At 37.1% G+C, this 288,358-nt stretch overlaps 3 protein-coding genes and 2 long non-coding RNA genes across 9 annotated transcripts; 3 read left to right on the top strand and 2 right to left on the bottom strand.

The window, feature by feature from the left end:
- Positions 1-29,624: 29,624 nt before the first annotated feature.
- On the top strand, positions 29,625-32,327 carry LOC126821226 (uncharacterized). Its single transcript, XR_007680368.2, has 3 exons — positions 29,625-29,820; positions 30,871-30,943; positions 31,172-32,327. It is a non-coding gene; the product is annotated as an uncharacterized LOC126821226 (long non-coding RNA).
- Positions 32,328-42,874: 10,547 nt separating this feature from the next.
- Positions 42,875-45,023, bottom strand: LOC126821208 (uncharacterized). The gene is made up of 3 exons (XR_007680347.2): positions 44,406-45,023; positions 44,167-44,239; positions 42,875-43,939 (listed from the first exon to the last, which is right to left on the bottom strand). It is a non-coding gene; the product is annotated as an uncharacterized LOC126821208 (long non-coding RNA).
- A 33,914-nt stretch (positions 45,024-78,937) lies between these two features.
- Positions 78,938-108,759, top strand: LOC126821191 (GATA zinc finger domain-containing protein 1). The gene is made up of 4 exons (XM_050549601.2): positions 78,938-79,382; positions 92,629-92,691; positions 92,900-93,080; positions 108,469-108,759. The coding sequence occupies exons 1-4, from the start codon at positions 79,065-79,067 to the stop codon at positions 108,714-108,716; spliced, it is 810 nt and encodes a 269-aa protein (XP_050405558.1). The 5' UTR covers positions 78,938-79,064; the 3' UTR covers positions 108,717-108,759.
- Positions 108,760-123,735: 14,976 nt separating this feature from the next.
- On the bottom strand, positions 123,736-204,082 carry LOC126821186 (probable mitochondrial glutathione transporter SLC25A40). Of its 4 annotated transcripts, none has more exons than XM_050549592.1 (9): positions 203,882-204,082; positions 184,154-184,329; positions 182,002-182,069; positions 153,789-153,916; positions 141,280-141,453; positions 140,220-140,329; positions 131,191-131,290; positions 129,393-129,461; positions 123,736-126,929 (listed from the first exon to the last, which is right to left on the bottom strand). In XM_050549592.1, exons 1-9 carry the CDS (start codon positions 203,979-203,981, stop codon positions 126,811-126,813), a joined length of 1,044 nt encoding a protein of 347 aa, XP_050405549.1. In that variant the 5' UTR covers positions 203,982-204,082; the 3' UTR covers positions 123,736-126,810. The 4 variants fall into 4 exon arrangements, with proteins under 4 accessions (XP_050405549.1, XP_050405550.1, XP_050405551.1 ...); XM_050549593.1 differs by having other exon boundaries at positions 131,209-131,290; XM_050549594.2 differs by lacking the exon at positions 123,736-126,929 and adding an exon at positions 127,292-128,700.
- A 230-nt stretch (positions 204,083-204,312) lies between these two features.
- Positions 204,313-271,303, top strand: LOC126821193 (tetraspanin-13). Of its 2 annotated transcripts, XM_050549602.2 has the most exons (6): positions 204,313-204,455; positions 232,901-233,068; positions 234,952-235,170; positions 236,052-236,225; positions 240,051-240,155; positions 269,230-271,303. In XM_050549602.2, exons 1-5 carry the CDS (start codon positions 204,393-204,395, stop codon positions 240,123-240,125), a joined length of 699 nt encoding a protein of 232 aa, XP_050405559.1. In that variant the 5' UTR covers positions 204,313-204,392; the 3' UTR covers positions 240,126-240,155; positions 269,230-271,303. The 2 variants fall into 2 exon arrangements, with proteins under 2 accessions (XP_050405559.1, XP_055956763.1); XM_056100788.1 differs by lacking the exons at positions 232,901-233,068; positions 234,952-235,170; positions 236,052-236,225; positions 240,051-240,155; positions 269,230-271,303 and adding an exon at positions 220,027-222,463.
- Positions 271,304-288,358: the final 17,055 nt, after the last annotated feature.

Below are 288,358 nucleotides of genomic sequence, written 5' to 3'. Positions count from 1 at the left end.
GAAATGAAATATAGCATCACAAAACACACCAAAAATGACTTTTTCAGAGTGTTGAAAAACTCTTCTTCCGCGAAAAGTCAAAAATCGCAACTTTGAGCCTCCATGAAAAAAAAAATTCATCGATTTTGAATCTGTAAAAAGTTTTGTGAGAAGAATGATGAGATTTACTTGAAAAGCTAATAGAATCAAATGTATAATGATAATCACAAAATCATCTTTTCTAACTACTTTCAGGCTGATGGTACGCTGTTGCTTGTCGAAGAAGTTTTGCACAAGGAGCCACTTTTGCAACATCTCCGTGTCTTCTTCCATCAAATCGTCCACGACTAAGACTTGTTGACCTTTGATTTGATCCATCACGTCGTCAATGTCTGTAAAACCTTTGGCATAAGTGTACGGAAAGCGATCGTAACTCTCTTGCCATTCCGCATAGGCCCACACGGTGCGCTGGGGAGGGATGTCGAACAGGGACGCTTGGAGAAATTTCTGTACAAAGACCATCTTTCTAACACCCGATGGATCGCTGACTAACATGGTAAAGGGGTGTTTGAACGCCACTGTTCCCCCACACCCTCTTTTCCCCTGCCCACCACAGAACAACAAGCATGGAGTGAAATAAGAACATAATTTATTTTATAAAAAATACAAAAATAGCATGGCATTCAATACAAAAAAACATGGCATTCAATACTAAAAGCATGACATTCCATACAAAAAAATAGCATTGCATATTTACAAAGACTGTTAATTATCAGGTCTCTCTTCAGGATCTCTTGTCTCAACTAGGGTATATTTCTCAGGACGCGAGGAATCCAATACACATGTCACAAAAGCGTCTGCATCATATCTTATGGGTTCCAGTGTTCCATCTCGGCAAACGTGACGGCGACGAGTATCCATTCGCTCATATCAAAACTGGGGGGATACGACAAGACTTTGGTCATATCTCACGGACCCACATATTGGATGAGTGCTTGGGAAAAACTTTCCGCTTCCTTATCCGCCGGCTGGTTTCGGGGTTTCACTGTTTGGGGTTTCACTGTTGGTCGGGAGTAGAAGTTGGTGGGATGAAAAGCTTTGTCGATTGTTATCTTTTTCTTCTTGTATCGTCTGTAGTAGAGTTCGAGCGCTTCTCCACACCAGTACTAGTATCACTGACTACGGGCGTTGTATTTGGGCATGTCGATGTTCTCGTCGAACATGCGAATGGCAACGGCTTCAAAGTTGTATTCTGTTTGGATTTCTTCTTGGCAATCGAATAGGCCGTGTCTGAGCTGTCCAAAGTTGAGCACTTGTGATTTTCGTGGTGGGTCTCTTGACTCACTTTCATCTGACAGTTTCTTTTCTTTCTTCATGGCTCTTCGCTTTTTGGGGTTAGACTTGTTTTCCACACTGGGGTGTCCAGTGTCCTGGTTCTCCAGTCTACAGAGGTAACAACTTCCATAGGAGCCATAAGCTGGTGTGTCTTGTCTTTTTGTGGTTTCCGTTGTTGGGAACGAGCAGGGCAGTCTCTAAGCCATCGAGAGCAGAATGAAATTTTATTCTGACACTTCGCTTCTTTTAGTCTTCGTCGTGACGTCACACTTTCTTTTGATTGGTTCTTTATTTTCAATTGCTTCTATTGGTTCGTGTCTAGTCTACGATTTCTTCCCAGTCGATGGCGGCTTCACTCATGTGACAGACACCCAACTATGTCATTAGGTCGGCTCGATTACCTTGTTATCGTCGTCAATGGTTGTACACGGTAAAGATTTGCATGCACGCGTTGTTAGGATGACTCATCTTGGCTTCAATACATACATTCCCAACCTTCTCCCAGCTTGCCGGACATGACGTTGATATCCATTTGGTCCAGAGGCCATCGGGGGTTTTTTTTCTTCGGTAACTCGCCCATCCATCGTCGTATGGGATTCTCTTCGTCTTTGTGTTTGATGAACTCGTCTTTGCGTTTGATGAACACCGCCTTAAACCCCGGAACCACTAGCCAGAACTGTTTCAATTCTTCCACGACGTCTTCCCACCATCGTTGTTCGTCCTTTCATTTCTTGACTCGATCCTGTGGATCGTCCATTACACTGCCTAGCATGCTATCGATGTCTTATAGTTTCGGCTCGTGCACCCAGAGGTAGTGATTGTAATCTTCGACGGGATGTGAGGGTCTGCCCATTATGGAAGACGCGCCTAGCATCAGACACGAGTGGTATTTCTGACTGGGGTGCTCGTACTTGCAGCCGATACACTCGTCGCGTTGCCTTTCTTCTATGATGGGTAGGTAACACTTGAAGACCCGAAAGTTGAGGCATCGCCGTCTTAGTTTCTCGACCATATCCGTATTTTCTGCCGATTCGTCATCTTCTTTGCTCATCCGCCATGTTCCTGAGACACGAAAGTGTAAGTGTTGATCGGTTGGCCATCGTCATTGAATTGAACGAAGTGCTTGTCATACACGATTTTATACTTTTTTGTTCTTGGGGCGTGTCCACAGACGTCGGTCACATAATCTTGAAATCTTGAACGGATTGGAGATGACAGGAGGCTCGTTTTGAGTGAAGTGTCGTACATTCTCCTTCATGGTGGCGTAATTCGGCTGCTGCGAGGCACGATAATTCAACGTGAATCCCCGGACTTGGCACACGGTTTTTCTGTCGCTCTGGCGAATGGTGACATTCTTCCACTGGCCCAAACTGGAACCTTCCGGGGGATTCCATGATGTGGACTGGTATTGGTAAATGACACTATCGGTGTCAAAATAGCATACACGTTCCCCCAGCTTTTCCTAGACAGAATAGAGTATCAAGAGGGCCTGGGCGGTGACAAAGGCCGCAATAACCTCGTTGGTGATGGGACAGGGCGTGACATTGGTAAATGACACTATCAGTGTCAAAATAGCATACACGTTCCACCAGCTTTTCCAAGACAGAATAGTTTCAAGCGGGCCTTGGCGGTAACAAAGGCCGCAATAACCACGTTGGTGATAGGACAGGGCTTGACGTGTTCTTTCTTCAGCGTTTCCACCAATATCATGTTATCTGGGTGAAGTCCAAAAATTTCTCAGTAGGCACTGGGCTCCGTGATGTATTCGGTCTTGGGAAAGTTGACTCTCTGTCCGAATTTCCTCCAGGTAGTGTTGGGTTGAAGTTTACTAAAAGCCCGCATATCTTTGTTGGGTTTTATCGACGAGGGATCCAGACGAATACCTTCTGTTTTGTTCATGTCGTCCACGAAGCGGGTCTTGTCTTCTTCTGTGTGACAGATGTCGGTATAACCGTTACTTTCCTCCATCTTCTTCAATTAGTGGTTGATGTAACCGGTAAACAGACCTCCCGTTTTGGCTTCCGGATCGTAGGTACTGAATTGTTTCCAGTGCCAGGCCTTGTACACCTTCAATAAGCAGTATCCCTAGGCCACCGCTTTCTTGCGTTTCAGTGTCACAAACGTACCAACCCAGGCTCACTGTTCGTCGGTGTGGTCACAAGACTCCCAAGTTTGGTATTCAGCAATCTCCCCTTGTTGCATGTGTTTGTCGACGTAACGTCTACACAGCGAAAACACCAACTTCTGCTTGTGTCGAAAAAGGGAGCACCGGATGGTACAGGTCACGAGGTGGTAAGACCAAACATTGGATCAATCCTTCGTACTATTACCACTGGTCTTGATCGGGTTGTGTGACGATCGTTGGTTCCTTTATGTGAAACGTACCGTACTTGCAGATGTAGGGGTAGAGGGACACCACGTCGATGTAGCGCATGTCTTCGACCGACTCGTTAACTAACAGTTGGATGGCATTGGTTGTTGATCTTCCAATTCTCTCAGAAATTCGTCCATCGCGGGATCATGACGCCGTTCTTCCTCCATCCCGCACTCCCATATGACACGAATGGTCTGCATACTGTACTGCTCCTGGAGTCGACGGTGACGTTCCTGGGTCTTCTGGACCAAATCTCTTATACTGCGAGATGGATCGTAGGAATGTTTATGTTGGACGTCTTGGATAGGGCCCGAAAAAAATTGAGACAAAAAGTGAAAGGCACACCCGTGAAATTCGTACACTGTGCCCGTGGTCGTGTCCATACCATCCAAACTGTAAGGTCCGACTTGGCATTTACTGCCATTGCGGGCGTGTCGAATGTCTGTTTTCGAAAAGCTGCCATGGTCTGTCGGTGTTGTCCCCAATCCAACCAATGAAGCCCTTTGTTGGACTGTTGTCAAGGCTGGAAGCGATGCCAGTCTTTACCCGGTTTCAGTTCTTGCATCAGGGCTCGAGGAATGACGACAGGGGTGTTTTTCTTCAGGTAGTGCTCTTCAGTTCAGGCTCTTCTCAAAGGGATCGATTATCTCACGAAACACGCCACAACACTGGCGCAAGACATCCACGTCGCTTCAACAGTAGGTAAGAATTTCCGGTCAAAAATCAAAGACGTCGTGGCTGTGCTACTCGTACAAGTTGTGAAATTTCTGTCGTTGCGATACACTCATGCCATCTGGGTCGTTATCGGTGTCTGGAGGATAGGTGCCCACGTAATCTTCATTCTCCGGTCTGTTGAAGTGGTGAGGGAAATAACCTTTCTTGAGTTCTTGCAGGCCGAAGGTCTTGGGCATAGGTAAAAATTTGAGGGAATCGATGAATTTTACCGTGCCGACAGAGATCATCATCGCTTTCCCACCATTCATAATTACGCTGGGTTGCGCCAGGGAATGTTTGTGCAGCGTCTGTAAAATCAGCAGTACGTCATAACCTTTGAAGTTGTGAGCCACGGCAATGACAGGACTCCTTTCTCCATTGTCATTTGTTTTTGTCCGCCTATCACCGTAACGTGAGCAGCGAGCTGCAAAAACCATTTTCCCGCGTCGTCCAGGGTGCCTTGGCCTTTAAAAACAATTTCCCGCTGGTGATTCCAATACGAGTCAGAGTGCTCGCAGGGTTTTTGGTCGTCGATACAGAAGTGACAGCACGCCTGCAGGACACATAGATTGGGGATGTGTTCACCGGAATCGTGCTGGCATTCAAAGACAAAGAAGACGAAGTGGGTCAAAGTTGTCTTCTGTTGTTTATTGATTTGTGTCTTCCTGTCTTCCTTCATGTCGATAGGCAATTTTAGCGGTTGTATGTAACAAAACTGCTTTTTGGACGTGTGCCACTCTCGGCAGATGGAGCACTCGTATTCTCCGCATCAGTGTTCTTCCAGATTTCGCTTGACCTTGATGACGTCCCACTCCTTCTGACACTTCTCACATTTCTTCCAATGATGACATATACTGCAGTTGGCTGTGGAAAGCGTGGCGAGGTGGTTGTCGAAACACTGTTGGCTCATAAACACGCGATGACTTCGGTAACAAGTCTTTGTGTTGGGATCGGGTAGACAGGGTTGACACAAGTTCTTGCATTCTTGGCACATGACGTGACATGAATGTTTCTCGGAACCATTGTATCCCACCTGACAGGTCTCGCAAAAATACGAACCTTCCACAAAGGCGGACATGGGCGAGATTATGTCATAATGTCTGTCGTGTAAATACAGGTTTAGGTGTTTTGGTGTTCCGGTGACGTATTTTGTTCCACGATATATCGCCTTACCAAATATGGCTCGAGAGAAAACGCTGAGTTGGTATTCTTGTTCTCCCAAATACTTGGCGTACAGTTCCCATGTTTCCATCCCCCCGTGTAGGCTTGCCTGGTTCCACCGATGACATCGATGAGGGCCTCCACTCTCCTCGTCTGCCACGTTCGATGGCCTGTGTTGTTGATTAATCTCTTCCTTTCTCTTTCCCATTCAGGTGTGTCCTGTTTGTTCGCATAGTGATGGGCGACAACAATGGCTCGCTGAAAACAGAATTCGTTGGTATTCTTGATGGTGACTAGACATCTCTTTTTCTTTAAATACTCGTCGAAATTAGTGCAGTCTCTCTTCTTCACATTTGTTCTTCCGCTAGCTCTGCTATCGGGACGGGACACGTGACAGATACTCATGGACGGTGCTGGTCCAGTCGAAATTCTCCATTACTCTGTAATATGGCAGCCACTTTCTGTAAAACGTCCATAACCAGATGGGTGATTTGAGTCCTGGTTGAATGATGGCGATTCTAACGTAATCACTTTCTCCGGCATTCAAGGCTTGACGAATTTCCTCTATGATGGCTTCAAAGGTGTTGTGTAATTTCCTCTATGATGGCTTAAAAGGTGTTGTGTAATCGTTGTGGCACATCTATGGCTGGGATGTGGGTCCAATCTTCAAGAAAGTCTATTTCTACACATAGCGATTCGGTTCTAAACAGTCTGCTGTATCTTCTTGCGTTGTAAAGAAAAACTCATCTTGCTTGGCACGGTGATGGCGTAAAATTGTCCAACCCCGTTGCGTCGCCTTTATCACCTTTATTTCGTGACGTCATCAAACGTTGGATATTGTACACCCTACGTTGTATAACGTTGTTTAACCTACAATGCATAACGTTGCATAAGTTTTCCTAAGCGCTGTGACGTCACATTATACCCCACTCCATGAATGGACTGTGACAGCATACTCCTTTTCTTAAAATGGATTCAGACTTTGTTATAAAATAACCCACCATCCGTTTCTCATTATCAGAATGGCTGACCGTGCTCCGATCTTACGCATCGAAGAAAACCGCAGTGTGGACACTTTTGTGTATCTCAAGGTTAATACCCTTGCCGTGGTTACCCCTGACGATATCTTCGTCTTACCTGACGAAGTATTAAAAACACCTTTCATATGAAAAGACCCCCTTCCGAATTAGTGGAGGAAATCAGACGCAACCGACATAAAGTATATCGCACACTCGCAGTCTAGTGAGAACAATGGCCCTTTTCAGGGCCCACATAGTCAATGCAAAAAGAGTTGTTTCCCCTCCTGTCTTCTCTTCTTCTCCTCCCTTCTTCTTTCTGTCTTTTCTCTTTCCTCTTCTTTCTCGCCCTCCAACTAAGACCCGAACGTGCAAGGTCACGACGAACTAGGTCATAGGGGTCATTCAGTGCTAGGTCACGCAGTTGCATTCACGTGCAAGGACACAGGGCCACGCACAATGGCTGTACAAGCCCCCATACTACTGTAACACTCGAAAACTAAATGATAGCTGGCTGATTTTTATACGCCCACATTTTCATCTGGATATATTATGCCGTCGTCTATAATTTGTTTCTGGACACTCTACAGGTCACAATTTTTATCCGATTTTGATGAAACTTAAAATATAGGTCTATCTCCCAAAGATCTTGGCACCTTTCAATATTGGCATGTATCGGACCATAACTTCATGGATTATGGCCCCTGATTGTACGAAAAATCACCTTTTTAGCTTGTGGACACTCTAGAGATCACAATTTAAACCTGATTTTGATGAAACTTGAAATGCATGTTTATAACCCAAAGATCTTGGTTCCTTTCGATATTCGCGAATATCGGATCGTAATTTTCTGAATTATGACCCCTGATTGTACGAAAAATCGCGTTTTTTATTTTTAGCTTGTTTTCCTTCTACTTCTAGAGGTCACAATTATTATCCGATTTAAAAATCCGGACAAAATGGCCGCCCCTCGCTTGTGGACACTCTAGAGATCACAATTTTCACCCGATTTTGATGAAACTTGAAATGCATGCTTATAACCCAAATATCTTGGTTCTTTTCGATATTTGCGAATATCGGATCGTAATTTCCTGAATGATGACCCCTGATTGTACGAAAAATCGCGTGTTTAGCTTGTTGTCCGTTTAGAGGTCTCAATTATTATGCGATTTAAAAATCCGGACTAAATGGCCGCACCTCGTACGCAAAAGGTGTAAACATCTGGTATATCAAGGTTGTGGACTCTCTACTCACAATTTTTATCCGATTTTGACGAAACTTAAAATATAGGTCTATCTCCCAAAGATCTCGGCACCTTTTGATATTCGCGAATATCGGATCGTAATTTCCTGAATTATGACCCCTGATTGTACGCGTTTTTAGCTTGCGGTCCTTCTCACTGAGAACTGCTAAAGGGTGAATCTGTGCACAGCCACCATAGAATTCTCAGTCATGGTTGTTATTTGTACGTGTATCGAAAGAAAATTAATTTTCCGACTATTATTCGGTATTACCGTGTTAAAACTGTAAATAAGGTGTGTTAATTAACACACCTTTTTTACAGGTCTTTGGATAATTAAAGACAGTTCTTTAGACAGGCTACGTTTCTCTTATGTGTCTTTTGTATTGCGTACCATATATATAAAGTTGAATTTAATGAAATAAAAATACGGACCTTAATCTATCGTATACGGAAAGGCGAATGTAATGTCGTCATTTATAAATACCCAGCAGTCAGCGCCCAATTTGAATATTCACGGGAATATAGAGAGTAAATCCAGCAAAAACAACAGAAATATATTTCTGCTTTATTACTAAAAAGACGCGCACTCACCGTTTGACATTTATTAAATTTATAAAAACGTGCCACGTTGCGTAAATTGTGCATTTTACCTTCAATAGCAATATCCATAAAAAAGAAATCTTCATATTGTTAAATAATACGGCACAACCAACCGAACAGTGGTAATTTCCTCACAAATGATATATTTAAACTAAAATTACTTTAGCTTTTCACTAAATTTACATGGCATATAATCCAACGATCCTCCTTCCAGAACTTGTAATTTATAATAGCCGCTTTTATGGAATTACAGAATTGTACCGTGATCTAACATATCAAAGAAGCACATAGCCCGATCAATCTGTTTTACAGACCTAATGCGACATCCGTCCTTTATCTCTGTCCAAGATGACTGACCTTTATAAGGTCAGACCGCTGTAGTTCTAAGGGTGACGTCACATCACAATGTTTACCAACAAAGCAAGATGGCATCAATAACGCCAAAAAAGATTACTTCTGTGGCTTGTTTTTGTTGTTTTAAAACAAACACGAGCAGGTCAATCAGATTAGACGGTAAAAAATGTACTTCTGAAAGAATTCAGAGTAAACAAACAGAAAAAAACGTCAAATTGATGGTCACACGTGCGTTGTTTACATCGAACGTAGTAATATGAACTGGTACGGGCAAAATTATATCGTTTTACCCATTTCACGCCTCCGCGTACTATTTTCTGTACCTATTTACGCTAAATATGGAATATTTTTTTATCAAGATATACTTCAAACACCTTTATTTATTTTTCTAATACTAAAAAAAATGTTTCAGAATTTAATTTGTCGAAAGAAAAAAGTTAATATTTTGTAGTCATTAAGTCGCATCGATGTCATCCTTATCAGTGATTGTAGCGGCCAAGCGAATATTCACTGCGGATCAGTGTGACGCCTGATATGACACGTAATCATTTTTCGAGACTTTGTAGATTGGACTTCCTTGTTCTGTTTTCTTCGTGATCCTAATATATAAAACTACAGGTTAAATGATTGGCTTCAAAGGTCCTTCGTTCTCAATAAATGATAGCTGCTCGGAATACCTGGGTGAGCTCTGATTAGTCTCACTCACACCATCTTTTATAACCCCCTAATTTCTGCACGTCCTAGACTGACCTTGACTTTAATTTCCATCCCAAATATGGACCAGGGGGAGAACATTATCTTATTTGGTCTACCAACCATATGTCATGAACAGATAGAATTTGATGGATATTTTGACAATGGTTAGTATTTTACCAAAATATCACTGGGTTTTTTTTTACATATACGTGGGATTTGACTCTATAGAAAGAGTTAACCAACAATTTCTCAAAGACCCAATATTGTCTTAAGGACCAAAGTCTTACAACTTGTCTTCTCTTCTTTCGACTATACCTGGCGTTTATACTGCGTACCATATAGCCACGCTACTTATAGATAAAGTTGCATTTAATAAAATAAAAAATATTGACCTTAATCTATCGCACGAAATGCAATGTCGTCATTTATAAATGTCGGACAAGTAGACCCCAATTTGAATATCCCCGGGTATATAGCGAATAAGTCAAATTTGCCGTATGTAAATATACATGTACTGTCATCTTATTCTTACGACTGGCACCTGAAATAACCCAGCCACATCCGAAAGCAATATCAGGTTTATTTTATAATCATTTTAGACATTGTTTCATTTGATAAAACGCGCAAGTTCACATATTGACCTTTGATTGATGGTATGCATTGAAGGCCGAGCCGTTGGCGCCGAAATGAAAAATAAAAATCAGCATGGTATTGTATCTGTCCCGTGGATTCAGCGAAGATTTTAAAGTTCCATAAACTTATAATTACTGAACGATGGATCTGCTCCCGATAGAACTAGACGATATAATTACTTGGGATATGATGTGAACATTTAAATAGTTCATCAATAACACCGTCTACATTTCCAATCGTTTTTTAAAATACAATATTAGAGCACTAGTATCCTGTATATACAGTCAAACTGGAGGAAAGTATTGCCATCTTTTTGTTATGGTTGATTGATCAGAATGTTTGAAAACGTTGACCTCTAGGTGTTGCGTAACAAATGCGGTGTTTTGATACTTGATTGGGACCATAAAGTAATAAACTAATTAACAAGCTACACGCGGATTATTTATTTTAACCAAAATGTGTATTAGAAGTTGCTGTCTGAATTACGGTTGTTAATTTTGTTTATAGATTTATTAAAGATACATTATGGGAGATTCGATAACGAGTTGGTAGTTCTCACTATAATAGTTAAAAACTAGATAACGTAAAGGCAATTTGCCGAAAATTTCATTCAAATTGATCCACTATGAACCGAGAACTAAGCGAATGACATTTGCTGCCTATCCTCGGTCATCATTACTAAAGTCAGTACGATAAACAGTATAGTCTCGATTATCCATTTAATCATTTAATCAAGAAGGTAAGTTATGCAGTAAATCCGCTCACAATCCACTTAAGATCACAGGCTAGCGATGTCATCTAGAGTTGATTATGGTCTGGATAAGTTAATTAATGTCTAATTAATAAATTAGATAATATTTCAGGCCTAAAGAAAGACCTGCAATGGACAGATTTAGCTCTTGCATATGGACAGATTTAGCTCTTGCATAATGTATGTTTAATTGACTGTTTTCGCTAACTTAAAAAAATCGTGCAAACTGAAAAATAAGGTAATTTATGGTTAAAACTTTTTATGGCATGTAAATAGAATACATACAAACGTGTATAGTAAAATTTACTGCAACCAGTAACAAACTATCTCTTGATACAGGCGTATCTGTTTTATGGAATAATCTACCATTTAGTTTAAGATGTTGTACAGATCTATATTCTTTAAACAAAAAACTATTTAAAACACAGTTATTTAAACGGGCTTTTAACCGACGCTACATGTTCATAATCTTGATTTTTTAAAGATTAAATTGTCACTTTGTAAAGTGTACCTAAGTAAATGAAATGAAATGGGGTTTAACGTCCTACTGTTCTGCTCCTAAACTGGGCTAATGAATGTCCCTAAGTAAGTTACATGGAAGGGCGCACTATAATAATATATGGTAACAAAATTTCGATTTATAGTATTAATATTACTTTGTCCCCATTATTTGCAAAACATCTCTCCGATGATATTAATAAATTTGAATTACTTCTCCGTACCAGTTGGAAACGTAATTGTCTAAGGTCTAAATGAAATGTGAAGTTTAATCAAATATAAAATTACAATCCTGTTTGTTTCAAAGCTGCGTTCGTTGGGGGGCACGGTGGTTAAGTGGGTAAGAAGCTGGCTCGCTAGCCTGGGAATCGGGTGTTCGATCCCTGCATTGGCCGGGAAAGTTCATCCAGATATTCCTGCGTGATTCCCCCTTGTCAGTGATGCAGGTCGGAGGATCTGACAAGGACAGCTGTCAATTCTATTTATACATGTAAAGGCGTGCACGAGCTTATTTGCACGTACTGGAAAACTGTTCGATTGCTTTATTTGAGAAGATACTGATATTAAACTATAAGATTTGTCAAATTGATTTTTTTTTTGAAAATTCTGATAAATTGGTAGCTCTTCGGGAAGCGTTGATCATATCGTCTACCCTGTTTGTGTATTATACGTTTTTATAACAGCTAGCAAATAATTTATGATATTTGAATACTTTCTGAAAGAACATAATTATAGCTCGTTATAGTCGTTCGGATGGGAAGAAAAACCGAGGTCCCGTGTACACATTGGCGTGCACGTAAAAGATCCCTTAGCAGTTGGTATTCGATATAACAATAGGCCGTAGTGCCGCTGTCCGGGCAAAATTTCACTCATAGCACACTGTATTGCGTATGCCCGTCTTCATTAGGCCAGTTCGGAGTAGGACGTTAAACCTCATTTCATTTCATTTCAAAGCTGCATTGGGCTGTTCATCTAATTAATGGGATTTATATTTGATATCTGTGATTGATATCCGACAATCATAAAACAAAAATGGCCTATTAAAAACTAACTTCTAATAACGAGCTATATGTTCTTTCAGAAAGTATTCAGATATCATAAATTATTAGCTCGCCATTATAAAAACGTACAATACACAAACAGATGATCAACCTTCCCGAAGAGCTACCAATTTGTCAGAATTTTCAAAGAAAAAATTGACAAATTTTATAGTAGTGTAATATCAGTATTTTCTCAAATAAACAACCGAACAATTTTCCAATACGCGTGAATAAGCTCGTGCAGGCCTTTACATATGATAGAATTGTTACTTTGATCAAGGAGCTGTTATTGCTCTGCACGGACTATGCGTGAAACGGTTAGACGTGAAGTCTGAAATGGTTGGTTGACATTTGATTGGTACAAATTTGAAGACATAAATAATAACTTGTGGGAAGACGAGAATAATTATATTTACGAGAATAAGTATATTTACGAGAATCAGTATATTTACATACGGCAAATTTGGCTTATTCGCTATATACACGGGGATATTTAAATTAGGGCCTACCTGTTCGATATTTATAAATGACGACATTGCATTTCGTGCGATAGATTAAGGTCAATATTTTTATTTTATTAAATGCAACTTTATAAGTAGCGTGACTATATGGTACGCAGTATAAAAGCCGGGTATAGTCGAAAGAATAGAAGACAAATTGTAAGACTTTGGTCCTTAAGACAATATTGGGTCTTTGAAAAATTGTCGGTTAACTCTTTCTATAGATTCAAATCCCACGTACTAATAAAAGCGAACGACATGTTTATATGTAAAAAAAAACCCAGTGATATTTTGGTAAAATCCTAACCATTGTCAAAATATCCATCAAATTCTATCTGTTCATGACATATGGTTGGTAGACCCAATAAGGTAATGTTCTCTCCCTGGTCCATATTTGGGATGGAAATTAAGTCAAGGTCAGTCTACCACGTGCAGAAATTAGAGGGTTATAAAAGATGGTGTTGAGTGAGACTGATCAGAGCTATTGAAGGTAAAATGCACAATTTACGCAACGTGGCACGTTTTTATAAATTTAATAAATGTCAAACGGTGAGTGCGCGTTTTTTTTAGTAATAAAGCAGAAATATATTTCCGTTGTTTTTGCTGGATTTACTCTCTATATCCCCGTGGATATTCAAATTGGGCGCTGACTGCTGGGTATTTATAAATGACGACATTACATTCGCCTTTCCGTATACGATAGATTAAGGTCCGTATTTTTTTTTCATTAAATTCAACTTTATATATATGGTACGCAATACAAAAGACACATAAGAGAAACGTAGATCATAGCGAGAACACACGCCTGTCTAAAGACCTCTTGAATTATACAAAGACCTGAGTAAAACTATGGAAGCCTATAACTACTATTCATAATTTCTACTTTTCGCCTCTTCAAAACACGAAAGTCGAAAAGTAGAAGTTACGACAAAATGTGAGGTGACAACACGCTATACAAGCCAAAATGAACTCGAAAATAGGAAATTAAGAAATAACACACAGCGATAATAGCGTCCCTCGTTTTTTTTTCCTAATTTCTTATTTTCGACTTGCATTTTGGCTTGTATACCGTCTTGTCGACTATCGACTTAGTCATATTTTTATATTTATTAATGTCAGTAAGAAGGCGCCAACACGCATACCAAGCCAAAATGCAACTCGAAAAGTAGAAATTAGGAAATTAACACACCACGCTATTAGCGACTTTTCGCCTCGGAAGTTGTTGTAGTCTCAGTTTTCCAGGTCGCATTTGAATACGTGCAATCAGGGCTCACACTGTATTTCATTCTTTTTCGTCAAAATGGATAATAATTTTTATATAAAAAAAATTTTCATATTTTTTTTCCGCCAACTGCCAAAATGTCTGATAAAAAAAAACACACCTTAGGCTACAATTTAATTTATATTATATAGGCCTATTATAAAACAAATTTCCCGTACCGATATATACAATATACAACAACATACATGGGAATTGGGTGGTCTAGTGGTTAAATAGGTGCGCGTGAAATCACAAGGTCTGACATTGATTCAAGTGGTGTGGTTTCGATTCCCTGCTTAAACATGACAAGGGAGTAGGATTGCTTGTCCAACCTTGTGGGTTTTCTCCGGATACCCCAGTTTATATCCACTGCTAAAGACCCCTACATGCAAACGAATTATTGAAATGATTTAGTTTGCAACGAGTGGGTGTTAAGCTAGCCTGGAGGTCGGGTGTTCGATCCCTGTATTGGTCGAGAAAGTTCATCCAGATTTTCCGGCGGATTCCCCCTTGTCAGTGATGCAGGACGTGGAGGTCGGGTGTTCTATCCCTGCATTGGCCGAGAAAGTTCATCCAGATTTTCCGGCGGATTTTCCCTTGTCAGTGATGCAGGACGGGGGGTGGGGGGGGGGGGCTGACAAGCACAACTTTCGCATACCAAGCCAAAATGCAACTCGAAAAGAAAAGTAGAAATTAGGAAATAAACACACGCGCTATTAGCGACCTATCATTTTGGCTTGCTGTCGTACTGACGACTTTTCGAGTTTCGCCTCGGAAGTGGTTGTAGTCACAATTTGCCACGTCGCATTTAAATACACGCAATTTGCGCTAACAAAATAGTCTGTATGATAAAGTCTAGTATTGAAGGCGATATTAGCGACCTATGATTTTGGCGTGCTGTCGACTTTTCGCCTCGGAAGTTGATGTAGTCTCTACTTTCAAGGTCACATTAGAATGCGCGCATTGATAATTGAATTTCATTTAGGCCTACTGTGGTTTCATACCGCATATAAAATATACAGGTTTTCCCGATTGTATATAATTATTTTATTTTAAATTATATTATCACCATGGGTAGGAAATGTAAGAACGAGTCGAATAGTGACGTTTCAGTACCGCCGCCAAAATTCTCTGATTGTAAGCATGTCTTACAAATAAAATTGAAATTTCTATGAGGATTCAAATTCTGGGTCATTACGGTACCTGCAATTAAGAATAGGCTTATTGTACTTGCAAAACGTTAAAAAGGGAAATTCTTTGATGAGACTGGCGTGTAGAGGCTGAATATATATTGTTCTGTAGGGGGGGGGGGGGGGTAACGTCCACTCGACACAAACTAAGAGTTATTCAGTGACTAACATGGTGCAATTTTATTTTAAAAATTGGCGATGAGAGAGAGAGAAAGAGAAATTAAATGAAATTGGGGTTTAACGTCCTACTGTTCTGCTCCGAACTGGGCTAATGAAGACGAGCATACGCCATACAGTGTGCTATAAGGGAAATTTTGCCCGGACAGCGGCAATACGGCCTACTCTTATATGAAATCCCACCTGTCAAGGGATATTTTACGTGCACGCCAATGTGTACACGGAACCTCGGTTATTTTGGTCCCATCCGAACAACTAGACAGTTGTCCTTGTCAGCCCCCCCCCCCCGTCCTGCATCACTGACAAGGGGGAATCCGCCGGAAAATCTGGATGAACTTTCTCGGCCAATGCAGGGATCGAACACCCGACCTCCAGGCTGGCTTAACATCCACTCGTTGCAATCTAAATCATTTCAATAATTCGTTTGCACGTAGGGGTCTTTAGCAGTGGATAGAAGCTGGGTTATCCGGAGAAAACCCACAAGGTTGGACAAGCGACCCTACTCCCTTGTCATGTTTAAGCGGGGAATCGAAACCACACCACTTGAATCAATGTCAGACCTAGTGATTTTACGCGCACGTGTTAAACCACTAGCCCACCCAATCCCAATGTATGTTGTTGTATATTGTATATATCGGTACGGGAAATTTGTTTTATAATAGGCCTATATAATAAATTAAATTGTTGTAGTCTAAGGTGTGGGGTTTTTTTTATCAGACAATTTGGCAGATAAAATATCCCAGTTGGCGGAAAAAAAATATGAACATTTTTTTTATATAAAAATTATTATCCATATTGAAGGAAAAGAATGAAATATAGTGTGAGCCCTGATTGCACGTATTCAAATGCGACCTGGAAAACTGAGACTACAACAACTTCCGAGTCGAAAAGTCGCTAATAGCGTGGTGTGTCAATTTCCTAATTTCTACTTTTCGAGTTGCATTTTGGCTTGTATAGCGTGTTGGCGCCTTCTTACTGACATCAATAAATACAAAAATATGACTAAGTCGAAAGTCGACAAGACGGTATACAAGCCAAAATGCAAGTCGAAAATAAGAAATTAGGAAAAAAACGAGGGGCGCTATTATCGCTGTGTGTTATTTCTTAATTTCCTATTTTCGAGTGGATTTTGGCTTGATTAGCGTGTTGTCGCCTAACATTTTGTCGTAACTTCTACTTTCGACTTTCGTGTTTTGAAGAGGCGAAAAGTAGTAATTATGAATGCTAGTTATAGACTTCCATATAAAACACAGGTCACAATAATTATCCGATTTAAAAATCCGGACAAAATGGCCGCCCCTCGTACGCAAAAAGTGTAAACATCTGGTATATCAAGGTTGTGGACTCTCTAGAGGTCACAATTTTGATCCGATTTTAATGAAACTTGAAATGCATGTTTATATATTTAGCGCATATCAGATCGTAACATCCTTAATTATGGCCCCGGATTGTACGAATAATCGCGTTTTTAGTTTGTGGCCTCGCAATTATTATCCGATTTAAAAATAAAAAAAAGTTCGATGCCGTAATTTTGATTGAGTTCGAATTTCGTGGAAATCAGACCAAAACTGCCAGACAAAATGGTCACCCCTCGCACGCAAATAGTGTATACATCTGGTATATCAAGGTTGTGGGCCCTCTAGAGGTAACAATTTTGGTCCGGTTTTGAAGAAACTTGAAATGCATGTTTATAACCCAAAGATCTTGGTTCCTATCGATATATATATATATATATCGGATCGTAACTTCCTGAATGATGGCCCTTGATTGTACAAAAAAAATAAAAATTACGCTTTTACCTTGTGGTCCCTTTAGAGGTCACAATTTTTATCCGATTTAAAAAAAAACAAAAACGTGTGAATATATTATCACCGTTACACACCAAGATCTTGGTTACTTTTGATAATGGCGCATATCTGATTATATAGCCTCTGATTGTTCGAAAAAATCGCATTTTTAGCTTGCGGATTATCTAGAGGCCACAATTTCCTTTCCGATTTTAAAAACCGTTTAAATATATCAGCATTCCACTGTAGGTTGAATTCGAATTTCGGGAAAATTGAAATAAAACTGCCCAACAAAATGGCCGCTCTCTGTACGCCAATTGTGTAAAAGTATGTAATACGAAGGTTGTGGCCCTCTATCCGATTTCGATGAAACTTTGATATTTGCGCATTTCAGGCCGTAACTTTCTGAATTATTGCCACTGATTGTACAAAAAATCGCGTTTGTTTTTAGCTTGTTCTCTATCCATCTCTTGCAAAATGTGGGCGTATCCTGCCTTGCAACCGTTGGTTCACTTCTCTGAGGATAAGGGGGTTGGATGGCTGAATGGGTAACGTGCGCGCACTGTATCATAAAGTCTGTCATTGAGTCGACTGGCGTGGTTTCGAATCCCCGGTTGTACGTGACAAGGAGTAGGGTCGCCTGTCCAACCCCGTGGGTTTTCTCCGGGTCCTCCGGTTTCCTCCCACTGCTAAAGACCCCTATGCGCAAGCGACTTATTGAAATAAAATTAAACCATATGTTGGTCCCGAAATCACCTAGTTGTGTCGAGTGGACGTTAAACCCCATGTCTCTCTCTCTCTCTCTCCCTCTCTCTGAGTCTAGGGCGGATCTGTTCAGAAAATATAGCAACATACTCAATAATAAGGCTTAGGATTTACAGATGATAATAAGAATGAGCGTTGCTTTTCCCGAACCTGTAGCGTGAAAACGGATCAACGCCGGATTAACCATGGTGGGGGCCCTGGGGCCTGGAAAATGTGGGGGGGGGGGCCTGATCACTGACCGTAGAGCTGTGGCCGGCAAAGCTGGCCACCGCGAGCGCCAAAGTCGCGAACGGGAATTTTTCAGAAATTGGAATCGTGATTTCCTGGCATTTCAGGCACTTGTGTGGAGCCATTAAGAAGTACCTACCCCAGAAAAAAATAAAATTCTGCCACAAAATTAGCGCATTCTGGCGTTATTTCAGTGAACCAATCAATGCGAGTGCTATGAAATGATTGCATTTCTAGAGGAGGGGATTGGATGCAAAGATCTTTGCTACGATAGAAGCGTTGTGAAGCTTTCAAGAAAGGGAAGTGACTAACGCAAAAGGAGAACACGAGTTATCCTTCTATATAACTGACTGAAGTGACGAGTGATAACAGTTACATGGGAGAATTTCTGCTCACTAATAATTCCTTCGAAGATAATTAAAACAAGAGCATCGCTAACGCAGCAATATACGTCCACATTCCTGTTTTGTTTGATATGGTCCAGTTTGCATTGAGGGTCTGTGAAATAAAACTGGGTTGTAGGACTGCTATCAGTTTAACGTTTCGTTCACATTAACAGAACACAATTTTTATTTTAAAACAATCGATGTCTTTATTCTAAAAGCATGACGTTTAGAATAGGTATCCCCATTTCAAAAGGATCGGTTAAGAATTGCGGCCTGTAGGCAAAACACAAGACACACAAACATTAGGCGTGACTCTGTCCCAAGGGGTTGAGCATGCACCAAAAATAATAATAGAGGCCAGCCTTAGGATTAAGGAATAAGTGTAAAAACGTAGCCTTAGGCTATAAGGAATAAGTCTAAAAAAAATTTCAAGATGATCGATTAAGAAATGCGGTCTGCAAGTGACACACAGACATAAAAAAAGAAAATGGGCGTAGCTCTGCCCCTGGGGGTTGGGTATTCACCACAACTAATAGGGATGTTCCTTAGGATAGAAGGAATATGTATGCTAAGTTTCAAGGTGATACGATAAGAAATGCGATCTGTAGATGACAAACAAATAAATAAATATAAGGGATGGGCGTGGCTCTACCCCTGGTGGTCGGGCATGCACCAAAAACAATAGGGATCATACTTAGGGTATAAGCAATTCATATGAAAAATTTTCAAGACGATTGATTAAGAATTGTGGCCTGTAGGTGACACACAGACATAAAAAGAAAAGAAAATGGGCGTGGCTCTGCCCCTGGGGGTAAAAAAACAATAGGGGTCATCGTTAGGGTATAAGCAATTCATATGAAAAAATTTCAAGACAATTGATTAAGAATTGTGGTCTGTAGGCGACACACACACATAGAAAAAGAAAATGGGCGTGGCTTTGCCCCTGGGGGGTGGGCATGCACCCAAAACGATAGGGATGTTCCTGAGGGTACAAAGAATAAGTATGCAAAGTTTCAAGATGATACGTTAAGAAATGCGGCCTGTAGACGACAAACAAACAAATACAAAAATGGGCGTGGCTCTGCCCCGGGGAGGCGAGCATGCACTAAAAACAATAGGGATCATCCTTAGGGTATAAGGAATAAATATGTAAAGTTGATACGTTAAGAAATGCGGTCTGTAGATGACAAACAAATAAATAAATATAAGGAATGGGCGTGGCTCTGCCCCTGGGGGTCGGGCATGCACCAAAAACAATAGGGATCTTCCTTGGGGTATAAGGAATAAGTATACCAAGTTTGAAGAAAATCCAGTAAGAATTGCGCCCTGTAGGCGACACAAAGACACACGAAAAGAAAATGGGAAATGGGCGTGGCTCTGCCCCTGGGGGTTGGGCATGTACCCCAAACGATAGGGATGTTCCTTAGGGTACAAAGAATGTGTATGCAAGATTATAAGTTAAGAAATGTGGCCTGTAGACGACAAACAAACAAATACTAGAAATGGGCGTGGCTCTGCCCCTGGGGGTCGGGCATGCACCAAAAACAATAGGGATCTTCCTTGGGGTATAAGGAATAAGTATACCAAGTTTGAAGAAAATCCAGTAAGAATTGCGCCCTGTAGGCGACACAAAGACACACGAAAAGAAAATGGGCGTGGCTCTGCCCCTGGGGGTTGGGCATGCACCCCAAACGATAGGGATGTTCCTTAGGGTACAAAGAATGTGTATGCAAAGTTTCAAGATTATTAGTTAAGAAATGTGGCCTGTAGACGACAAACAAACAAATACTAGAAATGGGCGTGGCTCTGCCCCGGGGGGTCGGGCATGCACCAAAAACAATAGGGATCTTCCTTGGGGTATAAGGAATAAGTATACCAAGTTTGAAGAAAATCCATGAAGAATTGCGCCCTGTAGGCGAACCACAGACACACACACACACATACATACATACACACACACACACACACACACACACACAGAGACAGGGGCGACGGCATAATACGTTCACATTATGAATGTGGACGTATAAAAAAGTAATTGGATGTCATTAGATAAGAGAAAACGAGAAAAATAGAAATAGCCCGTACATTCCCTTGTTTTTATTCATTCTATACTTAATAAAAACATGGTAATGCACGGACTTTTTCTATTTTTCTCGTTTTCTCTTATCTAGTGACAGTCAATTATTTTTTGGAATTGTCAGATATCCTCCCACAGTCTCATATCTAACAACTTTTGGTCTTCGAAGGAATTTTTAGTGAGCAGAAATTCGCCCGTGAATCTGTTAGCACTCGTCACTTCAGTTAGTTATATAGAAGGATAACTCGTGTTTTCCTTTTACGTTCGTCAACTTCACATTCTTGAAAGCTTCATAACGCATCTATCGTAGCAATGATCTCTGTATTAACATTATATTTAGAACGTGTTTAACCAGTTCTATCACATGTGTGATAATGACTTACACCAATATTGTCCTTTTATGTGCAACTTACAGATTTTCGCTTTAAAATGTAAGCCAATACTAATGCTGTAATATAACCTATACTAAACAAAGCTCCGACGTAAATTACAAAATTATTCCTAATTCGACCTGTAAACCATAGGTCACCACTCTCCAACATCTTCACATTATACCATGTATTTCATCACAGGACACAGCATCAGACAGATCTGTTTTTAAAAAAGAAAGATTGATAAATTATACCCTAGATATACCAAGAGAATTAATGTAATCGAAACTTTAAGGCAGGTGGCAATTAAAACAATTACCAAAATGGCAAAATGTGTGCTACTCAATGATCAAAATTTCGACACTGGAGAAATCTGTGCCTTGTCTCACAGATTAACCGGAAGTAGGCGACCCATGCACGGACGTGGCATTGTGTCTCATAAATGTATCAGTCTGTCCGCTATTTAAAAACAAAAAATACCGGATGTTTTCAAACGGCAAATGAAATTCAAATCAGTGTTAAACACGATATTTTAAATTGAAGACAATAAAACTGATTCCTAAAGTGTAAGCTTAGCTTGATTAAAAGAGCTAAAACCCTAACTAATATCTTATCTTTAAAATACAATAAGCATTTTAAAATCGGAATACGACGCAGTGTACTCTATGGCCATGATGGTTTTGAGCGCCCTCTGTAATCAACAAAGAAACATATTCCAGGAGACAATGCAAAAGTAAATAAAAATGGCTGATTCACAAACGTCAAAATAATATTTTTAAAAACCTAGAATATAATCTGACTTTTCGGGCAGACGTGTAAAGTGAAAATAAAATTATTATTTCATCTAGTTGCCAAAATAAAGAGCCCGAAATCTAATAAAACACTAATTTTACTCTTCTTTTAATTAAATACCACGAATTTGTACTGAATTGACTATGGATTAAAACATTTTATCTGGAGCCACTCTACTTTGTGCGACATTTTTTGGGCATTGATTATTATTTTAGATTGGATGGTTGGTCGGCAAAACCATTGGACAACTTTGGAGTTGTTTAACTCACGGTCTAGAATAAAGCAGAAAACGCATTTGTGGCGTTTAAATTTCCAAAATTTTCTTCGGGAAGGCGAGGCCCCCATACTCCGAGACGATTGATTGGTTGTTGAAGATTCAGATCAGCCACAAGGTAGACTATATCGGACCACATTGAAGTTGCTGTATTCATAGGCTGAAATAGCCGGAAAACGCGTTTGGCACAGTTAAATTTTCAAAATTTTCTCCCGACGGTCCCGCGAGTTTTCACAAATTTTACAAACGAAATGGTGAGAAGAACCTCCTAGTATTCCATCACGAGATAGTGAGATCAGGAGAAATGGTCCCTCTTCTGATGGCTTCCGTCTTGCCTTCAGCCCAGTAGGCTAGTGCAGAGGCGGATCCACGGGGGTTGGGTGGGGTGCTTTATCCATTATCATCAGATGGTTCTACTATGACGGATGGTCGTCTGACAAGCTTTGCCCTAAGGAAGGTGAGAAAAATTTCCTGGTATTCCATCACGATCAGAAGATCAGAAGAAATGGTTCCACTTCTGATGGCCCCCGTCTTGTCTTCAGCCAGAGGCGGATCCATGGAGGAGGGGGGGGGGGCAGGGGGTGCTTTATCATCAGATGGTTCTACTATGACGGATGGTCGTCTGACAAGCTTAGTCCTAATGAAGGTTAATTATACTTTCGAGCTACTGATATCGATGAAATTATAGAACGGCTCATCAAAAAACATCCACAACGCTTATTCTCCCCATTATATTTGGAGTCATAACATAATTGTGCAAAACACTATTTTAGACTCTTGTCAAGTTCTCTGTGCCCCGGCGTACTTGACAAATAAGAGAGAGAGAAAAAAATGGGGTTTAACGTCCACTCGACACAAACTAGGTCATTTCGGGACTAACATATGGTTTAATTTTATTTCAATAATTCGCTTGCGCATAGGGGTCTTTAGCAGTGGGAGGAAACCGGAGGACCCGGAGAAAACCCACGAGGTTGGACAGGCGCCCCTACTCCTTGTCACGTACAACCGGGGATTCGAAACCCCGCCAGTCGACTCAATGACAGAATTTATGATACAGCGCGCGCACGCTAACCATTCAGCCATCCACCCCCACCCCCCTTGACAAATAAATAAACGATTAGTTTATGTGAAGAATTCTCTTGATATTGATCTTTGAGACAGTCACGGTCGGTTTTTGTTTTTCTAATTTGCTTACTTAAAGTTTCCTGTCAAAATTTTGCAGATCTGATTTTATTACACATCAGTAAAATTAAAACGTAGCGTAGAAGGTATATGTATTTAGTATGTAAAATCCCAGTTTCGGTGACTTCTCGTTACCCCAGATATACACCAAAATGACAATAGAGACCATGTATTACTCCAAAAATTTCAAGGCTGGGGGGAGAGAACCGACCTGGACCACTTCCCCACCCTACTCCAAAAAAACAAAAAACAAAATATACATTGCCTCAAGAACCCGGCAAACCCTCTCCTAAAAAAATTCCTGGACCCGCCATGTAGTGAGTGGCTCTACTCTAAGGACTTTCTTGAGCAAGTTGTACTCATTTTTTGATTACAAAAATTGAACAAAAGGTTACCAGCTTTATTTCCAATTAAACGAACACCAATATTTCTTTGGCTTTTTTACTTAAAATGACCGCCTAAACATCATTTCCCATATATGGAGTCAAATTCTTGTAAGGAAAGCGATGAGCGGGGCTAATGCAACGTGGTATCTGGCGATATTTCACCTAGCCTGACCTAGGACTAGGTTGGTAATTTCATGGCGTCCTGTTACGTCATTAGACAAAACAGTTCGCTAACTATTTTAGTAACCTTTGTGATAGAATTACTTAGGCCTATTTCAATTCAAACTGTATTCCTATAAAATATGTGTTCAGAATTTGGAGATATACTTGCGCAAAGACTCGAATAACCTGCCAATTCAATATTGCAGCTACAGGACCAGCAGGTAGACAACAGTGTACTGTTAGAGTGTTAGTACACAGACGTTAACATTATTATTAATCATATTATCTATCTAGGCCTACAGAATATTTCCAATATATTGCGGTCCTTAAAATAGGCTAGTTTGTCTAGCTAGGGTGGTGATACTATAGGTGGAAAGCTCGCTGGAAAAATCCCGGGAAACTTCTCGGCCCTCCTACCTTAACCTGGGTCCCTGGGTAGTGGCTAGAGTAGTACTACTACAGTACTACTAGGCCTAGTACTCAGTACGCCTAACGTGAACCACAACGCACAACCAGCGCCTTACTCGCTTAGCCACCGTGACTCCCTGATAGGAAGCACGTCAATCAGTTGTCATATAGGCCTAGGGGCACCGACTTCCTTGGTGCTTATCGGTTCCTTAAATAATCAAACAAGTATCGCCAGTCCCAAATGTCAATCAAATGTCAAACCTCTCATCGGCATAGCAATCTGTGGATCACGAAACTCAATGACGTCACTAGTTGCCGTCGCCATTATCACGTGACGTTAGCGTAGTCGGTGAAAGGTAAGTTGGCCCATATGCAAAACGTTCCTTCCTCAAATGTGGGCGCATTTCTCAGTGGAGCTTTTAAACATGGTTATTGACATACTGCAGAATGTTCTCGTTGTTGGGATTTGCTCCAGTTTAGCGTTTTCTGAGATTCTATCCGGATTACCGCCCTTTGTTAAAATTGTTTGGCGTTCAAACTTATGACCGCAACTGGTACTAGTGGTAGACTATCGCCATTCAAAGACGATTAGGCTACCGTCAAGATTAGGCGCATTAATTTGTTGGGTTTTTTTCATTTTTAGTGAAGCCTGCATTATTACGTACAGCACAGTGTACGCTTACGACTGGTCTCCGGATCCATTCAATTGATTTGATATTTGTTGTTTATTTCTTACATAAATTAGGCTAGGCCATGTCATGTACATAGACCTAGAACTAGTTTGTCTTGTTGGGTCCGCAGGTTTGTCTTGTCGGTTTTGTTTTGCGTGTAGTGCGGTATTCCTGCACTTACTATTTGAATGACATTTAGTAATTGGGATACCACATGAAATCTTTTATATGAACGAGTATTAGTCTATATTCCGACAGAATTCATAATCCAACAGAATTCACAGTTGTTTTATTTTTTTGATTTGGGTATTTTGTTTGCCAAAAAAAATGACATAGAAAATCGAGTCTACGGGATACGTAGGGAAGTTGATGAGTTTGAAAGTTTAAAATCCCCACGAAAGAACTGTACTTAGTCTATAGGCCTATACGATCTATTCTATGATTCCCACACAACACGCTAACATTTAATTCGTGTTTTGGTTTTTTTTATATACAAACAATATTTTATTCTGGTTGTCTGAATGAGATTGGGAACAGGCTTGGCCTATGTAAAACCCCATTCCCTAAATAATTTATACATACAATATTAATGCAAATGGGTGTATATAGTTAAAATGGCAAACACAAACATATTATATAAATATAATAGAGTGGATAAAAATGTACAATATATATAATAGGAGATAGGCCATAGTTATACATATAAAACAAGCATAATAGACATTTTTTAATAACCAACATGGGAAAAAAGTCAAAATTTTACATTTAATAAATTGTAAAATATTATTTGGTCGACATTAAAGTATTTTTGACATAACAATAAACTTATGAATTTGATTAAAAATATTAGTGTTAACATCTAGACTGTTATGGAAGGGTATGGTTGTCAATATTAAATGCTCTGCTAAAATGTCTTTTCCATTATATTATGTAAAAAGTACAACTTAGGGCTTCCTCGGTTACCCAATTTACTCATTCCGTTCTACTCCACTATACCCTGCGTTAATCCATAGGGTTCAAATTATCTGCCCTGGCCTAGAATGTAGCTACAGTCTACGGACCAATCAGAAAACAGTTTACAAACCAATCGTTTCGCCTTCATTTTTATAAGGGTAGATAACCATATGCATGTCCATTTACAGAATGATTTATGTAAATAATGTATATATTTATAATTGTATTATCAAAATCTGTAGTATGTGTTGTTAATTTCAAATATGTATAACATCTATATGTTTGACTTTTGTTATTATTATTACTATTCGTTCTTTGTCTGAAATATGTCATTCTGTTATGTTTATTATTATTGAACTTGGCAATTTGATTATATGAACGTCTGGTTTTAATTAACATAATATATAATTGGTTGTTAATAATTACGCATTAAGAATAGGCAAACTCCTAACATTGTCCGATGAGAGTTACTTACCTTTGCCAACTTCCTTTTCAAATAACAATTTATGGGATTGGTCGATAAAAATAGCACAATCATCAAGGGCTGATAACTTGAAAACGTGTCTCCCCCATAGATAAACCCAGGGTATAGTGGAGAAGAACGGAATGAGTACACTGGGTAACCGAGGATGAATTTAGGGTGACCCGTGTAATGAAAATTTTCCCTACAGAAAGCTGGACTCGACACGGCGAATGTGCACGCTTCAGTGGCTTGTCTCGGAAGTGATTTCTGGCTTACCACGCAGTATGATAATACTCGGCGCTAGTGGAATTCTCTACCCATCTATCAGCTATTACAGCCGTAAAAAAATCTATTGTTGACGATTCTGAATAGCAGTAATATTTAGCTTTTTGGTTATTACAGCAGCCTTAGAAATTATGTTCTTTTTATTTTTTAAATTGCTTTATCATTAACTGTAACGTTAGGAGCAGCATCTTTTGGTTTAGTACAAATAATATCTCTGAAACACTTGCGTTAGGCAAGAACATGATACTAGCAGTAGTTTCATTTTACTTTTACAAGATTCTTAAAACAATTGTTGAGTTGCCTAACGGGCGTGTTTCTAAATTCAATTTCTTGTTCCAGCTTTCTGTTATGTTTCGTAAAAAAAAGTAGTCGTGATTATCCCGGCCTGTCAATCAGACGTAGAATGATCGGTATACTTGTTAAGCGAGACTAATTTCAAAACAAGGGCACGTAACCTATTTTTTACTCACAAGTGCCCAGATGGACTTAGACTATTAATTATTTCGAGTTATTGTAGTGCGAGTTATAAATAATTTTTTCCTTAATTTTTTTCTCACCTCGCCCTGCATTTTTTGGTTGACTTTTTGGTCTAGAATTGGACAAAAGGGATCAAATTTGCAATTCCATAGCAGTTTTGGGTAATACTGATGATATTACAGCGGAGGGATGGTGTAAAGTGTCTTTCTGCAGAGCAATCATTTCACCCCAGTCAACATCAAATTCCCGTAGCAAAAAATCTAAACGGTCAACCCCTACAAATGTATGATGAGGATATTGCCAAATGTGATCCCCAATGGAACCAACGGAATGTTGAGCAAAAAGCTACAGCCTGTGATGTTACAGCCATTTAACATTGAAGTTAATGGGCAAATAATTGCTAGTCTGAGTCCTGATATGACGACAGACTTGGGATGTTGATATTTTCTCAGCGTCTTATTTTCTGAAGTTTTGAATGGAAAGTGTCAGAAATGGTAAGAATACTGCTTTTTTATTGCCCAGCAGTAAATGTTTTAAATATTTGGTATCAAAATAGCCATGATTGGGGGTATCCGTTGGCTGAGTGTGAATTTTGGGGTGTAAATGTTAACATTTCGTTCACAATGATGTCAAAACATGGTTAGGTCTAAATATTAAGGCCAACTCAAACTGCAGATTTAGTCTAAAGTCACGAGATGTAAATAGGGCTGACCGTAACCCTTACAAAGGATACCACTCCGAAATGTACATCGCGATATAATCGAGGAACGACCCGTCTATATTATATGTAATTCTTTTTTTTCTTTGTATATTCTTATGTAATTTTATTTTTATATTTGTTACAAGATTTTAATTGAACGATTGGAATTAAAACAATATACTATACTGTATAATCAATAAACCGCAAAATTCAAACGATCTACCTTTGTTTCATACTTGTTTTATATTTTTTTAGTTACATTTCGTCACGTTATCAGTCATATTGTAAAATCAGTTATTCACATATCTCGAACATCTAACTTCGTCTCCTTGCTCACATACATTTTGTCTCGCAATCTGTTTCATACAACACACACCACAGTTCCCCATATTGTTTTATATTGTTAGTTGCATTACGTCACGTTATCAGTAACATTGTGAAATCAGTACACGCTCAAGCACAAGCTTGATTCGAAAGTTGTTTAATAGTTATTCAATTCATTTGCTCACACATCTCTATCCCCCCCCCCCTTTTCCGACCTCTACTGTATCTCGTCTTAACAGCTTTCTTATCTTGTCCCATTTGCACACCGTTCACACAATCAGTCCCCTCCCCCCTTACCCCCACCAACACTGTTGGAACATGGATAGGTCCCGCACCAGACGTCCTCTCCTTCCGACGCCCACTCATCTACCAATGGAATGGCCACAGTTCCGGAACAGATTCCGACCACCACCAGGCTTTCACCAACCACCACCACCACCTGGATTTCACCAACCACCACTTGGATTCCGTTACCAGCGCCAACCAACTCAACAACCAAACCAGCGCCAACCAAAACGACAACCAAACCAGCGCCAACCACCTCCAGAGAATGCAGGTATCGTGAAAACCTTTTTGCAGGGCCTGCAATGCCTCCACCAATTGACCATTATGGAGAGCCAGAAGAATGGAAAACCCACCAGAAGTTTCACTTGGAAGATCCAAGACCTGAACAAGTTCGTGAAGCCGGCCATGAAGACGCCCACCATAGCCACTACCATTGAGACATTGAACTTGAAATGGGCCAAGGGCGTCGCCTCATCCTTGTCGACACACTACCGAACCATGCTAGCGGAGAAACTAGAGTACTTGAAGTGACAAAGATGTTGTACAGGAGTACTCTGGCCACGCCCTAGCATGGGCCAAGAAGTCCTTCGGGAAAGAATTAACGGTCACCGGTCAGACATAGTCACTCAAAAAGACAAACCGGTCTCAATTCACTTCAACCAACCAAATCATGACATTTCTGATCTCATTGTCACACCAATAGAAAAGGCTAAGAGCGATTTTGAAACTACAGAAGAAATTAAAACGTTTAGGCTAACAAGAGAAAAATTCTGGATTGACAAATTGAAAACAACAGCCCCCTAGGTTTGAATATTCATACGGCTAGCGCAATAGCCCCTTTTGTAGTTTCATTTAGCGCAACAGCAGCAAGTGCATCCAAAATCATCAGAAAACACTATACTGATCTCCAAGAAAATCACCCGAAAATATTCACACAGAAACTTATAATTGCATATTTTAAAAAAAAAAAAATCTGAACGATATCCCAGCGCACAGTAAATTAGATTAAATAAAACAAGTCTCCATCCTAACCCAAAACAAACCATATATCAAATCCTATCCCTAACCGTTAGTAAATAAAATCAACTAGATATAAGAATCCCTAGCCCTAACCCGGTGATGTGGAACAAACACGATTTTTTTAGAAAATCCAATTCGTAGTAGGAAATACACTAATGTGGCTTTCCCCCGAGAGCCTCAAATTGATTCTTTTTCTTCTTCAGAAACAAAAATACCAGAAGTACCATCCAAGGAAGACCATCAGCGCCACCAACACCAAAAACAGTGAAATCACTTTTGTAAATTAATCTAATGTATTGTATGTATTTTTAATAAAATTAGGAAATATCACGAACTAATTTTTCATCATCCTAGGTCATTGCTTATGTGGAGACTTAACCTCTCCCCCAAATTCTTAAACCTAACCCACAATTGTGTCAAAAAATCATGTGCCCTAACCCTATTTACATGTTGTGACCTTGAACAAAGTCTGCAGTTGGCCTTAATATTTAGACCTAACATGTTTTGACATCGTACAATGAAATGTTAACATGTACACTCCAAAATTCACACCTGTGTGACTTTTGACCAAACATGCAGTTGGCCTTAATATTTAGACCGAACCTCAAAACATGGTGTCTACCTTTGAGATTGCCTTAGACTTATGTGACACTCAAGGTTTACTTTTTTACTGACTGTTAAAGATACATTATGGGAGATTTTTATAGAGAGTTGGCCATTCTTGCTATAACAGTTCAAAAGTAGATGATGAAAGAAGAATATATTGAAAATTTCAGTCAAATTACTTTATTCTGAACATAGTTATCATCGTTGTAATATTTGACTAGAAATAGTAGTGAAATGTGCCTTCACCTTGGCCGAACGTTTGATTGACAGGCGTTAACTCCACCTACATATCTCGATTATCAAGTAAAGTTTTCAATGGCATGCGGAAACGCTCTACAGCGGCCTCGCTAAGTACACTCTATCATTTAGCCTCGATCTAACTGACGTATTCTCATCAGGGTGCGCCATATTTGAATTTATCAATAACTGAAATCCTATTTAAATCCGAGCTGTAGCCGAGCCATCCGTGGGTCTACAGAGTTGATTTTGGGCTTGTTGTTTAAATAAAGATCTAATTTATAATTTCTATAACATCTGAAGCCTAAATTACGACTTGCAATAATCAGATTTTGCTCTTGCATAATGTATGTTTAACTGGTTTCTTTTTGGAGGGCCAGTGACGAGATGTTCGCTAGAAATAAAGAGGTTTATTTCTATTTCCAGTTGAAACCATTGTTTTTTTCTTTCTTATTTCCTCACTGTTTTTTATTGCATATTTATCCCCAGCTTTCTATCATTTCAGGTGCCAGGGTAATGTTTCATAGAGTGGAATGATAGACCTCAACACAAGTATTAAAAAAAAAGAAGCAAAACAAGTGAGATAAATGTGCATTTCATACACTTTACGAAGTACATCCAACCTGATCCCCACTTCTGCTCACTAATAGTAATGGTCTGGTACTGCACAGGCTTGTCTTCTCCCCTTGGCATGTAACTGACTGACAGAATTCCACATTTTGACCATTTTCTGGATGTCAATGATCCGTTTCCTTGGATAGTATTCGCCCCAGAATTCTCATTCTCATCCAAATTTAATATTTCAGGTCTACATCTCAAAACCTGATGACTTCCTGGACTGGCTTTAGTAGAACGATGATGCATATCAATTTCATCCCTGATCTCTATGACATCTGTGGTGGAAGTGGGAGTCAAATCGTAATCAGTTTGGGTTCCAGCCCCGAGGACCTCTGTAAACTTTGCTTTTTGGTGATGACTTCATTTCCGAGCTTGAAAAGGACGCCCTTGTGTTTATCATGGCCTCTCATATTGGAAGATAACATAAATGACTTGTGTGTTGACGGTTGTGCATATCTCTTGGTCAGGAAAGTTGTAAGCAACATTGGCACTGTAAATCATTTGACAGGCCAGAGTGAACAGGGAGACAGACCTATGATTGGTCAGCAATGTATCAGATTCCATACTGGGGGGTGGGGATGAAAAAACTGTTGTAGTGTTACACAATCAGATTATTTCAACTTAATTATCCTGTGGAAATACAGCTACATGTATATAGGAGATATTTTGAAATTCATAGGCACTGCATGTTTCAACATTTTAGATTTGACCACAATTGGCACTTGAAACTATGTTAACAGAGAAAAACTGTGTGGTTTTCGATGAAAGTGTTAAAAGTCTAATATTGCATCATGATTACCGTTTTAAAGTATTTTTGTGTTTGATTTATATTGAATTCATCTCATCTTTTTGAAGAATGCATTTATGTTCAAAAATAAAAATGTTCTGTGGAATTAAAAAATCATGTGCTTTTAAATTATCAGATTCCAAACTGGGGGTGGGGATAAAAAAGCTGTTGTAGTTGTAGTGTTACATAATCAGATTATTTCAACTTACTTATCCTTTGGAAATACAACTATATAGGAGATATTTTAAAATTGATAGGCACTGCATGTTTCAACATCTTAGATTTGACCACAGTTTGGCACTTGAAATGAAACTACGCTAACAGAGAAAAACTGTGTGGTTTTCGATGAAAGTGTGAAAAAGTCTAATATTGCATCATGATTACTGTTTTAAAGTATTTTCGTGTTGGATTTATATTGAATTTATCTCATCTTTTTACAGAATGCATTTATGTTCAAAAATAAAAATGTTCTGTTTAATTCAAAATTCATGTGCTTTTAAATTTCTGTCTGAAATTCCGCAGTTTTCTGATGTATTATAGTGTTTGCAGAATGCCGCACAGCTCATTTGAAAATGCATAGATTTTCATAATCTTTGGCCAGGGCATTGCATATATGTTTGTTTATTAGATAACAACAGATTTGTTTAAACTGCAGAAACATGTGAGGTATATATAGGATTAAGACTAGTAATTATTTCCCCTTATGTGTATCTCAAGTTTTTCATGAAGAACCTCATACGTGCTTTTGGGCAAGTGGTTGCCACATGTTGCTCCATCTGTGGTAGAAAGCGTTCTACCCACATATCTCGAACATCTAACTTCGTCTCCTTGCTCACATACATTTTGTCTCGCAATCTGTTTCATACAACACACACCACAGTTCCCCATATTGTTTTATATTGTTAGTTGCATTACGTCACGTTATCAGTAACATTGTGAAATCAGTACACGCTCAAGCACAAGATTGATTCGAAAGTTGTTTAATAGTTATTCAATTCATTTGCTCACACATCTCTGTTCCCCCCCCCCCTTTTCCGACCTCTACTGTATCTCGTCTTAACAGCTTTCTTATCTTGTCCCATTTGCACACCGTTCACACAATCAGTCCCCTCCCCCCTTACCCCCACCAACACTGTTGGAACATGGATAGGTCCCGCACCAGACGTCCTCTCCTTCCGACGCCCACTCATCTACCAATGGAATGGCCACAGTTCCGGAACAGATTCCGACCACCACCAGGCTTTCACCAACCACCACCACCACCTGGATTTCACCAACCACCACTTGGATTCCGTTACCAGCGCCAACCAACTCAACAACCAAACCAGCGCCAACCAAAACGACAACCAAACCAGCGCCAACCACCTCCAGAGAATGCAGGTATCGTGAAAACCTTTTTGCAGGGCCTGCAATGCCTCCACCAATTGACCATTATGGAGAGCCAGAAGAATGGAAAACCCACCAGAAGTTTCACTTGGAAGATCCAAGACCTGAACAAGTTCGTGAAGCCGGCCATGAAGACGCCCACCATAGCCACTACCATTGAGACATTGAACTTGAAATGGGCCAAGGACGTCGCCTCATCCTTGTCGACACACTACCGAACCATGCTAGCGGAGAAACTAGAGTACTTGAAGTGACAAAGATGTTGTACAGGAGTACTCTGGCCACGCCCTAGCATGGGCCAAGAAGTCCTTCGGGAAAGAATTAACGGTCACCGGTCAGACATAGTCACTCAAAAAGACAAACCGGTCTCAGTTCACTTCAACCAACCAAATCATGACATTTCTGATCTCATTGTCACACCAATAGAAAAGGCTAAGAGCGATTTTGAAACTACAGAAGAAATTAAAACGTTTAGGCTAACAAGAGAAAAATTCTGGATTGACAAATTGAAAACAACAGCCCCCTAGGTTTGAATATTCATACGGCTAGCGCAATAGCCCCATTTGTAGTTTCATTTAGCGCAACAGCAGCAAGTGCATCCAAAATCATCAGAAAACACTATACTGATCTCCAAGAAAATCACCCGAAAATATTCACACAGAAACTTATAATTGCATATTTTAAAAAAAAAAATCTGAACGATATCCCAGCGCACAGTAAATTAGATTAAATAAAACAAGTCTCCATCCTAACCCAAAACAAACCATATATCAAATCCTATCCCTAACCGTTAGTAAATAAAATCAACTAGATATAAGAATCCCTAGCCCTAACCCGGTGATGTGGAACAAACACGATTTTTTTAGAAAATCCAATTCGTAGTAGGAAACACACTAATGTGGCTTTCCCCCCGAGAGCCTCAAATTGATTCTTTTTCTTCTTCAGAAACAAAAATACCAGAAGTACCATCCAAGGAAGACCATCAGCGCCACCAACACCAAAAACAGTGAAATCACTTTTGTAAATTAATCTAATGTATTGTATGTATTTTTAATAAAATTAGGAAATATCACGAACTAATTTTTCATCATCCTAGGTCATTGCTTATGTGGAGACTTAACCTCTCCCCCAAATTCTTAAACCTAACCCACAATTGTGTCAAAAAATCATGTGCCCTAACCCTATTTACATGTTGTGACCTTGAACAAAGTCTGCAGTTGGCCTTAATATTTAGACCTAACATGTTTTGACATCGTACAATGAAATGTTAACATGTACACTCCAAAATTCACACCTGTGTGACTTTTGACCAAACATGCAGTTGGCCTTAATATTTAGACCGAACCTCAAAACATGGTGTCTACCTTTGAGATTGCCTTAGACTTATGTGACACTCAAGGTTTACTTTTTTACTGACTGTTAAAGATACATTATGGGAGATTTTTATAGAGAGTTGGCCATTCTTGCTATAACAGTTCAAAAGTAGATGATGAAAGAAGAATATATTGAAAATTTCAGTCAAATTACTTTATTCTGAACATAGTTATCATCGTTGTAATATTTGACTTGAAATGGTAGTGAAATGTGCCTTCACCTTGGCCGAACGTTTGATTGACAGGCGTTAACTCCACCTACATATCTCGATTATCAAGTAAAGTTTTCAATGGCATGCGGAAACGCTCTACAGCGGCCTCGCTAAGTACACTCTATCATTTAGCCTCGATCTAACTGACGTATTCTCATCAGGGTGCGCCATATTTGAATTTATCAATAACTGAAATCCTATTTAAATCCGAGCTGTAGCCGAGCCATCCGTGGGTCTACAGAGTTGATTTTGGGCTTGTTGTTTAAATAAAGATCTAATTTATAATTTCTATAACATCTGAAGCCTAAATTACGACTTGCAATAATCAGATTTTGCTCTTGCATAATGTATGTTTAACTGGTTTCTTTTTGGAGGGCCAGTGACGAGATGTTCGCTAGAAATAAAGAGGTTTATTTCTATTTCCAGTTGAAACCATTGTTTTTTTTCTTTCTTATTTCCTCACTGTTTTTTATTGCATATTTATCCCCAGCTTTCTATCATTTCGGGTGCCAGGGTAATGTTTCATAGAGTGGAATGATAGACCTCAACACAAGTATTAAAAAAAAAGAAGCAAAACAAGTGAGATAAATGTGCATTTCATACACTTTACGAAGTACATCCAACCTGATCCCCACTTCTGCTCACTAATAGTAATGGTCTGGTACTGCACAGGCTTGTCTTCTCCCCTTGGCATGTAACTGACTGACAGAATTCCACATTTTGACCATTTTCTGGATGTCAATGATCCGTTTCCTTGGATAGTATTCGCCCCAGAATTCTCATTCTCATCCAAATTTAATATTTCAGGTCTACATCTCAAAACCTGATGACTTCCTGGACTGGCTTTAGTAGAACGATGATGCATATCAATTTCATCCCTGATCTCTATGACATCTGTGGTGGAAGTGGGAGTCAAATCGTAATCAGTTTGGGTTCCAGCCCCGAGGACCTCTGTAAACTTTGCTTTTTGGTGATGACTTCATTTCCGAGCTTGAAAAGGACGCCCTTGTGTTTATCATGGCCTCTCATATTGGAAGATAACATAAATGACTTGTGTGTTGACGGTTGTGCATATCTCTTGGTCAGGAAAGTTGTAAGCAACATTGGCACTGTAAATCATTTGACAGGCCAGAGTGAACAGGGAGACAGACCTATGATTGGTCAGCAATGTATCAGATTCCATACTGGGGGGTGGGGATGAAAAAACTGTTGTAGTGTTACACAATCAGATTATTTCAACTTAATTATTCTGTGGAAATACAGCTACATGTATATAGGAGATATTTTGAAATTCATAGGCACTGCATGTTTCAACATTTTAGATTTGACCACAATTGGCACTTGAAACTATGTTAACAGAGAAAAACTGTGTGGTTTTCGATGAAAGTGTTAAAAGTCTAATATTGCATCATGATTACCGTTTTAAAGTATTTTTGTGTTTGATTTATATTGAATTCATCTCATCTTTTTGAAGAATGCATTTATGTTCAAAAATAAAAATGTTCTGTGGAATTAAAAAATCATGTGCTTTTAAATTATCAGATTCCAAACTGGGGGTGGGGATAAAAAAGCTGTTGTAGTTGTAGTGTTACATAATCAGATTATTTCAACTTACTTATCCTTTGGAAATACAACTATATAGGAGATATTTTAAAATTGATAGGCACTGCATGTTTCAACATCTTAGATTTGACCACAGTTTGGCACTTGAAATGAAACTACGCTAACAGAGAAAAACTGTGTGGTTTTCGATGAAAGTGTGAAAAAGTCTAATATTGCATCATGATTACTGTTTTAAAGTATTTTCGTGTTGGATTTATATTGAATTTATCTCATCTTTTTACAGAATGCATTTATGTTCAAAAATAAAAATGTTCTGTTTAATTCAAAATTCATGTGCTTTTAAATTTCTGTCTGAAATTCCGCAGTTTTCTGATGTATTATAGTGTTTGCAGAATGCCGCACAGCTCATTTGAAAATGCATAGATTTTCATAATCTTTGGCCAGGGCATTGCATATATGTTTGTTTATTAGATAACAACAGATTTGTTTAAACTGCAGAAACATGTGAGGTATATATAGGATTAAGACTAGTAATTATTTCCCCTTATGTGTATCTCAAGTTTTTCATGAAGAACCTCATACGTGCTTTTGGGCAAGTGGTTGCCACATGTTGCTCCATCTGTGGTAGAAAGCGTTCTACCCACATATCTCGAACATCTAACTTCGTCTCCTTGCTCACATACATTTTGTCTCGCAATCTGTTTCATACAACACACACCACAGTTCCCCATATTGTTTTATATTGTTAGTTGCATTACGTCACGTTATCAGTAACATTGTGAAATCAGTACACGCTCAAGCACAAGCTTGATTCGAAAGTTGTTTAATAGTTATTCAATTCATTTGCTCACACATCTCTGTTCCCCCCCCCCCTTTTCCGACCTCTACTGTATCTCGTCTTAACAGCTTTCTTATCTTGTCCCATTTGCACACCGTTCACACAATCAGTCCCCTCCCCCCTTACCCCCACCAACACTGTTGGAACATGGATAGGTCCCGCACCAGACGTCCTCTCCTTCCGACGCCCACTCATCTACCAATGGAATGGCCACAGTTCCGGAACAGATTCCGACCACCACCAGGCTTTCACCAACCACCACCACCACCTGGATTTCACCAACCACCACTTGGATTCCGTTACCAGCGCCAACCAACTCAACAACCAAACCAGCGCCAACCAAAACGACAACCAAACCAGCGCCAACCACCTCCAGAGAATGCAGGTATCGTGAAAACCTTTTTGCAGGGCCTGCAATGCCTCCACCAATTGACCATTATGGAGAGCCAGAAGAATGGAAAACCCACCAGAAGTTTCACTTGGAAGATCCAAGACCTGAACAAGTTCGTGAAGCCGGCCATGAAGACGCCCACCATAGCCACTACCATTGAGACATTGAACTTGAAATGGGCCAAGGACGTCGCCTCATCCTTGTCGACACACTACCGAACCATGCTAGCGGAGAAACTAGAGTACTTGAAGTGACAAAGATGTTGTACAGGAGTACTCTGGCCACGCCCTAGCATGGGCCAAGAAGTCCTTCGGGAAAGAATTAACGGTCACCGGTCAGACATAGTCACTCAAAAAGACAAACCGGTCTCAATTCACTTCAACCAACCAAATCATGACATTTCTGATCTCATTGTCACACCAATAGAAAAGGCTAAGAGCGATTTTGAAACTACAGAAGAAATTAAAACGTTTAGGCTAACAAGAGAAAAATTCTGGATTGACAAATTGAAAACAACAGCCCCCTAGGTTTGAATATTCATACGGCTAGCGCAATAGCCCCATTTGTAGTTTCATTTAGCGCAACAGCAGCAAGTGCATCCAAAATCATCAGAAAACACTATACTGATCTCCAAGAAAATCACCCGAAAATATTCACACAGAAACTTATAATTGCATATTTTAAAAAAAAAAATTTGAACGATATCCCAGCGCACAGTAAATAAGATTAAATAAAACAAGTCTCCATCCTAACCCAAAACAAACCATATATCAAATCCTATCCCTAACCGTTAGTAAATAAAATCAACTAGATATAAGAATCCCTAGCCCTAACCCGGTGATGTGGAACAAACACGATTTTTTTAGAAAATCCAATTCGTAGTAGGAAACACACTAATGTGGCTTTCCCCCGAGAGCCTCAAATTGATTCTTTTTCTTCTTCAGAAACAAAAATACCAGAAGTACCATCCAAGGAAGACCATCAGCGCCACCAACACCAAAAACAGTGAAATCACTTTTGTAAATTAATCTAATGTATTGTATGTATTTTTAATAAAATTAGGAAATATCACGAACTAATTTTTCATCATCCTAGGTCATTGCTTATGTGGAGACTTAACCTCTCCCCCAAATTCTTAAACCTAACCCACAATTGTGTCAAAAAATCATGTGCCCTAACCCTATTTACATGTTGTGACCTTGAACAAAGTCTGCAGTTGGCCTTAATATTTAGACCTAACATGTTTTGACATCGTACAATGAAATGTTAACATGTACACTCCAAAATTCACACCTGTGTGACTTTTGACCAAACATGCAGTTGGCCTTAATATTTAGACCGAACCTCAAAACATGGTGTCTACCTTTGAGATTGCCTTAGACTTATGTGACACTCAAGGTTTACTTTTTTACTGACTGTTAAAGATACATTATGGGAGATTTTTATAGAGAGTTGGCCATTCTTGCTATAACAGTTCAAAAGTAGATGATGAAAGAAGAATATATTGAAAATTTCAGTCAAATTACTTTATTCTGAACATAGTTATCATCGTTGTAATATTTGACTAGAAATGGTAGTGAAATGTGCCTTCGCCTTGGCCGAACGTTTGATTGACAGGCGTTAACTCCACCTACATATCTCGATTATCAAGTAAAGTTTTCAATGGCATGCGGAAACGCTCTACAGCGGCCTCGCTAAGTACACTCTATCATTTAGCCTCGATCTAACTGACGTATTCTCATCAGGGTGCGCCATATTTGAATTTATCAACAACTGAAATCCTATTTAAATCCGAGCTGTAGCCGAGCCATCCGTGGGTCTACAGAGTTGATTTTGGGCTTGTTGTTTAAATAAAGATCTAATTTATAACTTCTATAACATCTGAAGCCTAAATTACGACTTGCAATAATCAGATTTTGCTCTTGCATAATGTATGTTTAACTGGTTTCTTTTTGGAGGGCCAGTGACGAGATGTTCGCTAGAAATAAAGAGGTTTATTTCTATTTCCAGTTGAAACCATTGTTTTTTTCTTTCTTATTTCCTCACTGTTTTTTATTGCATATTTATCCCCAGCTTTCTATCATTTCAGGTGCCAGGGTAATGTTTCATAGAGTGGAATGATTGACCTCAACACAAGTATTAAAAAAAAGAAGCAAAACAAGTGAGATAAATGTGCATTTCATACACTTTACGAAGTACATCCAACCTGATCCCCACTTCTGCTCACTAATAGTAATGGTCTGGTACTGCACAGGCTTGTCTTCTCCCCTTGGCATGTAACTGACTGACAGAATTCCACATTTTGACCATTTTCTGGATGTCAATGATCCGTTTCCTTGGATAGTATTCGCCCCAGAATTCTCATTCTCATCCAAATTTAATATTTCAGGTCTACATCTCAAAACCTGATGACTTCCTGGACTGGCTTTAGTAGAACGATGATGCATATCAATTTCATCCCTGATCTCTATGACATCTGTGGCGGAAGTGGGGGTCAAATCGTAATCAGTTTGGGTTCCAGCCCCGAGGACCTCTGTAAACTTTGCTTTTTGGTGATGACTTCATTTCCGAGCTTGAAAAGGACGCCCTTGTGTTTATCATGGCCTCTCATATTGGAAGATAACATAAATGACTTGTGTGTTGACGGTTGTGCATATCTCTTGGTCAGGAAAGTTGTAAGCAACACTGGCACTGTAAATCATTTGACAGGCCAGAGTGAACAGGGAGACAGACCTATGATTGGTCAGCAATGTATCAGATTCCATACTGGGGGGTGGGGATGAAAAAACTGTTGTAGTGTTACACAATCAGATTATTTCAACTTAATTATCCTGTGGAAATACAGCTACATGTATATAGGAGATATTTTGAAATTCATAGGCACTGCATGTTTCAACATTTTAGATTTGACCACAATTGGCACTTGAAACTATGTTAACAGAGAAAAACTATGTAGTTTTCGATGAAAGTGTTAAAAGTCTCATATTGAATCATGATTACTGTTTTAAAGTATTTCCGTGTTTGATTTATATTGAATTCATCTCATCTTTTTGAAGAATGCATTTATGTTCAAAAATAAAAATGTTCCGTGGAATTCAAAATTCATGTGCTTTTAAATTATCAGATTCCAAACTGGGGGTGGGGATGAAAAAGCTGTTGTAGTGTTACATAATCAGATTATTTCAACTTACTTATCCTATGGAAATATAGCTTATAGAGGAGATTTTTTAAAATTGATAGGCACTGCATGTTTCAACATCTTAGATTTGACCACAGTTTGGCACTTGAAATGAAACTACGCTAACAGAGAAAAACTGTGTGGTTTTCGATGAAAGTGTGAAAAAGTCTAATATTGCATCATGATTACTGTTTTAAAGTAATTTCGTGTTGGATTTATATTGAATTTATCTCATCTTTTTACAGAATGCATTTATGTTCAAAAATAAAAATGTTCTGTTTAATTCAAAATTCATGTGCTTTTAAATTTTTGTCTGAAATTCCGCAGTTTTCTGATGTATTATAGTGTTTGCAGAATGCCGCACAGCTCATTTGAAAATGCATAGATTTTCATAATCTTTGGTCAGGGCATTGCATATATGTTTGTTTATTAGATAACAACAGATTTGTTTAAACTGCAGAAACATGTGAGGTATATAGGACTAAGACTATTTCATGATGGCAGAAACATGTGAGGTATATGAACACAGATCACCAAATATTCCTATGCTGTCACCCACGAAACAAGGGCCAAAGCTATTTTTAGTCTTCCTCTCCCTTTTCCTTTTTTCCCCTTTTGCATGGCGATTTTTGTTGACTTTTTGGTGTAGAATCGAAGAAAAGGGTCTGAAAATACATTTTCTGCCAGGTTTTGGTGAATATTCATAATTTTGATGCGGAAGGATACAAGAGTTGAGAGGTTGGTTGGGTTGAAATGTTGGGCCTGAAACTGCATGTTTACTTGTCTCTACTTCCAGCTTGTGTATCTCAAGTTTTTCACGAAGAACCTCATACGTGCTTTTGGGCAAGTGGTTGCCACATGTTGCTCCATCTGTGGTAGAACGCGTTCTACCCAACGAAAATTTGGGAAAAAGTTAGAGCCGGTCTAAGATACGAGAATTAACATTGGAGTCAATGGGGGAAATCTTTAGTGATCTGTGGCCATATAGGACTAAGACTAGTAATTAGGTTGAAATGTAAGGCCTGAAATTGCATGTTTACTTGTCTCTACTTCCAGCTTGTGTATCTCAAGTTTTTCATGAAGAACCTCATACGTGCTTTTGGGCAAGTGGTTGCCACATGTTGCTCCATCTGTGGTAGAAAGCGTTCTACCCAACGAAAATTTGGGAAAAAGTTAGAGCCGGTCTAAGATACGAGAATTAACATTGGAGTCAATGGGGAAATCATTAGTGATCTGTGGCCATATAGGACTAAGACTAGTAATTATTTCTCCTTATTTCATGACGGACGAATGTAGTGCGAGTTATAAATGGACTCAGACTAGCAATTATTTGCCCATTGACTTGAATGTAGCTATTTGCTCAACATTCCGTTGGTTTCAATCTTTATGGGCACAATGGGGACCACATTTGGCAATATCCTCATCATAAATTTGTAGGGGGTTGACCATTTAGATTTTTGCTACGGGGATTTGATGTTGACAGGGGTGAAAATCTCACTTCCGACACAATGATTGCTCTGCAGAAAGACACTTTACACCCCCTATCCCTCCGCTGTAATATCATTAGTATTACCCAAAACTGCTATGAAATTGCAAATTTGATCCCTTTTCTCCAATTCTAGACCAAAAAGTCAACTCAAAAGTGCTGGAAGAAGGGAGAGAAAAAATTAAGGGAAAAATTGTCTATATATAACTCGCACTACATTCGTCCGTCATGAAATAAGGAGAAATAATTACTAGTCTTAGTCCTATATGGCCACAGATCACTTATGATTTCCCCATTGACTCCAATGTTAATTCTCGTATCTTAGACCGGCTCTAACTTTTTCCCAAATTTTCGTTGGGTAGAACGCTTTCTACCACAGATGGAGCAACATGTGGCAACCACTTGCCCAAAAGCACGTATGAGGTTCTTCATGAAAAACTTGAGATACACATAAGGGGAAATAATTACTAGTCTTAATCCTATATATACCTCACATGTTTCTGCAGTTTAAACAAATCTGTTGTTATCTAATAAACAAACATATATGCAATGCCCTGGCCAAAGATTATGAAAATCTATGCATTTTCAGATGAGCTGTGCGGCATTCTGCAAACACTATAATACATCAGAAAACTGCGGAATTTCAGACAGAAATTTAAAAGCACATGAATTTTGAATTGAACAGAACATTTTTATTTTTGAACATAAATGCATTCTGTAAAAAGATGAGATAAATTCAATATAAATCAAACACACAAATACTTTAAAACAGTAATCATGATGCAATATTAGACTTTTTAACACTTTCATCGAAAACCGCATAGTTTTTCTCTGTTAACGTAGTTTCAAGTGCCAAATTGTGGTCAAATCTAAGATTTTGAAACACGTAGTGCCTATCAATTTTAAAATATCTCCTATATAGTTGTATTTCTAAAGGATAAGTAAGTTGAAATAATCTGATTATGTAACACTACAACTACAACAGCTTTTTCATCCCCACCCCCAGTTTGGAATCTGATAATTTAAAAGCACATGATTTTTTAATTCCACAGAACATTTTTATTTTTGAACATAAATGCATTCTTCAAAAAGATGAGATGAATTCAATATAAATCAAACACAAAAATACTTTAAAACGGTAATCATGATGCAATATTAGACTTTTAACACTTTCATCGAAAACCTCACAGTTTTTCTCTGTTAACATAGTTTCAAGTGCCAAATTGTGGTCAAATCTAAGATGTTGAAACATGCAGTGCCTATCAATTTTAAAATAACTCCTATACAACTGTATTTCCACAGGATAAGTAAGTTGAAATAATCTGATTATCTAACACTACAACAGTTTTTTCATCCCCACCCCCCAGTATGGAATCTGATACATTGCTGACCAATCATAGGTCTCCCTGTTCACTCTGGCATGTCAAATGATTTACAATGGCGATGGTGCCTACAACTTCCCTGACCAAGAGATATGCACAACCGTCAACACGCAAGCCATTTATGTTATCTTCCAATATGAGAAATATGATATGATAAACACAAGGGTGTCCTTTTTAAGCTCGGAAACAAAGTCATCACCAAAAAGCAGAGTTTACAGAGGTTTTTGGCTGGAACCCAAACTGATTACGATTTGCCCTCCACATCCATCACAGGTGTCATAGAGATCAGGGATGAAATTGATATGCATCATCGTTCTACTAAAGCCTGTCCAGGAAGTCATCGGGTTTTGAGATGTAGACCTGAAATGTTAAATTTGGATGAGAATGAGAATTCTGGGGCGAATACTATCCGAGAAACGGATCATAGACATCCAGAAAATGGTCAAATGTGGAATTCTGTCATTCAGTTACATGCCAAGGGGAGAAGACAAGCCTGTGCAGTACCAGACCATTACTATTAGTGAGCAGAAGTGGGGATCAGGTTGGATGTACTTCGTCAAAGTGTATGAAATGCACATTTATCTCACCTGTTTTGCTTCTTTTATTTTAATACTTGTGTTGAGGTCAATTATTCCACTCCATGAAACATTACCCTGGCACCTGAAATGATAGAAAGCTGGGGATAAATATGCAATAAAAAACAGTGAGAAAATAAGAAAGAAAAAAAATGGTTTTAACTGGAAATAGAAATAAACCTCTTTATTTCTAGCGAACATCCCGTCACTGGCCCTCCAACAAGAAACCAGTTAACAGTAGGGTGACCCACCATAAATAAATATCTCCATATATCTCCTTATATCTCGACAATTACGCCACAATATTTATATATATGCCAAGCCTCAAATCAGTTTCACACAATTATAGTCACTAAATAAACGATCATGTTGTACTTAATAAGCTATGACCATTAATCATCTATAAATAATAGACTGAAAACTGGTTCCAAGTGTCGTCCATTACATCCAGACACTTTTGAGTAAAAGATAGGTTACGTGCCCTTGTTTTGAAATTAGTCTCGCTTAACCAGTCTATCGACCATTCTACGTCTGATTGACAGGTCGGGATAATCAAGACTACTTTTTTTACGAAACATAACAGAAAGCTAGAACAAGAAATTGAATTTAGAAATAAGCACGTTAGGTAGCTCAACAATCGTTTTAAGAACCTTGTAAAAGTAAAATGAAACTACTGCAAGTATCATGTTCCTGTCTAATCCGAGTGATTCAGAGATATTATTTGTACTAAACCAAAAGATGCCGCTCTTAACGGTACAGTTAATGATAAAGCGATTTAAAAAATGAAACGAACGTAATTTCTAAATCTGCTGTAATAACCAAGAAGCTTAATTTCACTGCTATTCAAAATCGTCAACATTAAATTTTTTACGGCTGTAATAGTTGATAGATTTGTAGAGAATTGCACGTGCCGTGCCATGGCTATTTATAGTATCATATTGTCAGAAAGTTGGTCTCGGCACGGCGAATGTGTACGCTTCAGTGGTAGTCTCGAACTATCAGCGGTGGACTTTATTTCTGTAGAGCACATGGGCCACCCTATTAACAGTCAGTAAAAAAGTAAACCTTGAGTGTCACATAAGTCTAAGCCAATCTCAAAGGTAGACACCATGTTTTGAGGTCCGGTCTAAATATTAAGGCCAACTGCAGGTTTGGTCAAAAGTCACACAGGTGTGAATTTTGGAGTGTACATGTTAACATTTCATTGTAATTGTATGTCAAAACATGTTAGGTCTAAATATTAAGGCAAACTGCAGACTTGGTTCAAGGTCACAACATGTAAATAGGGTTAGGGCACATGATTTTTTTGACAAAATTGTGGGTTTGGGCTAGGGTCAGGACTAGGTCTTGGTTTTGGCCTAGGCTACGTGCTTGTTGACAAGATTGTGGGTTAGGTTTAAGAATTTGGGGGAGAGGTTAAGTCTCCACATAAGCACTGACCTAGGGTGATGAAAAATGAGTTCGTGATATTTCCTAGTTTTATTAAAATACATACAATACATTAGGTTTATATACAAAGGTTATTTAACTGTTATTTGGTGTTGGTGGCGATGATGGTCTTCCTTGGATGGTGCTTCTGGTATTCTGGTATTTTTGTTTCTGAAGAAAAAAAGAATAAATTTGGGGCTCTCGGGGGAGAGCCACATTAGTGTGTTTCCTACTAAGAATTGGATTTAAAAGAAAGGGTTAGGTATTCTTATATCTAGTTGATTTTATTTACTAACGGTAAGGGATAGGATTTGATATATGGTTTGTTTTGGGTGAGGATGGAGACTGGTCTTATTTAATCTAATTTAGGTTCATTTCGATATTGGCGTGTATCGGACTATAACTTCATGAATTATAGCCCTGATTGTACAAAAAAATCACATTTTTAGCTTGTGGACACTCCAGAGGTCACAATTTTGATCACATTTTGATGAAACTTGAAATGCATGTTTATAACCCAAAGATCTTGGTTCCTGTCGATATTCGCTTATATCGGATCTTAACTTCCTGAATTATTGCCCTTGATTGTACAAAAAAATCCCGTTTTTAGCTTGTGGTCCCTCTAGAGGTCACTGTTGTCATCCGATTTATAAAACGTTTGAATGTATCACCGTTAAACCGTAATGTTGGTTGAGTTCGAATTTCGTGAAAATCGGACCAAAACTACCGGACAAAATGGCCACCCCTCGTACGCAAATAGTGTAAAAGTAGTTAGGGCCTGGGTATAGGAACGATGGCGCGCATGCGCAGAAGCCCTAGCAACGGTGTTGCGCATGCGCAGGTCACTTCCTGTGTCCCTAGCAACGGCCACTTCCGGTGATGACGTCATAAGATGACGTCACTTCCGGTGATGACGTCATAAGATGACACCACTACTTCCGGTGATGACGTCACTTCCGGTGATGACGTCACTTCCGAGAGTGCGTCACTTCCGTTTCCGGCGATAACATCACTTTCAGTGATGACGTCATCCATAGCAACGGTCACTTCCGGTGATGACGTCATACGTTAGTGACGTCATACGTGACATGACGTCATAGGGATTTCCCTCGGGGATTTCCTTTTTCTCGGGATTTCTTTCGTCCTTTCTGTGCTTGGGTCTTGGGCCCCATTTTTGGGGGATTCCCTCGCCCTTATCTTGGGGATCACCCTCCGTTTGTTCTCTCGTTCTTTCTTGGGATTGCTCTCGGGGATTCCCCCTTCCTTTGCTCGTTTTCTCTCGAGTTTGCCCGTCGGTATATTCATATATTTAGGGGAAATCCCCAATTAGTGCAGTAATTAATCTATGATATAATCTAGGATATAATCTAGGATATAATCTATAATAGAATTCAGGGATGGGAGAAGGGAACAGTGGTAAATCTATTAAATCTATACTACGGACATTGATTATTCTATACTAAGGGTGTTCCTTGCTAAGGGGAGATATAGATGTAGTCTACATTGATGTAGGAGACAAGTTCTTATAAAGGTTGTTATAAAGTTGTTTTGTTTTTTTATGAAAGGTTCTTATAAACGTTCTTATGAAAGGTTCTTATGAAAGGTTCTTGTAAAGGTTCTTATAAAGATATAAACAAAATAGAATATGAACATTCTTTCTGAATGATTTGGTGGCCCTGAAAAGGGCCGTTTGGGTGGCCTTGAAAAAGGCCGTTGGTGGTTAGACTGTCTAACCGAGGCGTTGACGGACATGCCTCATGGCGTCGTCGTCGTCGTCGTCGTCGTAAATCTTCCGTTTACGGGGTGTTGATGGTGGCGTGGCCGAGTCGGGCTGGTACCACCTCTTCAATGTTTCGATGTCCGTAAAGGGCTCGAAAATATCGGTTGGTGGTGGAGTGGCTGGTCTAACTGGTGTAGAGGAAACGTTCGGCCTGAACGTCTCCTCGTACAACCAACTATACATGTCGTCCGCCATTTCGGTCAGGAATGGGTCGGACACCAACCACTCCTCGTCCCCAAACATCCATTCTTCTTCGCTGTCCTCGTCGTCTCCCTCGTACTGGGTCTCCGTCGTGTGGACTGCTACCGTCTCTTCTTGCCAATCTCCCAATATCATGTCTTCAAACACCTCGAAAGACCCCATGGTGGAATGACAGAAAAGTGCGATCGGTCGGCCTTTTATGCAAAATAACGGGATCGAAATTTCCGAGCCCCCCTCAGCGCGGACTTCATAGAGAGCAACGAGCCCTCCTTCTCAAAAACAGACCCAAGAAAAAAAAATAGGATTGGAAAATAGGATTGAAATCTCCGAACGACGTCAAACGCGGACGTCAAAGTAAGTACGTTTAGCTATAGATGGTTTTTTTGTTTGTTTGTTTAAAATTAAAATAGAACTATTATTAGAATATGAAAAAACTCTTTCTGAATAAGTTGGGTGGCCCTGAAAAGGGCCGTTGGTTGGTTAATCGCCTACCCAAGGCGGATACGCCTAATAAATTCTGCGTCGTCTTCGTCCTGGTACCTGGTATGGGATGGCGTGCTGGTTTGGTGCCAAGTCTTCAGCGTCCAAGTACCAGTAAACGGGTCGTATAAGGGTGTTGATGGTCTCGGTGGAGTGGCCGGTGTATATCCCCAGAATGGATCTTCAGAGAGGACCAGTGGCTCGAAGGGTTGTGCTGGTGTCTGGCCACTGGCCACTAACCACTCGTCGTCGTCGCTATCATCCACGACTATAACATCCGTTGGCTCAAGGGCGATCTCTGTTTCTGGTACAGTTTGTGTTGCACACTCTGGAATGACCAACACCTCTTCCATCACCTCAAACCAGTCTTCTCCGTCCAACATAATATAAGAACCCATGATGGAATGACAGAAAAGCGCGATCAGTCGGCCTTTTATGCAAAATTATAGGATCGAGAAATGGAGTTGGCCCCCCACAGCGCGGACTTCATAGAGAGCAATGATCCCTCCTTAAAAACAGATTTTAAAATAATTTAAAATGTTTTTGAAATGTATACTATATTAGGCGAGAAAATTTAATATATGATCTTAAAATATGGCCACGAATGGGCGAAATAGGATCTTATTAAGATTTTTGATAGGATTTTTTAATATGATTTTAATATGATTTTTGGTTTTGTTTACTATTTAAAATCAAAATAGAACTTTTACTATTTAAAATCAAAATAGAACTTTTACTATTTAAAATCAAAATAGAATATGAAAACTCTTTCTGAATGAGTTGGTGGTCCTGAAAAGGACCGTTTGGGTGGCCCTGAAAAGGGCCGTTGGATGGCCAATGGCCGGTTTGCCTTACAGTCGAGGGTATAGACTGTAAGGCGGTGGGGGTGGTGGTAGGGGAAGTACCCCATCGGCTTGCAGCCGATAGAGGTCCAACAGTTCCTCTCTGTGAGCATCTAGCTCTAAGGCCTCCAGCCGATGAAGCTCACGGCGGGTCTGCCGCAACAATTTTTGGAGGTACCCTCGCTCCTCCAAAAACCGTTGCCGCTCGGCCTGCCATGCCGCTTTCTCGGCCTCCCATGCCGACCTCTCGGCACACTGCTCAGAGAGAAGTTGCTGGAACTCCCCTTGCCACTGGCTTGTCAGACGTTTCTCTCTCTTCAGAGAATTACCCATGGTTGAAGTGTTGGGTTTCTCACGCCTATTTGTCCTTTTATCGCGGACCTGTGAGAGAGCCTTGACTTTTTGGACAAAAAACATTTTGTAGTTCTTAGAATTTTACAAGGCAAAAAAAAAAAAGAAATCGCGCGGACTTCACTGTAAGCCTCACTTTAAGCTATAAAAGCTATAAAAGTAGGCCTATACTTAAAATGACGTCATGTTCTATATTGACGTCATCAACCGTGTCTATATAAAGGAGCAAGCGCTTACTGGTTATAGCATTCTACAATGGCGAATACACCAGGCTACACTCTACGTTTAGGACACCAGCGTCGTTCCAGACGTTTTCACACGGAAAGCTTGTATGTCAACGTTGATTTTCATCAGAATTGGGACCAAATTTCACCAGTGGACGTTCCAGAAGTTTTATATGATACCTTTGACAACATATTAAATGATCTGGGAAATTTGGTTGGCTGTCAACCCAACGACTTTGTACGATTTAGTGTATCGCATCCGGGACTCAAGACGTCGGCATGGATACCATTTCAACCGTGGCAAGATGTCAGACCAAATCACATATTGGATCCGTTGGCCCGAATATTACAATCCAACGAAGAATTTAAGATGGACGAACGCCTGAGACTACATGTGTGTCACGTAGCCCCGCCTAATGGATCCGGAAGTGGACAGCCTATTATCAAAAAGAAAGACATGAGTTCCTTTGAAGACTACTTGAAACGGAAGAGAGCCATCGTGGTGATTAAAAATCGGGACCAGCTCTGTTTCCAACGTGCTTTGGTGGTGGCCAAACACTATGCCAACAAAAACGACACGCCAGAATGGGAAGCAGAAAAGACCAGACTTGTACGAAATTGTGGACCCGACAGCTGGCAGACACGAAAGACCCGCCGATTAATTGAAGAGGTAGGAGGTACCTACGAAGCCTGTCGTGGTCCCGAGACCTGGGAACAATACCAACGTGTGCTGGGTCCCCAGGGATACCAGATCAATGTTTATTCCCGACAACTCTTTGGTAAACTCATGTTCAAAGGAACCAAGTACGTCGTAGGTGGTCAGCCTAAAATATTACATTTATACCATCACGCCAATCATTATGACGTCATCACTTCCATGCCTGCTTTTTTTGAAAGAAACTATTTCTGTGAGGCCTGTCAAAAAGGTTACGATCATCCGGATCGACACGAGTGTCATGCCATGTGTCACAGTTGTCAACAGTCAGGACCCCCGTGTTTGGAAGACGCCACTCGTCGAGACTGTGACACATGTCATCGACGTTTTCCGAATCAGATGTGTTATGACCGGCACCTAAAACCCCGGCAACCAGGAATACCAACGATCTGTCAACGATGGACGAAATGTCTACAGTGCGGTAAAGAATGGGATATTCTGAGAAGACACAGGACATTGGCCGAACACGTGTGTGGGGAATACGAGTGCTATGTTTGTAAGAAATGGCATCAACGCGGAGACCGTTGGTGTTCTATTCAAAAACTCAAATCGCCCATTGATATGACCCAGCCGGACCGCCCACAGCAGTTAGCAAGACTCCAAGAAAAAGAATTGACTCGTTTTGTATTTTATGATTTCGAATGCAGTCAAGATACGGGAGAACATGTAGTAAACTTGTGTGTGCTACAATGCTGTTGTCATTTCTGCATGGCATCATCGGACCCCTGTGATTACTGTGATCCTTTCTGGAATGGTCAACGCGAATGGATATTTCGGACGTTGGACGACGTCGGAAAATGGTTCATTTATTTATCGGCACACGGTACAGTTCCCGGAGGAAGAAAATCTCGCAAGTCTACACACATCATAGCCGTTGCACATAATTTTAAGGGATACGATGGGTTACTAATGTTGCAAACGATACACGACCATGCGATAGCCGCTCCGCAAGTTGTTATGAGTGGTGGAAAAGTGATGACAGTGACCTTGGGAGCCGTAAAATTTGTCGATTCGCTAAACTTTTTACCCATGCCTTTACGAGATGTACCCAAGACGTTTGGCCTCACGGAACTGAAGAAAGGCTATTTTCCACACTTTTTTAACAAGCCAGACCATTACACGTACGTGGGTCCATATCCACCAGCCGAAGAATACGATCCTGAAGGCATGAGTGTGTCTGAACGTAAAGCCTTTTACGCCTGGTACCAACAACACAAACACGAACCATTTGATTTTCAACACGAGCTGTTGACGTATTGCAAGAGCGATGTGGATGTACTCAAACGCGGCTGTGCTGCTTTCAGAGACTTGTTTATGATGGACACGGGTCTCGATCCTTTTGTGGAAAGTCTCACGTTGGCTTCGGCCTGTAATAAAGTATTTCGCACGCATTATTTGGAACCCGATACGATGGCCATCATTCCCCGAGCCCTGATGCAGGAACCCGAAGCCGGAAAAGATTGGAAACAGTTTCGACCGCGACAGCAATCTAACATAGCCTTGAGATGGTTGGAATGGGAACAGCACGGTCAGACTCTCAAAGCGTTGCGAGAGGGAAGTCGCGTTCCACAGATTCGACATGCTCGTAACCAGGGTGAAGTGAGAATTGGCGCGTATCATTTAGATGGCTACGACGATAACACCGGCTACGAATTCATGGGATGTGCCTATCACGGATGTCCTCGCTGCTACCCCGGACCCATACAAGACGTGAAACATCATCACCCCTATGATCCGTCTAGAACCATGCGTGATTTGTATCAACACACTCAAGATCGTCTTTACAAATTACGTCACGTGTATGGACTATCTGAGATCAAAGTCATGTGGGAATGTGAACTGAACGAAGAACGTCGTCGTAATCCCGAGATGGAAGAATTCTTTGCCAGTTTAGAAGCGCAGGGATGGCCTTGTCCGGATCCCCTGTCGCCCAGAGCTGGCTTTTTTGGAGGAAGAACCAATGCCTGTCAATTGATGGCCAAAGCCGAACATCCCGACGAAGAGATCCGATACGTGGACGTGGTATCCCTTTACCCTTGGGTGTGTAAATACGGCAAATTTCCTCTCAAAGAACCAAACATCATCACACGACCTAGTCAAGCTTGGGAACAGTACGAAGGTCTCATTCAGTGTTCTGTGCTTCCACCCCGTCAACTCTATCACCCCGTACTCCCGTTTCGATACAACGGCAAACTCACCTTTCCACTATGTCGGAGCTGCGTGGAACAACACATGCAGAAAAGTGAAATCACCCACTACGTCGACTGTACACACAAAGAGAAGGAACAAGCCTGGGTAGGCACTTTTGTGTCGTTGGAATTAAGGAAAGCTGTGGCGATGGGTTATCAAGTCCTCGTGGTGTACGAAGTGTGGCATTGGAGCGAATGGAGCCAGTACGACAGTCAATCCAAGTCTGGGGGATTATTTGCTGGATACATCGATCATTACTTGAAAAAGAAGATGGAAGCTAGTGGATATCCGGACGATTGTTCCACGGACGACGATAAACGACGTTTCATCCAAGACGTGTACGACAAGGAAGGCATTGAACTAGATCACGAAGCCATGATACCCAACAAAGGCCTGAGAAGTTTTAGCAAGCTCCAATTGAACACGTTATGGGGAAAATTCGGACAACGCGACAATTTTACCCAAACAGTGTACATGACAGACCCTGCCGATTATTTTCCACTCATGATGGATGTCACCGAAACCATCAAAGATGTTCGAGTCGTGAACGAAAACATGGTTATGGTGGAAAAGATCAAAAAAGAAGAACACGTGAGACCATGTCCCATTACCAACGTCGTGGTGGCGGCCTTTGTGACAGCCCAAGCCCGGTTGAAATTGTATTCGGTATTGGAACCGCTGGGAGAACGTGTGTGCTACTTTGATACGGACAGTGTCATTTTTAAATATGATCGTAATCGGTGGAACCCCCCGGAAGGAAACTCGTTAGGCGAATGGAAGAATGAATTACCCGATACACTGTCGATACGCCAGTTTGTATCCGGTGGACCGAAGAATTACGCTTACCAACTGAGTAACGGCGAAACGGTGTGTAAAATCAGAGGATTTACGCTCAACTACCGTAATAGTCAACTATTAAATTTCGACACCGTGAAACAGATGGTCCTTGGTCTCGCCAAAGACAAAATCACAGTCACCAATCCGCACAAGATTGAGCGATCACGTGATCGACGTCTATGGTCCCGTGTGGAAGACAAAGTTTATAAGATAGTATACAACAAACGTTTTGTGGTATTGGACAAAGACGGTCAACCCAGCAACACCTTACCTTATGGATACCATCACGGCGAAATTGAGGCAGAGATGGCTGACGTATAGCGTCAGTCATCGTTATTTACCCATTATAGATCACCACCAATATACTTTCTGCATTGGATGTGCCTACAATCATCCAAGTCAACGGTATCATTCCTGTATGGGTTTGGGAGTCTGTCCCACCACCGGTCAGACGTCACACCCCGTAGACATGTATCTAGATCAAGTATTAGATGACCACAACCACGACGACGTCGAGAAAGTATTGGGTAGTTTTATGGAAGAGCCGCGACAACAGGTACAAGAATGGGAAGCAGATCCCCAGTGGGCAGTCGACGTGGAACACGCTCTGCGACAACACTGGGAAGTGGTACCGGGTTTCAAAACGGCTTTGATCAGAAGAAAATATGAATAGAGAAGAATATGAATAGAGAAGAACATGAATAGAGAAGATACGTTGTTATTAAGTGATATGTTGGACACGGTGTACCCTCTTACACATCTCTGGAAGGCCTATTATAAAAAGAGTCAAGGCTATCAAACCATCACCTGGTACGAAGAAGATCGGATTAATTTTGCTTATTACAAAAGGAGTCAAGGTTGTCAAGCTGTCACCTGGTACGAGGAAGATCGGATTATTTTTGATGTGTTGGATCGTTTAGTCAAGACGTATGGAGTTCAAATGACACAAGAAACAATGAATCACTGGTTCGCCTCACATTTACTACCGGACTATCACGTGACAATGACGTATTGTTTACGCTGCGTTGGTCATGCGCAACCGGCTCAACAATCTGGATGTTGTCTATTGTGACCAATGAGCGAATGCCACGTCATCCATCACGTGATTTGGGGGGGATATAACACCAGCAACAACACCGACACTTCATTCTGGAGACATCAACTCAAGTACACAGACGTAGTATGGAAACTTCTTATGGTACCAATGGACAACAGTACGATCTTCAGCGAACTCCTCAACGAACCACTCAACAAACAGAAACCCAACAACAACAGTCCAACAACTGTTTTGGGTGTGGAAGCAATGAACATTGGTACAGAGACTGTCCACACAGAGCCAACCAACGAACCACTCAACGAGCTACTCAACGAACTACTCAACGAGCAACAGAAACCCAACAACAACAGAAACCCAACAACTGTTTTGGGTGTGGAAGCAATGAACATTGGTACAGAGACTGTCCACACAGAGCCAACCAACGAACCACTCAACAAGAAACCCAACAACAACAACAGTCCAACAACAGTTTTGGGTGTGGAAGCAATGGACATTGGTACAGAGACTGTCCACAAAGAGCCACTCAAAGAGCCACTCAAAGAGTCACTCAAAGAGTCACACAACGAGCAGCCTCAACCTCGCAAACAGAAGCTCAGAGAGAAGCTCAGAGAGAAGCTCAGAGAGAAGTCAACACACAAGAGGAAACTCAAAGAGAAACTCAAAGAGAAACTCAAGGAGAACATCAAAGAGAACATCAAAGAGAACATCAAGGAGAACATCAACGAGAAGCGCAACGAGAAACGACAGAAGTCAACACTCAACGAGAAACGACAGAAGTCAACACTCAACGAGAAACGACACCCACTCAAAGAGAAACGACACCCACTCAAAGAGAAGCTCAAAGAGAAGCTCAAAGAGAAGCCAAAAAAGTCAACACGGGTAAACGCTACGACACCTGTTATCGATGCAAACAAGTCGGACACTGGGCTCCTGCCTGTCCCCAACGCTACAGGCCTTACCCGTCGACCCGTTACCAAAATGAACAAAATAAAGAAAAAGAAGCAAAAGAAGCAAAACATCGATGTCTCAACTGTGACGAATTTGGCCATGGATTGTTTGCCTGTAGACAGTCCCCAGAAAGAATCGACGACTTTAGCACCTTTGCCAGCAAACTGTTCAACGTCGAACCCCGTTACTGGTACTGGTGTGAAGAAGCCAACGAACTCTATCACCGGTTCAGGCAAGACGAAAAAGAAGACGTTAAACCATCCTGCGTCCGAGCCTTGTTCTACGACAGCAACTAGACTAGAGCAAGATTTGGTTCATTGTCCGATTCAACTCGATGTACCACCGTTTTCCATTTCCTTGACGGCTGAAGATGCTCAACGATTAGCACACACACTCATCATTCCAGGTGGCTATCGTGGTATGACAGAACATCCTCCTCCACCACCACTGCCTTGGATGGACAACGAATGGGTACCCTTGGTGTTAACTCTACTAGAGGCCCAAGACTGGGTCGACGACGACGTTTTACAAAAGATGATCGGTTCCGTGTATTGGGTACCCCGTGTGTTGACGCGATCTCCGTGGCTGTATGCGCATATGGTGCGCATGGAATACCCTTTACCGTTGTGAACTACCGTTGTGAACTACCGTTGTGAACCTCTGTTGTGAACTACTGTTGTGAACCACTGTTGTGAACCACTGTTGTGAACTACTTTTTGACTTGACTTTTTGCATTTTAGTATTTGCCGTTCCTTGTGATGTGTTCATAAACTTCTTTGAAATTTTGTATAATAAATAGTTTGTTAAATAGATTGTTAAATAGATTGTTAAATAGATTGTTAAATAGATTGTAAATTTTAACATTAAAATGTTACATAAATTTTATTTTATTGTACACATCTTGTCTGTTGTTTTTTGCCAGGGGTAGTATAAAAGGGGGCTGGCCTAAAAGGGAAAAGTTATTTCACCATGGACGTGTCATTCAAGCACCCCTTTACCATGTTAGTGAGCGGACCAACGGGTGTGGGGAAAACGGTCTTTGTGCAAAAGTTTCTCCAAGCATCACTCTTTGATACTCCCCCTGAACGCATCGTCTGGGCTTATGGTGAATGGCAAGACAGTTACAAACAGTTTCCTTATACCTATACGCGTGGGTTGGGCAATTTGGACGAAGTGATGGATCAAGTCCAAGGGCCCCAATGTTTAGTCGTGGATGATTTGATGGGAGAAGACACCGACACGTTAGAACGTTGGTTTACCAAGAAAAGTCATCATAGAAATGTGAGCGTAATTTACATTGTGCAAAATCTGTTTGATAAACAACAGAGGACCATCAGTTTAAATGCTCATTATGTGGTCCTCTTTAAAAATCCTCGCGATGCCTCACAGATGGGTGTCTTGGCCCGACAAATGTATCCGGGACAAGGTCAATTTATGCAAGAAGCCTTTGCCGATGCCACCAGTACCCCTCGCAGCTATTTACTCATCGATCTGAAACCCGATACGCCTGATGAACTACGTCTTCGTACACGTATCTTGCCGGAGGAAGAACCGTCCCATGTCTATGTGAAAAAAGTATAAAAAGGCTCCTGAGATGTCCAAATTCATTTAATGTCAGCATGGCTCGTGTGAAGAACACCGTTCGTCGTCATCCACCTCCCGGACTACCCCGTGCTAGATTTCCACCACCCGCCTGGAAAGGACAAAATTCGTTTGGCGCCACACCAACAGAAACCGCAGGACCCAATCGACGGCGCAATGTGGGTACCAATATGGGTACCAATATGGGTACCAATTTAGCTCCAGATTTACGTTTATCCCCCGTAGTCGTACGTGTGCCACGCCATCATCAGATTCCAGTCACGGACAATGACACCCGTCGACGTCGCCCTGCGCCTCGCCGACCTCTACGCCTCGATGACGATGGTGTCGTCAGACGTCGTCCAGCGCCCCGCCAACCACCACGTCAGGAATTGAAAGGAATGAGGAGCTTTATTAACCGTTTGAAACAACTGTCACCCGAAATGGCTTATGGACAGTTGGCCAAGAGTACCGGGATGGCTCAAATTGGATTGTTGAAATGGTTCAAGCTGGCTGCTGAACATTTGTTGAAAGGAAATATACGACCCTTACACAAACAACACGAACGATGGGTAGAGAGAAATCGAGAGAGATTGCAACAACTGACTCGAGATCGTTTATCTGTCAACGATAAATTGAACATGATTATGAAACCCGGTGGACAGGGATTTTTCGGAGGTATCCTAATTCGAATCTTGATCCGTTGGAAAGAACGTTTGCAAAAGGCCAGAGAAAAACAGAGACCCGTCAGAAGACGACGAACCGTTCAACGCGGTGGATTTTTTGGTGTCGTGGAAAAGGCCAGGCAAAGACGACGAAGACGACAATATAAATAAGATATAAATACCACATCCCTATCCATCTCGGCATAACACCATGAAATCCCGTGATCTCAACATCATTCGGTCGCTACGGGCCTTGCCCAAACCCTGGCAGAAACAAGTCCTGAGACATGCTCCTGATACTTTTATTCAGACTCTTTCTGAATGTTGCCGCCAAGTCTCCAGACCGTTACCCCAATCGTTAACTCTTTTGGCAAATCGTAAAACCCCCATGAGAACAAAACGACGAATCGTTCAACGCGGTGGATTTTGGGGTGAAATTGTCAAATTTGTGCTTCCAGTCCTGAAAACCGTCGGTCAGGCCGTGGGTCGTGCGGTAGGTCTACCTATTTAGGTATCCAGATTTGTATCCAGAGATTGGTATCCAGAGATTGGTATCCAGACCCCCTAAGACTACTATAAAAGGCCCTCCAGTATAAAAACCAAGACGTCACCATGCAGTCATTACCTCTCTTGAATGTGTTATTGAACGTATCTCCAGCTTGGAGAAAACGTCTGATTCGACAAGCGCCCCGAGACGTGGTGAATTGTTTATCCGAGTGTATTGGTAATTTACTACAAGGCACCATAACTCTGACACCTCGCGAAAAACAAGGTTTGCAACGTCTAAAACGTGTGTTGCGTTCTTTGGGAACCTCAAAAACCTCGTGGCATCAACGAAGGCGTTTATTGGGTTCTTCAGCCATTTGGAAAAACGTATTTCCCTGTATTCAACGACAGCTGAAACGACGACGATGAAATTTGCACGGAAAATGAAATTGGTGCCGATGGACGAACCCAGTGTCACGATAGTGAAGCCGTACGAACCCGTGTGGGAACGGGACCCTATTCGTCGTATCATGGAAGAAGTGTCGACCGAGATGGATACCGTCTTGAAATCCAGTATGCCCGATGCCGATAAAATGCAAAAGTATGGCCAGTTGCTTGAAAGATTTCATACGATGCAAAAGAAACTTGCGACCTCCCAATCACCGCAAGCACCGCAAGCACCGCAAGCACCGCCACCGCAAGCACAGCAACCTTCACCACCACCACGGCCCCAACCTTCATCCCAACTACCACAAGAACCCAATGTGTCGCAATCGATCCTGGAATCGGTTCCTGCCAAGTATCGTTCTAAAGCCAAACAATTGTTAAAACACATCAAAGAAAAGACACCTTTGGAATGGAACGAAAATTATGAATTGGTACGTGATGGTCAAGTGATCAAAGGAACGAATGCCTACGATATTGTCAACGATTTAATGCGACGTCGTAAAACCGTGTCGCCAGCTCCGGGGTGGAACGATGTCGTGTCCACGTTAAAGAAGACACATGCTTCGCGAGAATGGGTAGGGAATGCAGACCGATGGAAGACACCAATTCATAGACCGCTGGGGAAAGAACAAGGACCTCGTAGGACACCCCAGCAGACCCCACGTACACCCCTGGAGGAACGCTGGACAACCCCTCGGGAACAAAAAAGGAAACGTCTTCAAACCAGTCGCAGATCAGCACCACGTTGGATCCCCTTCAGAGACTTGTAACGTTTTTGTAAAACGTGTAAAACACTTGTAAAGTTTTAATAACAGACCTGTAAAATAACAAACCTGTAGAAACTTGCAAAATAACAAACCTGTAAAAACTTGCAAAATAAAGTTTATTACAAAATAAAGTTTATTACAAAATACCCAGTATGTACCCAGTATGCGAAGAGTATAAATACTGTTAAACAGTATAAATACTTTTAAAATGGACAAGAAGTTGGCTCGTGTGTATTACGACCCCAAACATCCTGCGGGGTTCGGGGGAGCAACCCGTTTACAGAAAGCTACCGGGGTTCCATTGAAACGTGTCCGGGCCTGGTTACGGGGACAACGCACGTACACCTTGCATAAACCCATACGAAAACGTTTCCCTCGTTTATCCACCGTCGTAGCCGGTGTAGATCATCAGTGGCAGGCCGATTTATCTGATCTCTCGTCCTTGGCCTCCTTTAACGATGGGTACAAATTCTTACTGTGTATCATTGACGTATTTTCCAAATATGCCTGGGTGGTGCCACTCAAGAATAAAACAGGTCCCACGTTGTTGAAGGCTTTACAGAGCGTTTTAATACAAAAGCGTATTCCGCTACGACTGCAAACAGACAAAGGAACCGAATTTCTCAATCGACATGTTCAAGCTTTCCTGAAGAAGAAAAAGATTCATTTTTTCGTCACGCACAATGTCGAAACCAAAGCCAGTGTGGTTGAACGATTTCAGCGCACGCTCAAACAACGCATGTGGCGTTATTTTACGTATCGAAACACACAACGTTATATCGATGTACTGTCCGATTTGGTGAGGGCATACAACGGGGCCCGACATCGTACTATTGGCATGGCCCCCAAAGAGATGACCCCGGACAAAGAATGGCAAATCACTTCCAAGAAAACCAAGGTAGTTCCAGCCCGATTGTCTCGACGTACGCCCGTCCGTTTGGCCTTACCCAAACATGGGGCGTTCGACAAAGGCTATTGGCCCAACTGGACCCTGGAAACGTTTCGAGTGGATCGACAGAGTGGGTCGACGTATAAATTATTGGATGAACGTGGCGAGCCTATCGCCGGAACATTTTATCCCCAAGAATTACAAAGGGTGCGAACGGATCCCGACGAAGAGTTTCCCATTGAACGTGTGTTGGATCGTCGCCGTGGCGAAATGTTGGTCAAATGGTTGGGATACCCTGCTAGCTTCAATTCCTGGATACCCAAGAGCGCCGTTGTCTATAAATAGTCCCGATGTGTCCCAGAGAATGTCACAATGTCACAAGACGAAGCCACGTCAACGATTTCTACGTCCCTCTCCGAACATCGACGTCACTGGTCTTGTTTTGGCAGTCGCATCCCGCAAGCGGAAATTGTCTTTTTCTGTCAAGTGATTTTAGTGTACGTGGTGGCAGGTGTCGCTTTAGCCCAGTTAGCCACACGCCCCGACGGTCCCCAAACCACCCTGTGGACGGCCCTCCTGTCCAGTAGTATTGGCTATCTGCTTCCGGCGCCAGCCCTCAATACCACCCCCAAAAATGACAAATCCCCGCCAGTTTTATCTCACATTGCCTAGTGACAGTTCCATGAAGGTGTATCCCGACAACACAATGTCCAGTTACCGTACGCTGCTGAATTCTCCCATCGATTTGGACCACCGAGATTGGGAAGTGGGATTGGCTTCCGTGTCGTTTCCCACGACGTGGAACAATCTCTCGGAAGGAAGTAGCGAAATTAGTCTTATGATGGTGATGATCGCACCCTATAATCCAGAGGTACACAGGCCAGACAACATACCGAAGAATGACAAATGGAATATGACCGAAGAGCCCGCGAAGGTTGAGATGAAAAAGTATCCTATTCCTGGAGGAACGTACAACAGTGTCCAGCACTTGTTGGCTGAGATAAATTCGCTTATACGCGCTTTGTTTAAAGATCACGTGACGCTCGAAACGTTGCATGCCAAACCTAAACGAAGACATCCGGACAATCCCGAACTCACGGAAATCGAAAAAGAACACGAGAAGAATTACCAAGCCAAAATAGATGCCTACAGCAAAGCCATCAAAGAAGAACCGATCTTATCCTTCGTGCTGGACCAAGTCACGAAAAAAGTCAAGTTGCAGATCAATACGGAAGACGGTTTTAAATATCTCAAACTTATACCCTTTCTCCAGTTGAAGTTGACGGGCCCCGTGGTATCCTCCTTGGGATGGATTCACGAGACCACGATTATGCCCCGATTGGACCATTTAACGTCTTTCAAACAGAGGGATATCATCGTGGCCCCGGAAACCTTTGACATCAATGTGGGACACACCATGTTTTATCTGTATGCAGATCTCTTGGAACCCCAACGGGTGGGGAATATGGTGGCGCCTTTGTTGGATGTCTTTCCAAGTTCTCACGGTTATCATCGCCCAACGGTCATCCATTATCAGCCCTTCAAGTACGACAGCATCACCACCATTGGCCTCTATATAAGAAACGGTCTTGGCCATAAAGTGTCATTCACCCAAGGAAAAGTCGTCGTCAAACTACATTTCCGACGAAAAGCAATTTAAAGAAATTTAAAGCAATTTAAAGCATAATGCAATTTTATCGTGGTGTGTTACGCCAAAAGGGCGCCAACATGAAGACGCCCACGCCCATCAACGTCTACCGGGGAGGTGTGTTGCGGCAAAAGGGCGCAGGGCGTTTACAGGGGTTACTGAACTTGGCGAAACCCTTTCTGCAAGCTGGAAAGAACGCCTTAAAGACCAATTTTTTGAACCAAGAGACTTTTGGAGAATTGGGAAAAGCAGCCCTTGGTGTGATATCGGGAAAACAAAGTGTGGGCCAGAGTTTGAAGAATGTGTTCCAGCGCACCATAAAACCACGTCTCCGACAAACACTAGCCGATGTCATGTCCTCCCAAACACCCAAATCCCGACGCCGACAAACAGACACCAGACCGCCCAAAACCAAAAATTCTATAAAAAGGAAAGGAAAATCCACTGGCGTCATTTCACGAGCCAAACGTCCTCGGCCCGACATCTTCGATCATGGCTTCAGCAATGCGTAACGATTCCTGTCCTTGTGCTCGCGATGAACTGGAACAATTGTTCCAAGTGCCCGACACACACACGGCCATTACCCGAGTAACCAAAATACGCAAATACGCCATCACACCCGATCTGAATCACGATGGACCGATTGAATTTCTGGTGAACAATGCCAGTATGGATTTCATCGATTTGGCCAATACAACCCTATACCTGCAACTCAGGGTGGTGAAAGAGGATGGTACCAATCTACCGGTAGACGAACCCGTGGCTCCCGTGAATAATTGGATGCACTCTCTGTTTAAAGATGTGAAATTGCGGCTGGGAAAAGCTTCTGATACGTTGGTCACGTCTCCTCTACCCAATTACGCCTATCGAGCTTACCTAGAGAATTTACTGAGTTATGGAAAACAAGCCAAGACGAACCATTTAGACCGACAAGTCCTGTGGCACAAGGATACAGCCGGCGAATTTGATCAAGCTTCACCCGTCAAAACCAATGCAGAGGCCCCCGAACCTGCCAATGCCGGGTTGGTGGAGCGCTACAAACGCATCTCGCAGAGCCAGGTGGTGGAATTACAATCACGGTTGCATTTAGATATGTTTCTACAAGAGAGGTACTTAGTGGACCAAGTCGATCTACGTCTGAGTTTGGAAAAACAATCCTCTAAATTTTTCCTGATGCATGCCGACAATAAAGGACCCTACAAGATTGATTTCATCAAAGCTTATTTGGAAATTCCGTTCGTCACCCTTTCTCCCACCACGTACACACGGATTAACAACCAACTCAAAACCACCAATGTCAAGTATCCCTTGAAACGCATGGTCGTCAGAGATGTGGTTGTGCCGAGTAACCGTACCAGTCACGTCCTGGACAATCTGTTCATCAACGAAACCTTACCCGCGCGTCTATTTGTGGGGTTGGTCAGTAACCGAGCTTACGATGGGCATAATACCAGGAACCCGTTCCGATTTCATCATCATAACCTCAAGCACATTCGATTGACCATAGATGGAATAGTCGTGGATGATTATGCCGATCTCAACTTTGGCGATAAATTGGCCATCACACCGTACATGGATTTAATGAATCGTGTGGGTGTTCTCAATACCCGAGAAGATTTGGATCTCAGTTTCCACGATTATATCAAGGGTTACACGCTGTTTTGTTTTGATTTGACCAACGACCGAGGAGCAGACCGGGCCTATTCACATCCCAGAACCACGGGTAACCTGTCTCTAGAACTACGCTTCTCGGCAGCCCCCACTAACGCTCTCAATCTTATGATGTTTGCCGAATACGACAATGTCTTGGAAATCGATTGTAACCACCAAATCATCATGGATTGGTAGTCCTTTATCCACGTTACAATTGGAAGAGGCCCTGCGTCATCATTCGGACGTCTTTGGTGGCGTCTGGTCCCGGAATCACCTGTACCAACTGCAACCCCATACCTATCCTCTAGCCTACATTGTCAATACCGACGACGAACAAGACCCCGGCACCCACTGGACCGTGTTTATGTGTGAAGGACCTGGACACTTGTATTTTTTTGATTCTTACGGATGCCCACCCGAGACCTATGGACAAGCCTTTGCCGATTTCAGTCAACGTCACGGACCCACTACCCATCAACCCCGATGGTTACAGAGTTTAACGAGTTTTGTGTGTGGACATTACTGTTTATTTTTTATCTGCCATTCGAAACGGTGCCTGCAATTGTTTGGCACCAATACCCGGCAAAATGATGTGCTGGTGAACCAATGGGCTCAAAATCATTTTCCATCCTTAAATCATTTGGGTGGACAAACGTGTTGTTCTTTTTCAAAAATGTAAATACGTTCAATTGTTGATTTGTTCTAATGTTCGATTGTTCGATTGTTCTATTCATTAAAAATGTTATTAAAAATGTTATTAAAAATGTTATTAAAAATTCTTTTTCGTGAAAGCGTGCTGGGGAACTCCCCAGAAAGGGCGAGGGAACCCCACTGAGCAAGTCCCGAGAAAGGGCGAGGGAACACCCCAAAAAAAAAAGACGAGAGAAAACGAGCAAAGGGAGGGGGAATCCCCGAGAGCAATCCCAAGAAAGAACGAGAGAACAAACGGAGGGTGGTCCCCAAGATAAGGGCGAGGGAATCCCCCAAAAATGGGGCCCAAGACCCAAGCACAGAAAGGACGAAAGAAATCCCGAGAAAAAGGAAATCCCCGAGGGAAATCCCTATGACGTCATGTCACGTATGACGTCACTAACGTATGACGTCATCACCGGAAGTGACCGTTGCTATGGATGACGTCATCACTGAAAGTGATGTTATCGCCGGAAACGGAAGTGACGCACTCTCGGAAGTGACGTCATCACCGGAAGTGACGTCATCACCGGAAGTAGTGGTGTCATCTTATGACGTCATCACCGGAAGTGACGTCATCTTATGACGTCATCACCGGAAGTGGCCGTTGCTAGGGACACAGGAAGTGACCTGCGCATGCGCAACACCGTTGCTAGGGCTTCTGCGCATGCGCGCCATCGTCCCTATACCCAGGCCCTAACTACTGTAAACATCTGGTATATCAAGGTTGTGGACCCTCCAGAGGTCACAATTTTGATCCGATTTTGATGAAACTTGAAATACATATTTATAACCCAAAGATCTTGGTTTCTGTCGATATTCGCGCTTATCGGAAATGTAACTTCCTGAATTATGGCCCTCGATTGTACAAAAAATCACGTTTTTAGCTTGTTTTATCCGATTTAAAAAAAAAACGTGTGAATATATCATCGTTACACACAAAGATCTTGGTTCCTTTTGATAATCGCGCATATCCGAACGTAACTTCCTGGATTATGGCCCCTGATTGTTCGAAAAATCGCATTTTTAGCTCGCGGATTCTCTAGGGGTCACAATTTTTTTTCCGATTTTAAAAACCGTTTAAATATAATGAAGGTTGAATTTGAATTTCGGGAAAATTGAAATGAAACTGCCGACCGAAATGACCGCTCTTTGTACGCAAATTGTGTAAAAGTATTTAATACGAAGATCTAGAGGTCACAATTTTTATCCGATTTTGATGAAACTTAAAACTTATATTTATATCCCAAAGATCTCAGTCTCTTTTGATATTTGTGCATTTCAGACCATAGCTATCTGCATTATTCTCTATCCATCTCTTGCAAAATGTTGGCGTATCCTGCCTGGCAGGCGCTGGTTAACATATTTTTTTTAAAATTTGGTGTGAAGCATTCGGGTCATTAGAGGGTGAGCTTTATCCATATTCAGCGTTCCGCGACTTTCCATTCCGAAGTTATGTCCCCTTTTCCAAAAGGGAGAGAGAGAGAGAAATGGGGTTTAACGTCCACTGGACACAAACTATGTCATTTCGGGACTAACATATGGTCCAACTTTATTTCCATAATTCGCTTGCGCGTAGGAGTCTTTAGCGGTGGGAGGAAACCGGAGGACCCGGAGAAAACACCAGTTGACTCAATGGCAGACTTAATGATACAGCGCGCACGTGCTAACCACTAAGCCATCCAACCCCCCTTTTCCAAAAGGCGATACATCTAGTTTGTAATGGATCTTTTGCATTTTTGGCTTGAAACATTGGGGTCATCGATCCCTATCGATATTCTGATTCATAATTCACAGCTTTCGTTCCTTATAATCTCCCCTTTGCCGAAAACCGTGTTAACACGATAGAGCCTACAGGTTTTAGCGGATTTTGTTTTTGTCAAAAGAAGATGAATCTAGGAGATTCGATTTATTCAGAGATCCTAGATCATTATCTAATTTGCTCAACATCCATGTTTTCCTTTCGGATAGACTGCAGTTGATACAAAGCTACAATCTGAACGACAGACCCACCCTACCTACAGAAAAAAGCTTGTTACCATTAAATTTTCGTACGTTAGTTACCTCCGACAAAGCTGTTGTGGGGTGTATTCCACACTTTGCGTGGCTATCTTATTAGAAACTATATAGCTGCGTTTCCTAGTCTGTTTTTCAAACATTTCTGAGGCAGACCCCCCTAGTTAAAGCTCGCCCCTCCCCCACTCCCCTAACCTTTGGTTAAATCCTTACCATTGTTAAAATATCCATCCAATTCTATGGTTAAATCCTTACCATTGTTAAAATATCCATCCAATTCTATCTATTTATGACATGTGGTTGACAGACCAAATAAGGTAATGTTCTTACCCTGGTTTGGGGAGAATGGGGATGTGCTTATTCCATATTTGGGAAGGAAATTAACGCCAAGGTCAGTCTATAAAAGAGAGTATTGAGCTGAATTGATCAGAGCTCATCCAGATATTCCGAGCAGCTATCATCTATCTTTATTGAGAACGAGGGACATTCGAAGCCAACCAGTTTAACAAAAAAGTTGTAGGAAAACTAACCAGTAGTTTTATTTACGATCACAATGAACACAACAAGGAAGTTCGTTATGACTACAACATGCGGTCAACATTATCCTGGAGTGCCATAAATCAGTGCTATCTTCCCGTTCAAAGATTTGAAGACCAGACATTAAATGTCCCTACATGAACACTTCTAAATGTTTCTTAGGTTTTTTTTTTACATGAGCAGCTACTTTGGTTAAATTGTACTGATATTAAGGCTTTCCATGCCAGCTCATACATGTATGCATTTCAGTGCTACAAACTGCTGAATACAGATGAGAATAATCGTTGTCTGATCCTGCAAATTTATACACCAGTTACGCCGCTTTCCTACGATGACCGCGAGCGTCCGATTTTGTCACAAAAACTTCATGATTTTTAACCAAGATAGTATATTTGGCACGAGGGACGTTCAAGTAACAAAATATAGCAGTGAAAAGACGAATTACGTGAAAAATACCGTTTTGCAGCACTCATATGGGTTGCGTCGCAGTCAGGTTTTTTCTTCTGACATTTACTTTGAGGAATACCCTCCACAATCACACCAAGCAATGCTATGCCAGATCTGCAAAGAAGCAGCTACACACGTTTTGGGATGGGGTAGTTTTGAAATTAGGGCAAAAAGAAGGGTCGAAATATGTCAAATTTTGCCCCAAAACAACAATTTCCAGTTACACCGGAAGTTGTCCATTCAAAACATGTTCACTTCATCGTCTGACTTCTGTCGCCTAGGGGTCCCCGTAGACCAAGTATGGTCGAAATTTGTAGGTTTTTTTTTTAATTTCTGCATGATCCTCTCGTGGACGCGTTCTTAATTTTCAATTTCATCATTAAATACTGAACCAAATAAATAGCACCATTAAATTTCTTGCAAAAATAAAACCTGGTTATTATGATGTTATTTTAAAATTGAAAATGACAACCGTTTAGGTTCATATCAGGAACGTGTTTAGGTATTTGAGCAGACGGGGGTCGGGGGTGAAGACAACGTCTAGTTTAGCGACGGTGGCTCAGGGATTACCCGAGGATGTTATAAAAATTAATCAGAAGCTCAGAGACAGTAGTTCTGCTAATTTAGGTGTAGTTCCTTTAGAATGCAACTGGAAAAAATATTCTCTGCTGGACAGGTGTCTGCATATATAGCACAAGACCCACAGACAACTAAACTGCCAATCAAACATCTTCATTGGTTAGCTTGGGGGGAGGCATATTTATTAAAGGAGCTAAATCGCTAATATGTGGGACCTAGAAATTGACACAAATGGGTCGCAATGTAATGTGAATTTAATCTTTTCTGTTTTTACTGTAATTTCTAATCAGTTATGTTCGGCGAAATACGCCCCAATTCTCAATCGAGTGGCAATCCCTAGCGTCTGGTTATTCCAGTCCACACCGATAGTATTTATGGCGCATGCTCTCCAGATAAGAATTTGGCGCCACCGTTTAACATGGAATATGTCTAGTCTCGTTCTTTGAGTCCCTTGTTACAAATGGCGCTGAAACGCATTACAGTACACGTATCGTGTACAAATGGTAAAATGTTTATTTTGTCTTTTTCCAGGTAAGATCACAACATCAATGTTGATTTAAATTGACAAATAATTCGTGTTTTCATTGTCGAAGACTTTGGATGATATTGAATTAGAGACTCAGCTACTTTAAAATGTCTTCTTATAACCGTCATTGGTAGTGTTTGCATTAAAATAGAGAAATGGCGTTTTACGTCTACTCGACACCATAATAATATATTGCATTTGATAATGCGCCACATCCACCCAAGTGAGTGCTCTGTGCGCGGTGTAGATGTGAAAGTAGCTGTAAAATTTAGTTATCTATTCAAAGATTTGTTTAAAGAGGAAAGTCTTCAGTTGAGTCTTGAATGTAGAGAGGTTGTGACAGGACTTGATGTTGGGTGGCAGAGAGTTCCATTTAATAGATGCAGAGTAAGAGAATGGTCTTTTTCCAAAGGATGTTGAGTGGACGCGAGGCACTGTGAAGAGAAGTTGGTTCTGTGAGCGAAGTGACCTTGATGGCTGGTAGAGAGGAAGGAGTTCTGATAGGTAGACTGGGGCAAGCTTGTGGAGACACTTGTAGGCGAGCAGGAGGAGTTTGAAGTCTATTCTTGAGGATATGGGAAGCCAGTGGAGAGATTTTAGTACAGGTGTAATATGGTAAATTTTCTTTGTCTTGGTTGCTATTCTGGCTGCAGTATTCTGCAGAATCTGGAGACGTCTTATTTGCTGCTGAGAGATGTTTGCCAAAAGAGAGTTTTTGTGATATGTGAAACTTGATCTTTCATTGTAAGATGTTGGTCCAGCCAGACTCCAAGGTTCTTGACCTTAATTGTTGTTGTGACAGTGGCATCTCCTATGATGATAGACACAGGTTGTTCAATCTTGCCAAATTTTGGTTTTGGACCAATGAGAATGAATTCGGTTTTTTCCTCGTTCAACTTTAGGAAATTGTTTTGCATCCACTGTTTGATGTCTGAGCAACAGGATTGGACTTTGCCTAGGCATGATTTGATATTGTCAACGTGGGTAGATAGATACAGCTGATTGTCATCGGCGTATTGGTGCTGGTTTACCCCCATAACTGGGCTATTTCAGGACAAACAATTAAACATTTCATGTACGGTATTCTTAATGTAATAATTACCTTGCGCGCAAGTGCCTTAGAAGTGCGAGATACCCGGAGGAATATCCACGAGGTAAGGCACGGATAACAGACCTAGTGATCTTAGAAGGCCGCAAGAAATTTAAGGATTGGCGACAGGTGATATGTTGATACCGTTAAAGGGTTCCAGTTTTCAAACAAATCTGTAACGCATTTACATCGTATTAAGGGTTAATTCCATCGATATATTCTATGGAACCTAATGGGAGAAACGGGTTGATACAGTTGATATATTTGTTGAATCGATCTCTATAGAGAATAACTAACAGTTTGTAATTATTAGAGCCCTTAACCACTGAAAAGGTGACCCCACCTATTTTTACTTGTAATTCAACGTAGAAATGTTATTAATTATTTCACTACACTCTTCAACGATTATAATAGTAGTAATAAATTATTATATTTATAATATTTTGTCATGGTAAACTATTGCAAGTAGCAGATTTTATATTGTCGTCACCCTGTACGTCGGTCGTCTAGAATTATTTTTGTGAGCACTCTTACAGACTACTTAATCTTTTTTAAACAAATTATTTTACATTAGTGAGATTAAGAAAGCTGTTGAATTTCAACATTTTGCATTAATTATTTCTGGAGTTATGGCCCTTGTTTGACTTTGCGGAAGCTTGTGAGCTCTTCAACGACAAAAGTTATCACCCGGTCTATATCAAATCTATATAATATGCATTATTTTAATTAGTGGTACAAAGCAGCCAATTAAATTTCAGCAATCTTCCGTTAGTTACTGCTGGGCCCTTGTTGTTTCACTTGATGGAAACTTGTGAAATTTAAATGCAGTATTCAATTTATGGACATGCAGAATCCTATTGAATTTCAACGATATTTGTTTATTACTTCTAAAGTTACTGCCCTTGGTATCATAAATCAATCTACTTTCGGCTAAATTATTACATGTTAATTAAGAAATCAGTCAACTTGCTTGTCGGCTGCAACAACAGTCATACCTTAGTGTTAATCGGCCATATGTGGTTCATAATCTGAGTAGCCTAATTAGCACATTTAACGGTAATTTTGATAAAACAAGCTTGCTGATTATTGATAACAGGTTCAGTAAAGCTGCTTTTGTAAAAATAGCCCACGTGGTGAAAGAAGACGATCTCGGCATAGGATGCCAATCGAGCGTCTTCCAAGCTCCGTATGAATTCCAGGTACCGGTAGATATTAAAATAATAAATGGATCATACATTGATGGATTCGCCGACCAGTTGTTTGGTAAATTTATATCTTCATTGAGTATAATCCCCTGATAGAACACCGAATACCCCGAGAAACAGTCATTAATAATATATTTTCCCAGTGCCGAATTCCAGTGACACGTGACATATCGGTTGAAATTAGGTCAATAAACCAGTTTTAAATAGCGTTTACCGTTATGATTTTGTTTTATCATTATACACATTCTGACAAGGGCTTAATTTTAAAAATATTGTCGTTTTTATTGAAGGCTATATCATAATTGTACGAAATTTTATTTTAAAGCAATTTCAATTATCGTTGTCACGTGACAATTGTGCCGTTTGTCTATCGTCGACAAATGAATAAACATTTTTGCAAGTTACGTGACTAGCTACGTTATAAACAAAAAACTACAAATTGTGTTATGAAGAAATGCCAGTTTATTTTGGCTGCAGCATTTACTGATACTGGCAATAGTAGAAAAATGCTAATATTTTAGATCATCGACTGATGAAACACCAACGTTTCATCGAATAAACGAGGATAGTAATTTATTCAGGAGTATTACTGACGTGAACTTGAAAGCTGGTACGTGAATTAAATATGGAAAATTTTCAAAAGGTGTACCTAATTGTCGTTATTTGTGTGGTAATCACATACTAGAATACGATATTCTCCATAACAAATTACCAAGAATTATTTTTGTTGTAGTCCCGTATATTAAAGGGAATGGAGGCTTATAATTAACCCATTTCCTACCGGGACCTCATTTGACCCAATTCTAGCCGGTTCGTTTCAAAATGGAATATGAACCCTAGTATGTATGTATGTATGTAGAAAAAGGCTATAAAATTACATATTAAGATAAAGAAGAGCACACAAAAAAATTAGCTGAACAGTATTTAAATTTGAATATTGTAATGCGCCATTGCAAAGACAAATTGGTAGTGTAAATACTGCTCATACTTTTATTATTTTATCATGGACCCTTTATTGTCAATAGATATTACGTACTACCAAATATAGTAGAAAATTCTGGACGAATACAACTGGCTGATTTCCAGACATTTTTAAAATCCAAAACTAAAACTATAGTTTAAAAAACAAAGGGTGGCATCACATTTTCTTTGTCGTCAGATGATTTTATTTTTTTCCACACAATAGCAGCATTTTTTACATTTTATGGTAATTTCAGAAATCAAATTATATATTTTCTCTGACACAAAAATTAAATATAACAGATTATGGAAAAATGGTATATTTTGAATAAATTGAAGATTTTTTAAGTTATGGGTAGATAACTTGTTCCTTAAATAAATACCTGCTGTTATATGGAAGGGTATCGCTGCCAATATTAAATGCTCTGCTACAATGTCTTTTCCATTGATTATATGTAAAAAGTACAATGTACAAAGTCCTAATACCAGTAATGATAAAGTCAAAATACCTCTAAGGCAAGAGTTAAATGTAAAACATCAAATGTTAAGTGTTAAATGACAAATGTGTGAAAATGCTTTTGTGTCTACATTTTACATTTCTCTTATTACATTTTACATTTGCTCTCTGCCACATCGAATTTGTCCTTCACGCATTCTACATAGCATGTTTCGCACAGCATCAACTTTCATATGCAAATGTAGGATATCACGTGACTTAACATATGCGGAAACCTGGCACACTATAAGCCAGAACAAGGATATTCACGACACTATAACAGTAAATCAGCCTAGCACACAATAAAAATTTACTTACCTTGACACTTTGGATGGTACTTTACCATGAGTACAGGGGGTGGAAGTGGGGCTGTGCAATGTTACATATTAGTGAAAAGCACGTTCATTTCTGTTTGTAAATATGTAAATAGTTTTCTGGTACAATCGTATTTTCATAATTCAAATCCAATAAATATCACACTATTAAAGGGGTATTCAAGTAAAAATACTGGTCTAAATGCGAAATTCCAGATACCATGTTACGTATCACTGATTGCTCTTTTCAAATATGCAAATAATTTTCTGGCACATTCATATTTGCTTAACTTTACAAAATAAGATTAAAGTTGAAGTGAAGGAAGGGTGGGGGTGGGGGGACTAAACTAAACTAAAATAAAGATACGGGGCTTAATCAAAAATTCTCTATGTCCATACTAAAACAATGTATAGTCATTCCTTTCTTTAAATATATTATTTATTTGTTGGGCACAATGCTTATATATATATTGTTGTTTTTTTAATTGATCAAAGTTAATTAGGCTATGAAATGAAATGAAATGGGGTTTAACGTCCTAAAGTTCTGCTCCTATACTGGGCTAATGAAGACGGGCATACGCCATACAGTGTGCTATGAGGGAAATTTTGCCCGGACAGCGGCACTATCGCCTACTCTTATATCGAATTCCAACTGTCAGGGGATCTTTTACGTGCATTCCAATATATACACTGGACCTCGGTTTTTCGTCTCATCCGAAGGACTAGACAGCTGTCCTTGTCAGGCCCTCCGTTCTGCACCACTGACAAGGGGAAACCACGTCGGAAAATCCAGATGAACTTTCTCGGCCAATGCAGGGATCGAACACCCGACCTCCAGGCTAGCGAGCCAGCGTCTTAACCAACTAGCCACCGTGGCCCCCTAATTAGGCTGTACGCAACTCTGTTTATAGAGAGACCGGAAAGAGTGGGGGTGTTTAAAATATCAAAATACGCGCATTAATACGAAATTCCAGTTACTTTGTTATATATTACTGGAAAGTATGTTTATTTGGCTGTTTGAAACTATCAATTATTTCCTGGCACATTCATGGTTACGCACAGTCGTCTAGATAGTTTCTTATGGTGTGCCAGCTTGATTTATTGATATCGTGCTGTGAATATCCGTTATTATTATTATTATTATTATTATTATTACAGCATATTTATAGTGCACCCTTTCATATAACATGTTCAGAGGCACTTTACAAAGTGACAATGTAAATCACACATAAACAACAAGATTATGGACATGTTAACGATTGTATACAGAGTCAGTTAAAAGCCTGATTAAATAAATGTGTTTTAAGTTGTTTTTTAAAAGAATACAGAGATGTACAACATTATTTCCTGGCACATTCATGGTTACGCACAGTCGTCTAGATAGTTTCTTATGGTGTGCCAGCTTGATTTATTGATATCGTGCTGTGAATATCCGTTATTATTATTATTATTATTATTACAGCATATTTATAGTGCACCCTTTCATATAACATGTTCAGAGGCACTTTACAAAGTGACAATGTAAATCACACATAAACAACAAGATTATGGACATGTTAACGGTTGTATACAGAGTCAGTTAAAAGCCTGATTAAATAAATGTGTTTTAAGTTGTTTTTTAAAAGAATACAGAGATGTACAACATCTTAAACTAAATGGTAGATTATTCCATAAAACAGGTGCTTGATAACTAAAAGAGCGCTGACCATAGGAGACTAGTTGAACAGTTTTGGGCTTTAAAAGTAGTTTATCTGATGTACGTAATGTTCGGCCAGGTGTATAAAGTTCTAAAAGATCTGAGAGGTAAACAGGAGCTAAATTATTTAAACATTTAAAAGTAAGTAATAAAATCTTAAAATCAATTCGATATTTAACAGGTAACCAGTGTAAATTATATAAAACAGGAGTTATGTGGTCACATTTCTTAGTTAAAGTGACAAGTCTAGCCGCAGTATTCTGTACTTTTTGTAATTTATCTATAAGCTTTAAAGGTAAACCAACTAAAAGTGAATTAAAGTTATCTAATCGAGAAGTGACCAGAGAATTAACAAGTGACTTAGTGGCCTCTACAGTTACAAATTTACGTATTTTACCTATATTTCTAATATTAAAATAGCACAATTTACAAATATTATTTACTTGAGCTCCCATAAGCATAAAACTATCAAAGATAGCGTATGTTGAATTGATGTAAAGTAAGGCACACGTATAAAAAATTAAGCAGCATAATAAATCGAATCTCAAATATTAAGCACGCATAGACGATCAATCCGATCGTTGCAAAAATCGCCTTTCGGAATCAAAAGGACACGTTTTCTGGACTTTGACCGCCCTCTTCCAGTCCACGACAAGTTGTTTTGGTAGGTATTTTAATACAAAGTATTTTTGCATGTAGTTACTTTTATTTTAGCTCGTCTAAATAATAAGGGCTCCTACATGTAATAGATTCATAAGAAATTAATTAATGGTCTGCACCCAAGTTTTTCGAGTTATCTCCCGTATACAGTTCTCTTCTTTTTAAGACAGTTTGAGTCCTATTTTGTAAATATGGCAGACAAAATTACTAAATACTAAAATAGTCAGTTGGCAATCTTATAATTTAAGATTCCCAATTTTTAAAAAAAATATTGCAATGCCTTTCGGCATGAAACCATCGTGTAGTGCGTGTAAAACATCCAGCTCAGCAATCTGGAAAAAAAATCCTCAGGGTGAAGTACTATGTTTGTCCTGCAATGGGAAACAGAATGGCACAGGCGGGAAAGATGGAAATGGCAACGGAGCTAACCAAGGACCCAACGGTAACAATGGTTCATCAGGACGAAATAATGGTTCAGGTGGGACGGCTGTACGTAAAAGTTCAAGAATCAAACCTGCAAAACATAAATTTGCTGGTTCAAATAAGCCATTGTCAACTAAAGGAAAGGGTAGAAGAATCATTTTCAAAAAAACTGTAAGTACTGTACTTTACTACTAGTACACGTAGTAGGTAGGGCTGTGTCGATATATCGATACACCGATGTGTATCGATACATTCTGGCGATATTTATATCGATACGTAATATAGCTGTATCGTTGAAAACATTCTTCAGTTAACCCACGTTGCGCAAGAAGACGATCTCAGCATGGTTTGCCAATCGAGCGTCTGCCACGCTCCGTATAGGAGCTTTTACGGGTTTCCATTTTGACATCATTTTCGGTCATGCACAGACCCTGGCCTTATTCGTAGACTGAAACCCATAGGCCAGTGTGTGTTTTTTTGTGAAAATACCGTCGTACAGTAAGCTTCTTTTACGTAAAATGGAACTGAACGCAATTTCTATATACGTGTTAGGTTTACCGACCGATGCCAGAAAGCGAAACTTACAAAAACTTCGATATAGGAAAGATACGGCAAGTTTACCAGACCCATAATTGGCCGTTTGCAATTGAGGAAACAAGTGGATGACTGATTCGTGCTCATGACCCGAACTAGAATTAAGTCAAGTTTATTACGCATTTTACGGTCAAACAGATGTTATATTAATTACTGGACTATTAACACAAAAGATTTAAATGGTCTATCCTACGTGTATTTACATTCAACTGCCGACTGGACAGACAGTTCTTTGCGAGGTTGATATACATGTATCGTCTGCTATAGCACTGCATGCTACCCTACTCGACACAAAACACGGTACTATGTTGGTCTTTGAGGCTGTCGATGTGAAAATAATTCCAGCTAATAATACTATAAATAGTATGCAATATGCAAATAAGATTGTTTATGCGTACTGTTAGCCAATAGCTATTGTAAATTTCCCCGCGTTTAGACGGCTCTAACCAATGATAAAATAGTTGTTTGGTGCACGGGTTAAAACCTCAGCCATTTTTATAAATTTCCTCTTGATGGGATATGAATAACAGAAAGAATAAAACGACGATCAAGTTGAATCTGAGAGTATTTTTTAAAACCGTTTTTTTCAGTTAGTTCCACATAAATCGTCTTGGCTCAGCTTTTGGCACTCAGTGAAATTTTAATCCAATCAGTTTATCTTGCCGCAACCAAGAAAGAAGAACGATACATTTGTGTCCATTTTATCAATTTCTAATTCAGTATTTGGTTCAGAGAACTACTATTGAATAAAAATATGTAACTCACTGGACTCTGTGCATTCTATACAGCGTGACTATTATTTGTTCTCTTTTTTTTTTTTAGATGTGCTACGGTCGTGCTTAAATTTTAATATCGTCTTGAAATGAATAATTCTTTTGTGGAACCGCAGGTCACCATCTCTAACCCATTCTATTATTTACTCTTATGCTATTTCATGGCATTTTACAAGCAAACAGATGTTATTTATTAATTGTTTGCAGTAAAATTAAAACAAAACATATAAATCGGTTTCATACAGCAATGCATCTTTGTAATGCATTTGCGTACTGCAGTCAACTGGACCGTGTGTGAGCTTGACATAATCGTCTGCTACAACGCAGTATATTTTCAACAAAAATAATTTAGACACAATTTGAAATTGGTAATTTACAATAAAAGTGGCATTTAGGAATACTTTTTGTATAAAGAGAAAAAGAGGAAAAAACCCATTTTCCCTAGCATTTACAATGTTAAGACCCGCGTTGAAAAAGGCCAGGCTAAAAGTAGACGCGTAAAAGCTCCTATAAACTCCAGGTACCGGTAGATACATGTATATAAATAATAACTGAATCATACATTGATGGATTCACTGACCAGTTGTTAGGTAAATTTAAATCTTCATTGAATATAATCCCCTGATAGAACACTGAATACACAGAGAAACGGTCATTTAATAATATATTTTCCTGATAGAATTCCAAGGACATGTGACATATCGATTGGAATTAGGTCAATAAACCAGTTATAAAATAGCGCTTACCGTTATAATTTTTTTTTATATTTTATACACATTCTGACAAAGGCTTAATTTTAAAAATATTGTTTTTATTGAAGGCTATATCATAATCGTTAGGCATTTTTTATTTTAAAGCAATTTCAAGTATGGCTATCACGTGACAGTTGACGAATGAATAAAAACTTTTGCTAGTTATGTGATAGACAAATAAACTACAAATTGTGTTATGAAGAAATGCCATGGTGCCGTATCAGGTTATCTAGGCTACAGCATTTTCTGATACTGGCAATAGTTGAAAAATGCTAATATTTTAGATCATTAATACGAAATTCCAGTTACTTTGTTATATATTACTGGAAAGTATGTTTATTTGGCTGTTTGAAACTATCAATTATTTCCTGGCACATTCATGGTTACGCACAGTCGTCTAGATAGTTTCTTATGGTGTGCCAGCTTGATTTATTGATATCGTGCTGTGAATATCCGTTATTATTATTATTATTATTATTATTATTACAGCATATTTATAGTGCACCCTTTCATATAACATGTTCAGAGGCACTTTACAAAGTGACAATGTAAATCACACATAAACAACAAGATTATGGACATGTTAACGATTGTATACAGAGTCAGTTAAAAGCCTGATTAAATAAATGTGTTTTAAGTTGTTTTTTAAAAGAATACAGAGATGTACAACATTATTTCCTGGCACATTCATGGTTACGCACAGTCGTCTAGATAGTTTCTTATGGTGTGCCAGCTTGATTTATTGATATCGTGCTGTGAATATCCGTTATTATTATTATTATTATTATTACAGCATATTTATAGTGCACCCTTTCATATAACATGTTCAGAGGCACTTTACAAAGTGACAATGTAAATCACACATAAACAACAAGATTATGGACATGTTAACGGTTGTATACAGAGTCAGTTAAAAGCCTGATTAAATAAATGTGTTTTAAGTTGTTTTTTAAAAGAATACAGAGATGTACAACATCTTAAACTAAATGGTAGATTATTCCATAAAACAGGTGCTTGATAACTAAAAGAGCGCTGACCATAGGAGACTAGTTGAACAGTTTTGGGCTTTAAAAGTAGTTTATCTGATGTACGTAATGTTCGGCCAGGTGTATAAAGTTCTAAAAGATCTGAGAGGTAAACAGGAGCTAAATTATTTAAACATTTAAAAGTAAGTAATAAAATCTTAAAATCAATTCGATATTTAACAGGTAACCAGTGTAAATTATATAAAACAGGAGTTATGTGGTCACATTTCTTAGTTAAAGTGACAAGTCTAGCCGCAGTATTCTGTACTTTTTGTAATTTATCTATAAGCTTTAAAGGTAAACCAACTAAAAGTGAATTAAAGTTATCTAATCGAGAAGTGACCAGAGAATTAACAAGTGACTTAGTGGCCTCTACAGTTACAAATTTACGTATTTTACCTATATTTCTAATATTAAAATAGCACAATTTACAAATATTATTTACTTGAGCTCCCATAAGCATAAAACTATCAAAGATAGCGTATGTTGAATTGATGTAAAGTAAGGCACACGTATAAAAAATTAAGCAGCATAATAAATCGAATCTCAAATATTAAGCACGCATAGACGATCAATCCGATCGTTGCAAAAATCGCCTTTCGGAATCAAAAGGACACGTTTTCTGGACTTTGACCGCCCTCTTCCAGTCCACGACAAGTTGTTTTGGTAGGTATTTTAATACAAAGTATTTTTGCATGTAGTTACTTTTATTTTAGCTCGTCTAAATAATAAGGGCTCCTACATGTAATAGATTCATAAGAAATTAATTAATGGTCTGCACCCAAGTTTTTCGAGTTATCTCCCGTATACAGTTCTCTTCTTTTTAAGACAGTTTGAGTCCTATTTTGTAAATATGGCAGACAAAATTACTAAATACTAAAATAGTCAGTTGGCAATCTTATAATTTAAGATTCCCAATTTTTAAAAAAAATATTGCAATGCCTTTCGGCATGAAACCATCGTGTAGTGCGTGTAAAACATCCAGCTCAGCAATCTGGAAAAAAAATCCTCAGGGTGAAGTACTATGTTTGTCCTGCAATGGGAAACAGAATGGCACAGGCGGGAAAGATGGAAATGGCAACGGAGCTAACCAAGGACCCAACGGTAACAATGGTTCATCAGGACGAAATAATGGTTCAGGTGGGACGGCTGTACGTAAAAGTTCAAGAATCAAACCTGCAAAACATAAATTTGCTGGTTCAAATAAGCCATTGTCAACTAAAGGAAAGGGTAGAAGAATCATTTTCAAAAAAACTGTAAGTACTGTACTTTACTACTAGTACACGTAGTAGGTAGGGCTGTGTCGATATATCGATACACCGATGTGTATCGATACATTCTGGCGATATTTATATCGATACGTAATATAGCTGTATCGTTGAAAACATTCTTCAGTTAACCCACGTTGCGCAAGAAGACGATCTCAGCATGGTTTGCCAATCGAGCGTCTGCCACGCTCCGTATAGGAGCTTTTACGGGTTTCCATTTTGACGTCATTTTCGGTCATGCACAGACCCTGGCCTTATTCGTAGACTGAAACCCATAGGCCAGTGTGTGTTTTTTTGTGAAAATACCGTCGTACAGTAAGCTTCTTTTACGTAAAATGGAACTGAACGCAATTTCTATATACGTGTTAGGTTTACCGACCGATGCCAGAAAGCGAAACTTACAAAAACTTCGATATAGGAAAGATACGGCAAGTTTACCAGACCCATAATTGGCCGTTTGCAATTGAGGAAACAAGTGCATGACTGATTCGTGCTCATGACCCGAACTAGAATTAAGTCAAGTTTATTACGCATTTTACGGTCAAACAGATGTTATATTAATTACTGGACTATTAACACAAAAGATTTAAATGGTCTATCCTACGTGTATTTACATTCAACTGCCGACTGGACAGACAGTTCTTTGCGAGGTTGATATACATGTATCGTCTGCTATAGCACTGCATGCTACCCTACTCGACACAAAACACGGTACTATGTTGGTCTTTGAGGCTGTCGATGTGAAAATAATTCCAGCTAATAATACTATAAATAGTATGCAATATGCAAATAAGATTGTTTATGCGTACTGTTAGCCAATAGCTATTGTAAATTTCCCCGCGTTTAGACGGCTCTAACCAATGATAAAATAGTTGTTTGGTGCACGGGTTAAAACCTCAGCCATTTTTATAAATTTCCTCTTGATGGGATATGAATAACAGAAAGAATAAAACGACGATCAAGTTGAATCTGAGAGTATTTTTTAAAACCGTTTTTTTCAGTTAGTTCCACATAAATCGTCTTGGCTCAGCTTTTGGCACTCAGTGAAATTTTAATCCAATCAGTTTATCTTGCCGCAACCAAGAAAGAAGAACGATACATTTGTGTCCATTTTATCAATTTCTAATTCAGTATTTGGTTCAGAGAACTACTATTGAATAAAAATATGTAACTCACTGGACTCTGTGCATTCTATACAGCGTGACTATTATTTGTTCTCTTTTTTTTTTTTAGATGTGCTACGGTCGTGCTTAAATTTTAATATCGTCTTGAAATGAATAATTCTTTTGTGGAACCGCAGGTCACCATCTCTAACCCATTCTATTATTTACTCTTATGCTATTTCATGGCATTTTACAAGCAAACAGATGTTATTTATTAATTGTTTGCAGTAAAATTAAAACAAAACATATAAATCGGTTTCATACAGCAATGCATCTTTGTAATGCATTTGCGTACTGCAGTCAACTGGACCGTGTGTGAGCTTGACATAATCGTCTGCTACAACGCAGTATATTTTCAACAAAAATAATTTAGACACAATTTGAAATTGGTAATTTACAATAAAAGTGGCATTTAGGAATACTTTTTGTATAAAGAGAAAAAGAGGAAAAAACCCATTTTCCCTAGCATTTACAATGTTAAGACCCGCGTTGAAAAAGGCCAGGCTAAAAGTAGACGCGTAAAAGCTCCTATAAACTCCAGGTACCGGTAGATACATGTATATAAATAATAACTGAATCATACATTGATGGATTCACTGACCAGTTGTTAGGTAAATTTAAATCTTCATTGAATATAATCCCCTGATAGAACACTGAATACACAGAGAAACGGTCATTTAATAATATATTTTCCTGATAGAATTCCAAGGACATGTGACATATCGATTGGAATTAGGTCAATAAACCAGTTATAAAATAGCGCTTACCGTTATAATTTTTTTTTATATTTTATACACATTCTGACAAAGGCTTAATTTTAAAAATATTGTTTTTATTGAAGGCTATATCATAATCGTTAGGCATTTTTTATTTTAAAGCAATTTCAAGTATGGCTATCACGTGACAGTTGACGAATGAATAAAAACTTTTGCTAGTTATGTGATAGACAAATAAACTACAAATTGTGTTATGAAGAAATGCCATGGTGCCGTATCAGGTTATCTAGGCTACAGCATTTTCTGATACTGGCAATAGTTGAAAAATGCTAATATTTTAGATCATCGACTTATGAAACGCAACCGTTTCATCGAATAAACCAAGACAGTAATTTACATTCTGCACACAGAGATCCATCTACTTCATATTTCGAGAATAGATCTCTGCCCAAAATGTCCGCCATATCTAAAAATTAGTATACTCTTTTGTAATTACATGTAGGTTCTACTCCCTTTCACATCTGTCATACTAGGGGTGGGCAAATGGAGGTCCATTTTAGGCGACAAGTGTTTTCTAAGGCCATTTCAGCTGCTGAATCCGAAACAGATTACATTTTTGATATGTGACGTAATTTTAGGTTGGTTCAGTGCCTATTTCCAAATGGCCGCCAAAAATGGACTTTTTTCGTCATAATAGTAAGGACATATTGAAACCAGTCGTCTAATATGTGCTAATGTATGCTTTTATAGGTCGGGGATACCGAATGAGACGAACTTAGATACAAAGGAATAATGGTTATACTACAGTGGTATTTTTTGTAATTTGTTTTCAGAAAAATCTGCATTTTTGCAGAATAACGCCCATAATTTGTTCATATCTGTGATGTCGGGTTATTCTATCTCAGATACCATAGGAACTTAGAACAGCTTGCCAACTTCCCAACAGGGAAAGGCAACACCCTGGACATCAACAAATCTATTCCATCTTATGGCAACACTGACCATGACCTAGTCCTTCTAGACATGTACTCTACGGCTAAGTGACTAAAACCTATTCGCAGAAAGCTATACCTCTGGAAACGAGCAGACATACAAGGAATCAAAGAGGATCTCACTGACCTTACCGATTCAGTTATATAACATGGGAGAACCCCAAACCAAAAGGCAGAGAATCGAGACCATCGCCAAAAGAATCCCCTCCAAGATGACGACTTTTCGTTACACAAATCTCTGGATAAACACAGATATTAATAGAGCCACCAGACGGTAATAGAGGGCTTACAAGAAGGCACGCCTTACTAAGAAGAATCAAGACAAGGACCTTTACAAGAAGCTACAGAATTACCTTGAAACCACGATCAGCAGGGACTATAAGGAAGACTCCAAGAAATTTTGGACTTTCATCAAGAGTAAAGGCCAAGAAGCCACTGGAGTAGCACCACTCAAAAACAAGAGTGACGCCCAGTAAAAAGCCAACATACTGAATCCACAGTTTGAATCAGCTTTCACTGCAGTGTTCCCACCATGGCATCCATCAAACTTGATTGGAAAGGTTTACATACACTTGAAACTTCTGATGAATTTGAAGCTCTATTATGCAACTGGACCAAACACAGTCCCCTCCTTCATCATCAAAGCAGAAGCCAATATTCAAGAAGGGAGACATACATCAGCCAGGGAACTAAACGCCAGTGTCGCTTGCCCACATCACCAAACCTAAAGAATGGAGATGAGTACGTTACCAACGGCAATGAAAAGGCAGATCTACTTGCAAAAGCTTTCGCTGACGCAAGCAGGGACGAAAACCAATCACCAGAGTTCCTGAAGAGAAAGGAAATCTTTTACTCACAGCACCCTTCATTAGAAATTGAACCCAATGATGGGGCTAAACCAATCAATCTACCCTTCTCTGAGGAGGAGTTAAATAAGGCTCTTTCCCTCAAGAAGGATAGTGCGGCTGGTGAGGACAAAGTAAAGTACTCGATGCTCAAACATCTGCCTAGAAATGCCAAAAGAATACTACTAAACTTCTTCCAACACATCCTGGCTGGCTGGAGAGGTACTCAAAGAATGGCGGAAAGGCAACGTCATCCGTCTTCCAAAACCAGGTAAAGAGAGAACAAAGGCAGAGTCCTATCGACCAGTAAGCTTGACATCCACACTGTGCAAAACCTTGGAAACAATGGTTAACATACGACTACAGTTCTATCTGGAGAGCAACCGACTGATCGACGAACATCAAAGCGGGTTCAGGAAAGGGCGTTGAACAACGGACCACTTGGTGAGATTACAGCAAGTCATGTCGCAGGCACTCCTCTCTGGGAACCTGTTATGTGTCGTGTTCGTAGATTTAACTAAGGCTTTCGATTTAGTCTGGCTAGACGGGCTGCTCTTCAAGTTAGGACGTATTGATATAACGGGCATAATGTTTCGGTGGATCAAAAGCTTTCTGAGCGATAGAAGGATACAGGTGAATGTAGGCAGATTCCTGAGTGCCGGCAAACATTAGAAAATAGCACGCCTCAGGGGTCGGTTATCAGTCCCACTCTCTTCAATATCATGATCAACGACATACAGAAATCTTCCTACCTCGACGCCAAAACTGAGTTAGCTAAATTTGCTGTTGACAGTACCATATGGAGGAAAGGGAGGAACTTCTGTGAACTACAAAAGAACATGCAGAAGGCCTTAGACAAATTCATGGCATGGGCAAACGATTGGGGATTCAAAGTCTCGGAGAAGAAAACAGTCAGCATGCTTGTAAGCAGGGATAGAGGGATAAACAGAATGACTCTGTGTATGAACGGGAAAACCATCGAGTTTAAAGACCAAACCAAGTTCCTTGGTGTAATCTTTGACCGAAGGCTGACCTGGAAACCGCACATCGACGAGACTGTAGATATTTGCACCAAAATCCTAAACTTAATGAGGAAAATAACGGGCAGCACATGGGGTGCCAATAGAGTTACATTAATGATGGTGTATCGTGCTCTAATACGCTCTGTATTAGACTACGGCTCTTTGGCCTTCATGAACTGTGCGCCAAAACTCTTAAGTAAGCTTGACACCATCCAATACAAAGCTCTGTGTATTGCGACCGGCGTAGGGCTTGGGACTAGGAGAGAGGCATTACTACAGGAAGCCGGGGAGTTGCCCCTATCCCTAAGAAGAAAAGAACTAGCGACAAGGTATTGGGCCAAGATCTCGCAACTGGCCGAAAGATCCCCTACTTTTGTCAGTCTACAAAAGACAAGACATGTAAGAGATCCTAGAAAGAAAAGCTTCGGCCAGGGTATCAGGGAAACAGTCAAGGAACTGCAACTGGGGGAGCTCGTGATAAATGAACACGACCCCCCCCCCCCCAGCGATCGCCCCTTGGACGCTCCCTATACCGCCGGTTAATCTAGATCTACTATAGAAAATTGACAAGAAAAACAACCCCACTGCTGCACGTGCTTTCTCTCTAGAACACCTGGAAGACAACTGGCCGTCTGATGACTGAGACCATGTGTACACGGATGGCTCACGCAATCCTGAAAGGGGCACCAGCTCGTTTGGAATATACCTGCCAAACGGGAAACAGGGAATAAGCAGGAAACTGCCCAAAAACTGTTCGGTGTACACTGCAGAGCTTGTGGCCATTCGTGACGCTATATCATGGATTTCCCATCAAAAGACTAGTAAGTTCGTCATTCTAAGCGACTCTCTGAGCAGTCTGATTTCAATCCAAAATGACAACTCGGACTCAAGACCAGAAGTCATTTTGGAAATCAGGCAGCTGTACCAGAGGGTTATAGAGAAGGGAAGCAAAGTAGAACTCGTGTGGATTCCATCACATGTCAACATAAGAGGAAACGAGGAGGCAGATCGACTCGCCAATGAAGGTCTCAAGGACACAGCACCACTCCGCACCATTGACTACAGCACCACGGAAATCTACAGTATGGTCAAAAGACAGGTCAATTCAATCTGGGAATTAAATCTCGTTGAACTTGACACATACAGATTCCGGCTGGATGACAAGATCTACACAAAGACAACACTCAATCACCCTAGAAGAGATATTTGTAGACTTATATCGAAGCTAAGGGTGAAAGAGCGGCTGCGAGACTACAAACACCAAGTCATCATCTGTGAGTGCGGAGAAGAATGTACCACCAACCATGTCCTGGTAGACTGCGAGGTATACGAGGAGGAGAGAAGGGAACTAGTGAGAACAATGGAGACCAACAACATACCATTCAACACTAAGAACCTACTCTTCCCGAGACCAGATCTGAAACTGCAAATCTTCGAACAAATCCACGCCCTAATGGACACAGTTGGACTAAGTAGAATAGTGAAGTAAGAGGGGGTCACGGTTAGACGGGCCCGGCATCTAAACACTAAACTACATAGGGGATTTATACCAAACTGGCAGGATAGTGGAGTAAGGGGGAGTCACGATCAGACGGACTCGGCATCTAAACACTATTCCACCAAAAACAGACACCAAACCTACAGAATGGGATAGTGGAGTAAGGGGAGGTCATGATAAGACGGGCCTGGCACCTAAACACAAACCCCACAAAGATGACATCTACCAAACTAGCAGGATAGTGGAGTAAGGGGGAGTTACGGTCAGACGAACTCGGCACCTAAACACTATTCCGCAAATAAAACTGATACCAAACCCAGAGAGTGGGATAGTAGAGTAAGGGGAGGCCACGATAAGAAGGGCCTCCACCTAAACACTAAAACGATGACATCTACCAATCCAGAAGCAGACGTAATCATCTACCAAACGATATGTTTTATATTAAATAAAGGGAAGAACTTCCCACTAAACCAAATCCATGGCCTAAGGCCAAATGGAAAGATTGCAAAATCATATTCTAAAAAACAGGAATCAGCTTCGGCTCTCCTATGTCTTGTCTGCGATATCACTTATGTGGAAGCAGACGTTAAACACCAAGAACGAACGAAGCCCACATCTTCTGCAAGATACTGGAGCATATATTGCATAACAGTATAATGCAGCACTTCGACAAGAACAGCATCTTGTGTGATAGTCAGTATGGTTTCAGGAAGCGTCGCTCCTATAAGACACAACTGATCTCTACTATACAGGAAATAGGCTCACACGTAGCCAAGGGAAAACAATTGCACGTCATACTCCTCACCTCGCCAAAGCGTTTGACAAGTGCCCCATGAAAAGCTCCTTCATAAGCGTGAACATTACAGAGTACATGTAAGAGGTAACTCACTGAAGTGGACCAGATCCTTCCTCAGCAAAAGTCCTACTCGGCAGAGCAACATCTGACATGGCTCAGGTTACACCAGAGTTCCACGGTGCACTGTGCTTGTATTGGTCCATAGCCTTCATCAACGATCTTCCAGAACCCATAAAGTCGTCCCATTTCAAGCTTATTGTTGATGACAGTCTCTGGTAGTGGGAAACCAGACAGCCTCCGACCTTCTCCAGAAAGATCTCACGGCATTAGAGACATAGGAAAATACAGGGCAGATGTCCTTTAATCTATCCAAATGTACAGTCATCCGCAGGAGGATACTATTCAGCACGGATTAGTCGATATACCTCACCAGAAATATTTACGAAACGGCGACTCTCGCACCCGAAACCAACACAGATTCTACCAGGACAGAGTATAAAACTTTCATTGAACTATTTATGGTCTGGGAAGATCCTAGTTCAGTATCAGTACAAATAAATCTGAAATAGAATAACCCGACATCACAGATATGAACAAATTATGGACAATTATCTGAACAAAAATGCAGATTTTTCTGAAAACAAACGACAAAAAGCACGATTGCTGTATAACCATTATTCCTTTGTATCTAAGTTCGTCTTATTTGGTATCCCCGACCTATAAAAACATACATTTGAACATATTAGAGGACTAGTTTTAATATTTCCTTATTTTACGATGAAAAAGGTCCATTTTTGGTGGCCATTTTGAAAATGGCTACTGAACCAACCTAAAAAGAAGTCACATGCCAAAAATATCATAGGATTCAGATTCAGCAGCCAAAATGGCCTTAGAAAACACTTGTCACGTGGGATATCGATTAATGTTGATGTCATTTCCCACCCCTAGTCATACACGCAAACTAAATAAACTTTTTCAATTGTATTAATAAAGATACATTCCCGCGTACAAACTGGGCGATTTAATGGTATATATGGACTAAAAACAAATTCAAACTAATTAATTTGTCATAATTTTGCTTCAAATTCTCCTCAAACATTGTAATTGCGAAGGAATGCCCTGCTATAAAAATTCAATCAAACCAGGTCATGTTTACGTCATTGCATACATAAGACGAGGGATTTGGCGCAATGGTTAGAGAGTAGGATTTGTGACCGAATGGTTGCAGGTTCGAGACCCGAATTGTGTGCCGAGTTCTTGTGTCCTTGAATAAGACACTTTATCCCTGTATTCCAGTCTACCTACCTGTAAATGGGTACCAGTAGGATGGTGTATGTATTATACAAAAAACTGTTGCGCTCCTTGAAGCAGCATATGTTGGGGCTCTTTCTAAGAATTCAGGGGTAAAGGGAGGTAATCAGGCTTTACCTGTATCCTAGAGACCGGGATAATAATTGTGTAGCGCTTTGAGCATAAACTTGGTTTATGGATATAGCGCATTATAAATATACTCATTATTATTTAATCGTTTACTATTTATTACAAATATCGAATCCTAATTAAATTCTCAGATTATCAACTTACCGCGTCCTTTTCCGTCATTTTTATCTCAGAAAGTGTTGTACGTCTAACTCTTCATAAAGTTTATCAACTTGTACATCAAGCGCTCAATGTTCTCGTGTGACCTTTGACATCACGCGTGCAGAAATTTCTAATCATTGGGCTGTCGATTAGGGGAACCTTTACATTTTTGTCCTGTATGCGCTCCATGAGTGTTTTTCGGGGAATCCAGTATTTTTCTAGTAAGATTGGATATCTCTACTTTCCATATATACCAAAATTGCCATACTTTAATTGGAGATAACCACCCGATAAATACTTTTCTGGGAACCCATCTTTAAATGGAAGCAGAATAAATCCTTAAAAAAAATCTCGAAGTTTACTTTGTGTTTTCGACTAAAATCGTCGATTTAGGACTTAAAATGTTGGTCATCTAACTGTAGACAGACAACCTAAGTTTAGTTTGAGTAATTTATTCTGGAATATTATGGACGTGAACTTAAAGATGGTACGTGAATTAAATATGGAAAATTTTCAAAAGGTGTACCTGTCGTTTTTTTGTTTTTTTTGTGGTAATCACATACGGTACATTAAAATGCGATATTTTCCATAACAAATTACCAAGAATTATTTTTATTGAAGTCTAGTTATATTAAAGAGAATGGAGCTTATAATTAACCCATATCCTACGGGACCTCAATTGACCCAATTCTGGCCGGTTCGTTTCAAAATGGATTAAGAACCCTGATGCTTACCCATCTCGAAACAGAATGTAGTTTGAGATTGTTTTGGGCATAATTCTTGATGTCACCATGTCGCGATACGTATCGCGTATCGGTTTGCCGTATCGTCAATATGTATCGTATCGAAAATGAACAGTATCGACACAGCCCTAGTAGTAGGCTACATGTACCTATTGTTTACACGGGGGCCATGCAAGTCGTCCACAAGCAAAGTCGTCCACAGTGAAGTCGTCCACACCAGTTGGTGGAGTCGTCTACAGTCAAGGCATTGGTGATGTCGTCCACAACTAAGAATATGACTCGTACACAATTTAATTGTATGGAAGAAATAGCTAGTTTTGTTATTTGATTTCAGATCGAATCACTGATTTTTTGTAATAAAGTTATTTGTATTGTTTGATTATTGTATGATCATTGTTTTGATGTTAGATCGGCATTATGATTTTAGTCTGTTTTGTTATTTTGTGCTTCACCGATGTTTTTGCAATGAAGTATAATAGTATTGTTTGTTAATTGGCATTATGATTTTAGCATTTTTATACGCCCACATTGAAATGTGGACTTATATTGCCGTCGCCCCCATCCGTCCGTCCATCGTCCACAATTTCTTGTGAACGCTCTAACGCCGAAAGTTATCATCCAATTGTTTTAAAATTGATATATGTTGTTTCCATTAGTGAAATGAAGAAGCCTATTTAATTTCAATAATTTACGTCTAGAGTTATGGCCCTTGTTTCACTTTGTTGAACCATGTGAACGCTCTAATGCCAAAAGTTAACATACGATGTTTGTGAAATTTATATGCAATATTTAAGTTAGTGAAACGAAGAAGCCTATTGAATTTCAACAATTTCTGTTTATTATGTCTAGAGTTATGGCCCTTGTTTCACTTTATTGAACCTTGTGAACGCTCCAACGCCAAAAGTTATCACCCAATCTTATATGCATTATTTAGATTTGTGAAACGAAGAAGCCTATTGAATTTCAGCAATTTCCGTTAATATGTCCCTTTGTTTCACTTTATTGATCCTTGTGAACGCTCTAACACCAAGAGTTATCACCCGATCTTTGTGAAATTCATATGCATGATTTAAATAAGTGAAACGAAAAAGCCTATTGAATTTCAGCAATTTACAATAATTACTTCTAGAGATTTTGCCCTTGTTTCACTTTGTTAAACCTTGTTAATGCTCGATTGATGAAAGTTATCATCCAATATGTATGAAATTTATATATTAAATTTGTGAAATTTCAGCAATTTCCGTCAATAATTTCTCGAGTTATGGCGATTGTGAACGTTTGAATGACAAAAGTGATCATGTGATCTGTATGAAATTTATATGCATTATTTAAATTAGTAAGACGAAAAAGCCTGTCGAATTTCAACAATTTCTGTAGATTACTTCCAGAGTTGAGACCCTTGTTTCAGTTTGTAGAACCTTGTAAACCCTCAAACGACAAAATTTATAATCTGATCTGTATGGAACTGTCTTGTAAAGGCCCCCAATTACCTACAAAGCAATAAATATGCGACAACCCTTGTCGACCGCTCGTACGATTTAGCTGCTGTTGGCGTATGTTTTGTTGCCTGGCAACCTATGTTTGATTGTTGTTTTTGTAATAAAGTATATTCAAATTTTGTAATGAAGTATTCTTGTATTCTTTGTTAATTGGCGTTATGTTAGCATTTTTGATTGTTTGATTAACAATATTTTTGTAGTAAAGTATTGATTGTTATTTGGCGTTATGATTTTAGCTACAATTTGTCTGAAGATTAAACAGCCCCCCCCCCCCCCTTGAAGATTAGCTAAATTTAACCCACTGTCATATTAATTGCAAAACGGCTTCATATTAAATTTGGGTATATATTTACCGTAAAATTTAACATTCATTACCTTCATTAGTTCTTACTGATATACATGTATATCATAAGCTCTATTTGAAATCTAATTATTTATCTATACTAATATTTGTGACTGTCGTTTGTCTGTCTGTTCGGGGTTGGTGGCTACACTAGGTTTGCCCCGAGTCTGAAATTTGGGGTATAGGGGTAGCTCGGACCGGGGAGTAACATAGGCCAGGTGGCGTTAGTCTTCCGGTTTCGGAGTTATGACCCCCGAGCGAAGCCGGGTATCCTGCTAGTTACTGATTAAACTTCTACATGACGAATAAAAAACTGCAGAGCTACAGCAAAGATTGGTTTCGGAAAACAAATTAAAGCGACGACAGAGGAAGAAATCTGAGACGACAGCAGGGAAAAATGTTAAAATATGGGAATTATATGAACGGGGAAAAAAGTGTATCAGGGCTTTTAAAGGATGTGGGTCGTTTGGTAGCGGTGTAGGTATGGGGCGCCGTTTGTAAATTAATTATTTAGCTTTTTATATAGCAAAAAAACACTAGATTTAATTTAAATTTATATATATAGTTAAATCTCGACTTTTGTGCAAATTTTTCACTTTTAATATTTAAACTAAAAATACAACAAAAACTCAATATTTAACATAATATATATATATATATATAAATATTTCTTGATTTGTCTCTATTTTCATATTTAACATTTAGCATTGAATATTAAGACCAAAACAAGAGATTTGATGATATATAAATATTTAGCTAAATATTTAGTTAAATGTTTAAACATTTAGCTAAATATATATTTAGTTTAAATGTTAGAATATTTAGTTAAACATTTATATATTTAGTTAAACATTTATATATTTAGTTAAACATTTATATATTTAGCTAAATAATATATATACATTACTAAAAATACCCAAATTTTCAACAATATTTTATTGTCAAGTTCAATACTTGCTGATGAAACAACACAAAATAGAACAAGTAGTGTGCATTTTTTATTTGTGGTCTCATCAATTGCCGATCAATAAAATAAAACAAAGGACAATTATCAACCTCACATAAAACTGAAAAAAAAACAGCTGTTATAAATATATGTCACACAAATTTTTAACAGTATTTTAATTATTCATCTGAGTCCGAAACGTTGCCAGAACAAGTCCGAAAAGTCGTTTGAAAAGTAAGTCAGAACCGTCGTCAAACTGAGTTTGAAAGGTTATCTGCGTTGAGTCCGAAATGACACAGGTGCAAAATGTTGTGCTACCATATAAACATGTAGAGAGACTCAGTAAATTATAGGAGATTTTTAAACCAAGAACTGGATACACTTGGTAATCTTCATGTTCTTAGGGTGACACTTTTCCAAAAAAAAAAGCCTGAGGTTTTCCAATTCCAGTATGATGGACATAAAAATTGGCATGCTTGTTTTTGAACAACTGTGTATCAATTGATATTTTTGATATGATGGCAGCCAATTCCTAGTTCATATAGTACATGTATGCTCATACTTGTTTTATACTCAGCCGTAATGTGAGTATTGTATGATAGCTAATGAAAAGTGAATGTGTAGTGATAAATCTCTGTGTACAGGTATATCTCTCAAGTAAATTGAGAGAGAGAAATGGGACTAACATATGGTTCAATTTTATTTTAATAATTTGCTTGCACATAGGGGTCTTTAGCAGTGGGAGGAAACCGGAGCACCCGGTGAAAACCCACGAAATTGGACAGGCGACCCTACTCCTTGCCACGTACAACTGGGGAATCAAAACCACGCCAGTTGACTCAATGACAGACCTTATGTTACAACACGCACATACTAACCATTCGGCCATCCTCCCCTCCAGTAAACTGATCATATATTCCTTCACTTATTTGAGTCTTAATGGGTTTTAGTAATCACCAACCCGACTTGGCCATTTTGGAACATAAAGCAGGTGCCTTTGCTTTTGCGGGGATTTGATACTGCCAATACTAATTTGAAACTGACAGTTCAGAACTATTCAAACCACTGTTTCTTTCTTTTCTTTTTACAGCAGCCAATGAAGGCTCCATCTGCTGTGGCTACTGTTGTTACTGGAGAATCAATATTTCATGATGTAAGTACATGTACTCGTTACACACATACATGTATACAAAGAAAACAATGTATTTGAAAAACAAAAATGATTATGTACAAATTTTAAAATAATGACCTCCAGTGTTTTAATTATTATCATTTTGTTGGATTTAGATTTAAATGTGGGGAGTGGGGCATGCCCCTTGAGTCTGATTAGTTTAATAGGAAGATTAAACCCAATCTTTCAGGAAATGTATTATCAAGTAGGAGATATTGTATCACTAGTAGACCATGGCAGTCAAGTTTATTATGCACAGCTGAGAGGTTTCTTAAAAGATCAATACAACGAAAAGAGTGCAGTCATAACATGGCTTCTACCAACCCTGTCTAGCCCTACAGATAGATTTGATCCTTCCACGTATATTTTAGGTAAGTTTAGGTAAAAAATATTTCAAATATGGTATGCTTGACGTGTAAGCTTACTGTAGCACAATTATAGACAAGAATTCAATAATCTTATTGCCTCCCATTTCTTTTGTAGTCTTTATGAAACACTCTGCTAGAGATCTTTTCAAAATCCTAACTTTTTATTTTGAGAATAAGTCGTTAAAGGGACAGTGTCACTCTTGCTGGTTTGACAGCTTCAAAAGATAAAAAAATAGCTTTATTCTAAGTACTAGATGTGTTAGTGTCTTACCTGTTGTGTAAATTATCCATTAAATCCTATTTTACTTGTCCAGAGGGTTCGAAAATATTTTAAAATCCAAGTCACATTAGGCTAAGGTTACATTAGGCTTTTCAAATCATTTAAGAGCCATGTCTATCAAGGGAGGCAATAAGCTCCAGATTTGATTGACTTCCTGTTCTAAGAATAGCTTTCCGTGATGTCATCACCGGGATATCCCATGCCTGTGGCGCTATTGTCAGTATTGTCCCAAATAATAATAAATACATAAGATCAGCAGAAATGGGGGTTAAAATGACTTGGATTATCATACAATTAATTCAAGTTGATTAATGACATTCTATAGACAGTCCGTCCGCAGATAATCTGCTTGTATTGTTTACAGATATATACTATAGCCTATAACACGCTGAAGTCAATATCATCTACACGACTACAGGTTTGAGTTCGACATTGATTGACAAGTGTTGATTTTTTTCTGTGGATTGACAAGTCGGATGTAATATTTAAGTCACACGTGTAATAATTAGTAGATCGTTTCGGCTAAGAAGCGCAAACAAGCAGGATATCAGAGAGATGGTCGTAAACAAATGTGAATTTGGGAACAGAGCAGATTAGGTGGGAAGAATTGAAGGACTAATATTAATATAAGCTGAACATAGAAAGCTGTGAGGAATTGGCAACCACCCAAACTGTTATATATGATAATACAGGTAATTTGCAAAAAAAAAAAAATGTTATCAGTGAAAACCAAATTCAACCTATTCTTATAAGCTTATTTTTTGCCATGGGAAAACATCATTTTTTAAAAAACATTAATTGTTTATAATGTTTGTGAAAGACGCAAAATATTGTTTCTATTCTTTTGCAATTCAAGGGCTGATCTAGTGGGGTACGCACCAGATTCTTGTTTCAGATGACTGAAAATAGCATTTCCAGGCTTCTAGTTTTCGAAATTTTCTGAAGAGGCCACCCTTTGTTGTCTGAGTGCACCCTTTATTCATGGTCTTTGTAATTTGTAATTTTCCATTTTTATTCCTTATTGTTGACTTTCTTTTAATCGAGTTGGTTAAATAGATCATATGAGCTAATGTTTATATCAAGTTGGTTAAATAGATCATTTGAGCTAATGTTTATATAAGTAAGCTGCATTTAAATTATGACAGGATGAGGCTGATAACCCAAAGTTTGTCAGTTTGATGATCATCATTTCAATGCTTTCACTTCAGTTTGCAAATATCTCAGCATTAACTGAAAACAGGGCTTTTACTTGTTTTTCTAAGGACTGTTAAACATACATTATGCAAGAGCTAAATCTGATTATTGCAAGTCTTAATTTAGGCTTCAGATGTCATAGAAATTATAAATTAGATCTTTATTTACACAACAAGCACAAAATCAACTCTGTAAACCCACGGATGGCTTGGATTCAGCTTGGATTTAAATAGGATTTCGTTGATTGATTAAATTTTTAAATGGCGTCGTAAGCGGAGATTAACCGTTAAGTTGACGTCATACTCCCGAAAATAATTTTAGATCGAGGCTAAATGATAGATTGTACGAAGCGAGACCGCTGTTGAGCGAGGCCGCATGTCAGTCAATTTGATTGAAAGTTCGATATACATGTATACGGCCTTGATATTATGTTTAGTTGTGGTTAAAATGAGAGTTTGGATGTCGGTATTATAGGCTACGCTCTTTTGTCACTTGCGTTTTCAGAAAAATTATAGAAATTGATAAACATCGCAGCTAACATCACCCCAGTTGAATTGCAGCTCCATTGGATGACTGTTCGGGAGTTACGCAGGCCTACCAGTTACAGTACAAGAGTACACGCAGGCTAACAATATGCCTCATTGATTTGGTCCATTCCTTTCAAACTTTCGCTTATTATCTATATATTAAAATTCTTATTTTTTTAATTTGTAGTAAAAATAAATGTGATACGAATTGAATTGCAACCCCGTCTCAAACCACAGCCATTGAAAACGTTACTTGATAATCAAGATTATGTAGGTGGAGTTTTCGCCTGTCAATCAAACGATCGTCTATTCTCGGAGACGGTGAAGAGAGAATTGACTCCCATTTCTAGTCAAAAATTACAATAGTAATAACTTTGTTCAGAATAAAGTAATTTGACTGAAATTTTCAATATATTCTTCTTTCATCTATTTTTGAACTGTTATAGCAAGAATGGCCAACTCTCTATTAAAATCTCCCATAATGTATCTTTAAGCATGTCGTACAATAATTAAGCCCCAAAACAATAACTCTTTCAGGTACCACAGAAAATAATTTTAAGAGGGCATCAAACTGGGCTTTTGAACCAATGAAAGGAGCCAAGCATTATGACTTCATGTTATCCTTGCTCTATAATATGGTGAAGGGCCCTGGACCAGATGCCAGTCAAATCTACAAACCTTAGCCTCAGCATATCACAGCACTGATTGCAACGCAGACCAGACTGTGCACGCTCGCGATATTATGGTTTCCCCACACTAACCCCATGAAATTTTACCTTGGAAGCTACCCTGCATAAGGCAACGTGTCTTTATTTAAGAAAACAAAATCGAATAGGCCTACTGATTATTGATCTCACATCTCCTACCCATACTGGTCTAAGCCTACTATGTGGCTTTTCTGGCAAATTCTTAGGAAACACTTGTCTGCAATATCACCCTAGGTGGAAACCGGCATTAAACCTAAAGCCCCCTCCCCATTTAGGATGGAGTTTAAAGGCAAATCATGAAGGAAAAGACCACTGGGTGGGGCTGACCTCTGAAAGATTGCTGGGACCTTTGCTAAAACCAAGCCTTAACCAACTTCAGAAATAGCCAAAAAAGAGAACCAGATTAAGAATTTTTTTGGTCCCCCAAAGAAAGCAGGGGACTATTAAAATGGGTTTGTCCGTCCGTCTGTCACACATTTTGGGACACAATAACTCTCCTAATTGAGCTAGAAAGTTCAAACTTGGTGTAGGGGTTTATTGGGTCAATGCCTTGATGGAGTTCGAAGATGAGCATTTTCTGCTTAGGGTAAGCAGAGATAAGCAATTTGATTGGTTGTTGCTTTGGGTCACAATAACTTTAGTTCAAACTAAGCAAGAGTGATGAAACTGGGTGTATAGTTTCATTACATCAATACCTTGACTAAGTTCAATAATGAGCATTTTCTGCTCAGGGTAAGCAGAGCAATAAGCAATTTGATTTGTCGAGACTTTGGAACACAATAACTCTCATTCTTATATAGCTAGAATGTTTAAACTTGGTGTATATGTTTATTAGGTGAATTTCATTATGGAGTTCGAAGATGAGAATTTTCTGCTTAGGGTATGCAGAGATAAGCAATTTGATTGGTTGATGCTTTTGGCCACGATAACTTTAGTTCTAATGAAGTGAGAGTGAGGAAACTTGGTGTATAGTTTTATCACATCAATACCTTGACTAAGTCCGATAATGAGCATTTTCTGCTCAGGGTAAGCAGAGCGATAAGAAATTTGATTGGCTGAGACTTTGGAACACAATAACTCTCTTTCTAATTGAGCTAGAATGTTCAAACTTGGTGTAGGTGTTTATTAGATCAATGCCTTGTTGGAGTTCGAAGATGAGCATTTTCTGCTTAGGGTACGTAGAGAAAAGCAATTTGATTGGTTAAAGCTTTGGGACACAATAACTTTAGTTCTAATTAAAGATGCATTCCCGGGTACAAACTGGGTGATTTGATGATATATTTGGACTAAAAACATATTCAAACTAATTAATTTATCATAATTTTGCTTCAAATCCTTCTCAAAACACTGCAATTGTCGGGGAATACCCTGGCTATAAAAAAATAGATCAAAATAGGTCATGACTTGCCTCTCTCGGTACTTAGCAACGTAGTCGGAGGAGAATTCATTGCATACACAAGACGATGTTGTCTTTAATCGCTGACTATTTATTACAAATATCGAAGCCTAATCAAATTACTGGATTATCCACTGCCCGCGACTTTTTCCGTGATTTTTATCTTAGAAAGTGTTGTACGTCTAATTCTTCATAAGGTTTATCAACATGTACATCAATCTCTGCGTGCAACCTTCAATGTCACGCATGCAGACACTCCTAATCGTCGGGCTGTCAATTAGGGAAACCCTTACATTATTGTCCTGTATGCGCTCCATGAGTGTTTTTCATGGAATCCAGTATTTTTCTTGTAAGATTGGATATTTCTACTTTCCATATACAGTACTGGACAAATTAATAGCAACAACTTCATAATTGCGGAGAAAATGGAGTCTTTAAGAATGAACTGTTGATCAAATGATGACGTTTGAACATATTCGCGTGAAATTTTGCCCACATGGTCTCACTCTTTGCACTGAATGTATGATCGACGTCGTTCATGACTTCATGACGTCATCCCGGCTGATGACGTCATTAACAACCACAATGATGTTTTTTGCAGTTTTTGAACATGAGCATTATAGAAATATTATAAGTTAGAAATACCAAGTAACACTTGGGTGGTAGTCAACTCTGATGTGATGACATGACCTATTTCTAATATTTGGTCTGTCCTTCTTCAGTTTTTATCAAGGCATCCACGCGTCGTGGCATTCCCTGAATCAGACTCTCGCACTGTCTTTTGATAGTGTCAGAATGGAACCAGACCTTGATTAGGCGGGCTATCAAGTCCACTTTATTTGTTATGGGGACGTCATGTATTTCGATTGGTGACATGTTGGGTGAATTGCCCGGCCAATCAAGAACCTTAATCTTCTTTTTCTGGAACCAGGCCTTAGAGCGTTTCGCGGCGTGACAAGGAGCGAGTCCTGTTGGAAGATGCATTGTTGTTTACCGTCCTCGCCATACCAATCTTTAATTTGGGGTACAATATCAACGTACTTGATACTGTCCATCGTCCCCTCGACGATATACAGTCTGCTGGGACCTTTCACTGAAATGGCGCCCCAGACCATTATCTTTGTAGGGAACTTGACGGTTTTGCGCAGGCACTCAGGCAGGAATTCCTCACCAGGACGTCGACGAACTGACTGGACTCGATCATCCAGCACGGCGATAGTTGACTCGTCGCTGAAAATCACACGCTCCCATTGATGGACTGTCCAATCCTTGTCTTTCTTGGTTTCTTCCGGGGCCGATACGCTTTCAATCCTGCTTCCAGACGAGGCCTGTTAACCGTCTTACGACTGACTTGAAATCCACCGTCCTTCAACAAGGCAGAAACCAACTTACGGCAGGACGCACGACGATCTTTCAACGAAGCTGTGACGATAATGCGGTCCAATCTCTTCGTAGTCCCTCTCTTTCTCCCACATCTTCCGACACGCCTTCTCTTCAATGACTGTCCACTGTCAAGTTTCTTCTTGATTCGGCAAACAGAACTTCTATTGACGTCCAACCGTGTTGCTATATCCGACTGGGTCAAATTCGTATTCTCTAACAAAACTTCTATCTGACCTTTTTCCCCGAGGACTTAAATCACTGGTTTTTGGCATGACTAATTCCAGAGCACGATACTCAACAGAGCGAAACTAACTTTTGGTGAGATCATGTATTGATGACGTCATAACGCCGATATGACGTCACGCACGTTCAATGTCGTCATCGTCATTCGATTGTCTTGTAGTCATGTCATCAGAGTCGACTACCACCCAAGTGTTACTTGGTAATTTCTACCTTATAATATTTCTATAATGCTCATGTTAAAAAATTGCAAAAAACATCATTGTGGTCGTTAATGACGTCATCAGCCGGGATGACGTCATGAACGACGTCGATCATACATTCAGTGCAAAGAGTGATACCATGTGGGCATGTGTGCAAAATTTCACGCGAATATGTTCAAACGTCATCATTTGATCAACAATTCATTCTTAAAGACCCCATTTTCTCCGAAATTATGAAGTTGTTGCTATTAATTTGTCCAGTACTGTATACCAAAATTGCCATACTTTTATTGGAAATAACCACCCGATAAATACTTTTCTTGGAAAGTAGCTTTAAGTGAAAGTGATGACATTTGGTGTATAGTTTTACAGGCCTTCACGTTTGAGGCGCGCTGTCGCTCTCGCGCTTCATCGCTCACCTAAATCCCAATCCAGGTGCGTTTTTTATTGCTCTCCTCGGTCCTTCGTAATCGCTCTCCCCTGCTGCGTATTTTAAATCGGCCTCGTTGAGTGTCATTCATGTTTACTTCTTAAACACTTCCCATTAATGAGCTCCGTACCGAGTAATTTCATTGGTCAATATTTATATATATACACATATATGCCCAATCAGCAATTCGGTATTATAATCGTTCACACAATCTAGTCTCGATTATCCAGGCATTTTAAAGGCTAAGAAACATAGGTAACTAACGTACAAAAATTAAATGGTAGCTGGCTTACTTCTCCGTAGGTAGCGTGTCTCAGAAATTGAAGTAAATGTTCGGTCTTGTTGGCTATGAAGACTACAGCTTCGTCATGATAACAGACACTTCCGCCCAGACCAAGCGCTTTTTTCCGCATCATGCTCGCATGGCCTTTTCATTGTGCCGTTATTTTAATCGATGTTTACGAAGTTCTTCGCTCTTTTGAATATTATTATTCACGCCAGCTCTATATTTGCGTCTATGCCACCGGTGAAAGGAACAAAAAATTGTGTGTCATTAAAAACTTTCAAAAGTCAAAAGTTGGAAAAGTGTTTTTTTTATTCTAGTCAAAATAAAAAGGAAACAAAATAATGGCAATACGGTGTTTTATTCTTAAAAAAAACAACAACATTACATATTATTATGATTACATGTGTTATCATCTTTCCTTAAATCCAGGAGAGCGATCTTTATTTTTTCCCAATCTCAGGAGAGCTTTTCTTAGCTCCCCATGATTTTTTAGACGTGAAGGCCTGGTTTTATTATATCAATACCTTGACTAAGTTCGATAATGAACATTTTCTGCTCAGGGGAAGCAGAGCATTAAGGAATTTGATTGGTCGACACTTTGGAACACAATAACTCTCCTTCTAATTGAGGTTGAATGTTCAAACTTGGTGTAGGCGTTCTTTAGGTGAATGCCTTGATGGAGTTCGGTGATAAACATTACAGTAAGCAGAGATAAGCAATCTGATTGATTGATGCTTTGGGGCACGATAACCTTGGTTATAAGTTGATGATGAGAATTTTCTGCTTAGGCTAAGGAGGGATAAGCAATTTGATTGGTTAAGACTTTGGAACATAACAACTCTGCTTTTAATTGAGGTAGAATGTTTTAACTTGACAAAGATGAAACATAGTGTATAGTTGATAATCAGTTTGATTGCTTGATACTTTTGAAAAAAAATAAATGTGCGATTAATTAATATGTGTCATCTATTTATTTTGGGATTTCGGCGGGGGACATCAGCCTCACTGTTGGCTTGTTATTTTTCATAATAGTCTTCTTGGATTAAAACCAGTACAGTGGACTCTGAATACTCCGCCACTCTGTGAAATGTGACATCATTTTCATGTCCCGATTTATTTCCTTATTATTTCAGCCCAAACATTTTTGAGTAATCCATACACTGAATATTCCGAATTACTACATCAATCAGCCGTCCCCCGTCCCGTCACATGATTTCCATTGAATCAACCCTGTATAATCCGGCCTTCAATCGGTGGGTGTGAAGCCACAAAAGATTAACAAGCAATCACCAATCAATTATCGGTGAAATTAAAACTCGCTCGAGTAGATCTTTGTTGATTACTTTGATAATTTTATAATCTCTTGTAAGACAGTTGTGACAAATACTCAAGAATACCCACAAATTTTTCCCACGAATTATTCACAGTCGTAAAAATATTCTTAGCACCTGTTGGAAACATTCGTTGCGCATGCCGATTGAACCTGAATACCTAAGTTTGTTCACCCTACGGATCTATCCAAACCGTGTGACAACGACTTGGACATAGAACGACACATTATCAATGAACACGTGACACCAAAGACCAGTGTGCGATCAACTGAAGACGATGACAAAGATAAATTAACGACAGACTTGACCTATTCAAAATGCCTACGCATATTAAATGAAATAAAAATTAATGTAATAAAATTTTGAATGTACAGAAAGGTTTATCATTTTTAAAGGGAATAACAATCTGGGAATTCGAAGCTACATTATAATAATACTTCCGGTTATCGAAGTTACAATAATACTTTCGGCTTTGAGAAAACTGAGTATTCCGACACTCTGCATAATCTGACATATTGTAACGATCCCGTATGATTTCGGATTTGACAAGAGTCCACTGTATACTGTCCACATCTTCAGGACACAACTGGAGTGTATCTAGCTCTAATTTCTTTCACATTCGTTTAATATCCAATCTTTGTTTAAAAATTCATAAAAACTGTTTAAAATCACCATAAATCGTTTAATTTGTACTTCTGCCCAGTTTAAAGCTGACCATTCAATTTTGATTTGAGTGTCCAATTTACAAGTGTTTAATTTCTCAATCACTGTTAAAAAATAAACAACCCAATTGATTAATGATGTATAATGATTAATTTTTGAACAGTGGTCAGGAAATTAAATACTTGTAAATTGGACACTCATTATCAAAACTAATCAGTCAGCTTTAAACTGGACACAAGTACAAATTAGATGATATTTGGTGATTTTAAACGATTACATGTAATTGCAACTTCCGTCTAGGTCTTATTGTTCTTGATGTAGATGGTGCTGTTGATTTTGAAGGTTGTGTTGCATTAGTAGCTTCTGGCATAGTTGGTAAAGTAGGTGGTGGGGGTTGTCAATACCGGGTAATGAATCTAATGATTCCACCTGGCATGTACGACACAAAAACGGTAGATCCGTTCCAGTTTTAACTAATCTCAAATAGATTGCTTTCGAAATACCTGTAAAACCAAAATGCAAGTAAATAAATAAGGTTTTCCAGAATTCATATAAAATTCTAGCCAATATGTAGAATTAAAATTAATAATTACACACAAGAAATTTTTCTGGTCTGTCCCAACTGCAGAAATAAATCTTAGGAATGATTTATTTAGCTTGAGTTATTATTACTGACTGAGGGTAAAACTTCAAATAATCAGTTCTATGATCAATCAATAATAATAAAAAAATGCAGCTTGGTGAAGCCATGCCAAGATTAGGCCTAATCAAAACTAATAATGAAGACAATCATCTAATTTTAAAGATATCTGACAGATTGATCAGTCATTTAGGTAACCAGGCAAACCTAGTGATAATCAGTTTACTCGAGGCGAAGTATAGTAATATTGATCAACAATGACAACAGCCACGGGTATCGAAATTCCAATCATTCACTGCACAATTTGTCCCAGACATTAAAGCCTTAAGAGTATAAGTAAATAATATAAACTTACCAGAAAGAATGGAATCGTCATTTGGGATGAATCGTAGCAGTTTATGCTTTCTAAAAGTTAAATTGTCAGTCTTAATCATATCATAGCGAGAAGCGAGCTGTCAATAGTGAGTTGACATCTTACGCATGTGCGACAATGGGATTCCCGTTTTTCCTGTTTGTAGACAGATTTACCAGTCTCATTGATAGTGAAATTGTGAAAATGCTCAAGGCCTAGTTAAATTTTAATTAGGTGTGTTAAGATGAAATTTATATCATCAATTAATCGGAATATTGTAAAATAGTATATTTTGTTGACCAGAATGAAGATTGGGACATTTTATGTAGTTACAGCAAGGGTGAAATTGTCCCTTTAATTTTATTGTTTTGCTTTAGGGAGGGATATTCAGTGGGCCGGTCTGTCGTCTCAACTGGATTTTGTTTCTGGATCGTATTTCATAAACTGTTCCAAGATATGTTTTTGAAACTTTGTGCCTTTTACTCATTAGAAATTTCTCAAAGTTAATAATTTTTTGGTGTTTCCATGGAAACAAATTTGACAATTTTTTTCTTCAAATTTTATCTCATAAACTGTTGAAGATATCTTTATGAAACTTTGTACCCAGTACCTATTATAGTAGTTGTGCCTTTTGCTATTTAGAAATTTCTTGTATTTATAACATTACAAAACAGTTATTATTCTAGAGCATATCTCATAAACCATTCAAAATATCTTTATGAAACCTTGTATATACATCAACCTTTTATAGTACTAAGTAGTTATGCCTTTTGCTAATTTGAAATTCGGTGAATAGCTTTTGGGTTTCCATAAAACAAATTTTTCCTACTAATATACCTTTACAAAACATTGTACACATACCAACCTATTGTAGTTGTATCATTTGCTAATTTGTATATTATCAGGTAAATAATTTGTTGGTATGCAATTACATGTATTATTCAGGAGTATATCTCAGAAATCACTCCTGATATATTTATAAAATTTTGTTCTCCCTCATACATCTGGAACTGAGCTTATACCTTTTCAGTCTGTTCATATATTTGATATTGTATCAATGGTGGTGGTAGTTTATAATTAAGCTCACTTTATGGCCAGTATAACCATGTTTAGTATTGGAATGTTGGATATTATCTTCATGTTACTTGTTATTTATCAGAATTCAATGGTTGACAATATAAGTTTTATCAGAAATACATATTGAATTCTCACTGTAGGCGGAGGACTGGGAAGTTCTAACTAGCTTAGTTTTCAAAAGTCGTTGCAACCCACCGCTGTGGAAAGTTTTAATATTTATTTCTCGAGAAATAACCCTAATGTATTGTAAACAAAACTGCCACACTCCGATTTATGTGCCAGAAACATTTTAAACAAATAATCTAAACGACAGCATTTTTTGTCCTCGCAATACTAAAAGTAGTGAGACGGCGAGCTTTCAGCCAATGAAAATCTAGTAAAAAGCGAATAACAGTAAATACACGTGACCTTAAGGAGAATTTAATAGATCAATGTCGTTGTTTTGCTATAATATAATTAGGTCGATTTTTTTTTAGCCAAACTCGTTGTAAATCATATTTCTAATGAAAAGAAAGTGCGCACTATTAATACTGGTATTTACCGGTGTCGGCTTAAATGTAATAAGTGCATAAATGTGAAAGATTTAGGTCAGCGATGACTCATTGGGTAGAGTGTCCAACCGACAGCTTCTTCCCACTTGGGGATTATGATTATGTCACATGTGCCGTGTTTTCGGACCCTCCACCCCATCAGACGGAAAGTTTTCCCCGATGCCAGACAAGCTTTACCCCTCTTACCCCCGTGAAGCCGCTGTCGGTAATACCTGATGGGCTTGTCCTCTTTCAACAAATTTTAAGCTGTTTGTAGCCTGTGTAAATGTGATGAATCAATTTATTATTCTTAAGAAAGTAGGCCTACACGACACTGTGTAATTAATTTTTGCATGCATCGTGTTTAACGTCCCACCACAGCTCCGAGTATTAAGATAATTTGAGAAGGGTTGGAAATGTTGTTTGATAGCAATGATATAGGCCTATATATAATCGAATATAAATATAGATAATTGCCAAATATCAAAATCAATCAAGGTGTGTAAAGCTATATTTTATTAGAGGCTCTCTTCCTACTGTAGTCTTTGTGTGTGTAGACATACATACTTTGCATTGTCGAGTTCACCCTAATATTAACTGGTTAGAATAGATCCCCTAAGCCCACCCTTCCTCATCTCTAATAAAGTCGACACTGTAGCATCCAAATAATATAACTATGCATAAATCAAAGGCAAGGCCCAGCACTCCCCCCCCCCCCCTCATACACTGCTTAATCCCCGAACCCTTCATATAAGGTTGGAAATACCTTTTAATATCTATATACCCACAAAAGCACCCCTATTAAGGTTTGACAATGTAATAACAATTAACTGATGTTTTGTGGACAGTTATTTGTGTTTGCTAAATTATGACTTTTTGAAATTAATGCATAGGTATAATACAGGTTGTGTTCTAACAACTGGCTAAAATGTCCCTTGTTTGTCCATTCCCCTATTTTAAAAAATATATATAGACTACTTGGTCTTGCTCAAAGGAGCGGTCTATGGGAGTTTTTAAAAATAAATTATTTTTTTTAACATTATTTATTAAAGATAATTGGATTATAGAGCAGGCAACCCCACTCTCCAAAAAAAAAAAAAAATACAAACAGATATAAATATTACAATCAAAACATAATGAAATTACAATAATAAATCAAATACATAAATAAACACATATATATATATATATATATTACATACACTCACACACACATGTACACACTACACATACATGTACACTAATTCATTGATAATTAACATCAAACAACTGAGAAAAAATGTACCATAATAGACTAAAATAAATATGTATGCTGCACATGTCTGATATATAATAATATAAAGAAATAGTTAAGATTTTTAATACATTTAGTTCAAAATTTAAACATTAAAGTAGCTAAGTCTCTAATTCAACATTGAAAACACGATTTATTTGTCAAATTAAATCAACATTCATGTTGTGATCTTACCGGAAAAAGATGGGCTTTTGATATCCAATATTTAAGACAAAATAAACATTTTACCATTTGTACACGAATCGTGTACCATAATGCGCTTCAGCCCCAGTTGTATCAAGAGACTCGAGGGACGAGGCTAGACACATTGCACCAAATCAAACGGCATATATAGACTGGAACAACCAGACACTAGAAATTTGCACTCGCTTGAGACTGCTGGCTTATTTCGCCGAACATAGATGATTTGAAATTGGAGTAAAAACGGAAACCATTGAATTTAAATCAGTTTATATACATTCATACTACAGTATTATATGCGTTGCGACCCACTTTTGTCAATTTCTAGGTCTCAAGTGTTAGTAATTTAGCTCCTTTAAATATTACTGTAATGACTTTAATTGACAAAAGTTCTGATTTTAATGAAAATGAATATGGAAAAAAACAGTATGTACAAGCTCTGTTGATAAGATATGAATTTATAGGCTTGAATCAGCATACAATAGGTATGTAAAAACATAAATACAAAGTCATTTTAAAATTTAATAAAACATGTTGATTTTGATTTTATAATTATACTAAATCATTCATGGACTAAAGTGTACAAAATATGCATAATGAATTTGTTATGGTTAATATATGTTATAGAGAGTTCAATGATGGGTTCAATATTAACAAAGATTACTTGAATTGTAAAACTGTTCAAAATTAAACTCGACTAATGATACAGATTTAAAACATTAATTTTACTATAAGATAAAACAAAATTATAATCCGATGGAATAACTTGATTTTAAAAATATCAGAAATTAAGAGAAAAAAAAATCACTAAACTTAAGCCGATCATAAGGGACAGACACAAAAAAAACCCTGATGTAAGAGTTATAAACTATGTGAGAATGTAGCATTCAACTGAGGATAAAATCCATGCTCCCATATATTGCTTTAATTTTAGTAATGCCAGGTTAAAGGTGTACAAAGAATTGGGGATAGAAAATCATTTTAAAGAAAAGGAAAAAATAATAATACTTTTAAAACAAATATTTGTTGATGTAATAATGAAAATATATATATTTATTTTTTTTTATTGAGAATGTATTGATTATTATCTTTGTAACAATATATAGTTTTTACATTCAACATTCTTCTCATTTTGACAGTCTTTACATCCACATAGATCTGTACAGGAAAGAGCAGCAACTTTACAGGAACATCTTTTTGATTCACCTTTGAAGCTTCTTCCTTTGTTCCTAAAGAAAATAGGAAATATGATAGAAAAAACATAATTGTATGTCACGTGTGAATTTTTTTTTTGAACAAGAGAGAGAGAGAGAAATGGGGTTTAACGTCCACTCGACACAAACTAGGTCATTTCGGGACTAACATACGGTTTAATTTTATTTACATAATTCGCTTGCGCGTAGGGGTCTTTAGCAGTGGGAGGAAACCGGAGGACCCGGAGAAAACCCACGAGGTTGGACAGGCGACCCTACTCCTTGTCACGTACAACCAGGGATTCGAAACCACGCCAGTCGACTCAATGACAGACTTTATGATACAGCGCTCGCACGCTAACCATTCAGCCATCCAACCCCCCTTTTTTGAACAATGCAATCTCTAAATGAAATCAAAATCTTAAATTGCTTATTTAAATACCATTTCCGCCTGTAGGATCAATAATCTTTGCAGATCTTTTACGGCTTAGACTAATTGCCTTTGATTTTTCTGTAAAGGCTATTCCAAACTATGCTTCCACAAGACAGCAGGTTTTGTTTTAGACCAATCACCGACGGAATATAAATTTGACAAAGTTCCATGGAACCTGACTAAAATGATTCTAATAAGAATGTAATTTTAAATATTATGTGCTGTACTCCATATTTCTAATATTACTTTATTGAAAATGATAATTCATAACCCTTGACATTGTAATTAATGACTAATGTAATTTGTTAGTTATGTTTCATAACAATGTTTTGCCCTTCACCAGTTTAGGCTTCAGTTTTGTTTTAAAACTTGAAAGTTTGCCCACCACTGGTTTGCGTGATACCATGTATTGTGAACAAGTACTATATATATTTCTTAACAACAACCAACGTGAACACTCACAGCCTAGAAAAAATTTAAATACTAAGACTAAGAAAATAATAATAAGAAAATAACTAATAATAACATACAAACATACCTGCAATGTTTTTTTCTTCTCCATCCAAAGTCTGCCACTGTTTTGAATATTCCACACAATGCCTCCAGGTGTTGCCGTTAAAAACCAGTAACTTGCAGGTCTGTGTTGCATTCTGATGAATAGGGCACTTCATTTTTCTGGTCAGAATGCCAGAAAAGTGTGTCCTTGTTGACTATAATACGCCATGATTGAAGGATCGGGGCTAAACGTTTTCTTTATTTTGATTGGCCAAAATGGCCTTCGGCAACAAACTTCATGTGTATTCCTACGCGTGTAATGTTTATTTTTTAGGTGATTAGGTTAAAAAGAATTCCATTTTAAAAAAATAATTATTAAATACTGGCACATGCCGAATGTGTGGAGATCATGGTTTTTAAATTAGTACAAAGAGACGTGTAATTTAAAAAATTAAAATCTCCCACAGAGGTTGTTGCAACGAACTTGAACGATAAATGTCTTCGGTCTTTCGCCTACTGGTATTAATTTCAAAATTGTTATGTTTTATTTTTTTCAGGACCCGAAGAAGATTTGCCAAGAAAACTTGAGTTTATGGAATTTGTATGTCATGCGCCTTCAGATTATTATAGAGCCAAGAGTGCTCCGTATCCCACAAACAATGAAAAACCTGATCTATGTTTTATATGGACGTCAATAGATAGTCATGTTATTAAACCTGCTCTATCAATCAGTGAAATGTTTGGCATGGAAGAAACTGTGAAAAAGAAAACCACTAAAGAAAAAAAATCAGATAAAAGTTTGTAGAAAATAGTAAATTATACACTTGTAAAAATAAATTCTAGAAATACTTTTGTGTTAATTCATAGTTTTGCTGTTTCTTTAATTCAACTGTACATGATTTTACTTAGACTGGAATGGATAGAAAGACAAGATTTTTATTCCTTATTTCTATGTGCAATGCTTCGGATAATATAGGAACTCCTTACAAATTAATTCTTTATCCCACATATCCATGAGATTTTAGATAAATTTTAATTTTGGACAACGTTCATCATTATTATACGTCCACATTCATAATGTGAACGTATTATGCCGTCGCCCCTGTCTGTGTGTGTGTGTGTGTGTGTGTGTATGTATGTATGTGTGTGTGTCTGTGGTTCGCCTACAGGGCGCAATTCTTCATGGATTTTCTTCAAACTTGGTATACTTATTCCTTATACCCCAAGGAAGATCCCTATTGTTTTTGGTGCATGCCCGACCCCCCGGGGCAGAGCCACGCCCATTTCTAGTATTTGTTTGTTTGTCGTCTACAGGCCACATTTCTTAACTAATAATCTTGAAACTTTGCATACACATTCTTTGTACCCTAAGGAAAATCCCTATCGTTTGGGGTGCATGCCCAACCCCCAGGGGCAGAGCCACGCCCATTTTCTTTTCGTGTGTCTTTGTGTCGCCTACAGGGCGCAATTCTTAGTGGATTTTCTTCAAACTTGGTATACTTATTCCTTATACCCCAAGGAAGATCCCTATTGTTTTTGGTGCATGCCCGACCCCCAGGGGCAGAGCCACGCCCATTTCTAGTATTTGTTTGTTTGTCGTCTACAGGCCACATTTCTTAACTTATAATCTTGCATACACATTCTTTGTACCCTAAGGAACATCCCTATCGTTTGGGGTACATGCCCAACCCCCAGGGGCAGAGCCACGCCCATTTCCCATTTTCTTTTCGTGTGTCTTTGTGTCGCCTACAGGGCGCAATTCTTACTGGATTTTCTTCAAACTTGGTATACTTATTCCTTATACCCCAAGGAAGATCCCTATTGTTTTTGGTGCATGCCCGACCCCCAGGGGCAGAGCCACGCCCATTCCTTATATTTATTTATTTGTTTGTCATCTACAGACCGCATTTCTTAACGTATCAACTTTACATATTTATTCCTTATACCCTAAGGATGATCCCTATTGTTTTTAGTGCATGCTCGCCTCCCCGGGGCAGAGCCACGCCCATTTTTGTATTTGTTTGTTTGTCGTCTACAGGCCGCATTTCTTAACGTATCATCTTGAAACTTTGCATACTTATTCTTTGTACCCTCAGGAACATCCCTATCGTTTTGGGTGCATGCCCACCCCCCAGGGGCAAAGCCACGCCCATTTTCTTTTTCTATGTGTGTGTGTCGCCTACAGACCACAATTCTTAATCAATTGTCTTGAAATTTTTTCATATGAATTGCTTATACCCTAACGATGACCCCTATTGTTTTTTTACCCCCAGGGGCAGAGCCACGCCCATTTTCTTTTCTTTTTATGTCTGTGTGTCACCTACAGGCCACAATTCTTAATCAATCGTCTTGAAAATTTTTCATATGAATTGCTTATACCCTAAGTATGATCCCTATTGTTTTTGGTGCATGCCCGACCACCAGGGGTAGAGCCACGCCCATCCCTTATATTTATTTATTTGTTTGTCATCTACAGATCGCATTTCTTATCGTATCACCTTGAAACTTAGCATACATATTCCTTCTATCCTAAGGAACATCCCTATTAGTTGTGGTGAATACCCAACCCCCAGGGGCAGAGCTACGCCCATTTTCTTTTTTTATGTCTGTGTGTCACTTGCAGACCGCATTTCTTAATCGATCATCTTGAAATTTTTTTTAGACTTATTCCTTATAGCCTAAGGCTACGTTTTTACACTTATTCCTTAATCCTAAGGCTGGCCTCTATTATTATTTTTGGTGCATGCTCAACCCCTTGGGACAGAGTCACGCCTAATGTTTGTGTGTCTTGTGTTTTGCCTACAGGCCGCAATTCTTAACCGATCCTTTTGAAATGGGGATACCTATTCTAAACGTCATGCTTTTAGAATAAAGACATTGATTGTTTTAAAATAAAAATTGTGTTCTGTTAATGTGAACGAAACGTTAAACTGATAGCAGTCCTACAACCCAGTTTTATTTCACAGACCCTCAATGCAAACTGGACCATATCAAACAAAACAGGAATGTGGACGTATATTGCTGCGTTAGCGATGCTCTTGTTTAGAGAGTTATTGTATACTTCTGGATTCAAATGTAATTTTTAAACTACTTCCCCATGAGACAAGGTTTTTTATCCAACATCCTAAAATTATCATTGACCATCTACAGTAATTTCCGGAGCCTTGAAGCAGCGACCACTAGAGTGAAATCAGAGAAACTATACCTCTGCACTTTGTCACATTATTCATGTCAAAGAAATCAACTAAAATAATCTTTATATTTCCACTTGATTAACATATGATTTTACATACAATAACAATTTCATTCATTGAGAAATAAAGGATATTTACTATGTAAAACAATCATGACTAGTCTTACATTTACTAAGTATTTCCATGCTATTATAACCAATTCTTAAAGATGCATTATGGGAGATTAGATAAATAGCTGGCAGTTCTCACTATAATAGTTAACCAGCAGCTGCCAGGCAGGATACATCCACATTTTGCAAGAGATGGATAGAGAAAAAGCTAAAAACAAAAATGATTTTTTGTACAATCAGGGGCAATAATTCAGAAAGTTATGGTCTGAAATGCGCAAATATCAAAAGGGACTGAGATCTTTGGGATATAAAGATATGTTTTAAGTTCCATCAGAATTGGATGAAAATTGTGACCTCTAGAGGGTCCACAACCTTCGTATTGCATACTTTTACACAATTTGTGTACAAAGAGCGGCCATTTTGTCGGGCAGTTTCATTTTGATTTTCCCGAAATTCGAATTCAACCTTCATTATGGTGGAATGGTGAAATATTTAAACGGTTTTTCAAATCGGAAAAAAAATTGTGACCTCTAGAGACTCAGCAAGCTAAAAATGCGATTTTTCGAACAATCAGGAGCCATAATCCAGGAAGTTAGTTACGTTTGGATATACGCGATTATCAAAAGGAACCAAGATCTTAGTGTTTAATGATGATATATTCACGTTTTTTTTTTAAATCAGATAAAAATTGTGACCTCTACATGGACAGCAAGCTAAAAACATATTTTTTTGTACATTCAAGGGCCATAATTCAGGAAGTTACGATCCGATACGCGCAAATATTGAAAGGAACCAAGATCTTTAGGTTATAAACATGTATTTCAACTCTCATCAAAATCAGATAACCAGCGGCTGCCAGGCAGGATACGCCCACATTTTCGAGAGATGGATAGAGAACAAGCTAAAAAAAAAATAGATTTTTCCTAACATCAAGGGCCATAATTCTGGAAATTAAAATTTGATATGCGCAAATATCGAAAGGAACCGAGATCTTTGGGTTATAAACTTACATTTCAAGTTTCACTAAAATCGGATAAAAATTGTGACCTCTATTACTATATGGTCCAAAACCTTGATATACCATATTTTTTATGCTATTTGAGAACGAGGCGCGGCCATTTTGTCTCTCAGTTTTGGGTCGATTTTCACGAAATTCGAACTCAGCCGTCCTTAGGGTGTAATGGTGATATACTAAAACGTTTTTTTAAATCGGATAAAAATTATGACCTCTATAGGGTCAACAAGCTAAATATGCGAATTTTCCTACAATCAAGGGCCATAATTCAGGAAATTACAATTCGATATGCGCAAATATCGAAAGGAACCAAGATCTTTGGGTTATAAACTTACATTTCAAGGTTCGTCAAATTAGGATTAAAATTGTGACCTCTATAGGGTCCACAACCTTGATATACCATATTTTTACGCTACTTGAGAACGAAGGGCAGCCATTTTGTCTCTCAGTTTTGGGCCGGTTTTCACAAAATTCGAACTCAGCCGTCCTGAGGGTGTAACGGTGATATAATAATACGTTTTTTTAAATTGGATAAAAATTATGACCTCTATAGGATCCACAAGCTAAAAACGTGATTTTTGCGTACAATCAGGGACCATAATTCAGGAAGTTAACGTCCGATATGCGCGAATATCGAAAGGAACTGAGATATTTGGGTAATAAACTTACATTTCAAGATTCAACAAAATCGGATAAAAATTGTGACCTCTATAGGGTCCACAACTTTGATATACCATATTTTTACGCTATTTGAGAACGAAGTGCATCCACTTTGTCTGTCAGTTTTGGGCCGATTTTCACGAAATTCGAACTCAGCCGTCCTTAGGGTGTAACGGTGATATAATAATACAGTCTTTTAAATCGGATAAAAATTATGACCTCTATACGGTCCCACAAGCTAAAAACGCGATTTTACGTACAATCGGGGGCCATAATTCAGAAGGTTACGGTCCGATATGCGTGAATATCGAAAGGAACCGAGATCATTGTGTTGTAAACTTACATTTCAAGTTTCAACAAAATCGGATAAAAATTGTGACCTCTATAGGGTCCACAACCTTGATATACCATATTTTTACGCTATTTGAGAATGAAGGACGGCCATTTTGTCTGTCAGTTTTGGGCCGATTTTCACGAAATTCGAACTCAGCCTTCCTTAGGGTGTAACAGTGATATATTAATACGTTTTGTTAAATCGGATAAAAATTATGACCTCTATAGGGTCCACAAGCTAAAAACACGATTTTTCGTACAATTAGGGGCCACAATTCAGGAAGTTACAGTCGGATATGCGCGAATATTGAAAGGAACCGAGATCTTTAGGTTATAAACTTACATTTCAAGTTTCAACAAAATCGGTTAAAAATTGTGACCTCTATAGAGTCCACAACCTTGATGTACCATATTTTTACGCTATTTGAGAACGAAGGGCGGCCACTTTGTCAGTTTTAGGCCGATTTTCACGAAATTCGAACATCAGGAGCCATAATCCAGGAAGTTACGTTCGGATCTACGCGATTATCAAAAGGAACCAAGATCTTAGTGTGTAATGATGATATATTCACGGATAAAAATTGTGATCTCTACATGGATGGCAAGCTAAAAACATATTTTTTGGTACATTCAAGGGCCATAATTCAGGAAGTTACGATCCGATACACACAAATATTGAAAGGAACCAAGATCTTTAGGTTATAAACATGTATTTCAACTCTCATCAAAATCAGATAACCAGCGGCTGCCAGACAGGATACGCCCACATTTTCAAGAGATGGATAGAGAACAAGCTAAAAAAAAAAAGGTGATTTTTCCTAAAATCAAGGGCCATAATTCAGGAAATTACAATTTGACATGCACAAATATCGAAAGGAACCGAGATCTTTGGGTTATAAACTTACATTTCAAGTTTCATTACATTTAATTACATTTGAAGGTGTATAATGATCAAATAAACTTACATTTCAAGTTTCATTACATTTAATTACATTGGAAGGTGTATAATGATCAAATAAAGTTTTGTTGGCAATAAAAACGACGGGAAGTGTTAGAACTAGTGAGTATTGTGAGATGATAGCAGACGAAATGTAGTCAACAAGTCAAAACAAAATGTCAGCTGATACACCTTCTTATTCCTGTAATATCTAGTCAAAGAGTAGTAAGAAGTTTTATTTTAATCCTTTCAAGTGCCTGTGGGTCCACAAGCTAAAAACGTGATTTTTCGTACAATCAGGGGCCATAATGCATGAAGTGTCGGTCCGATACATGCCAATATCGAAAGCAACCAAGATCTTTGGAGATAAACCTATATTTCAAGTTTCGTCAAAATGGGATAAGAATTGTGACCTGTAGAGTGTCCACAAACAATTGTGGATGGACACAGGGGAAACGACAATATACGTCCACTACATTATGGAAGATTAGATAATGTAAAGGGAATTTGCTGAAATTGATCCACTCTGAACCGAGAATTTAGCCACTGAATTTTAGGCTTAGCCTCGATCATCATTACTAAAGTTGGTAGATAACCAGTGGCTGCCAGGCAGAATACGCCCACATTTTGCAAGAGATGGATAGAGAACAAGCTAAGAACAAACACGTTTTTTTGTACAATCAGGGGCAATAATCCAGAAAGTTACGGCCTGAAACATGCAAATATCAAAAGGGACTGAGATCTTTGGGCTATAAAGATATGTTTTAAGTTTCATCAAAATTGGATACAAATTGTAACCTCTAGAGGGTCCACAACCTTTGTATTACACACTTCTACACTGCGTACAAAGAGCAGCCATTTTGTCAGGCAGTTTTATTTCAATTTTCCTGAAATTCGAAATTCAACCTTCATTATGGGTGAATGGTGATGTATTTAAACGGTTTTTAAAATCGGAAAAAAATTTGACATCTAGAGAGCGCGCAAGCTAAAAATGCGATACAATCAGGGGCCATAATTCAGGAAGTTAGGATTCGATATGTACGAAAATTGAAAGGAACCAAGATATTTGGGTTATAAACATGCATGTCAAGTTTCATCAAAATCAGATGATTTTTCATACAATCAGGGGCCATAATCCATGAAGTTACAGTCCGATACATGTCAATATCGAAACAAACCGAGATCTTAGGGAGATAAACCTATATTTTAAGTTTCATTGAAATCGGATAAAAATTGTGACCTGTAGAGTGTTCACAAACAATGTGGACGGATGGACAGGGGCGACGACAATATACGTTCACATGAAAATGTGGGCGTATAAAAAGCATAGTCTCGATTATCCATTTTTTGATTTTATCATCAATGAGTGTTAAGCAGCAAATTGGATTCAAATCCAGTATATATCGCAGGCTAGCGATGACATCAAGAGTTGATTATGGTCTGGATATGTTAATTAATGTCTAATTAATAATTTAGATAGCATTTCCGGGCTAAAGAAAAACTCGCAATAGGCAGATTTAGTTCTTGCATTAATGTAGATTTAAGAAATATAGAGAGAGAAATAGGGTTTAACATCCACTTGACACAAACCAGATCATTTCTGGACTACAATATTGTTCAATTTTATTCAATAATTTGCTTGCGTGTAGGGTTCTTTAGCAGTGGGAGGAAACCAGAGGACTTGGAGGAAACCAGAAAACCCACAAGGTTGGGCAGGCGATTCTAGTCCTTGTCACTGGGGAATCAAAACCACGCCAGTTGACTCAATGCCAGACCTTATAATACAGCGTGCACGCGCTAACCATTCGGCCATCACCCCTCCCCCCCACCCCCTATTAATAAATAAATACAAATGTTTTCATATCTAATAGTTATGTCTTAGCCTTTGTATGTACCAAATGAAAACTACATTCTGACTGCATTGGAACAGCTACCATATGTTTTCATTGTCAAAATCATGTCACAATGATAAAACTGTAAAGTACAATAGAGTCAGTAGAATTTAAATGTGAATTCGGATTATTATATTAACCATAATGCTATATGGGCCTTCTACTTAGGAATTTCCATTAAGTAATAAAGTTTGAATCTTGATATGAGTTACCTGTCACAAAATTCTACTACATGTATTATAATTAAAATCAGTCTATGATGGCATGAATAATTAAACATACATTATGAAAGCGCTAAATCTGCCCATTGCAGGTCTTTATTTAGGCCTAAAATATTTTCTAAATTATTAATTAGACATTAATGAACTGATCCAGGCTATAATCAATTCTTGATGGCATCAGATTTCTCCGATATTAAATAGATCAGAACAGTTCAGCCATATTTTGAGTTAAGCTAAAAATGGAGGAGCGAGACTTAGATTCAAACAACCAGTACGGTGGTTGAAATTATTGCACGCGTCTTGTCAAACCTTCAAAGTCTAATATCTTCGCTCGCAACAGAGTAATTTGAATGAAATTTTCAAATTATTCATTTTACATTATCTATTTTCAAACTATATCTAAATCTTACATAATGTATCTTTAACCTGCTCTTTTTATAAACAGCAAAATTCAAATATTTAAAATTAAAGGTATCTTGTTTAGTTTTAAATACCGGTACAAGGGACAGAATAAATTTTTTTTTTTATTTTTTTTTTATGCAAGCTATACAATTTAGTAAATAAAACTGGTTAATTTTGTGGGAAACTTCATCCCCTATGAAACATATATTTTATCCTCATATTATCATATGTAAAATCAATGAGATATCTTTAACAATAACTAAAATATTTCTGTATATCCAGACAACAGAACAAATATAGGTTGCCAGGCAATGAAACATACACCCACAGTAGATAAGTCGTCAACTCTACAAAATGCATTTGAAATTAATGATCCTGATTTTAAACCAGCGGTTGCCACGCTAGATATGCCCACATATTGCTAGAGATGGATAGAGAACAAGCTAAAAAAAAAAACGGTGATTTTTTGTACAATCAGGGGCCATAATCCAATAAGTTATGGTCTGAAATGTGCGAATATCGATATTTTAAGTTTCATATCAATCAAACAAAAATTGTGACCTCTAGGGGGTCCACAAACTATGTATTACATATTTTTTATACGCCCACATTTTCATGTGGACGTATATTGTCGTCGCCCCTGTCCATCCGTCCACAATTGTTTGTGGACACTCTACGGTCACAATTCTTATCCGATTTTGACGAAACTTGAAATATAGGTTTATCTCCAACAGATCTCGGCTGCTTTCGATATTGGCATGTATCGGATCGAAACTTCATGGATTATGGCCCCTGTTTGTACGAAAAATCACGTTTTTAGCTTGTGGACCCTATAGAGGTCACAATTTTTATCCGATTTTGTTGAAACTTGAAATGCAAGTTTATAATCCAAAGATCTCAGTTCCTTTTGATATTCGCGCATATCGAATCATAACTTCCTGAATTATGGCCCCTGATTGTATGAAAAATCATGTTTTAAGCTTGTGGACCCTATAAAGGTCATAATTTTTATCTGATTTAAAAAACGTATTATTATATCACCGTTACACCCAAAGGACGACTGAGTTCGTATTTCGTGAAAATCGGCCCAAAATTGACAGACAAAATGGTCGCCGTTCGTTCTCAAATAGCGTAAAAATATGGTATATCAAGGTTGTGGACCCTATAGAGGTCACAATTTTTATCCGATTTTGTTGAAACTTGAAATGTAAGTTTATAACACAAAGATCTCAGTTCCTTTCGATATTCGCACATATCGAATTGTAATTTCCTGAATTATGCCCTTGATTGTAGGAAAAATCACTTTCTTGTTAGCTTGTTCTCTATCCATCTCTCGAAAATGTGGGCGTATCCTGCCTGGCAGCCGCTGGTACACTATTTGCGTACAAGGAGTGGCCATATCGGGCAGTTTCATTTTGATTTCCTCAAAATTCAAATTCAACCTTCATTATGGTGTAACGGTTATATATCTAAACGTTTTTTAAAATCGGAAAACCAGCGGTTTCCAGGCAAGATACGCCCACATTTTGCAAGTGATGGATAGAGAACAAGCTAACAAGATAGGTTGGCCAGCGGTCGACAAGGGTTGTTGCCTATTTATTCTGTTGTAGGTAATTGGGGGCATTTACAATACAATTTCATATAAATCAGAATATAATTTTTGTCGTTTGACGGTTCACAAGGTTCTTCAAACTGAAAAAAGGGCCTTAAAGGACCTAAGTCCATAACTCAAAATCCTCCAAAATCTTCGACATCGAAAACACGAATTATTGGTCAATTTAAATCAACATTGATGATGTAAACTTACCGGGAAAAGATGAGCTTCTGATATCCGATATTTAAGATAAAATAATTTTTTTAACATTGGTACACGAATCGTGTACCATAATGCGCTTCAGCCCCAGTTGTATTGAGAGACTCGAGGGACGAGGCTAGACACATTGCACCAAATCAAATGGAGATATGTAGACTAGAATAACTAGACGCTAGAAATTTGCACTCGATTGAGATTGCTGACTTATTTCGCCGAAAATAACTGATTTGAAATTGGAGTAAAAACGGAAACCATTAAATGTAAATCAGTTTATATACATTCATATTACAGTATTATATGCGTTGCGACCCACTTTTGTCAATTTCTAGGTCCCAAATGTTAGCGATTTAGCTCCTTTAACTCTAGAAGTAATTTACAGAGAATTTTGAAATCTGATATAAATTTCATACAATTCGAAGGTTCACTAGGTTCACAACGTAAAACAAGGGCCATAACTCTAGAAATAATTGACAGAAAATGCTGAATTCCAATAGACCTCCGTTTCACTAATCTAAATGATGTATATAAATTTCATACAGATCAGATGATAACTTTCATCAATCGAGCATTAACACAGTTGAACAAAGTGAAACAAGGTTCATAACTTGAGAAGTAATTATTGTAAATTGCTGAAATTCAATAGGCTTCATGGTTTCACTAATCTAAATGATGCATATAAATTTCATACAGATCGGCTGATAACTTTTGGTGTTCACAAGGTTCAACAAAGTGAAACAAAGGCCGTAACTCTAGAGGTAATTAACGGAAATTGTCGAGATTCGACGGGCTTCTTCATTTCACTAATTTAAATAATGCATATAAATTTCATAAAGATTGGATGATAATTTTTGGCGTTAGAACATTCACAAGGTACAACAAGTGAAACAATGGCCATGACTCTAGACATAATAAACGGAAATTGCTGAAATTCTTCTTTTTACTAATTTCATACAGATCGGCAGATAACTTTAGATGTTAGAGCGTTCACAAGGTGCAACAAGGGCCATAACTCTAGAAGTAATAAACGGAAATTGCTGAAATTCAAAAGGATTCTTCTTTTTACTAATGACACATATCAATTTCATACAGATCAGCAGATAACTTTTGATGTTAGAGCGTTCACAAGGTGAAACAAGGGCCTTAACTCTAGAAGTAATTAACGGAAATTGCTGAAATTCAACAGACTTCTTCGTTTCACTAATTTAAATAACACATATAAAATTCACAAAGATCAGATGATAACTTTTGGTGTTGGAGCGTTCACAAGGTTGAATAAAGTGAAACAAGGGCCATAACTCTAGACTTAATAAATGGAAATTGCTGAAATTCAATATGTTTCTTCGTTTCATCAATTTAATTAATGCATATCAATTTAACAAAGATCGGATGATAACTTTTGGCGTTAGAGCGTTCACAAGGTTCAACAAAGGCCATAACTCTAGACATAATAAACGGAAATTGCTGAAATTCAATAGGCTTCTTTGTTTCCCTAATTTAAATATTGCATATAAATTTCACAAAGATGGGATGTTAACTTTTGTCATTCGAGGGTTCACAACGTTCAACAAGGGCCATAACTCTAGACATAATAAACAGAAATTATTGAAATTAAATAGGATTCTTCATCTCACTAATGTAAACAACATATATCAATTTTAAAACAATTGGATGATAAGAAATTGTGGCCGACAGACAGCAGGGACGACAGCAATTTACGTCAACATTTGCATGTGGGCGTATAAAAAAACGATTTTTCGTACCATCAAGGGTCATAATTCAGGAAGTTACAATCCGATATGCGCGAATATCGAAAGGAACCACGATCTCTGGGTTAAAAACAGGTATTTCAAGTTTCATCAAAATCAGATGAAAATTGTGACCTCTAAAGTGTCCACAAACTTGATATACCATATATTTACACTATTTGCGTATGAGGGGGTCGTGCATCAACATCAATAGTTGCCGTCCTTAGAGTATAAGGAATAAGTATACCAAGATAATCTATTCAGAATTGTGGCTTTCGACGGTCGGGGCATTCACCAAAATTAATAGTTGACGCCCTTAGGCTATAAGGAATACATATGCCAAGTACCAAGCTGATCCATTCAGAATTGCGGCCTGTAAACGAAAAACATAACCAGCGGCTGCCAGGCAGGATACGCCCACATTTTCGAGAGATGGATAGAGAACAAGCTAAGAAGAAAGTGATTTTTCCTACAATCAAGGGCCATAACTCAGGAAATTACAATTAGATATGCGCAAATATCGAAAGGAACCGAGATCTTTGTTATAAACTTACATTTCAAGTTTCAACAAAATCGGATAAAAATTGTGACTTCTATAGGGTCCACAACTTTGATATACCCTATTTTTACGCTATTTGAGAACGAAGGGCGGCCATTTTATCTGTCAGTTTTGGGCTGATTTTCACGAAATTTGAACTTAGGGTGTAACGGTGATATAATAATACGATTTTTTTAAATCGGATAAAAATTATGACCTCTAAAGGGTCCACAAGCTAAAAACGTGATTTTTCGTACAATCAGGGGCCATAATCCATGAAGTTTCGATCCGATACATGCCAATATCGAAAGCAGCCGAGATCTTTTGGGGATAAACCTATATTTCAAGTTTCGTCAAAATCGGATAAGAATTTTGACCTGTAGAGAGTCCACAAACAATTGTGGACGGACGGACAGGGGCGACGGCATAATACGTCCACATGAAAATGTGGGCGTATAAAAATTGAACGTGCAGTTATCGTCCTTAGGCTATATATAAGGAATACATATCCCAAGTTCAAAGACGATCCATTAAGAATCATGGCCTGTAGGCAACATACACAGACACAAAGAAAAAATGGGTATGGCTCTGCTCCTGGGGGATTAGGAATCACCAAAAAAACAATAGGGTCATCCTTAGGGTATAAGGAATAGGTATGCAAAGTTTCAAAAGGATCTGTTAAGATTTGCCATCTGTAAGCGAAACACAAGATACACAAAAATTGGGCGTGGCTCTGTCCCAGGGGGTCGGGCATGCACCAAAAATAATAGAGGTCAGCCTTAGGGTATAAGGAATAAGTATAAAAAAAGTTTTCAAGACGATCGATTAAGAATTGTGGGCTGTAGGCAACACACAGACACACAAAAAGAAAATGGGCGTGGCACTGACCCTGGGGGTTGGGCATGCACCCCAAACGATAGGGATGTTCCTTAGGGTACAAAGAATAAGAATGCATAGTTTCAAGATGATACGTTAAGAAATACGGTCTGTAGACAACAAACAAACAAATACAAGAAATAGGCGTGGCTCTGCCCCTGGGGGGTGGGCATGCACACAAAACAATAGGGATCGTCCTTAGGGTATAAGGAATCAGTATACAAAGTTTGAAGAAAATCCAGTAAGTGACCCACAGACAAACATGCATACATACACACAGACCGGGGTGAATGCGTAATACACATTATGAATGTGGACGTATAAAAATTAGACGTGGCTCTGCCCCTGGGGGTCGGAACATGCACCAAAATCAAAAGTTGCCGTCCTTAGGCGATAAAGAATATATATGCCAAGTTCCAAGACGATCCATTAAGAATTGTGGCCTGTAGGCAACACACAAAGCAAAAATGGGTGTGGCTGTACTTGGGGGTTGGGAATTCACCAAAAAACAATAGGGTATATGGAATAGGTATGCAAAGTTTCAAAAGGATCTGTTAAGAATTGCAGCCTGTAGCCGACAAACAAACAAATGGGTGTGGCTCTGCCCCTGGGGGTCGGGCATGCATCAAAAATAATAGAGGTCATCCTTAAGGCATAAGCAACAAGCCAACAGTGAGGCTGATGTCCCCCGCCGAAATAGGAAAATAATTAGAGGACACATATAAAAATCAAATTGCGTATCGCTCTGCTTACCCTGAGCAGAAAATGCTCATTATCAAACTTAGTCAAGGTATTACTGTAATGAAACTATACACCAAGTTTCATCAATCTCACTTAATTAGAACTAAAGTTATCGTGTCCCAAAGCATCAACCAATCAAATTGCTTATCTCTGCTTACCCTAAGCGGAAAATGCTCATCTTCGAACTCCATCAAGGCATTGACCTAATCAACACATACACCAAGTTTGAACATTCTAGCTCAATTAGGAAGAGAGTTATCGTGCCCCAAAGTATCAACCAATCAAATTGCTTATCTCTGCTTACCCTAAGCGGAAAATGCTCATCTTCGAACTCCATCAAGGCATTGACCTAATAAACACATACACCAAGTTTGAACATTCTAGCTCAATTAAAAGTTATCGTGTCCCAAAGCATCAACCAATCAAATTGCTTATCTCTGCTTACCCTAAGCGGAAAATGCTCATCTTCGAACTCCATCAAGGCATTGACCTAATCAACACATACACCAAGTTTGAACATTCTAGCCCAATTAGGAAGAGAGTTATCGTGTCCCAAAGCATCAACCAATCAAATTGCTTATCTCTGCTTACCCTAAGCGGAAAATGCTCATCTTCGAACTCCATCAAGGCATTGACCTAATAAACACATACACCAAGTTTGAACATTCTAGCTCAATTAGGAAGAGAGTTATTGTGTCCCAAAAAGTGTGACGGACAGACAGACGGACAGACAGACGGACAGACGGACGGACGGACGGACGGACGGACGGACGGACGGAGGGAGGGAGGGACGGACGGACGGACGGACGGACGGACGGACGGACGGACGGACGGACGGACGGACGGACGGACAGACAGACAGACAGACAGACAGACAGACAGACAGACAGACAGACAGACAGACAGACAGACAGACAGACAGACAGACAGACAGACAGACAGACGAACCCATTTTAATAGTCCCCTGCTTTCTTCGAAAGGCGGGGGACAATAAGTTTTCAAGACAATTGATTAAGAAAATGTGCGTGGCTCTGCCACAATAGGGATGTTCCTTTGGGAATAAGTATGCAAAGTTTGAAGATGATACGTTAAGAAATGCGACCTGTAGATGACAAACACACACCAGAAATGGGCGTGGTTCTGCCCCTTGGGGTCGGGCATGCAACAAAAACAATAGGGATCATCCTTAGGGTATAAGGAATATGTATGTAAAGTTTCAAGGCGATCAGTTAAGAATTGCAAACCACACACACACCCACACACAGGGGCGACAGCAATATAGTATACTATAGTTTGTAATGGGGTTTTACCATGTTTCACATCTGCCATACACATAAAGAACAAATAAACCTTTTTAACTTTATTGAATGGATTGGAAATAAATACCTTTCAACTTAAATCGTCGATTTAGGACTTAAAATGTTGGTCAACTAGCTTAGTGCCTGTTCTCAAGCGGAGCTAACTGTAGACAGGCAGCCTAAGTTTAGTATGCTATGTCCTGTTTCACAAGTTTAACCAGCGGCTGCCAGGCTAATATGTCCACATTTTGCAAGAGATGGATAGAGAACAAGCTAAAAACAAAAACAATTTTTTGTACAATCAGGTGCCATAATCCAGAAAGTTATGGACTGAAAAGCGCAAATATCGACAGGGACTAAGATTTTTGGAATATAAAGATATGTTTTAAGTTTCATCAAAATCGGATACAAAATGTGACCTCTAGAGGGACCATAACCTTTGTATTAGATTTTCATTTCAATTTTCTCGAAATTCGAATTCAACCTTCATTATGGTGATATATTTAAACGGTTTATAAAATCGGAAAAAAAATTGTGACCTCTAGAGAATCCACAAGCTAAAAATGTGATTTTTCGACCAATCAGGTGCCATAATCCAGGAAATTACGTTCGGATATGTGTGATGATCAAAAGGAACCAAGATCTTTATGATAAAAACATATATTTAAAGTTTCATCCAAATCGGATAAAAACTGTGGCCTCTAGAAGGTTCACAACCTTGATATATCATATTTTTACACTATCTGCGTACAAGGGACGGCCATTATGTCCGTCAGTTTTAGTCCGATTTTCACGAAATTCGAACTCAACCATCATTAGGATGTAACGGTGATATATTAAAACGTTTTTTAAATCGGATAAAAATTTTGACCTCTAGAGAGACCAGAAGCTAAAATCGCGAATAAAAATTGTGACCTGCATAGTGACCACAAGCTCAAAACGCGATTTTTCGTACAATCAAGGGCCATAATTCAGGAAGTTACGATTCGATATGCGCGAATATCTAAAGGAACCAAGATCCTTGGGTTATAAACATGTAATTCAAGTTTCATCAAAATTAGATGAAAATGGTGACCTCTAGAGTGTCAACAAGCTTAATATATACTATATATTTACACTATTTGCGTACGAGGATCAGCCATTTTGTCCAGCAGTTTTGGTCCGATTTTCGTGAAATTCGAACTAAGCCATAATTAGGGTATAATGGTAATTATTCAAATGTTTTTTTAAATCGGATAAAATTTGTTACTTCTAGAGGGACCACAAGCTAAAAATGCGATTTTTTGTACAATCAAGGGCCATAAATCAGGAAGTTACGATCAGATTTGCACGAATATCGAAAGGAACCAAGATCTTTGGGTTATAAACATGTATTTCAAGTTTCATCAAAATCGAATCAAAATTATGACCTCTTGCCATATTTGAGTTTGGGGATCAGATAATGCAACAAACCATTGGTTTGCCAATGGGAACTGACCCCGCCCCATTTATGGCAAATGCACATTTATATAAATACAAATTCGACTTTCAAGACCATAAAAGAAAAACAGATTACAAAGTAGCTAAAAGTCTAAACTATACCTTCCGATACATTGATGACATAACAACTATCAATGATAACGGAAATTTCAACAAATATAAAAGTCAAATATATCCTCCTGAACTAATATTAAATAAATAAAATTCCGGTACTGTAAATGCATCTGTTCTTGACCTGAACATCAATATAATTAACAATACATTTAACGTCGGTATTTTCAACAAAACGGACAAATTTGGCTTTGAAGTAGTAAAATACCCATCAATCTATAGTAACATACCAGATACCACGCTATATAGTGTTTTCTATTCACAGGCATTACGATTTTTGACAATATGTAACAATAAAGAACTATTTCTCTCCTGAATGACTCATGCTGGCATTACACAATGGGTTCTTTGGGTTGTATTCCTAATTGTTTTCAAATTTGAGTGAAGTCTGTGTCACTACAGACCCGGGACTGTACAGCGCAGTGGACGCTTACGGCTAGCCCCCGGATCCATTCACTTTTTTTGAATTGTCTGTATGTTTGTGTTTTCCTGAGTATGATGTCCTGTCCATGTATTTGTTTTTGTGTAAATTTTGTGTGGTGCAGTCCCCCTGCACTTACTATTGAGGTTCCACAACCTTGATATACCATATTTTTACACTATTTGCGTACGAGGGGCGGCCATTTTGTCCATCAGATTTGGTCCGATTTTTATGAAATTTGAACTCAATCATCATCAGGGTGTAACAATGTTAACAATATTTAAAATTGGATAAATATTGTGATCTCTACAGGGTCCACAAGCTAATATTGCTATTTTTTCGTACAATCAGGGACCATTATCCATGAAGTTACGGCCGATATGCGCAAATATTGAAAAGAATCGAGATCTTTGGGTTATAAAAATGCATATCAAGTTTCATCAAAACTGTAACCTCTTGAGTGTCCACAAGCTAAAAACGTGATTTTGCGTACAATCAGGGGCCATAATCCATGAAGTTATGGTCCGATACATGCCAATATCGACAGGAACCGAGATCTTTGGGAGATAGACCTATATTTCAAGTTTCGTCAAAATTGGATAAAAATTGTGAGCTGTAGAGTGTCCACAAACAAATTGTGGACGGACGGGGGCGACGACAATATACGTCCACATGAAAATGTTTTAATTACTGCAAAATGTTTTTGAAATGTACAACATGAAAATTTTGGACGGGGGCGACGACAATATACGGGGGCGACGACAATATACGTCCACATGAAAATGTTTTAATTACTGCAAAATGTTTTTGAAATGTACAACATGAAAATTTTGGAATTTGATATTTATCTTTTCCTTATAACCCAAAAGAACTGGGATTCTAAACCTGACCATTTCAGATTCCAATTAGACTTGATATGTTGGGTTGTTATGACAGACGGACAGACGGACGGACAGACGAACCCATTTTAATAGTCCCCTGCTCTCTTCGAAAGGCGGGGGACAAATATATTACAATATTACCATACATACATACATACATACTAAGATATGCACTTGGGTTTTATAGTTTCATTCCTACATGGCTTTAAAGCTTAATGAACATATACCATTGTTAAGAAACTGAAACTTTTTTACGCTCATTTATTGTTTGAAACATGCTTTTCAGATATTCATAAGATGTTATCATAATGGCACATGCTGGAGCAACTTTGATTATTCTTGGAACAAGCCCTGAAAAATATTTAAAAATTTTGAAAATACATGCCACATCATATACTAAATGAATAAATTATGGTTGTGTAGTCCTGCCTGATAAAATTACCATTATTTCTATAGAAAATAATTTAATATTTTACACATTTACAGACCAAGTATACTTTGCAAAATGGACAGTCTTGTTTACATGATATATTTTAAAAAGTACAAGTGTTAGATCTTCAGTGATATCTCTTATGTAAAGTGACAAAATAAATTTGCATATGATGATGTCATCAGATGGTTATCAACCATCTTGTATTGAAATAATCTATCATGAATTTCACATTTTCAATAAAATATTTGATTGCTATCACTATTTCAATATAAAGATGGGTTGCCAAGCAAAGAAACAGTCCATAAATAAATAGAAAAATCTTTGTACTGTAAAATATCATTGGGGCATTATTAACAAGATTCTGTGGCATAATTAAGGGCAATAATTCTCCAAGTAATCAGAAATTGTTGTAATCATTGCAATCGAAACAAATAGTAGGGCGACCCACCATAAATAAATATCTCCAAATATCTTGACAATTACACCACAATATCTATATATACACCAAGCCTTAAATCAGTTTCAAACATTTATAGTCACTAAATAAACGGTCATGCTGTACATAATAAGCTACGACCATTTAATCATCCATAAATAATACACTGAAAGATGGTTCCGAGTGTCGCCCATAACATCTGAGCATGTGTGAGTAAAAAATAGGTTACGTGCCCTTGTTTTGAAAGTATTCTTGCTTAACCAATCTACCGATCATTCTACGTTTGATTAATAGGCCTGGATAATCAAGACTATTTTTTTTACGAAACATGACAGAAAGTTGGAACAATAAATTGAATTTAGAAACATGCACCTTAGGCAACTCAACAATTGTTTTAAGAACCTTGTAAAAGTAAAATGAAACTACTGCTAGTATCATGTTCTTGCCCAACGCAAGTATTTCAGAGATATTATTTGTACTAAACCAAAAGATGTAGCTCCTAATGGTACAATTAATGATAAAGCAATTTAAAAAATAAAACAAACGTAATTTCTAAAACTGCTGTAATAACCAATAAGCTAAATATTACTGCTATTCAGAATTGTCAACAATAGATTTTTTACGGCTGTAATAGTTGATAGAAGTGTAGAGAATTGCAAGTGCCATGGCTATTTATAGTATCATAGACTCTACCGCTGAGTGTGTAGTGTATGCGAGAAATCACTTCAAGATAAGACACAGAAGCGTGTACATTCGCCGTGCCGAGACCAACTTTCTCTACGGTGCACGGGTCAGCCTACAAATAGCCATAAATTTAAAGTAGATCAGATTATGACTTGTGCTTTTGATACATTTCACAAGACTCGATAAAGTGCACAAAGACAAGTAATAAAAATTTGATATTCAGCTTAATCAAAACAAAGAACATAAATTTCAAGGCGATCAGATGATGACTTTTATCACTCGATAGAACAATTCTTTAAATGACATTTAGAAGTACAGTTAACTATTCACAATAAAACACAACACAAGTTAAATATGAATATAACTAATTCTCTGTTATTTAATTACGTTTCATAACAACATACAGGTTACATTCTCAAGTTAATTTGGACCAAAAGCAGGCGTTACTCAGGAACAAATGTACTTTGGATTGCTTCCCGCAAGTAGGTCAATGATTGAGTATACCAAATTCCATGTCAAAGACTACAGGTATGTTACTGTCTAAGGATCCCGAAGTATCTTGGATGACCCTAAACATTCATAATAAGTAAGTAAGTAAGTAAATTATATTGCATAAAAACAGTGGTACATATTAAAGATGGGTTCCCGCGTACAAACTGGGTGATTTAATGGTATTTATGGACTAAAAACATATTCAAACTAATTAATTTGTCATAACTTTGCTTCAAATCCTTCTTAAACATTGTAATTGCCAAGGAATGCCCTGCTATAAAAATTTGATCAAACCAGGTTATGTTTACGTCGCGCGACTTACCTCTCTTGGAAGTCAGAGGAGAATTCATTGCATACATAAGACGATGTTGTCTTTAATCACTTACTATTTATTACAAATATCGAATCCTAATTAAATTCTCGGATTATCTACTATTCACGTCTTTTTCCGTCATTTTTATCTCAGAAAGTGTTGTACATCTAACTCTTCATAAAGTTTATCAACTTGTACATCAAGCGCTCAATGTTCGCGTGTGACCTTTGACATCACGCGTGCAGAAATTCCTAATCGTCGGGCTGTTGATTTGGGGAACCCTTACATTTTTGTCCTGTATACGCCCCATGAGTGTTTTTCGGGGAATCCAGTATTTTTCTAGTAAAATTGGATATCTCTACTTTCCATATATACCAAAATTACCATACTTTTATTGGAAATAACCACCCGATAAAATACTTTTCTGGGAACCCATCTTTAAGTGATTTATCTTACCTCTAAAAAGTGACTGTATACCTTGCTGTCTATACATATGTTGCAATATTACCCATGTTGATGTTTGATCTAAACACAAAAGACATTCATTTGTTAAAATATAATTTTCAGAATGAACCAAAGACAATAAATACATGTAGATAACTACAACCTATATCATCAAAATATTTAAATAGGGTTCCTCACATGAACATTTCAACTGAGTTCCAATAAATACTATTGAGAACTTTTTTTATGTATCACTTTCAACCCTATAAAAGTCAAAACATATGTAATGATTAATGGAGAATGTGTATTAAAGGCCTGATGATGTTCCAATGGAACTGAAAGCAAACGTAGTGGACACACTAGCCGAATCATTCAACCGAATCAATCTGCGTCGAAATTCGCCTAGTCTGTCCAGTGTCATTCGGCCGAATCAAACATGTTTGATATATTCAGGTGAATATATTCGCCTACTGTCTGAACCTTGCTATTTTATAAACGGATTTCTTCGATTATGAACAAACTATTTAACTTTGGTTATTATAAACTTACCTGTGTGTTTGAAATCAACTCCGGTTAAATAAAATCCATTGTACAATTAAATATCCCAACAAATAAAAAAGTTTTCTCTTGAAAAATTGAACTCAAACAAACTTTTGACATAGGGCAATACAAAAATGGAAGCCGGTTACGTCACTCTTCGGGAGATATCATTTCGTATAAAGGGGTGACAGCATGCTACATCGAAACGTTTTACGGTACTTTTACGACAATTCGTGGTATTAGCCTCGGCTTGGTATTGAGTTTGGGGGTTCGGCCCATATTACCATCTTTTTACATTCTAGTAAAATCCCAGCAAAGTTTATACATTTTCTTTTGAAATACTATAATTTTGTTTTAATTATTTGATTATAGGTTTTTTGGCATTATACACCAACAGAATTGGCACCTTCGGGGCTGCCGCAACACGCTTGTATATGTTGCTGAAACGTTTATCGTTTCCTCGAAAGAACGATATTAAGTTAACGATGTTGTTTCTTAAATTATTTATAATACATGTATAAAGAAGATAGGGAAGGTTTAGTTTAAATACGACTTTATTTTTACTAGTATCCGTGCAATCATTGATATTTTCATTGTGAATGAAATTTGGTAGACTGGCCATCAATGGTTTCAATATAAATCTTCTATGTAATTAATTGCCTTTAGTTAAAATTTTTCGTCGCCCAAACTCAAACAATCACGGTTTGTTTTCATAGCAACATGTGGTTGTCAAACTCGCTGTCAAAACTAAACACCCCCACAACAACTGTAATGGTTTCGTCCAACACGTGACGAAAGCCATGTTGTCTTCGACTTTGTAGAAAATATAAGTAAACATGTCAAATTTTTCAAGAGAGAACTTTTTTATTCGTTGGGATATTTAATTGTATAATGGATTTTATTTAACCGGAGTTGTTTTCAAACACACAGGTAAGTTTATAATAACCAAATTTAAATAGTTTGTTCATAATCGAAGAAATCCGTTTATAAAATAGCAAGGTTCACACGATTTTTAGAATTCATTAGCCAATCACCACTGATGTCAAGAAGTCACATAATTGTATGAAGACATGGTCGCTGCCATGTTTAATCATGTGACGTGAAAGGTGATGCAATCGACTGGTGAATCGGGCAAAGAATTCGCCAAGTGTCTCCACTAATTCGACTGAATGAATTTGGTGGCGATTGATTCGGCCAAATTATTTGGCTAATGTGTCACCCACTTAAGAGCAGCTCGTTAATTTTAAGTAAACATTATTGTAATACATACATGTTATAATTGTCTTACTTGATAATGTATCTAAAGTTCCAATAGTTATTTGTCTATTAGTTTTAACAACATCAAATGGCAGTGTTAAGACTGCAGCTACCTAAAATTGAAAATAATGTGATCATCTTTTCATTAAAGAAACATTAGTTAAGAGTTTACTAAAAAGTTGGTAATTCTTGCTATAATAATTCAAAAATAGATGCTAACCAGCAGCTGCCAGGCAGGATACGCCCACATTCTGCGAGATATGGATAGAAAACAAGCTAAAAACAAGCCACATTTTACGAGATATGGATAGAGAACAAGCTAAAAACAAAAACAATTTTTTGTACAATCAGGGGCCATAATTCAGGAAGTTACGATCCGATATGCGCGAATATCGAAAGGAACCGAGATCTTTGGGTTATAAACTTACATTTCAAGTTTCATCAAAATCAAAAGAAAATTATGACCTCTAGATATATGATATATCATATTTTTACGCTATTTGAGAAGGAGGGAAGGACATTTTGTCTGTCAGTTTCGGCCGATTTTCACGAAATTTGAACTCAACCATCCTTAGGGTGTAACGGTGATATACTGAAACGTTTTTTTAAATCGGATAAAAATTATGACCTCTATAGGGTCAACAAGCTAAAGATAGGTTGCCAGGAAATGAAACAACGCCCACAGCAGCTAAATCGTCCGAGCGGTCGACAAGAGTTGTCGCATATTTATTCCTTTGTAGGTAATTGGGGGCCTTTACAAGACAGTTCCATATTTTTGTCGTTTGAGGGTCCACAAGGTTTTACAAACTGAAACAAGGGCCTCAACTTTGGAAGTAGTTTACAGAAATTGTTGAAATTTGACAGACTTTTTCGTTTTACTAATTTAAATAATGCACATAAATTTCATACAGATCGTATGATCACTTTTTTCATTCAAACATTCACAGGGTTCACACAGAACAAGGGCCATAGCTATAGATACAATTGACGGAAATTGCTGAAATTCAATAGACCTCTGTTTCACAAATTTTAATGATGCATGTAATTATAAATTTCATACATATTGGATGATAACGTTCATCAATCGAGCATTAACAAGGTTGAACAAAGTGAAACAAGGGCCATAACTCTAGAAGTAATGATTGTAAATTGTTGAAATTCAATAGATTTCGTGGTTTCACTATTTTAAATAATGCATGTCAATTTCAAAAAGATCGAATGATAACTTTTGACGTTGGAGCGTTCACAAGGTTCAATAAAGTGAAACAAGGGCCATAACTCTAAACGTAATAAACGGAAATTGGAGGCAGACCACCATTAATTTCCCCATTGACTTCAATGTTAATTCCTGCCTCTTTGCCCACCTCCAACTTTTCCCAAAATTTTAGTTGGGCTGAATGCTTTTCACTACAGACAGAGGAACAAATGGTCATGTCTTTGCCATAAAATTTGTATGAGGTCGACCACCAAAATTTTGAGATACACAAACTTGAAGAAGCATACTAAAAACATGTAACTAGTTGCCGTACATATCACCGTAGCCAACCTGATAACTCTGTTATCCTTCCACCTCAAAATCATGAATATTTACCAAAACCTGGCAGAAAATGTTAATCCAAACCCTCTTCGTCCATTCTAGACCAAAAAATCAACAAAAATGGACATGCAGAAGGGGAGAAAGGAGACAGAGAGAGAATTGCTATAAATAGATGAACTACAATTTGTGGGTACCGAGATGGTGAAATTTAATGGTGGTCTGCCTCCTATATGGTTTTATAAGTTCATATATCATCAAAATTCTTTTCTTTTTAGCTTCACATTTATTTTTGCAACATTTCTATAATACAGAATCAAAAAATATTAATTACTGAAGAAATGGTGACCCTTTAAAGTTATGTACTGTTTTGTATACCGGATTGCAGCTCAGGTCTATGGACCTTTTGTTCTAGAATTGAAGATTCTTTCTTAATTTTGTCGAAATGTGAGTTCTGCGAAAAGCTTTAAAGAGTTTCAAACAAGTCACATCAAAAATATTCAAAATATTGGAATATTTTTCAAAAATTGACTTTCTTTTACCTTTTTCTACAAAATGGTCAATTTTTGACACTTTGTATGCCTCAAAATGCCAATATTTCCCTATTTGTGGGAAAGTCTGAGATGAAAGGCATTTATTTCTAGAAACCTTGGCCGGTATACAAGAAGACAAGCTGCAAATTGGTTGCATTGAAGGTAACTGTAAGGAACTATAGTGAAACTTGTAAGCCCACCCCCTAAAAATGCTGGTGTGGTAACTCCCACCTGTGTCCACATAAGTAATACTCTTGGTGGAATATGGCTAAAAGCCATGTTCTTCTATCCCTAGCTTATATACATGTAAATAAACACAGTTAGTTATAACAAGTATGAATTATTTATTAAAATCTAATTAAGTGGTCACAAAGCACTATTTTTATTTTAAAAATGGGAATATTTCAGTATTTAAAATACTTTAGCAATCAGAGGTATCCTTGAAATTACATAGTGTAAATATTTCGTGGAAGCAAGTTGTTTTAATCTTTACATCAATTTCCTGACAAAATGAGGTGGAAAAAGGGAGTTATGACATAATTCATAGCATAAAAGGGGTATGAAAAGGCTATTTATTAATATTTTATTGCTCTGTAAGTGCCACATTTTAAAAGATCACCACAAATAATAGATTTACATCCAAAATGTAAAACATTAAGCTGCAAAAAACACATCTACAACATATCCATTTTGGGGGGTGGACTCATTTGGAAGAAATGTCATAGGATTACATGTTTGGCTATAAACAAAAAGTCTTAGAAATCCTTGAAATCTTATATGTAACTATTTGTTTGTGCCAAATAAAATGCTCGGTTACAATTCAAGCACAAAATCCAATTACTGCTAATCTGGAGTCAACAAATGTTCAATTGAATATCCAAATATCATGTTCAAGAAAAGGGGTGGGCATGGGGAGGGTGAGCCAGTCTAAATGAAATGAAGACAGAGATTTCCCTGCAAATCCATAGATTTTACTTTCTCGAGAAGGGAAATGCAACATTTTCAGGTTTTGAAAGATTAAAATTGTGTTAAGCCAGAGGAACACAGCAGCAAAATGCAGTTCACTCATGTTTTGAAAATTCTAACATACCTCAACAGCACATAATTAGACTAAATTTCTTAATTTTTAAGTTTTTGACAAACACATGAATATTTTTTCAATATCTGACAAACACAAGGACCCTTTCCATGTTATTTAACAATGAAAATAAAGACATGCAAGACGTTTTGGTTTATTTTACAACAGATGAATAATTAAAATTTTGACAGCAATAATGGGGGTAATCTGAAGATTTTCAGACAACTTATCATGATTTCCACTAATTTTGAAAAGTAAATAAACGCTGAAAATCACAAAATTTTGACTAAAATCAAAATTTCCCCTCACAAATTTGTCAAATATTTTTTAAATTTTACCATTTCACTTTTTTTACTATCAAAATGTCATATATCACATTTTCTGACAATTTGGAGATCCTATCATCAAATTTAGGCCTTTCATCCACCGTCAGGTTGTTTCCATACAGGAGGCAGACCACCATTAATTTCCCCATTGACTTCAACGTTAATTCTGGCCTCTGTGCCCACATCCCAACTTTTCCCAAAATTTTCGTTGGGCTGAATGCTTTTCACTACAGACAGAGGAACAAATGGTCATGTCTTCGCATTAAAATTTGTATGAGGTTGACCACCAAAATTTTGAGATACACAAACTTGAAGAAGCATACTAAAAACATGTAACTAGTTGCCGTATATATCACCGTAGCCAACCTGATAACTCTGTTATCCTTCCACCTCAAAATCATGAATATTTACCAAAACCTGGCAGAAAATGTTAACTCAAACCCTCTTCGTCCATTCTAGAATAAAAATCAACAAAAATGGGCATGCAGAAGAGGAGAAAGGAGACAGAGAGAGAATTGCTATAAATAGACAAACTACAATTTGTGGGTACCAAGATGGTGAAATTTAATGGCGGTCTGCCTCCAATTGCTGAAATTCATTAGGCTTCTTCGTTTCACTAATTTAAATAATGCATATAAATTTCAGAAAGATCGGATGATAACTTTTCCTGTTGGAGCGTTCACACGGTTCAATAAAGTGAAACAAGGGCCAGAACTCTAGACGTAATAAACGGAAATTGCTAAAATTCAATAGGCTTCTTCGTTTTACTAATTTAAATAATGCATATAAATTTCACAAAGATCAGATGATAACTTTTGACGTTAGAGCGTTCACAAGGTTCAATAAAGTGAAACAGGGGCCATAACTCTAGACGTAATAAACGGAAATTGCTGAAATTTGATAGGATTCTTCATTTCCATAATTTAAATAATGCATATAAATTTCACAAAGATCAGATGATAACTTTTGGTGTTAGAGCGTTCACAAGGTTCAATAAAGTGAAACAGGGGCCATAACTCTAGACGTAATAAACGGAAATTGCTGAAATTCGATAGGATTCTTCATTTCCATAATTTAAATAATGCATATATATTTCACAAAGATCAGATGATAACTTTTGATGTTAGAGCGTTCACAAGGTTCAATAAAGTGAAACAAGGGCCATAACTCTAGATGTAATAAACGGAAATTGCTGAAATTCAATAGGCTTCTCCGTTTCACTAATCTAAATAATGCATATAAATTTCACAAAGATCGAATGATAACTTTTGGCGTTAGAGCGTTCACAAGGTTCAATAACGTGAAACAAGGGCCATAACTCTAGACGTAATAAACGGAAATTGCTGAAATTCAATAGGATTCTTTGTCTCACTAATTTAAATAATGCATATAATTTTCAGAAAGATCGAATGATAACTTTTGACGTTAGAGCGTTCACATGGATCAATCAAGTGAAACAAGGGCCATAACTCTTAGACGTAATAAATGGAAATTGCTGAAATTCAATAGGCTTCTTCGTTTCAGTAACCTAAATAATGCATATAAATTTCAGAAAGATCGGATGATAACTTTTGACGTTAGAGCATTCACAAGGATCAATTTCAGAAAGATCGGATGATAACTTTTGACGTGAGAGCGTTCACAAGGATCAATAAAGTAAAACAAGGGCCATTACTCTAGACGTAATAAACGGAAATTGCCGAAATTCAATAGGCTTCTTCGTTTCAGTAATCTAAATAATGCATATAAATTTAAGAAAGATCGGATGATAACTTTTGGTGTTAGAGCGTTCACAAGGTTCAATAAAGTGAAACAACGGCCATAACTCTAGACGTAATAAACGGAAATTGCTGAAATTCAATAGGATTCTTCGTTTCACTAATTTAAATAATGCATGCAAATTTCAGAAAGATCGGATGATAACTTTTGAAGTTAGAGCGTTCACAAGGTTCAATAAAGTGAAACAAGGGCCATAACTCTAGACGTTATAAACAGAAATTGTTGAAATTTAATAGGCTTCTTCGTTTCACTTACTTAAATATTGCATATAAATGTCACAAAGATCGTATGTTAACTTTTGGCATTAGAGCGTTCACAAGGTTCAACAAAGTGAAACAAGGGCCATAACTCTAGACGTAATAAACGGAAATTATTGAAATTAAATAGGATTCTTCATCTCACTAATGTTAACAATATATATCAATTTTAAAACAATTGGATGATAACTTTTGGCGTTAGAGCGTTCAGACGGACGGACGGGAGCGACGGCAATATACGTCCACATTTCAATGTGGGCGTATATAAAAAGGCAATTCAGGAAGTTACGTTCCGATGGGCGCAAATATCAAAAGGAACCAAGAAATCTGGGTTATAAAAATGCCTGTCAAGTTTCATCAAAATCGGTTCAAAATTGTGACCTCTATAGGTCCACAAGCTAAAAACGTGATTTTTTCGTACAATCAGGGGCCATAATCCATGAAGTTTCGGGCCGATACATGCCAATATCGAAAGCAGCCGAGATCTTTTGGGGATAAACCTATCTTTTAGGTTTCGTCAAAATCGGATAATTGTGGACCGACGTCCGGACGGACAGGGCGACGACAATATACGTCCACATGAAAATGTGGGCGTATAAAAATGTGATTTTTCGACCAATCAGGTGCCACAATCCAGGAAGTTACGTTCGGATATGTGTGATGATCAAAAGGAACCAAGATCATTATGATAAAAACATATATTTAAAGTTTCATCCAAATTGGATACAAAGTGTGGCCTCTAGAGGGTTCACAACAGTGATGGGATTTTGCCCATATATTCCGAATCTTTTTTCCACACGCCCAAAATTGTCCAACCGGGAATATGCCCAATTGGATATCAAGACAGTGCCGAGAACCCACTTTTGTTCGATATATAATGTTTCTCGGTGGACTATTGTTGGGTAGGGTCCCCTTGATTTTTCCAGGGTGGGTGTGGTCGTGTCACTCTTGGGGAAAATTAATTATTCAAGATGGCGGTCAAAAATGGCGAGAAAAATACAAAAAAACATTTTTCACCTTCATAGGTCGTGTAATATATCGTTTTATAGGTTTTTGGGGTCACTGAACACGCATACGGGCATATTTTTAACATCCGACCTATTCCGACAAAGATATTCAAAATGGCCGCGGAAGTACAAGAATTTCATATATCGCCATACTAGGTCGTGTAATATATCATTTTATATGTTTTGGGGGTCGCTTAACGCGAATTCGGACATCTTACCAACATAAGACCCATCATGAAGATGGAAAATAAAAAAACAACAAAGTTCACACAGCTGGATTTATGATAAATCATTCCAGAAATTTTAATTTTAGCTAAAACTATAAGTAACAAAAAGATACGATATGTAAAACATATGACCAAAGCAGTATTAATATTAGTGTATCATATTGTGTCATCTTCATCATCGTCTTCATCATCACTATCCTCTGTTCCAGTCTCAAATGAGACGGAATTGAAGCATTTGTCTGAATTGGAACAAGAACAAAAACCAGAACATTTTTTTACATACACAACGGCCGCTTTGACATAGCGGCTCAGATTAACACCCGCATTTTATAACTTTTATCAGAACATCCTTTACCATCTTAGTACCATCTGGTACCAATCTGGGCACTAGTGAATTTTGGGAGACTGGAAGAGTACTCACCCCAGCCATAGTCTAGTGGACTTAAGTCTGGTGGATCGGTTTCGTCCACGGCTGAAAAGCATACTTTTAATTGAAGGTGGCTCGTTTCAGGCTCAACTTTACAGCTTCGTCTGTTTAGGAGCCACGTCTGCTTGATTTCTGCGTATTCTCGATTTCATCATATGTTTTACATATCGTATCATTTTGTTACTTATAGTTTTAGCTAAAATTGAAATCTCTGGAATGATTTATCTTAAATCAAACTGTGTGAACTTTGCTTTTTTTTATTTATTTTCCGCCTTCATGATGGGTCTTATGTTGAAAAGATGTCCGAATTCGCGTTAAGCGACCCCCAAAACATATACACCGATATTACACGACCTAGTATGGCGAAATATGAAATTCGTGTACTTCTGCCATTTTGAATATCTTTGTCGGAATAGGTCGGATCTTAAAAATATGCCTGTATGCGTGTTCAGCGACCCCGAAAATATGCCCGTATGCGTGTTCAGCGACCCCGAAAACCTATAAAACGATATATACTATTCAAAAAAAGTAGGGGATATTTGATTTTGGGGGCATAATACTAAAATATGCAAATGACTACGAAAAAAGTCACTATAGAACCTAACAGAAGAAACATTTCCAGTTACATGTGACGCCCAAACGCACCAATAGCTACCGCATGGAATGCAGGTGATGCTTGGGATCATCATGGGGGTCCAACCCAAGATTTGCACGACTCTGACTTTGAATGTTACAGTCATTGTGGCATTGAATTCCAGGGTGGAAACATCAGTTTAATTGTTTTAGTGACCAGAAAACAAATTTTGATATGCGTCGGCTTACCCAAAATGAAAGGTTACGTGCCCTTGGCATGCTACAGATCGGCACAACACAGGCGGTTGTGGCGCGGACGATGAATATCGAAAGGAACCAAGATCTTTGGTATATAAAACGCATTCCATGTTTTATCAAAATCAGATCAAAATTGTGACTTACAGAGGGTCCACGGCCTTGATATACCATATTTTACACTATTTGCGTACATGGAGCGGCCATTTTGTCCGAAATTCAAACTCAACCATCATTAGGGTGTAACAGTGATATACTAAAACGTTTTTTGAAATCGGATAAAAATTGTGACCTTTAGAGGGACCACAAACTAAAAACGTGATTTTTCGTACAATCAGGGGCCATAATTCTGGAAGTTACGATCCGATATAATATCGACAGGAAACAAGATATTTGGGTTATAAACATGCATTTCAAGTTTTATCAAAATCAAATTAAACATTTTACCTCTAGAGTGTCCACAAGCTAAAAATCGGATAAAAATTGTGACCTCTATAGGGACCACAAGCTCAAACTGTGATTTTTCATACAATCAGGGGCCATAATCCCTGAAGTTATGGTCCGATACACGCCAATATCGAAAGGAACCAAGATCTTTGGGAGATATACTTATATTTCAAGTTTCGTTAAAATCGGATAAAAATTGTGACCTGTAGTGTGTCCACAAACAAATTGTGGACGGACGGACAGGGGCGACAACAATATACGTCCACATGAAAATCGAAAATTTCATTCAAATTACTTCATTCTGAGCCAAATTATCACTGTGTGTAGTTTTGACAAGATGTGTGCATAGTGGTAACCAGGGTTCTGGTATATTCAAGAGTTATTACAATCTACTTGGATTTGTTATCTTGTGTACACTTATAGATATAGACTACAAACCGTTCCAGCTGATGCACCAGCAACAAAACTGTTTATTGGTGTTAGTTTAGCTGAACCTCTAGTTCTTAACACATCGGATTTTGTGACTTTCAAATTCAAGCTAAGTTTGCAATCTAGTTGGATTTCTTATTTGTGTACACTTATAGATATAGACTACAAACCGTTCCAGCTGATGCACCAGCAATAAAACTTTCTATTAGTTTTAATTTAGTTGAACCTCTAGTTCTTAACACATGGGATTTCATTTGCTCATAACTGAACCAGTATAGGGCTGAAATAAAAATATACTTTCTTTCAAATACACACTTATATAGCAACAAAACATCCCTATTAATAATTGTTGTCATCTGTGAATACTGAGAATACTTCTACAATACTGCATGCCTGGTGGAGTGGGAGGCCTAGGGGGGGCTTTAGCCCCCCCAATAATTTGGCCGCAAGTACTCTTTTCTCCAGGTTATTGCGGCCCCTGGACCAACGCCTATAAGGACCTAGGATGGAAGCCCCCCTAATCAAGAATTGCTTCCGCCGGCCTTGTACTGGTTCTTATTTCAGCATTTATCAATCTGTAAAATGTACATGCAGACAATTAATTTTGCAATATTCTCTTTACCTCTCAAATTGTTCAAAATTTCAATGGATAGACTTAGTTTCAAAGATAGAACATAATGGCTAAAAATTTAAGCTTAGTCTCATATCATCATGACATGAGAATGTAATACTGGATCATGCCATCAAATTTCAAGGGAGAATAGTACTACTGTTGCTATATTTCTTTATTAAAACTGAATTAATCATCAAAAAAACTACTTGGAACTAAACACATGAGTGGTGCTATCTTTTTGTCATAAACATCCTTCATTTCATATTTATGTCAAGTAGGGTATGTTTTAAAAAATACTATATCCAAAATTTTTGCACGATACATCAAGCATTATTTCCCTAGAATTTTTTTAAATGATGAGCTAGTGAAAACGAGATCTTAAAAATCTTCCTTTTACACTCAATTTTTTGAACTTCGATACTTTTTTTACACTCAATTTTTTTAAACATCTATATACTTTGTACACTCAATTTGGGGCAATTTACTGCACTGGCATGTAATGTTTCACAAGAAATTGAGGACAGGTGCAGTAGCAATCATTTTCATAAAAGACATAGTCACAAATGAACGTTGTCAGTCTTTTTAACACCTTAAAGATCAAGTAAAAGAAACATTACCTGAAAATGGTAAATCTCGTAACAAAGTAGGACCAAGTCCTCGCCACATAGATAATAAACCACCCTGACTGATCATCTTTTGGATTGCTGTAATAATTTCTCTGTAGGTCAGCTGCTCAGACTGCATTTTTGTGCGAACAAGTTCTAAGGGACTTATTAAAGTCACTGCCCAAACTGTAACATAAATTCAATAATAACAAGCCAACAGTGAGGCTGATGTTCCTCGCCGAAATGCCAAAAAATATTGATTACACAAATTAATTAACAGCAAATTCATTTTTTTCAAAAGTATCAAGCAATCAAACTGATTATCAACTATACACTAAGTTTCATCACTCTATATCAGATAGAATCAAAGTTATCTTGTCCCAGAGCATCGACCAATGAAATTGCTTAGCTCTGCTTAGCTTTAACTCGAAGTGTTAATCATTGAACTCAGTCAAGACATTCACCTAATGAACATCTATATCAAGTTTAAACATTCTACCTCAATTAGAAGCAGAGTTATTGTGTTCCAAAGTCTTGACCAATCAAATTTAGCTCGAAATGTTACATCTACATTAAGTTTAAACATTCTACCTCAATTAAAAGCAGATTGTTATGTTCCAAAGTTTTGACCAATCAAATTGCTTATCGCTCTGCTTACCCTGAGCAGAAAATGCTCATTATCGAACCTAATCAAGGTATTGATGCAATAAAACTATACACCAAGTTTCATCACTCTCACTTAAAGTTATTGTGTCCCAAAGCATCAACCAATCAAATTGCTTATCTCTGCTTACCCTAAGCAGAGAATGCTCATCTTCAAACTCCATCAAGGCATTGACCTAATAAACACCTACAAGTTTGAAAATTCTAGCTCAATTAGAAGAAGAGTTTATTGTTTTCCAAAGTCTCGGCCAATCAAATTGCTTATCGCTCTGCTTACCCTGAGCAGAAAATGCTCATTATAGAACTTAGTCAAGGTATTGATGTAATGAAACTATACACCAAGTTTTATCACTCTCACTTGATTAGAACTAAAGTTATCGTGTCCCAAAGCATCAACCAATCAAATTGCTTATCTCTGCTTAACCTAAGCAGAAAATGCTGATCTTCGAACTCCATCACACCAAGCTCAATTAGAAGGAGAGTTATTGTGTCCCAAAAAGTGTGATGGACAGACAGACGGATGGACAGACAGACAGACGGATGGACGGACGTCCGGATGGACAAACGAACCCATTTTAATAGTCGCCTGCTTTCTTTGAAAGGCGGGGGACAATTAATTGTCATAGCATGGTCACTTGTACACCTGATTCCCCCACATGAATTAAAAAAGGACAATCCCTATCAAATAAATTACATGTAGATGGTTTAGAAAAATTTAGTGTTTGTTTTAAAATTATCAGACTTCTTTGATTAGGTTAACCAGTGGCTGCCAGGCAGGAAACGCCCTCATTTTCAAGAGATGGATAGAGAACAAGCTAAAAAGAAGTGATTTTTCGTACAATCAGGGGCCATAATTCAGGAAGTTACGGTCCGATATGCACAAATATCGAACGGAACCGAGATCTTTGGATTATAAACTTACATTTCAAGTTTCAACAAAATCGGATAAAAATTGTGACCTCTATAGGGTCCACAACCTTGATATACCATATTTTTAACCTATTTGAGAACGAACGGCAGCCATTTTGTCTGTCAATTCAAACTCATCCTTCCTTAGGGTGTAACGGTGATATAATAATACGGTTTTTTAAATCAGATAAAAATTATGACCTCTATAGGGTCCACAAGCTAAAAGTAAAAACACGATTTTTCGTACAATCAGGGGCCATAATTCAGGAAGTTACGGTCCGATATGCGCGAATATCGAAAGGAACCGATATCTTTGGGTTATAAACTTACATTTCAAGTTTCAACAAAATCGGACAAAAATTGTAACCTCTATAGGGTCCACAAGCTAAAAACGTGATTTTTCGAACAAACAGGGGCAATAATCCATGAAGTTTCGATTCGATACATGCCAATATCGAAAGCAACCATGATCTTATGGAGATAAACCTATATTTCAAGTTTCGTCAAAATCGGATAAGAATTGTGACCTGTAGAGTGTCCACAAACAAATTGTGGACGTCCGGACGGACAGGGGCGACAACAATATACGTCCACATGAAAATGTGGGCGTATAAAAATTGCGACCTCTATAGGGTCCAGAAGTTAAAAACGTGATTTTTCGTACAAACAGGGGCCATAATCCATGAAGTTTCGATCCGATACATGCCAATATCGAAAGCAGCCAAGATCTTTTGGAGATAAACCTATATTTCAAGTTTCGTCAAAATCGGATAAGAATTGTGACCTGTAGAGTGTCCACAAACAAATTGGACGGACAGGGGTGACGACAATATACGTCCACATGAATTAGATTTATGTATTTTCTCACTAAATTTTAATATATAACTGATTTTGTGTTCGACAGATTGTGCCGAAAACAAAGCAAATATTTGTAAGCAAACTAAACAAAAAGTTAATTGAACAAGTTTAGATTTTGGCCCATCAGTATCGAAAATAACAAATTAGATCAATCCAATTCAATTCTTTATTTGGATCTAAATCAAAGATGTTTAACTCTTTTGTTTTGTCTGATATCCCAAATATATGTCAAGTCTGTTTTACAAGGATCTAACTTGTGAACTATCTTCATCTTATTTTTTTGAACTACCAGGGGCGTATATAAAGATTTTGTTTAGGGGGGGAGGGTGTTTGACAAAAATTTATGTGAACCTTAGAGGCAGTGGCTATAACAATGAGCAACCTGAGAAAATTTTGAAAACATGAATTAATATCCTGGCATTTGAGGTCATTGCTGGGAGTAAATTCAAGAGAACCAGAAATGGGAGTCAATGCAACAGAATCTCGAGATCTGCCCCAGTCAAATCCGCCTGTTTTGCAAGAGTTGACAGAACATTTGTATAATCTGAGCCTCCACGACCCACACACCAGTGGTACTACTAACTGGGCAGCTGGGCAGTTCAATTGTAATAATATTGCCAGAATTTTTGCTCTTGAAATTAATGGTGGCAGTATATTTCGTTAATTAATTTTTTTGGCAAGTTGGTAGATTCCCACATATGTACTTTAATCAACTTAGTTAATAACTGATGGGTTGACACATAAAAAGAGTTATTTAGCCAAAACATGTGTCAATAAAATACCACCAGTTTAAACGTGAGTGGAATTATTCTAATTGCATCATTTGGCTTAATTTAACCAATCATATCGTTAATTGCACAGGTTCAGGGCCATGATCAGGATTTCTGTGCATGACATGCATGAGTCTTATAAAAGAAATCATAATAAACTTTTAAGTTAGACTTCCATTAGATTCCAGAGAGGTTCCATCTGAGTTCCTAGACAGCCACAAGGCTGGCTAGGGTGGAGAAATGGTTTTAGCTAGTATTGTTATATATTATGCTTGTATACATGTTTTCGGCTATATATATATATAAAATGTAGAAGCGAACAGTTGCATTGTTATTCCTGGTAAGACAAACGTCTTAAGAAAACTGTAAGAAGTAAATACACAACGTGAAGCAGAAGTAAAGACAGCTAGAGACAAATTCTAGACGATCACAAGGCTACAGAAATATGTAGTAAGAAAAGATGCATGGGTCGTTTGTAGGATGTGGCGACCATTTTCGACATACACCCGCTCACCATGTCAGACAGAAAAGCCCATGGTGCTACACAGTATAACCGTGAAGATGATAGCGCTGAGACAGTATAAAACTACAGAGGAGTAGAATAATAATGGAATCTAGCGCCGCAGGTGTGAACAAAATTCAGATATGTAACTGAGCTTTTAATTTTTGAAACTAGGCCTGAAAATTTTAGTCAATGTCATGACAAATGGGACCAAATTCTCGTTAATGAAAGGATAAGAAATAGGACAGAATCTTTAGGCCTGTCTGTCAATTTCACCTGTTTCATGAGAGTAGAAATAACAATTCTACAGTTTGTCACTCCACGACAAGACTCACTAGTGGTATTACTACTTGGCGAATCACTGTATAAGAGAGAGGGGATGAAGAATAATGACATAATGGAATTGAACGCCGTAGGCGAGAATTTTTTTCAAATTATGTGACAAGAGCTTTTAATTTTTAGGAAGTGGGCCTGAAGGAACTTTGTCTCATGGTGGCACTTATTTGGTCTCTCTAAGCCATTTACTGGACTTTGGGGGAAGATTTTGCAGAATTCTGATGGTCTGAAAATACGTTTTAAGAATGAGTTCGCGAGAGAATCATACAAAATTTAGAACCAGCGGCTGCCAGGCAGGATACGCCCACATTTTCGAGAGATGGATAGAGAACAAGCTAAAATGAAAGTGATTTTTCCTACAATCAAGGGCCATAATTCAGGAAATTATAATTCGATATGCGCAAATATCGAAAGGAACCGAGATCTTTGTGTTATAAACTTACATTTCAAGTTTCAACAAAATCAGATAAAAATTGTGACATCCATAGGATCCACAATCTTGATATACCATATTTTTACGCTATTTGAGAACGAAGGGCGGCCATTTTGTCTGTCAGTTTAGGGCCGATTTTCACGAACAGTGATAAATTAATACGTATTTTTTTAAATAGGATAAAAATGATGACCTCTTTAGGGTCCACAAGCTAAAAACGCGATTTTTCGTACAATCAGGTGCCATAATTCAGGAAGTTACAGACCGATATGCGCGAATATCAAAAGGAACCGAGATCTTTGGGTTATAAACTTACATTTCAAGTTTCAACAAAATCTGATAACCAGCGGCTGCCAGGCAGGATACGCCCACATTTTCGAGAGATGGATAGAGAACAAGCTAAAAAGAAAGTGATTTTTCCTACAATCAAGGGCCATAATTCAGGAAATTACAATTCGATATGTGCAAATATCAAAAGGAACCGAGATCTTTGTGTTATAAACTTACATTTCAAGTTTCAACAAAATTGGATAAAAATTGTGACCTCCATAGGATCCACAACCTTGATATACCATATCTTTACGCTATATGAGAACGAAGGGCGGCCATTTTGTCTGTCAGTTTTGGGCCAATTTTCACGAAATTCAAACTCAGCCGTCCTTATGGTGTAACGGTGATATAATAATACGTTTTTTTAAATCGGATAAAAATTATGACCTAAAAACGCAATTTTTCTTACAATCAGGGGCCATAATTCAGGAAGTTACGGTCCGATATGTGCGAATATCGAAAGGAACCTAGATCTTTGGGTTTTAAACTTACATTTCAAGTTTCAACAAAATCGGATTAAAATTGTGACCTCTATAGGGTCCACAACCTTGATATACCATATTTTTACGCTATTTGCGAACGAAGGGCGGCCATTTTGTCTGTCAGTTTTGGGCGGATTTTCACGAAATTCGAACTCAGCCATCCTTATGGTGTAACGGTGATATAAAAATTTGTTTTTTTTAAATTGGATAAAAATTATGACCTCTATAGGGTCCACAAGCTAAAAACGCGATTTTTCGTACAATCAGGGGCCATAATTCAGGAAGTTACGGTCCAATATGCGCAAATATCGAAAGGAACCGAGATCTTTGGGTTTTAAACTTACATTTCAAGTTTCAACAAAATCGGATTAAAATTGTGACCTCTATAGGGTCCACAACCTTGATATACCATATTTTTTACACAATTTGAGAATGAAGGGCGGCCATTTTGTCTGTCAGTTTTGGGTCAATTTTCACGAAATTTGAACTCAGCCGTCCTTAGGGTGTAATGGGGATATAATAATACGTTTTTTTAAATCGGATAAAAATTATGACCTCTATAGGGTCCACAAGCTAAAAACGCGATTTTTCGTACAATCAGGGGCCATAATTCAGGAAGTTACGGTCCGATATGTGCGAATATCGAAAGGAACCTAGATCTTTGGGTTTTAAATTTACATTTCAAGTTTCAACAAAATCGGATAACCAGCGGCTGCCAGGCAGGATACGCCCACATTTTCGAGAGATGGATAGAGAACAAGCTAACAAGAAAGTCATTTTTTCCTACAATCAAGGGCCATTTTTCAGGAAGTTACGGTCCGATATGCGCGAATATCGAAAGGAACCGAGATCTTTGGGTTATAAACTTACATTTCAAGTTTCACCAAAATCGGATAACCAGCAGCTCCCAGGCAGGATACGCCCACATTCTCGAGAGATGGATAGAGAACAAGCTAACAAGAAAGTGATTTTTCCTAAAATCAAGGGCCATAATTCAGGAAATTACAATTCGATATGCGCAAATATCAAAGGAACTGAGATCTTTGTGTTATAAACTTACATTTCAAGTTTCACCAAAATCGGATAACCAGCGGCTCCCAGGCAGGATAAAACAAAATCAGATAAAAATTGTGACCTCTGTAGGGTCCACAACCTTGATATACCGTATTTTTATGTTATTTTAGAACAAACGGCGGCCATTTTGTCTGTCAATTTGGGGCCGATTTTCACGAAATTCAAACTCGGTCGTCCTTAGGGTGTTACGGTGATATAATAATACGTTTTTTTTAATCGGATAAAAATTATGACCTCTATTGGGTCCACAAGCTAAAAGCGCGATTTTTCGTACAATCAGGGGCCATAATTCAGGAAATTACGGTCCGATATGCACAAATATCGAAAGGATCCGAGATCTTTGGGTTATAAACTTACATTTCAAGTTTCAACAAAATCAGATAAAAATTGTGACCTCTATAGGGTCCACAAGCTAAAAACGTGATTTTTTGTACAAACAGGGGTCATAATCCATGAAGTTTCGATCAGATACATGCCAATATCGAAAGCATCCGAGATCTTTTGGAGATAAACCCATATGTCAAGTTTCGTCAAAATCGGATAAGAATTGTGACAGACAATTTCATATTAAATTTGATGGTCGAACTTGAAGAAAATGACTTCATTTTTGACTTCATTTTTCCAATAAAATCATTCATTGCCTGGATTATTAGGTCAGATAATGCCCCAAGCAACCGACTTCCAGCAACCCTGTGTTGGGTCGGTCCAGATGATTCGGGGGTTCCACAAGGATCAGTCCTTGGACCTGTCTTTTCTGTAATGTATACTAAGAATTTAGGACAACTATGCAGATGATACACAGCTGATCGCAAGTTATTCCCTTTCAAGAACTGTTCGATCCCCTAATTGTACACATGACATTAAAGCATAGAACTAGAATACTAGTTCTAAGATTAAAGATAGGATGACAAGCAATATGTTGAAATTAAATTTAATTGAATTAATTAAATCAGAATGTATTTTATGTGGTCCAAATACACATCTGAAAAATACAAGTTCAAATGATATGGGGGGGTTGGATGGCTGAATGGTTAGCGTGCGCGCGCTGTATCATAAAGTCTGTCATTGAGTCGACTGGTGTGGTTTCGAATCCCCAGTTGTACGTGGCAAGGAGAAGAGTCGCCTGTCCAACCTCGTGGGTTTTCTCTGGGGCCTCCGGTTTCCTCCCACTGCTAAAGACCCCTACGCGCAAGCGAATTATGTAAATAAAATTAAAACCATATGTTAGTCTCTCTCTCAAATGATATGGTTGTACGAGATGCAATATTTGTACCATGAGACACTGTGAAGAATTTAGGTGTCCTCTTAGGGTCCAATTTGAGCATGGACCGCCAAATTAGTGAAATTTGTCGAAACTGTTATCTTCGATCGAGGAACATTGGCCGCATAAGACACTTATATTAGCCAGGAAGCAGCTGCTACCCTTTTATGTTCCTTGGTATTCTCAAGGATTGACTACTGTAACAGCCTGTTAATAGAAACATCTAGTGCCAATATTAAAAACCAGCGGCTGCCAGGCAGGATACGCCCACATTTTTGAGAGATGGATAGAAAACAACGAAAGTGATTTTTCCTACAATCAAGGACCATAATTCAGGAAATTACAATTCGATATGCGCAAATATCGGAAGGAACCAAGATCTTTGGGTTATAAACTTACATTTCAGGTTTCAACAAAATCGGATAAAAATTGTGACCTCTATAGGGTCCACAACCTTGATATACCATATTTTTACGCAATTTGAGAACGAGGGGCGGCCATTTTGTCTGTCAGTTTTAGGTTGATTTTCACAGAATTCGAACTCAATCGTACTTAGGGTGTAACGGTGATATAATAATACGTTTTTTTAAATCGGATAAAAATTATGACCTCTATAGGGTCCACAAGCTAAAAACGCAATTTTTTGTACAATCAGGGGCCATAATTCAGATAGTTACGGTCCGATATGCGCGAATATCAAAAGGAACCGAGATCTTTGGGTTATAAGCATACATTTCAAGTTTAAACCAAATCGGATAAAAATTGTGACCTCTACAGTGTTCACAAGCCAAAAACGTGATTTTTCATACAATCAGGGGCCATAATCCATGAAGTTAGGGTCCAATACATGCCAATATCGAAAAGAACCGAGATCTTAGGGTGATAAACCTATATTTCAAGTTTCATTGAAATCGGATAAAAATTGTGACCTGTAGACTGTTCACAAACAATTGTGGACGGACGGACGGACGGACAGGGACGTATAAAAATCAACTTGTACAAATACCGCAGCTCGAATTCTTACCAGATCATCAAAATACTCTCATATTACTCCTGTTCTGAAATCACTCCATTGGCTGCCAATTCATGAAAGAATCATCTTCAAAAGTCTTTCTTTGACGTATCATTGTGTGAATGGCTTAACGCAACTATACTTATCTAACCTTATGCAAAGTTCCTTCGCGTAACCTCCGGCCGAACAAACCTTCATCAGTTGTGTTGCTCAAGGTGCAAATTAAAATCAGTTGGATACGGATCGTACTCAGTGAATGCGCCTAAACTGCGGAACAATCATTAAATCATCATTAAACCCTTTCTTGTTTTACATCAAGACTTAAAACTCATCTTGTTATCAGGATTAATTAAATTAATTTAAGTGTATGCGCAGTGGACATGCCTCTGTACATGGAGTACGTGCGCTATATAAATCAGCTGTTCATTTCCCTGTCTTTTGCACAAATAAAATACGGTTTAGTAGCCAGTTATCCGAAAGAACCTACAATAGCATATTCCTGAAGCAATAGCCCGAGAAATACCGCTCTGGCCATTGCTGGATTAACTTCTAATACTTATGGGGTTTTTTTTGGGGGGGGGGGGTCTATTCTTCCCATTTAATCAAATCGCTCCCAAATACAGTCTTTCGTTTAATCTGGGGTCTTCCCTAAAACTTTGGACAGGGATTTAAGGTATTAAGATAGGTTGCCAGGCAACGAAACATACGCCCACAGCAGCTAAATCGTCCGGGCAGTCAACAAGAGTTGTTGCATATTTTTAATTATCGGTAATGAAACATTTATAATACACTAAAATCTGATTATAAATTTAAAGTCAATCGGATATTAACTTAGGCCTCTTGAACGTCCACAAGATTTTTCAAAGTGATCAAGGGCCATAACTCTAGCAGTAATTATTGGAAGTCGCTGAAAATCAATAGGCTTCTTCGTCTCATGACCTTAAACACTGTGTATAAATTTAAAGTCAATCGGATATTAACTTTGGCCTCCAGAGCGTCCACAAGATCTTTCAAAGTGACCAAGGGGCATAACTCTGGCAGTAATTATCGGAAATTGCTATAAATCAATAAGCTTCATCTTCTCATGACCTTAAACACTGTGTATAAATTTAAAGTCAATTGGATATTAACTTTGGCCTCTAGAGCGTCCAAAAGATTTTTCAAAGTGAGCAAGGGCCATAACTCTGGCAGTAATTATCGGAAATTGCTAAAAATCAATAGGATTCTTCGTCGCATGACTTTAACCACTGTGTATGAAGTTAAATTCAATCTGATATTAACTTAGGCATCTAGAGCGTCCACAAGATTTTTTGAAGTGATCAAGGGCCACAACTCTGGCAGTAATTATCGGAAATCGTTGAAAATCAATAGGCTTCTTCGTCTCAAGTACTTAAACACTGTGTATAAATTTAAAGTCAATCGAATATTAACTTTAGCCTTTAGAGCGTCCACAAGCAATTGTGGACGCCGGACCGACAGACGGACGGACGGACGGACGGGGGTGACGACAATATATGACCACATTTAAATGTGGGCGTATAAAAAACGGTGAAAGTATTGTCTGTCTCCAAACAGTATTCTTTACATTGTAGCCGTATTGATAGCCTCGTTTATCACGCAATTAGTTTTTCTGCAATATTCTGCTATGCACTGGTTAATTGGGCGTAATAAATTTCGTAAATCATGACGTAACGTTATGTAAACATATTTAGAGCTCTGTTTAAACTCGAATGATATTGTTACGCAGTTAGGTATTGGTTGTTAATCGGACTATTGATTAGGCATAATTTGGAACAGAAATTTGCTTTCATTACGGCAGTGCTGAGTGGGATTAGGTCTAATCAAACTAAAAACTGCGGGTAGTGCGCTACCATAGTGACCTTACGCTCATATACTTTGTTTTTGTCTTTTTGAAATATCGCTCAATTCGTTTGTAAAGTATAGACAGATGTACATGACTACTACACTATTAAGTTTTTACGATTTGCTGTTCAAAAATTCATCATCCTTCTACTAGATCATGAGATTATATTGCCGAATTAATAAAATGTTGAAAAATAGTCTAGAGAGATTAATTGTATTTACCAAGAATAGCTCTTTTGGCATTTACAGTAAATTAAGATTTTCAAAATTTTAACGGTGTAATTGTGAGCTCAGTTTTCGTGATTAGATACTTATTAGACAGATAAACAGATAGATAGAAAGATAGATATAGATAGATGATTAGATAGATAGTAGATAGTAAAGTATAGCGATATTTTTTAATTTGAAATACTTATTGGTAATAAGTATTTGTAGTTTTGATAATGGAACATTTTTTAAACGTGAATTATTTGATGAAAGTATATAATGCGTTTATATTTACTTGTTTATTTCTATTTCTATTATGGCTTGCTCTTAATTGAACTGGAACCCACGTTAATTTAGAATTTGGTTTCCAGTGCCATGTTACACTTTTCAATGTGTAAATAAAGCAGTTTATGTTTCGTCATTTTTGTTGAAAATCGTTATTTTTGGACAAAAATGGAAATTATTTACTACAAAACGGGTCAAGTGCCACCCAATTTTTTTCTTGATCTTAATATTATAGATCATTGCCTTTTCAGTCAGCATTCCCAAAAAATACTTAAACCCGCAGTGGGTGAGATATAGATAGAATAAAATGACATACCTAAATTGAACTAATTTGGTACCTTACAGCACTAAGTCTCTATACCAAAGACTGCTGAATGAAGTCCATCAAACTTTCAGAATGTATACTTACTAACCATATCTGCTACCCTATAAAATTTTATTAATCTACTCGCTGTAGTTTAGTTGTAAGCCATAATTGAAAAGTGACCTAAAAATGATGATTTTTTGGCTTTTTTCGGTCTTAAAATTTCAAATAGTTTTCTACTCTAAAAATGGTTTGATTGATCTAAAACTGTGGCAGTGGGGTTTGGAGGGGTTACCCATCATACATAAAAAAAATGGTGAAAATCGGTCACCCACCATGTGCCAGTCCCTGCATGGTTCTCTCGCAAACGCATTCTTAATTTCTACTTGGGCTAAATTTGCAACAAGTAATAAAAATTCTTAAGTTCAATAGATCGCCTTAACATTTCATAATTTAATTTTTTTTTAAGTATTTCTGAAACCAACTATGCTTCCGATAACGATAACTTCTTGCCAACTGTTTGACTAATATTATTCATATGACAATCAAGAATATATTTTGAATTATCAAACTCTTCGTAACAAGCTCTCTCAATTTCTTAGACCAACATACTCATTACAGGGATTTTTTTTTCTTCAAGCATGACAAGTTGACTGGATTATTTTATACTATACCGTTGCAATTTAGGTGCACGGATTCACACAAAATTTTTCTCTTCTATTTTGGCATTGTTTGTTTACCTCATTAATCCATTTAGTCTGAGACCAATTGCAGTGAGCACTTATTTTGAGACTGACTATTTTCTTTCCCTCAGGGGAAAACATTTCTCTTAGACCAACATTGTCTGTTAACCTCATTAATTGATCTAGTCACCGATGCATAATTTTGAGACTGACTGCAGTGACTGCACTTATTGTGAGACTGACTATTTTTCTCCCTTTGGGGAATTTTTTCCTTCGACTAACATACTCATAACAGAATAAGTGTAAAAACATTTTGCTTGCGTAGCCTGACGTATGCAATTTAGGTGCACGGATTCACGCAAATACATATTTGGGATTTTCCCTTCTATTTGGCATTATTTACCTCATTAATTCAGTGAGCACTTATTTTGAGATTGACTGCACTTATTTTGCGACCGATGGCTTTTATTTTGCTACCGAGTATTTTTTTCCTGTTTTTACGCCCCTGTAAACTACATCTACTGTTATTTTCTATAACTTTTCACTTACTTCTAGCCAAAACTCCAGCTATTATTGGTTTCCACCAATCACTAACATTACCATCTCTATATAAGAGAACACCCTTCAGTTGCTCATAACATGTAAAATATACAACAGTAGCTGGTACTGCCATTACACTGAAAGTAGTCACAATAGTAACATATGGTAACTCAGCAATCTTTATAAATGTTCCAAATAATGGGCAAAACCTCTTGGAATTAATATCAGAAATCATTTTGGAATCATAAACAGGCTTCTTTGTCTCACTAATGCAAATAATATATAAAGTTTTTATAAAGATCGCATAATAAATGGCAGTCTGTTGACTACAGAGAACGGTGACCACACTTCAATGGTGGTATATAGAAATTTGATTGAGAGCTGTGATGATTTCCAAATGGCTCAATAATTTGATCTGAAACCTTCAAACAAGCTAAATAGACCAAATCTTTACGTTTTGCATACTTAAATATTTTTTTTTCACTGTGAAAAACAGAATTTCTCAATTAACATTATACAATTACGTAAATGTATAACAGATATGGCAAGCGTTATTTGACATGACTTCATTTGGAGTAAATGATGGTTACTTTGAGATAAAGGAGCTTTGTTCAGTTATAATCTTTTGAGTGACTAAAACCAGTATTGGGTCATTCCATGTCAATTCGATTAGCGGGAGAACCCACCCACCGTTATGGAAGTTTTGCCTAATGAAACCTCTCGATCCAAAATATTTTCCAAAAATTCCGACTATTAAAGATTTTAAAACAAAACTATACAGTTATATGGGACAACAATCACTGGTTTATTATACACAAGCACAACGTTTCGATAAGTATTCTCTTATCGTTATCAAGCACAATGACATTTAGTAAACTTGAGGGTCTATATATATGTACAATGCGAAACCATTCTTATTACTAATCATTAGAAGAGTTCAACCAATTAACAGACATATTTAACATCAAAGACCTGAAAAGCACCGTGTGATGACAAGGATATAGTTGTACATGAACCTTAAAACCACCCTGATATTGAAAAAGAAAAATATCAGGGTGGTTTTAAGGTTCATGTACAACTATAAGGAATACATATCCCAAGTTCAAAGACGATTAGGAATTGTGGCCTGTAGGCAACTCACAGGGACACAAAGAACAAATGGGTGTGGCTCTGTCCCTGGGGGTTGGGCAATCACCAAAAAACAATAGGGGGCATCCTTGGGAATAGGTATGCAAAGTTTCAAAATGATCTGTTAAGAATTGCGGCCTGTAGATGACAAACAAATACAAGAAATGGGCGTGGCTCTGTCCAAGGGGGTCGGGCATGCACCAAAAACAATAGGGATCATCCATAGGGTATAAGGAATAAGTCTGTAAAGTTTCAAGATGATCACTTAAGAATTGTGGCCTGTAGGCGACACACGGACACACAAAAAGAAAATGGGCATGGCTCTACCCCTGGGGATAGGGCATGGCACCTCAAACGACAGGGATGTTCCTTAGGGTACAAAGAATAAGTATGCAAAGTTTAAGTATATTACGTTAATAAATGCAGTCTGTAGACGACAAACAAACAAATACAAGAAAGGGGCGTGGCTCTGTCCCTGGGGGTTGGGCATGCGCCCCAAACGATAGGAATTTCCTTAGGGTACAAAGAATAAGTATGCAAAGACTCAAGATGATACGTTAAGAAATGCGGCCTGTAGACGACAAACAAACAAATACAAGAAATGGGCGTTGCTCTGCCCATGGGGATCGGGCATGCACCCAAAAAAATAGGGATCATCCATAGGGTATAAGGAATTCATACGAAATTTTTTCAAGACGATCAATTAAGAATTGTGGCCTGTAGGCGGCACACAGACACACAAAAAGGAAATGGGCGTGTCTTTGCCCCTGGGGGTTGGGCATGCACTCCAAAAGATAGGGATGTTCCTTAGGGTACAAAGAATAAGTATGCAAAGTTTCAAGATGACACATTAAGAAATGCGGCCTGCAGACGACATACAAACAAATACAAGAAATGGGCGTGGCTCTGTCCCTGGGGATCGGGCATGCACCAAAAACAATAGGGATCATCCATAGGGTATAAGGAATAAGTGTGTAAAGTTTCAAGATGATCACTTAAGAATTGTGGCCTTAAGGCGACACATAGACACACAAAAAGAAAATGGGCGTGGCTCTGCCCCTGGGGGTAGGGCATGCAACCCAAATGATAGGGATGTTCCATAGGGTACAAAGAATAAGTATGCAAAGTTTCATTATGATACGTTAAGAAATGCGGCCTGTAGATGAAAAACAAAGAAATACAACAAATGGGCGTGGCTCTGTCCATGGGGGTTGGGCATGCACCCCAAACGATAGGAATTTCCTTAGGGTACAAAGAATAAGTATGCAAAGATTCAAGATGATACGATAAGAAATGCGGCCTGTAGACGACAAACAAACAAATACAAGAAATGGGCGTTGCTCTGCCCATGGAGATCGGGCATGCACCAAAAAAAATAGGGATCATCCATAGGGTATAAGGAATTCATACGAAATTTTTTCAAGACGATCAATTAAGAATTGTGGCCTGTAGGCGGCACACTGACACACAAAAAGGAAATGGGCGTGTCTCTGCCCCTGGGGGTTGGGCATGCACCCCAAAAGATAGGGATGTTCCTTAGGGTACAAAGAATAAGTATGCAAAGTTTCAAGATGACACATTAAGAAATGCGGCCTGCAGACGACAAACAAACAAATACAAGAAATGGGCGTGGCTCTGTTCCTGGGGATCGGGCATGCACCAAAAACAATAGGGATCATCCTTAGGGTATAAGGAGTAAGTGTGTAAAGTTTCAAGATGATCACTTAAGAATTGTGGCCTTTAGGCGACACACAGACACACAAAAAGAAAATGGGCGTGGCTCTGCCCCTGGGGGTAGGGCATGCAACCCAAACGATAGGGATGTTCCTTAGGGTACAAAGAATAAGTATGCAAAGTTTCATTATGATACGTTAAGAAATGCGGCCTGTTGATGAAAAACAAAGAAATACAACAAATGGGCGTGGCTCTGCCCCTGGGGGTCGGGACTGCACCAATAAAAATAGGGATCATCCTTAGGGTATAAGGAATAAGTGTGTAAAGTTTGAAGATGATCACTTAAGAATTGTGGCCTGTAGGCAACACACAGACACACACACACCCAAACACACACACAGGGGTGATGGCAATATACGTCCACATTATGAATGTGGACGTATAAAAATGAAAAAAATGTCAATAATTTAAGAATTAATTGAAGTATCAAGCTGAAATTTGGTAGTTATATCTAAACCTATACGCTGATTCCAAATCTGGTCTCAAATCAGAGATCAGAATTTTTGTTGAGTGCACATGCACGGAAATATCATATTTTGCATCTATTTTTTAAACTAAACAAAAATCGATGTGAGACTGAATGGATTCGGCTGAAATCTTTATTGTTGGTTAATGAGTAGGTGTACTATAACATATCAAAAATTCAAAAGGGTGTTTTTTCTAATTTTTAAATTAAAAATATTTGAATTTGTTAAACTCGAATAGACGTCGAAAAGGATATTCAGCTTACCATCCCAACGCGGATAAATGTTCTACTTATGATTACCAACTGGAAAACGATACCAGCTTGGAGTACACAAATAATATATATCAAATTTACACACACACCCCCACCCCAACCCCTCAATCATTTGAACTTGTTAAACTCGAATAAACATTGATAGAGCCGAAAAAAAATTCAGCTTACCATTCCAACACGGATACATGTTCTATTCTCATGATTACGAATTCAGACCACACCCTGTAGACAGCAGACATGCAGAACATATTGATACTATTTACTATTGACATTTTTTTCATTTTTCTGGGTGCACCGGTTTAGAAACACCCCATTTCGGAACCAGCGGCTGCCAGGCAGGATACGCCCACATTTTGCAAGAGATGGATAGAGAACAGGCTAAAAACAAACATGATTTTTTGTACAATCAGGGGCCATAATCCAGAAAGTTATGGTCTGAAATGCGCAAATATCAAAAGGGACTGAGATCTTTGGGATTTAAAGATATGTTTCAAGTTTCATCAAAATCGGATAAAAATTGTGACCTCTAGAGGGTCCACAACCTTCGTATTACATACTTTTACACAATTTGCGAACAAAGTGAGGCCATTTTGTTGGGCGGTTTCTTTTCAATTTTCCCGAAATTTGAATTCAACCTTCATTATGGTTTTTAAAATCTGAAAAAAAAATTGTGACCTCTAGAGAATCCGCAAGCTAAAAATATGATTTTTCAAACACTCAGGGGCCATAATTCAGGAAATTACCTTCGGATATGCGTGATTATCAAAAGGAACCAAGATCTTAGTGTGTAATGGTGTTATTTCACACGTTTTTTTCAAATCGGATAAAAATTGTGACCTCTAAAGGGACCACAAGCTAAAAACATGATTTTTTGTAAAATCAAGGGCCATAATTCAGGAAGTTAGGATCCGATATGCACAAATATCGAAAGGAACCAAGATCTTTGGGTTATAAACATGTATTTCAAGTTTCATCAAAATCGGATCAAATTGTGACCTCTAGAGGGCCCACAACCTTGATATACCATATTTTTACACTGTTTGCGTATGAGAGGCGGCCATTTTGTCCGTCAGATTGTTTTCTTCTTTATAAAACGGTATTTTATTAAAATTACATTGGCAGTTTATCACTCGTAAAAAGTCACAGCCAACTTCCCTGTCTTGTGCAGCATGCATTCAGTCCATGTATTATAATGCCCATGAAATTATCATGTCTGTTATTGTCTGTTGTTGACAGAGAAAATTCTATTATTGCATCGAGTCAAATAGGCGGATTTGAGACAAAATAATAGGGGAAAATATTTTGGGGCTCTGTGCATGGAATACCTAACCGCGTTTTAGGCCATCGGTATGAAACTGACTTAGTCAAATTCTGAACATACTGCCTATCCGACTTAGGCGAAGGAAAAAAGCCTGAATTAAATCAAATGAACCGAGCATTTGGATCCAAGTTGAGCAAAGATCAGACATAGGAAATCTGACTTATGCGAGGTTTACTGTATTTAACATCATGATAAATGATCTCCCAAGCTATGGGGGGAAGGCCACAGAATCGGCGCTATTCGCAGATGACAGCTTGTTCTGGAAGGCATCTAAGGACATAGTTAAAATTAAACAATCACTTCAATATATACTCTAGAACAAATTTCCAAGTGGGCAAATGACGCAGGCTTCAAAATATCAGAGGGAAAGACAGTAGCAATGCTGTTCCATCCGACCGATAGCAATAGGAAAATTGATTTAAATCTAAACGACACAAAAATTGAATTCAAAACAGGGGCCAAATTTCTTGGCATGACGTTCAACTCAAGACTAACTTGGAAGCCACATATCGATGGCATAATAAGTCACATATCCAAAACGTTCAACATGATGAAAGACATAAGAGGGACTCTAATGCTAATATACAGATCACTCATCCGCTTGGTTATCGACTACAGATGTCTGGCGTACGCCAACGCGGGCGATAGTCAACTAAGTAGGCTAGACAAAATACAAAACCAAGCCATAAGACTGGCAACTAGAGCAGCCATAGAAACAAAAACAGTTGCCCTTTTACATGAAATGGGAGAGTTTCCGCTTGATCTCAGGCGTGAGGAACTCTCACTCAAATATTGCGGTAAACTGAAAACTCTAAAACAAAGATGCCCAACATACAACTGCCTCTGCAAATTTCAACGAATAGGTTTTAGGAAAAACACCAGGCCCGTGACATTTGGGCAAATGTCAAATGACATCTTAAAACAAATACAACTTAAAAAATACAATTATTGAGACACAAACCTTCCCCGACACCCCACCTTGGCAATTAAGTGATCAAACCACGAACACTTATTTAAGTCAAGTCACAAATAAACACAATAACCCAACAGAGGCTAGAGCACTAGCATTGCAACTATTAGACTCAAGATAGAGTGACCATCTCAAAATTTTCACAGATGGTTCAAAAGATTCTACAAAGGGAGCAACAGGATACGGCAATGTAAATTTGAACATCAAGAAAAGGCTACCAGAACACTGTTCTGTGTACATCATAGAACTGATGGCCATAAAAACTGCACTGGAATGGCTAGCTATGCAAACGCACCTAAAAGCCATAATCCTGTCTGACTCTCTGAGTAGCATCAAATCTCTAGAATCAAACTCCTCCAAAAACAGGCAGATCCTACAAGTCAGGGACCACATTCATAAAATTAAAACCAGTGGGAGGGAGGTGATCCTTGCATGGATCCCTTTCCATGTCAACATCTTCGGCAACGAATAGGCCGACACGCTAGAGAAGGAGGGTTTGTCACTAAATGAAATAGACAATTTAGAATATAGCATTCAGGAATTTGCAAGCATAGCAAAAGAGAAGATTAAAAATGCATTGAAATCCCGTCTAAAACAAGAAAACACCCATCGCTATCAAATAGATAGCAATCTTGTAGACAAGGTTTACATTAATCATCCCTCAATCAAAATATGCAAACTCATCACAAGGCTCAAAACAATAGATGTAGTCAAAGACTACACCTATACAACCATCAAATGCCTGTGTGGACACATTGCAACCACTTCACACCTACCAAACGACTGCAATCAACCAAAAAAAGAACGCCAATCAATGATTGACAAACTGATATGGAAGGGAAGAACACTTTGTCTCAACTCTCTCTCTACCGCCAGATGGTAGATACTGAACCTCTCAGCTTTCATTGATAGGGTGACCCGTGCACCGTGCAGAAAGTTGGTCTCGACACGGCGAATGTACACGCTTCAGTGGCTTATCTTGAAGTTATTTCTTGCATACACTATGCATTGATAACAGTCAGAGCTAGAGTCTATGATACTATAAATAGCCATCGCATGTGCAATTCTCTACACATTTATCAACTATTACAGCCGTAAAAAATCTATTGTTGACGATTCTGAATAACAGTAAAATTTAGCCTTTTGGTTATTACAGCAGCTTTAGAAATTACGCTCGATTTATTTTTTAAATTGCTTTATCATTAACTGAACCATTAGGAGCTGCATCTTTTGGTTTAGTACAAATAATATCTCTGAAATACTTGCATTAGGCAAGAACATGATACTAGCAGTAGTTTCATTTTACTTTTACAGGGTTCTTAAAACAATTGTTGAGTTGCCCAACTTGCGTGTTTCTAAATTCAATTTATTGTTCCAGCTTTCTGTTATGTTTCGTAAAAAGTAGTCTTGATTATCCCGGCCTGTTAATCAAACGTAGAATGGTCGATAGACTGGTTAAGCGAGACTACTTTCAAAACAAGGGCATGTAACCTATTTTTTACTCACACGTGCTGGGATGTTATGTATTATTTATGAAAGATTAAATGGTCATAGCTTATTAAGTACAACATGGTCATTTATTAAGTGACTATAAATGTGCCAAACAGATTCAAGGATTGGTATATATACTATTCAAAAAAAGTAGGGGATATTTGATTTTTAAGTGTTATTAAAGTCACCTAATGAAACTGACGAAGAAACAAATGACAAAATGAAATGAAGTTCACATTCATCGATTTATTCCAAATGATCGTTAGACTAAGTAAGGCACAGACTGACCATTATAAGGGTAAAATGATACCCGGGGTCAAACAGCAAATTTACCACAGCATCACAACCAAGTCAGTAACGGGTAAATCCTCCTCTGTTTGCCAAACAAGCATTGATCCGACGTGGCATACTCCTAATGAGACGTCTAAGGTCATTTTGGTCCAGATTGTCCCATTCCTGTTGCAACGCAGCAGCAAGTTCTTGGACATTGGCAGGACGTTGTTGACGTTGACGTAACCTCTGTCCAAGCATGTCCCAGACATGCTCGATGGGGGAGAGGTCGGGACTCAGTGCTGGCCAAGGTAATGTGGTGATGTTCTGTTGTTGGAGGTAACCTGTAACGATCCTGGCCCTGTGACATCTTGCGTTGTCATCCTGGAAGATGAAACGGCGGCCATGACGTCGTGCGAACGGCACAACATGGACTGCCAAGATGTTGTCCCGGTAGTACTGGCCTGTAACACGCCCTGCAACAACATGTAAAGCCGTTCTTCCAGCAACAGTGATGCCTCCCCACACCATAACAGAACCACCCCCAAATCGATCATGTCTGATGACGTTAACGTCTTGGAAGCGCTCGTTTCGACGACGCCACACCCTCCTATATCTGTCCAAAACATCAACAGTGAACCTTGACTCATCTGAAAACATCACATTGCTCCAGCGTCGATTATCCCAGTGTTGGCGATCCCTACACCAACGACGTCTTGCCTGAATGTGATGATCTCTCAAACAAGGGATCACGCGAGGACGTCGGGCGCGAAGGTGACCCCTATGCAGTCGATTCCGAATCGTCTGGCCACTCACTCTCACATCAGTGTCTGTTTGAAGACGAGCGCTGATCTGATTTGCTGTGATGACACGATTTCTCAAGGCCAAGGTACGGATAAATCGATCCTGGGCTTGAGTTGTCGCCCTTGGTCGACCTGAGCGTGGTCTGTCCTGTACAGATTGTGTATCACGGTATCTGGACCATAGCCTGCTTATGACAGACTGAGAAACATTCATCGTCCGCGCCACAACCGCCTGTGTTGTGCCGATCTGTAGCATGCCAAGGGCACGTAACCTTTCATTTTGGGTAAGCCGACGCATATCAAAATTTGTTTTCTGGTCACTAAAACAATTAAACTGATGTTTCCACCCTGGAATTCAATGCCACAATGACTGTAACATTCAAAGTCAGAGTCGTGCAAATCTTGGGTTGGACCCCCATGATGATCCCAAGCATCACCTGCATTCCATGCGGTAGCTATTGGTGCGTTTGGGCGTCACATGTAACTGGAAATGTTTCTTCTGTTAGGTTCTATAGTGACTTTTTTCGTAGTCATTTGCATATTTTAGTATTATGCCCCCAAAATCAAATATCCCCTACTTTTTTTGAATAGTATATATAAATATTGTGGTGTAATTGTCGAGATATTTGCAGATATTTATTTATGGTGGGCCACCATATCATTGAGGAAATAGGTTTAACAAAACATATATAATGATATGCTAAGCCAGGTAGTACGCAATTATGTCTCCTAGAGAGAAGCATAACCCATCTGGCAACTAAACTAATTAATTAAAAAACAAGCAGGACGGGGCGCAAAAATGTCCCCATGAGGGAAATGTTCCGTCCTGCACAAACCGATTAAAACAACCTAAGCAGGGTGGTGCGCAATAATGACCACAAAAGAGGGTAACGCAAACCACCTTGCAACCCATCTTATTATATCAAATTATATACTTAAATAACGATTGATTGTACATCCATGTAATTCCTTATAATGTTGTATTGTACTTACAAATGAAATTGAAATAAAGAACATTTTTAAACTAACTTTATATATACGTTCAACCGTATGAATATACGATTAAGTGTGCCATATTGAATTTATTACTTTACTTAACTCTACTTTACTTCACTTCACTTTATTTTACCGTATTTTATTTTATTAGGGTTTCACACACCGTAGCCAATGTGAAACACTATTGTTTTTGTTTGGATTATTATTCTTCTTCTTATTAGGGTTTCACACTGGGTAGCCAGTGTGAAATACTATTGTTTTTGTTCAGATTATTATTCTTCTTATTATTATTATTATTTTTCCATTTGAGCATATCTCAGAAACTACTTGTCGGATCAATTCGATGTCTTCGGTTTAACTGAGAAAGTGGGTTTGACTTAAATTTTAAAGCTATTTCCAACGTTCTGCGACAATGCGAAATGTCCGAAATCACTGAAGTTGTCGTTTTTCGATATTTTGCCGTAATGTTATCAATAATTGTCGGATTGTAATATTTGATACATTTTGACATAGCCAGAGACAAGGCACATAGCTACAGTTCTTTGGATTTTTTATTTTCGATGAATCTTAGGAGATATTAGGCTCCAAATTTTGAAAATTTAAATTTTTACAAAAAACTTTTTTATTAATGAATAAAATGGGTTTGACTTAAATTTTAAAGCTTTTTCCAACGTTCTGCGACAATGCGAAATGTCCGAAATCACCGAAGTTGTCCTTTTTCGATATTTTGCCGTAATGTTATCAATAATTGTCGGATTGTAATATTTGATACATTTTGACATAGCCAGAGACAAGGCACATAGCTACAGTTCTTTGGATATTTTATTTTCGACGAATCTTAGGAGATATTAGGTGCCAAATTTTGAAAATTTAAATTTTTACAAAAAACTTTTTTATTAATGAATATTTTTATGTGGTATTTTACTTAGGGTTAAAGAGTCATCTGATTTGACCAAAAATGGCAACATTTTTTGCCACCGTATTTTTCCTTGGCCCCCATTGGCTAATTCAGTTTTTCAGTCCTGGATTAATTATTTATTGTTCGATTTGTATAAAACAAAGTTCATATGCTCCGTGGTCCAAAATGTCATTTTTTTTGTTACCAGTAAAATTGCCTTTCGGCAACGGAAGTGACGTAACTTTAGCAAAAATTACAATTTTGAGAGTTCGGTAACACTTTTTGAAAGCAAATATTATTCTTTTCAAATCTGGTATGACTGAAAGGGTGTGCCCTGTAAAGGCGCAGAAAACATCGGATTCACTTTTTTTAATTTCGATTTCGTTTTCGGGTAATTTCGATTTAAAGGTGGAAAAGGGTGAAAAAATGAGCTATTTACAACCCATTCAGGCTTTTCATATTTTAATATATTTTTTCGCAACTTTCATAAACTAGTAGCAAAAATCCATACGAAGAGAATGTAAAAGAGCCAATTATTATTGGATTTTCATAAAAATGACACCATTTGATGCGTAATGTCAATTTTGACTAGTTTAAACCAATTTAACATTTTCAATGTCACCGGAAATGACGCCATTTGGGCAAAAAATGTATTTATAGCCTTCAAAACAGATATTTTATTCAAACGAGTCTGGTTTGTAATGTTTTCAAAATTATGATATTTGATTCCAATCAACTAATAGAATGAACCCATACGATCATATACATATCACAACATGTTTTCTAACTTGTTCAGTTGCGGAGTAATAAGCGATTTTCAGCAGGTCACTTTTCAAAGTTTTTGGTCCATAAAAGTGGCAATTATTATTCGATTTTCATAAAAATTTCACTTTGTGATACCTAACGCCATTTACGATTTCATACAAGTAATTTAGTATTTTTATTATCACCGGAAGTACCGTCAGTTTGTCAAAAACTGTATTTTTAGCCTCTAAAACAAGTAATTGTTTGAAGTAAACGATATTCATTATTGGTGTAAAATTATGATATTTGATTCCTGTGGGCAAATAGTATCAATCAATACGATCATATTGATATCACAAAATTGTTTCTAACACCTTCCCTTGCCGAGAAATAACCAATTTTGTCAGGATCACTTTTTAAGATTTTTCGCATTTTTATCAGTGCATGGGTTCTGGGTTAATTATTTATTGCCTGATTTGTGTAAAAGAAAAGCCGACCTTGTGCAAATTCTCAACTTACTTCTACATATAGAAGTTTCTGGCGGCACCGGAAGTGACGTAATTTTGCCCAAAACTTCAATTTTGACGTGTCGAAAGGTCTTTTAAAAAACAAATATTAATGTTTACAAATCTAATAGATCAAGATGAATGCTCATATTAAAGACGCAAAATATGTCTTGCTTTGTTTTGTTTTGTTTTTATTTCGGTTTTGCATTTGCATCATTTTGATTTAAAGCTGAAAAAAGGTGTAAAAATGAGCTATTTACAATGCATTCATATTTTAAAATATTTCTTGACAACTTTCACGAACCTGTAGCCTTAATCCATACGATGACAATTTATGTCAAAATTAGTTTGTAATATTAGCAGTCGTCTAGAAATAGGCAATGTTGCATGAGTCACTTTTCACGTTATTTTGCCTGCAAAAGAGTTAATTTAATCCGATTTTCTTTTTTTTTTTTCACATGATGCCTAATGCCATTTTTGACTGGGCCGATCCAATTTTACATTTTCAGTGTCACCGGAAATGGCGTCATATGGGCAAAAACTATATTTATAGCCTTCAAAACGGATATTTTTTCAGAGGAGTCTGATTTGTAATGTTTTTAAATTTATGACATTTGATTGCAATCAACAAATAGAATGAATCAATACGATCATACAGATACCACAAAATGGTTCCTAACTTTTACGATTGCAGAGAAATAGACGATTTTCTACAAGTCACTTTTCAAGATTTTTGGTCTATAAAAGTGTCAATTATTATTTGATTTTCATAAAATTTTCACCATGTGATGCCTGATGCCATTTATGATTTCATGGAACTAATTTAACATTTTCACTATCACGTAGTAATGTTGTTTTGGCAAAAACTGTATTTTTAGCCTTCAAAACAAATATTTTTTGAAGTGAGTTATATTTATTATTCATTTAACATTAATTTTGGCAAAAACTTTATTATTAGCCTTCAAATTGTTTTGAAGTGAGTTATATTTATCATTCGTTTAACATTATGATATTTGATTCCAATGGACATAAAGATTGGATCAATACGATCATATTGAGGTCCAAAAATTGCTTCTAGCAACTTCCCTTGTCGAGAAATTTCCCATTAAAAAGTCAGCTAACTTAGCGGTAAGTTAGTAATAAATTTTGTAAGGATCACTTTTTTGACATATGTAACATATGGTAACAAATGTATAAATGAAATTAATATTGCTGGGTAACTGGCACCGGAAGTGACATAAGTTCAAGGGTAATGTGGCACCGGTGAAACCCGTCATTACTGCATCGCAGTTCTAGTTAGGGTTTCACAATGCGAAACTTGTGTGAAACACTATTGTTTTTGTTAAGATTATTAGGGTTACACACTCCGTAGCTTGTGTGAAACACTATTGTTTTTGTTAAGATTATTCTTATTATTATTATTTTTTTTTTTTTTCCAATTTGATTGTATCTCAGAAACTACATGTCAGTTCGATACGATTTCTTCGGTTTTATTGGAAAAGTGGGTGTGACTTAGAGATTAAAGCTATTTTGGGCATTCTGTGACAATGCGAAATGTCCTAAATCACCGAAGTTGTCGTTTTTTAAAAAAATGCCGTAGTATTAACAATAATCATCGAATTTTAACATATGATGCATTTTGACATAGCCGGAGACCAGGCACATAGCTGTGCTACTTTTGATTTTCGACGAATCTTCGTAGATATTAAGCGCCAAATTTTGAAAATTTAAAATTTTACAAAAAACTTTTTTATTTATGAATATTTTTATATGGCATTTTAACCAGGGTTGAAGAGTTATCCGATTTGACTAAAAATGTCAACATTTTTTGTGTCCGTAATTTTCCTTGGCCGCCATTGACTAATTCAATTTTTCAGTCCTAGATTAATTATTTATTATTCGATTTGTACAAAAGAAAGTTCATATGCTGCGTGGTCCAAAATGTCATTTTTTTTGTTACCGGTAAAGATTCGTGTCGGCATCGGATGTGAACTAAAATCAGCAAAAACTACAATTTTGACAGATTTTGACAGTTCGGTACAACTTTTTGAAAGTAAATATTTTTTTTTCAAAATTTGATATTACCTAAAGTATACGCCATGCAAAGGCACACAAATCATCGGACTCAGTTTTTTTAATTTCGTTTTTGGGCTATTTCGATTAAAAGGTGAAAAAAGGTGTAAAATTAAGCTATTTACAACCCATCCACCGTCTTCATATTTCAAAATATTTCATCGTAACTTTCATAGCCTCGTAGCAATAACCCATACAAAGAGAATGTATGTCAAATTTAGTTTGTAATATCAGCAGTTGTCGAGAAATAGGCAATTTTGCATGAGTCACATTTCGTGCTATTTTGCCTGTACAAGAATCAATTATTATTCAATTTTCAATTTTCTTTCACCATTTGATGCCGAATGCCTTGTCGAGAAATTTCATTACTGCATCGCAGTTTTAGTTCTTCTTTTGTTTTGAGTAGATCTCAGCAACTGATTGTAGGATCGTTACGATTTCTTCGGTTTTATCGGAAAAGTGGGTGTGACTTAGAGGATAAAGCTAATTTGAATGTTCTGCGACAATGCGAAATGTCCGAAATCACCGAAGCTATCGTTTTTAGAAATATTGCAGTAATTTTAACAATAATCATTGGATTTTAACTTTCGATGCATTTTGGCATAGCCGGAGACAGGGCACATAGCTACGCTACTTTTGATTTTTGATTTTCGGCAAATCTTCGTAGATATTAGGCGCCAAATTTAGAAAATTTAAATTTTTACAAAAAACTTTTTTATTTATGAATATTTTTTAGTCGTGTTTTACACAAATATAACGAGTCCTCTGACTTGGGCAAAAATGTGAAAAATTTTTGTCTCGGTAATTTTCCTTGGCCCCCATTGGCTAATTCAGTTTTTCAGTCCTAGATTAATTATTTATTGTTCGATTTGTATAAAACAAAGTTCATATGCTCCGTTGTCTCAATTGTCATTTTTTTTGTTACCAATAGTGTTATCTGTCGGCACCGGAAGTGGCGTAAATTTACAAAAAACTACAATTTTGACAGTTAGGTACCATTTTTCGAAAGCAAATATTATTTTTTTCAAATCTGGTATAACTGAAATTGTGCGCCCTTTAAAGCCACACAAAATGTTGGGACCATTTTTTTTAATTTCGATTCCGTTTTCGGGCTATTTCGATTAAAAGGTGAAAAAAGGTGTAAAATTAAGCTATTTACAACCCATCCAGCGTTTTCATATTTTAAAATATTACTTCGTAACTTTCATAAACTCGTAGCAATAATCTATACAGAGAGAATGTATGTGAAAATTAATCTGTAATATGCGCAGTTGCCGAGAAATGGGCAATTTTGCATGATTCACTTTTTACGCTAGTTTGCCTGTAAAAGAGTCATAGCCGGAGACAGGGCAAATAGATACGGTACTTCAGATTTTTGATTCTCAACGAATCTTCACTTATATTAGGCGCGAAATTTTGAAAATTTAAATTTTTACAAAAAACTTTTTTATTAATGAATATTTTTGGATGGTATTTTACACAGGATTAAATGGTCATCTAACTTGAGCAAAAATGTGAACAATTCTTGTCTCAGTAAATCGGGTTATCCGCCATTGTCTAATTCAGTTTTTCGATCCTAGATTAATCCTTTATTGTTCGATATTTGTAATAGAAAGTTCATAAGGTCCGTTTTCCGAAATTTCATTTTTTTTGTTACCGTTAAAGTTTCCTGTCGGCAACGGGAGTGACATAATTTTACCAAAAACTACAATTTTGACAGTTCGGTACCACTTGTGAACTAAAATCAGCAAAAACTACAATTTTGACAGATTTTGACAGTTCGGTACAACTTTTCGAAAGCAAATATTATTTTTTCAAAATTTGACATTACCAAAAGGATGCGCCATGCAAAGGCGCACAAATCATCGGACTCAGTTTTTTTAATTTCGATTTCGTTTTCGAGCTATTTCGATTAAAAGGTGAAAAATGGTGTAAAAATAAGCTATTTACAACCCATTCAGCGTCTTCATTTTTTAAAATATTTCTTCGTAACTTTCTTAATCTCGTAACAATAGTCCATACGAAGAGAATGTATGTGAAAATTAATTTGTAATATGTGCAGTTGCCAAGAAATAGGCAAGTTTGCATGTGTCATTTTTCACATTATTTTGGCTGTAAAAGAGTCAATTATCATTCGATTTTCAATTTGATTTTACCATTTGATGCCCAATGCCAATTTGGACTAGGTCAAGCCAATTTAACATTTTACTATCACCGGAAATGATGTCATTTGGTCAAAAACTGTATTTTTAGCCTTCAAAACAGATATTTTATTCAAATGAGTCTGATCTGTAACGTTTTTAACATTATGATATTTGATTCCAATCAACAAATAGAATTAACCCATACAATCATACAGATACCACAAAAAGGTTTCTAACTTGTACGGTTGCAGAGAAATAGACGATTTTCTTCAAGTCACTTTTCAAGGTTTTTGGTCTATAAAAGTGTAAATTATTATTCGATTTTCATAAAATTTTCACCATGTGATGCCTTATGCCATTTATGATTTCATAGAACTAATTTAACATTTTCATTATCACCGGAAGTAATGTCATTTGGGCAAAAACTGTATTTTTAGCTTTCAAAACAAATATTTTTTTGAAGTGAGTTATATTTATTATTTGTTAAACATTATGATATTTGATTCCAATGGACATATAGATTGGATCAATACGGTCATATAGATGTCTAAAAATGGCTTCTAGCATCTTCCCTTGTCAAGAAATAACCAATGTTGTCAGGATGACTTTTATCGATTTTTTCCCATTTTAATTTCCCATTAGAAAGTTAGCTAACTTATCGGTAAGTCAGTAACAAATTTTGTCAAGATCACGTTTTTGCCATATGTAACACATGGTAACAAATGTATAGATGCAATTGATATTGCTAGATTTGGTTGATTCTGCGACCTGCGTCTATTTGTGCAATGCTTATGTGGAAATCTGTTTCATTGATACCGGAAGTGACATATTTTCCACTTGAGTATATCTCAGAAACTACTTGTCGGAACAATGCGATATCTTTGGTTTTTCAGGAAAGATGGCATGACTTAGCGATTAAATCTATTTCTAACATTCTGCGACAATGCAAAATGTGGAAATCTGTTTCATTGATACCGGAAGTGACATAAGTTCAAGGATAACATGGCACCAGAAGTGACATAAGTTCAAGGGTAACGTGGCACCGATGAAACCCGTCATTACTGCTTCCAGTTCTAGTGATGATTGTTTTTACCAAAAAAATCAATCATCCAACACGTTGGCCGTTTTATTTTCCACTTGAGTATATCTCAGAAACTACTTGTCGGAACAATGCGATATCTTTGGTTTTTCAGGAAAGATGGCATGACTTAGCGATTAAATCTATTTCTAACATTCTGCGACAATGCAAAATGTCCGAAATCACCGAAGTTGTTTTTTTTCTAAATATTGCCGTAATATTAACAATAATCGCCGGATTTTAACATTTGATACATTTTGACATAGCCAGAGACAAGGCACATAGCTACGGGTCTTTAGATTTTTGATTATCGATAAATCTTAGGAGATATTAGGCGCCAAATTTAGAAAATTTAAATTTTTACAATTTCTTATTTTTATTAATGACTATTTCTTTATGGTATTTTATCCAGGGCTAAAGGGTCATCTGATTTGAGCAAAAATGTGAACAATTTTTGTCTCAGTAATTTGCATTAGCCGCTATTGGCTAATTCAGTTTTTGGGTCCTAGATTGATTATTTATTGTTCGATTTGTTTAAAACAAAGTTCATATGCTCCTTTTTCCAAAATGTCATTTTTTTTGTTATCTGTCGGCATCGGAAGTGACATAATTTTAATAAAAACTATAAATTTGACAGTTCGGAACCACTTTTTGAAAGCAAATATTATTTTTTCAAAATTTGATATTACCAAAAGGATGCGCCATGCAAATGTGCACAAAACATCGGACTCAGTTTTCTTAATTTCGATTTCGTTTTCGGGCTATTTCGATTAAAAGGTGAAAAACGGTGTAAAATTAAGCTATTTATAACCCATTCAGCGTCTTCATATTTTAAAATATTTCTTCGTAACTTTCATAAACTCGTAGCAATAATCCATACGAAGAGAATGTATGTGAAAATTAGTCTGTAATATGAGCGGTTGCCGAGATATAGGCAATTTTTTCATGCGCCATGTTTCAAATTATTTTGCCTGTAAAAGAGCCAATTATCATTCGATTTTCAATTTGTTTTTACCATTTGATGCCTTATGCCAATTTGGACTTGGTCAAGTCAATTTAACATTTTTACTGTCACCGGAAATGACGTCATTTGGTCAAAAAATCTATTTTTAGCCTTCAAAACAGATATTTTATTCAAATGAGTCTAATCTGTAATGTTTTTAAAATTATTATATTTGATTCCAATCAACAAATAGAATGAACCCATACGATCATACAGATACCATAAAAGCGTTTCTAACTTGTACGGTTGCAGAGAAATAGACGATTTTCATCAGGTCACTTTTCAAGGTTTTTGATCTATGAAAGTGTAAATTATCATTCGATTTTCATACAATTTTCACCATGTGATGCCTTATGCCATTTATGATTTCATAGAACTAATTTAACATTTTCATTATCACCGGAAGTAATGTCATTTGGACAAAAACTGTATTTTTAGCTTCCAAAACAAATATTTTTTTGAAGTGAGTTACATTTATTATTCGTTTAACATTATGATATTTGATTCCAATGGACATATAGATTGTATCAATACAATCATATAGATGTCCAAAAATAGCTTCTAGCATCTTCCCTTGTCGCGAAATAACCAATTTTGTTAGGATGACTTTTACAGATTTTTTTCCCATTCTAATTTCCCATTAGAAAGTTAACAAACTTATCGGTAATTAGTACCAAATTAATCAGAATCACTCTTTTGACATATGTAACACATGGTAACAAATGTATAGATGCAACTGATATTGCTAGATTTGGTTGATTCTGCATCTATTTGTGCAATGCTTATGTGGAAATCTGTTTAACAGTTTCATTGATACCGGAAGTGACATAAGTTCAAGGATAACGTGGCACCGGTAGAGACATAAGATCAAGGGTAAATTGGCACCTGTGAAACCTGTCATTACTGCTTCGCGGTTCTAGTTTATTTTTTCTTTCTTTATTTATTTTTATTCTATTCATTATTTATCTACCTAATTGTTATTCCATATATACTGTTAGTGTATCAAGTTTACACATTCTACCTCAATTAAAAGCAGAGTTGTTATGTTCCAAAGTCTTGACCAATCAAATTGCTTATCACTCCTTAGCCTAAGTAGAAAATTCTCATCATCAAACTTAGTCAAGGTAATGATATAATGAATCTATACTCGGAGTTTCATCACTCTCACTTAATTGAAACCAAAACCCCAATGCATCAACCAATCCGATTGCTTATCTCTGCTTACCGTAAGCAGACAATGTTTATCATCGAACTCCATCAAGGCATTCACATTAAATGAACGCCTACACCAAGTTTGAACATTCTACCTCAATTAGAATGAGAGTTACTGTGTTCCAAAGTCTCGGCCAATCAAATTGCTTATCGCTCTGCTTATCCTGACAGAGGGACGAACCCATTTTAATAGTCCCCTGTGACAAAAAACAGTTCTATGGTCGGCGGAACAATAAACTGACAACATACCAAATCAAGAGCGAATGAGTACCAGAATTGGAAGCAGTGTTGCAACAATCTAAAGCAAAAGATAGGATGCCAGGCAACAAATGATATTTCCACAGCAGCTGTGTCGTTTGAATAGTCCACAAGGGTTTTCACACATTGTTTCTTTTGTCAGTAATAGAAGCATTTATACAAGACACTAAAAACTAATTAAGAATAACAATCATTAAACAATAGGGTTCTTTTTAAATAATGAACTAATTTAGTTCATCTCATCTTAAAATTGAAATGACCAATGACCTAGAAAATAGTATTTCCTTTTTTTTTGTTAAAGAGCACAGAAGATGACCAAACAAAATTATGTCTACTTAAAGCCAGTGTTTACTATATACACTTACAGTTCGTCTCAAATGTTTTGGACCAGAATTGTGTGAAGACTAAAAAATCGCTAGAATTTTATGGTGATTTTTTGCTCTAATTCCCCGCTCAATTCCCTCACGATTTTCTGTTAAGATTCGCTTGGCAACACTGTCTTTCCCTAGGAAAACACTGTCTTACGCCATGCTTTCCCGCAAGGAATTTCAGTCCTTCATGTTTATAAAATTGTGCATATATTCAAGGTATCAGGAGCTTTTTATGGCTCCCGATACCTTGAATATATGCAGTTTAAAAGTAAACAAAAACTGAAATTAGTTTATTAATCTCAATATTTAGGAGAATGATTTAGCTAATTTGCAGGAGTCTTTAATGACTCCTTCGAAGGAAAGCCGAGAGGAGCAGGAGCGAAAGTTCCCCTTAAACATGAAGGACTGGAATTTGTGAGCCTTTCATTGCGAACACCCCTTCCCGGACTTTTATAGGGTAGCAGGAATGTTGTTATTTCTCGAAGTATAACAAAGTGTTCACATATGTCGATGGCCCAAGATTTTTGTGCTGGAGATTATGCACACCAATAAATAGCTAACATTTTATTAAGATTTTTGGTAGTGCATTCTTTTCTCAAAGCATTTCACTTTTTTCTATTTTCTGATAGGTCTTTTTATTTACGGCATTTGTAAATAACGAAAACGTACTCATCTAACCCATCACTTACCATAACATCTGCATCAAAAACCCTAAGGATTATCTGTGTCTACAGACCAGCCCCTTCAAGAAGAAAAAACAAGTCTACAGATTCAAATTTCGTAAATGACTTCCAATAATCTCTGTGAAGATCTTGATTGAAATGATAACATCCTAATTGCTGGAGATTTTAACGTGCATTTTGATTCTCTTAATAACAAATTTACAAAACGTCTCTGTGAGCTTTTGGATATTTACGACCTGGTACAGACCATTACTCAGCTGACACATCGATCAGGACACACCTTGGACTGGGTTGCTTGCCGTAATCATGAACTTATTCATAATGCTGATGTTGTTGTATCCTTTAATGTCAATTTCTCAAACACTTCACGTAACAGCAGGAAAATACGCTATAGGAACTTCAAATCCATCAATATTGCCGAATTTAATATCGAACTTCTGAGCAGCAATCTATTCACATAATATTCTAATGATGTTGACTACACGGTAGCTTTACTCATTACTTATAGCAGCTAAATCGCTAATATTTGGGACCTAGAAATTGACAAAAATGGGTCGCAACGCATATAATAATGTAATATGAATGTATATAAACTGATTAACATTCAATCGTTTCTATTTTTACTGTAATTTCTAATCAGTTATGTTCTGCAAAATATGCCAGAAGTCTCATGTGAATGGCAATCTTTAGCGTCTGGTTTTTCCAGTCTACACCGATGGTATTTATTGCGCATGCTCTCCAGATAAGAATATAGCGTCGCCATTTGACATGACTTGTGGAATATGTCTTGAATATTGGATATCAGAAGCCCATCTTTTCCTTGTAAGATCACAAGACCAATGTTGATTTGAATTGACAAATAATTCGTGTTTTCAATGTTGAAGATTTTTGATGATATTGAGTTAGAGACTTAGCTACTTTAACCTCCTTGACAAACATGCACCCATCCAAACCAAAACCATTAACCATTTAAAGAAAACACTATGGTATGATGCTTCTGTAAAGGATGCTAAGCGAATACGCCGGGCAGCTGAAAGGTAGTGGCGTAAATCAGGGTTAGTGGTAGATAAACAAATTTACACAGAGTGTCGAAAAGGTTTTATGAAATGTGTTAAAAATTCCAAATCACAGTATTTCAACAAGGAAAGATCATCATGCTCAAGAAACCCGAAATTATTGTTTTCAACGCTAAACTATTAACTGGGAAAAGAAAAGAGTGTCGTCCTTCCAGAGGGAGATGATAGTATTGTTGCTCAAAATTTCTGTGATTATTTCATTGATAAAATTGATAAGATTCGTCATGACCTTGGCTCTATTAACACACAGGGGTGTGATGACAGAAGGTCTGTAGTTCCCTCAATTCAATTTGATTCCTTTAATCCAGTTTCATCTAAGGAGATAAGGAAGATTTTCTGTCAATCCAAACAACATCTTGCTCTTTGAATGCCATACCGACACATTTTCTGCTTAAAATTCTGGATGCAATGTTGCCCATTAAATATTACTAACATCATAAACACGAGTTTATAGTACCGGAATATTTTAAAACTGCATTTGTCAAACCACAAAAGTCGACACTTGACCCACAATTAATGAAAAATTATCGACCAGTATCAAATCTGACCTTTCTGTCCAAAGTTCTGGAGAAGGTTGGTTGTTAAGCAGCAACTTCTTAGTCATTTAGAAAAGTTTCAACTCCTCGAGGAGTTCCAGCATGCTTATCGCTCCAGCCACAGCACTGAAACAGCTCTGCTATGTGTTCTGGATGCCATAAAATCATCTGTTGATGAGGGAAAGATCGGACTGTTGGTCCTTTTGTATTTATCAGCAGCTTTCGATACTATTGACCACGGCAACCTACTGGATCGACTGTCAGCAGATTATGGAGTAACTGGATCCATTCTAAAATGGTTTTCATCCTATCTCACGGGATGATTTCAGTATGTTGAAGTTAACAACTCCTCATCAAGTCATCAACAACTCTTATGTGGTGTTCCCCAAGGATCCATTTTGGACCCGATAATCTTCACAATGTATACAAAGATGTTAGGTAAACTTATTCAGGATCACAATCTGCTGTATCATTTTTATGCTGATGATTCTCAGCTTCTTGATAGCTTCAAGCCACTTCCGATCCATCAAAATGTTGTCATCAAGAATCTGGAAGGGCGTCTCGATGATGTCAAAAAATTGATTTCATCCAATATGCTTAAACTCAACGATGAAAAAACTGAGTTCCTTCTCTTGGCTCCTGCTAACAGACTTAAAAAATGTGACATTCGATCGATCAACATTTGAAACACCGGAATTCCTGTGTCTAGAGCTGTAAGAAATCTTGGAATTCTTGTCGATTCTCGTCCCATTTTTTAAAACCATGTGAACAACATCTGTAAAATATGTCATTTCCATCTTCGAAGGATAGGCTCCATTCATCATCTATTAACAGAAGACGCTGCTGCAACATTAGCTCAATACTTCGTCCTGTCCAGAATAGACTATTGTAATTCGGTACTAACTGGTATTACGAACAAACAGATTTCAAAACTCCAAAGATTACAAAAACGCGCTGCTTACATTGTCACAAAAAATAAATCAAGATCACACATCACCCCAGTCTTGAACAAATTACATTGGCTCCGTGTTGGAGAAAGGTTTAACTTTAAAATCTTATCGTTAACCTATCAATCGATAAACAAATCCGCGCCAGGTTACCTCCAAAATCTAGTATCACTGTATCAACCTAAACGATCATTAAGATCAGAAGGGAAACTGTTATTGGATGTACCTGCCTATAATTTGAAATCTTTTGGATCCAGAAATTTTCGATACAGACAGCGTATCAATTGTTTGGAATACACTTCCAGAAAATATCCGACAATGTGAATCTGCGTCGGTTTTTAAATCCAAAGTGAAAACTTGGTTGTTTAGTCACTATCATTAACACTCCAAAGTGAGAACATTTTCTAGCGCCTAGTGCATTCCCTAGTGGATTAAATAGTTGCGCGATACAAATATCATTATTATTATTCTTATTATTAAATTCTACTTTCCTACATAAAGGGGACAACTTATTAATATTTTAACATTTCATAATCAGTAATAGATCTACATTAACACATAAACTACCTGTTCTGTTTTTCCAAAATCTTTATCTGTTTATATCCATGGAGTAATGCACCACATGTATAAAACTTGTCCGCTTGATGAATGAATACATATCAAATAAGTTCCCTAATATAGAATATATATTACACCCGATGGGGTAATTCTTGCATGCCTCGATGACCTTGAAAATTTTCATTGCCTTAAACATGACTTATTTAATTCTAAAGTCAACTCAAATACAATATAATGGTTAAACCTTTAGAAAATATATTTGCAAAGAACTATAGCACAAGAATATAGTCCCAAAATGTGATTCCATTAATCCATTGGCCATTATAGATTTGGTAGGATCTCGAGGCATACCAGTCCCCAGTGATTTATGATGCATGCAAATGTTTGATGCGAATTGTTTGTTTAAATGAAGAGTGTAATTTAGTAATACATTAAAGTCCATCGTATTTAATTTATTCATTTTTATCAATTAAGCAACGTCATCCAGCCCTACGAGTTTTACTAAATTAAAAAATAATAACAGTCTGTGTTTCATTATTTTACTCTTTATTACTATGGAAAATTATATTTTCTTAGAGAGGGAGACTATATATGTTATTTATGTTCGTGCAACGTGATCCAGTCCTAGAATATTTAATAAATTATGAAATTATAAAGTTTGTGTTTAATTATATTTACTCTTCATTGATATGACATGTGACATACCGGTCCCCTATGATTTTTGATGCATGGAAATGTTTGATGCAAATTGTTTGTTTAAATGAAGAGTGTAATGTAGTATGATGTTAAAGCCCATTGTATTTAATTTATCTAATTTCAATTAAAGATACATTATGTAAGATTTAGATAAAGAGCTAGCCATTCTTGCTACAATAGTTCGAAAATAGATAATGTAAAATGAATAATTTGAAAATTTCATTCAAATTAATCTATTGCGAGCGAAGATATTAGCTTTTGAAGGTTTGTCAAGACGTGTGCAATAATTTCAACCACCGTACTGGTTGTTCGAAGCTAAGTCTCGCTCCTCTATTTCTAAATTAAATCAAAATATGGCTGAACCTTTCTAATCTATTTAATATCAGAGAAATCTGATGCCATCAAGAGTTGATTATTGTCTTGATAAGTTAAATAATGTCTAATTAATAATTCAGAAAATATTTCAGACTTGCATAATGTATGTTTAATAAAGAACTGTGCAACGTGATGCAGTCCTACAATTTTTACTAAATTATGAAATAATAAAGTTTGTGTTAAATTTTATTTACTCTTTATTACTATGAAAAAAGATGTTTTCTTAGGGAGGCAGACTATGTTTTTATAGAGAATAGCTTGCTTAAGATTCATATTGTATAGACAGCAATCTGATTAAAACACAGATCCTATTTTCTTTTGTTTTTTATTATAGTTCAAAATTTCGTTTTACTTCTCTTTACTACACTAGGATCTGGAAGAGTTGTTATATAACCCGCATTCTGGATAATGTGAGGGATTAGCCAATGAAAAGGTCTGTTAAGAGGAGCTTTTGGTGTGTGGTACATGGAACTGTGGGTAATCCACTAGAAACATCAATGCTGATTGGTTTATCAAATGTCTGGCGTCATAGGGTCAAAAGCCGCTCGTATGACCTCTGACGTGACCTATCACTACAACTTGTCAGATCTTCATGTAGTGTAGGCCATCGAAAGTATAAAAAAACAAAACGAAATATAGATCTGTATTTTAATCAGATTGTTAATTGGTCAACCTTATAGAGTGAAATGGCTTCCTGCAGATTTGTCAAAAGCCTTTGTCAACTTGGTAGTTGAGAAATAGTTGAGTAATTAGATTCAAAGAATATTTGCCGATAATTTGTACTCATATTAATCTTAAAATAACTATGCACATTTATTCTGCAGTATCAATCATGTAACTTGTGTGTAGACCTTCTTGTACAAGTGTTAATGTGCCATACGTCACAATACATTATTATCATATACCGGCAATGGTCAAGAGCATAAGATTATAGTCCTGTGTGTTCTTGACCACGTGACTCACTGTTTTGTGCATCACAGAGTGATTTATGATGTATGGCACTTTGCTTTATGGATGGTTAATTTTGATTTACTGAACCTGCGAGTAATGAAGTAATGTGTAAAAGCTCATTGCATATAATTTCAAATTTGAATTTGATAGTAGCCAATGATTAATGGATTCCACGCTGTGCGAAACACTGTGATTTGGCAAGCTAGCAAACTCGGTGTTTTTCCACCGTGTTCGGCGATTCGAGTCTGAAACTCTTGCAGTGTTCTGTAATTTAAATCCATTCATAATCATTCAAAGTCGCAAATATAGACCTCCCATACAAACGACTTTGCCAATTATCGAAAACGACACAAGATTTCAAAAACAAACTTAATGGGTTGAATTCCAAAGCAGCTTGATTTATTCTATATTAAGTTTATTTTGCGTATTTTATACGATAGGTTGGAAATAAGTATTTAATAGAGTCAAATGTTAATTGAAGTGTGATCTAAATAACCAGCAACTGCCAGGCAGGATACACCCACATTTTGTAAGAGATGGATACAAAACAAGCTAAAAACAAAAACGATTTTTTTAACAATCAGTGGCCATAATCCAGAAAGTTATGGTCTGAAATGCGCAAATATCAAAAAGGGACTCAGATTTTTGGAATATAAAGATATGTTTTAAGTTTTATCAAAATCGGATAAAATTGTGCATACAAAGAACGGCAATTTTGTCGGTCAGTTTCATTCGATTTTCCCGAAATTCCAATTCAACCTTCATTATGGTGGAATGGTGATATATCTAAATGGTTTTTAAGATCGGAAAAAAAATTGTGATTTTTCACCAATCAGGGGCCATAATCCAGGAAGTTATGTTCGGATATGTGTGATTATCGCAAGGAACCAAGATTTTTATGATAAAAACATATATTTAAAGTTTCATCCAAATTGGATAAAGATAGGTTGCCAGGCAACGAAACATACGCCCACAGCAGCTATATCGTCCGGGGAGTCAACAAGAGTTGTCGCATATTTTTACTTTTATCGGTAATGGAACATTTATAATACATTAAAATCTGATTAAGAGTAACAACTCATTAAGTAATTATCAGAAAACCATTAGAATTTGTTTGGTTTTTATAAAGTTCTGCCCCATGCTAACGTTTACGAAACTTTTAACATCATGGATTTAGCTGTTCAAGTCATAAAGTTTCATTGAAAATCAATAGGCTTCTTCGTCTTATGCCCTTAAACACTGTGTATAAATTTAAAGTCAATCAGATATTAACTTTGGCCTCTAGAGCGTCCACAAGATTTTTTGAAGTGATCAAGGGCCATAACTCTGGCAGTAATTATCATAAATCGCTGAAAATCAATAGGCTTCTTCGTCTCATGGCCTTAAACACTGTATATAAATTTAAAGTCAATCGGATATTAACTTTAGCCTCTAGAGCGTCCACAAGCAATTGTGGATGCCGGACGGACGGACGGACGGACGGGGGCGACGACAATATACGACCACATTTCAATGTGGGCGTATAAAAACTGTGCCCTCTAGAGGGCCCACAACATTGATATACCATATTTTTACACTATCTGCATACAAATTCAAACTCAACCATCATTAGTGTATAACTGTGATATATTTACACGTTTTTATTTTTAAATCGGATAAAAATTGTGACCTCTATATGGACCACAAGCTCAATACGTAATTTTTCTACAATCAAGGGCCATAATTCAGGAAGTTACGATCTGATATGTGCGAATATCGACAAGAACCAAGATCTTTAAGATATAACCATGCATTCAAAGTTTCATCAAAATCGGATGAAAATTATTACTTCTAGAGGGTCCACAACCTTGATATACCATATTTTACACTATTTGAGTACAAGGGGAGGCCATTTTGTCCGGCAGTTTTGGATGATTAGGGTGTAACGCCATATACTAAAATGTTTTTTTTTTAAATCGGATAAAAATTGTGACCTATACAGGTACCACAAGAAAAAATTTGACTTTTCGTACAATCAGGGGCCATAATTCAGGAAGTTACGATCCGATATGCGTGAATATGGAAAGGAACCAAGATCGTCAAGTTATAAACATGCATTTCAAGTTTCATCAAAATCCGATCAAAATTGTGACCTCTAGAGACTAGAGTGTCCACAAGCTAAAATCGTGATTTTTCATAAAATCAGGAGCCATAATCCATGAAGTTATTGTCCGATAAATGCCAATATCGATAGGAACCAAGATCTTTGGGAGATAGACCTATATTGCTATATTTCAAGTTTCGTCAAAATCGGATAAAAATTGTGGCCTGTAGACTGTCCACAAACAAATTGTGGATGGACGGACAGGGGTGACGACAATATACGTCCACATGAAAAGCTTGAAATCTATAACAATTCAAGACAAGAAAGTTTTGCTTGTAATAATGCTTCTGCCTTATGAATTGTTTGCTTAGGTAATAATAAACATTAGTGTATATCAAATATAAGGTTGTAATCTAAAAATTATTGATCGGATTAAGTGTTTTAGAGCGTGTGACACAGCAATATATATCGACAGAACATCTGACACAGCAATATATCAAATAATTTTAATCAGATTGATGTGGAATTGTTGTAAAGATTATACAGTATTTGATTGTTTTATGTGCTCTCTAACTTACAGCGTTGGAGGTAATCCACTCCATAATGAGGATATTCCTTCTGTTCTTGATATCTTCACAAATGCATCCTGAAATTAAAGGTTACAGTATCTATATTGTACAAAGGGACTCTGGCTCTGTGAGTGTTGCTCTGGTGCACAAATAGTAGGTACCTGGTATGATCTAGGTGTAGCCTGGTTCCCCCTTTGCCAGTGGTGCAAGACAGAGGGACTGGCAATGGAACAAGCCAACAGTGGTGCTGATGTCCCCTGCCAAAATCCAAAAATAGATGACACATATTAATTAATCACACATTTTTTTTTTTCAAAAGTATCAAGCAATCAAACTGATTAGCAACTATACACAAAGTTTCATCACTCTCTATTAGATAGAACCAAAGTTATCTTGTTCCAAAGCATTGACCCATGAAATTGCTTACCTCTGTTTAGCTTTTAAAGCTCGAAATGTTGATCATTGAACTCAGTCAAGACATTCACCTAATGAACATCGACATCAAGTTTAAACATTCTACCTCAATTAAAAGCAGAGTTGTTCATATGTTCCAAAGTCTTGACCAATCAAATTGCTTATCGATCCTTAACCTAAGCAGAAAATTCTCATCATCAAACTTAGTCATGGTAATGATATAATGAATCTATATTCAGAGCTTCATCAGTCTCATTTAATTAAAACCAAAGTTATTGGCCCCAAAGCATCAATTAATCAGATTGCTTATCTCTGCTTACCGTAAGCAGACGATGTTTATCATCGAACTCCATCAAGGCATTCACCTAATGAACACCTACGCTAAGTTTGAACATTCTACCTCAACTAGAATGAGAGTTATTGTGTTCCAAAATCTTGATCAATCAAATAGCTTATAGCTCTGCTTACCCTAAGCAGAAAGTGCTTATTATGGAACTTAGTCAAGGTATTGTTGTGATAAAACCATACACCAAGTGTCATCACTCTCACTTAATTAGAACTAAAGTTATCGTGTCCCAAAGCATCAACCAATCAAAATAATCATCTCTGCTTACCCTAAGCAGAAAATTCTCATCTTCTAACTCCAAACTCCATCAAGGCATTCGCCTAATAAACACCTACGCCAAGTGTGAACATTCTAGCTCAATTAGAATGAGAGTTATTGTGTTCCAAAGTCTCGACCAATCAAATTGCTTATCGCTCTGCTTACCCTGAGCAGAAAATGCTCATTATCGAACTTAGTCAAGGTATTGATGTAATAAAACTATACAAAATTCTCACTTAATTAGAACTAAAGTTATCGTGTCCCAAAGCATCAACCAATCAAACTGCTTATCTCTGCTTACCCTAAGCAGAAAATGCGCATTGACCTAATAAACACCTACACCTAGTTTGAACATTCTAGCTCAATTAGAAAGAGAGTTATTGTGTCCCAAAAAGTGTGACGGACAGACAGACGAACAGATGGACAGACAGACGGACGGACGAATGCATTTTAATAGTCCCCTGCTTTCTTCGAAAGGCGGGAGACAAAAAAAACCCTTGTGGTGCTGGGTACTCATTCGAATGCACGCAAAAGAAACCATGACTGAATTTGATTAAAGAGCAGACGATGCACATGATGCTGCACTCCAGGGAAAAATTTCCTTATAGCAAACTGTAATTTACAATGATCTTCAAAATACAGGGTGCAAATTACTTTGTTTTAGTTGAATAGCAGTTTTAGCCATTTGGAACTATTGATTAGCAGTTTTTTTTTTTATTTTCTACCATTTTCAATGAGATATATGTAACACTATAGCTAACAGATTAGCCAATTTTTGTTTGACGCAACTAGTCATGAGTAGGCTATCAACAGGAAGTGGAGGTTAGAGGGTAATTATAATTAATATTTCCTTGTATTTACTAAAGGAATTCCAATTTTCCCTTGTTTTTTTTTTCTGTGTTTAATCAAAAGGTATTACCAGTAACATCTGTTTTGTGGTAATTAAATAAATACCAAAATACAGTGTTTCACCTACATGTTTGCATCTGAGTATAACTTTGGTAAAACAGAGGCAGACATTGATCAAAGAAAAACTTCTCATAAATATGCATAAAAATTTAAAATCAGCTTAATTATAACTACAAAAGACCAAATAATACTGCTGGAACTGACAATCAATAAATATTGTTTAAACATTCTTACCAGAGTTCCAGTAAAGTGTCCTGGTTTTTTATACCAAGTTTGAGACTGTGCATTCTGACCATTTAGGCATGTACAGATATGATCCATAAGTCCATTGCAATAAAGAAAGCACATTCCTTTAGTGAAGGGCTTACTCTGAGCTTGAAGACGTATTTTCACGACATCAAGAGGAGTAACTGGAAAAAAAGAAGGGAGATAGTGCCAGCATTAAAGCATATCTACCCATGTTCCTGAAACAACAGCTGCAAGATTTACAAAATCTAGCCATTACTAGATTAGTCTGAAATTCCCAAACTTTAAGGTATGTTATCTCCCTTTACCACAGACATGTGATACTAACCTGTAACCGAACAGATTTGTTTACAGGTGTTGAAAGATTTTTTTTAGTTGACAAATTCAGGGGAAACCAAAGAAAAGCAACCTTACTAGCATAATAGAAGAACATAAAAGTTAAAAGTAAATTAGAAAGGTTTGGATAATCATAGTGGTAAAGCTGGGGTTTAAGTAAAAAAGTTCCAGCAACCTTGACATTGAACAAACCTTGAACTTTGCAACTCAATTATTACAGCTGGAAATTTCAGTTGGAAAGCACAAGAAATCTGAGAGCTCTAGAGCTGGGTCCTAACCATCCTCAGTATCCCCAGTGCATTGGCCGAGAAATTTCATCTGGATTTTCCGATGTGATTTCCCCCTGCCAGTGGTGCAGGACGGAGGGCCTGACAAGGACAGCTGTCTAGTCATTCAGATGGGATGAAAAACCAAGATCCTGTGTATACATTGGCATGCACGTAGAAGATCCCTTGGCAGTTGGAATTCAATATAAGAGTAGGCCATAGTGCTGCTGCCCAGGCAAAATTGTCCTCATACATGTCGCACACTGTATGGCGTATGCCCATCTTCATTAGCCCAGTCGGAGCAGAACAATAGGACGTTGAACACCATTTCATTTCATTTCATTTCATCCCCAGTGGTTTCATTCCGTTCCAGTCCACTAATTGTCTGCCCTTGTTGTTTGTGCTAATTTTATCGACAAATAAAATAAATCGTTAAATACATAAAAACTGACATAAAAATGACATATTTCCTGCATGTCACTTCTTTTATATTATATTTCTTGCAAACTTTCTAATAATCGAGCGAACAAGACGAATATTGTTGGCCAAGATCAAGCTGACACACTATAAGCCAGCACTAGGATATTCACCACACGATAAGCAGAAATCAAGCTGGCACACTATAAGAAATTTGCTGGAAGACCGTGACTGCAATGAAATCATGTGATTTATATAGCTAATCTGAGCCTTGGACAAATAACATAAATTGAAAATATAGTCTACTTTTATTAATTAAGTTACCCTGGACAGTGACCCATTTCTAAAGTTTTTGATTGCTTCGCAGACTCAAGCTACGATCACGGGCAGATAATTTGAATATGTGAATACCCCATAGATAGATTACCCCAGGATATAGTGGAGTACCACAGAATGGGACCACTGGGGATACCGAGGATGGGTCCTTGATCAATCGAAATTAGTAACAAGCCGAAATCCCAAAATAATAAGATGACACATATTAATTAATCACACATTTATTTTTTTCAAAAGTATCGAGGAATCAAACTACACACTAAGTTTCATCACTCTCTATCAGAAAGAATCAAGATTATCTTGTCCCAAAGTATCGACCAATGAAATTGATTAGCTCTGCTTAGCTTTAGCTTGAAATGTTAATCATTGAAATCAGTCAAGACATTCACGTAATGAACATCTAAATCGGGTTTAAACATTCTACCTCAATTAAAAGAAGAGTTTTTATGTTCCAAAGTCTTGACCAATATTCAAATTGCTTATCGCTCCTTAGCCCAGGCAGAAAGTTCGCACAATTGAACTTAGTCAAGGTAATGATATAATGAATCTATATTCAGAGTTTCATTGCTCTCACTTCATTATAACCAAAGTTATCGTGCCCTAAAGCATCAACCAATCAGATTGCTTATCTCTGCCTACCGTAAGCAGACAATGTTCATAATCGAACTCCATCAAGGGATTCGCCTAATGAATGCCTACATCAAGTTTGAACATTCTACCTCAATTACAAGGAGAGTTATTGTGTTCGAAAGTCTCAACATTCAAATTGCTTATCGCTCTGCTTACCCTGAGCAGAAAATGCTCAATATCGAACTTAGTCAAGGTATTGATGTAATGAAACTATACACCAAGTTTCATCACTTTCACTTAATTAGAACTAAAGTTATCATGTCCCAAGGCATCAACCAATCAAATTGCTATCTCCGCTTACCCTAAGCGGAAAATGCTCATCTTCGAACTCCATCAAGGTATTGACCTAATAAACACCTACACCAAGTTTGAACATTCTGGCTCAATTAGAGAGAGAGTTATTTTTTCCCAAAAAGTGTGACGGACAGACAGACGGACGGACGAACCCATTTTAATAGTCCCCCGCCTTTCGAAGAATATTACAATTACGTGAAGGCCTTGATAAGATGTACAGAGTCAAAGCGAGATGAAGCCTTCTATTGAAGATGATATCTACCAGCAGTTTTCAAAAAGGTCATATAATTTAAACCTCAATGGTGCTACAATTGTGAGAGAGGTAAATAACACTGATAGTTATTTTCGAAAATCATTGAAAATCAATAGTATTCTTCCTTTCAATACAGCGGATAGACAACCAATATTAATTTCAGAAAGGTTAAAAGAGGCAAGTCTCTAACTCAATATCATCCACAGTCTTCAACATTGCAAACACGACTCATTGGTCACTTTAAATCAACAGTGATGTTGTTATCTTACAGTGAAAAGATGGGCTTCTTATATCCAATAATTAAGACAAAACGAAAATTTTAAAATTGGCACACGAATCGCATGCCAGAATGTTTTTACATAAAGTAAAACAAAAAAATAGAGATGGAACTAGGTGTTCGATTTTAATTTGGAGACAATTTTTGGATGCGCCGAGGTCGGAAATGTGAGGGTAGCCGAAGTTTAGAAGAGATAGGTCCATAGGGGGATAGATGGATTCAGTCGGTTTGTGGTGTTCCTCAATTGTATTGGTGACGATAAAGCTGACACCATATTTCGTTCTTTTAAGGAAGCGATAGGAAAATATGGGACACCTTTAAGAGTTCATTCCGATCAGGGTATGGAAATCTTTAAAGTTGCAGAAAGCATGTTGCAATTACTAGAACCTTCTTCAATGATCACTGGTAAGAGTACGCACAATCAGCGAATTGAGCGTTTGTGGAGAGACGTTTTCAAAGGCGTACTGGCTTTTTACCATGAACTGTTTTATTTTTGGGAAGAGCGCGGAATCTTGGATTCTCTAAATGAAGTTCATCTGTATGCTATTCATTTGTTGTGAATAAATAGTAAACTGGAAATCGGGAAAAATGCCTGGGCACGCCATAGACTGAGGACAGTTGGTACATCACCACTTCGTCTTTTCCTGGCTGGATCATTTAATTTATCTGTACCACCAGTGCCAATGTCAGAAGATAATTCGCACTATGGGGTAGAAGGGCAAGTCGACATTGATGTAAATGATAATCCCCGACCTCAATTAAACCCAATTAATTTAAATGTAGCACCAGATTTTGAACGTGGATTATTTTCTCAGTACCCTGTAAATAGACTGTCAGAAAATCACGGCATCGACTTGCATATGGATGTTGTAAGGTATCTTAATAACCTAGAAATTGACACAAATGGGTTGCAACGAATATAATAATGTAATATGAATGTATATAAACTCATTTACATTCAATCGTTTCCGTTTTTCTCTAATTTCAAATCAGTTATGTTCGGCGATAGTATTTATTGTGCATGCTCTCCAGATAAGAATATGGCGTATCCGTTTGACATGACTAGAGGAATATTCTAGTCTCGTTCTTCGAGTAACTTATTACACACAAATGGCGCTGAAACACATTATGGAACACAATTCATGTACCAATGGTAATTTGTTTATATTGTCTTAAATATCGGATATCAGAAGCACAACTTTTCCCGGTAAGATCACAACATTGTCGATTCTATTATATTCAAAATTAATCAATAGGTTTGGTAAACTGCAATCCTCTAAAACTTTCCGAATCCACGCCATGTTTGCTTAGGGATTGTGAGTTATCCCCCTTTAGACTTGATAACCTGCTCTTAATGACTTCACACTTGTCCTACGTCACACGCTATCAGTAGGCTACTAACAATGTAAATAGTAGTTATAATGATAATTCACCGCACGTAATCAAGAATGCACATCACGTAATGCCATAACCACATCACATAACGGCTTAGCCACATCACGTAATGACATAACTAGGGTTGTGACGATACAGAGTCGGTTTGTATCGTGATACAGAAGGGAAAATATCGCGATACAATATCTTTACCAAATTAAGAAATAAAAAACCCAACAAAATAATAGTTTTCAACCGTTTAATTTAAGATAACATTATTAATATTTTAAATCTAATAACAGAATGATTTTAATAGATGTATTTTCATCTTAATATGTATGGGCCATGTTTACAGTAGTTTACACATACATGTTTTTAATTATTTAGGCACATATGCCACAAATATTTAAAATTTTTTGTCTGCAATGTTATTCTATCACTTAGCAACCTTGCTCTGTTACGTCCGTGTCACGTGACCGATTAAATTTATTAAAATTATCAGGTCACTAAATTAGGGAATGTTTATAAATTATAAGTGCAATATTTTTATTGAACTATAACTTTTTGGTTTTAAAATGTAGTAATTTATTATGACAGTTAAAAAGATAAAATAAAACTTCGACTTCGAGGCATTCGGCAAACCTCAGTAGTTTCCGATACCCTACATCGGAAACGAGATCAAGTTTTCGAGGTATAACTCCAAGCTATAAATAGGTCAGTCACAAAGCACTTAACTATTTGATTGGTCGATAAGACGGGAGTTTCCAATAATGTCATTACCGAGATTGATTTTGTAGTCACACGCAAAAAAGCTGTTATGCCGTCATCTCACTCATCACATAGAATTCGTGTTATCATTACTAGGTCAATATCAATATTATTTGGCTCTCAAACAGAACTGTGTTTACTGACTTTACTAATTTAAAATAAGCATACTATAATTGAACTCGCTAATAATTGATGAGGTTTAAAGCACGGACCGGGCACTACTTTGTTTTACGACTTAAATTGTACGAGAATATCCAGTCCGTAATGTCGTTAGAATGTGTTGTTCAATTTACGACTGGCTAATTTATCTAGACCGTGTGGCTGACATCATCACTCAGCTGATATTTATTTTTGATTACGCAGGTATATAACGGCGATATAATTGACAATATTGCCATTGGTAAATTTATTACTACCTGCGATTTAATTATTATTTTTTTTCTATGGCAATTTCGCGAAAAACTAGGGTATTTGCCGCCGATGTCGTTGTATCTTTTGATCATCATTTGTTGTATCACAGTATACCGATATTTCAATATTTTGACGATACAAATACCGGCAAATTTTTATATCGCGGTATATCATACATACGGTTATCGTCACAACCCTAGACATAACCACATCATATAATGATATAGCCACATAGCGTAATGACATAACCACATCACGTAATGACATAACCACATCCCGTAATGACATAGCCACATTACGTAATGACATAGCCACATCACCTAATGACATAGCCATATCATGTAATGACATAGCCATATCACGTAATAAAATGTGCAAATGACGTAATGAAATAACCACCTCATGTAAGGTCGACATCACCGCATGTTATGACAAAATCACCGCCTATAATAACAGAACCACTAAATGTAATGACAGAACCACTGCATATATTGTCAAAATCACCGCATTTAACGATAGACTCACCTCATGTAATGACAAAACTACATAATCATCTAAAATATAGCCACATAAGGCAGTAATGGCGTTCCATAAATAGTTATGGACACTTGACATGCTTTGAGTATGTTCACAGATGAAGAACTTATCGCCCCAACAGAACCACTGAGCTGCTCGTGCGACACGCAATAGCGCCATACACATGGTAGGGGTTCATTGTCAAATTTGACACTTCAAGGAAGGGTTGATGAAAACTGCCGTGTGCTGGTTTATACTATCCATGTTTGCTTTCCTATCAGTTCTTGCATAAGATTTACTGTTTAGCGTATCTTTGCTTTACTGTGTTACGTTTAATTTGAAATGAGACGTCTTCAACATGATGAACGTCTACGTGCTATTGGCATGCTCCAAATGGGTTCTACACAGCGAGCAGTAGCCAACATGCTTAATGTGTTACACAAGCCCAGGATCGATACATTCGTACACAGGTCCTGCAAAATGGAGGACAAACGGCCAATCAGCTTTCTGTAAACTTGTACCAAGTTACAGGAATTCGAGTTACAACTCAAACAATCAGAAATCGGCTACATGCAGCCCATTTGCATGCGCGATGACCGCATGTTGTGCCTCCATTAACTCGCCAGCACATGGCAAACAGGCATCAATGGTGTAGGCAGCGTAGAAATTGGGGTAATCGTCGATGGGCGCATGTAATTTTCTCAGATGAGTCCAGATTTACTCTGGATTTCACTGATAGGCGTGCTCGCGTTTGGAGGCGTGTAAATGAGCTTCACGCCAACGTTAACGTCAGACAGCATGACAGATTCGGGTGTGAGACTGTTATGGTGTTGGGAGGAATCACCATGTCTGGCAGAACGACTTGCATATTGTTCAAGGAAGGGTCACTGGTGTGTACTGTCGTGACCACATCCTGGCACGGATAGTTCTGACCTTTGCTCAACGTGCAGGTCGACGTTTCATCTTTCAAGATGATAACGCCCGTGCCCACCGCGCTCGTTTCGTGAGTGAATGACTACCTCAAGTGTCACCATATTGTCCATATGCCTTGGCCAGCCATGAGTTCTGACCTTTCCCCTATAGAGCATGTCTGGGACATTATCGGGAGACGTGTTCGTCGACGTCAACGGACACTGCAAGAATAGGCCATGGCACTGCAAGAGGAGTAGGTCAGATTGCCACAAATCGTGATTGGATGGTTGATTAGGAGCATGCCACGACAAATTGCTGAATGTCTGAGGATTGGTGGAGCAATTACTCATTATTAAGACAAAAATCAAAAACGTCCATTTTCACTTTTGACAGTGTATCTCTTTGCCTATATGAAATGTTCATGTTCATGTTTAGGCAATTGGCCTGTTATTAACATACACTAGTTACCTCTAATAAAAACAGCAGTGCATTTCCGCAGTTTTGTATTGTTCGATGTTTTGAGCGCACCCACAACTTCAGCACTTCCAACAGGATAATGCACGTCCGCATACCGCCCACTTTAGTATAGACTACCTGGCTGCTAACAACATCAATGTCTTGGACTGGCCAGCCATGTCTCCGGACATGGCACCGATAGAACATGTCTGGGATGAGATTGGACGCTGTCTGTATCGGAGACCACAGATGCACACCATTGCTGCTTTAGAAGCTGCTCTTGTCCAAGAATGGAACAATTTGCCCCAAGCCTTCTTTCAAACATTGGTAAATTCCATGCGACGTCGCTGCACAGCGTGCGTAAGGGCCCTTGGAGGACACACGCGCTACTGACATCTGTGTCGTACTTTTGGTTTTGACCCCTCTGACTTTGTACCGTTGATTACAGATTAAACATCCAGAAGTGTACAAATGTGTTGTTATTGATGTGTTCCCATTTGAATATTGTTCACAATAAGAAGCAAAATAAATAAGATATGTTTACAGGATCAATTTGTTATCCAATAAACTAAGTGATGCGTTTTCCATGGCGCTCAGTATATGATTGTGCCAACTTTTACTAATAATTTTTGGAAAGTTTATTTAATTACCTTTCAGAATATATTTAGTTGGATAGTCAAAATTTTGTACAATGGTCAGAATTTTTGCTTGGGATATTAACAGCCTTTCCCTTTAAAATATTCTTAAAAATTGGTTATGTTTAGGATGAGACCACACCTTTTTAATATGATTGTGCCAACTTTTACTAATAATATTTAGAAAGCCTGTTTAATTACATTTTAGAATAGGTGGATGCTCAGAATTTTGTACGATGATCCAAATTTGGACACAGAATATTAACTGTCTTTCCCTTTAGAATATTGAAACATTGGCAGTGTTCGGGTTGAGAGTGCACCCCTTTAATATGATTGTGCCAACTTTTACTAATAATATTTGGAAAGCTTACTTCATTACCTTTTAGAATATATATAGTTGAATGCTCAGAATTTTGTACGATGATCCGAATTTGAAGTTCGAAAAAAATACAGGTCTATCTTTACATTTAGAATATTGAAAAATTGGCCATGATCAGTTTGAGAGCGTGCCCGAATTTTGAAATATTGGCAAGTGTTCAGGTTGAGAGCGCACCCCTTTAATATAATTGTGCCAACTTTTACTAATAATATTTGGAAAGCTTATTTAATTACCTTTCAGAATATATTTCATTGGATCATCCAAATTTTGTACGATAGTCCAAATTTTGACTCGGGATATTAACAGTCTTTCCCTTTAAAATATTCTTAAAAATTGGCTGTGTTCAGGTTGAGAGCGCGTCCCTTTAATATGATTGTGCCAACTTTTACTAATAATTTTTGGAAAACTTATTTAATTACCTTTCAGAATATATATAGTTGGATGTACGATGATCCGAATTTTGACACGGAATATTAACTGTCTTTCCCTATAGAATATTGAAACATTGGCAGCGTTTGGGTTGAGAGCGTTCCCCTTTAATATGATTTTGCCAACTTTTACTAATAATATTTGGAAAGCTTATTTATTTACCTTTCAGAATATATTTACTTCGATCATCAGACTTTTGTAAGATGGACTGAATTTTGACTCGGGATATTAACGGTCTTTCCTTTTAAAATATTCTTAAAAATTGACTATGTTTAGGGTGAGAGCACACCTCTTTAATATGATTGTGCCAACTTTTACTAACAATATTTGGAAAGCTTACTTAATTATCCTTCAGAATATATGTAGTTGGATGCTCAAAATTTTGTACGATGGTCCAAGTTTTGACTGGGAATATTACTGGTCTTTCATTTTAAAATATTGAAAAATTGGCAGCGTTTAGGATGAGAGTGCATCCCTTTAATACAATTGTGGCAACTTTTATGAATAATATTTGGAAGGCTTATTTTATTACCTTTCAGAACATATGTAGTAAGATGCTAAGAATTTTGTACGATAATCCGAAATTACACCTCAATTCTGAGCTAAAGGAATAGCTTAATATTGTAGTAGTGTACGGTATAATATATTCTACTTTCATTTTATACAAGTATCGTTGGATTTTATTGGTTGATAAATATAAATGAGTTTGGGCGATTCTGGTGTTTATTCTGTATAGGTTGCCAACGAAATGGTTGCCAGCTTGATTGGTTGAATCTGCCGCTAGGCGAATAGGTTGCCAACTTGTGTTCGGTACTGAAGCGATTTCCCAAATGAAGGAAGGTTAGATAAGGGCTATTGAGATCGACATGTACCCATCAGAAGACTATAAAATACTGGTATATAAAATCACCTGGTCTTCTAAATAAGCCACCGTGATACCCATAAAATCATCTAGTCTGCTAGACAGGCGGCCATTTCTAATCTGCAATAAAACACACCCCACTTCAGCTAATCCACCCTCTTATATATCGACCAACAGCACGTGCACTCCAAGATTATACAAGAGTTTGGGCGATCCATATAGTTAGCCCAGTTTAGGCAACCCATCAATGGGGTTGAGTTTGGGAGAGCCAAACCTACTCTCAACGTTAGAAACCTGTCAAGTTACGAAATCACTACACACCTCCCAATTTTATTAGGCCCCCTTTGTACAGCAGGCTGAATCAAAGATCTGCCCAGACTAAAAATACACACATTATAAACAGGACAATCCAACCAATCAGAAACAAGAATGATTATTAGAAGACACCACCTTCGCTTGAACTCTACTGTACAGAAATAATATCAATGATTTCACCGTAATTCAGAAGGGGTGATCCACCTGAAGAGCTGATACTCCCGTGACATCTCCACATTCGACTCCATGAACAACAAATTAAACTTTGTAACAACTGCTAAACTTAATAAATCTCAAAATTTTCTACATAACATCTCAGTGACCACACACACACACACACCTCAAATACGCATATCTTGTATAAATAAATAACTACATCTGCACTTGATTCAAAATGAACTATTCATATACTGGAATAGACCTCATAAACTACTCCTGTTCAAAGTTTAATTATCTCTGTCTTACTAGGTCCCCTTCTCCATTTCTCCGCAGTATCTAAATGGAATTCCCTAGGAAAGCGTTGCAGACTAAAATTGGTACTGATCCCCAATCAAAATCTGGATTAAACATGGGATTGCCATCTCCACCGACACTCCTTCAAAACACCAACGATAATCTTTCAAACACTGCCAACAACTATCAACAACTCTGACATTGTTAACTTTGCTACCACCAATGATTCTTCCTCCACTGCCAACAACGGTGACAACAATAAAACTATCGATGATTCGGTCACCAGACGCTATTCTTTCAAACACCAAAGATTCTTTCATACACTGCCAACAACTCTGACATCGCTAAACCCAACTCTGACATCGCTCAACCCACCGATGATTCTGACACCAGACGCAATCAAACCCTTACGTACCTCTTTAAATGTTTTAATAACCAACACCTCCTCATTGGACAAAACTACGCCCATAATCTTATTCCCTATTTTAGACCTAGATAAGACAAATGAAATGAAATGGGGTTTAACGTCCTACTGTTCTGCTCCTATGCTGGGCTAATGAAGACGGGCATACGCCATACAGTGTGCTGTGAGGGAAATTTTGCCCGGGCAGCGGCACTATTGCCTACCCTTATATCGAATTCCAACTGTCAAGGGATCTTTTACGTGCATTCTAATGTATACATGGGACCTCGGTTTTTCGTCTCCCTAGACAAGACAGGTTCGAAACAAGAAATGTTCGGTCTAATAGAACCACCTGACAAGTAGATATCATCTCATTGGATACAATCTAACGTACCGTCTGACGACAAAATATCATCGGTCTGAATACCATTTGACTGGACAACATCCGACTGAAACCATCCAACAACTGGTTATCATTTGACTGACTACCAACTAACCGTCTGACGAAGTGGATACCATTTGACTGGACACCATCATCAGCCGATTCCATCTGACCAGATACTATTCAACTGGACCCCATCAGGATGGTCACTACCCGGTGAATGCCATTTGGAACCCCATTTAACTCGGCATAAAGATTGTACACTATTAAATGAAACAGGATCACGCCAGGACGAGGCTATTACTTCCAATTATAAACTAAACCCAAAATACGTAACTATGAAAATTAACTCGATTCCCCATTAGTAGAAACAGAGTCTCTAGCTATTTGGTTAATCTAATACAATCAGTTGTTTCAAAAGACTGCCCCGAGCAAAACTCTAACCTCTGATCTCCGCCCATTTGGAATGAGTTTTTAAGATGAAATACACTGTACCAGTTAATAAACAAAATTTCAATCGCACAGAACAAACGACCAGAAATAAAACCACAATATTTTGTCTCCTTCAAAGAAAACCGTTTGATTGGTCAATTGAACCTACCCCACCCCCCAAGGCAGAATTCTTGAATAAAAAACACCGGAAACTATGTGAACATGAGAAGGAAAGGCTAACTCGGTGGCGCCTTTTAGACTACGATTATCCTTCAAGTGGGGGTTATTCTTAGATAAAGATAGGTTGCCAGGCAACGAAACATACGCCCACAGCAGCTAAATCGTCCGGGCAGTCAACAATTATCGCATAATATTTTTACTTTTTTCGGTAATGAAACATTTATAATACACTAAAATCTGATTAAGAGTAACAACTTATGAAGTAATTATCAGAAAACCATTAGAATTTGTTTGGTTTTTATAAAGTTCTGCCCCATGCTAACGTTTAGTATACAAAACTTTTAATATCGTGGATTTAGCTGTTCAAGTCATAAAAATTTACTTGTTCGTATCAAGATCTTAAGAGCCATTCCACGAGAAAACCATGCAATATCAGGCAGATGTTCGAAGGTGGGGATCGGCCGATTAAGTTCAGGTTTGGTCGACCCATCGAGCCTACTCCCCAGCCAAAATCGCCAATTTCAGAAATCAACCATTTCCGAGATACAGGCCGATTACGTTTTTCGGTTGATTTTTGTCATTTTTAGGCCAAATTTTAGCTATTTTTGTCGCACTACTACGGCTGTTGCATGACCCTGCCGAACTAGGTTTTGGTTGTTCGTGATAGTCGGGGTCTTACCCTATCACATTATCATGGTCACCCGGTTCAAGTTCATTTTCCATAGGTGTCAGGAGACTACACAAGATACGTGTCTGAAGATACCTAAAATGTACCCTATCTTCAAATCGCGATAACTCCGCTGGAGCAGGGTTTGCGATAAAAATTAAAATCAATTTATTTGCAGCTTGACCAGTTCTAACAACATAAGAAATAAAATCGTTGTCAACTAACTTGCATGAGTATGAAAATTTGTGTCGAAAGTTACCAAAAACTTTAGTTTTGATTGGGATACATCAGCGGATTACTCAGGTACCCAATCGCCAATATTGTTATTCAAAGGGTCAATATATCAACTCCGGCTCCCCTTCAAACCGCTTTGCCAAAATATTCAGTCTTGGTGTGGTTTGGTATCCAGTCTACAAATCCAAGATGGCGTCTCCCATAGAAAATGGATTTTCGCAAATTCTCGATCTAGAATGTCAATCCTGATTATTTAAACATTTTTTTTTCAATGAAAAATGAGAAATTTCAATTCAAAATTTTGAAAAACAGTCGAGTTAGAGCAGATGAAAGTCGACAATTATGCAAAACAGACCCAATTTCCATGAAAAACGCCTATTCAGTGTTCACCGTGACCTTCATTCATCCGTAATAAAAATAAGAACACCTCGCTATTTTTGTACGCCCACATTCTCATGTGGATGTATATTGTCCGCCCGTCCGCCAATAATTTGTTTATGGGCACTCTACATGTCACAATTTTTATCCATTTTCAACGAAACTTGAAATATAGGTTTATGTCCCTAAGAATTCGGCTTCTGTCGATATTGGTATGTATCGGACCGTAACTTTAATGACTATGGCCCCTGAACTTACGAAAAATCATGTTTTTAGCTTGTGGACACTGCACATGGAGGTTACAATTTTTATCCGATTTTGATGAAACTTAAAAGGTACGTTTATAACCCAATGAACATGGTTCCTTTCGATATTCTCACATATCGGATCTTAACTTCCTGGATTATGGCCCACGATTGTACAAAAAGTCGCGTTTTTAGCTTGTAGCCCCTCAAGAGGTCACAATTTTTTTTTTGATTTTTAAACTCTTATGATGGCAGAGTTCGAATTTCGTGAAAATCGGATCGAAACTGCCGGACAAAATGGCCGCTCCTCGTACGCAAATAGTGTAAAAGTATGTAATTCCATGAGACTTAAAATAATTATGTTTAGATCCCAAAGATCTCGGTCCCTGTCGATATTCGCGCATATCGGGCCGTAACTTTGTGGAATTTGTAATTCCAAGATTGTGAACACTCTAGAAACACAATTTTTATCCGATTGTGATGAAACTTAAAATGTATGTTTATATCCCAAAGATCTCGGTTCCTTTCGATATTTGCGCATATCACATTGTAGCTTCCTGAATTATGATCCCTGAATATACAAAAAACACAGTTTGATCTTGTAGTCCCTCTTAATGTCACAATTTTTATTCGACTTGATGAAACTTTTATATTATATACTTTTATATCCCAAAGATCTTGGTTCCTTTTGATATTGTCGCATGTCGGACTGTAACATACTGGATGATGGCCCCTGGTTGTACGAAAAATCACTTTTTATTTAGCTTGTATCTTGCATGGCAACCGCTTATTCATATTTAATTCCCGTATGGTATTCAAATTTATGTCAGTAATATTCCTACAAAATTACGTGTTTTCGTAATACAATAGAATGAAATTTGCCGATCCGCGCCTGTTTCAATCAAATTCACGCCAGTAATATTCCCCCAAAATTACGAGTCTTCGTTTATACGTCAGCAAATGAAGAAAGGCGTTCGAAATAAGAATTATTTGTGGTGATGTCAAATCATTTTCGTAAAATGGTATTTTAAGACAGAGGTTTTGAAATTTATAATGACTGTCCATTGATTTGGGGTGTTATATACTATTAGGATAATATTAGGATAATTTATAATGACTGTCCATTGATTTGGGGTGTTATATACTATTAGGATAATATGTGACATCAAGGACTAGTTTCTACAGGCTGTCGGTTGATATCAATGGATTAAACTTTCCGGCAATGGAGAAACCACCGAGGTAATCACGTAGATAAGGTTGATACTCATTATTGGATTGATGAAAAGTCCGACAAAAGAGAAGCAATGACTTCTGTTCAAGATTAGATTGGTGAATTTCCCGACAAAGTAATAAGTCAGTCAAGCAAGGCAGATTAAGCAGGTAAACAACGTAGGTGTATAGACGGTATAATACGATAAATACGCTGATCATGTGTCGTAATTACCTAATCAATCCAGCCTATTATCAACAATTATCGGGATGAGTGGTAGTTATACACTCAGTTTACTATATTAATTTTGAAATTCTGAATATTATTCATCATAAATTGATGTCCGATTGGGCATATTCCGGGCCGGACATTTGGAAAATAGTGTAGGACATGTCCGGAATATACGGGCGAAATCCCAACACTTAAGAAACTGAAATTCAGAGGAGAATTCATTGCATACATAAGAGGCTGTTGTCTTTAATCGCTTACTATTTATTACAAATATCGAATCCTAATTAAATTCTCTGATTATCCACTACCCGCATCTTTTTCTGTCATTTTTATCTCAGAAAGTGCTGTACGTCTAACTCTTCATAAAGTTTATCAACTTGTACATCAAGCGCTCAATGTTCGCGTGTGACCTTTGACATCACCCATGCAGAAATTCCTAATCATCGAGCGGTTGATTAAAAGAACCCTTACATTTTTGTCCTGTATACGCTCCATGAGTGTTTTTTGGGGAAAAAATAATTTTTCTAGTAAGATTAGATATCTCTACTTTCCATAAATACCAAAATAACCTTTCTTTTATTAGAAATAACCACCCGATAAATATACTCAGCCAAATTAAAAACTTGACACTCCGGATTTTTGGGACTAGATTTTTAATATTTGGTTTAAGGCAACTATTTTAGTGTTATGTTGTGCACAGACGACCTTGACATCAACAGAAAGCAAGAATACGTCTCGCCGAAAGTCCTTGACATTGATAACGTTCGTGATGTCACAGTACCCCCCAAAATGAAATTCACAGACTTGGAGAACAATCGGAATAAAGTGTTTAGTAACAGTTGTGGCCTCCTCTAGCGTCTCGTACTGCCACACAACGTCTTCTCATGGATCTCAGAACATTAGTAAACACTACCCGAGGAAGATGTCGCCACTGCTCAGCAAGAGCATGTTGAAGGTCCTGCAACGTCAGTGGTGGATTCACTTGCTGACGAACACGTCGACCCAGTTCGTCCCAGATGTGTTCAATAGGATTAAGGTCGGGGCTAAGCGACGGCCAATCCAGGACATGGACACCGGCATTTCTTAAAAAAATTCTGGGTAGCAATTGCTGTATGGGGTCGAGCATTGTCTTGTTGAAACGTCAGTCCAGGCCCATGTCTCTGCATAAACGGAAGAAGAACAGGTTGCAAAATCTGATCCCTGTACTGGACAGCATTTAAGTTCCCTTGGACAACAACAAGAGGAGAACGTCCATGTGCACAAAAAGAACCCCAAACCATGACGCTGCCGCCACCAAATTGGTCAACTTCTCTGACGCATACTTGAGCGTAACGTTCACTTCGTCTGCGGTACACTCGGACCCTGCCATCGGCAAATCTCAAAGTCAATCGAGATTCGTCACTAAAGACAACCGAATTCCACTGTCTTTGAGTAAATCTTATGTGTCTTGTGGCCCACACAAGTCGGTTACGGCGATGAAGAGTAACAATATTGGTCCATTATAGGGCCTCTGAGCTCGAAGACCAGCAGCCTGCAAGCGATTTCGAACAGTTTGTGCAGTTACCTTTCCACCAAACATCTCTCTACTTGTGGAGGTTGCAGTGACAAATCTGTTTCTAAGATGACGTTATCGTATTGCTTGATCTTCCTGGAGTTACATCACACGTGGCGCTCCCGCCCTTGGGCAGTCGGCAATAGTTCCAGTTTGAAGCACTCTCATTCTAAGATTAATTATTGTCTGGCGTGAACAATTAAAGGCTCTTGCAACAGTGACCACAGACTGACCAGCGTAGAGCCTACCTATAGCACGTAGACGTTCTACATTTGAAAGGCGCGGCATTTTCTAACAAAGATGAAAATAACAATTTTAATTTGTTTTTCCAGTTCAAGTTACGTGTGCATGTTCAGTTTAAGCAAACTTGCATCGATTGACCTCACGAGTTTGTGTTTTCACATGTTTTTCAGGTTTTTCATCTTTGTATGCTCAAAAGTAACGTGATCCACGTGACTTTACAATTTTATGAAATTAAAGGCTTCTTACTACTTACTATCGTTAGAAACACTTACCAGAAAAAAAAATTTGTTGAAATTCATCAGTGTCAAGTTTTTAATTTGGCTGAGTATACTTTTCTGGGAACCCATCTTTAATATACAAAATTCCCAATAATACAATTAGAGCCATCCTTATATTTATTCCCAGCTACCCTGACGTATTTAGTTGAAGAGTGGCTTACGTCAAGTAATAACGATAGGTTGCCAGGCAACAAAACATACGCCCACAGCAGCTAAATCGTCCGAGTGGTCGTCAAGGGTTGTCGCATATTTATTCCTTTGTAGGTAATTGGGGGCCTTTACAAGACAGTTCCATACAGATCAGATTATAAATTTTGTCGTTTGAGGGTTCACAAGGTTCTACAAACTGAAACAAGGGTCTCAACTCTGGAAGTAATCTACAGAAAATGTTGACATTTGACAGGCTTTTTCGTTTTACTAATTTAAATAATGCATATAAATTTCATACAGATCACATGATCACTTTTGTCATTCAAATGTTCACAATCGCCATAACTCTAGAAATTATTGATGGAAATTGCTGAAATTCAATAGACCTATTTCACAAATATAAATGATGCATATAAATTTCATACATATCGGATGATAACTATCAATCATTAACAAGGTTTACCAAAGTGAATAACTCTAGAAGTAATTATTGTAAATTGCTGAAATTCAATAGGCTTTTTTTGTTGCACTAATTTAAATCATGCATATAAATTTCACAAAGATCGGGTTATAACTTTTTGCGTTCACAAGGATCAATAAAGTGAAACAAGGTCCATAACTCTAGACGTAATAAACGGAAATTGCTGAAATTCAATAGGCTTCTCCGTTTCACTACTCTAAATAATGCATATAAATTTCACAAAGATCGAATGATAACTTTTGGCGTTTGAGCGTTCACAAGGTTCAATAAAGTGAAACAAGGGCCATAACTCTAGACGTAATAAACGGAAATTGCTGAAATTCAATAGGCTTCTTCGTTTTAGTAACCTAAATAATGCATATAAATTTCAGAAAGATCAGATGATATCTTTTGATGTTAGAGCGTTCACAAGGATCAATAAAGTGAAACAAGGGCCATAACTCTAGACGTAATGAACGGGAATTGCTGAAATTCAATAGGCTTCTTCGTTTCAGCAATCTAAATAATGCATATAAATTTCAGAAAGATCGGATGATAACTTTTGATGTGACAGCGTTCACAAGGATCAATAAAGTGAAACAAGGACCATAACTCTAGACGTAATAAACGGAAATTGCCGAAATTCAATAGGCTTCTTCGTTTCAGTAATCTAAATAATGCATATAAATTTCAGAAAGATTGGATGATATTTTTTGACGTTAGAGCGTTCACAAGGATCAATAAAGTGAAACAAGGGCCATAACTCTAGACGTAATAAACGGGAATTGCTAAAATTCAATAGGCTTCTTCATTTCAGTAATCTAAATAATGCATATAAATTTCAGAAAGATTGGATGATAACTTTTGGCGTTAGAGCGTTCACAAGGTTCAATAAAGTGAAACAAGGGCCATAACTCTAGACATAATAAACGGAAATTGCTGAAATTCAATAGGCTTCTTCATTTCACTAATTTAAATACTGCATGTAAATTTCAGAAAGATCGGATGATAAATTTTGGAGTTAGAGCGTTCATAAGGTTCAATAAAGTGAAACAAGGGCCATAACTCTAGATGTAATAAACAGAAATTGTTGAAATTCAATAGGCTTCTTTGTTTCACTAACTTAAATATTGCATATTAATTTCACAAAGATTGTATGTTAACTTTTGGCATTAGAGCGTTCACAAGGTTCAACAAAGTGAAACAAGGGCCATAACTCTAGACGTAATAAACGGAAATTATTGAAATTAAATAGGCTTCTTCATCTCACTAATGTAAACAACATATATCAATTTTAAAACAATTGGATGATAACTTTTGGCATTCACAAGATATGGTGGACGATGGACGGACGGACGGACGGACCGACGGACGGACGGATGGACGGGGGCGACGGCAATATACGTCCACATTTCAATGTGGGCGTTTAAAAAAGGTACAACCAGGTCCTAACAACCTCAAATATCCACATTACCGGCTCACGTGACAAATACTTATAAGCCCAAAAATATAATCCCTAAAAAACATAAATTAACCTATCCTTCACCCGCTTTTAAAATTTTTAGTTTGCAGCGCCAATGAAGTGATTTACAAAATGAAAGAAGGTTAGAAAGGACTATTGAGATCTACCCATCAGAAGACTATAAAATACCGGTATATAAAATCACCCGGTCTGCTAAATAAGCGACCGTTATACACAAATCAACTGGTCTGCTAGACAGGCGACCATTTCTAATCTGCAATAAAACACACCCCACTTCAGCTAATCCACCCTCTATAGTATATAGACCAACAGTACGTGCACTCCTAGATTATACAAAGAGTTTGGGCGATCCATATGGGTAGCCCAGTTTAGGCAACCCATCAATGGGGTTGAGTTTGGCAGAGCCAAACCTACTCTCAACGTTAGAAACCTGGGGTCTGTTTCACGAAATTTTAACTAAGATAAAATCCAAATTTTAGTAATTTGATTGGATAATATTAGATTGATTTTAGTGCTAAGCCAATCAAAATTGAAATATCTACTAAAATTTGGATTTTATCTTTAGTTAAAATTTCGTGAATCAGGGCCTTGTCAAGTTACAAAATCACTACAGGTACTGTGTCTGTTACCGTATCTGTAGGAAGGGTCACATGTGACCTTTGCACACAAAAAAAGTTGAGTTAGTTGGTTGGAAAATAAAATGGGTATATGCTAATTAATTAGATTAAGATACTCATAGCTTTATAAGTTGAACAAAATTTGTCCTTTTTTCTGTCATTGAGTGTAAACAGCATGACGACATACTCATACATAATTACATGTGTTTTAAGTTTGGGTTTTCTTTCCAATCAGTTGCGTTTTTGACTCACCAAAAATTGATGTAAGAAAAGCTCCCGAGCACGAAGCAATCATTTGTTGGCAAGGAGTAATTAGAACTCCATGCTTTTGTATATTATCTTCTGTTGTCATCTTTTAATTTGCAATAAGCTACTATAGTTTTTGTCTAACATGTTTCGTCCAAATATTAACTTATTAAGGTTATTTAACAAGTTTCCAGTGAAGAAATAGTTACTTCCCTTTACTACGAAAAGATAAATGGTTGAATAATAAAAAAGTTTATGAAATTCTCCAAAGAAAGTAATTGTTACAGAGCAAGATGAATATTGTTCTAGTAAAACTGAAACATATTAAAAGGTAACTGATAAATGTACGATAATCCATCTCACAAATATAAAGAAGCATAAGAATCAAATGTTTTGCTGGAATACGAAACTAAACACCTTAACTCTGAGTAAATGGACGGAGCAGACATCGTGAAGTAAAATTTGTTGGACTGATAATTTTTCTACGACCTAATTAAACAAAGACAGGTGTTTCGATATGGCTTGTAGTGGGTTTAGTTGTTCAAAAAACACATTAACTTTACTCAATATTTTGTATTTTGTAAGTATGATTTCTAATTACGTTGTTTTGTCGCAACAATATTATGTCATTAGGACTGTCTCAGTCTGAACTAGATAACAAACCATAATCTGTCAACCCTCCGTGTTTCGAGATAAGACATGAGGCCATTACCTATAACGTTGCACCTGCGGGAGCGATTCACACCCAGCATTTTTAAGCAAAATTGACAATAGTTTTAATCAAAACAACGATTGATTATTGTTATATAATATTTCTACAACACCCTACTACAATTAAGCATATAATCCTACCTGAAACGGGTACAAATCGTCGTTTTTAAAATCGAGGCGTTAAGCCGTTACTAAGACCGCCATCTTTTTAAACGATACGCTGTCATCATGAAGGCGGGGCTAAATATAAGGCTTTTATAACAGCCAATCAAAAGGACAATTGAAAACACAGTAACTATGAATGGATTTCGATGGCGGTGAAATGTCAGACAAAAACAACGCTTCATTAATTTAAACGCGAATATTTGGAGTTAGACGACAGTTGTGCTACTACATTGGCCTCTGTAAGTTTAATTAATCATAATAAAATAAAATAAAACCAAGTACGAACAATCCAAACCAAAAGACAGAATTCGAAGTCCTAAAAAACGTTATTGGCAATATAGTGTATTCCAGCTAAATAGTGTAATCAGCAAATATCATAAACTTATCTATTTTAAAGATGTTACATGCATTAATAAAGAAATTGAGTTTGCCACTTGGAACTAAAGGCATCCAATCGTAGCTAAAAACAAACACATCAGTATATCTCAATGTTTTTGGCTACGTTCTCGTAGCTAAGTCTGAACCATCGTAAATTTTACGAAGTGGATATTTAACCGTATACGGCAAAGTATCTACTTCCGCTATTTTACCGTACATCGTTTCGGCGCAGAAGCACGATTTTACAGGTAAAACATAAACCACTGACAGTCTTAGTACTTAAATTAAAACCAAAATCCACAGAAATGCGCCCTCGACCAAAATAGAATAATATTCTAAATGCTTTTCTACAATTTACATTTATTATCTTATTTTCTTTTAAAAATAATTCTCCAGTTTCTACCATAGAAATTCAAGAATGGCTATTTCGTTCCTTTAAAAGAAACGGAAAAAGAAGCAATGTTAGACAAAGAACGATTAGAACTGTTGGGTTAGGGTTAGGTTTTGGGTTATGGGTTAATGTCAGGCGCCAAAGCGAAACTGCTAAGTCCAGGTATCAGAGAACTGCGCATGTTAAACGGAAGCGTACGGTAAATAAAGTAAAGTGCCGTTTACGGTTAAATATCCACTGTCTAAATTTTAAACGGATTTCTTCGATTATGAACAAACTACTTGACTTTGGTTATTATAAACCTACATGTGTGTTTGAAATTGCCAAGGGCTGTAACTACGTAGTTAAACTAGCTCAGAGCAACGACGGGGGCAGGAAGTTTTCTCGGGGGTGCCTTAATATTGACGGACAATGCATATCTATTTTTTTATGGTTGAAAATTTTTTCACAGGGGGGGGGGGGGGGGCGAAACTTTTTGCAGAGGGGGCAAAGCCCCCCCTGCGCCCCCCCCCCTAGTTACGGGCCTGAAATTGCCTCCGGTTAAAGATACATTATGGGAGATAAGATGAAGAGATGGCAGTTCTCATTATAATAGTTAAAAACTAGATAGTGTAAAGGTAGTTTGCTGAAAATTTCAGTCAAATTGATCCACTATGAGCCGAGAAAGAAGCGTGTGAAATTTTTGCATAGTCTCAGTCATCATTACTAAAATCATTAATATAAACAGCATAGTCTCGATTATCCACTTTTTCTGATTTAATTATCACTGGCCGTTAGCGGCATATAGGAATCTAATCCAGCCAACATCGAAGGCTAGCCTTGACATCAAGAGTTTATTATGGTCTGGATAAGTTAATTAATGTCTAATTGATAATTTAGATAACATTTCAGGCCTAAAGAAAGACTTGTAATAAGCAGATTTTGCTCTTGCATAATGCATGTTTAAATAAAATACATTGTACAACTAAATATCCCAGCGAATAAAAAAGTTCTCTCTTGTAAAATTGAACTCCTCAAAAACTTGACATCGAAAAATTCAAAAATGGAAGCTAATAATTTTAAATCATTATGTTAGGGGTTTCAGGTCAAAGTTTCAAATGACAGAATTTTTTTTTTTTTAAATATTTTGTGAAAATATACATAAAATGCTACCCAAATTTTTATTTCATCAAGATATTCTAATTAGGTCCAAAGTTACGGAATTTTTAAATCCGAGATCGACGTCAATAATGTAATCAAAAGGCAGTGTATATTTTACCGTCCGACGGTTCTTTACTTTATTTACTATTTAGCCATCACTTCTGTTTTACTAGCTATGAGAACGTAGCTAAAATCGTTGAGATATACTGATGTGTTTGTTTTTAGCTACGATTGGATGCCTTTAGTTCCAAGTGGAAAACTCAATTTCTTTATTAATGCATATTACATCTTTAAAATAAGATGAGTTTATGCTAATATGATTAATTAAACTTACAGAGGCCAATGTAGTGGCACAACTGTCGCCTAACTCCAAATATTCGCGTTTTAATTATTGAAGCGTTGTTTTTGTCTGACTTTCACCGCCATCGAAATCCATTCATAGTTGAAATGGTTTAGATTGCCCTTTTGATTGGCTGTTATAAAAGCCTTATATTTAGCCCCGCCTTCATGATGACAGCGTATCGTTTAAAAAGATGGCGGTCTTAGTAACGGCTTAACGCCTCGATTTTAAAAACGACGATTTGAACCCGTTTCAGGTAGGATTATATGCTAAATTGTAGTTAGATGTGGCAGAAATATTATAAATAACAAAAATCAATCGTTGTTTTGATTAATAATATTGTCAATTTTGTTTACAAATGCCAGGTGCGAATCGCTCCCGCATGTGCTACATTGGAGTTAATGGCATCATTTCTTATCTCGCAACACGGAGGGTTGAGAGGTAAGATTTATTATCTACCGTTTGACATGCGCAGTTGTCCGATTCCTGGACTTACAGTACACTTCTAGCGGAAGTACTAATTTTCTCCGAGGTCCGACCTGGGCAGAAATGAAAAATCGCGGACGTCAGTTAATCAATTCACTCTGGCCACGCTCAAAATTCCGCTCTAAATTTCCTCCGCGAATTTAAGTAAACCGCCGACCTCCGCGATTATTTTAAACCGCCGCCCACCGCGATTATTTTAAACCGCCGCCCACCGCGACATTTTAAAAAGTCGGACTTTCTATGCATGTACAGTCAGCACATCCATAGCTGGTTTGAAATGGGTTTATTTATCGTGTGATTCCACGGCTGTTATATACAGCATGCAAAAAAAAGATTGTTAATTTAACACGGTTAGACACTCAGATTTTACTGGCTTATATTGAAAAATAACAAATATCAAACAGGCTTTTAAATAATAAAATAAACAGAATTATGGCTGTACCGATACATTACTTCATCAATATGTTCGACATTTTTAAGACTTGCATCGATGGACTATTTCAAACTCATTCAAATTACGAAAATTTCAAAGTTTACACACATAGTACATAGATGCTGTTCTTAACGTGGACGAAAGTTTTGTCCATCGAAATAGCCATTTCCATTCTGACAAATAAGTCACACAATGCATTTTAAATTGATAAATCACACCTAAACAAGTAATATATCTTCGGGTTTAAATCACAAATGAATCAAATGCGTTCGTTCGTTCTTGGTGTTTAACGTCTGCTTCCACATAAGTGATATCGCAGACAAGACATAGGAGAGCCAAAGCTGATTCCTGTTTTTTAGAATATGATTTTGCAATCTTTCCATTTGGCCTTAGGCCATGGATTTGGTTTAGTGGGAAGTTCTTCCCTTTATTTAATATAAAACATATCGTTTGGTAGATGATTACGTCTGCTTCTGGATTGGTAGATGTCATCGTTTTAGAGTTTAGGTGGAGGCCCGTCTTATCGTGGCCTCCCCTTACTCCACTATCCCACTCTCTGGGTTTGGTATTAGTTTTATTTGCAGAATAGTGTTTAGGTGCCAAGTTCGTCGGACCGTAACTCCCCCTTACTCCACTATCCTGCTAGTTTGGTAGATGTCATCTTTGTGGGGTTTGTGTATCGTGGCCTCCCCTTACTCCACTATCCCACTCTCTGGCTTTGGTATTAGTTTTATTTGCGGAATAGTGTTTAGGTGCCAAGTTCGTCGGACCGTAACTCCCCCTTACTCCACTATCCTGCTAGTTTGGTAGATGTCATCTTTGTGGGGTTTGTGTTTAGGTGCCAGGCCCGCCTTATCATGACCTCCCCTTACTCCAATATCCCATTCTGTAGGTTTGGTGTCTGTTTTTGGTGGAATAGTGTTTAGATACCGAGTCCGTCTGATCGTGACTCCCCCTTACTCCACTATCCTGCCAGTTTGGTATAAATCCCCTATGTAGTTTAGTGTTTAGATGCCGGGCCCGTCTAACTGTGACCCCCTCTTACTTCACTATTCTACTTAGTCCAACTGTGTCCATTAGGGCGTGGATTTGTTCGAAGATTTGCAGTTTCAGATCTGGTCTCGGGAAGAGTAGGTTCTTAGTGTTGAATGGTATGTTGTTGGTCTCCATTGTTCTCACTAGTTCCCTTCTCTCCTCCTCGTATACCTCGCAGTCTACCAGGACATGGTTGGTGGTACATTCTTCTCCGCACTCATAGATGATGACTTGGTGTTTGTAGTCTTGCAGCCGCTCTTTCACCCTTAGCTTCGATATAAGTCTACAAATATCTCTTCTAGGGTGATTGAGTGTTGTCTTTGTGTAGATCTTGTCATCCAGCCGGAATCTGTATGTGTCAAGTTCAACAAGATTTAATTCCCAGATTGAATTGACCTGTCTTTTGACCATACTGTAGATTTCCGTGGTGCTGTAGTCAATGGCGCGGAGTGGTGCTGTGTCCTTGAGACCTTCATTGACGAGTCGATCTGCCTCCTCGTTTCCTCTTATGTTGACATGTGATGGAATCCACACAAGTTCTACTTTGCTTCCCTTCTCTATAACCCTCTGGTACAGCTGCCTGATTTCCAAAATGACTTCTGGTCTTGAGTCCGAGTTGTCATTTTGGATTGAAATCAGACTGATCAGAGAGTCGCTTGGAATGACGAACTTACTAGTCTTTTGATGGGAAATCCATGATATAGCGTCACGAATGGCCACAAGCTCTGCAGTGTACACCGAACAGTTATTGGGCAGTTTCCTGCTTATTCCCTGTTTCCCGTTTGGCAGGTATATTCCAAACGAGCTGGTGCCCCTTTCAGGATTGCGTGAGCCATCCGTGTACACATGGTCCCAGTCATCAGACGGCCAGTTGTCTTCCAGGTGTTCTAGAGAGAAAGCACGTGCAGCAGTGGGGTTGTTTTTCTTGTCAATTTTCTGTAGTAGATCTAGATTAACCGGCGGTATAGGGAGCGTCCAAGGGGCGATCGCTGGGGGGGGGGGTCGTGTTCATTTATCACGAGCTCCCCCAGTTGCAGTTCCTTGATTGTTTCCCTGATACCCTGGCCGAAGCTTTTCTTTCTAGGATCTCTTACATATTTTGTCTTTTGTAGACTGGCAAAAGTAGGGGATCTTTCGCCCAGTTGCAAGATCTTGGCCCAATACCTTGTCGCTAGTTCTTTTCTTCTTAGGGATAGGGGCAACTCCCCGGCTTCCTGTAGTAATGCCTCTCTCCTAGTCCAAAGCCCTACGCCGGTCGCAATACACAGAGCTTTGTATTGGATGGTGTCAAGCTTACTTAAGAGTTTTGGCGCACAGTTCATGAGGGCCAAAGAGCCGTAGTCTAATACAGAGCATATTAGAGCACGATACACTATCATTAATGTAACTCTATTGGCACCCCATGTGCTGCCCGTTATTTTCCTCATTAAGTTTAGGATTTTGGTGCATCTATCTACAGTCTCGTCGATGTGCGGTTTCCAGGTCAGCCTTCGGTCAAAGATTACACCAAGGAACTTGGTTTGGTCTTTAAACTCGATGGTTTACCCGTTCATACACAGAGTCATTCTGTTTATCCCTCTATCCCTGCTTACAAGCATGCCGACTGTTTTCTTCTCCGAGAATCCCCAATCGTTTGCCCATGCCATGAATTTGTCTAAGGCCTTCTGCATGTTCTTTTGTAGTTCACAGAAGTTCCTCCCTTTCCTCCATATGGTACTGTCATCAGCAAATTTAGCTAACTCAGTTTTGGCGTCGAGGTAGGAAGATTTCTGTATGTCGTTGATCATGATATTGAAGAGAGTGGGACTGATAACCGACCCCTGAGGCGTGCCATTTTCTAATGTTTGCACGGCACTCAGGAATCTGCCTACATTCACCTGTATCCTTCTATCACTCAGAAAGCTTTTGATCCACCGAAACATTATGCCCGTTATACCAATACGTCCTAACTTGAAGAGCAGCCCGTCTAGCCAGACTAAATCAAATGCCTCCATGTCCTGTTTTTAAGCACACATAGCCAGAAGTCACCGTCAACCTTGCTGAACACATGTACATGTACATTAACACGTATAACTCGGATAATACCTTGATGGCCTTTTCATTTCGGCACCAAAGAGTCTGAGTCAATGCATACTGTCAGTCAAGATTCCTAATTAATTACGTGATTTCACACGTGTCATCAAAAGGAATTGATAATTGACTAAAATAGAAGCCCCTTTAACAACAAATTGTTACCATGTCGTATTCTTGTAAACAATACTTTTATTCTGAATTGTCAGTAAGTAATCAAAGAGTCTGAGTCAATGCATACTGTCAGTCAAGATTCCTAATTAATTACGTGAATTCACACGTGTCATCAAAAGAAATTGATAATTGACTAAAATAGAAGCCCCTTTAACAACAAATTGTTACCATGTCGTATTCTTGTAAACAATACTTTTATTCTGAATTGTCAGTAAGTAATCAAAGAGTCTGAGTCAATGCATACTGTCAGTCAAGATTCCTAATTAATTACGTGAATTCACACGTGTCATCAAAAGGAATTGATAATTGACTAAAATAGAAGCCCCTTTAACAACAAATTGTTACCATGTCGTATTCTTGTAAACAATACTTTTATTATGAATTGTCAGTAAGTAATCATTATCCAAAATAGTTAACCTCATTATTAAAGAACAATTACAATTGGGACACGAACAATCTGGATTTTCACACAAAATAGGTGCCGTTGTCATGGCTAAATTACGAACGGGCTACGGTGAATAGAACACCCCCACACCCCTACAATATACATCATATATTACCAGTAGGTTACAAGGGATTCTATTAATTTTATTTACGATAAAACTCAGTATTTAAAAAATGTGGATATAAGTGAAGAGATAATTCAATTTTTGAATCGGTACAGACTTAAAGTTTGGCCTATGCACAGTGTGAAAAGAATACTTAATCATCATATTCGCAGTTGACATATTCCGTTAATAAAATCATTTGTTGAACCGGTGGTGATATTTTTTTTTTAATTTGGCACAAAAATCATCTCTTAAATCAAATAATAATGTAAGTAATCCTGACAAAATTACATTACTTCCAATGATAATGAAAGTGTTAAATTAGATTTATGAAATCAGAAATGGCATAAGGCATCACATGGTGAAAATTTTATGCAAATCAAATAATAATTGCCACTTTCATAGACAAAAAACTTTGAAAAGTGACTTGTAGAAAATCGTCTATTTCTCTGCAACCGTACAAGTTAGAAACCATTTTTTGGTATCTGTATGTGATATGGGTTCAATCTATTTGTTGATTGGAATGAAATATCATAATTTTAGAGACATTACAAATCAGACTCATTTGAAAAAATATCTGTTTTAAAGGCTTAAAATACAGTTTTTGCCAAAATGACGTTACTTCCGGTGATAATAAAAATCTTAAATTACTTGAATAAAATCGTAAATGGCATTACATATCACATGGTGAAAATTTTATGAAAATCGAATAATAATTGACACTTTTATGGACCAAAAACCTTGAAAAGTTACCTGTTTAAAATCGTCTATTTCTCCGCAACTGAACAAGGTAGAAACCATTTTGTAATATCTATATGATCCTATGGGTTCATTCTATTAGTTGATTTGAATCAAATATCAAAATTTTAAACAAATAACAAATACGACTCATTTGAATCAATTATATGTTTCGAAGGCTTTAAATACAGCTTTTGCCCAAATTACGTCATTTCCGGTGATATTGAAAATGTTAAATTAGTCTGACCTAGTTAAAATTGACATTAGGAATCCAATGTTGTCACTTTTATGATAATCCAATAATAATTGACTCTTTTACAGGCAAACTAGCGTAAATAGTGACTCATGCAAAATTGCCCATTTCTCAGCAACTGCTCATATTACAAACTAATTTTCACATACATTCTCTTCATATGGATTTTTGCTACAAGTTTATAAAAGTTGCGAAGAAATATTTTAAAATATGAAAAGCCTGAATGGGTTGTAAATAGCTCATTTTTTCACCTTTTTTGTCCCCCGCCTTTCGAAGAAAGCAGGGGACTATTAAAATGGGTTCGTCTGTCCGTCTGTCTGTCCGTCACACTTTTTGGGACACAATAACTCTCTTCCTAATTGAGCTAGAATGTTCAAACTTGGTGTATGTGTTTATTAGGTCAATGCCTTGATGGAGTTCGAAGATGAGCATTTTCCGCTTAGGGTAAGCAGAGATAAGCAATTTGATTGGTTGATGCTTTGGGACACGATAACTCTCTTCCTAATTGGGCTAGAATGTTCAAACTTGGTGTATGTGTTGATTAGGTCAATGCCTTGATGGAGTTCGAAGATGAGCATTTTCCGCTTAGGGTAAGCAGAGATAAGCAATTTGATTGGTTGATGCTTTGGGACACGATAACTTTTAATTGAGCTAGAATGTTCAAACTTGGTGTATGTGTTTATTAGGTCAATGCCTTGATGGAGTTCGAAGATGAGCATTTTCCGCTTAGGGTAAGCAGAGATAAGCAATTTGATTGGTTGATACTTTGGGGCACGATAACTCTCTTCCTAATTGAGCTAGAATGTTCAAACTTGGTGTATGTGTTGATTAGGTCAATGCCTTGATGGAGTTCGAAGATGAGCATTTTCCGCTTAGGGTAAGCAGAGATAAGCAATTTGATTGGTTGATGCTTTGGGACACGATAACTTTAGTTCTAATTAAGTGAGATTGATGAAACTTGGTGTATAGTTTCATTACAGTAATACCTTGACTAAGTTTGATAATGAGCATTTTCTGCTCAGGGTAAGCAGAGCGATACGCAATTTGATTGGTCGAGACTTTGGAAAACAATAACTCTCCTACGATTGTTCAATACTTTGTAAAAGATAATTTGTGATAAATTTATATGTGTCCTCTAATTATTTTCCTATTTCGGCGGGGGACATCAGCCTCACTGTTGGCTTGTTCACCTTTAAGTCGAAATGACCCGAAATCGAAATTAAAAAAAGTGAGTCCGATGTTTTCTGCGCCTTTACAGGGCACACCCTTTCAGTCATACCAGATTTGAAAAAAATAATATTTGCTTTCAAAAAGTTGTACCGAACTCTGAAAATTGTAGTTTTTGCTAAATTTACGTCACTTCCGTTGCCGAAAGGCAACTTCACCGGCAACAAAAAAAATGACATTTTGGACCACAGAGCATATGAACTTTGTTTTATACAAATCGAGCAATAAATAATTAATCCAGGAATGAAAAACTGAATTAGCCAATGGCGGCCAAAGAAAATTACGGTGGGTATTGCAAAAAAAATCTTATTGTGATATATTGAGATACGATTTGTCGTATTGCAATACATATTGCAATATATTGTGAAAGTGTTAACTCCAGATTTATTGCAAAAGTACAGCCTTAAATGTATCTCATAGCAACACTGAAACTCATGTGAAGGTCTTTGAACATGCAATTCCTCTATTGTACAACTAGTCAACTACAAGAACAAGATATCCACAAAACCCATGTGTTTATTTCTTTCTTTCAACAATAAGTAATCTTTGAAAAAATGTCCAATGTGACACTGGGAGTGACAGTCTGACAGACTGATAGTACAATGAGTACATTGCAGAATAATATCTATAAATGATTAAATGTCATTCAATGATCAATTCAAAATAGTTTTGAAATGATTGTCTTGTCACTCACAACTTCACAAGTCACAACAAAGTCTTAACTGAGGACTGAGGAGTGACTAGAATAAGGCACCTGGAAATCTCAACACTTCAAACTTGAATAACATTGTTAACAATTTAAAACTTCTTAACTGGTAAAAACTCCTTAACTGGTGAACAACTTAAAAAGCAAGTGAGACATTATTCTAATGATTGTCTGTCAAAATAGTTGAGTAAAAATCTACTTAGTGTCAGTTAGTGACAATGTAACCACTTTCACTATAGAGACAATAGCCGCACAAGTCATTTTGAGGTTTTTTTCAAGAACAGGAGAACATCAACATGTTTGGATTTCAGTGTAGCTCTTTGAGCTGTTAAAATGTCTCCAGCTGTAGAAAACACACGCTCTGAGGGTACACTAGTAGCAGGAATGCACAAGGCTTGTTTAGCAAGTCTTCCTAAAACTGGAAGCCTGTATTCATTTTGTTTCCACCATGCCAGCGGGCACTCTGTGAGAGCAATCGGGGGTAGCTCGTTGTAAAGTTTACATTCGTTTTGAGCAAGAACATGTGGGCTTTGCTTTTGAGGTGGATCTTGTCCACAGATATATACCTCCACAAAGATGTCACCAAGGAAATTGCTGGTACTTCCGCAACTTTCTGGCTCCTGCTTGATCTTCTTCAAAGGTGATGGGAAAATTGGGCATACTACTGCATCTGCATCTTTTCCATCATGTCCATCATCTTCTGTGGGATCATCTGGCAGAGTAGGAAGTGCTGGATCAATTTCTTTCTTGTTCTTGAGTTTCCTTGCAGGACTATTGGTGTGGATCATAGCAGCTTTAGCGGATTTCTTCTGAGAGGAAGGGTAACATCTTCAACCTTGGATCTAAGGCAGAGCATATGTACAGCATTGGTTTTTGTTCAAGATATCTGTTTTTCAGGTCTTCAATCAGAGATTTTTTCATCTCCTGGATCATTGGAGAGTCGTCATCAGATAGCACAAAAACTCTGTTCATCAGCTGATGTTGTAAAGGCATGATGAGAGAAACCGTGGGAATCTTTTCTGAACACAGAGCAACTGTCACATCCTTCAGGGGCTTGAGAAGCTGGTTAACCTCTTCAGCTAGTGTAAGGTCTTCATCTGAAAAAGACTTATAGTCCTTAACTTTTAACTCTTTGGACCGAAGTGTAGCAAAAACAGCCACTTGCATTTCGAGGAATCTCTGTAACATGTCGTAAGAGCTGTTCCAACGGGTACACACGTCGATGATGAGTTTGTGCTCTGGTACAGAAAGAAGATGGGCTTTAGTTTTCAATACTGCTGATGCCATGTTGCTTCGATGAAAGTACGAGACCAGTTGCCTAATCCTAGAAAGTAGATGACTCACACGCTTTACTTTTAGACATTTTTGACAGGCAAGGTTAAGTGTGTGAGCAAAGCAGGTGACATGCAGCTTGGTTTCGAAAAGTTTTCCTGCTTTCAACATGTTACTTGCATTGTCAGTAACCATGGGAGGGGCTCCATCAATTGCTGGCAAGTTCCATTCAGTAACCGCTTTGTTTAGAACCTCTGCCACATGTTCACCTGTAAATTTTCAAATAATAAACTTAATAAAGCAAATTACAGCTAAGAAACAAACTGTTGTATTAAGAAATGTTTTGTTAACTTAAACATGCATTATGCAAGAGCAAAATCTGCTTATTACAAGTCTTTATCCAGACCATAATAAACTCTCGATGTCAAGGCTAGCCTTCGATGTAGGCTGGATTAGATTCCTATATGCCGCTAACGGCCAAAGATAATTAAATATTAAATCAGAAAAAGTGGATAATCGAGACTATGCTGTTTATATTAATGACTTTAGTAATGATAACCGAGACTATGCAAAAATTTCACTGGCTTCTTTCTCGGCTCATAGTGGATCAATTTGACTGAAATTTTCAGCAAATTACCTTTACACTATCTAGTTTTTAACTATTATAGCGAGAACTGCCATCTCTTTATCTTATCTCCCATAATGTATCTTTAAACATTATTCATTAAATTATTATCATTCATCACATTTGAAAATTGAAACTAACGGTGAGGTTTGAAAAGACTTAATATAATTATTCAAAATTTGTAAATATAAAGCAAACATGGAGAGTTGTCTATTTCATTCATTACAAATTTTCAATTACATTTGTCTAATTAGCTAAAATTCATACCAATTTTAAGTTTCCCTATTTTAGGTCAGATAATAGACTATTAGACATTGAAGCAAAGATATCAGTCAAATGAGTAAAGACTATTCTATGAAGTAATAAATAAAAATAAATAAATAATGAGATTTGAATTTGGAATATACATTTTAAATGTATTCATTTCTCTCTCAGGAGTCATTGAATGAAGAATACATTAATATGGAATATTTAGAATTTTAACTTAAATGTCAACTTATTAAATATTCATCTACCTGTGTGAATTTCTGGGAGTGCACGTCTTTGCAGCACATAGTTCACAAGCTCCCAATCAACATTAATGTGGACGGAAGTAATCGTCATATATGATTCCGTTGCACGTGAGGACCAGCAATCTGTTGTAAGTGCTACCTGTAAATTATGAGCCAATGATTTAAGTTTGAATTAAAACTACTAGTCTTTAAAATATATATTACAAACATAAATATTTAATTGATAATGAACTTTTAAAATTGATCTTTTTACATTACTGATTATTGATTATTGATCACTCAGTCATTGAATACTTTTGAATACATGCTGTGATTGTGTACTGTTATTAGGCCTATAGTTTACTGTGTTATATTGGTTATTGAAAAAAATTGAATTGATCAAAATTTTTTATAGCTTGCACAATAGATTTGATTTGATTTTTTAATAATGGAAATTAAACTAAACACTTCAAAAAATTCAAATACACCAGATTAAAATTAAAAAAACATATTAAAATAAGGCAGATATTGAAATAACAAATTTTTTTATTACAAATTAACAATTGTCATTCAAAGTGTCTACAATTATTCATGATTTTAATACGCTTCAGTTTACATATCAAATACAAGAAGCATGATACAGAAAATAAGAATTTCATGTCAAGTTACCGTTTCAGCTGATGACAAGTCCTTCTGAACAAGTAGTTTCATTTCTTCATACATCTTAGGGATGATTATTTCAGAGAACTGCTTACGACTCGGGACTTGATATCGTGGGTCCAAAGTAGATAACAATTCTCGAAATTCCTTTGATTCGACAATTCGAAAAGGGCTAAGATCTTTCACAATAAAGTTAGCAATCTTGTCCGTGATTAATAAACAGTCATTCTCAATAATTGGGTGCATTTATGTCACCGTGGTATTTTGAGTTTAAATATTAATTAGATATCTCATCTTTTGTTGTCTTTTAATTCGCAAGTGCTTCGCCTTAATGAATTTATACAATAAATTCAAAGATCAGGGTAAAATTTTCAGATGTCCCCCCAAAAAACTTTCCAATTTGTAACGTTCGTTACAGTCGCCAGTCACAGTTGTGTGTACATAACGACAAAGATATATGACTGTGTGCACATCTATACATAATTTTTATTATGTGATAATGTTGGTATGATGCAGCTTCAAAATGATAGTAAAGTCTTTATGCTGACGTAATTCACGACCAAGATATAGCCCCTCGTACCCTTGTCGCTGATTTTACGTTTTTGTAATTCGTGATCTTTTGACAGAATACCAAGTTGCTCTGTTTTAAAATTTATCAATTGTGTGAAATTTGTGTGTGATTTAGGAGAAATAAAACAGGTGAAATTTGCAAACAAATACAAAACAGCACAAACATCGTGTAATGATTTTATCTTATGGTCGCGCTAAATCAGCAAACCCGATACGTATAGATAAGGGTGTAATGTACGTTACCATACTTTTCATGGCTCTTGTGTATTGTATAGACAATGTGATGTTTGTAGTAAAGAACCCATAGCGTCACTATTCTCTAAAAGGGGATTAGAAGCCATATAAATTGTTTGCGTAGAAATCACACATAATATATGCATGTAAAAAAATGTACGGTATGTAATGTACGTTACCTAACTTTACGAAAATACGGCTAAATGTATATATCAACACTTTTTTAGTCGTAGAAACCGCCATTTTTATGTGCCTAGACGTCCTTGATTAAAGATTAACCTTATAATTTCCCTTTTAGAACAAAACCGGTAAGTACTATTACTATAACATTGATACACAATCACATCTTGATGTCAAGATCATTTGAAAACGAATATGTTATGAATAGTAATAGATTTTTAATGTATTTAAGTAATGTGATTAATACATTTGACTACCGTGAACGTCAGAAACAGCAAGACACGTGACAAGAACATGAAATGTACGTTACATTTGGTAACGTACATTTCATTTCCTCATCTTATTTGGGAGACCATTTCCAAACTATTGTCCGAACAGAAAGTTTTTTTTCAACTAGAATGAGAAAAGATTCACCCCTTTTTGAAGCATAAATCACTTACGACTAAATTTATTACTGTGGAATAAATTGTTTTTGTTACATGAATGCATCATATAAATTTTGACTAAAAATTTATGGTTGAGGCTGACCTTAAAAATATCTTTGTTTCACCAAACCCGACCCACAATCGAGGAGAAGGGTCGGTAGGTCGGTTTTTTTTTCAGATTTTTTTTTAAGAGCTAATTTGACAGCTTGATAATTTTCCGGGTGCAAACATTCGTCTTCTTTTATTGGCAAACAAATCAATGCCACAAACTGACATTTGAAACTCCCTCAACACGTTTTATAACGATCGTGCGGGTTGTGCCTTCATTTTTCTCGAAAACGGATATTGAAAATATCCGTTTTCGAGAAAAATAGAGGCAGAATCATTTCGTGGGAATGGACGTGCTTTCGTCTGCAACCATTTTGTTGAGAAGCGACACCTATGATGCTTTCGTCTTGATCAACCAGTTTCAATAATGAATCAAACCATAGCCATAGTAAAGGGAAATAACTCTCGTGATATATTTCAGGTTGACACACAAAATAAAATAAAAAGATCGCGGAAAAGTGCAATAAAATAATTTAAGTCGGGGGTGGTTTTAGTTAGTCGGTCGCGTTAGGCGAAACAAAGATATTTTTAAGGTCAGCCTGACAATTTTCAAGAACCATGTACATCAAAAGTATTATATACTTGGCATTTCTAATTATATCTATGTGAAACAGTAATAACAACCAAACAACAAGCAACACAGTTTATTACCTTAACAATATTCCTCTCAATATCTTTGAGAATTTATTTATGGTAACGTACATTACATATGACAGGTAATATACGTTACCGTAAATAAAATGTTGATAAACTTTACTATAAACACTGATAATATATTTCTATCATTTTAGAACATGGCAAAGAGTAGAGCTGAAATTCAAAAGGCGTATAGAGAAAGAAAAAAGACAAAAGAAGGAGAGACTTATCTAGAGAAAGAAAGAAAAAGGAGAATGGCATACTATGTTCCAACCACAGAGTTAAAAAAGGTTGACAAAGAAAAGAGAAACCAGAAAAATAGAGAGAGGGTTCGAAAGCACAGAGAGAAGAAGAAAGGTGAAATTTTGGCAGCTTTAAGTCCAATAGGATCACCAAATGCGGAATCAAGTGGCTATGAGAGTTTTGCAGCCTCCTCGTCAAATGAACCTCAACCAATGATCGTCAGAATGGATTTTGTAAATAATAGAAGCCCAGGAACGAGGAAAAGAATCAGCAGGGCGCTGTCAAAGGCAAACAGAAATGAAAGATTTAAAAAAAAGAATGAAGAATTGAGAAGAAAATTAAGAACACTTCAAAGAAGGAATCAAAGATCGGTTACAAATAAAACAAATTCACATTCATCACCACAAACACCTAGAAGTCAAGCCAAAAATGACATACGGAATGCTGGTCTTTCGCAAAGACAGGGGGATAAAATACGGCAACAACTAATATTTGGGAACGCTCTAATTTCTGAAATCAGATCTGCACGAAAAGAGATTGGTAATAAAAAAGAACAAGTAAAAATGTTAAAAAGTATAGCGTCTGGAAAGATCATCAAACAGTACCGTGGGTTAAACTGGTTAAGTAAGCAGACCGGAATAAGCAGAAATCAACTAGGGTCTGGTGGAAAGTCAATCCAGTTACAGTCTAAAATCAAACGAAGTAGCGTTCAGAAGAGGTTTTTCAGCGGTGTGACCTCTTTCTTAGAAAGAGATGATGTCAGTCGGTGTCAACCTGGAAAAGCCGATTCGAAGAAGGATGAAACTGGTGTGAGAAAGCAAACTCGGGTTTTAACCGATTATTTAGATAATCTACATAAGAAATTTTCATCAGAGAATCCTAATATTGTATTATCGCTATCCACATTCTGTAGAATGAGACCAAGATATATTCTGTTAACAAGTTTTATAAGTAGAAGTTGCTGTTTATGCACTAAACACCAGAATATGGCACTAATTTTAAAGTCAATCAGAAGAGAGGGTGTGATGGTTTCTTCTAATCCTGAAACTTACCTCAAGGAAAACGAGTCAAACCCTGTTAATTTTGATATATTACCTGAGAAAATAAAGCTTGGTCAATGGAAGAGGATAACTGTAACAGAGAAAGGTAAAGAAAAGAGTGTGATGAGAATAGTAGAGAGTGAAATTGAGAAAAATACATTTATTGACTCAGTGATAGCCCAGACCACTGACTTTAAAGAACATTCATACCGCGTTGGAAAACAATACAACGAAATAAAAAAACTGAAAGAAAATCTTCCACAGCATCAGTTTATAATACAGATGGACTTTGCTGAGAATTATAATTGCAAATCAGTTGAAGAGATCCAGTCCGCCTATTGGAATCAGACTAGCGTGGCGCTACACCCAGTTGTAGCTTACTACAGAAACACTATAGGTGAGCTGTGCAAATGACTTTTTTCAATGGTCAATTAATTCCAATATAAAAGGTGTGAAATTTCTATTTGTTTCTTCTGATACCTGTAAAGAGATGTCTGAACGACTTAAGGCAAGAACCATATCAGCTGTTAGAGGAACATTTAAATTACACGTTGTTGTCAGGATGGGGAGTTCCACAGTTGCATTCAAGGAAACCAGTTGTTATTGTGAAATATGTTTAAACGATAACTTATGCGAAAATCTGTCGTGGATAAAACAGGACATGACCGCAAAAAAATCGAGTAAAGAGATAAGTGTAATTGATGAGTCAATTCCAGAAAAAGAAATCAACGATTGTAATGTAACACAGATAGTAAAGGTTCAAGATGGTGATTTTGTAGCTGCTGTATAGTGTGGTGAATGGTTTATTGGACAGGTTGTACAGGTGGATCAGGATGATGAAGAAATAGAGGTTAAATTTATGCAAAAAAAGAAACAGTGTTACCAGTGGCCTATACGGGAAGACATCATATGGGTAAAACCGCAAGATATCATATGTAAAGTGGAAAAACCAGTAGCCACTGCCAAGTCAATGAGAATGTTTAAGATATCTGATGATGAGAAAGATAAAATTTTAAACTTAGTAACCGAAAGGAATTTGGCTTAAATTTGAAGGTCAAAATTGAAGGTCATAATCTGCGTTCTTTTGGGCCATCAGCCATTTTGTACGTTACCAATTATATTATTGTTTACACGTTTTAAATTTGAAAGTTTAATTTCACTAAAGACATAAATACATGTATTATGTTATTTCATCTACAGTGACTGATTTAGTAACCTTACAGAATTGATTAAGTTCAAAATTGAAAGTCATAATCTGCCTACTTTTGGACGATCAGTTTTTTTTTCGTAATGTACGTTACTTGTTAAATTGTTGACACATTTTAAATTTGAAAGTTTAATTCCAATTAATGAATAAGTATTACATTATTTACCTGCATTTCATCTACTTGATGTTCTTATATGTTATGTAATGTACGTTACCTTATCAGTGGGTAATTTGTCATTGAGTTTAATTCAAAATCGGTTGACTTAAATCAAAAACTAAATTTGTTATTGAATATTTACACATTTATGTTGTCTGTAAAATGAGTAAGATGTGTTTAACATTGTATTTATTAAATCACTAACTATAGTCATATTGTATTGTTTCTTGAGCAATTAGTGTGATATCTAACACATTAAATAAACACCTCAGCAATAAAAACCTTTCTGAGATATGCCCGTTTTGTTTTGTATTTCTCGTGTCCAATCCATCTCCACACAGACGTCATCTAAGAAATATATGAAGAATGTTTTTATTCCCATGTAGCAACTCTTTATTTGACTGTTACGTACATTACAAAGGGTATTTTCCGGGGCTAAAGGGGTCACAAACATATGGTTTTCCCGAAGTCACTGAAAGGGATTACTCGCTAATATTATTATTATTGTATTCACCAGATGTGTCCATTTAAAGAAAAAAATATTCTTATATATAACATTTATTTTTCAATATTCACATATGTCAAATGCACTCATTTATTGAGAATAAGTGAAAGCACGTATTGATTTTGAGCTGTATTTGGTTGTGTTTCCAAAATATCCTGAGATCGTGCTTGATATGTACCAGAGTTCATGGTCCAGTAGTGTAAAAGAGATATATAATGTAATATCTATATGTAATGGGTTGTGTTTTTTTTTTTAATGTATTAAGTAAATGTTTATGTAATGTATGTATTTATATTATCTTTTATGCAATAAATGTTTTTTTTTTTATGTATTAAATTAATGTTTATGTAATGTATGTATTTATATTATCTATTACGCAATATTTTTGTTAATAAATATCATTTCCCACATGTAAAAAATGCTTTGTGTTTTGGGGGGCCGTTACGACCAAATTTTTTTCCATTTCAACCAATTTCTTTGGCCGTTTTGACTAAATTTTTTGGCCGTTATGATTTATGATTTCAATCATTAGTTCAAACTATATGCCTTTTGGATAACTACTTTTGGAAAACAAATCGCCCGGACGTCCACAATTGTTTGTTGACACTCTACAGGTCACAATTCTTATCCGATTTTGACGAAACTTGAAATATAGGTTTATCTCCAAAAGATATTGGTTGCTTTCGATATTGGCATGTATCGGACCGAAACTTCATGGATTATGGCGCCTGATTGTACGTAAAATCATGTTTTTAACTTGAGAACCCTATAGAGGTCACAATTTTCTTCTGATTTTGATGAAACTTGAAATGTAAGTTTATAACCCAAAGTTCTCGGTTCCTTTCAATATTCGCGCGTATCGGACTGTAACGTAACTTCCTGAATTATGGCCCCTGATTGTACGAAAAATCGTGTTTTTAGCTTGAGGTCCCTCTAGAGGTCACAATTACTATTCGATTTAAAATAACATTTGAATATATCACCTTTACACCCAAAGGATGGTTGAGTTCGAGTTTCGTGAAAATCGGACCTAAACTGACAGACACAATTGCCGCCCCGCGTACTCAAATAGCATAAAAATATGATATATCAAAGTTGTGGACTCCCTAGAGATCACAATTGTCTTCAGATTTTGATGAAACTTGAAATGTAAGTTTATAACCCAAAGATCGGACCGTAACTTCCTGAATTATAGCCCCTGATTGTATGAAAAATCTTGTTTTTAGCTTGTGTACCCTATAGAGGTTATAATTTTTATCCAATTTCAAAAACTGTTTGAATATATCACCGTTACACCCTAAGGATGATTGAATTCGAATTTCGTAAAAATCGGATACCTTTGGCTTAGCTAAGTGTAGTGGCTCAAAAGTACGCGAAAATGAATTTTCGAGCTTTTTCAATGGTAATTTTCCCCAAAAGCCTTGGGTATACCTACATAAAGTCTCTAAAATACAAAAACATTCATGGGACAGTAAAGACTTTTGTATATATTTCAATTCAAAAATAATTTTTGTGTCCATTTTAACACTCTTTGTAGCCCCATAATGGCTGATGCCCCGGTGTGACAGTTTGAATTGATTCCAGGTGTGTGTTTGCTCCTGGGCACTTGCGCATGTCGGAAACTATTGTTAGCGTTAACAACCAAACTATATCTTCTTCCGGTGTGAGATGGTTCCTGATCACTGATCAGTTCAGGAAAAAGTATTACGTATTTGATTAGAGTTTTGTCATGAATAAACGTACTTGTTATCGTGATTCGCTATTGTTTTAGTGATCAGTAGTTACACGATAAACGGATCTAAGTTGATTGGCTTGAAATTGATATTGATAGTTCTATCGTCCGTGATTTGTTTGCCGTTGTTTTAGTACATTGAATATTGGCCTTTATATGATTTGGATTTCTCTGTATCATTGTTATTTTAATTTGTACTTCTTATTAAAAATTTTACAATTTCACAATATAGCCTAGGGCCTATCTGTTTTATTACTCATATTAGGGGTTTCAGGTCATGAAATCTGACAGCCAGCGGCTGAAATATTGTCCGCTTCAATCTACGATTCTGAATTACTATTTTTATACGCCCACATTTTCGTGTGGACGTATATTGTCGTCACCCCTGTCCGTATGTCTGGACGTCCGTCCGTCGGTCCACAATTGTTTGTGGACTCTCTACAGGTCACAATTCTTATCCGATTTTGATGAAACTTGAAATATAGGTTTATCCCCAAAAGATCTCAGCTGCTTTCGATATTGGCATGTTTCGGATCGAAACTTCATGGATTATGGCCCCTGTTTGTATGAAAAATCATGTTTTTAGCTTGTTGACCCTATAGAGGTCACAATTTTTATCCGATTTTGTTGAAACTTGAAATGTAAGGTTATAACCCAAAGATCTCGGTTCCTTTCAATATTCGCGCATATCGGACCGTAACTTCTTGAATTATGGCCCCTGGTTGTACGAAAAATAGCGTTTTTAGCTTGTGGACTCTATAGAGGTCATAATTTTTATCCGATTTAAAAAAACGTATTATTATTATATCACCCTTACACCCTAAGGACGGCTGAGTTCAAATTTCGTGAAAATTGACCCAAAACTGACAGACAAAATGGCTGCCCTTCGTTCTCAAATAGCGTAAAAATATGGTATATCAAGGACGGCTGAGTTCGAATTTCGCGAAAATCAGCTCCAAATTGACTGACAAAATGGCCGCCGTTCGTTCTCAAATAGCGTATTGGCATGTTTCGGATCGAAACTTCATGGATTATGGCCCCTGTTTGTATGAAAAATCATGTTTTTAGCTTGTTGACCCTATAGAGGTCACAATTTTTATCCGATTTTTTTGAAACTTGAAATGTAAGTTTATAACACAAAGATCTGGGTTCCTTCCGATATTTGTGCATATCGAATTGTAATTTCCTGAATTATGGCCCTTGATTGTAGGAAAAATCACTTTCTTTTTAGCTTGTTCTCTATCTATCTCTCGAAAATGTGGGCATATCCTGCCTGGCAATCGCTGGTTTTGAAGAGTTATATGTTTAGATTTTATATCAAGATAATTAAATTTTGTCTAAACATTATTGGAGGGAGCTGCATATCTAATCTTCGATTTGTATTTATTATGTCTAAAATCAACAAAAAGTATGAGGCTACTTTATTCCAAAAACGTCAGTTAATCTTGGCCGGGATCGGTCAACCAAGCTAGTTGAGTATTGGGTAAATAAAACAATTATAATTTGTAAACAACCGATGAGTAAAACTTATTTATTTCATACAATTAACATGTGTACGGGTCAAATTTTAGTTGTGGACGACCTACATGTAACTGTGGACGAGTTTGCGTGTGGATGTGTTAACTGGCACCCCGGCTAATATGGTTATATGTTGGCTATTCATCTCCCAGTTCCGATGGTCGTAGTAGATACTTGAAATTTTCAGGAATAGTTTTGGTTTGCGTGACTAGAGATGACCTCACACCAAATTTAACTAGTATATCAAACATGTGATTTAACAGGATATCAGAATAATTGATTGTACTGTAGTGTTAAATGAGGACAATTGGAATAAATGAATTAAGGATTTTAGGGCTGTTGGCAGAAGTGAACATTTATTATCAGTCTGTCGTACTGAGGGACGATCAGTTTGTCGGATTTACAGACTGCCCAACCTTCTATCTAACTTGAGGACCATCAAATGAACAGACTATTTAGTCATTCTTAAACCCTAGCCAGACAGACTCGATATGGGCGAGTCTGCTGATAGAAATTCCTACATCTTTCCCCTTCTGAAATCAAGCTGCTGTCTGGCAATCGCCCACCAATGTGATCGTTTTGTAGCTTTAGGTTTTGGACTTTCAATTATCTAATTGGTCAAATATCATGTAAATAAGTATAGAGATTGGTCAAACAATTTCGACACAATCTATCCTTGAACTTAGAACCTCTATAGTATCCTGTTATTTTCACACTATTTCATAAACAATTAATTTGTGTTTTAGATAAACTCATACCATAGCTACTATACTGACAATAGAGAATAATTTGTAAAGATAAAAATGTTGTTTAAACCATCTTATTTCTCTATTCCTTGTCTATAAATTTAAAACAATATCGCAACGATGATATCGCTACATATTGGTCTGTGAATAAATCAATAGATCAATTTCCTCACTCGAGACGGGTATAAGAAAACAGCTTGAATCGTCCCGACAACCTAAATCGACCTTTAAGATTGAATGCTTTATGTCAAGAGAGCAAGTTGACTGTAAATCAAATTTACCGTAGTCTACCTTACTATCAACAGTTTCTTCAAGCCATTGAGCTGTTTCAGCTAAAGATAATTCATCTTTAATTTCATCTAAACTTTGGGATAACACCAAGTTATCTTCATCGTCGCTGAATAAAGTTTGTGTTTGTAGCGACATATTTCCTTGAGGATAGACGAGATACACGACCAGTCAAAATTATAATGACGCGGAGACAGTTGATCTTTTAATATTACAAGCGACAATGTGTGCATGCACGTGCATTGCTATGATTGGTTGACGAGACACATGTCTTCCATCCCTCTTTTGATTATTGACAGGTTTCAATGTTACAAGTCATTTATAGCACGCTTCATTCGTTTACAGGTTTAACGCCTCGGCCTGACGGCCCACAGTGTTTAAACCTGTTAACTCATGAAAGTCGAGCTATTACCAAGTTGAATCTGTGCTTACATTTTCAAACATAATTCTATATATACATATATAATATGTATATTATATTATAATACACTGTATCTCTAAGCCTGGAAATAACTTTCAAATGTGTGCCTGACGCCATGTCAGGCTGGATGAACATGCTGCCTGTCATTCTAAATTTTTGGCATTTGGGTTTCACAAAGTCTATCAATATCTATTCTGTTGACTAATACTTTTAGCAATCCAGGGCAGTTTTGCTTAGTTTTCAACGAAATGGTTTTGATTTGTCACGGATATGAAAGTGTTACCCATTTAAATGCTTCGAATGTTGTGATACTTGGAGTAGATACATGTCTTAATTTGTTGGTCTGGAAAGGCAGGGTGCTATTTTATCTCAGGAATCAAACACGAACACGATTTTTAATAAATGAATAATTGGATCACGTTTCCTGTGGATTTTAAATACACACCACCCATTGAGAACTTAACTCTTTATTGTATGATTAATAAATAAAGTATAATCAAAACTATGGATGGGTTGTTAACTGTTCATTACAATATAAATCCTTAATTTCATTGACACCTATCATCCGATAATAATTTTCGTCAGTGCCATTTTTTACTGCTGACAGTGCCTTTTCTCAGACCCAACCCGTTGCAGGGATCCCAAATGACTCAAACCATCGATTCAAACACACCAGACTGGTCTAATTAATGCTTCCACTTTCAAACGAATTATTGTTATTTAGCTGATGGTGCCCTAATCCTATAGAGTGACTATAGACAGACATCTTGTGGAATCGGCGGCGTATACACTCATGCCCCCCCCCCCCCAAAACAAAAATCCCCTCTCAGCGGCGTGCCCCGTCTCCGCGGTCAGTGCCCTCATCTTGAGGCGCCCCCCCCCCCCCCCCCCATTTCAAAATTCCTAGATCCGCCCCTGTAAATGTCTTTGACAGTGTTGGACTAATCACGCGACAATTCCCCACCTTTTCTATAAAGGTTTGAAAATTGATCTTCTTTTGGGAACTTATTTGTTTGTTAACTGATAATGTATTATTTAGATTATCAGTTAATAAATGTTGAAAACAATACAAATCTTGACCAATCTCCCATTTTTAAAAGCCCACATTTTCATGTGGACGTATATTGTCGTCGCCCCTGTTTGTCCGTCCGGACATCCGTCCACAATTTGTTAGTGGACACTCTATAGGTCACTATTTTTATCCGATTTCAACGAAACTTTAAATATAGCTTTATTGGCATGTATCGGACCATAACTTCATAGATTATGGCCCCTAATTGTACGAAAAATCGCGTTTTAAGCTTATGGACACTCTAGAGGTCACAATTTTGATCCGATTTTTATCCGCCCACATTTAAATCTGGTCATATATTGTCGTCGCCCCCGTTAGTCCGTCGGTCCGGCGTCCACAATTGCTTGTGGACGCTCTAGAGATTAAAGTGAATATCTGATTGACTTTAAATTTATACACAGTGTTTAAGGTCTTGAGACGAAGAAGCCTATTGATTTTCAGCGATTTCCGATAATTACTGTCAGAGTTATGGCCCTTGATCACTTTGAAAAATCTTGTGGACGCTCGAAAGGCCAAAGTTAATATCCGATTGACCTTAAATTTATACACAGTGTTTAAGGTCATGAGACGAAGAAGCCTATTGATTTTCAGCGATTTCCGATAATTACTGCCAGAGTTATGGCCCTTGATCACTTCAAAAAATCTTGTGGACGCTCTACAGGCCAAAGTAGGGGTGATGATTCCGTGATCGCAGAAAAAACGCGGAAATCGCGGAATTGTCCACTCCAAAACGGAATTTGAAATCTCACACGGAAAAAGACGGAAAAGCCGATATTTGCTGATACTAAACACAAACTCAAAACAATTTTGCAGTTATCGATGTATTTCATCTTTTTATTCATAAAAATCAGAAATATTGAATGATATCGCGTGGTTTTGTTACTGTCTATTTTAGTATTTAGCTACTTTCATTTCATCATTTAGGAATCATAATTTTACTCGAAACGAAAACCCGTCTTTCATGTATCCCTGTATACAATTACTCTGTAGTTGAACTTGAATTAAACATTGTAATGTATATATATGTCTTAAAAAAAACTTCTGCCACTTCATAAAAGTAAAAATCGTTTCATTTACTTCTTATTTTACTGCCGGGCTCGTGACTCGTGTGTATCCGCATTAACCACGTGACATCACAAATATGCCGTAGCCTTGTGAATCCAGCCCTTATTCTCGAAGAAATGGTAGTAACTACGAAGATGTCTGGATAAATCGCGACTACAACTAGCAGCTGAGAAAAATGGCTTCGTCTGCTAAAAAGATGAAACGAGCTCACAAGATGTAATTTTCTGTTATTTAATTCGGTAAACAGGTTTAGAGAATAACTAGTCATTGAACATTACAAGTCACTCACAATTCAAGATTTGTTATCATTGGTAAAATGATCCGTTTTGTAATAAAAGGCATTTTAAGATGTTTTATTCATTTATTCATAAAATAACATTTTATCTCGAAAAAATGGGATATAGTCAGCTCTGAAACGGAAAATAACGGAATTAAAAATACTTAAAACGGAATTTGCTATTTTCTGAAACGGAAAATCATCACCCCTACCAAAGTTAATATCCGATTGACCTTAAATTTATACACAGTGTTTAAGGTCATGAGACGAGGAAACCTATTGATTTTCAACGATTTCCGATAATTACTGCCAGAGTTATGGCCCTTGATCACTTCAAAAAATCTTGTGGATGCTCTAGAGGCTAAAGTTAATATCCGATTGACTTTAAATTTATACACAGTGTTTGAGGTCTTGAGACGAAGAAGCCTATTGATAGTAAATATTCGATTGACTTTAAATTTATACGCAGTATTTAAGGTCATGAGACGAAGAAGCCTATTGATTATCAGCGATTCCCAAATAATTACTGCCGATGTTATGGCCCTTGATCACTTTGTGACGCTCTAAAGGCTAAAGTTATCATTTTGATTTTCAATGAATTTTTATGGCTTGAACACCTAAATCCATGATATTAAAAGTTTTGTATACAAAACGTTAGCATAGGGCAGAACTTTATAAAAACCAAACAAATTCCAATGGTTTTCTGATAATTACTTCATGAGTTGTTGCTCTTAATCAGATTTTAGTGTATTATGAAACTTGAAATGCATGTTTATAATCCAAAGATCTTGATTTCTTTCCATATTCGCGCATATCGGATCATAACTTCCTGAATTATGGCCCCTGATTGTACGAAAAATCATGTTTTTAGCTTGTTTTTATCCGATTTAAAAAAACGTATTATTATATCACCACTACACCCTAAGGACAGACGAAATGGCCGCCCTTCGTTCTCAAATAGTGTAAAAATATGGTATATCAAGGTTGTGGACCCTATAGAGGTCTCAATTTGTCTCCCATTTGTTGAAACTTGAAAAGTAAGTTTATAACTCAAAGATCACGGTTCCTTTCGATATTCGTGCACACCGGACCGTAACGTCCTGAATTATGGCCCCTGATTGTACGAAAACGCGTTTTTAGCTTGTGGACCCTATAGAGATCATAATTTTTAACCGATTTAAAAAAAACGTTTTGGTAAATCACCGTTATACCCGAAGGACCGCTGAGTTCGATTTTTTTTCCGATTTTATAAACCGTTTAAATATTTCACCATTCTACCATAATGAAGGTTGAATTCGAATTTCGGGAAAATCGAAATGAAACTGCCAGACAAAATGGCAAATTGTGTAAAAGTATGCAATACAAAGGTTGTGGACCCTCTAGAGGTCTCAATTTTTATCATATTCTGATGAAACTTAAAAGATATCTTTATATCCTAAAGATCTAAGGCCCTTTTGATATTTGCGCATTTCAGACCATAACTTTTGGATTATTGCCCCATATTGTACAAAAAATCCTGTTTGTTTTTAGCTTGTTCTCTATCCATTTCTTGCAAAATGTGGGCGTATCCTGCCTGGCAGTCGCAGGTTTGTTTCAAGGGGGTGGTTAGAATGAAAATTTAGGTACTGGTCCGTCTGTGTAGGTTTCCTGTAGACACTCATTTTAATGGTTCCATCTTCTCTCTTCACCAGAACATCCAGGAAGGGTATGGTTGAGTTTATTTCACTCTTACTGAATTATTTTAAAGGCTCAATACCACTCTTGTTGTAACTGAATAATATGTCCCAATCTTTATTCTGGTCAACAAATTGTACTATTTTAGAATATTTCAATTAATTAATGATAGAAATTTCATCTTAACATACCTTATTTAAAATTTTTGAAAAATTCAACATAATGGTTTGAAACGTCTAACGTAAACCTTTTCAAATGAAACTTCGATTTAAAAATATTTTCGAACCCTCTGGACAGTAAAATAGGATGTAATGGATAATTTACACAACAGGTAGGACACTTAAGCATCTAATACTTAGATAGAAATATTATTTATTTTCTGGAGCTTCCAAGCCAGCAAGAGTGTTATTGTCCCTTTAAAAGGTAACAATTTCTTGTCAAAAAGCAATGACTCCAACAGAAAGTTAAAAAGTATTGATTTCATGTGCGACAGATGTTAGAGTATTAGTTATTAGTAAAAGGCTGCAGTTTGTACAGTTTGAAAGATGGCAGCAGGTGGAACACAAAAGTAGATAAAATCAATCCTTAAACATCTCAAGAATTATACTTTTGATATTTCATATTTTACTTTTATAAGCCTAATCACCTATTGAAGAGAATGTTTAAATGTACATAAAACCATGGACTGTATATACACGGTCCATGATAAAACAACTGTAGTACAAGATTATATTTTTGATAATTCTGACGATAGATGTTTGTAGTTTTTGTGAAACTTGGCTTTGTGATGACCCATCAGATGCAGCTACTATTACAGCATTAAAACCAAATAGTAAAGGATCTAATCGATTGCTATAATATTCTTTATTTTCTTGTTAGAACTTCACATACAAAGTGTGTATTTTCATGAGAAAAAGAAGACTATTGGGTTTGATCACTTTGAAGACTTGTTTGAACACTCTGAGGGCTAGTCTGGTTGACTATCTTTGAATTTGGCAAAGAAACGTACTTCATACATGCTGAGTATTAATAATAATATTTTAGATCAAGTATCAAATTAAAGTATTTCTGTTCTCTTTTTCAGATTGTAGCCATTATTTTGATTGGTGTTGCAGCCTATGGTCGTGTGGCATCATTGGTTACAAGTCTGACATTAGTTGGCAGTGTTATAACATGTGGTGTTATTTTATTCTTTATTGCTTTAATAGGTCTAGTTGGATCTATTAGGCACCATCAAGTTCTCCTGTTTTTTGTATCCTTGATAATTTCATGCCAATTTTTCTTTAATTTGTCCAATCTAATTAAAACACAGTTCCTATTTCGTTTCGTTTTTTATTGTTCAAAATTTCGTTTTACTTGTCTTTACTAGACTAGGATCTGGAAGAGTTGTTTTATTACCGGCATTTTGGTTGAAGTGGGGGATAAGCAAATGAAACGGTCTGTTACGGTGACTTCTTGGTGTGCCATGCATGAAACTGTGGGTAAACCACTAGAAACATCAACGCTGATTGATTAATCAATGTCTGACGTCATATGGTCAAAAGCCGCTCTTACGACCCCTGACACGACCTTCGAGTAAAAATAAAGCAAGTACTTTCCAGTTACAACTTTTTTGTATTGAATGTAATTTGGTTTTACCAATTTTCAAATCATTGATAGTTTCATCTGTTTGTCATACATGTATCCACACCTTTAAAAGAAAGCAGGCTACTATTAAAATGATTCTGTCCGTTTGTCTGTCTGTCACTCTTTTTGGGACACAATAACTCTGCTTCTAATTGAGCTAGAATGTTCACACTTGGTGTAGGTGTTTATGCCTTTGATGGAGTTCGAAGATAAGCATTTTCAGCTTAGGCTAAGCAGAGATAAGCAATTCGATTGGTTGATGCTTTGGGATGCGATAACTTTGGTTCTAATTAAGTGAGAGTGATGAAACTTTGTGTATAGTTTCATTACATCAATACCGTGACTAAGCTCGATAAGGGTGAGCAGAGCGATTGACAGTTTGATTGGTTGAGACTTTAGAACACAAAAACTTTTCTAATTGAGGTAAAATGTTCCAACTTGGTGTAGGCGTTCATTATGTGAATGCCTCGATTGAGTTCGAAGAATATTCAAACTTGGTGTAGCCGTCTAGGTGAATACCTTGACAGTCTGATCATGCTTATTTTCCACTAAGGCTAAGCAGAGATTAATTTGAGTGGTTGAGACTCCGAGAATTTTCTGCTTAGGCTAAGGAGTGATAATCAATTTGATTGGTCAAAACTTTGGAACGTAAACAACTCTGCTTTTAATTCAGGTAGAATGTTTAAAGGAGCTAAATCGCTAATATTTTGGGAATAGAAATTGGCACAAATGGGTCACAACACATATAATAATGTAATATGAATTTATATAAACTGTTTTACATTCAATCATTTCCGTTTTACTGTGAATTGTCATCAGTTATGTTCGGCGGAATACGCCAGAAGTCTCAACCGAAAGACAGTTTCTAGCGTCTGGTTATTCCCGTCAACACTGATAGTATATATTGCGCATGCTCTCCAAATAAGAACATGGCATCACTGTTTGACATGACTTGTGGAATATGTACGTCTAGCCTAATTCTTTGAGCACCTTGTTACAAATGGCGCTGAAACGCATTATGGTACACGATTCGTGTACCAATGGTAAAATGTTTATTTTGTCTTAAATATTGGATATCAGAAGCCCATTTTTTCCAGGTAAGACCACAACACCAATACTGATTTAAATTGTAAACATTCGTGTTTTCAATGTCGAAGGATTTTGGATGATATTGAGTTATGAACTTAGCTACTTTAAACTTGATGTACATGTAGATGTTCATTAGGTAAATGTCTTGACTGAGTTCAATGATTAATATTTCCTGCTAAAGCTAAGCAGAGCTAAGCATTTTCTTTGGTCGATGCTTTGGGACAAGATAACTTTGATTTTAACTGATGGTGAGTGATAAAACTTAGTGTACCGGTATAGTTGATAATCAGTTTAATTGCTCGATACTTTTGAAAAAGATAAATGTGTAATTAATTTATATGTGACATCTATTTATTTCGAGATTTCGGCTGGGGACACCAACATCACTGTTGGCTTGTTAAATTTCTTAACAATTTCAAGTATATGATTATTCTGTTCCTGCTATTCCTTTTGCAATTTTCACTGGCCTGTGCCTGTCTAGCTGTCAACACGCAACAGAAGGATGATTTAGTGACGAGAGGTTGGATGAAAGCATCAAATGAAACGAGAGACAATGTGCAGAAAAATTTTGATTGTTGTGGCTTTCTTGATAATAAGTTGCCAGCATCGGATAATAAAGGTCATCCTCCCTGTAAAGAGGTAAATTTATAAGAATGAAAACTTAACTCTTAAATGGATTGATATAAAACTGATATGTTTTTTATACGCCCACATTTTCATGTGGACGTATATTGTCGTCGCCCCTGTCCGCCCGGATGTCCGTCCGTCCACAATTTGTTTGTGGACACTCTACAGGTCACAATTCTTATCCGATTTTGACGAAACTTGAAATATAGGTTTATCGCCAAAAGATCTTGGCTGCTTTCGATATTGGCATGAATCGGATCGAAACTTCATGGATTATGGCCCCTGTTTGTACGAAAAATCACGTTTTTAGCTTGTGGACCCTATAGAGGTCACAATTTTTATCCGATTTTGTTGAAACTTGAAATGTAAGTTTATAACACAAAGATCTCGGTTCCTTGAGATATTCGCGCATATCGGACTGTAACTTCCTGAATTATGGCCCCTGATTGTACCAAAAATCGCGTTTTTAGCTTGTGGACCCTATAGAGGTCATAATTTTTATCCGATTTAAAAAGCCGTATTATTATATCACCGTTACACCCTAAGGATCCCTGAGTTCGAATTTCGTGTAAATCGGCCCAAAATTGACAGACAAAATGGCTGCAGTGTGTTCTCAAATATGGTATGTCAAGGTTGTGGACCCTATAGAGGTCACAATTTTTATCCGATTTTGTTGAAACTTGAAATGTAAGTTTATAACACAAATATCTTGGATCCTTTCGATATTTGCGCATATCGAATTGTAATTTCCTGAATTATGGCCCTTGATTGTAGGAAAAATCACTTTCTTTTTAGCTTGTTCTCTATCCATCTCTCGAAAATGTGGGCGTATCCTGCCTACTGTAACAGAACCAAATTTAGTCTTTGATCAAATTTCTACTTTATTATTTTAGTTGTCTTGCTGTAAACTGAATCCAAGTCGCTCCTGTTGTTCTGGTCAGCCAGAAAATACTACAAATCTGACATGTCCATTGGAATGTCAAGCATGTTATCATAAATTACAAGATAAAATATATGCAGCGTTCTCTGTAACTGGCGGTATAGGGTTATTCTTTAGTTTTACAGAGGTAAGATTATATTATAGGCCTACCTATATATTTCCCTTTAGATTTTCATGAAAAATGTATGTGCTAAAAGATTTCTATGGCAAAAGAATTAATAATTTCAGTTTAATCATTTTAATATACTATTCAAAAAAAGTAGGGGATATTTGATTTTGGGGGCATAATACTAAAATATGCAAATGACTACGAAAAAAGTCACTATAGAACCTAACAGAAGAAACATTTCCAGTTACATGTGACGCCCACACGCACCAATAGCTACCGCATGGAATGCAGGTGATGCTTGGGATCATCATGGGGGTCCAACCCAAGATTTGCACGACTCTGACTTTGAATGTTACAGTCATTGTGGCATTGAATTCCAGGGTGGAAACATCAGTTTAATTGTTTTAGTGACCAGAAAACAAATTTTGATATGCGTCGGCTTACCCAAAATGAAAGGTTACGTGCCCTTGGCATGCTACAGATCGGCACAACACAGGCGGTTGTGGCGCGGACGATGAATGTTTCTCAGTCTGTCATAAGCAGGCTATGGTCCAGATACCGTGATACACAATCTGTACAGGACAGACCACGCTCAGGTCGACCAAGGGCGACAACTCAAGCCCAGGATCGATTTATCCGTACCTTGGCCTTGAGAAATCGTGTCATCACAGCAAATCAGATCAGCGCTCGTCTTCAAACAGACACTGGTGTGAGAGGGAGTGGCCAGACGATTCGGAATCGACTGCATAGGGGTCACCTTCGCGCCCGACGTCCTCGCGTGATCCCTTGTTTGAGAGATCATCACATTCAGGCAAGACGTCGTTGGTGTAGGGATCGTCAACACTGGGATAATCGACGCTGGAGCAATGTGATGTTTTCAGATGAGTCAAGGTTCACTGTTGATTTTTTGGACAGGCATAGGAGGGTGTGGCGTCGTCGAAACGAGCGCTTCCAAGACGTTAACGTCATCAGACATGATCGATTTGGGGGTGGTTCTGTTATGGTGTGGGGAGGCATCACTGTTGCTGGAAGAACGGTTTTACATGTTGTTGCAGGGCGTGTTACAGGCCAGTACTACCGGGACAACATCTTGGCAGTCCATGTTGTGCCGTTCGCACGACGTCATGGCTGCCGTTTCATCTTCCAGGATGACAACGCAAGATGTCACAGGGCCAGGATCGTTACAGGTTACCTCCAACAACAGAACATCACCACATTACCTTGGCCAGCACTGAGTCCCGACCTCTCCCCCATCGAGCATGTCTGGGACATGCTTGGACAGAGGTTACGTCAACGTCAACAACGTCCTGCCAATGTCCAAGAACTTGCTGCTACGTTGCAACAGGAATGGGACAATCTGGACCAAAATGACCTTAGACGTCTCATTAGGAGTATGCCACGTCGGATCAATGCTTGTTTGGCAAACAGAGGAGGATTTACCCGTTACTGACTTGGTTGTGATGCTGTGGTAACTTTGCTGTTTGACCCCGGGTATCATTTTACCCTTATAATGGTCAGTCTGTGCCTTACTTAGTCTAACGATCATTTGGAATAAATCGATGAATGTGAACTTCATTTCATTTTGTCATTTGTTTATTCGTCAGTTTCATTAGGTGACTTTAATAACACTTAAAAATCAAATATCCCCTACTTTTTTTGAATAGTATAGATGATTCAATTATGCAATGTAGTGACATGATAATGTTTTTTCCGAAAGAGTTAATGTCAGGGGTCATTTTCAGCATTTAATCCCAACCAACAAACTACAGTTTCAGTAATTTGGTTTCTGAATAAAGGCCAAATTTATTCTTTGAAAGACAATCGTTTTAGAATTTGTTTTATTAACATCAATACAAAAACGTATTAGTCCATATCTTTAGGTGATGAAATAGTATATTTTGTTTAGTCTGAAAACAGTATAAATTCCCTTATTATCCCGCGCCGAACGAAGTTAGGGAGGGATATTGAAATGGGGTCCATCCGATTTCGTTTCCGGAGCATATCTCATAAACCGTTCAAGATATCTTTCTGAAACTTTGCACACATATCAACCTATTACAGTAGTTGTGCCTTTTGCTATTTAGGAATTTCTGGGATTTATATTTTTTTGTGTTTCCATGGAAACAAAAATGACTTAGTTTTTGGTGTACAATTTTGTTTCCGAAGCATATCTCATAAACCGTTCAAGATATCTTTCTGAAACTTTGCACATAACATCAACCTATTACAGTAGTTGTGCCTTTTTCTATTTAGGAATTTCTGGGATTTATATTTTTTGTGTTTCCATGGAAACAAATTTGACTTAGTTTTTGGTGTATAATTTTGTTTCCAGAGCATATCTCATAAACCAGTCAAGATATCTTTCTGAAACTTTGCACACACATCAACCTATTACAGTAGTTGTGCCTTTTGCCATTTAGGAATTTCTGGGATTGATATTTTGTGTGTTTCTATGGAAACAAAAATGACTTAGTTTTTGGTGTACAATTTTGTTTCCGAAACATATCTCATAAACCATTCAAGATATCTTTCCGAAACTTTGCACACACATCAACCTATTACAGTAGTTGTGCCTTTTGCTATTTAGGAATTTCTGGGATTTATATTTTTTGTGTTTCCATGGAAACAAATTTGACTTAGTTTTTGGTGTACAATTTTGTTTCCGGAGCATATCTTATAAACCGTTCAAGATATCTTTCTGAAACTTTGCACACACATCAACCCGTTACAGTAGTTGGGCCTTTTGCTATTTAGGAATTTCTGGGATTGATATTTTGTGTGTTTCCATGGAAACAAAAATGACTTAGTTTTTGGTGTACAATTTTGTTTCCGAAACATATCTCATAAACAGTTCAAGATATCTTTCTGAAACCTTGCACACACATCAACCTATTACATTAGTTGTGCCTTTTGCTATTTAGGAATTTCTGGGATTTATATTTTTTGTGTTTCCATGGAAACAAATTTGACTTAGTTTTTTGTGTACAATTTTGTTTCCGCAGCATATCTCATAAACCGCTCAAGATATCTTTCTGAAACTTTGCACACACATCAACCCGTTACAGTAGTTGTGCCTTTTGCTATTTAGGAATTTCTGGGATTGATATTTTGTGTGTTTCCATGGAAACAAATTTTACTTAGTTTTTGGTGTACAATTTTGTTTCTGGAGCATATCTCATAAATTGTTCAAGATATCTTCATGGCACTTATTTTGAATTTCTCAGATTTGATCATTTTATGTGTTTCCATGGAAACTCATTTGACTGTTAAAGATACCTTTAAAATAATTTTTGAAACTTTGTACAAACATTAACCTATTATAGTATTTTATTTTCTGATGTATAAGTTTATTGGTTAACATACAGCAGCTAATTGAGGTAGGCAAAGGTTGTTGTGCAAACCTTACAGAGAGTAGCGACCCTGCCTTGCCGAGCTACTGTGATCAGAGTATGGAATTCTGTGAATTGATATTCCATGTGTCGGAATATGAGATTTGTCTAAAGCTCCAGTTCCCTCCACTTGCAAAATATCTCTATTTTCTATGTAGTCATGTCTAATTTTTAAAACCAGAGCTTAATGTCATAAATTATCTCAAATCTTCTAGTAAATATCAATCAGTCATTTGTTTTCAGAAATAGAGAGCAATATCTACTAAACAGGGCCACAATATTAGGATCAGTGACACTGTTTGCGAAATCTGATACATTTTTATATTGATTACCAATAGCATAAATAAGTTATTTTTCCTTATTTCTTCCAAACAAGTGCAAGGGCGCGGGATGTTGACGACTAGTCATCTTGTTTTCTATGCCACTTTGTTGAATTGATGTGCCATAATTTCAGATTATAGGTGTATGGATTACTGTTCGGTATAGAAACCAGAAAGACCCCAGGGCTAATCCAAGTGCTTTTCTCTAATGCTTACTATAACTAAGTATAGAGTGTAAGGTACTAACACATTATTTATTTACTGGCTTATTATCAAATAATGGTGGTGGCTTGGCTTGTTAGTCTAACATTTACTTCCTACTTTCTATGTGGAAGTTTGGATAATATCTGCTTTCTTAGTTATTTTTTTTTTCTTTTTATTGTTTTATAACAGTTTTAATTATTATTACTTGTATTTTATCTTCAGCCTTTTTTTTTTTAAAGATTATAACAGATAAATTCCTGCTTATATCATTATATTCATGATAAATAAGTAATAATAATAATAACTAGACCTGCAAGCAGCACTGAACCGGCTTTCAGGAATCAGACAGGAAGTGTGTCATACAATAGCCCATTTATCGAGCTACCAAACGATACTTTAGATGCTTTGATCCGGTCACACCTGACGGTGAAATCCCGATTGTTGCAAAACACCGATTTTTTTACTGTCTTTTTTTTTTTTAATTATCAAATATTTTTTTGACTACTTCCTGTTTACGGTTCATTATCGGGATAGATTTAACAAGTGGTATGGGAACTCAATTTCCTGTACCAGAAGTTTCAGAAAGATCCATTGGACAGTTTTACCTCCCTTATACCATTAGAAGCAGATTTACAGATATAACGATTTTTCGACTTTTTTCAAAGATTGTGGCCCTTTTAGACCATTTACACTATATTGAGGCTTTTAAATTTGGATTCACACCCTAGACCACCGTTAGAACTCTAAGTAACAGAAGTTTAAGAAAGGAAATAAGAGAAGTTTTCGAAATAAAAGCTTCTGAATAGGCTCCAAAAAGGAAAATAATAGATTTTCAGCGTTCCATTATATATTGCCTACCCCGCGAATTTTTACCATTTAGATGTCACAAGATCGTCCATTGTTCGAACTATCCAATGACACTTTAGTTGTTTTGATTCAGTGAAATCTGGCGTACTAATCACTTTTTTCGCAAGATACGATTTTTTTACTTTTTACGTTTTTTTTATACGCCCACATTTTCATGTGGACGTATTATGCCGTCGCCCCTGTCCGTCCGTTCGTCCACAATTGTTTGTGGACTCTCTACAGGTCACAATTCTTATCCGATTTTGACGAAATTTGAAATATAGGTTTATCCCCAAAAGATCTCGGCTGCTTTCGATATTGGCATGTATCGGATCGAAACTTCATGGATTATGGCCCCTGATTTTACGAAAAATCACGTTTTTAGCTTGTGGACCCTATAGAGGTCACAATTTTTATCCGATTTATTTGAAACTTGAAATGTAAGTTTATAACCTAAAGATCTTGGTTCCTTTCAATATTCGTGCATATCGGACTGTAACTTCCTGAATTATGGCCCCTGATTGTACGAAAAATCGCGTTTTTAGCTTGTGGACCCTATAGAGGTCAAAATTTTTATTCGATTTAAACCGTATTATTATATCACCGTTTCACCCTAAGGAAGGTTGAGTTCGAATTTCGTGAAAATCGGCCCAAAATTGACAGACAAAATGGCCGCCGTTCGTTCTCAAATAGCGTAAAAATATGGTATATCAAGGTTGTGGACCCTATAGAGGTGACAATTTTTATCCGATTTTGTTGAAACTTGAAATGTAAGTTTATTACCCAAAGATCTCGGTTCCTTTCGATATTTGCGCATATCAGACCGTAACTTCCTGAATTATGGCCCCTGTTTGTACAAAAAATCGCCTTTTTAGCTTGTGGAACCTATAGAGGTCATAATTTTTATCCGATTTAAAAAACCGTATTATTATATCACCGTTACACCCTAAGGACGGCTGAGTTCGAATTTCGTGAAAATCGGCCCAAAACTGACAGACAAAATGGTCGCCCTTCGTTCTCAAATAGCGTAAAAATATGGTATATCAAGGTTGTGGACCCTATGGAGGTCACAATTTTAATTCGAGAAAAAAAAGTTTAGGAAAAAACGTAGCTGTTGTGTTTGAGAAAAAGGCCTCTCAAAATGCTCCAAAACGGAAAATACTAGATTTTCGGCGCACCATAATTTATTTTCTAGCCATCTAAATCGTATCATTCAGATGTCATATGATAGTCCATTAATGGGGCTATCCAGCGACACTTTAGTTCTTTTGGTTTGCTAAGATCTGATGCAGAAATCAAGTTTTTCGCAAGAGTTCTAATTTTTTTTAACCTTTTTCTTCATTTTTTGAATACGTCCGGTATGGAGATTATTGTCGGGATATTTTTAATAATCAATTTGGGCAATTAGATGGCCACAGTGCTCTGTAATGATATATTACATTATCTGATCAGATAAAATGGCCCTGAGAAATCCTATGTTCAAAAGTGCCAAAAATTCAAAAATGTCAAAATATCGAAAATTAAATTTCAATACCTCAATACATATTATACATCGTTAGGATCGTAATTAGGTCAGCTATCTGAATGTGTAACCTTTTCGTAAAAATCTGATTAAATAATAAAATAATATAGCATTTTCCAAAATTTTACAAATTTTCGACTTTTTTCGATTTTCAGTCCCTTTTTTATCCTATTCCAGACATTTCAAAGTCTTATTGGATGGTTTCATGCACAAGACTATCAAATGGACTGTCGATAGAGAAAGTTAAAAAAAAATTGTAGGTTAAGTTTTTGAGATAAAGGCGTCCAAAAACGCTCCAAATCAGAAAATACTTGTTTTTCAGCTTGTCATATTTTGCTGCTTGGTCATAATATCCGTATAAATTGGGCATCATACGACAGTCCATTCCTCGGGCCACTCAATGAAAGCTTAATTCATTTAATCCATTGATATTGGACGGAGAAATCAAGTTTTTCCCCGAAACGCCCTTTTTTTGCGTTTTTTTCGAATATCAGACATTATTTCGACTACTTCCGGTACACGGATTGTTGTTGAAATTGCTTTATCCAATGGTATGACATATAGCTTTATGTTCGAGGACTTTCAGAAACATCGATTGATCCTTTCAAAAAAAATATAAGGGTTATCAAATGGTTAGAAATTTCGAAAAAATTCAATAAATAAAGGGCGATAACTCTGAATGAAACTTACATGGCTGGAATCGGATGGACATCAGGTATCCAAAAATGTAGGTCAAATTTGAAAATTTTGAAAAATAACAAAATTGTCTCTTAAACACCATTTTTTCATTTTTCGGTGGCTAGAAGTCAACGGCAAAGTTTCGAAATTTAGAAATTTTCAACTGCTATCATCCCAGAAAAGACTCAAGGTTTCCGAAAATGTTATTTGTTTGAAAATAGGAAAAGAATTGACAAAACAACAGCTGTTTTTTTTTTTAACTTTTGCCACCATACTGAATTCGGCCACTTCCGGTCTGCGCAGAAGTTTCAAAACTAGTTTATGGAGTAGCCACCACACGGTTTCCCGATAGAAAATTAGATCCCAGACCGGTATCTCTTACAGGGACTTAGAAATAAGGGTCCGCGGTAAATAATAATAATAACTAGACCTGCAAGCAGCACTGAACCGGCTTTCAGGAATCAGACAGGAAGTCTGTCATACAATAGCCCATTCATCGAGCTACCAAACGATACTTTAGATGTTTTGATCCGGTCACACCCAACGGTGAAATCACAATTTTTGCAAGAGCACCTATTTTTACGGGTTTTTTTTTTAATATCGAATATTTTTTAGACTACTTCCAGTTTACGGATCATTGTCAGGATAGATTTAACACGTTGTATGGGAACTTAACTTCCTGTACCAGAAGTTTCAGAAAGATCCATTGGACAGTTTTTAAAAGAAAGGAAAATCAGAAGATATTTAATGATATTTAGCAAATACCACGTTACCCTAAACATGTGTCACTTCCGGTACCAATGAAACCATTAAACAGGTTTCCACATAAGCATTGCACACATCAAACAAAATGGACGCCGAATCAACCAAATCCAGCAATATCAATTCATTTTATACATGTTACATGTAAGTGTACAGCACTTCCGGTGATAATGAAAATGTTCAATAATTTTTATGATATCAGAAATGGCATAAGGCATCACATGGTAAAAATTTTATGTAAATCGAATAATAATTGCCACTTTTATAGACCAAAAACCTTGAAAAGTGACTTGTAGAAAACCGTCTATTTTCTGGTATCTGTATGATCGTATGGGTTCAATCTATTTGTTGATTGGAATCAAATATCATAATTTTAAAAACATTACAAATCAGACTCATTTGAATAAAATATCCGTTTTGAAGGCTAAAAATACAGTTTTTGCCTAAATGACGTTACTTCCGGTGATAATGAAAATCTTAAATTACTTGTATAAAATTGTAAATGGCATTAGGTATCACACAGTAAAAATTTTTGAAAATCGAATAATAATTGACACTTTTATGGACCAAAAACCTTGAAAAGTGATCTGTTGAAAATCACCTATTTCTCCGCAACTGAACAAGTTAGAAACAATTTTGTGAAATCTATATGACTGTATGAATTTTATTATGTGAATGTAAACCAAAAGTTAATATTATTAATACATATTAAATAATTCTTGGTTGAAAAAAATATTGATTTTAAAAGTTAAAAATGCATTTTTTGACAAAATGGTGTCACTTCCGGTGTCAATTTTAAATTGTAATCAATTTGATACGATGCATACTTGCTTTTTGAATCAAATGGTGTCACTTTTGTGAAAATCCAGTAATAATTGACTATTTTACAGGCAAAATAACGAAAACAGTGACGTATGCAAAATTGCCTATTTCTAGGTAACTGCTTATATTACAAACTAATTTTAACATACATTTTCTTCGTATGGATTATAGCTACAAGTTTATAAAAGTTACGTATAAATATTTTAAAATCTGAAAAGCCTGAATTGGTTGTAAATAGGTCCATTTTACACCTGTTTTCATCTCTTAATCGAATTTGCACGAAAATGAAATCGAAATTAAAAAAAACGAGCCCAACATTTTGTGCGCCTTTAAAGGGCACACCCTTTAAGTTATATCAGTTTTTAAAAAAAATAATATTTGCTTTCAAAAAATGGTACCTAACTGTCAAAATTGTAGTTTTTGGTAAAATTAAGCCACTTCCGGTGCCGACAGATATCTCTATCGGTAACAATAAAAATGACATTTGAGACAACAAAGTATATGAACTTTGTTTTATACAAATCGAGCAATAAATAATTAATCTAGGACTGAAAAAATGAATTAGCCAATGGCGGCCAAGGAAAATTACTGAGACAAAAAAATTTCACATTTTTGCCCAAATCAAATGACTCTTTAATTTTGTGTAAAACATGACTAAAAAATATTAATAAATAAAAAAGTTTTTTGTAAAAATTTCGAACGACAAAAGCCATAGATGAATGTTCGAAATTGAAAAATGTGAGATAGCCATTGTCTCGGAAAAGATTCAGGGTTTCCAAAAATGTGAATTGTTTTAAAATAGGTAAAGAATTGGCAAAACCACGGCCGCTTTTTGATTTATTGCTACCGTCCAAATTTCGGCCACTTCCGGTGTCCGCAGAAGTTTCAGAAATACTTTATCAAGTAACCACCACATGGTTTCCCAATAGAAAATTGAACCCCAGATCGATATCTGTTTTCACTCATGGAGAAATAGGCTCCCGCGGTAAATAATAATAATAATAATAACTAGACCTGCAAGCAGCATTGAACCGGCTTTCAGGAATCAGACAGGAAGTCTGTCATACAATAGCCCATTCATCGAGCTACCAAACGATACTTTAGGTGTTTTGATCCGGTCACACCCGACGGTGAAATCACGATTTTTGCAAGAGCACCGATTTTTACTGTTTTTTTTTTAAATATCGAATATTTTTTCGACTTCTTCCGGTTTACGGATCATTGTCGGGATAGATTTAACACGTTGTATGGGAACTTCACTTCCTGTACCAGAAGTTTCAGAAAGATCCATTGGACAGTTTTTAAAAGAAAGGAAAATCAGAAGATATCTAACAATATTTAGCTAATAATTGGTAGTCTGATGCCAATGTGTTATCTCCCTTATACCATTAGAAGAAGATATAACGATTTTTCGACTTTTTTTCAAATAATAATAATTTTAGTAAAAACAATAGTCTTTCAGACAAAAGTCTGAAAGCCTAATAATAATTTTAGTAAAAACAATAGTATTTCAGACAAAAGTCTGAAAGCCTAATAATAATAATAATTTTAGTAATCTCAATAGGCTTTCAGATGAAAGTCTGAAAGCCTAACTAGATCTGCTAGGCAGATATTAAATCTTTCATATTCAAGGTCAGTTTCTGTCACATGTCATGGGTTATATAATCTCAACAAGGAAAAGGAATTATTAAAATCGATCAAAACTCGAAGTTATATACGTATATATATTGAGTAACAGTGAAATGGGCAAAAAAATCTGGAAAATAAAGGGAAATAACTGAGACTTGTATTCACTATAAAATTGGTATCGTTTAATATGGTTGTTTTAGCGCGAATAACGATGCATACAGTTTAATTTCAAAACATCGTTTGATAATTGATAATAACGCTTGAAAATTACAAAAATCGTTTAACTAGTACTATCGTTTAATTTAATGGTACACCGTTGAATTTCTCCGAGAGCTGTTTAGAAATGGGGGATCCGTTTACTTATCTAATGGGTTTAATTACTAGCCGAGCACTTTAATTTCCGGAGACGCGTAAAAAAATTAACACCCGATGAATTTATCTACAGGGTTTAAATATGAGACGAAGCGTTTAATTTCCCGCAAGTCGTTTATCCGATCGATTATTTTGATTTAGATTATTTACGTATGAATTACGAATAGAAAAGGTGAATATAAAAAGAAAATGCACAACCATCGATGCTCGCCTTACCGTGGTTGTAGTATTATTATCCATTATCCATTAAAAAAAATATGATTCCACCATTGACAAATACATCAAAAACCGGTAAATCAAGTCCAATGTTATTATACCATTGGAAATCGGTAAAGCACATCCCAGGTAATGTATTTTCTTTAATTGTTGTTAGTTAGTTCTATTTTACGTCCGCTTCCACCGAGGTGATATCGCAGACAAATTTAAATCACAAAAGAATGAAAATAGCCTTCCACCTGTACACGTCGCTAGAAGACCTGGCAATGTACACGTGTCACTGTGATAATCTCGTGAGACTTTTTCACTGGCGCCAAATAGTCGATCTCTATACAAGATGTCGCTCATTTTCAGACAAAGCTACAGGAATGGCTTCCAACAGTATCAAAAGGATACCGTAGTATTATTATCCATTATCCATTTAAAAAAATAATGATTCCACCATTGACAAATACATCACAAGTCGGTAAATCACGTCCAATGTTACGATTATTTGCATATGAAGTGCGAATACATCAAAAATCGGTAAATCACGTCCGAGGTAATTATACATTTGGAAAGCTGTAAATCAAATCCCATTCGTTCGTTCATTCCTGGAGTTTTACGTCCAGTTCCACCTGAGGTGATATCGTAGACAAGTCACACACATCCCACTACTACCTGTTGTTTTAACGTTCGCTTCCACAGAAGTGATATCGCAGACAAGCACACATCCCAGGTAATGTATCTGTTGTTGTTAGTTAGTTGTATTTTACGTCCGCTTCCACCGAGGTGATATCGCAGACAAGGTAATGTATCTTCTTTAAGTCACAAATGAATTAAGTTCCACCTGTAGACGTCACAAGCAGAGAAGTCAACCCCGCAAAGTAATGTTGCACGACGATAATCTCGTGAGACTTCTCACTGGCGCCAAAAAGTCGCTATCTGTAAGTCTCTATAGACAAGCTGACAGGTCACACAGGGCTAACCATGTAACACCATCGCACGCCAGATTCTGCCCATCGCAAGAATATTTTCTTTCTCCAACTAGCACAACCATTGTTTCGCATACCCTTTCAGTGCTATGAACATCAGATAATAATTTCGCTAACCCCACTACGTTTTTACTACATTCCGTAATTTAACTGATTTATACTATATCCAATATAACGTTTTGATTAATTAAATGAGAGTAAACACTTTTACCTTGTAATTTTATACCAGTTTGCGATTTATGATTACAATCTTATACAAAGTATTTATATTTTATTGTAAATAATTTCCTTGGGAGATGAATTTATATAATCCCTGGCTTGCTTTCAGATCCCACAATCATATAGTGTACTTTTATAATATGTAAATATTTATTGAATAAATAGTCTCAGAACAAAAAAAAAACATATTGCATTAAACCAAAGGTACATTTATCACTATTACAATATATGTACATGTATGGTATTAAAAAAATAATGTGTGTCAGGGAGGCCACATAACGGGGATTGGACAGCAGGGTTATATTTTTCTGTCAAGTTGGGTACTAACTCAAAATCAACATTCCCGAAACAGATTTATAAATCAAACAAAACAAATATTTAGCTGTGATAAATTAATAACAAAGAGCAAATTGTATGTATTTATATGTATGCACACTAAACACTAAAAACAATCACAAATAATGCAGGTGGGAAGTGATAAAACAATAGCATTTGAGCAATCAAAGCATTAATCCATACTGTAATAACGGAATGTGTATTCAAAAACATGGTTTCATATAGTACCCAGACAGGTGGCCACAGGTGGGAATTAATGAAACAATAGCATTCGACCAATCAAATAATTAATCTTTACTGTCACAGCGGACATCTATGACTTTGTGTTGTACGTGTATTTTCAAAATAACCATCGGATGACTAAAAAGTGAATCGCTCACAATGGCGTGTATACACAGACCCTTTCTGTAATTAATGTGTATGGGGATATAGATTCAGAGGTGATTAATGACTAATATGATAATCGTAGTTAAAAGACGAATCTCAATACCTTTTTTAATTGTGCATATATATAAATATCTAATAATTATTTAATCCCTGTTTTAACTAATCACAATGTAAAATATTGCACCATATATACACAACATGTTATTGTCTGCGATATCGCCTCGGTGGAAGTGGGTGGTAAATAAAGCGATCTCAAACACTTAAATATATCCGATTCGTCGGTTCGCGAGAAGTGCAACGAAATTATCATGGCAGAACTTGTAATGTTTTTAGGCTCATGCAGGTGGGTCACAGAATTGCCCCGTGATATGAGATCAAAGAATACATTTGCACGTAGCCGATTTTTCGAGACGTGTTGTATTCAATTGTTAAGACTACGTGGCGCCTTAAATAAACCAACATTACCAACTTCTAACAGGTTCCATTGATTTATCATTTATTTTATGACAGTTTAGACCACAATGTGTTACGATTCGCATTATGGTATTCTAAGCTGATTCTTATACGAAATTCGAGGTGCAATGATATAAATTCGGATTTGAGTGGACGAGTTAACACAATTATACATGTATGTGACCGTAAGCTTATTCTCGGTCTTTTTCATTTTGATTTTAATATTTTATCAAGAAAAACATACATGTAACAACTTTTGGTCAGGTATCACAGCTTTATAACCATTTAATGATTTATTTCTGTATTAATTTTATACTAATTTGAGAAAACCATTGGTTGTTAAAGAATTATCATACTTTTCCCGGGAACTAATTTTTTTATCATTTACTATAATGTTTTTATTACATCATATATACAAGAATTTCCATAATTATTACCGGTATATAAAGTTTCATACATCTCACTCAGTTAATCATTTTTTTATTAATCCATAGCAATTAATTAAGTGTTTAACATTTTATTTAAAATCAGATTACGTACGTAAATACAACCAAACTCTCATTAAATGAAGCAATCCAAACAATGCGTAATTACTTGAGATTTTTTTATGTTTTTGTTTAAGAATTTTCATGCAATTGAGAATTATATTTACGCATGGTGTAATCGTTGTACTGCAGTCAAGTGTTTACGGAACATCAAGGCAGTATTCATTGAAGCATATTTCATTTGTGATTACCTGGGATGTGTGTGATTTGTCTACGATATCACCAATTTTTGATGTATTTGTCAATAGCGGAATTAGTATTTTGAATGGATAATGGATAATAATAATACGAGCACGGTAAGGCGAGCATCGATGGGTGTGCTTTTTTTTATATTCACCAAATGGTTAATTACCTCGAACGTGATTTACCGATTTTTGATGTATTTGTCAATAGCGGATTTACTATTTTGAATGGATAATGGATAATAATACTACGACCACGGTAAGGCGAGCATCGATGGTTGTGCATTTTCTTTTTATATTCACCTTTTCTATTCGTAATTCATACGTAAATAATCGAAATCAAAATAAACGATCGGATAAACGACTTGCGGGAAATTAAACGCTTCGTCTAATATTTAAACCCTGTAGATTAATTCATCGTGTGTTAATTTTTTTATGCGTCTCGGGAAATTAAAGTGCTCGGCTAGTAATTAAACCCATTAGATAAGTAAACGGATCCCCCATTTCTAAACAGCTCTCGGAGAAATTCATTAAAAACCATTAAATTAAACGATAGTACTAATTAAACGATTTTTGTAATTTTCAAGCGTTATTATCAATTATCAAACGATGTTTTGAAATTAAACTGTATGCATCGTTATTCGCGCTAAAACAACCATATTAAACGATACCAATCTTATAGTGATTGCTGTAATCGAATTGACTCCCTGTTCCAGAAGTTTAAAATACGGATCTAGATGTTTAAAGATGGGACAGATGAGAAAATATCAGGAAATAACTCAAAAAATGGCAGGAAAATGTGTCGGGAAATGAAATGAAATGAAATGAAATGGGGTTTAGCATCCTACTGTTCTGCTAATGAAGACAGGCATACGCCATACAGTGTGCTATGAGGGAAAAATTTGCCCGGACAGCGGCACTACGGCCTACTCTTATATCAAATTCCAACTGCCAAGTGATCTTTTTCGTGGACACCAATTTATAGACAGGTCCAACTGTCAAAGGCTCTTTTACGTGCACGCTAATGTATACATAGGACCTTGATTTTTCGTCCCATCCGAAAGATATTTCTATAGTTCAAAGAGCTAGAATAAAGTCACCTGGCTGGGACATCAGGTGTTTCCATATATCAGACAAAATCAAAACCATGCTATCGACAAAATTGCGCAAACATGAAACCCCAAAAATGTCAGAAACTGTTCAAAATATAACATATTGAATAGGTCTTACGTTGGAGATTTACTTTTCCCCCACCAGATTACAACACTTACGAGGTTCAGTCTAATATCCCCAGACCACTTGAATTAGGTTAAATGGTGAATTATCAACATAATTAACGGCGATGGCTTTATGATCTGAATATCTGTTTTAAATTTTAGCTTGCTAAGATTTAACGTAACAAGTAATGAAACGGACTGAAGTCGAGTAAACTAATAGACTGCTAAAATATAACGAGAACCATTCCCGCTGACCAAAAAGTAATCTAAAAATAAAAAGATATTGCTGAGACCGTGTTGCTGGAATCGGATTTACTTTCTGTTGCAAAAAATCGATCTAGTCGTTTAAAACCCAGAAGCATCATAAAATGAGTAGAAAATGGTTGGAAAAATGCCGAGAAAATATCAAACAATAAACTGAGATAACTTGTAATGAATCTTATAGTTTTGGAATCAGATTGATCTCGGCTATTCGAATATTTAGATCAAGTTTGTAAGTTTTAAAAAATTATAACATAAAAAGATGTCATGCAATCAACCTTCGAAAATAGGAGACCAATTCAGGAAACGGCGGCTTATTCCGAGTATTTCCAAGCCGTTAATGCGGATTTTTCACTCGTAAATAGCCTTGTCCAGTAAAATGAATCAATTTACTTTCATTCCAAATATCATGAAAATCGTGCTTTGATCCCTCATTTCTCTAAGGGGAGATAACTTTGAAAATTTCTAAAGACATCGTTTATGTTAAATGAATCAGGTCTACTTTTATTCTAAATTTCATGAAAATTGTGCTAATATTAAAGAAGTTGTCATATTCGTTTTTACTTCCGAAATAATATGTCAATGACGTAATTTTTGAAGTTCGGAAATAGCAGATTTAAATTAAATGTTTCAGAGTACCCAAAGAAATATGAATATGTAAAATAGGTGAAATATTCCCAAAGTTACAGCTATGTAGGTTAATTCTTTCGTCATTAACATTTGGTGATTTTGGATTTGTAAAGATTTAGAAAGATCCAAAGATTAGATTCTTGGATATAAGCTTGACAGAATCATAAAAAAGAAATTGTCCTGTAAACAACTTTGTCGGCAAGAAAAACATCAAAAGTGGAAATTTGAAATTTTGAAATACCAAACATTCGTGCCTGTGCCGGGCTATCCAGAAATGTAATAATTTCAGTCATAGGAGACAGATTCTTTAAGCCACGATCAATTGTGTATGTTTTCAAACCCATTAATGTGGATTTTTCACTATTTTTCATTTTCAATTCAAAATGGCGTCCATCATTTGCCAGAAATAAAAATTCTAATTCCTACATTTTATGGACCTTTGGAAAATATAATTCTCTTGTCTATAAGTAAAATATCAAAAAAGCCTACGCGATATTTCACATTTCAAGATAGTGGCACTTCCGGATTGGACTACAAACTCAATTTTTATACGCCCACATTTTCATGTGACGTATATTGTTGTCGTCCCTGTCCAGACGTCCGTCAACCCCGTCCAAAATTGTTTGTGACCAGTCTACAGGTCACAATTTTTATCCGATTTCAATGAAACTTGAAATATAGGTTTATCACCCCAAGATCTCGGTTCCTTTCTATACTGGCATGTATCGGACCGTAACTTCATGGATTATGGCCCCTGATTGTACGAAAAATTACATTTTTAGCTTGTGAACACTGTAGAGGTCACAATTTTTATCCGATTTGGTTTAAACTTGAAATGTAAGCTTATAACCCAAAGATCTCAGTTCCTTTCGATATTCGTGCATATCGGAACGTAACTTCCTGAATTATGGCCCCTGATTGTACGAAAAATCGCATTTTTAGCTTGTGGACCCTATAGAGGTCATAATTTTTATCCGATTTAAAAAAACGTATTATTATACCACCTTTACATCCTAAGAACGGCTGAGTTTTAGTTTCGTGAAAATCGGCCCAAAACTGACAGACAAAATGGCCGCCCTTCGATCTCAAATAGCGTAAAAATATGGTATATCAAGGTTGTGGACCCTATAGAGGTCACAATTTTAATCCTATTTTGATGAAACTTGAAATGTAAGTTTATAACCCAAAGATCTCGGTTCCTGTCGATATTCGCGCATATTGGACCGTAACTTTCCGAATTATGGCCCCTGATTGTACGAAAAATTGCGTTTTTAGCTTGTTGACCCTATAGAGGTCATAATTTTTATCCGATTTAAAAAAACGTATTATTATATCACCGTTACACCCTAAGGACAGCTGAGTTCGAATTTCATGAAAATCGGCCCAAAACTGACAGACGAAATGGCCGCCCCTCATTCTCAAATAGCGTAAAAGTATGGTATATCAAGGTTGTGGACCCTATAGAGGTCACAATTTTTATCTGATTTTGTTGAAACTTGAAATGTAAGTGTATAACCCAAAGATCTCGTTTCCTTCAACATTCGCGCATATATAACTGTAACTTGTTGAATTATGGTCCCTGATTGTACGAAAAATGGTGTTTTTAGCTTGTCGACCCTATAGAGGTCATAATTTTTATCCGATTTAAAAAAACATTATAATATATCACCATTACTCCCTAAGGATAGTTGAGTTCAAATTTCGTAAATATCGGATTAAAACTGACAGACAAAATGGCCGCCCCTCGTACTCAAATAGTGTAAAAATATGGTATATCAATGTTGTGGACCCTCTAGAGGTCACAATTGTCTTTTGATTTTGATGAAACTTGAAATGTAAGTTAATAACCCAAAGATCTTGGTTCCTTTCGATATTCAGCATATCGGATAGTAACTTCCTGAATTATGGCCCTTGATTGTACGAAAAATCACGTTTTTAGCTTGTGGTGCTTGTAGAAGTCACAATTTTTATCTGATTTAAAAAAAATGTGTGAATATATCACCATTGGCATTACACACTAAGATCATGGATCCTTTTGATAATCGCAGATACCCGAACTTAACTTCCTGGATTATGGCCCCTGATTGTTCGAAAAATGGCATTTTTAGCTTGCAGGTTCTCTAGAGGTCACATTTTTTTTCCGATTTTAAAAACTGTTTAAATATTTCACCATTCCACCATAATGAAGGTTGAATTCGAATTTCAGGAAAATCGAAATGAAACTGCCCCACAGAATGGTCGCTCTTTGTATGCAAATTGCGTAAAAGTATGCAATACGGAGGTTGTCGACCCTCTAGAGGTCACAATTTTTGTCTGATTCTGATGAAACTTAAATCATATCTTTATATCCCAAAGATCTCAGTCTCTTTTGATATTTGCGCATTTCAGACCATAATTTTCTGGATTATTGCCATTGATTGTACAAAAAATCCTGTTTGTTTTTGTGTTGTTCTTTATCCATCTCTTGCAAAATGTGGGTGTATCCTGCCTGGCAGCCGCTGGTTCTATATCTCATGAATTATGCTTCTGAAAATCTTTATGATGGCAGATAATAAGGTTGCTACATAGATGCATTAAAGAGCTAACCCATGTCACAATCCTCACAGTCATTGCAGTATTCAAGTTCTGCTTATCTGACCATGGATGTAGAATAAACTTAATAGAATGGAGTAGAAGTTCCATGGAAGACTGTTTAGACCTCTTATTAAGCATTTTCATCATTATAAAATAACTTATTTGGTTTAGAATTTAGAAAGGCAATAAAATGCAGATCAACCTAATAATATCAATATTATTTCACAACCTCAATTCTGATTGTATCAATTTGTGTTCTACGTAAAGAAATATGTGACAAGGAATAGGATTCTCCTGTTTGCTTCCGCTAGTTGGGGTTGGGGGTGGTTGTTCTAATGCTTGGCTTTGCTCCCAGACCCATATGTGACAAGTAGTAGAGTTGCCATTGCCACGGTTTCCTCCCACTGTTTAAGACCCTTTTGCACCAGAGAATTATTGAAATAATCACATTTGTCTGTCTCTTCCACTGCGAAAGACTCTTGTTTGAAAGCAAATATATACTAGATCTGCAATGCATATATGAAAGGTTTTATATTCACGGCCACTTCCTGTCACATGTCATAGGTTATATAAAGAATCTTAACCCGTTAAGTGTGTAGTTTTTAAAACGTTAACTACCCCCTATTGTGTAATTAATTTGACGAAAAAAACGTCATTTTTGGACCTTTTTATTCCTGAATACAAATGATAGTAGTCTGAAATCATATTAAAACTAACGGTTTTCCTGCTTTCAAGCAATGCAAGGACCAGTGATGGGATTTTGCCCGTATATTCCGGACTTGTCCGAATCTTTTTTCCAAACGCCCAAAATTGTCCGACCGGGAATATGCCCAATCGGACATCAAGACACGGTGAATAATATTCAAAATTCCGAAATTAATTTAGTTTACTGAGTGTATAACTACCACTCAACCGTATATTCCGGACTTGTCCGAATCTTTTTTCCAAACGCCCAAAATTGTCCGACCGGGAATATGCCCAATCGGACATCAAGACACGGTGAATAATATTCAAAATTCCGAAATTAATTTAGTTTACTGAGTGTATAACTACCACTCAACCAGATTATCGTCGATAATACGCTGGATTGATTAGGTAATTAAGTGATCAACGTATTTATCGTGTTATACGGTCTATAAACCTACCTTGATTAACTACTTAATCTGCCTTGATTGACTGACTTAATCCTTTGTCGGACAATTCATCAACCTAATCTTAAACGGAAGCCATTGTTTCCCATTTGTCGGACTATTCATCAATCCATTATAATTTTAATCTTCGTTTGTTAACCTCGTGGTTTCTGCATTGACGGACATTTTAATCGCATTGATGTGAGCCGACAATATGTATAAACTAGTCATAGAAGTCACATATTGTAAGAGTATATAACGCCCAGATCAATAGACAGTCATTATAATTTGTCTGCCATATCACTCTGGTGGAAGCGAGCGTTAAATAAAGCTATTTCACACACACATACATCCGAAAAATATTAGACATTTCTAGCACGCTTTTACAGCACTCGAGAAACCTCGGCAGATTCCGTTACTCTACATCTAGCATCGGCTGCATGACGGTAAGTGATATGTACCTATGAACTTGCCGGTTTTAGAAAGAAGTCGTTCGAAGTGTGTTTAGAATTTTCAGAGCAAAGTTGTCCTTGTTTGAAGAAAATCTGATTAGGTACATATCACTTACCGTCATACAGCGGGGCTGTTTGTAGAGTAACGGAATCTGCCGAGGTTTGCCGAGTGCTATACCGGTATTAGAAATCTCGCGAGGCGCGTGAAATTATGAAATGAATACGTGACTAAATTCACGCTTCCAATGTCGAAGAAAAGATTCTATTTTGATGGCATATTCTCGGATTTACGATCATATTTTAAATGGGGTTTATGTTTTTAAATAAAGAAATAAGTAACCTAGGCAATGTTGACGAATATGTCGATTGAAATAGTGTAAGTACTTAATTGTTTTAGACGATAGCACGTGCTAGCGATTATTTAGCGGATGGTGTCATTCCTCGGGATATCATATTCTTACCCTCTGTACATAAGTCGTAACGGAGTTTAAGACGAATGCCGGACTTCTGCTGAAAAATGTAGCGACTTATGACCCGAAAATACGGTAATTTTGGAGGAATTTGAAACAGTACAGATCGGCAGCAGTCGGCACGCTTTCATTCTGTCGTATTACGAATTTTGTAGGAATATTACTGACATAAATTTGAATACCGTACGGGAATTAAATATGAAAAATAACGAGGTGCACCTATTTTTATATTACGGACGAATTTGAATATTTTGTTTACACGTGATTTTTGTGTGTGGTCTAAAAACTGCCATTTTAAATAACGATAAGAATTATGTCCCTTTATTTTCGGTAAAAATGTCCGATAAGAAAAATTTTGAAATCCCATCACTGGCAAGGACGCCTGGGAATGCAAGAAATGCAGAACCCACGCATGATGCTGATAGTTCCAGTGATATATAGACGTCATTGGTTCCAGTGTTTCAAGAAGTTACAAGAAAATTTAGGCAGGTAAAAAGAGGGAAATCAAAAGAAAATGAAATGGAGTTTAACGTCCTACTGTTCTGCTCCTAACCTGGGCTAATGAAGACGGGCATACGCCATACAGTGTGCTATGAGGGAAATTTTGCCCGGACAGCGGCACTACGGCCTACTCTTATATCGAATTCCAACTGCCAAGGGATCTTTTACGTGCACGCCAATGTGTACACGGAACCTCGGTTTTTCGTCCCATCCGAACGACTAGACAGCTTTCCTTGTCAGCCCCTCCGTCCTGCATCACTGACAAGGGAGAATAAAAAGAGGGAAGAAACGAAATGAAAAAAGCAGTAGCAAGGAAGTAGCAACATTTTAATCAATTCATTGTTTTTATATGCCCACATTGAATTGTGGTCAGTTAGTGTTTAAGGTCATGAGACGAAGAAACCTATTGATTTTCAGCTATTTCTGATAATTACTGCCAGAGTAATGGCCCTTGATCACTTCAAAAAAATCTTGTGGACGCTCTAGGGGCCAAAGTTAATATCCGATTGACTTTAAATGTATAAAACAGTGTTTAAGGTCATGAGACGAAGAATCCTATTGATTTTCAGCGATTTCTGATAATTACTGCCAGAGTTATGGCCCTTGATCACTTCAAAAAATCTTGTGGACACTCTTGAGGCTGAAGTTAATATCCAATTGACTTTAAATTTATAAAACAGTGTTTAAGGTCATGAGACGAAGAAGCCTATTGATTTTCAGCGATTTCTGATAATTACTGCCAGAGTTATGGCCCTTGATCACTTCAAAAAATCTTGTGGACACTCTAGAGACTGAAGTTAATATCCGATTGACTTTAAATTTATACACAGTGTTTAAAGTCATGAGATGAAGAAGCCTACTGATTTTCAGAGATTTCCATTAATTACTGCCAGAGTTACGGCCCTTTATCACTTCAAAAGATCTTGTGGACACTCTAGAGGCCAAAGTTAATATCCAATTGACGTTAAATTTATACACAGTGTAAGGTCATGAGACCAAGAAACTTATTGATTTTCAAAGATTTCCGTTAATTACAGCCAGAGTTATGGCTCTTGATCACTTTAAAATAATCTTGTGGATGCTCTAGAGGCTAAAGTTATCATCCGATTGACTTCAGATTGATACACAGAGTTAAAGGTCTTCAGACGAACAAGTATATTGATTTTCAATGAATTTTGATAACTTGAACAGCTAAATCCATAATATTAAAAGTTTCGTATACTAAACGTTAGCATGGGGCAGAACTTTATAAAAACCAAACAAATTCTAATGATTTTCTGATAAGTACTTAATGAGTTGTTACTCTTAATTAGATTTTAGTGTATTATAAATGTTTCATTACCTGAAAAAGTAAAAATATCCGGCAACTCTTGTTGACTGCCCGAACGATTTAGCTGCTGTGGTCGTATGTTTCGTTGCCTGGTAACCTATCTTTTCATTAGACATCATGTATGTATCTTAATGTATTGTAAACAAGATATCTAATGATGGAATATGAATATCATAAGAGAAATATTTATTTGGTGAATGATATATATACAATTGATGCAAGACAAAGTTAGATAAATGAAATTCATCAAGACAAAATTAAAGAAATGAAATTGATGAAGACAAAAGTACTAATGATACTTATTAAAGATGCATTTAAGAGCTAAATCTGCCACGCCTGTCTTTTGGCCCAATAAGTTATTTACATGACAAGCCCATAATCAACTCTCTTGAACATCGGATGATTGTGATTTTGAATACATTGAAACACAATCGCCGTATAATAATTTAAATAGTAATTATGGTAGCAATGAAATTCGAGACTATAATGGACAGCCTGAAACCCCTCTAGCTGTTTTAGTATGTAAATAGTTGTGAACTAGTTAAGTGCTGTAAACTAGTTGGTTTAGGGCAGCAGAATTTTATGTTTTGAAAAGGACCTACAAAACAATGTGGACGTATATTGTCGTCGGCCCTGTCCGTCCGTCCACAATTTGTTTGTGGACACTCTACAGGTCACAATTCTTATCTCCAAAAGATCTCGGCTGCTTTTGATATTGGCATGTATCGGATCGAAACTTCATGGATTATGGTCCTGTTTGTACGAAAAATCACATTTTTAGCTTGTGGACACTATAGAGGTGACAATTTTTATCCGATTTTGTTGAAACTTGAAATGTAAGTTTATAACCCAAAGATCTCAGTTCCTTTCAATATTCGCGCATATCGGACTGTAACTTCTTGAATTATGGCCCCTGATTGTACGAAAAATTGCGTTTTTAGCTTGTGGACCCTATAGAGGTCATAATTTTTATCTGATTTAAAAAAACGTATTATTATATCACCATTACACCCTAAGGACGGCTGAGTTCGAATTTCGTAAAAATCGGCCCAAAATTGACAGACAAAATGGCCGCCGTTCGTTCTCAAATACTGTAAAAATATGGTATATCAAGGTTGTGGATCCTATAGAGGTCACAATTTTTATCCGATTTTGTTTAAACTTGAAATGTATGTTTATAACCCAAAGATCTCGGTTCCTTTCGATATTCGCACATATGGACCGTAACTTCCTGAATTATGGCCCCTGATTGTACGAAAAATCGCGTTTTTAGCTTGTGGACCCTATAGAGGTCATAATTTTTATCCGATTTAAAAAAAAACGTATTATTATATCACCGTTACATCCTAAGGACGGCTGAGTTCAAATTTAGTGAAAATTGCCCCGAAACTGACTGACAAAATGGCCGCCGTTTGTTCTCAAATAGCGTAAAAATATGGTATATCAAGGTTGTGGACCCTATAGAGGTCACAATTTTTATCCGATTTTGTTGAAACTTGAAATGTAAGTTTATAACCCAAAGATCTCGGTTCCTTTCGATATTTGCGCATATTGAATTGTAATTTCCTGAATTATGGCCCTTGATTGTAGGAAAATTCACTTACGTTTTAGCTTGTTCTCTATCCATCTCTCGAAAATTTTCATTCGTAAATTTTTACTCATTGTATTTCATATTGATATATCCTAATGACTTATTGAAAGTGGGGGTGGAGTGTGTTATTTTTGAGTGGATCAAATTATATTATCAAATGTACAGATATCCACACATCTTAAATTACTATGTTTGCTTTTCACATTGTTGGTCACCAACCATTCTTGAAAACATTACCTACGCTAGGTGCATGACGATTGACCACTCGACATGTTGCCAGTGTTTAGCACTTTATGGCCAACAAGTTACGGGGGAAAAACTTTTCTACAAGATGTGTACCAAAGCTCTTGACTGCGGATCAGAAACGTGTCAGATTCCTGACATCCAGTGACAATCTATGCCATATTGAACATATCCTGATAATTTTTAGCCTGATATATAATCATTGAAGATACTTGGATTCATCAATTCCAATCAAAATCCAAAATTCCGTCAAAACAATGGAAGCATCCATTTAACATTTTATATGTTGCAGAGAACGTTTAGTTACCAACCGATTTTGATAAATCTTTCAAAATAAGCAACTACTGCCCAAATCGTTCACGATTAACATTTCACCTGATTTCAAATTTCTGCAGTTTTTAAAAAATTTAAATTGAATAAGGCTACACAAAATAAATGTCTTGTTTCTCGGGCAACTGACAGCTGAAACTGTAGGGGGGGAGGGCGGTTTCTTTTTTTTTTTTTACCCCATTGCTTGCTAGAGGATGGTGCAAAATAAAATTTGGCTATTGTTGAAAATTCTTGGGGCGGCAGGGCGTCCTTGTATTTTATTTTTTTTTTTTAATGAGAAAGTCATTATTTGTCTACGGTTTTGCTTTCAGTTATATATTGTACATACTTAGAACATAAACCCAAAAATCAAGTCTACTCAAACACTGAACACTGACTGAAAGGAAAATAATTTTCCATATTTAATTCACGTAATGTAGCTTACTAATGGTAATGGTGACAACCATAATTGAAATTGGTTTAAAATAAAATTCCGTATGATTATTAATAGCCGTCCATAATAACGACAATATTTTAAAGAGTAAGCCTCTGTCAGTTTGTGTATCAAAAATAATCATCACGGGAAACGACACTTAGAACTAAATCTAGTATCACTGGTTTGACCTAATTCCAACCAATGCATGTCATCGGGATTCGGGAAATGACTGTTTCTCAGGATATTCAATGTGTTTCTCATTATATTCGGTGTTCTATCTGGGGTTTATATTGAATGACTATTTAAATTTAACTAACAACTGGTCAGTAAAACCATCAAATGTGTAATCCAATTATTATTTTCAGGATTATCAAAACTACCGTTAAATGTGCTAATGACCCAGATTCTGACTAAGGTATGGTGACTATCATCGTATCGTATTCGTAGCCACAAGTAATAATTAACTTGTTCTACGATTCATTATTTTATCAGTAGGATTTTTCAAAAATGGACCGACTGAAGCCGGCGGAAACGCATGGTACTATTTTACCTCAGGAATCAAACACGAATGCTGTGTTTTTGAAGTAAAAAAATTGAGTCACGCTTCCTACGCAATCACATATACAGTCCATCTATTACAAACTTAATTATTTGCTGTATCATTAATGAATAAAGTCGAGATTATCATATTGTAAGTGTTGATTGCGATATCATTCCCTAGAGTGATCTGCACCTGTATGTCAATAATAGATGTTGGAATGGTTCATGCGATAATGAATGAAACATCAAAGCGATAGCTTTCTGACCTGCCTGTCAACAGTGGCAATCACGTGATATTCTCCCACCATTTCTAGAACTATAATTAAAAATAAAACCATCTAATGGAAACTCATTTGTTGTTAGTATGATCTATATTATAAGTAAATATTTATTGATACAAATTATGTGTAAATTTTTAAAGTAGCCTAACATAACAATACAAATCACTAAATTATTTCTAAATTGTTATCGGCATCTACGCTAAAAGTCACTGCCATCAAAGGGGATATATCTTAGAAAATTTCCAATGACATCTTTGAAGTTGGATTAACCAGATCTACTTGCATTCCTAATTTCATGAAAATCGTACTTATATTCAAGAAGTTGTCATGTTTGTTTTACTTCCGGACGAGATGTCAATGACGTAATATTCAAAATTCGACAATCGGAAATATCAGATTTAAAGTAAATGTTGTATGATACTCAAAGAAATAAGAATTAGTAAAATAGATCAAAAAGTCACAAAGTTACAGCTATGTAGGTTAATTTTTTCATCAGTAAATTTCGGTGATTTCGATTTCGTAAAATGTTTTGAAAATATATTGATTACCTGTCAAAGTAGGGAAAGATCATGAACATGAAGAAATGAAATGCCAAGAATGAATGAATTAACCAACGGTTAACTTAGAAGCATATCACTAATAATTTAGACCTATCATTATGATCAAGTCTAACGATGCTGGGATATTTTAATCTATAAAAATTTATTAAATGTGAATAAATTGTTGACGCCGGTTATCGTTGGGTTTTCAATGACCAAGTAACCGACATTAGTTATTGCCGAAATAGAAACAGCAATAAACTCAAAAAATTTAAATTCCATCGCAATACTTAATAATTACCTCATGTAGCATGTATATTTCACAAACACAAGTGGTGAGAAACAAACAATTAATTAACCACAGCCTACAGGTGATAGCTTCTATCTTTGCAGTCAATGTCACATGACACTATCCCGCCTTTCTATAAACAGAGTTGAAAATACAACCATATTACGGCCTCTACTGGGTGTCAAGTCTTGTATTATGTCTAAATAATCACCCACATGACAACTAAAGTAAAAGTGAATGGGTTGTGCACAATATTTTAAAGATATATTTGCCAAGTCTTTTTCAACAGATATCGGCAATTAAGTAGTGGCAAAATGACCGTGTATCAGCCAATGTGATTTCTACTGATAGGCCACTTACCGATGGTGAAACCGATAATCAGAACATCACTAATTAAGTGCCACACAAGGCAGGCCTCAAAATGTTTTTAAAGAAAAAGCTACCTTTCGAAGTCGGCGACTCAAAGATTCATACAATTCTATCATCCGTATCCACGCGCATTCCGCCAAGTATCATGGTACCAAACTTGCGTACTAAATCGAATATTCAGATTTTAAAATATCCGTAATACATTGATTATCAAAACACGAATCAAACCTGTGCATGGTACCGTATTTACATGTACAGTGTGTGGAGGACAAGTAAACACCCCTGGAATTCCTTTTTCACATATCTTGTCTATATTTACGCTACAAATTATATTTATATATGAAATATTTTTCCGATCTAATTATTTGTTTTTATACGCCCACGTTTAAATGTGGTCGTATATTGTCGTCACCCCCGTCCGTCCGTCCATCCGTCCGGCGTCCACAATTGCTTGTGGATGCTCTAGAGGTTAAAGTTAATATCCGATTGACTTTAAATTTATACACAGTTTTTAAGGTCTTGAGACGAAGAAGCCTATTGATTTTCAGCGATTTCCGATAATTTCTGCCAGAGTTATGGCCCTTGATCACTTCAAAAAATCTTGTGGACGCTCTAGAGGCCAAAGTTAATATTCGATTGATCTTAAATTTATACACAGTGTTTAAGGTCATGAGACGAAGAAGCCTATTGATTTTCAGCAATTTCCGATAATTACTGCCAGAGTTATGGCCCTTGATCACTTTGAAAAATCTTGTGGATGCTCTAGAGGCCAAAGTTAATATCCGATTGATCTTAAATTTATAGACCGTGTTTAAGGTCATGAGACGAAGAAGCCTATTGAATTTCAGGGATTTCCTATAATTACTGCCAGAGTTATGGTCCTTGATTCAAAAAATCTTGTGGATGCTCTAGAGGCCAAAGTTAATATCCGATTGAACTTAAATTTATACACAGTGTTTAAGTTCATGAGGCGAAGAATCCTATTGATTTTCAACGATTTCCGATAATTACTGCCAATATTATGGCCCTTGATTACTTTGCAAAATCTTGTGACGCTCTAAAGGCTAAAGTTATCACCCGATTGACTTCAGATTGATACACAGAGTTTAAGATCTTGAGACGAACAAGTATATTGAATTTCAATGAATTTTTATGACTTGGAACAGCTAAATCCATGATATTAAAAGTTTTGTATACAAAACGTTAGCATGGGGCAGAACTTTATAAAAACCAAACAAATTCTAATGGTTTTCTGAGTTGTTGCTCTTAATCAGATTTTAGTGTATTATAAAGGTTTCATTACCGAAAAAAGTAAAAATATGTGACAACTCTTGTTGACTGCCCGGACGATTTAGCTGCTGTGGGCTTATGTTTCGTTGCCTGGCAACCTATCTTTGTAAATTGTGTAAATTTTCTTATAAATTATTCATAGCCTTTATTTATGGAAATTGTTTTAAACTTTTTAAATGATTAAATACACGTCACCAGGCAACAAGCCGTGTACATTTCCATTCCAGCTACCACTATATTTACTGTGGTGTCGTTAAGATAGAACTATTTTAGATGACCTGGGTGTGCATTTTAATTTATTTAGATATAATACTTCATAATGCTATAAACTAGTGTCAAGCAGATGAAAACAAGCGTAGATGGTGTGAAATTCATTGTTATAAAATTGTCTACTTCCAAACTGTGTGAGTAACTGTTGCCTACGACAGAGCGAAATGTAAACAGTGCAAATGGCGGATTTTCGCGGTATTTCCGTGCTTAATTCTTGCATTTAGAAAAGAATAATTAAATGTACGTGACGTGAGTGTTGTGGTCAATTTTACTTGTTACCTGTCAGACGAAAAAATCGCCTGTCGGCGACAAGTAGACAGGCGAACATTTCGAGCCATGCACAAGGGTTATACTTTGTCGTTGCGTCCGTCCAGACGACGATCTGACGTTCACAAGAGGCTCAAGTTAATACCCGATTGACTTTAAATTTATACACAGTGTTTAATGTCATGAGACGAAGAAGTCTATGGAGTTTCACAGATTTCCGATAATTACTGTGAGAGTTATGGCCCGTGAACGCTCTAGAGGCCAATGATTTTTAATAATTACTGCCAGAGTTATGGTCCTTGATTACTTTGAAAAATCTTGTGAATGCTCTAGACGCTAAAGTTAATATCTGATTGACTTTAAATTGATACTGTGTTTAAGGTCATGAGGCAAAGAAGCTTTTTGATGTTCAATGATTTCCAATAATTACTGCCAAATTTATGGCCCTTGATCACTTTGAAATTATATCTTGTGGACACTCTAGACGCTAAAGTTAATATTTGATTTACTTTAAATTTATACACAGTGTTTAAATATGAAATGTTTTGTTTGCTAAATGTTAGAATTGGGCAGAACTAAAAGCCAAATGTGTTGTTACGAATAATCAAATTTTAGTGTGTTGTAAATGTTTACATTTCTGACAAAAGAAAGAAATATGCGACAACCCTTGTTGACTCCCAGGACGACTTAGCTGCTGTGGGCGTATGTTTCCTTGCCTTGCAACCTATCTTTGTTTGTTTTATTATTTAGAGTTCTAACTTACTTTGCATGTTACTGTGGTTCTATTTTGTGCACACTTAATTGTATTATTGTAGTGCATGTTAATTAACTGCATGTCTTAGAATATTATAGTAAGCGGTGCATTACAATAGAAAATGGTCACTTTTAATATTTTGATTTTAAAAAGCCCTTACTATTACATCAATGATCATATATTGCTGTCGCCCCAGCCGTTTGTCCAAGTGGATGCTGTAAAAATCAGTTATGCATATTATCCAAGCAGAATTTCACATTTCTACTATTTGAAGACATTTTACTTTGGATAAACTTGCAGAAGAGCTAGTTAAATTTTCACTATTTGTAATAACCAAAGTTAGCCTATATGTTATGTTTGAGCAAAAAATCACTATTCAGTTACTTCTGATTATTATGTGCAGGAATGTGTAACAAAAAGAGGTTGACTAAGCTTGTTGATATTCAGCACTTCTAGTTTGGTCATCAAACTCAATATTTCGAGTGAACTTGGAAATTGTCTACAAAGTTTTTTTTTATGATCAATTTTAAAAACCTTTGGTTTCAGAATCTGCCAGGTGAACCTTGGTCACCCTTGAGCATTTTGAAAAATTCAAGATGGTGTCCCAAGACCGCTGCCATTTCAAATAATCCCCTATAACTTCCATTGTATTTATTCTAGGATGATAATTTTGGTGTCTAAATGTTTTTTGGGGGTCAAGGAGTACACTGAAAGCATTCATTATGTTGTGGGGTGATTAGATGATTGGTAGTAAAATTATTTTACCAAACCAAACTATATCTTGAGACACCACATACATGCCTATCAGGGGCTCCAGGACCACATGGGCCGGCCCTGAAAAGTGGGGCACAAACTGTTTTTTGAACATACGAAAAACCAAATTCTACCCACAAAACACGAAAATAACACCCAAAAAACTAGGCAATATTCAGTTTCATCCTTTGGTCGTGTTTCTGGCTGCAACCTACGACAGCACAAGCACACAATACTGTACATTCTAAGCGTACTGCATGGGGTGTCACTCTTGCATCCACATCTGATGAGTCACATGACAGATCCAGGAGCAAGTTGGCCGGTTGTAATGTTCTCAATTTAGTATCCTTCCCCCAGCAATACAGGCCCGGATCGAGTTCCGACGGATTACCAGATGTGGATGCAAGAGTGACACCCCAAGTAGTATTCTTGCTTGTATCTGCACTAGGGATGGCTTAGAATGTATAGTATTTATATGCATCATTTAAATTTGTGAAACAGGTCTATTGAATTTCAGCAATTTCCATCAATGATTTCTTGAGTTATGGCGATTGTGAACGTTTGAATGACAAAAGTCATCATGTGATCTGTATGAAATTTATATGCATTATTTAAATTAGCAAAACGAAAGAGCCTGTCAAATTTCAACAATTTCTGTAGATAACTTCCATAGTTGAGACCCTTGTTTCGGTTTGTAGAACCTTGTAAACCCTCAAACAACAAAATTTATAATCTGATCTGTATGGAACTCTCTTGTAAAGGCCCCCCAATTACCTACAAAGGAATAAATATGCGACAAGCCTTGACGACCGCTCGGACGATTTAGCTGCTGTGGGCGTATGTTTTGTTGCCTGGCAACCTATCTTTTAAATGTGCCCTCCTTTACAGGGCCGTCCCAATCACTAATATGCTCCTATGTCCAGAAATATATAGTTTTGTCTCTCGATATAGTTTGGTTTGGTGAAATAATCACCCTCAACCGCCGCTGATGAGTTACAGGGCCATATTGTCTAGTGAATGGTTAGCACGTGCACGCTGTATTATAAAGCCTGTCATATCATAAAGCCCGTCATGAGTCAACTGGCGTGATTTCGAATCCCCGGTTGTACGTGACAAGGTGTAGGGTGACCTATCAAACCTCGATGGTCTGTCGTTCAGATTATCCTGTGTAGGATCTATGAAGAACCTATAGACTCGAGCGACAAGAAACGAGTCTATAGTTACCTCACATCAAGGCACAAGCAATTTTAACTAAAATCTATTAAAATTAAATTTTAAGTTACAATCGATCTTCGTGAAACGCATAAATTTAAAATTTCACTTTGATTTTAGTTAAAATCTATGTTAGTGATTTTAGCTTCAGTTTTTATGAAACCCCTGCTCTCCCTGAGGTCATCGCTAGTCCCCCGCTACGACCACAGGAACTGGTAAGAAGAGGTGCGAAAGTGCGATGGCGCACAATTTCAAAGACAAAACAGAGCATGATAGCCTGCGTGAACTTCGTCTGGGGCCTGTTTAACTAAGATAAAATCCAAATTTTAGTATTTGATTGGATAATAGATAATATTAGATTTATTTTAGTGCTTAGCCAATCAAAATTGAAGTATCTACTAAAATGGATTTTATCTTTAGTTAAAATTTCGATAAACAGGGCCCAGGGGAACATAAACATGCCAAATTTCCGTCACTCACATGTTGATGTGAGATACCTACACTCGTTTCTTGTCGTCGTTTGAGTTTATACGTTCTTCATAGATCCCACACATGATAATCAAGATACTACTGCAACAATGGGCCACAAAATGTTTCTGGTCGCTCTAGTCTAATGATAGCTGTATACTGGGTCTGGATACTCAAGACACTATTGCGACGATGGGCCAAGTCGGGAATTTTTTTTTATCTTTTCTTTTTCAGTTTTTTTTTTGTTTTTTTTAATATTATTTCTTTTTTATTTTTTTTAAATATATTTTATTATTTTTTTTATATATATATATAGATTTTTTTTAATTTTGAAAAGATTTTTTTTTTTTTTTTAAATTTTAAAAAGATTTTTTTTTTTTTTTGTTATACCAAAAAAAAAATTGTTTCTTTTTTTTTTTTACTAATATTTTTATTATTTTAAATGAAATACAAAAAATAACCCAAAAAACGCTATTGCGACCATGGGGCGCCATAGTATTCCTTGACCCCAGGAACATTTGTTTAGACACCAAAATTATCATCATAGAATAAATACTATGTGAGTTAAAGGGGGTTATTTGAAATGGCGACTGTTTTGGACGCCATCTTGAATTTGTTTTGGACGCCATCTTGAATTTCTCCAAACGCTCAAGGGTGATCTAGGTTCACTGGCAGATTCTGAAAGAGGACACCCTAAGCTACTAAAATCAATCATAAAAAAAACTTTGTATACAATTTCCAGCTTCAGCCACATTTCTGCCAGACTATTCCAGCCAATATTGATATTGGCAAAAACAATAAACATTATATGACATATATGTTACAAACAACAAAGCTGCTGTGAGAGTACATGCCCTTTTCAACCTATTTTTACAGTATACAGATGGAGTTCTTTACTCTAATGTTGTTCAAATAAAAATGTGTAATTTACTTGTGATATAATTATAACTTTAATTTATTTTAAGGAATCTTTCATTGAATGTTTTTCAGATAATTGGAGTCGGATTGGCAATGCGGTACAGAAACCAAAAAGATCCACGAGCCAACCCCAGTGCATTTTTATAGTGAAGAATGGTTAGATTAGATGTATATATTGTTTCATAATTTTATATAGTATGTGTCCTATTGTTTGTTTATTTGAGTTAAAAGTTACATAGATCTAGTCCTTTACTATTCAGGGAAATATACTTAAGGATTAAGAGAGAATTTTTAAATCAGTTATTTGGGATACTGATAATTTCACAAATATTCAGAAACTTTGTATTATGTTAAAAAGTGTATGCTTTCAGCTTTATTGAATTGATTTCTGTGCAGTGTTATTTGAATAGTTCACAAACAGATTTTAACTATGATAAAGTGGCGTTTATAATAACTTACCATTGACATTAAATAGAAATCAAAGCCACATGAGGAAGACTGATTTTGTAATACATGTACATACTTACAACTATTTGTAAATTTATACTGGTAATTTACAGAGATTCCTTACAATCTTTGGATTAATTGATTCCAGCATTAAATAAACTGCTATCATTCTAAGAAACCATTCTTCATTAAATGTTATTGTATCTAATGTTAAATGACTTCTTGTTATTTAAGGACATTGTAATCCTACCAGGTTTATGCATTTGATTAATGTTTGTCATCGTAAAATTGTCTCTTATTCTAAGTTGTTAGTTCCCATTTTAACGATGTATTAATATTTATTATTGTAAGTACATGTATTTATTTTATTTCATGACATTTCTGTATATGTATGTATACTATGACTGAGGGACCAATATTATGTGTAAAAATGAAGGTTATATGACAGACAGAGGTATATATGTGTATTTGGATGTTGATTACAAGTGACTGGCATTCTGTATTTAAATGTCTATATTTACCAGAGGGACTGTTACATGAATAAAATAACTGAGTTAGTAAAATGAAAGAAAAGTCAGTGAAAGAGAAGTCGTGTATCATTTCTGTAGACCGTAAAATGACACAGTTGCAGTCTAATTAAAATTATTCCAATATTTTATTCTGTTATATATTTCGGTTGATGGCTCGATCCATTCATCGAAATTGAAGGACTTTGTTTTATATTGTGGCCTGGCGGGTTTAATAATGTGCAGATTTAGATCTGTCTACCAAACAAAACCGTCAATGCAGAAAAATGACAAATGTTTTGATTGCTTGTCTGATCATGGTCAAAGGCATTATTATGTTGTTGTCACATGATCAGAACTTTTCTTAACACGTCTTTCAAATTCGATGTTAATGAAATAACATCAGGCCCCGAGTTCAGAAAGCATTCTCAGACTTAAGTTAAGAATTTGCTCAAAATTGTTCGCCTTCTTTTAACTAAAATATTGCCCTTTATTAAACTTTTGTTGTTTTAATGTATCAAATACATCAATAAGAAACTATGTTCAAAGTTTTGTGTTTCTGGATCAAAGATATTTCTCATTAACAGTGATTGAAAGTTAAGTAAATTCTTAAGTTAATTCTGAGAATACTTTGTGAACTCGGGGCCTGGTTTTAATTAAATTGTGAGGATGGAAAATTCAGATTTTAACAATTCTGGCACTTGAGGATTATACAACATCAAAAGCTTTGACTCATCTTTCATTTTTCTGAGTTGTTTTTCAAAACTTACCTTTGAAATATTTAGTGCTTTACCAATGTGCTTGAAAATCCATATATTATAATATTTTCTCAATTGTTAACAGTTTTCATGATTGTATTATGCTTCTGCTTATGTATTTAAATTGCATTTAGTTTTAACAATATTAGATGTTTGTGGTGATGGATAAGCTTGGTGTGTATTCTGAATAATTTAAAATGTGTAAGTTATAATGGTATTATTATTTTGCCATCTTTAATTTCAATTATATATTACCAAAGAGCAGCTTTAAGTTAAAACTATTCTACTATATATATATAGAGAGAGAGAAAAAAATAAAGGTTAAAAATGCCTAAAGAAAGTACTATTGTTTAATTGTCTAGATGTTTCGCCTGAGCTTGTCAATAGTACTTTCTTTAGGCATTTTTAACCTTTATTTTTTTCTATATTAACACTACTACGGTTTTTATATATATATATATATATATATATATATATATATATATTTGAATGAAGAGGGCAACTTTTATGTGTGTATGTTTGTCTTATAATTAAGCATAATTAACAGGTACGGTATATTAATCATCATAATCTTCCAAATCTGTGTGTATAGCTTGCTATAGCCTTGAAAAATTATTAATGTACCTTTATTGAAGAGCCAAATTATAATTATATTACATGTATGTAACTATATTTGTGATAAGAAAGTGTCATTTAGAATAGATAGCTTGCTCAAGATGCACAGTAGATGGAATTGGAAACAGACATTTATTTTTGTCCCCCGCCTTTCGAAGAAAGCAGGGGACTATTAAAATGGGTTCGTCCGTCTGTCTGTCTGTCCGTCTGTCTGTCCGTCTGTCTGTCCGTCACACTTTTTGGGACACAATAACTCTCTTCGTAATTGAGCTAGAATGTTCAAACTTGGTGTATGTGTTTATTAGGTCAATGCCTTGATGGAGTTCGAAGATGAGCATTTTCCGTTTTGGGTAAGCAGAGATAAGCAATTTGATTGGTTGATGCTTTGGGACACGATAACTCTCTTCCTAATTGGGCTAGAATGTTCAAACTTGGTGTATGTGTTGATTAGGTCAATGCCTTGATGGAGTTCGAAGATGAGCATTTTCCGCTTCGGGTAAGCAGAGATAAGCAATTTGATTGGTTGATGCTTTGGGACACGATAACTTTTAATTGAGCTAGAATGTTCAAACTTGGTGTATGTGTTTATTAGGTCAATGCCTTGATGGAGTTCGAAGATGAGCATTTTCCGCTTAGGGTAAGCAGAGATAAGCAATTTGATTGGTTGATACTTTGGGGCACGATAACTCTCTTCCTAATTGAGCTAGAATGTTCAAACTTGGTGTATGTGTTGATTAGGTCAATGCCTTGATGGAGTTCGAAGATGAGCATTTTCCGCTTAGGGTAAGCAGAGATAAGCAATTTGATTGGTTGATGCTTTGGGACACGATAACTTTAGTTCTAATTAAGTGAGATTGATGAAACTTGGTGTATAGTTTCATTACAGTAATACCTTGACTAAGTTTGATAATGAGCATTTTCTGCTCAGGGTGAGCAGAGCGATACGAAATTTGATTGGTCGAGACTTTGGAACTCAATAACTCTCCTTCTAATTGAGGTAGAATGTTCAAACTTGGTGTAGCCGTTCATTAGGTGAATGCCTTGATAGAGTTCGATGATGAACATTGTTTGCTTATGGTAAACAGAGATAAGCAATCTGATTGGTTGATGCTTTGGGACATGATAACTTTAATTCTAATTAAGTGAGAGTGATGACTGCATGCTTTGGGACAAGATAATCGTGATTCTATCAGATAGAGAATGATGAAACTTAGTGTATAGTTTGATTGCTCGATACTTTTGAAAAAAATAAATGTGCGATTAATTAATATGTCATCTATTTATTTTGGGATTTCAGCGGGGGACATCAGCCTCACTGTTGGCTTGTCAAATATGAATTGAAATTCAGGAGATGTAAAATAAAAAATAAATCTGCTTCATTAGAACTAACCTGAATCAAACAAATCTGGTTCTATTAAAAAAGGGGGGTTGGATGGCCGAATGGTTAGCACGTACGCGCTGTATCATAACGTCTGTCAATGAGTCAACTGGCATGGTTTCGATTACCCGGTTGTACGTGACAAGGAGTAAGGTCACCTGTCCAACCTTGTGGGTTTTCTCCCGTTCCTCTGGTTTCCTCCCACTGCTAAAGACCCCTACGCGCAAGCGAATTATTGAAATAAAATTAAACCATAAGTTAGTCCCGATAAATAACCTAGTTTGTGTTGAGTGGACATTAAACCCCATTTCTCTCTCTCTAAGAAAAATATTTTTATACGCCCACATTTTCATGTGGACGTATATTGTCATCGCCCCTGTCGGTCCACAATTTGTTTGTGGACACTCTACAGGTCACAATTCTTATCCGATTTTGACGAAACTTGAAATATCTTTTTATCTCCAAAAGATCTTGGTTGCTTTCGATATTAGCATGTATCGGATCGAAACTTCATGGATTATGGCCCCTATTTGTACGCAAAAATCGTGTTTAGCTTGTGGACCCTATAGAGGTCATAATTTTTATCCGATTTAAAAAAACGTAGTATTATATCACCGTTATATCCTAAGTAGCTTCTTGAATTATGGCCCCTGATTGTAAGAAAAATTGCGTTTTTGGCTTGAGGTCCCTCTAGAGGTCACAATTATTATTCGATTTAAAAAAACGTTTGAATAAATCACCTTTACACCCTAAGGATGGTTGGGTTTGAATTTCGTGAAAATCGAACCAAAACTGACAGACAAAATGGACACCCCTCGTACTCAAATAGCGTAAAAATATGGTATATCAAGGTTGTGGACCCTCTAAGAGGTGACAATTTTCTTCTAATTTTGATAAAACTTGAACTGTAAGTTTATAACCCAAAGATCTTGGTTCCTTTCGATCTTTGCGCATATTGAGTTATGGTAACTTCCTGAATTTTGGCCCCTGATTGTACGAAAAATCGCTTTTTGTTTAGCTTGTTCTCTATCCATCTCTTGCAAAATGTGGGTGTATCCTGCCTGGCAGCCACTGGTTAATTACTCTGTTTATTTGAATTTAAAAGACCAGTTTCAAATTTCACTGAATATCTGTTGATAAAATGCAGTTTAAGTAAGCACAATGCTAAGTATTAAGCCACTCGTAAATGATCGCTATATTTGCTTTATTAAGATGTAACTCGTAATTCTATGAGTTACCATTGGCCGAGAAAGTTCATCCAGATTTTCCGGCGTGGTTCCCCCTTGTCAGTGATGCAGGACGGAGGGCCTGACAAGGACAGCTGTCTAGTCATTCGGATGAGACGAAAAACCGAGGTCCCGAGCAAAACAGTAGGACGTTAAACCCCATTTCATTTCATTTCATTTCTATGAGTTACTTGATAATCAAGACAACCACATTTCTAGCTGTATGGGATACTATCAAAGATTCTTTCACACAGAATGAACTAGTTTATTATCTAAACTATAAGAGAGACTGCTTCTTTAAAGAATGTCACTTGTCACAGTTTTACAGAAAAAAAATTACCAGAAAGGGTAAAATATATAATTTGTCTTGAATAAATGGTCAGAAATGTTTGTGGTAATATTTTTCAAGCAAATGTAGTTGTGTCCTGTTTTAGTCCCAGTATTTATATTTCCTATAAGATATAGATAGGGAAAGTAAAGTTACGCATTTCATTTAATGGATAGATAGTCAATAGAATATGCTATTTGCTACTTCAGTAAATTCATACTTTTTGTTTTGATTTGTTATGGCTATATGATGGTGGTCATGAAATATGATCTTGTTAAAATTGGGTTTAATTTTGATGCTTCACACCCTGACCTACAAGAATAAATGATACTATTTCACTATAATTCACTATACAGCAGCCTCATACAATCTATTGGTGCATTACATTGTGTACAAATTTTTATATGCCCACATTTTCATGTGGACGTATATTGTCGTCGCCCTTGTCCGTCCGTCCACAATTGTTTGTGAACACTCTAAAGGTCACAATTCTTATCCAATTTCAATGAAACTTGAAATATAGGTTTATCACCCCAAGGTCTCGGTTCCTTTCGATATTGGCATGTATCAGACTGTAAATTCATGGATTATGGCCCTTGATTGTACGAAAAATCACGTTTTTAGCTTGTGAACACTGTAGAGGTCACACTTTTTATCCGATTTGGTTTAAACTTGAAATATATGTTTATAACCCAAAGATCTCAGTTCCTTTCGATATTTTTGCATAACGGACCATAACTTCCTGAATTATGGCCCCTGATTGTACGAAAAATCACGTTTTTAGCTTGTGGACCCATATAGAGGTCATAATTTTTATCACGTTTTTAGCTTGTGGACCCATATAGAGGTCATAATTTTTATCCGATTTAAAAAAACGTTTTAGTGTATCACCATTACACACTAAGGACATCTGAGTTCAAATTTCGTGAAAATCGCCCCTTGTTCTCAAATAGCGTAAAAATATGGTATATCAAGGTTGTGGACCCTATAGATGTCACAATTTTTATCAAATTTTGTTGAAACTTGAAATGTAAGTTTTATAACCCAAAGGTCTCGGTTCCTTTCGATATTTCGGCATATCAAATTGTAATTTCTTGAATTATGGCCCCTGATTGTAGGAAAAATCACTTTCTTCTTAGCTTGTTCTCTATCCATCTCTCGAAAATGTGGGCGTATCCTGCCTGGCAGCCGCTGTTTTTTTTATACTTTCAATGGCCTTCACTTCAACAGATATGAGATTATGACCCACTGCCAGACAGGATATGTCAGGGGTTCTTTAGATGAACTGTAAGGCAATATTATTGACTATTTTACCAATCAACCTGTTTCTAATGGAATTTTCAAACTGCTTGAAAGTATCTCTTGTAAAGCTTGACTAAACACAATATATTGGCTAATCCCTTGCATCAGGTCTATTTTAAACCCTTCAAGATACTGTTGAAGTGAGGACAACTAAAACAGAATTTGACATATGAAAAAAAGAAACAAAATAAAATTTGTTTTAATCTGATTGATCCCTTCTTACTCAATATTTTCACTTTTAGGTCTTAGGCTAGTTATATATTTTTTTTGTTATACCATTCCTTTTATGTGAAAATATACCATTCTGCTGTTAACAACTAATATTGTATACCAAGTATTAATTCATCATAAACATAGAATGTGCAATAAATAAGTTAATCTTTATTCATATCTTCTTAATTATGTTATTTTAAAACAGGACTAATATTTCAATATGTAAAATGAGCATAGCTAAAAATTGTAGCTTGGTAATGTCCTTGTTACAAAGTAGAATGATCTTGGTGAACAGGGAAGTAATAATATTTATATGTCCACATTTTCTTGTCGTCGCCAGTCTGTCTGCCTACAGTTTGTTTTGACAAAACTTGAAATATAGGGTTATCTCCAAAAGATCATGGTTCCTTTCGATGTTGGCATGTATCAGATCAAAACTTCATGCATTATGGCCCCTGATTGTACAAAAATCACGTTTTAGCTTGTGGACACTCTAGAGGTCACAATTTTCATCTGATTTTGATGAAACTTGAAATACATGTTATTAACCCAAAGATCTTGGTGTCTTTCGATATTTGCGCATACCGGATCGTAACTTCCTGAATTATGGCTCCTGATTGTATGAAAAATCACAAATAGTCTAAGCATATGGCATATCAAAGATGTGGACCCTCTATATCACAATTTTGATCCAATTTTGATGAAACTTGAAATACATGTTTATAACCCAAAGATCTTGGTTCCTGTAGATATTGGGGGGTTGGATGGCTGAATGGTTAGCGTGCGTGCGCTGTATCCTAAAGTCTCTCGACTGGCATGGTTTTGAATCCCCGGTTGTACGTGACAAGGAGTAGGGTCGTCGCCTGTCCAACCTCGTGGGTTTTCTCCGGGTCCTCCGGTTTCCTCACACTGCTAAAGACCCCTATGCGCAAGCGAATTATTGAAATAAAATTAAACCATATGTTAGTCCCGAAATGACCTAGTTGTGTCGATATTCATCAGATCGTAACTTCGAGAATTATGGCCATTGATTTTACCAAAAATGGCGTTTTTAGCTTGTCCTAATAGAAGTCAAAATTTCTATCAGATTTAAAATATCATGTGAATATATCACCGTTACACCCTAATGACAGTTTGAGTTTAATTTCCGTTACAATCGGACCCAAACTGCCTGACAAAATGGCGGCTCCTTGTATGCAAATAGTGTAAAAGTATGTCATACCAAGGTTGTGGACCCTCTAGAAGTCACAATTGTTATCAGATTTTGATGAAACTTAAAATATATGATTATGTCCCAAAGATCTTGATTTCCTTTCACTTTTTGCGCATGTCAGACCATAACTTCTTGGATTTAGCTCCTGATTGTACTAAAAATTGTGTTTATTAGCTTGTGGATTCTCTACAGGTCCCATTTTTTTTTATCCGATTTTAAAAACCGTTTAAATATATCACCACAATGAAGGTTGAATTCCAATTTCGGTAAAATAGAAATGAAACTGCCCGACAAAATGGCAGCTCTTTGTACGTAAATTGTGTAAAAGTATGTAATACGAAGGTTGTGGACCCTCTAGAGGTCACAATTTTTATCCGATTTTGATGAAACTTAAAATGTATCTTTATATCCCAAAGATCTCAGTCCCTTTGGATATTTACGCATTTCAGACCATATTTTTCTGGATTATGGCCCAGGATTGTACCAAAAATCACTTTTGTTTTTAGCTTGTTCTCCATCCATCTCTTGCAAAATGTGGGTGTATCTTGCCAGGCAACAACTGGTTTAAATATTTTATAAATTATACTACTCATTATTCTTCGAAAGAAAGTCAACTCAAAATATTGTGTACATATTATGGCCTTGGCCTCGACATCGTCCTTATGAATATCTACCGTTATAATCTATTGTGTGTGTTTTGTACCTTTTTTCCAAGGGATCTTTATCTTTCGCACCCTGTAAAATATGTAAATTTAATATATCCAGTCGTCTAACTTTTCAAAGAACATTGTTTATGGAAGCGAATTTACATAAGCAGCATATGGACATATATTGTATCCATATATCGTATGTTAATATATCTGTGACTCATTAAGAAATAAAATATTATTTAAAGTAAACCTATATCATTACAGACCCGGAACTATACAGTGCAGTGGACACTTAGGGTTGGCCCCAGCATCCATTAACTTGATTTGATATTTGTTGGTTATTGCTTGCAATGTTTGTGTCTTGTCCACTGGTTTGTCTTTTCGGTTTTGTTTGCGTGTACTATTAGAATGTCAAAAGTAGTTTTTCCCAGATAAAATGCTTATTTCTGATTTTTTAGCTACTTCTTGGCCAATAAACATGACGACAGAATGTTCTTCACGTTGGATTAGTGAATTCAATTAATAAAATTTAATACCTCAGTTACTGTATTTTGAGATTAGAATTAGGCAACAATGGAGTTGTCTACCTTTCAATAGATCTGAAAGAAACGGCAATAAAAATTGAAAACCTTCGGCTGCCAGGCAGGATACGCCCACATTTTGCAAGAGACGGATAGAGAACAAGCTAAAAACATATTGACTCGATAATATTGAACGTGTGTGGGCTATATTGATGTAAAATATTGTCAATAACCATCATTGCGTCAATACATTGAGGGATCAAAACCATTTTGATTTTTATTGATGGTTCATCAATATATTGACGGACGGTCAATTTATTGAATGACAATATTGATCGTATATCGAGAATCTGTCAATAATTGCGTCAATATTTTCATTCCATCGTCAACCTTGGAAGAGTAAACATTGCATCCATTTTGAAAAATGACCAAAAAATGATGAAATTATTGATTGAAATAAAGAATCGTGTGTGGGCAATTCCTGTCAATATTATTGATTCAATATATTGAGTCAATATACACTAGGGACCGGGTATCATTCAGATTTGATGAAAAAAGGAAAGAAACTGAGCTTACCATCTAAAATCTAATACACATATTCAGTTAATAGATTGCCATGCAGAAAGTATTAAATACCATCAAGATTCATCAAAAACCGCCCAGTTTGTTTCATTCCTTTTTTCATCAAATCTGAATGATACCCGGTCTCTAGTGATATTGGGTCAATAATATTGACGAAATTATTGACCATGTATGGGCCCCTTAACGGTGATGTATTCGAATTTTGTTTTTAAATCGGATAATAATTGTGACCTCTAGAGGGATCACAATTATGGTCTGAAATGCGCAAATATCAAAAGGGACTGAGATCTTTGGGATATAAAGATATGTTTTAAGTTTCATCAAAATCAGATAAAAATTGTGACCTCTAGAGGGTCCACAAAGTACCTTTGTATTGCATACTTTTACATAATTTGCGTACAAAGAGCAGACATTTTGTTGGGCAGTTTCATTTCGATATTCCCGAAATTCGAATTCAACATTCATTATAGTGGAATGGTTTTTAAAATCCTAACTCTATCAAAATTACGGTGTAACGGTGAAATATTCGAACGTTTTTTTAAATCGGATAATAATTGTGACCTCTAGAGGGATCACAAGCTAAAAACGCGATTTTTCGTACAATCGGGGGCCATAATTCAGGTAGTTATTATCTGACACGCCCGAATATCGAAAGGAACCAATATCTTTGGGTTATACATGTATTTCAAGTTTCATCAAAATCAGATCAAAATTGTGACCTCTCGAGGGTCCACAACTTTGATATACCAGATGTTATACACTATTTACTTACGAGGGGTGGACATTTTGTCCGGCAGTTTTAGTCCGATTTTCACGAAATTCGAACTCAGCCAAAATTACGGTGTAACGGTGATATGTTTGAACGTTTTTATAAATCGGATAATAATTATGAACTCTAGAGGGACCTGAAGCTAAAAACGTGATTTTCTGTACAACAGGGGCCATAATTCAGGAAGTTACGATCCGATATGCGTGAATATCGAAAGGAACCAAACTTACATTTCAAGTTTCATCAAAATCAGAAGAAAATTGTCCCCTAGAGGGTCCACAACCTTGATATGCCATATTTTTACGCTATTTGAGTACGAGGGGCGGCCATTTTATCTGTCAGTTCTGGTCCGATTTTTACGAAATTCGAACTCAACCATCCTTAGGGTGTAAAGGTGATTTATTCAAACTTTTTTTTTTTAAATCAGATAATAATTGTGACCTCTAGAGGGACCTCAAGCTAAAAACACGATTTTTCGTACAATCAGGGGACATAATTCAGGAAGTTACAATCCGATGTGCACGAATATCGAAAGGAACCAAGATCTTTGGGTTATAAACTTACATTTCGAGTTTCATCAAAATCAGAAGAAAATTGTGACCTCTAGAGGGTCCACAACATTCATATACCATATTTTTACGCTGTTTGAGTGGTCATTTTGTCTGTCAGTTTTGGTCCGATATTTACGAAATTCGAATATAACCATCCTTAGGGTGTAACGGTGATATATTCAAACGGTTTTTGAAATCGGATAAAAATTTTAACCTCTATAGGGTGCACAAGCTAATAACGCGATTTTCCGTACAATCAGGGGCCATAATTCAGGAAGTTGCGGTCTGATATGTGCGAATATCGAAAGGAACCGAGATTTTTGGGTTATAAACTTTCATTTCAAGTTTCATCAAAATCAGAAGAAAGTTGTGACCTCTAGAGAGTCCACAACCTTGATATATCATATTTTTACGCTATTCAAACGTTTTTATAAATTGGATAAACAATTATGATCTCTATAGGGTCCACAAGCTAAAAACGTGATTTTTCATACTATCAGGGGTCATAATTCAGGAAGTTACGGTCCAATATACGCGAATATCGAAAGGAACCGAGATCTTTGGGTTATAAACTTACATTTCAAGTTTCAACAAAATTGGATAAAAATTGTGATATCTATAGGGTCCACAAGCTAAAAATGCGATTTTTCGTACAATCAGGGGCCATAATCCATGAAGTTATGGTCCGATACATGCCAATATCGAAAGGAACCGAGATCTTAGGGAGATAAACCTATATTTCAAGTTTGTTGAAATCAGATAACAATTGTGACCTGTAGGGTGTCCACAAACAATTGTGGATGTCCGGACGGACAGGGGCGACGACAATAAACGTCGACATGAAAATGTGGGCGTATAAAAATGCTAATTAGAAAACTGTAGATTCAGCGTGCCTATAAAATATGCGTGCAGTGGTGTTCGCAAAATGGACAGTGATCAAAGTGAAACGTGGAGTGATCATCCTCATTTTATGCAGTATTACCGAAGTATTATGATGAAAATGTACAGTAATCGCGTAAGACATGGACCACTTCATAATTATGTCTTGAAATCTCATTATGATATGTTACCTCCGAAGAATTGCAGGGGGATCCAGAGGTTATCTCATCTCAATCTGATTAAAACACATATCCTATTTCGTTTCGCTTTTGTAGTTCAAAATTTCGTTTTACTACACTAGGATCTGGAAGAGGTGTTATCATTGACATGTTCTGAATGAGGGATTAGCCAATGAAACGGTCTGTTACGGCGAGCTTTAGGTGTGTTTTGCACGGAACAGTGCCTGTGGGTAATCCACTAGTAACATCAATGCTGATCGGTTAATCAAATGTCTGACGTCATAGGGCAAAGGCCGCTCGTATGACCTGTGACACAACCTATCGCTACAACTAGTCAGTGTAGGCCATCAAAAGTATAAAAAAAAAATTAAACGAAATATAGATCTGTATTTTAATCAGATTGGAGGTGTTATCTGCAAATATTGTCAGTAAAGTTAAGTGTTTTTTAAAAAACGAAAAAAAACGGAATTGCAACAACCATTCATTATTTCATTATTACGGTGCATTAGTCATGCGCGACCCTGAAAGTCTCTCTACTTGCGATTTAAAATTGTCTAGGTCGCGTATTTTGATTGGCTGTTGTACATGACATATTTAGCCCCATCTAAGAAAGCCCATCTCTCAACCCTGCGTATATGGAGTTAAAATACAGATGTGACGTCATCCTTTGATGTTGGCGTACCATTATTTCCAATAATGTACGGGCAACTTGCCAATCGTACATTATCTATGCTAGCATGTTCCTGAAGCAGCTGGGGGTTGGATGGCCAATTGGTTAGCACGGGCGCCCTGTATCATACGGTCTGTCATTGAGTCAACCCGGGTTTTGATTCAATGTACGTGACAAGGAGTAGAGTCGCCTGTCCAACCTCGTGGGAAAATTTTCTCCAGGTCCTCCGGTTTCCTCCCACTGCTAAAGACCCCTACGCGCAAGCGAATGATTGAAATAAAATTGAACCATGTGTTAGTCCCGAAATGACCTAGTTTGTGTCGAGTGGACGTTAAACCCCATTTTTCTCTCTCTCTCTCTCCTGAAGCAACGACCGCGAGTTTTACAACATCTAGTAGTTGCTTCATTACTCAACAATTCCCAAATTTTTGCGCTCGTTGTGTTTACACATGACTAATTAGCATTGTCCAATCAGAGGTTGTGGCACATAACACACTGTAAACAAATATGGCGGCCTCCATAGAAAAAGAAATAGACAAGTTTACAGCTAAGCCAGCAACCTTGACATTGATCGAACCTTGAACTTTGCAACTTGATTGCCACATGTAGACATTTTAGCTAGAAGCGCGAGACTTAATAATCGTAACCATATTTTTAACGAAGGAATCTGATAGGATCACAAGCTGAGCTTATACCCAATCGAAATTAGTGCTAAAATATGCGGGGTATTACGTGAAGGGCTTGATAAGATGTACGTTGTTAAGGCGAGATCAAGCCTTCTATTGAAGATGCTATACTAAATGAAATATTGGACTCGCGTGACGTCTTTCATTGAAAAGCATGTGAGGGATAAGTGTCTATATCTTAAGTTGATTAATGGTCTCGAGCTAAAGACATTGCGAAAGCGGCCCATATACGTTCATTTTTTTCAGCATTTAATTGATGCCAATTAATTAATATCAACTAATTGACGAAGAAATTGAACTTGTATGGAGGAGATTGCCTGCGAATTAATTGAAACAATTTAATTGAATCAATTAATTGACAGATCACAGTTCCTTTGATATTTAGGCCTTTTGACGGGTCGTCAACTAAATAGACCGTGTGTGCTAGTGCCAGAGATGCTTTCATCTCGACGTTTTCATTCAGAATGAAAATAGACGCTAAAACATTATTGATCGTGTGTGGGCAAGGTCAATTTCGCCAATTAATTTATATCAATTAAACATACATTATGCAAGAGCTAAATCTGATTATTGCAAGTCTTTATTTAGGCTTCAGATGTCATAGAAATTATAAATTAGATCTTTATTTACACAAAAAGCACAAAATCAACTCTGTAGACCCAAGGATGGCCTGGAATTGGCTTGGATTTAAACAGGATTTCATTGATTGATTAAATTTTTAAATGGCGTCGTAAGCGGAGATTAACCATTGCGTTGACGTCATACTCCCGGAAATTTTAGATCGAGGCTGAATGATAGAGTGTACGGAGCGAGGCCACTGTTGAGCTATGCCGCATGTCAGTCAATTTGATTGAAAGTTCGATACGGCCTTGTTATTATGTTTAGTTGTGGTTAAAATAAGAGTTTGGATGTAGGTATTATACGCTCTTTTGTCACTTGCGTTTACAGAAAAATTATGGAAATTGATAAACATGGCAGCTAACATCACCTCAGTTGAATTGCAGCCCCATTGGATCACTGTTTCCTATTTGTCTGCTTTGGGAGTTACGTAGGTCTACCAGTTACAGTACAAGAGTACACGTAGGCTAACAAGAAGTCGGCAATAATTATGCCTCATTGATTTGGTCCATTCCTTTCAAACTTTTGCTTCTTATCTATATATTAAAAGTCTTATTTTTAATTTGTAGTAAAAATAAATGTGATACAAATTGAATTGCAACCCGGTCTCAAACCGAATAGGCTAACGGTACCACAGCCATTGAAAACGTTACTTGTTAATCGAGATTATATAGTTAACGCCTGTCAATCAAACGATCTGCCATTCTCGGAGATGGTGAAGAGAGAGTTGACTCCTATTTCTAGTCAAAAATTACAATGGTGATAACTTGGTTCAGAATAAAGTAATTTGACTGCCATTTTCAATATATTCTTCTTTCATCATCTATTTTTGAACTCTTATAGCAAGAATGGCCAACTCTCTATTAAAATCTTCCATAATGTATCTTTAATTGACGAAGAAATAGAACATGTATAGAAGACATTGACGGCGAATTAATTGAAACAATTTAATTGAATCAATTAATTGACGGATCAAAGTTCCTTTGACATTTATTGACGGCTTGTCAATTAAATAGACCGTGTGTGCTAGTGCCAGACATTGAGATGCTTTCATCTCGAAGTTTTCGATCAGAATGAAAATTGACGCTTAAACATTGATCGTGTGTGGGCAAGGTCAATTTCGCCAATTAATTTATATAAATTAATTGCAATCAATTGGTTGACGAAAAATTGAATGTGTATGGGCCGTTTTATATACTCTTCAAAAAAAAGTAGGGGATATTCAGAAACAATACAAAACTGCGAAAATGCACTGCTGTTTTTATTAGAGGTAATAACAGGCCAATTGCCTACACATGAACATAAACAGTTCATATGGGCGGCTTATCTGACGGCCCATTTCACTCGCAAAGAGATACACTGTCAAAAGTGAAAATGGACGTTTTTGATTTTTGTCTTAAAATGAGTAACTGTTCCACCAATCCTCAGACATTCAGCAATTCCTCCTGGTATGCTCCTAATCAACCATCCACTCACGATTTGGGGGCAATCTGACCCACTCCTCTTGCAGTACCATGGCCAATTCTTGCAGTGTTGTCGGTTGACATTGACGTCAACGAACACGTCTCCCGATCATGGGACATGGCTGGCCAAGGCATATGGACAATATGGTGATGCTGGAGGTGGGCACGGGCATTATCATCTTGAATGATGAAACGTCGACTTGCACGTTGAGCAAAGGGCAGAACTATCGGTGCCAGGATGTGGTCACGGTAGTACACTCCAGTGACCCTTCCTTGAACAATATGCAGGTTCGTTCTACCAGTCATGGCGATTCCTCCCCACGTCATAACAGACCCACGCCCGAATCTGTCAAGCTGTCTGAACTTAACGTTAGCATGGCGCTAAATTACACGCCTCCAAATGCGAGCACGCCTATCGTTGAAATCAAGAGTAAATCTGGACTCATCTAAGAACATAACATGCGCCCATCGACGATTACCCCAATTTCTACGCTGCCTACACCATTGACGCTTGTTTGCCATGTGCTGGCGAGTTAATGGAGGCACAACACACGTACAAATGGGCTGCATGTAGTTGATTTCTAATTGTTACAGGTGTAACTCGAATTCCTGTAACATGGTACAAGTTTACAGAAAGCTGATTAGCCGTTTGTCCTCGATTTCGCAGGACCTGTGTACGAATGTATCGATCCTGGGCTTGTGTAGTGGCTCTAGGACGACCTAAACGAGGTCTATCATCAACATTATTGTGTGTTTGTTGCTACCGGTTCCACAGTCTGCTGATCACAGACTGTAACACATTAAGCATGTTGGCTACTGCTCGCTGTGTAGAACCGATTTGAAGAATGTCAATAGCATGTAGACGTTCATCATATTGAAGACGTCTCATTGCAAATTAAACGTAACATACTAAAGCAAAGATACACTAAACAGTAAATCTTATGCAAGAACCGATAGGAAAGCAAACATGGATAGGATAAACCAGCACGCGGCAGTTTTCATCAGCCCTTCCTTGAAGTGTCAAATTTGACAATGAACCCCTCCCACGTGTATGACACTATTGCGTGTCGCAGGTGCAGCTCAGTGGTTCTGTTGGGGCGATAAGTTCTTCATCTGTGAACATACTCTCAAAGCATGTCAAGTGTCCATGACTATTTATCATATGACAACCTGCATAGGTATCGGCATTTCAATATCCCTTACTATATATATTACTTAATGACTCACTCTCGACCATTAAACCATACATAAGAGATATGTTTCATTCTGGAAGAATCTGGTGTGAATAACATCTAACTAACACTGGTACAAATCATCTCTTTTAAATCGAATCGTCAAAAGCTGACTTTTCCCAACATTTTAGAACCGAACAGGTTTGACGTTTTAATTTCATGAAGGCGGGGCTACATATATACGGAACTTGGGCAAGTTAAAATTGCAAGTAGAGAAACTTTATGGGTGTCGCATGACTTGTGCACCGTAATTATGAAGGTCATATCAATTCTGTTAAAAAACACCGCTTGATTGACATTACTGACAATATTTGCAGATAAACGAAAGTTGTTTCATTACATAGTGTCGGGTATGTTTAATTTGTCCTAATAGTATAAAATTAACTTGTTCGTTATTCGCGAATACCGAACAACAAACTGGCTCGTTGTTCGTTATTCTCCAATATGAAACTGTTCGTTGTTCGGGTAGAAAGACAGGTTGTTAGAATCTTTTTCTAAAGACTTTGCAGATTTATGAACCAATTAGGCTAATAAAAACCCACTCCCGACGGATTCCTTATAAAAGTGCCTTTATTATATTACTAATTCCATATCTGGTGAATAACGAACAACGAGCCAGTTTGTTGTTCGTTATTCGCGAATACCGAATAACAAACTAGCTCATTGTTCGTTATTCGCGATTACCGAACAACAAACTGGCTCGTTATTCGCGAATACCGAACAACGAAACACAAGCTAACTTTACATCGCCGGGATCTCCAGGGGGACCGCACCACGCTTAAAAAAATACACAACACATACCCGCGAACAAGACACCTAATATAGAAACATTGCAAACCATTAACAAACGTAGATATCAAATCAAGTAAATGGATCCGGGGGCAGCCGTAGGTGTCCTCGGAGCTGTATAGTGGTAGCTAACCAACACCTAACTCACTGGACTACCGCGCCGCAAATCATCATTGACACCGATTTTTCCAAATTTTTCCATTGGAGGAGCCAATAATTATTTTGATAGATGTAGATAACAAACCTTAATCTCTCAACCCTCCGTGTTTCGAGATAAGACATGAGGCCATTACCTTCAACATAGCACATGCGGGAGCGATTCGCACCCGGCATTTGTAAACAAAATTGACAATATTTTTAATAAAAACAACGATTGATTATTGTTATTTATAATATTTCTGCCAGACCCAACTACAATTAAGCATATAATCCTACCTGAAACGGGAACAAATCGTCGTTTTCAAAATCGAGGCGTTAAGCCGTTACTAAGACCGCCATCTTTTTAAACGATACGCTGTCATCATGAAGGCGGGGCTAAATATAAGGCTTTTATAACAGCCAATCAATAGGGCAATCTAAAGCTCTGTAACTATGAATGGATTTCGATGGCGGTAAATGTCAGACAAAAACAACGCTTCATTAATTTAAACGCGAATATTTGGAGTTAGGCGACAATTGTGCCACTACATTGGCCTCTGTAAGTTTAATTAATCATAATAGCATAAACTAATCTTATTTTAAAGATGTTACATGCATTAATAAAGAAATTGAGTTTGCCACTTGGAACTAAAGGCATCCAATCGTAGCTAAAAACAAACACATCAGTATATCTCAACGCTTTTAGCTACATTCTCGTAGCTATGATAGATGAGCCCCGGTTTAAATTAAAGCCAGAGCCCTTGCAACCTTAATACATCTATGTGTATTCTGTTTTAAGTCTTTAAACCTTTTACTGAAATATTTATTCGTTTTTTTTTTAACATTTCTTTATAATATGATAATCAAGTACAATCCCTCACTGTCTTGTACAATGAAAAATGTACACATAAGAACTAATGTGATAAAAGTAATCACAAATCGTTATCATGATTTTCTGCTGTAATCATCAGTAAAGACATGCATGGTTGGCAGTTTTTACAAAAGTATGCGATGGAAAAACGCAAAATGTGTCCATCGATTCCATTTGTGAAGTTAGACTGTTAAGTGAAGTTTTTATACGCCCACATTTTCATGTGGACGTATATTGTCGTCGCCCCTGTCCGTCCACAATTTGTTTGTGGACACTCTACAGGTCACAATTCTTATCCGATTTTGACGACATATGAAATATAGGTTTATCTCCAAAAGATCTCGACTGCTTTCGATATTGGCATGTATCGGATCGAAACTTCATGGATTATGGCCCCTGTTTGTACGAAAAATCACGTTTTTAGCTTGTGGACCCTAAAGAGGTCACAATTTTTATCCGATTTTGTTGAAACTTGAAATATAAGTTTATAACCCTAAGATCTCGGTTCCTTTCGATATTCGCGCATATCGAACGTAACTCCCTGAATTATGGCCCCTGATTGTACGAAAAATCGCGTTTTTAGCTTGTGGACCCATTAGAGGTGATAATTTTTTATC

The sequence above is a fragment of the Patella vulgata genome, chromosome 5 (genome assembly GCF_932274485.2).
Source record: "Patella vulgata chromosome 5, xgPatVulg1.2, whole genome shotgun sequence".
NCBI lineage: Eukaryota > Metazoa > Mollusca > Gastropoda > Patellidae > Patella > Patella vulgata.
Note: the sequence above shows the minus strand (reverse complement) of the source record. Positions and strands in the feature narration are given on the sequence as shown.

Bases quoted from the DNA above. Each gene is read 5' to 3' on its own strand.
- LOC126821191 (XM_050549601.2), top strand. From the start codon at position 79,065: ATGCCTTTCGGCATGAAACCATCGTGTAGTGCGTGTAAAACATCCAGC. The intron at 92,692-92,899 runs GTAAGTACATGT...CCAATCTTTCAG, and splicing joins GAGAATCAATATTTCATGAT to GAAATGTATTATCAAGTAGG. The intron at 93,081-108,468 runs GTAAGTTTAGGT...TATTTTTTTCAG, and splicing joins TCCTTCCACGTATATTTTAG to GACCCGAAGAAGATTTGCCA.
- LOC126821186 (XM_050549592.1), bottom strand. From the start codon at position 203,981: ATGACAACAGAAGATAATATACAAAAGCATGGAGTTCTAATTACTCCT. The intron at 153,917-182,001 runs GTAAGTTAGAGA...GACTACTTTCAG, and splicing joins AGTGGATTACCTCCAACGCT to TGTAATGGCAGTACCAGCTA. The intron at 126,930-129,392 runs GTAAGATAAATC...AATATTTTTCAG, and splicing joins TATACAGTCACTTTTTAGAG to GGCTTGTTCCAAGAATAATC.
- LOC126821193 (XM_056100788.1), top strand. From the start codon at position 204,393: ATGGCTTGTAGTGGGTTTAGTTGTTCAAAAAACACATTAACTTTACTC. The intron at 204,456-220,026 runs GTAAGTATGATT...CTATCATTTTAG, and splicing joins TACTCAATATTTTGTATTTT to AACATGGCAAAGAGTAGAGC.